This window comes from Bufo gargarizans, chromosome 8 (assembly GCF_014858855.1).
Source record: "Bufo gargarizans isolate SCDJY-AF-19 chromosome 8, ASM1485885v1, whole genome shotgun sequence".
Lineage (NCBI taxonomy): Eukaryota > Metazoa > Chordata > Amphibia > Anura > Bufonidae > Bufo > Bufo gargarizans.
In genome coordinates this window covers 136,707,401-136,955,460 of record NC_058087.1, presented here as the reverse complement: position 1 = coordinate 136,955,460, position 248,060 = coordinate 136,707,401, and the positions used below count along the sequence as shown (strand labels likewise).

Below are 248,060 nucleotides of genomic sequence, written 5' to 3'. Positions count from 1 at the left end.
AAGTACAAGGACAAGAGGGATGTCCTTTTATTGACCACTATTCACACTAACACCAGCTCCCCTGCCGCTGTACGAGGTACCACAACCACTGTCCCCAAGCCAGACTGCATCCTGGACTACAATAAACACATGGGGGTGTTGATCTTTCTGAAGCCCTACAATGCTACACGAAAAACAAAAGTGTGGTACAAAAAGCTGGCTGTGCACCTCGTACAGATGGCGCTGTACAATGCTTTTGTGCTTTTTAAATCTAGAGGCCATCCAAGAACATTCCTACAGTTTCAAGAGGTGGTGATAAAGGCCCAAATTTTTTCTAACCAAGCCACCGAGGGTCCCAGTACTTTTGCAAGTTATGGTGCCCGAGTTGTACCAGGGCAACATTTTCCTGGTTGAGTCCCCCAAACAGCGAGAAAGGGAAAGACCCAAAAAGATGCAGGGTGTGTTCCAAAAGGGGGATAAGGAAAGACACCCTTTACCATTGCGAAAAACCTGGCCTGTGCATCAAGAATTTTAAGAATCCATTACTCATCCATGAAATAATTTTCATCCTGAAGTACCCTGTACTTTTACCACCTTTTATAACTGTTTTATCCACAGAGCTTACATATCCACTTGTCAGCAACCACTACATATTAATTCTATAATACACCTGTTGGGTCAAAAGTGCCCTTTCAACCCCTTAAAATGTTCGTACGGGGGTGCTCTTTCTAAAATGTTTTTTATTTATTATTTTTTGATTTCTGGGGACCAAAATCTATGTCTGTTATTCAGGCCTGCAAAATCCATATTTTGCAGTTTGCATCTAGAGCCCCTGTTGTGCGCCCATACAGCAGGTTACAAGCACATATGGGGTGTTTCCTGAATGGGGAGAAAATGGGGAACATATGCTGGGGTGCATTTTCTCCTTTAACCCCTTGTGAAAGTAAAAAATTGGGGTCTGCTAGTAATTTTTCATTTTTACAAATGTGTGCTTTGAAATGCTTTCTCTAGTATTTCTGCCTTCTGTGAGTCACCTGTTTGCTGAAAAGTACCTTTTCTACCACTTAAAATGTTTGTACGGGGGTGCTCTTTCCGAAATGGGGTCACTTCTTGGGGTTTTTTATTTCTGGGGACCTCAGGAATTTATTGAAAGTAACATGGCACCTAAATAAATGTCTGCCAATTCAGGTCAGCACAATCCATATTTAGCTGTATATAGAGCCCTGCTGTGCGCCCATACATAATTTTTTTAGCACATATGGGGTGTTGGTGTATTCGTGGTGAAATTGGGTGGGAACAACATTTAGGGTGCATTTGTCCTGTTACCCCTTGTGAAAGTGAAAAATGTGGGTATAAAGCAACTTTTTTCTGGAAAAAATTTTAATTTTTCATTTTCACAGCCAAGCATTTCCTAATTCTGTGAAACAGCGAATGGGTCAAAGTGCTCACTACACACCTTGAAATATTCCTTGAGGGGTGTAATTTCGGCAATAGGGTCACTTTTTGGGGGTTTCCACTCTAGGGGTACCTCAGGGTGTGGTTCAGTTGAAAGATGGCGCCATGTCAATTATTCCGGTGAAATCTGCCTTCCAGAAGTCATTTGGTGCTCCTTTCCTTCTGACCCCTGTGGTACGCCCATATAACAGTATACAAGCACATATGGGGTATTGCTGTAATCATGAGAAAATGGACAATAAATTAGGAGGATGCATTTTCTCCAGTTCCCCCTTATGAAAGTGAAAAATTTGGGCCTACAGTAAATTTTTTCTGGAACAAATTGTAATTTATTCCATTAATCCCCTTTGAGGACAAAGTTCTCACTACACATCTTGAAATATTCCTTGAGGGGGTGTAGTTTACAGAATGGGGTACCTCAGGGTGTCTTTATATGCAACATAGCTCCCAAAATCCAATCCTGCAAAATCTGTCCTCCAAAAGCCCTTTGGCACTACTTCCCTTTTGAACCCTGCCATGCATCCATACATTATTTTTTGGCGTATTCGGGGGGAAATGGGGAACAAAATGTGGGGTGCATTTTGTCCTGTTTCCCTTTGTGAAAGTGAAAAATTTGGATGTAAAGCAACTTTTTCTGGAAAAAGTTTCTGGGTCAAAGTGCTCACTACACACCTTGAAATATACCGTGAGGGGTGTAGTTTCCGCAACGGGGTCACTTTTTGGGGGGTTTTCACAGTAGGGCCACCTCAGGGTGTCTTCATGTGCAACATAGCTCCCAATTACCATTCCAGCTAAATCTGCTCTCCAAAAGCCATATGGTGCTCCTTCCACTCTGAAGCATGCTGTGCGCCCATACATCACTTTTTGAGCACACATGGGGTTTCCAGATTCAGGGTAATAGACTTTGGGTTTTGTTTGGCTGTTAACTATTGATGTGTTGCATAAAAAATAGATTAAAATTTTAAATCTGCTAAAAAAAAAGGTGACATTTTCTAATTTAATTCCCATTTTCATTTAATTCTCGTGGGGCACCTAAAGGGTTAACAAAGTTTGTAAAATCTGTTTTGAATAGCTTGAGGGGTGTAGTTTCTAAAATGGGGTTATTTATGCGTGGTTTCTAATATGTAAGCCCCAGAAAGTGACTTCATAACTGAACTGGTCCAGAAAAAATTGGGGTTTGGAAATGTTCTTTAACATTTTAAGATTTGCTTCTAAACTTCTAAGCTTTCTAACGTCCCCAAAAAATAAAATGTTATTTTCAAAATTATCCAAACATTAAGTAGACATATGGGGAATGTAAAGTAATAACTATATTTGGAGTTATTACTATCTATTATAAAAGTAGAGAAATTGAAATTTGGAAATTTTCTAATGTTTCCAAATTTTGGGTAAATTTTGTATTTTTTTTTATAAATAAAAATGACATTTTTTGACTCAATTTTACCACCGTCAAGAAGTACAATATGAAGTACAAAACAATCTCAGAATGACCTGGAAAAGTAAAAGAGTTTTAAAGTTATTACCACATAAAGTGACACATGCCAGATTTGCAAAAATTGGCCTGGGATTTAAGGTGAAAAGTGGCTTGGTCGTGAAGGGGTTAAGGAAATCTGTCAGCAGATTTGTGTGTGTACATTGTGGGGATTCGCTCTGGTAGACAGGGTGTGTGGAGGCAGTACAGAGGCATATTACCAGTTCTTAAATCAAACTTCTGTGTTTATTCACACAGAAAACAAAAACAAAACGTCCAAATAGCAAAAGTCAACTTGTTGGCAGTTCTGCCTCCAGCAGTCCATAGCAGGCTTTTAGGGGCCCCTTTTCCCTTACGGATGGGTCTCAGCCCTCCAGCACGGCACAAGTCTCAGATCCCAGCACAAACACCTCCTGAGCTCCACTGTCAGACTGAGGTAATCCTCCTCACCTGGCAGTGCTGGCTGGGTTTTAGGCCTGGTAAAACCCCGCCTGGAACATGGGGAGTAGTCACCCACACAGCACTTTGACTACTCCCAGTAAGAGCCGTTCCGGATCAGCTATACAGCCATACTAAGTATTAAGTTGTCAAACAGCAACTGCCGCTGACACATAAAACCAGCTCTCTTACTCCACCGAGGCCAGAAACTTCAGTGACACGTACCTATCATCCACGATTATTCCTTGTACCTTCTTACATACCTCCCCCCTTTGTTCAACCCTGAGGGGGTGAACACATGCTATACAATATACTTGGGACAGGGCACCCGGGTTTCCCTGCAACCGGCCTGCCCTGTGTTCTATGGAGAACTTTAAGTTTTGTAAGGACAGGAACCACCTGGTGACTTGGGCATTTCTCTCTTTGGCCTGGCTCATCCACTTGAGAGTGGAGTGGTCAGTCACCAGGCGGAATTGTCTCCCCAACAGATAATAGCGGAGAGACTCGAGTGCCCACTTGATAGCCAGGCACTTTCTCTCCACTATACTGTACCTGGTCTCGGCTGGGGTGAGCTTGCGGCTTAGGAAGACAACTTGATGCTCCTCCTCGTTGACTTCCTGAGACAGTACAGCACCGAGGCCTACTTCGGAGGCGTCTGTCTGCACTATGAATTCCTGCTTGAAGTCGGGTGTCACCAAAACCGGGGACCCACACAAGGCCGACTTCAAAGCGGAGAAAGCCTCTTCCACCCAGTCATTCCAGTGAACCATCACTGACTTGCGTTTCTTCAATAACCCTGTCAATGGCGTGGCTACAGTAGCAAAGTGGGGAATAAATCTCATGTAATAGTCTATCATACCTAGGAATGACTTTACTTGTTTAGTGGTGACAGGTCGGGGCCAATTTCTTATCGCCTCTATTTTGTTTACTTGGGGTTTGTTCACTCCACACCCAATGACATACCCCAGGTATTTAGTCTCCTCTAACCGTATCGCACATTTTTTTGGGTTAGCGGTTAGTCCCACCGTCCGAAGGGAGTCCACTACAGCCTGCACTTTGGGTAGGTGACTTTCCCAATCGGTACTGTGGATGACAATATCGTCCAGGTAAGCCGAAGCGTACCAACGATGTGGACGCAGCACAATGTCCATAAGCCATTGAAAAGTGGCGGGGGCACCATGCAGACCAAAGGGTAGCACCTTGTACTGATACAGCCCTTCAGGTGTGATGAAGGCAGCTTTCTCTCTGGCAGTCTTTCAGCCAGTACCCCTTTGTGAGGTCCAAAACAGAAAAATATCGGGGTAGTATATGGTCCTTTTCTTTTCTGCATTCCCAGATGCCCCCCGAGAACATGTTAGTGGGCTGACTATAACACGAGTTTGTGATCAGCCTGGGGCACAACTAACTGTTCAATATGTTCACCCCGCAGTTGGTTTACCTGATGCAACAAATCCTGATGAACCACAAAACGGGGAAACACCAACTCTGCCCCTGGTTGTTGTGGTTCACCATCTACTATTAATACATTTCCCAAAGCTCGGGATAGGGTTGGGTCTCGGTGTTGTGAAGTACCAAAAGTATCCCCAGAGACATTTAGGTTGGCCAGCTCAGGCCCTGGAGGCAAGTCCTCTACATCTCCCACCATTACATTCAGTGGGGTTGTCCCCCACTCTTCCACCGAAGTGGCGGTCACCCCTACCGCTGGCTCTTTGGCCTCGGGTTCCCAGGGTTCTGGCCTCCCCCTGGAGCCAGGCCACTCTGCTGGGTTACCCCTGTCTCATGGGTATCAGTCACTCTCGTAGCAGGCCACAGTGCTGGAAAGCCCGGGAAGTCTCTCCCTATTATAAGTTCATAGTGTAAATTTGTGGCAACTGCCACTTCGCTAATCCACCTGCCGGCCCCTGTGGTTAGAGACACTGGGCGGTGGGATAGTATTTTAAGTCTCCATGGATGCACATGACCCGAGCTTTCCAGCCAGTATACTCCTTGGACCGTACCAGGGCAACCCTTACTAGGGACACCAGACTCCCTGAGTCCAGCAGAGGCTCCGCTGGAGTGTCTCCCACTTCCACCCGGCACAAGTGGTTTAGAGTTTCTGGGGTACCTGCTGCACACAGCTTCTTGGCATATAACGACTGACGGTAGCCATAGTTAGTATCCATGGATTCCACCTGATGTGGACAGTCAGCTCTTACATGGCCAGGCTCCTGACACAGCCAGCAGACTATCGGAGCCAGGTTCGTAGGGGGTACATCCCAGGTGGGTTTGGTTAGTACAAGTCGCCGGGTCTGGGATGGAAATTTACAGGGTTTGACTGCCCCCCTCCCAAAAGAACCCCCCCCCCCCACCCCGTAAGATTCTTAGTAGCCTCGTAGCACTCTACCATTTTCAGGGCATTGCAAGGAGACACCTGGCCGATCCAGTGCTGGAGAGGGGATGGCAGAGCCCTCCAGAACATATCAGCCAGTAGTCTATCCAGCATAGCCATGGGACTCAGCACATCAGGCTGTAGCCACTTTTGCAAGAGGTAAAGTAAGTCATAATACTGGGGTCTCGCAGGCTCCGCCGGCTTAAACCTTCAGTGATGTACCCGCTGGGACCGGACCAACACATTCACCCCCAATCTCGTCTTTACTTTTTGGTAGTTGGCCGCTTGATCTTCCTGCAAGTTGAAATACACTCGCTGGTAATCGGATGCCAGGAACGGAGCGACGACCTCAGCCCACTGGTCTCGGGGTAGCTTCTCCCTGATGGCTACTTTCTCATACATCGCCAGGTAGGTTTTGATGTCGTCTGCGGGGGTCATCTTAGGAATCGCGGACTGCTTTCCGGGCATTGTGGACGTTCGGGTTGCTCCTGCTGTTTGCAAAGCCATCACATGTTGTAGCAGCAACTGTTTGGTGTCCTGCTGCTTATTAGCCTCGTGTTGATGCAGGTTTGTCTCTCGCTGCTGCAGATTAGCCTCCATGAGGGCCTTCACAACAGCCTCGATTTTGTTGTGGGGAACTGCTTGTAATACAGCTGGTTTAATGTACGACATACAACCGTGCCTGGAAAAATGCAAAACCCAGAAATATCGGCATTCACGCCAGCCTCACTGCTCTTGCCCGCATCCTCCACCAATTGTGGGGATTAGCTCTGGTAGACAGGGTGTGCGGACGCAGTACAGAGGCAAATTACCAGTTCTTAAATCAAACTTCCGTGTTTATTCACACATAAAGCAAAAACGTCACTTTTCAGTCTTAGTGTTAGTTCACACACAATGGAAAGTCCACATAGTAAAAATCGCCTTGTTGGCAGTTCTGCCTCCAGCAGTCCATAGCAGGCTTTTAGGGGGCCCGTTTCCCTTACAGACGGGTCTCAGCCCTCCAGCACGGCACAAGCCTCAGATCCCAGCACACACACACCTCCTGAGCTCCACTGTCAGACTGAGGTAATCCTCCTCACCTGGCAGTGCTGAATGGTTTTTAGGCCCGGCAAAACCCCGCGTGGAACATGGGGAGTAGTCACCCACCCAGCACTTTGACTACTCCCAGTAAGAGCCGTCCTGGATCAGCTATACAGCCATACTAAATATTAAGGTGTTAAACAGCAACTGCTGCTGACACATAAAAACCGTCTCTTACTCCACCGAGGCCAGGAATCTCGGTGACATGTCCCTATCATCCAGGATGATTCCTTGTAACTTCTTACAACATATATCATAGCACCACACTGCAGCAATGGCTGCTGCATCCGCATACCGTTTATATACCATAGCTTTCTCTGAATGCTGGCAATACAACTGTTGGCAAAAAGATCCATAAATAACCAAAACACCACATGTTTATTCTGTCAATTATTGATAATAAATTCTTCTGAGCGGCAAGTTTTGATAGCCAGATCTTTTTTTTTACCAAGCGGGATTCAAGCTGACCTGTCAAAAAAGATGAGCTAGGTATGGAGAAGGTTATGGCAGAATGGATCTGCTGACTGAATCCCTTTAATCTGACATTCATAGGAACACAGTACCCCTGTGTAGTCACTACTATTCGGGTGCACTCACAAGCTACAGATTTTGTTGCAGTTCCATTCATATGAATGGGACAGCAAGCACACGGATTTCTGCAAGCTCCATTCAGGCGAACAGAACTAATTTAAAGTTGTGGAAAATTCTGCCACAAAATCTACACGTGAAGTTACTTCAATGCAAAGGCCATTTGTTAGTCAATACCCCCTGTGTTTTCTGTATACATTGCCATTGGAGGTATACGTCAGAAGGATTTCCTGATACCACTGTACTGCCATACAATGCCATATGTCACCCATAGGTTAACATGTTAAAAAACATACACCACGCTTTGTTTTATTGTGTGTGGGATGCCTCTGAATAATTGGTGTTCTTCATGACCTATATTAAATATACCATATATCAAAATAAATATATTGCAAATATGAGGCATTTTCAGGGGTAACAATGTACAAACAAGACCATAAAATATACTTTATTAATGTACAAATATATATATATATATATATAAAAAAAATCATTCCTGAGGCAGATAACATAGGTCATTCATCTTAGGTCTCTTGTAGTATCCAGGTTAAAATTAAGCATTTTTCACTAACTTTTTACTCAGAATTAAAGGTGATTTCGAGGCTTTGATATTTATCATCTGTCCTCAGGATAGGTCATCAATATCAGATCTGCAGGGGTCTGACTCCCAGCGCCCCCGCTGATTGGCTGTTTGAAGAGGCAGCGGTACTCTGGTTAGCACTGCAGCCTCTTCCTAGGCCAGTGACGTCACTTTCATCGGTCATATGGTCTAGGCGCAGCTCTGCCCCATTCAAGTGAAACAGCTGATTGGGGGTGATGTTAGGAGTCAGACCCCCCCCCTCAAGATATGCCATCAGTATCAAAATTTCTGAAAACTCCTTGAAATCAATGTATATTTTTAACAAATTATATTTCACAACATTCTCCAAGAATAAGAGATCTCAGAATACATAAATACCGACAGTTTTGGGGAAAAGGTTTGATTGAGAGACATTTACATACAGTCAATTTATACATATAAAATTCCAGTTTCTTCTATGTTGCCTGATTGGTTAAGTGTTTTTTTCCTGGAGTGATCCGATTCCTTTCATCTGTTGTATAAAAGATAAAAAATTAATGAAAATCAGCCTTGCAGATCCCCATATGAGTACTGGACACTTATACATACATTACATAGCACAGATGAAGAAAAAACTAAACTAAAAACATAACATTTTTTGCTTTATAATATGCCCTTTTTTACCTCAAAGGTAGGGGAAAATGGCAGTGTGTCTTATGCGAATACTAGAGAGCAGTAGGTGCGGGGAGTGGAGTGTGAGGCCCTGCGAGCGCTGCCGGTACTCACCATCCTTGGCCTTCCTTTCTGGGGCCGTGCTGCACTGTCCTGACTGTGTATAGCATCAGGACGTAGTGCACGAACTATAACCTGATGCTGTATGAGGTCAAGTCACAGTGCGGCATGGACCCGGAAAAAGACAAAGGAGCGTGACTGCAGGGGAGACTGCCGGACCTGCAGAGTAGCGGCAGAGCAGAAAAGGTAAGTGAATGTATTTATTTTATGGTCTGCTCCGAGGTCTGATACTTGGTCTGGCATAGAGGTCTAATGGAGGTGTGATCTGAGGTCCTGATATAGGGGGTCTTGATCTGAGGTCCTGATATAGGGGGTCTTGATCTGAGGTCCTGATATAGGGGGTCTTGATCTGAGGTCCTGATATAGGGGGTCTTGATCTGAGGTCCTGATATAGGGGGTCTTGATCTGAGGTCCTGATATAGGGGGTCTTGATCTGAGGTCCTGATATAGGGGGTCTTGATCTGAGGTCCTGATATAGGGGGTCTTGATCTGAGGTCCTGATATAGGGGGGTCTTGATCTGAGGTCCTGATATAGGGGGTCTTGATCTGAGGTCCTGATATAGGGGGTCTTGATCTGAGGTCCTGATATAGGGGGTCTTGATCTGAGGTCCTGATATAGGGGGGTCTTGATCTGAAGTCCTGATATAGGGGGGTCTTGATCTAAGGTCCTGATATGGGGGTCTGATCTGATTTTAAAAAAAAATGGATTTTTTTATTTTTCCTCCTCTAAAACCTAGGTGCGTCTCATCATCAGTTACGTCTTATAAAGTGAAAAATACGGTATGTCCATTAAAAGGGCTGGCCGGTCTTGTACATTGGGGGCATATCGCCAGGATACGCCCCCAATGTCTGATAGGTGTGCGTCCCACCTCTGGGACCCGCACCTACCTGCATGTGCAACCACCCTCCATTAATTTCTAAGGGACTGCCGATCAGCTTTTTCTGTTAGCCCCATACAAGTGAAAATAGCCAAGCTCGGCTACTTTCGGCAGTCCCATGGAAATGAATAGAAGGCCGCGGTGCGCCTTTCTTTACTTTGCCGGCTCAGTTCTAAAGATAGGTGTGAGTCCCTGAGGACTTATGAAGGACTCCAGGGCTGTGTGCTCAGTTAGCTTGCCATTAGGGCAGCCTGTGTCATACTGACACAGAGCATAATTTATTGGCATAGAGGAGTAAGCTAATAGATTCTTAGCCTTAAATAAAAAGTCATAAAATAGTAATCTCATAATGGAATTCGAAACATTTGTTAGAAAATAATAGAATTAAAAAAATTGCACCCCTGCCAAAAAATGCCATTATTTTGTGTAAAATATATTTTATTGTGCATACTGTAGGAAGGTGCAAGGGTCCGTAGTTGACGTGAAGTAAGAGCCGTTTTTTTCAGGTGTCAGCGGCAGCTAATGCTGATTGACACTTTGCTATTTTAGTATGGCTGTATAGCTGATCCGGGATGGCTCTTACTCGGAGTAGTCAAAGTTCTGGGGGGGTGACTACTCCCCGCGTTCAAGGCCGGATCTTGACTGGCCTATAAAAAACCCAGCCGGCAGTGTCAGCTGAGAGTGATTACCTCTCTGACAGAGGAGCTCTGGCGATCGCTGGTGTGGGAACCGAGCCCCCTGCTGGGCTGAAAAGGTGAGACCTGTGTGTTGGGAGTGCAGTCCACCAAAAGCCTGCATTTGGACCGCTGGAGGCAGAACCACCAACAAGGTGACATTTTTGTTATGCACAAACTTTCTACTCGGTGTGAACAAACACCAACCTTGCAAAGAGTGTTTTTGTTGGACCTTATGTGTGAATAAACAAGGACATTTGAATTACTAACTTGTTCTTTGCCTCTGTACTGCCCCCGCTTATCCCAACTACCAGAGCGAATCCCCACAATACATTAAATAAAATGTGATGTGCATGGCCGTACATGACCTGGTTGTCCGGGGGACCGAGTAGTCGCTTTAATGACGTCACTGTTTGGCGTGGGACGCCACGTACCGCCAGCACATCACGTAGCACGCTGTGAGTGCACGGCCGCCTGGATACAACGCTGCGGAGAGGGGTAAGACCGCGCTCGTTTGCGAGCATTACAGAATCTATGAAGCAATCATAAGTTATATCTAATCAATTGCACTGTGGAGTGAACACTTTGGATTCAGCTGACACTTGGGACCAGTTGTGTCTCTTACACGCTACGGAATCCAGCGCAGCATAAACATTGTGCACTGTGGTTTCGGTATACGAGCAGTATCCACGTTTATCCACATATATTTATAAGACATTGCTGGCAAGCTGTTGTATACACAAAATTTTGGGACTTCAATACACCCATAAGAATTCCTCCCTATTGTAGTTTCACATCATTTGCATAGGTATATGTGTGTCTACATGTATGTTTTTATATATTTTTTAGGGGTTTGTTTTTAGACTAATAAAGTCCATTATTCGTTACTATCTTGTGTTTCCCTTCTGAGTGTGCCCCTTCATATTGCTTACACCTCCTCTTGTTTTCTGAGGTCTTGAGGGAGGTGATCGGAAATACACATGACGTATCGGTACGTCATGTGTCCTTAAGTACTGGGACATCATGACGTGCCGTTACGTCATGTGTCCCCAACAGGTTAAGGGATTCAAGAATATAACTTCATACAGAGTGAATGAAAAAGTAAAAAAGTTATGGCTCAAGAACAAACCCCCCCCAAAAAAACCTGGCTGTGGTGAGAGGAGTACACCCCCCTTTTTTGTAATTTATTGCCATTTTACCCATAACAGTAAGCCACATGGTTTGAATTTTAGACATTTAGTCTTATTTATAGGAATATATTTTCCAGTATAACTTCACAAAGTAGATTTAAAGCTATCCCTTTCAGCATTTGTATAGTTATTCCACAATAGCTGGTCCCAGTCTATGTTGTAGGTGCAGGCCTCACCCCGGGATAATTGACACCAGAGATGACTGATGATTTCTAATGTACAGTAGACTGGCCCTAGTAAATGAGGTCTATTGAAATTTTAATTTAATTATTAACGTAAAGGAGTTGTCTCAAAAAACTGCATCAAAAAATTAAAAACTTAAAAAGGGGTTGAACCCGGACATATCCCCGTTTTCACCCAGGCAGCCCCTCAGAGATGAGCATCGGAGCATTCCGTGCTTTTTTGTTTAAATTTTTTCACTGCTAGGTGGAGGCATTCATCTAGCAGTGTTGCTGGTGACGTCACCGGGCTGACTGCTAGGCGATAGCCTCCGCCTAGCAGAGACCCGGTATGTCACCAGATCTACAGTAATGAAAAAGCCCTTGCCGTACACGATTCAGCGCAGGGCAAGGGAGAGCATCTCAGAGGGGCTGCCTGGGTGAAAAAGAGGATATGTCCAGGTTTTTAAGTTTTGATGCAGGTTTTTGAGCCATAACCAGTAGTGGGTTCAAAATGAATCTTTATATTTTTTCAGGTGCACAAACTGTGAAACTGATGTGGATGAATTGTCAGATATGGCTGGACTGTAGCAAAGTCTCCGCAATGAAAATCTGCAACAGTACAATACACGTGGATGTGGTTTTCAAGACAACATCCACACTTGGGTTTTTTCTTACTTGAATATGAAAATATAGATGTTGATCCGTATTTTTTATTTTATTTGCGATTTTCACTCAACGCACAAGTGATGCGTGAAAATCACTGCTCATGTGAACAGCCCCATAGAAATGAATGGGTCAGGATTCAGTGCAGGTGCAATGCGTTTAACTCATGCATCGCATCCGCGCGGAATACTCGCCCGTGCGAAAGGGGCCTAAGGGCTGTTTCACACGAGCAGATGCCGTGCGGGTAATACGCAGAGTGAAAGACAGCCAAGTCGCACTTTCGACAGCAGAGACACGGAGCATTAAAATGACTCATAATGCTCCATGCCTCTCTGATCTTTTTACTACAAAATCACAATGAGATAAAGTTGGCACCGTGATTTTGCAGTAAAAAGGTCAGAGAGAGGAACGGAACATTATCAATCATGTTAATGCTCCGTGGCTCTGCTGTCCAGTGCGGGGCTTGGCTGTCCTTCATACTGTGAATGACACGCACGGCATCCGATCGTGTGAAACAGCCCTAAGGGGCACATTTTTTGCAAGACTGGCGTTTTAGACGTTGGTCTTAATAAAGCCCTAAAATGGAGGTGGATCCGCCAAAGTATGGTAAGGCGCCGGCCTCTCCATAACTTCAGTGCATCCAGCGCTAATATAAGATAGCTTCTGAGTTCTCTTAAATTTAGACCATTTTCTACACCTAAGGCTACATGCACACGACCGTATGTGTTTTGCGATCCGAAAAAATAAAATAAACACGGATGACGTTCCGTATGGCATCCATTTTTTCAGCTGGTCAGTTTTTTTTTTGCGGATCCATTGTAATAATGCCTATACTTGTCCGCAAACTAGAAAAAAATAAGACATGCACAATTTTTTTTGCGGGGCAATGAAATGGACATACTGATGCGGACAGCACACGGTGTGCTGTCTGCTTTTTTTGCGGACCCATTGAAATTAATGGGTCCGCAAAAAAAAAAAAGGAACGGACACAAAACACGGTCGTGTGCATGAGGCCTAAAACAGGTGTAGAAAATGGTAAATGAGACGTACCTGATGACCCTTCCCCGTCCATGCTACAGCCACAATTTTAGACCTGGTGCGAGCGGGCCGAAGTCGCAGATGGCGGCGCAACTAACCGCTGTACCACCATCTGCGCCTGAAATACGCCTAATTTAGGCGTATTTTAGCGTGGTAAATGACCCACTAAGTGTGAAAACAAATGTCTAAGAAATTAAACCATTAAAATTTATTGGCACAGTTATTTATTTATTCTTTTCCCCAATGAAAAAACTGAATTAATAAGGATTTGTAATACAGATGTGTGAATGAGCACTTTGCTGTAAAGTGCAATTCGCAGCATGCCACAGATCTTCTGCAGCAATTAAACACCCTAAATATTGATATATCCCTGCATAAGTTTTAGGCACATTGTAGATGGGATATGAAAATATCTTTATGGTACTCAGTAGTGCAATGAAAACACAAGTGTAGCTTCCAGAGATTTAATTCACCATAGTTGGATAAATGGAGAAAATAGGTGACCTTGGGTCGACACACTTGAGTTACCTTTTACTAGAAATCTCACTCCTCACTTTACAAATATTAATTCATATCAACTGAGTGCTTATTTGATCTGCTGTCATATGATTTCCCATAGGCAGCTGGCATATTGCATGAGAAAGTAAAAATTTATACAAATGTATTCTCTGTTCTTGGAAAATGGTTCAACGTCTCTTCAGACGGGATAGCTCCAACATGTGCCACTGTACAGACATACATAGGATGCCGTCCATAGGATCATAGTGTAAAGAAAAAATTTGAATTATTTTTATTTATTTTTACCAGAAGCCTCTGGAATAACAGTCTGCTGCACTATTGAATACAGCAAAAAAGAAAGGATACAATACTAATGTATACTGCCCAAGAGCTTGCCAGGTGATTTGAGGCTTTGGGATACACCTGACATACAATATACAGTATGTAGTAGCACATATGGCAAGTGGTACAGCCAAATGCAGTAAAGTAGCCTCGACAAAAAGCGTAGCCTCGACAAAAAGCTAACCTAATTATATATATATATATATATATATATATATATATATATATATAAAAAGAGTGGAAATTCGCTCTTGTAGGCAGGGTAAGCGGACGCAGTACAGAGGCAAAAACAAGGTTGTAAAGCAAAGTTCAGTGTTTTATTCACACAATAGGAAAAACAAGCCAAAAGTAACAGTGTTCAGTTTTGGTGCCTGTTCACACCACACAAAGTCCACAGTGCAAAAAACCTTCACCTGGTCAGCAGTTTTCCACCCGCAGTCCACAGCAGGCTTTAGAGGCCTGTTTCCCCAGCATGCGGCTCTCAAGACACAGACTCCACAGCTTCTCTGTCATGGAGGATAATCCACACCAGCTGAGCTGCTGGCTGGGTTTTTATATCCCAGCCAAAACCTGGCCTGGACGTGGGAAACAGCTACCCACCCTGCTCTTTGGCTGCTCCCAATAAGAACCAGCCTGGATCGGCTTTACAGCCATACTAACAGCTGAAGTGTCAGACTGCAATTGCAAAACGGACACTTCAGGGACAAACCCAGCTCTTACCTAACTAAGGCTAGGAACCTCTGTGACACGTATCTTCCGTCAATGACGGCCCCTTGTTCCTTCTTACATACCTCCTCCCTTTGTTCAACCCTGAGGGGGTGAACACTTGCCAGACAGTGGACCCAGGACAGGGCATCCGCGTTTCCCTGTAACCTGCCTGCCCTGTGTTCCACGGAAAACTTAAAGTTTTGCAAAGATAAGAACCATCTGGTGACCCGAGCATTCCTCTCTTTGGCCTGGCTCATCTACTTGAGAGGGAGTGGTCAGTCACCAGGCGGAACTTTCTCCCCAAAAGATAATAGTGGAGAGACTCGAGTACCCACTTGATGGCCAGGCACTCTCTCTCTCCACTATACTGTACCTAATCTTGGCTGGGGTGAGCTTCCGGCTGAGGAAGACAACTGGATGCTCCTCCCCGTTAACATCTTGAGACACAACAGCACCGAGACCTACCTCGGAGGCATCGGCCTGCACTATAAACTCCCTTTTGAAGTCAGGCGTCACCAAAACAGGGGACCCACATAGGGCTGACTTCAAAGCGAAGAAAGCCTTTTCCGCCTGCTCATTCCAGTGGACCGACACTGACTTGCGTCCCTTCAAAAGGCCTGTCAGTGGTGCGGCGACTGTAGCAAAATTGGATACAGACCTAATAGTACCCCACCATTCCCAGGAACGACTTTACTTGCCGAGAAGTGACAGGTCGGGGCCAATTACTAATTGGCTCAATTTAGTTCACCTGAGGTTTGATCATTCAGCGCCCAATTACATACCCCAGGTACTTGGCCTCTTCTAACCCTATCGCGCACTTTTTTTGGGTTAGCGGTTAAGCCAGCTTTCCTAAGGGAGCCCACTACAGCCTGTACTTTATGTAGGTGACTTTCCCAGTCGGTGCTATGAACAACGATATCTTCCAAGTACGCCGAAGCATATCGACGATGTGGACGGAGAACAATATCCATTAGCCTTTGAAACGTGGCGGGAGCGCCATGTAGACCAAAGGGTAATATCTTGTACTGATACAGCCCCTCTGGCGTGACAAAAGCAATTTTTTCTTTGGCAGCCTCCGTCAAGGGTAGCTGCCAGTACTCTTTGGTGAAGTCCAACACAGAAAAATACCGGGCTTGGACCAACTTTTCAATAAGCTCATCCACTCGGGGCATGGGATACGCGTCAAACTTGGACACCTCATTAAGTTTGCGGAAGTCATTACAGAACCGCAATGTCCCGTCTGGCTTGGGTATTAATACTATCGGACTGGCCCACTCACTTTTTGACTCCTCGATGACACCCAGCTGGAGCATTAGCTGCACTTCCTCCGTGATGGCTTGTCGCCGAGCCTCGGGTACTTGGTACGGTTTTAGCCGGACTTTCACCTGAGGCTCAGTGATAATTTCATTACGGATTACGGATGTGCGTCCAGGGAGGCCTGAGAACACATCCGTGTTCTGACTAATGAACTCCCTGGCTTCCTGAGCCTGTTTAGAGGAAAGGCTGTCAGCAATTTTCATTGTGGCAGCCACTTCCATTGCTTCAGACAGAGGGGCCGAAACCGTTTCCCCTAGGAACCCTGGTCGTGGGCTGCCTTCTGTACAGGTTTCCCTTTCCTTCCATGGCTTGAGCAGATTTACATGGTACACCTGCTGCAGCTTTTAGCCTCCCTGGCTGGTGTACTTTGTAATCTACCTCTCCAATTTTTTCAAGTACCTCGTAGGGCCCCTGCCACCTAGCTAGGAACTGTCTACAGTCGGTACCAGAACCAACACCCGATCACCTGGGTTAAAGTTTCGGACCCAAGCCTGCCGATTATAGACCCTACTCTGGGCTCGCTGCGCTGCCTCCATATGCTCCCTAACCTAAGGTAACACTGTTTCCATCCATCCCTGCATCTGGGTGACCTATTCATCAACACTTTTGTGCGGTGTGGGTTGTTGTTCCTCTTTGGCGACGTCTGCCATATAGCAGTTCGAAGGGCGAGAACCCGATAGAGGCCTGGGGCACTTCTCACACTGCGAACATGAGCTAGGGCAGAAGAAAGTCCAAGTCCCTCCCATCCTTAAAAATCCCTATTTCCAACATATTTTTTTACGTCTTGTTAAACGATACACGGATGTCCGTAACTGGTTTATGTGGAGCAACTTACAGAGTTACCTCATGACCTTGGACATAAATGGGGTCCCTTGGTCAGTTAGTGTCACGGATGTAGTAGGGGAGAACACCAAAAGACAATCAAGAAGGAAGGGGAAAGACACTAGGCCTCACCGCTAGGGAAGGAAAAGGGTCACCACCTAAAAAACCCTGCTCCTGGCCCTAACTCCTATCCGTATGGGCACCTCTCGATGGTAGAGATACCCATACACGGGAACCTAGAAAACCCTGGTGACCCTCAGATGCCCTAAAGATAATAACAGGGCAGAGACCACCCGTTCCTTCCCTGGCGAAGGAACCAGCGTCTCACTGAGGCCTAGTAAACAACCAGGGGGGATACAAAACACGATAAGCGGAACACTTAACTTCAGAGGATGATGGATGAACAGGACTTCAACACGAACCACACTCCAGCTCTTCCAAGACCAAATGAAGCTATCCCAAGCAAGGAGTGATGGGAAAAGTCAGACTAAATAGGGCGAGGTAAAGGTCACATGATCCACACCTAAACAGGAGGTGTGGACATACCAGCAACACACAAAGTGAAACCAAAAGAGGCTGTCAGATCACTAATGCATAGATAATATTTCAGACCTTCTGAGACCTGTCACAGATGTGACAGTACCCCCCCTTCTACGGGTTACCTCCGGGCACCCAGGACCGACCTTATCAGGATGAGCTCTGTGGAATGCTCTCACCAGACGACTAGCATTAACATCGGTCGCTGGAACCCACATCCTCTCCTCTGGTCCATACCCTCTCCAATGAACGAGATACTGGAGGGATCCCCGGAGAACTCGGGAGTCCTCAATCCTGCTGATCTGAAATTCTAAATTGCTGTCCACCATGATAGGAGCGGGAGGCAAGGAGGACGGCTCAACAAGTTCGACACATATTTCTTTAGCAACGATTTATGAAATACGTTATGGATTTTCAATGCCTGAGGACGTTCAAGACGGAAGGCTACAGGGTTAACAATGGCAGTGATCTTATATGGACCAAAAAATCTTGGGCCCAACTTCCAAGAAGGTACCTTAAAGAGGACCTTTCACTACTCTACAAATGAAAAACTAACTATACCTGTGGGCAGAGCGGCGCCCAGGGGTCCCCCTGCACTTACTAGCAAGTCTGGGCGCCGCTCCGTTCGCCCGGTATAGGCTCCGGTGCCTGCGCTCCCTCTGACTGTTTTCTTGTAGGAGGCGTGTCCCTTGCTGCACTGCTGGCCAATCGCAGCGCACAGCTCATAGCCTGGCTATGAGCTGTGCGCTGCGATTGGCCAGCAGTGCAGCAAGGGACACGCCTCCTACAAGAAAACAGTCAGAGGGAGCGCAGGCACCGGAGCCTATACCGGGCGAACGGAGCGGCGCCCAGACTTGCTAGTAAGTGCAGGGGGACCCCTGGGCGCCGCTCTGCCCACAGGTATAGTTAGTTTTTCATTTGTAGAGTAGTGAAAGGTCCTCTTTAAGTTTAATGTTTCTTGTAGACAACCACACAGAATCACCCACTCTCAGGTCCGGACCACTCATACGTCTCCTGTCAGCCACACACTTATACCTGTTGCCCATCTTTTTCAGGTTATTTTGGATTTTCCGCCAAATAGAAGACAAAGAAGAGGAAAATCGTTCCTCCTCAGGAATGCCCGAATTTTGAGCACCAGAAAATGTACCAAACTGTGGATGGAACCCATATGCCCCAAAAAACGGCAACTTATCAGTGGATTCCTGTCTACGGTTATTTATAGCAAACTCAGCTAACAACAAAAATGAAGACCACTCTTCCTGATTCTCTGAAACAAAACATCTCAAGTAAGTCTCCAGATTCTGATTAGTGCGCTCCGTCTGTCCGTTCGACTGAGGATGAAAAGCCGAAGAGAAGGACAATTGTACACCCAGACGAGTACAGAACGCTTTCCAGAATCTGGAAACAAACTGAGTCCCTCTATCGGACATCACATCAGAGATGTTGTCGAAAAAAAACACCTGTGTGCAAGAGTTTTAGCATTGGGTAGACTAGGTAATGCAATAAAGTGTGCCATTTTACTAAAACGATCTACAACCACCAGAATCATTTTTTCCCGAAGAATTTGGTAAATCCATGATAAAATCCATGGACAAAGGGGTCCCAAGGTCTGGACGGGATGGGCAATGGAAGCAGAGATCCGGAAGGCCGAGTATGTGTCACCTCAGCTCGTGCACAGGTACCACAGGTACCACCAAGGAAAAAACATGAACAGGACGACGAAAATAAAACTCACGAAACGTAGACACTCGTGACCAATCTGCCAGCTTCATTATATCCTCTAACCTGGCCCCTGCAACAGCCATGGATGTCGCTGAAGCACCTCTAGTGGTATCCACACCTGCCAAGGACATAACTCACTTAACCCAACGAGCCAGAGTGATGCTAGTAACCGGAAGAAAGGGGTGTCGGTAAGACAGAAAAAGCTGAGGGTGTGAAGTTTTGCGGTGAGAGGCTGTGTGTGACTCATATTCCCTCACACAGGCGACTGGGCAGAGAGCTGGAGTATCCAGGAAACTGGGATATGCCACAGATTTAATGTTGGTCTTGGTGCGCTGCGTAATATTGCATACGACCCCAATCGGAGTAAATGAACGGGCATCATGGTCCAAAGCTCAGACATCTGAGACTCTTTTACAAGAAATCAAACAGAATAAGGAAACCAACTTGGCCGAAAGTTGACGTAAAGAAAGTTCCGCGTTTGGAGGCCAAGAAGAGAATAAGGACAATACGGAGGGCCACATCCCATGTGGTCGAGAAACGGGGCCTAGGAGGACGGGAGAGGTGAGCGCCTGTAAGAAGGCGACACACCGAGGGATGCTGACCGGCTGGGAATCCGTCGAATCCCTGATGAGAGGAAGAAATGGCAGAGCGAAAAACATTAATGGTCCGATATGCTCTACCATCCTCGAACAGTGAAGTGAGGAATTGAAGGATCTCCTTTACAGGAGCTGAAATGGGATCCATGTGTCTAGCCAAGCACCAATCAGCCCAAGACTTCCAGGCCGCTCGATAAGCCTGTCTGGTACCGGGGGCCTAAGCGCCCTCCAGGAAGCGTCTAGTAGATTCCGAAACTCCTGCGACGTCCCAGGGTTCCCTGAAATCCTGCAGGCTAGGAGTTGGAGGGTTCCTTCTAAGACGAGAGGATGAGGCAGACCTGACAGGTCTACCAAAAGATCCGGAAAAACTGGGAGAAGGAGAGGACACTGGATCAGGCATTCCATCAGTTGAGGAAACCAAGACTGGGAGGTCCAAAAAGAAACCACCAGGATCAGTTTGGCTTCCTCTTGACGGACTCGGGTTAGCACCCAGGGAATCAGAGCAAATGGGGGAAAGGCATACAAGAGGTTGCCGGACCAGCTCTGTAGAAAGGCATCGGTGGCTTCCGCGTCCGGATCCGGGCGCCAACTGAAAAATCTGGGAAGATGGGTGTTCAAGCAGGATGCGAACAGATCTATACAGCAGGGACCCCATCTGGAGGATATGGATGAGAAGACCATCCTGTGCAATCGCCAATCGCTGGAATCCGAGAGAAACCGAGAGCTCCAGTCCGCGTGCATATTGTGCAGGTCGGGGAGATACTCCGCAACAATGGAGATTCCTCTGGACAGACAGAAGGTCCAAAATTCCCGAGCCAGATGGGACAATGCCGCCGAGTGTGTGCCGCCCATGGCGTTCACGTAACGCACTGCCGACACGTTGTCCATCCATAACCTGATGCAGGTGTTGGTCATACCTCCAGTAAAACTGCGAACCGCAAAGAATCCTGCTAGAAGCTCTAAGGAGTTGATATGGAGTCTGGACTCTTCCGCGGACCAACGTCCCCCGGTGTGCACTCCATCGCAATAGGCGCCCCATCCTAACAGGCTGGCGTCTGATTCCACAGTGAAGTCCGGACGCGGGCTGAAAATAGCCTTGCCATTCCAAACTTCCAGGTTCTGGATCCACCATGTCAGTTCGTCCCTTGAATCCTCGTCTAACGTGATCAGGTCTTTGTACGACGCCCCTGTGCGAAGATGATATATTTTGAGGAGCTGCATGGCACGATACTGCAGTGGTGCTGGAAAAACTGCCTGGATAGAGGACGAAAGGAGGCCTATGACGTGGGCCAGGCGGCGTAACGATACCTGTGCAAGGGATAACGTCTGGCGTATCTCCTTGTGGATGGCCCGAACCTTGGACAAAGGAAGACTGAGAGTCTCTGTCACTGAATTGATAGTGAATTCCAAAAACTCCATGGACTGGGAAGGTACCAGGCAGGATTTCTCCATGTTGAGGAGAAAACCTAGGTGAGACAATAAGTCCATTGTCCAGGATAAGTGGGTGAGCAAGGTCGGACAATCCTGGGCCAATATGAGGATATTGTCTAAGTATACAATTAGCCGAACTCCGCGGCTGCAGGACACGACTGGTCGTAGTAATTTGGTGAAACACCAAGAAGCTGAGGACAGCCCGAAGGGAAGGCAAGTGAAACGCCACATCTCCATGTTCCATTGGAAACAAAGTAGGTTCCTGGAAGTCTCGGCAATAGGTACTGTCAAATAGGCATCCTTCAGGTCTAATTTGACTAGCCAATCTCCATGAAGGAGCATGTCTCTCAGGAGGTGGATACCCTCCATCTTGAAGTGGCGATAACGGACAAATGCATTCAACGCCCGAAGGTTGATCACCGGACGCATCTGCCCTCCTTTTTTGGCCACCAGAAACACGTTGCTGATAATGCATAGATAATGCAAAATTAAGCCGGGAGGACCCACCAACTCTATGTGAAAACCCCGAACTGTAGTGAGGACCCATGGGTCGGCCGTGATGGCTGACCAAGCGTGGGAAAAAAGACGGAGTCTGCCCCCTACCCAAACAGTTGAAGAAGATAGAGTGATTGGTAGACTTACCAAATGGGCGTCTGGATCCCGAGAATCCTCTGGTCCCGCGGGATCGCCAAGGAGCACCACGTGTGGGGAAAAAGGTGGACGGCTGGCGGAACTCATTGCTGAAAGATCTGAAGGACATGGAGCCTCGACCCAAACCGCGGGTCTGGAAAGATGACCGGCCGGACAGACGGCCCCTAGTACTGCCGGCCCTGGCGGAGACCCGTCCCTGAAAAACCCGTCTCATTGACGATTGGGCTTTATCCAGCGCCGTGAAGGCACCAACAAAACGGGATAGATCTTTAATGAAAGAGTCTCCAAAAAGGAGACCCTGGGCATCCTTGCCCGCCTCAGTCAAGGCCAAATTGGACAATTTAGGTTCTATTTTGAATAGAATGGCCTTCCTTCTCTCAATAGAAAGAGAGGTATTAGCATTGCCAGTGAGACATAAAGCGCGCTGTGTTCACCCCCGGAACTCCTCCGGATTCACCTGAGTGTTCTGGATTCTGGAGGATTCCGCCAACTCAAAGATCTTAGTAAGGGGCCCCAGGACATCCAGTAATTTGTCCTGGAAGGCCTTCAGGGCTGACTCAAGACCCTTACGCGGGTTCCACACAGATTTGGCCAGAAACTGGATCATTTTAGGATCCACTACTGGTGTGTCACACACCTTGTTGGGGACAATGGGCCTAGGGCACTCAGCCCTCAACTTATTCCTAGCCTCCTTGCTAAGGGGCTGACGTATGCGGGACTCCAAATACTTAGCAACGTGGTCCGATGAGAGCCACTTGGCGGACCTCGGGTGATGGAGAGCATCCGGGTCGAATAGCGGCTCTCCCGAAGGGTCCATAATCACCTCTAGGGTACTAGAAGGGACCTTAAGGGGGTTGGAAACGGGTAGTTTCAGGTCCTCTGGCTCTGAACCTAAGTCAGGCTCTGACTGCGCCTCCTCTTCCGATCCAAGTTCGGACTCGGATTGCGTATCATATTGCGCTCTGGCAAATTTCCACGGCCTCACCTTTTCTGCCTGGTGGGTATAGGCTATTTTGCGCAAACTCAGCGCGCTCTCTTGGGTGGCAGGTAACACACCAGTCTTAGTGGTGCTGGAGGATCAGAACCGGCTGACCCTGAGGTCAAGGGTCTAGGGCGGCTACTGGGACCGGACACAGATGAGTGTGCCATAAGGGCGTCCGAAATAGACTGCGAAATAGCAGTGGACATGGAACCCATTGAGGGCTGGATAGCCACAGCTACCGAACGCTGGATCGCCATAGCCTGATCTGAGCTGGAACCTGCTGCCTGGGCATGGGTGGTGAACCCCATGGCCTCAGGAGTACGGTTATTGGGGTGGCCGTCCTCTGACATGATCCCCTTTTAATATTTGTCACTAACTGGCAATGGGCTCTAGGGCACTATGCTATCAAATCTACCCGGATAATACTAATATAACAATGAGGGCAGAGTGAAGAAGGTGGGTGGGTTTGCACAATAACAGAGAGGGCAGGGTACCACCAGGAGAAAAAGGCAGCCGCCGATGCGACCGAACGTCCGTTGGTACTGATTGCGTGCACGAAATCCCGCGAGATTTCGCGCCTCCCTGAGGAGAGAATAGAATGAACTGTTAACTGCGCCTGAGCAAGCGGAGCAGAGGAGAAGAAGAAGAAAACAAGATTCCGTCCTGAGGTAAGCACTGGGTGATGGCGTCCGAGATTTCGGCCGCAATGGGTGCCAAGGAGACACAGAAGGGGGAAGAAGAACCGGAGGCCAAGGGGGAGACCGGAGAGGGGGAGAAACCCGCCGGAATAAGATAAGGACCGGAGGCTAAGGGGGGAATCTAAGTAACAAGGGGAAAGACCGCAGGGTCAAAATGAAGAGAGAGAGGGGGGGGGGGGGATATACTCTAAAAAAGGAAAAATAGATACAATACACGAGAATTTTATATATATATTATATATATATATATATATATATATTCTAATGTGAAGACCACAATGACAACTTATCTGAGTGAATCCGAAACAAAGCAATGGAGGCAGCATATCCGGTAAAAAAAAACCTTTATTGGGTCCAGCCAAGTGAACTTGACGTGCAAAAAAGTTGTGACGTTTCGGCCGCTTCACAGCCTTTATCAAACCTGTGTGATAAAGGCTGTGAAGCGGCCGAAACGTCACAACTTTTTTGCACGTCAAGTTCACTTGGCTGGACCCAATAAAGGTTTTTTTTTACCGGATATGCTGCCTCCATTGCTTTGTTTCGGATTCAACATGAGGGAGCCCTAAAGAATCTTGGACTCCAGGTGGGCTGTTGCATTCCGGTTGACCGCGAGATCTGGTGAGTGCGATTCCAATACTTTATTTTTTATAACTTATCTGAGTGGTCAGCAGCAAAGAAAGAGGAGGAATCTATGCAAAGCAGGACTATTATAGGGATGTTATGTGGGAGGGCCTTGGTTACCATGGTTACTTGTTTTCTTTGCTGCTATTGGTGGTCAGTAAAAGGAAGAGAAAGCAATACTCTCCTCCGTGTCATGTAATAAAATCCACACCAGCTGAGCTGCTGGCAGGGTTTTTATATCCCGGCCTGGAACCGTGGGGAACAGCCACCCACCCTGCTCTTTGGCTGCTCCCAATAAGAACCGGCCCGGTTGGGGTTTACAGCCATACTAACAGCTGAAGTGTCAGACTGCAACTGCAAAACTGACACTTCAGGGAAAAACCCGGTTCTTACCTCGCAGAGGCCAGGAACCTCGGTGACACGTATCTTCCATCAATGACGGCCCCTTGTTCCTCCTTACTAAATATATATAAACAACTAGGAGAATTACCAGTAATATTCTGGGAAATACACTAGCCAAAGTGAGCCGAGCTGTACATGTGATCAGACTGAAGGCTATCATATACAGCATGGCCAATGTAGGTCTGCATTGTTATATTTCATTACTTAAAGGGGCCATAATAACGTTTTAACAATAGGTTTTAATTTAATGGACCCAGAAGCCCCCATTCACCCAACAAAATAGTTTCATTTTGGCCTCCGTTTGGCCAGTATCCATCAGGGATACTGTTTGTATTGTACGGAATACACATAGAGATATACAGAAAAACAAGTGTATTTGTAAATATATATATTTATTTTTTTAACAGAGGTGCCTATAGTTCCGTTAAATGCATACATCTAAGGTATTAAGTAGTTTAATTTGTCTTTGGGTCTCAACAGAAATCAGTATAGGCGGCAGCCTGAGGCACAACTCCCTGAAAGAAAAGTGAGCCCAGCTTCGACTTAGGGCTCATCCACAGGACCGTAAACGGCACGAGCACGTATTGCGGCCCTTAATCTGGAAGATATGGTGCGGAGGCACAGAGCGGAAGGCTACTGTCACGTGCTGAAAGCCCAAAGCGGACCTCCGGGACATCATGCAAGCAGGACACGGCAAAACAGACCAAGGACCCACAGAGAACTTTATTACAAGTGTAATAAAAGCACATGACCGTAAGCAGGTTAGGCAATAGTGGTAGCACTACCACAGAACCAAGTGCACCGGCAGACCAGAGGCAAAACCCAGAGAGTGGAGAGCCAGTGAGCCCAGTTCATCATAGAGCCCCTGGTGGTGGGGATGAACTTGGCCGAGGGCTCACTGGTCACACCTCTAGGAAGATCCCAGGAACACTTGGCCCTACCTGCAGAGAACCACGCAGGTGCAAACACCAGCGGAACAGAGCAACAGAACTGGAACCCATACAAACACTGCACATGGAACAGACAACAAGACGGACGGGAACCAGCACAGAAGCAGATGCCTGGACCCCAAGCGGAATGGAAGCATGGCGGTCTCAGGCAGAGCTGCACACAGACTAGAGAAACTACACAGACTAGAGATTCCCCCTCCAGGGAAGCCAGGGACCCTCTCACGAGGGCAGGACAAACAGGATAGGAACAGACCACAAATGGAACTACAGGCAGAAATGAACACTGCCGACAGGACATAGGACAGGATACAATCAGAAGCCGTTTAGCGCTGCCAGGCTATCAGATGCAGTTGCTCACTGTTAGGCGAAACAAGGAACGGACAAGGATAACATCGTACAGGGCTGGTACAGATCAGAAAGGACAAAACAGGTATAGGAGATAAGACAAGGCAATAGGCAATAATAACAAACACCAAAGCAATACCAGGAGACACCACACTGAAGGCTAGCTGGTGAAACCCCCTAAGTCAGCGGCAAGGGGGTACACCTAGCAAGACAAAAGATAGACTGACCTCCTGGGTGAGCAGCGAGGTGCTACAACCAGCAAGACACGAGAAAGACTGACCCCACGCCCCACAACACACAGGTAGATATAGCTGCTTAATGAGGTTACCTGAAACCCACACCCAGGCACAGAACAGGGGAAGTTAACCCCATCAGAACCAAACAGGGAGGACTAGAACCACAAAACCCACGGGCTGCAGTACAGGATGTTGCCCCAGGCAACCAGCATACACGGAATCCACCGCAGCCAGTACGCCAGAGCACAAACATCCCGTGAACACTGACACAACAGAGAAGCATCACAGGGAGAGCAAACATACACAGGCAGCAGTTCACAGAAGACACCGCAGCCAGCACGCAGCCCCAAGCAACCAGCCTGCACAGGTGTTGGCCTGCAGCCAGTACGAAAGAGAGCAGGCAGCCAGCCTACACAGACACAACTGTCACAGTGAACCTACAGAGTGTCTCTGTGCGATTTCAGACCGTGCCTCCACACTGCAAAAAAATAGAACATGCTCTATTTTTTTGCGGTGCAGATGGATTGCAGACCCATTCAAGTTGAATGAGTTTTTCATCAGTTAGCACCAGCCACAAGGACGGTGCATGTGCATTGGGGCTACAATTTTTCGACACCAATGCATGGCACAGGCGGAACACAGTAACCCTGGGTTCACACCTGAGCGTTGCGCAAACGCGCGTTTTACGCACGTTTTTGTCGCGCGTTTTTTGTAATAGTAAACGCGCGTTTGACGCGCGTTTGTGTCATTGACTGCAGTGTCCTATGGCCACAAACGCGCATCAAAACGCCCCAAAGAAGCTCAAGTACTTGTTTGAGCGTCGGGCGTTTTACAGCGCGTTCGTACGCGCTGTAAAACGCCCAGGTGTGAACCATTCCCATAGGGAAGCATTGGTTTTCATGTCTTGAGCGTTTTACAGCGCGTTTGAACGCGCTGTAAAACGCTCAGGTGTGAACCCAGGGTTAGTGTGCATGAGCACTTAAAAAGAGACCAATGTAATGATAATGATGACCTATCTTCAGAATAGGTCATCAATATCAGATCGGCGGTGGCTCTGATTACCAACACCCGGCCAATCGGCTGTTTAAAGAGGCTATATACAGCATATCCCATTTACTTGAATGGGATAGGAAAGTGTAATTACACTCCACCGCCACTACAAGGGGGACAACGTGCAGATAAACACTGAAGAGGACATGGAGCTGTGGCCTCTTCAAATAGCTGATCGCTGGTGGGTTGGGAGCCCCCTTCCTCCCCCCCCATACATATCCTGACACCTCATAACCATAAAGATGACTTGTTGGGGCGGATGCAACCAACCACTGTTGCTGTATTGAAGAATACATGCTCGGGAATCTGCCAACTTCATACAGATGGCATCATTGTCAGAAATATACCTCTAGCCCCAGCTCTGAAGGACTCATCCTACCCACTGTGGCATCCAGTACAGTATTGCAGCATCATGAAAATCTCTATTGTGATTCTTACCTGAAACATCACTTCCTTCCAAGAACATGTCTCTAGAGGCAGAGTTCTGCTTTTCCACTATCAGGGACCTGTAATAAACAACATGCAATTAGTTAACACTTTTCTTAAGTGATCCAAATGTTTAATTGATGACTAAAGGCTCCTTTACATAGGCCGATTTAGCAGGCAATTATCAGGAATGAACTGTTCGTTCCCAGTGACTGCCTGATTGTTAGAGAAGGTGAAAGTAGGCAGTAATCATCACCTCTGCATGGGGACGAGCAGTCGCTACTCCAGTTGTGCGTCCCCATACTGAATGATTGTTTCTGGCTGTTTACACAGTATGATCTGCTGCTCAGAAACAATGATTTTGGTGTCCACCAAAGGTGATGCTTCCAACCTAAGAAATGGCCGTTTGCTTGTTCATCAGGTGATCAGTGGCACATTTACACAGGACAATGGGAATGCTCTTTCCAGATTATTTCCCTGTGTAAAAGGACCTTAAAATGGCTTGATTATCTATTTTCGCCACTGATACAATGTAAAGAGTGAAAGCTGAGACAAATCCATAGCTGTTTCCATGTTTATTCTTAATCTGGCACTATAGTGGAATATCAAATAGTAGAATGACAGAAAATTGTACAGAATTAAGGCCTCGTTCACATCAGCGTTCAGCCTTTCCGTTCTCCTGCTCCGTTATAGGAGCAGGAGAACGGAAAGGACGGATTGGGCACATAACTGAGGCGAGCGGAGCCTACGGACCCCATAGACTATAATGGGGTCCGTTAGGTTTACGCTCAGAAAATGATTTTGGAGCGGAGACAAAAGTCCTGCATGCAGGACTTTTGTCTCCGCTCCAAAATCATTTTCTGAGCGTAAACCTAACGGACCCCATTATAGTCTATGGGGTCTGTAGGCTCCGCTCGCCTCAGTTATGTGCCCAATCCGTCCTTTCCGTTCTCCTGCTCCTATAACGGAGCAGGAGAACGGAAAGGCTGAACGCTGGTGTGAACTCAGCCTTACCTGTGAGCTACAGGACCTTGAAGAATAGAAATATATTATGGTATATATTTGCTTTGATTTCGTCTGCATTGCAGATTATCCCTCAGATATCTCAGGATGATTGAATACCATTACCAAGTTAATTTGGTTTTACTGTATTATAGCCCAAAGCTACGTTTACAATTCTGCCTGTCAATATTGGAACAGGGTTGCTGAGCTCTGTCACATTTCATCTTGGAAGGATTATTTTTCATGCGTTAAATTACTGTGTATTGCCTTGTATTAAAGGTGTTATCCAAATAATGCCCCCTCTAATGCCCGGGCCCCTCACACAGGTTGTACTTACCTTGCTCCCCGACACATGCGTCATTTCTGATGCCCGCATGGCCGCCACTACATCTCCCAGTCACATGGATCAAAACATCTGGGAAGGCTAGGGCGCATAGCAAATAGCAGACCGCAAAGGGGTCAAGCCTCCCTAGCGTCACCCGTGATGCTAGGAAGGCTTGACCCCCGTCACGGCCTGCGGGCATCAGAAGTGACGAGGGTGCCATGGAACAAGGTAAGTACAACCTGTTTGAGGGGCCCGGGCATTAGAGGGGTTATTATAGGGTTTGGATAACCCCTTTAAGGCTACACCTAGCATAATGCAAACCACTACAGCAAAATGACTCCAGACCATGCAGTGCTGGGCTACTGTATCTGAGCGTTTTGATTTGAGCCAAATATATAATCTGTTTTCTCCAGAATTTACACTATAAAGAATGCAGAAATGAGTTCTAAAAAATATCAAAGTGGACAGGGCTATCAAATTGGTGCATGTTACGCCTCATTTATCATCCTCTTAGGCCTCATGCACACGGCCATTGATTGGGCTACTTTCACATATGCATTTTTCTTCCAGATTTTGAGATCCGGCAGAGGATCTCAAAACCAGAGAAAAAAAAGGCTTCAGTTTTGTCCGCGTTCATTGTCAATAGGGACAAAACTGAACAAACCGGAACGGAGTGCACCACAATGCATTCCGTTCCGGTTTGTTGTGTTCTGTGACCAGACACAAAACCACTGCAAGCAGCAGTTTTGTGTCCGGCAAGGGAAACTGAACAAGCTGGATCCGGCACCAAAAACCATGTAAGTCAATGGTGCCAGATGCAGCCAATTGTATTAATCGAACGGATGCGTTCTGCTGTGGTTTTGAGATCCCCTGTTAGATCTCAAAACTGGAAAGCATGAACGTAAATGTGAAAGCAGTCTAAAAAAAATCATCTAAAACTGCTGATTGTACAAAGGCAGCGAGCAGCTTTAGAAGCTCACCCTGATGGATTTAAAAAAGATTCAGTAGCATCAGCAGCTAGGTGAAGGAGTTACATACATTGTCGTACCAAAGTGGTAGGAACATTTTCATGAATACTATCTAGAAAGTTGCTTAATTTTCAGGGAAATAATAAAGATGTCCATAGACTTTAAAGGCTGTGGACACCTTCAGGGGATTTTTGTATTATTGCATTCAACCATTTTCAACCACTTTCCCACTCTAACGTGTAATCTGTGTATTTACAGAGCAGCAGGTTCTGTGTTTACATTAAATCCCGTCATCTGATGGCTCATGTGAATCCCAAGGCTACAGACTGAGCAGTCAACTCTTCTGGATGAAGGGTATATAGAAATTGACAGTCTGCAGATACACTGTCAATTATCCATAGGATATGCCATAAATTACATGCATGTCCCTCTTCTGGGACCTATACCCATTTCCAAAACAGAGGTCCTCCATCCCGTCTGGTGAGTCACCCACTGGCAGCTGCATCCAAGTGGAGAATGAATGGAGAGATGGAAACAGCCCAGTGAGCACATTTTCAGAAATATCATAGAAATGACTTATGAAGCTTCGCACATACACAGCCACCTCTCCATAAATTATTTTTGCCTGGATGCAACAGCCAGTGGAATTCAAAGGGTTATCTCAGACCAGAGCCCCTTTTCAGATGCCCAGACAGGCTGCAATAGTAAAAAAAAAAAAAAAAGAAGAAAAAAGCCACCTGTTACTGGCACTACCTGGGTCCTGCACCAAGCTCCCTTCTCTGCCGCTTTTAGTGTCACATCCTGTCTACACACGCGCCGCTGCTGCTGGCTAATGGCATGACCTAATTTTTGCTATTACTAGTAGTAGCAGTGTAAAAGGAAAAATGCATACACAGTATAAGGCTACATGCACACAACCGTGCAGTTTTTTTGCGGTCCACAAACAGCGCAAAAAATGGAAGCTGCCCGTGTGCCTTCCGGACGGCCAATTGTAGACATGCTTATTCTTATCTGCAAAACGGACAAGAATAGGACATGTTATATTTTTTTTTGCGGGGCCTCGGAACGGTGCAACGGATGGGAACAGCACACGGAGTGCTGTCTGCATCTTTTGCGGCCCCATTGAAGTGAATGGGTCCGCATCCAAGCCGCAAAAATGGCGGCTCGGATGCGGACCCAAACAACGGCCGTGTGCATGAGGCCTAAACTGGATAACTAGGAATAGACAGGCCTGTAGACTATGAAACTGAAGATACAAACGGTAGATACAAATCAGAAAGGGTTGTGAGAAAAGGTGAGTTTTCTGTTTAGGGGGTTAGAGAGTGATAGACAAAGAGGAGGGATTCACCGGAGAAGTCAGAATACAAGAGTATTAGGAGGTAGAGCAGTGGTCCTGCATGCCAGAATTATGGAATTTAGCGGAGAAATTCACAAAAGACTCAAAGAGCTAAAATGGACAGAGGTTTATGAAGAAGGATTAAGCCATGGCAACTTAATACTGCAAATTATAGTGGGGATTTCAGAAGTGCTGAAACTTTTGATGATGGCTCTTGATCATTGTTATAGGGGATCTGCTGATGACACACTGTTATGGGGGATCTGCTGATGACACACTGTTATGGGGGGACACTTTATTAGGGTTAGCAGGTGTGCAGATACTTGGGGAGAAACATACAGCCAGAGCAAACATTAGGGGAAGCATGTACACCCAGAGCAGGCATGTGGAGGAGCATGCTGAGGTTCATCAGGTACGTTGGACATCAATTCTCTAACTGATGAAGGGAAAGTTATATCCCTGAAACACGTTGTATCTAATTGCTTTTTTTAAACTGGATTAATAAAATTGGATTTTTTGTACTCACCGTAAAATCCTTTTCTCATAGTAGGCATTGGGGGACACAGCCCCATGGGTATATGCCCAGCTGTCACTAGGAGGCTGACACTAGAAACAAAAAAAAAGTGTTGGCTCCACCCAGGTGGGCTATACCCCTCTGCCAGAGCCGAGAGAGATCAGTCGGTACAAAAGCAGTAGGAACATCACACCTGAACATAAAAACTGAAAACCAACAAGTCTTCAACCGGGGAGACCCGACAACCAAACTAGGCAAAAACCGGGACCTCAAACAAGAAGAAACTCAAGAATGGGGGGGATCTGTGTCCCCCAATGCCTACTACGAGAAAAGGATTTTACGGTGAGTACAAAAAATCCAATTTTCTCGTGCATGGCATTGGGGGACAGAGCACCATGGGACGTCCAGAAGCAGTCCCTGAGGGAGGGAAGAAAAAAGTGCCATGCCACCAATCTAAAGCACAGCTGCTTGCAGAACCTTGCGTCCCAGACTGGCATCAGCAGAAGCCAAGGAATGAATATGGTATAACTTAGAAAAAGTGTGAACCGATGCCCAGGGGGCGGCCCGGCATACCTGGGAAGCTGATGCATGATGACGCACCGCCCAAGAAGCCCCAATCGCCCTAGTCGAATGTGCGGTCAACCTGGAAGGGGGAGCCCGGCCCTTCGCGACATAGGCCTCCTTGACGGCAGACCGAACCCAGCGAGAAATGGTGGCCTTGGAGGCAGGCAAACCTTTACGAGGGCCTGCCGGGACCACAAAAACAGAGTCCAAACGACAGAAGGTTTCCGTGAGGCGAAGATACAGGCGAAGAGTTCGAACCACATCCAGGCAATGGAGGGATTTCTCCCTAGAGTGAGAAGGATTGGGGTAGAAGGAAAGAAGGACGACTTCCTCATTAATATGAAACGAGGAAACCACCTTCGGTAGAAAGGAGGGAACAGGACGCAAAACCACCTTGTCCTGATGGAACACCAGGAAAGGCGAACGGCAAGAAAGCGCCGCAAGTTCGGAAACCCGGCGGATGGATGTGACAGCCACGAGGAAGAGAGGCCACCTTAAACGAGACAAACGACAGAGAGATCTCTGCCAAGGGCTCGAAGGGCGATGACTGAAGGGCGTCCAGGACGCGATTCAGGTCCCATGGCTCCACCGGAAAGCGAAAGAGAGGGGCTCGGCGAGCAACACCCTGGAGAAAAGTCCTAACCTGGGCCCGCGAGGCCACAGGATGCTGGAAGAGGACCGAGAGGGCCGAAATCTGCCCCCTGAGAGTAGCCAGACGAAGACCCTTATCAAATTCGGCCTGAAGGAAAGCCATAATGTTAGGGACGGAGAAACGGAGAGGGCGAAAACGACCAGATTCGCACCAGGCAAAATACGCTCTCCAGGTCCGATAGTAAATGCGGGCCGACTGGGGCTTGCGAGCGTGAAGCATCGCCAGGTGACCGAGTCCGAGAGACCACGGGACTACAGGACCACGGTCTCAACAGCCACGCCGTCAAACGAAGCTGAGGTAAATGCGGGTGGAACAGAGGGCCCTGGGAAAGGAGATCGTGGCGTGGAGGAAGTCGCCAGGGCGAGCAGAAACACCAGATCCGCGTACCACGCCTGCGGGGCCAATCCGGAGCCACCAGGATTGCCGGAACTCTGGCTGCCTTGAGACGCTTGAGCACTCGGGGAAGCAGAGGAATGGGGGGAAAAAAGATACAGATGGTCGAACTGAGACCAAGGCAGAACTAGGGCGTCGACCGCGAGAGCCTGAGGGTCCCTGGACCGCGGAACATAGCACGGGAGCCTGCGGTTGAGGCATGACGCAAAGAGATCCACGTCTGGAGTTCCCCAATGGTTCAGATAGGCCACGGCGGTGGAATTGTCCGTCTGAACCCGGATCGTGAGACTGCGGAGACGGGAGTCCAGTGAGGCAGTGCCAGGAAAATTGCCCTGAGTTCGAGAACGTTGATCTGCAGGGAGGATTCCTGAACAGACCAAAGACCCTGGATAGTGAGGGACTCGAAGACTGCCCCCCAACCCGAGAGGCTGGCATCTGTGGTGATCACCCGCCAACTGTGGGGAAGGAAAGACCGGCCCAGGGACACCGTCCGAGGATTCAGCCACCAGGAGAGATCCTGGCAAAGCTCGGGAGGGAGACTGGTCCGGCTCTCGAGGCCTGCCAGGGACTTGTCCCACCTGGATAGGATGAACAATTGAAGGTCTCGCGTCCTGCCCAGGACGCGCATACACATCCTGATGGTCAAGGGGGACGGGTCGCGGAGACGAGTCACCCCCACCTGAAGAGAGGCAATCTTCTCTGGGGAAAGGAGCACCCGCCCGAGGCGAGTATCGAAGATCGTGCCCAGAAAGGGCATCCTCCGGCATGGGACGAGAGAGGACTTGGAGTGGTTGATGAGCCACCCGATTTGGGCAAGAGCCGAGAGGGTGATGCGTAGGCTGGACAGGTTGTCCTCCAATGACGGAGCCCGGTTCAGAAGGTCGTCCAGGTAAGGCACCAATGCGACCCCCCTGGCACGGAGAAGGGCCACGAGAGGCGGTAGCACCTTTGTGACTTTGTGAAAACCCTCGGGGCAGAGGCCAGGGTGACGAACTGAAAATGAAGAGAACCTACCGCGAACTTTTGATGGGAGAGGGCAATGGGGACGTGTAGATAAGACGACAGGAACTCGTCCGCCTCCAAGGAGGCGATCACCGACCGCAGGGATTCCATGTGAAAATGACGGACACGAACAAAGTGATTGAGCGCCTTCAGGTCCAGGATTGGGCGGAGCGAACCGTCCTTCTTGGGAACCGTAAACAGGTTCGAGTAGAACCCCTAAGAGCGTTTTGATTCCGGAACGATGACCCCTAGAGAGCGAAGGGAACGAATGGCCCGAAAAAACTCATCTGCCCTGGCGGGGGACTTTGGGGGCGACGTCAGGAAGAACCGTCCCGACGGAAGACCGGAAAATTCGATTTTGTATCCGGAGGAGACCACCTCCAGAACCCAAGCGTCCTCCACACTTGCTTGCCAGATATTCTGAAAGATGAGCAAGCACCCCCCCCCCACCTTGACCGGGGCCAAGTCATGCAGAAGGTGGCTTAGTGGCCCCGGTCAAGTGGCGAGCAGGTTTGGGCTTGGCATGCCAGGAGGGCTTGGCCTTAAAGGAAGGCCTAGTGGACTTCTTGTCTGGTCGGGCGGAAGGGTCCCGAAAGGAACGAAAGGTCTGTACCCGAGAGGATGACCCAGGAAAGCGACGGCGGCAAGGCTGGTTCTGGGGGAGAAGGGAACTCTTACCGCCAGTGGCCTCAGAGATGAGCTCCTCCAAACACTTCCCAAAAAGCTTCCCACCGAGGAAGGGAAGGGAAATTACAGCCTTCTTGGAGGCAGAATCCGCCGCCCAAGAACGAAGCCAGATGGTGCGGCGTATGGCCACAGAGTTAGTGGCCGCACGGCCGGAGCGGCGAGAGGATTCCATAGAGGCATCACAAAGAAACTTGGAGGCCTGGTAGATCTGAGAGGCAAGCGCTGCCAGTTCCCCCTGGACCGAGTCTGGAGGTAAGGTTCGGATGAGCTGTTTTGCCCAGATCGCGCAGGCATTGGCCACCCAGGAAGCAGCATGGACTTGGCCAAGGAGTCTATCCCGTATCAGCGGGATCCGACAAGGAAGCCGCGTCAGCCAGGGGAAGGGTAGTGGCCTTCGCCAGATGAGCCACCTCAGGATCTACCTGAGGAGGAACCGTCCAGAGGTTGACGGATTCCTCAGAAAAAGTATAAGGGACATCCGAGGTGAAGGCGCCGATCAGGGTGACGCCACTCCTTAGCCAGAAGTGCGTCAAGATGAGCGTGATTAGGGAAAACCACAGCGGAACGTCTGGAACGGCAGAAGGACACTGACTCCTGGGAGGAGGAAGAAGGATCGTCCTGCAGCCATGGAGCGCGTCCCGGATGGCTTTAATGAGATCCTGTATGGCCGCAGACATCGCCGAGCACCGCTCTGATTCAGAATCAGAGGAGTCCCCAGGAGCAGCGCAAGCGGCAGAAGAAGAAATCTCGCCCGTCTCAGACTTATCCGGGGAATGGTCCGAGGAAGAGTGGGACCCGGCCGAGACCCTACGAGGTCGCTTGCGGGATCGCGTGCCAGAGAGAGAACGGACGTCCTCAGCGGGGGAGTCCCTGCTAGGGGCGGCCGCAATTTGAGCAGGCAGACGGTCCAGAGACTGCGCCAAGGATTGGCAAAGGCTGGCAAAGTTCCCTATGGCTTGGGACAGGGTAGCAGCCCATTCCGGAAGAACCGACCCGGAGGGGACCGCAGGGGCGGACTTGGCGGGTCTGGGGTCGAGGCACTGTGCGCAGAGAGAGTTAAACTGGCCGCATGGGAACTTCTTATTACACAGAGAACAGGCATAATGAGTAGAAATCCCAGCAGGGGGAGTGGGGTCCCGACCAGAGGAAGACATGAGGGCTTAGAATGGAGCCTGCAAGGAAAAAAGTCAGCCAAAAGGCTGCCTACCAGATCCAAATGGTGCTGTGTCCCAGATGGAGAAAACCGCAGCGCAGGAGAGGAGCAGCAAGATGGCGAGCGGGTGCAGGAGAGGAAGGAGCCGGCAGAGAGAAGGGAACGCCCTCCGTGACCGGCAGAAGCCCGCGCAGAAACAGGATTGGAGTAAAAAAAAAAAAAAACGCCTCCCATGGCTCCACCCACGGAGGGGAGGGTGAATGAGAGAGCCCGGGAACCCAGGAGTGGGCGGAGAGAAAGCTCCGCCCCACGTGACCAGCGGCCTAGTAAGCCGAAAAAGCCGGGGCCTAAGGTGGGAAGGAGCTGCCGGGAGCGGACGCCCGCAATCGCGGAGGTGACCGGAAGCAGGCGCGGGGTGGGAGGGACACAGTGCTGAGGGGAATGAGTGCCCAGAAAAACGGAGCAGCGAAAATGACCTCCGGAGTGGCCCCAGAACGGAGGTATGATCCATGTAGTAACTCCGCTCCATGGGGGGGGGGGGGGGGAGCTTTAAGTGGGGACTGGGTGGCTGCCAGGTACTTGAGTATGCGCCCGCAGGGGGGCAACTAAAGTGGAACACGATGGAGCCACCCCTGCAGCAGGCCGAAACCTGCAGAGAAAAAAAGAAGAAAAAATAAAATAAAAAATTAGCAGGATGACCTGCGAAAAAAAGATAGCAGGTCATGTCTGCCTCCTACGGACACTAGAACAAGACTGATCTCTCTCGGCTCTGGCAGAGGGGTATAGCCCACCTGGGTGGAGCCAACACTTTTTTTGTTTCTAGTGTCAGCCTCCTAGTGGCAGCTGGGCAATATACCCATGATGCTGTGTCCCCCAATGCCATGCACGAGAAAGCAAGATTCCTATACGCTTTAAGCCATGAGGATTTTTGCGCCATGCAGTAATACCAATACAATATTATAAATTATCCTCCTGGAAGAAGGACATTTCCTGTGGGGAGATCTATCTGCGGCTGAATATCCAAATCACCAAAACTATTACATTTAAACACCTACAATACACCCTCAAGATACAATATTAATTGGTTCCAGGACGACCATTGTATTGTTAAGTAATTGGTTCCAAAGCCCCAACATGTCATCCAAGATAAGAGAAGATGAAGATTTAAGAAAGATAAGCAGATAACTAAGACAAATAAAACAAGTCCTTACATAGAACAGCCAGGAATAGCTGCTACCTAGTAACTAATCCAGCTATTTTACCAGAGAAGTGCCGTTAATTGGTTGGATCCAAGTCGGAGGCATTGTATGTTGAGTCTAGTTTAAACTTATGATGGGTCAGAAAAGACCATTGTATGTTGAAAATATTGTATCCTGAGGCCATTGTATTTTGAGGGATCACTGTAGTGTTGTGCTTATACATAGCACACCCTAATAAGGAAACATTCTCACCCTATGTTTGTTGTTGTTTTTACAGCACATTGCCTAAATATAACTGTTTGATCAAAGACTGAGAGGCAGATAAATGTAGATATATCCAGAATATTTCTATCTATATACCACAGCATTAAAAGTGAAGGTACAAAGTAATCTCTTGTTACTGTTAATATTTTATAACCACAAGTGTCATCACTGAAAGAGATATATCAATGTGAATGAAATACATACTGGAAAGATCTGGCTTGGGTGACAAAGTGGCGAGCTGTGTCTATTTCTTTTGCAAGTAGTTTTAAATCATCTCCTTCAAACACAGGGAGGACTGGATCCTATAATTTAACAGTTAAAGATAAAAATCACATTGTATTATCATATACAAATTCTATTCTGCTGTTTTTAGGCTCTGTTCATATCATGTTTTTGTCCCATCTCTAACATATATAAGAAAAAGATGTTAAAAACATTGTACGTTGCACTTTTCCATCCCAGGGAGTCCAGTAAATAATCTTGTTACAATGGGGCTCCACAGTGATGGATGCCGCTCTATGGCATGTGTCTGACTCTGAAGGATCCATTTAATGTATATGTCATGCGTATACCTTAAAGGGGTTATCACATGACTCATGTACAAAATGAAAATCATGACAATCTCTTTCTAACAAAGCTAGAACCAGCCCTGTACCTCACATGGATCCAGAGATCTCCCCATTCACTGCTCTCCTCGATTTATATCAAGCTAAAGCTTAAAAGGGTTCTCCAGGCTTTTAATATTGATGACCTATCCTTCAGGAAAGGTCATCAATATCAAACCGGCGGGGGTCCGACACATGGCACCCCTGGCAGTCAGTTATATGAAGAAAAGACACACGCTTGGCAGCTGAAGGCATCTGTGTTGGTCCCATGTTGCATATATGCAAATGAGCCTCTTGGAGCAACGAGGGTGTGCCATTACTCCTAGAGGCTCTGTTTTCTCTGCAACTGCCACATCGTCTAAACTTTGATTAACCAGTTACAGAGAGAGCTCATATCAGTAATGCGGGCACATATGAACATGGGACCAACAGAGAAGGCTTCAGCTGCCAAGTGCACATGTAACAGGTCAGCCAGTGTCATAGGGACAAATCTGCTGAGGAGATAAGTAGGACTGAGGAGTCCTATAAGCTGGTTGTATACATTTATGAGGGATTTGGGTAGGATAGAGATCCAGCTGCAAGTCCACTCAGCTTATGTTTCTCCCCTCAACTACACATAAATACAGTCCTGATCAAAAAAAAAATCATATTTAGCATGGCTGGATCTTAACAAGGTTCCAAGTACAGCTTCAACATGCAACAAGAAGAAACGGGAGTGAGACAAAAAAAATTGAGCATTCAATTTAATGAAAACAACGAATAAACTGAAACAGGCTGTTTTTCAGCTGATCAAAAGTTTAGAACCCCTAAACCTCCCCAAAACAGAAATCCAACTTCCAAACATGAACTCAGTAATGAGTAGCTCCGCCGTTATTGTTTATCACTTCAAAAATTAGTTTCAGCATGCTTGATGCAAGTGTTTCCATGAGGCGAGTGGGAACATTTCTCCAAGTGGTGAAGACGGCCGCACGAAGGCCATCTACTGTCTGGAACGGTTGTCCATTTTTGCAAACTTCCCTTGCCATCCATCCATCCCCAAAAGGTTCTCAATTGGATTTAGATCAAGGGAACACGCAGGATGGGCCAAAAGAGTTATGTTCTTCTCCTGGAAGAAGTCCCTTGTCCTGCGGGCATTGTGTACTGTAGCATTGTCCTGTTGAAAAACCCAGTCGTTACCACACAGACGAGGGCCCTCAGTCATGAGGAACGCTCTCTGAAACATCTGGACATAGCCTGCGGCCGTTTGACGCCCCTGCACTTCCTGAAGCTTCATTGTTCCACTGAAGGAAAAAGCACCCCAGACCATTATGGCGCCCCCTCCACTGTGGCGCGTAGAAAACATCTCAGGTGGGATCTGCTTGTCATGCCAGTAATGTTGGAAACCATAAGGACCATCAAGGTAAAAAAAAATTCTCATCAGAGAATAAAACTTTCTTCCACCTTTGAATGTCCCATGTTTGGTGCTCTCTTGCAAAGTCAAAACGAGCAGTTCTGTGGCGTTCAAGGAGACGAGGTCTTTGAAGAAGTTTTTTGCTTTTGAAGCCCTTCTGTCACAACCAGACAGCTGAGAAGCTCTGACAGAAGCCTTTCAGAACCTCCTCCTTGAGTTTTCTTTATTGTGAGGTTCAGTTCCTCATCTCGTTAGCCTCTCTCAGCTGTCATGTAGTTGGACTGATTGCATCCCTTTAAATTCCGCCCCATAATGCATTACTGGGCGGCTTATACTACTTCCTGGAGTGTGTGTGCATGCTGGTCCTGTTTTGCAGTCTGCTACAAAGTTAAGTGCTGAACTTTTATCTGTTATTTTCTGTTTGCTGGATCCCAGGTGACCCTGACTCCCTCCGTGTCTGGTGTAGGGAGCCGGTGGTCGTGTCCCCTCACTATTGTAGGGTGTTCAGGGATTATACAGTCGAGGTACGTGGATATGCAACCATCCACCTCTGGGATCTTTGCATAGGCTGAGCAGCCAGGGAAAGTCTCAGGTCTTGTGCAGGGGTCTCCCTTTTGGTTCCTTAGCTTTGGATCCAGTGAGTCATATATGCATGTTGCTTTGTCTTGTTTTCTGTACACCGTCCGTGACACCTTCAGTCTCAGATGTTGTCTGATGGTTATGGGGCTGCAGTCAGCACCAGTAAGGGCCTTAATTTGGGTCGAGGATCGTCCAGTGTCTTGACGGAAAGCCAATTGGATCCTCCGGCTCAGTGCTGGTGAATTTCTTTTGGGTCTTCCACTTGACTTTTTTGTTCCATAACCCTCAGGATCATTTAAGAAATTCCAAAAGACTGTCTTACTGCGTCCCACCTCAGCAGAGATGGCGCGCTGCGAGAGACCCTGCTTATGCAGTTCAACAACCCGACCACGTCCAAAAAGGGAGAGTTTTTTTGCCTTTGCCATCACAATGTGTGACTACCTGACAGAAAATGACAATGAATCCACATCTTTGCACAGATTTGGCCTTTTAAAGGCATGTGGTCCTAAACTTTTGATCAGCTGAAAAACAGCCTGTTTCAGTTTAATCGTTATTTTCAATTAATTGAATGCTCAAAAAATGTTTTGTCTCACTCCCATTTCTTCTTGTTGCATGTTGAAGCTCTACTTGGAACCTTGTTAAGATCCAGCCGTGCTAAATAGGATTTTTTGCCATTTTCAAGTGGTCTTAAACTTTTGATCAGGACTGTATGACTATTTGGATCACCAAGCAATCGGCCAATAGCTGTCTAATGCATTTGGCCAAATCAGAACAAAACAATACATACATCTTCATCGGTGAAGCCTTCAGTCAGCATCCTGTGTGCAACGTAGTGTCCATCCATATCCCCATGTCGAGAATGGTATCTCCCTCCAGACAAAGTGGCTAACCGCTTCAGGAATTCATTTCCTGATCTAAATGGAGAATGATAAAAAATAGATATCTTTACAATAAAATATTGACTGGTTGCAGGTTTAAGGCCAGTGCCTAACTCATTGCAGTGCCACAGGTGAGTATAACCCAATGTATGTAATAATGGTCCTTTTAGGCCCCATTCACATGACTGTGTTTTTGGTCCGCATCTGATCTGCATTTTTTTCCGTAGTGCTTCCGTGGGGTTCTGATCCGTGCTTCCGCAGCGCATCTCCGGATTTGCGGACCCATTCAAGTGAATGGGTCCGCATCCGTGATGCGGAATGCACACAGCTGGTGACCCATGTATTGCGGAACCACCGTATGCGGTCCGCAGCACAGGCACGGAGCCCTTACGTTCGTGGGCTTGAGCCCTAAGACAAGTATAATTCATTGAGCGCACACTGTTGGTGTAAAGAGAAATAGTTGCTATTGAAGGCACAAGTGAATCACTGTAGAGATGCCAACTGGTAAAAGTGAACGCGGAGGAGGTTGCTGACATCACTCCACCGCTTATCTGTGTAGAGGGAGTTGGAATTTCAAGTGACTGTAGGGTAGTAAGTGCAGAGCACTAATTAATATTAATTTTATTTACTCACCAGCTGGCACGCATGGCATACACGTGTTCTCAGCGTTTCCACAGGAAAGGAGTGAGCGCTCACTCAGGAATGCAGATGTCTGTGCAGATATGCCGAAATGATCCGGTTGTGCGAATAAACTCTTGCTGCCACATCTTGCTTTTATGGAACTCATAGGAAAGTAGCCATATGTAGGATGGAACGTGTCATGTTGAACATGCTGTTTAATCTGCAGGCAGCAGGTTATAGAGCAGGAGGAGCTGAGCAGATTGATATATAGGTTTGTGGAAAAAGTGGAATCAGTCATTTAAATCCCTGCTCATTCTGGGCAGGGATTCCTATCAGTGACTGACAGCCTGTCCTCTATGGCTGTCCATACAGAGAGAGTGGTGCATTGTGCAGAATATACATATTCGAGAGGCTTCACTGTTATATCCTTCTAATGGACTGTTATGTTTGAGAACAGTTCATTTGTAACCCCTGTAGGTACATGTAGTAATCACCATTTGGAGTGTAGCCTGGCGACGCCTAAAATAACTAGAGGACTGGCAAAGTGTAAAACATCTAATAATGCACCTAATAAAGATTCTATTCCAACTGATAGCATTGTGGAAAAACTGCTCAAAAGTGCAAAAATTAGCCAGGAAATCCTTAAAGGGATGCTGACACATGGATTTTGCCTATACGCTGGGTTCAGACCTGAGCGTTCTGAAACGAGCGCTCTGTATGCGCGATTGTACTGGCGTTTACAATCGCGCATACAGAGATAGGGGTGCACACATTGTCGCGCGTTCCCGAATATCTATGTGCGGGAACGCGCGACAAACGCCCAAAAAAAAGCTCAAGCACTTGTTTGAGCGTCGGGCATTTTACAGCGCGATCGTACGCGCTGTAAAACGCCCAGGTGAGAACCATTCCCATAGGGAATCATTGGTTCTTGCCTGTTGTGCGTTTTACAGCGCGTAGGAACGCGCTGTAAAACGCTCAGGTGTGAACCCAGCCATAGAGCTGTGGACATGTGCTGCTAGATCGCCACTAGCACGTCCGGAGGATTCGGAGGATGCAGGGCGGTGCTGGGCTCCTTCTCAGTGAGCGTGGCTGGGCTCCAGAAACGTTAGTAACAGCCCCTTGGGCTCCTTACTTGCCTCATTTACATATATATAAAATCATTTTTTTGCCTAAATAAAAGCTCTCAGAGCTATGGGGAATGTATATTGCGGACGTGCTAGCGGCGATCTAGCAGCACATGTCCGCAGCTCTATAGACAAAATTCAGGTTACAGGTTCCCTTTCAAGGGGTTGTCTCACTTCAGCAAACTGCCTTTATCATGTAGAGAAAGTTAATACAAGGCACTTACTAATGTATTGTGATTGTCCATATTGCCTCTTTCCTGGCTGGATTCATTTTTCCGTCACACAATACACTGCTCATTTGCATGGTTATGATCACCCATCAATAATGATCAGGTGTAAATAAGTCAATGGTACTGGATACAAATGCCGATTTACATATAGATTTAATCTATATGCTACTGAGGAAGGCGACAGGGGCTCCAAAACACGTTTAGCAGATACTCTATACTACTGCACCATTACCACTGTAAATATGCATTTGAGTTCTGTTCCACAGATTTATTTACATGTGGTCATTATTGCTCAGAATCATTCTCCATTTCATCAAGGCCTCATGCACACGACAGTCATTGTGTTCCGTTCCGCAAAATGGGGTTCCATTGTTCAGTGATCCGTTTCCATTTTTGTTTCCGTGTGTCTTCCTTGATTTTTGGAGGGTCACCAGACATAAAGGAAAGTAAAAAAAAGTCTAAGTCAAGTTTGCCATGCAAATGATAGGAAAAAAAAACGGACTCGGATGACAATCTTGTGTGCCTCCACGTTTTTTCACGGTCCCATTGACTTGAATGGGTCCGCGAACCGTTTGCTGTGAAAAAAATAGGACAGGTTATATTTTGTGGACGGACTGGAACCACGGATCAAGGACGCGGATGACAAACGGTGCATTAGCCGAGTTTTCAAAGGACCTATTGAAAGTCAATGGGTCCGCAGAAAATCACGAAAAACGGAACAACGGACACGGAATAAAACAACGGTCGTGTGCATGAGGCCTTAGGAACCATCCTACACATGGCCGCTTTCTTTTGAGTTTCATAAAAGCAAGATGTGACACTAAAGATCCCAACAAGAGTTTCTTCACACAACCGGATCATTTCGGCATATCTGCACAGACATCTGCATTCCTGAGTGAGCGCTCGCTCCTTTCCTGTGGAGACGCTGAGAACACGTGTATGCCACGTATGAGTAAATAAAATTAACATTAGCCATGTCCTCTGCACTAACTACACTACAGTCACTTGAAATGCCAACACCCTCTACACCAGGGGTCTCAAACTCAATTTACCTGGGGGCCGCAGGAGGCAGAGTCTGGGTGAGGCTGGGTCGCATAAGGGATTTCACAAAAAAAAAGTCCTCAAATGTCATTATTAACAGTTTTCATTATTTCTTCTGAACATGAAGTGTCCTGAACATGAATAGAACATTGAGTGAAGATCATGAACAGCTCTTCTGAACATGGCAACTTTTGCCTACTCCTTGCTGCCAGAGACTTGACAGCGCTTCTTCTCACAAATCTGAACCACATTTGGCTTTAGAGAGGAAGCAGTTGAGACCCTCAGTATGGCTTGAAGATGTTCATCATTAAGTCTAGACCTGTACTTTGACTTTTTGAAGTTCAAGGTGGAGAATAACTTTTCACACAAATATGTGCTCCCAAAAAGGCACATGGTCCGCTTGAACATTCGGGAAAGCTCAGGGAAGCTGGGGGGCAATTCTCTCAAAAATTGCCCATGCATGTCTGCTTTTCCACTCATCTCCCTGAACTTGGCTTTGAGATCAGAGTTGCATTGCAGGTCAATGAGCTCCATTTAAAGCACAGGAAGGGCATCTTGCACATCAAAGGAAAAGGGGTCCACAAAAATTTGGAAAGTGGCTCTGTGCGTTTTGAAGTCTGCAAATCTGTGATCAAATTCCTTCTCTAGCTTAAAAATAGCATCAACATTTTTCTCACCACTGAATGGTATGCCTGCATCCACAAGTGCCTTGCATGCTGGGAAATGGCAAAGGTTTGTCTGAGAGAGCTGGGATTTCCATAACACAAGTTTTGTGGAGAATGCTCTCACGTTGTCATAGGCAGCGCTGACCAGCTGCCCCTGGCCTTGTAACATTGTCACATTTCTCCCCCTCTGGCTCCCTCCATCCTCCATCTTGTCACATTTCTCCCCCCCATCCATGTTATCATATTTCTCCCCCTCCATGCCATCCATGTTGTGTTGTCACTCACATCACACTCGCTACCCTAACATAACACAACCTGACCTGTACTGACTCTGCTGCCGGCTGCCTGCGACTCTTCAATGCAATCTTTTTCTGACCGATGTGGCTGTGTCAGACTGCTCGCCTCTGACAGTCCCTCTGCTCTGGCTGCTTCCCACCGCCGCGGCGCTGCTCACTCACCCTGTCCCACTCCCGTGGCCTGCCCTGAGCCCATGTGACCGCGTGTTGCCATGACGGCACTCGCAGGCTCGGCGGGCGGAGCTGCAGCAGTACTACAGTAAGTCAGATGATTATTATATATTTTTTTTCATTCATTCATTTTTGCGCAGGTGGGGCCACAAAATATTGTACCGAGTGCCGCAAATGGCCCGCGGGCCACGAGTTTGAGACCCCTGCTCTACACAGATAACCGGTGGAGTGATGTCAGCAACCTCCTCCGCGCTCACTTTTACCAGCTGGCATCTCTACAGTCATTCACTTGTGCTTTCATTGGCAACTATTTCTCTTTACACCAACAGTGTGCGCTCGGTCTGTATGCCAATTACTGGCCGATGAATTATACTTGTACAGCCTATTTCCTGAAATACCAACGACGGGTAATTTATCGTTATACCGTCTGGACATTATAATTCAGTTTATTTTAGAATTTGTGCCACTTGTCTGTTATATTTAGGAGTCATAAGCTAAAGGCAATGTAATCAGTTTTTTGTGGGGTTTTTTTGCGGTGCATCCTTCACCCCTACAGGACCTTGCGATTTTCCATTTTTGCATTTTCATTTTTCACTCCCTGCCTTCCCAGAGTCCTAACGTTTCTATTATTTCATTCACATAGCCTTATGAGGGCTTATTTTTTGCACTTGGTGTACTTTCTAATGACACCATTTACGTTTGTATACAATGTAGTGGGAAGCTGGAAAAAAATTCCAAATGGGGTGGAATTGGGAAAAAATGCAATTCTTACACAGTTTTTTTTTTTATGCGGTAAAATTTACCTGTTACTATCATTCTCCAGGTCAGTAATATTACAATGATACAACTTTTTTGTAGTTAGGCTACTTTCACACTAGCGTTTTTTGCGGATCCGTCATGGATCTGCAAAAATGCTTCCGTTACAATAATACAACCGCATGTATCTGTTATGTCTTGAACACCATTAAAAGTCAATGGGGGAGGGATGCGTTTTCTATTGTGCCAGAGAAAACGGATCCGTCCCCACTGACTTACATTGTGTGCCAGGACGGATCTGTTTGGCTCCGCTTCATCAGGCGGACAGCAAAACGCTGCAGGCAGCGTTTTGGTGTCCGCCTCCAGAGCAGAATAGTGACTGAACGAGGGCAAACTGATGCATTCTGAGCGGATCCTTTTCCATTCAGAATGCATTAGGGCAAAACTGATCTGTTTTGGACCGCTTGTGAGAGCCCTGAACGGATCTCAGAAATGGAAATCCAAAACGCCAGTGTGAAAGTAGCCTTAGATGTATGGAGCTGTGTGAGGGCTAATTTTTGTGGGTAATCTGTACTCTTCAGTGATACCATTTTGAAGTGTGTGCGACTTTTTGATTACTTTTTATAAAAAATGTTTGAGGACGTTATGCTATTTGCCGTATGGCATTAATATTGTTATATTTTAATAGTATGGGCATTTTTAAACGCGACGATGTCCATGATGTTTATTTTTTTATTGGTTAATTATTTTTATTTTAGGGAAAGGGGGTAATTATATGTTTTTATTTATAGAAGTGATTTATCCTGTATGTCAGCAACTTCCTTTGTATGTGTCTTGGGAGACAATAATATTTTATAGTATATCCTCTACCTCTCTGAGGCAACATACACATTGTCGCTGATTTGTGTAATAAATCTATTATTTATGGACACATACCTTTCTGAAGTATTGAAAGAAACAGTGTGCACTTTAATATTGTGAGACTTTAAAAGATGTTCTGCCAGCAAGAGGTTATAGGTAACGTCTGGTTTCCCGTCTGTCAGGAGGTAGACGCCTTGTACATCTGGATAAGCAAAACCTTTCTGAAAGAGGAAATCCAATTAGTTTTTGAATCCTGTGTAAATGTAATTTTGTTTCAGTATTAACTAGTGCACAAAGGAATTCTCTGCCAAGTTACCATCATTTCTGCTTTGTAGAATGAAATTATTCCTTTTTCCAGGTCACTTACAAAGTTTTGATTACCTAGAGTCAAGCATGATAAATCCATACAGCTAAATATAATATTTAATTATAATATATATATATATATATATATATATATATATATATATACATATATTTTTTTTGCATAAGTGCAAAAAGAAAGACTGTCAAAGGCTATGTACATCTTTGGATGCGATTTTGCCTCACCATTTGCCTCACGCAGCGCAACACATCTCTGTTGCATAGAGTTAATAAGGTTGTGGATTGTGGCCTGTGGAATGTTGGTCCGCTCCTCTTCAATAGCTGTGCAAAGTTGCAAAATATTGGCAGGAACTGGAACACGCTGTCGTATACGCCGATCCAGAGCATCCCAAACATGCTCAATGGGTGACCTGTCCGGTGAGTATGCTGGCCATGCAAGAACTGGGATGTTTTCAGCTTCCAGGAATTGTGTACAGATCCTTGCAATATGGGGCCGTGCATTATCATGCTGCAACATGAGGTGATGGTTGTGGATGAGTGGCACAACAAGGGGCCTCAGGATCTCGTCACGGTATCTCTGTGCATTCAAAATGCCATCAATAAAATGCACCTGTGTTCGTTGTTCATAACATACACCTGCCCATAACCCCACCGCCACCATGGGCCACTCAATCCATGAGGATTGAGGGCGCACTGCACCACTAATTACTTTAATATTTGGGCGGGGGGTGAGGGCCCACTGCACCACCAATCTTTTTAATAGTGGGGAGGGCGCACTGCACCACTAATGACAATTAATGTTTAATACAGGAGGCGGGTGTGTCGGCGGCAGAATCACATACCCGGCACCCTGCCTCTGACAGGGAGCTGCGATCAGCGGCACCTGAGGGGTTAACTGTAGCTGATCGCAACTTCCTGTCATATAGGGTGGGCACCGCCTCCTCCCGTCTCTCCTCATTGGCAGCGCAGCACGGGGGAGTGACTTCTTCTCCCCTGTGCGCTGAGGGAACATGTTCTGTGATAGTGCGCTGGACGCATTATCGGCAAGGTTAGATGCCGATGACTTTGAAAATCATGAATATCGTCCGATAATATTGGTAACTATGATAATCGGTCGATCCCTAATTCATTGCAAGCGCAACAGCTCTGGTAGACATTCCTACAGTCAGCGTGCCAATTGCACGCTCCCTCAAACGTTGCGACATATGTGGCATTGTGCTGTGTGATCAAACTACACATTTCAGAGTGGCCTTTTATTGTGGCACACCTGTGCAATATTCATGCTGTCTAATCAGCACCTGGATATGCCACACCTGTGAGGTGGGATGGATTATCTCAGCAAAGGAGAAGTGCTCACTAACACAGATTTAGACAGATTTGTGAACAATATTTGAGAGTAATTGTGTAGATCCATTACAGGGGGCAAAACTGTCAGCAGGTCCATGGCTTTCAAATAAAAAAAACTGTAGCAGAGACCACTGCAGTATTTGCTGCTGAATAAATCTTGCCTTTGCTAAATCCATCATGTGAACTTGCCACGTAATGATTTTGATGAATTTGCTACAGTGCAATGTATAGCCTCCCTTTCCTGGAACCTGCAATAAATTTACACGTGTGCTTCTGCTTTCAGAAGGGATGGGGGCACAGACAAGATGACTGTATCTATGTTACATAGTCTTAAAACATAATAAAGGGCAAAATGATAATGCGAAAGGTTAAATTTCACCAACCTCCAAAGCATGAAGAATACAGGTGTTTCCCCGGGGCTGTAGCCTGGAAAGCCATTGCACTGCATCTTGGCAAGCTTCATCAGAGGCCTCCACTAAGCACTCCTGCCATGCCTCAATGTTTTCAGCAAAGCTGATCATATTGAACCTAATCAAATCAGGGGTAAAATAAAACAAAACAATGATGTATAGGAAAAAAACACCATAGAAAATGCAGTGCAATAGTATCGGTCTCTGTGCAGATATGACAAGTTGTTAATACACTTCCATGCCAATGTTCTGCACAAACCACTACACTGAAGAGAGTCAGAAGGATCAGGCCTGTTGGCTACAACAAATTAGCTGTTTGCAGATAATATAAATGTGTTTACAATGAAGTGAATGGTGGGGTGAAAAAGCACATTTAGACAGATTGGAAAACATATTTACCAAGCAGCAATTTCAGTTTGCTTGTTAATACTTAACTTCAGTGTGCACAAGTGGCAAGTTGAAGTCCCATACATGCATACATAATGGTTATTTTCATCTATGAAGAGCAATAAATGTATCAAACTGCAATGCAATGTGTGATGAAAGCCATAAAGGAGTGAAGAGAAATGGCCCCATCCTGTAGCCCAATGCATTAGAAGGCACTACTTACCAAATGCATTCATTTAGTGGAAGTGCCTCCTTCCGTAATGCTTGTTGCGAGTGGATATGGCCACCACTACAATGTAGCAGAAGTGGTTGTGCTTGTACAGTGTGCTGGTGGGGATCCCGGGAGCATGCATATTCATGCACACCAGCTCCAGTGCCATCCACCTTGCTCCAGCAACTCAGGTTTCAGTAGTACAGCTCCAGTAAGTAGCCCTGGAGCTGTTGGACTGAGATAGCACCGATGCGGTTAATAAAATGACTTCCTAAGCTGCGTCAGGTAAGGCCGGGTTCTGCCAGAAGGACTGAAAAATTAACAAAAAATGGATCCTGTATTTTAAGCATCCATTATGCTCAGATATGGACATTTTGCATCTGTTTCAGTCAATGGGTTTTTTTTTCGTCTAAAATAACGGATCTCAGAATGTGTATAAACAGATGCTTAAAATGCAGGATCCATTGTTTGTTTATTTTTTCTGTTCTTTTGACGGATTAGAAGAACGAAAAACTAAACGGTAAACCCGGCCAAACACGCACACGCACAAACAAGCAGCTCAATGACATAACGAAAGTGGAATTTTCTTGTGCGTTCAGTTTGAAGACAGGGACCCATCAGCAGAAGAGGCAGCAAGTGCCGAACTACAGACCAGCGGCAGCACTGAACAGGCAAGATGAAACTACCTCATTTAAAGAGGTCCTGTAGATTTTTTTAAAAAAGGCTCATTATGGTGTAAAATAATAAGATCAAAATTCATAGTCAACTTATAGATTCCCATTCTATTGCTTCCCGTTCCTCACCAGTCCCTACTTCTTGGTTCCTCTGTGACTGCTCAGTCAATCACTGGTCGCAATGGAGACCAGGGCCACCAGGTAAGTTTTACTACCCATAGGGTTACTGCAACACCAGAGCTGAACAGGAACTTTACAACAAAAAAAGCCAGAGCATTGCAAAGTTTTGATTGCAGTTATCTAGCTGCCCATAAAAGTCATTGGGGGTCATTTATGAAGAGACTTGCAACTTTGTTAGTCGTAAAAAAAAGTTACAAGTCCCTTTTTTGACAGGACATGCGACAATAATTAGTCGCATGGCTGGTTTTATGGCATGTTTGATAGCTGGGAGGGACGGAGGGGTGTTGGGGGCTGGAAACAGGGGCCTGAGTAATTTTTTTATGCTAGTCACACGGATTGCCTTAGATGCACCTAATTTATGATGAGACTCATGCCTCGTCATAAAATTAGCCGAATCTTACTTCCGCGTAGGGGGGAATCCACAGTAAGACTAGCGTAAAAAGCTTAGTGAGGCTACTTTCACATTACCGTTTTTCTTTTCCGGCATAGAGTTCCGTCACACAGGCTTTATACCGGAAAAGAACTGATCAGGCATATCCCCATGCATTCTGAATGGAGAGCAATCCGTTCAGGATGCATCAGGATGTCTTCAGTTCAGTCATTTTGACTGATCAGGCAAAAGAGAAAACCGTAGCATGCTACGGTTTTATCTCCGGTGAAAAAAACTGAAGACTTGCCTGAATGCCGGATCCAGCATTTTTTTCCATAGGAATGTATTAGTGCCGGATCCGGCATTCAAAATACCGGATTGCCGGATCCGTCCTTCCGGTCCGCGCATGCGCAGACCTTTAAAAATGAGGAAAAAAAAAAAACGGATCAGTTTTGCCTGATGACACCGGAAAAACGGATCCGGTATTGCAATGCATTTTTCAGACTGATCAGGCATTTTTCAGACTGATCAGTCTGAAAAATGCCTGATCAGTCAGAAAAAATGACATCCGTTTGCATACAGTTTGCCTGATCAGGCAGTCGGTTCAGGCAACGGAACTGCCTGCCGGAATCAAACAACGCAAGTGTGAAAGTACCCTAAATGAGTGAAAAATGTAACATTTCTGCAATAAATTGGGCATGCAAAGGCCTGCAAAATATGACTAATAATTGGATGCAATGACATTCATTATGCTGATTAATCACCTACCAAATATTTCTTGGCTTTAGTTGTTCCCACAGTAGTGATATTAACCCCTTCTGTAGTTCTGCCAAAAAGGGAGCCATGGAACTGGATGCATCAATAAGTATACACACTTTGTTCTCCAATATACTGCCAAACTGTCGACGACTCCCTGGAAAGTGAAGCACACGCTGGTTACTAAAATGGGACTAAAAAAGGATTCTTAAAGGGAACCTGTCATCAACTTTTCTGCTGATCTCACTGAGGGCAGCATAAAATAGTGACAGAAATGCTGATCTCAGCGATGTGTCTCTCATGAGCTAAAAGTAAGTGGTTGCTGAGAACCAGCATCATAATCAATGCAGCCCAGGCCTTGAAAAGAGTCAAATCTACCTGAGAAGAGTCCTGGTTATTCATAATCTCCGGCTCTCTCACCCATCTGGTGATGATTGGCAGTTCTCTCCATGACTTTTCTCAGGTGGCCGTGACTCTTTTCCAGGCCCAGTCTGCAATGATTGTGATGTTGGTTCTCAACAACCACTTGCAAATTATAAATGACAGACCGCTGAAATCATCTCACCTGTCTCTACTTTATTCTGCCGTTAATATAGGCAGCATAAGGCCTCTTTCACACAACCGTTTTTTTTTTCTGTTTACGGGCCGTTTTTTGCGTTCCGTATATGGTCCGTATATGGAACTATTCATTTCAATGGTTCTGCAAAAAAAACAAAAAACGGAATGTACTCTGTATGCATTACGTTTCCGTATTTCCGTTTTTACGTTCCATTGAAAGATAGAACATGTCCTGATATTGCCAGCAAATCACGTTCCGTGGCTTTATTCAAGTCAATGGGTCTGCAAAAAAAAAAAAAGACACATACAGAAATGCATCCGTATGTCTTCCGTATCCGTTCTGTTTTTGCGGAACCATCTATTGAAAATTTTATGTCCAGACCAATTTTTTCGATGTAATTACCGTATACTATATATGCCATACAGAAAAACGGAACGGAAAAACGGAACAGAAACCAAAACACACCAGAAACAAAAAAATGGAACAACGGGTCCGTGATAAACGCACCGTAAAACACTGAAAAAGCCATACGGTCATGTGAAAGAGGTCTAAAGGTGATGACAGGTTCCCTTTAAAGTCAGGTTAAACGCTAAAATTAAGAGGCAAGGCAGCTGTGGGCTAATAAACATAAGTAGGCTCTGCCAATTAAAAAAAACAATATGCTATGATTATTTTATGAAATTTGAACATTAAATATACAGTATAAACAGCTGATTTTCAAAACTGTGACTTTATTTTATATTATAAACTTGTTAGGTGATAGGAATAGCTCACTTCTGTGTGATACGGATCAGGTGCTCTAGTCCAAAGAAGCTGTATCACCCATACAGATAAAAATTGGGAATAAAGAGAAAAGTTATGGACTGGCACTCTGTATGTGTGGATAAAAACAATCCTTAGTACAATATAAAGTGATCACGTACAATTTAATATTTAAAATAATGAACAATGTAATACACAGTAAAATTCAATAAATGCAATTGTCACCTAGGGGTATACAGATAAATAAATGAATAAATAGCGAAATATAGCTAGGGATCGGTAATATAGAACAAAGCAGACAAATGGTACAGTGATTCTTGAAATATAATATAGTCTGTTGCCCAATCCACAGACCTCTGTGGGAAAAAAAGAGAAAAGAAAAGTCCTATCTGACTGCAGATAGTGGATCAATGTCCAAGTTGTTGGAGCAATGTAATGCTGGCTTGTATTATTCTGAACCCTGTATAGGGTCTTACCTTCTCCTTGGTCGAGGCAATATATGTAGAATTGCAGCCTTCCAGACCTGGATATTGAAGGAAATGTTCTTTTGGAACAAGCGCTGCTGCGTTGATTATCTCTGGCTTGTTCGTACGGACGCCAGCATGTCACGTAGTCACGTCTCAAGCCGTAGCATGTAATTCACCGCTGGAAGTATCGCGGGACTTGGTGCCGAGATTTCGGATTGAAGAAACTGTGACAGAGTTCGGAGCGCTCCAATCTTTCGGGAATGATGACCGAAAAAGATATATTTCGAATTTTCTGCAGATATTTGTAAAGAGGCCTCTTAGTTGTCCAAAGGGAGCAGTACGCTGGTTCACGCCTATATATTGCCTCGACCAAGGAGAAGGTAAGACCCTATACAGGGTTCAGAATAATACAAGCCAGCATTACATTGCTCCAACAACTTGGACATTGATCCACTATCTGCAGTCAGATAGGACTTTTCTTTTCTCTTTTTTTCCCACAGAGGTCTGTGGATTGGGCAACAGACTATATTATATTTCAAGAATCACTGTACCATTTGTCTGCTTTGTTCTATATTACCGATCCCTAGCTATATTTCGCTATTTATTCATTTATTTATCTGTATACCCCTAGGTGACAATTGCATTTATTGAATTTTACTGTGTATTACATTGTTCATTATTTTAAATATTAAATTGTACGTGATCACTTTATATTGTACTAAGGATTGTTTTTATCCACACATACAGAGTGCCAGTCCATAACTTTTCTCTTTATTTTATATTATATATATTATATTATATATATATTTTTTAGCTTTCTTTCCCAGTACAAACATGCGCCGTGCTGTATTTTAATTTATATTTTTAGCAGGAGGATAGTCACCTGAAAGAAGCCACTGAAGCCGTTGAATGTATCGCTTTAAAGTTTTTTCAAGTTGTTCAATATATTCCTCTAATTCCTTGGGCTGAAACTGAAGATGCTTCACAATTCCCTTAAAAAAAATCATTAGTTTGAGTAATCTATATATTATCTTTTATACAACCAAAATGCAACCAAGGCTAATACAATTCAAGCCACCATTTGCATTCATTACCATTCATACCACAGTGTGAAAATCACTCAGTGGAGCCAGCCTAAAAATCTGCAATGAAAATCGCATGCGTTACATACAGATTTCATTATGGATTCTGGTGTGAATATGGCTGCAACTTTCACCCTTTGCATAGCGACGCATTAAAACTATACTGGAAATTTGTGAAATTTCCACAACAGAAAGGGTATGCTATGGATTAGATTTTGGGGGGGCTGGGTGAGTAAAAAGAGTTTGTTAAGCCAATTCAATTACATTGTACTGTATTTTGGCACGAATTTGGCATCCAAAATTTCAAAACAAATGTACAAAGTGTGAATTCAGAATGCAGCAGTCAGAGGACGAGTGGCTTGTACAATAATAATAGATGCAATCGCTAGAATAATCCACAACTGCTAAGATAAAGCTTGGCAAGCATTGACATCCACATCTTACTAAAACCCTGTTATATGACCAAATCTTAAATTATTATTTACATGTAACAGCAATGACCTGGCAGAAGAGAAAAGTGACTTACATTGATCTCCACACTGGGGAAAATGGTGCAGTACTTTGCCGAGACTTTCTTATGTAATGCTGGTACCAGCTTTTTCTGGTGAGTGCAATCGGGGCCAAACACCAGTTTGGTAAGCTCCAACTTCAGCTTCTTCAAACCAAACTTCTTCAACCACTTGTAGGGAATATAAAATATTGGTCTTAATAAAAGTGATAACAAAACATGACTCTTTTTTAAGAAATTAAAGAAAATACATAAAAACAATTTTTTCCGACATATTTGTAACATAATACCAACAGTTAATTTAGTTTGCTGCCAGGAAAGTGCTAGCTGTTTGCATAATCTGCCGTGTAGGGCACTGGTGTTGGGGGGCTCCTGGAGGGACCCCAGCCCAGCCTATATATCCGTATTATTGTATATGGTCCTTAACCCCTTGGCTACCGGAGGTTTTTTCATTTTTGCGTTTTCATTTTTCTTCCCTATTTTCTGTGAGCCATAACTTTTTTTTTTTCCGGTCACATAACTGTATGAGGGCTTATTTTTTGCGGGCCAAGTTGTATTTTCTAATCCCACCATTAATTATGGCATAAAATGTAGTGGAGCTTCCGGGTTTTTGCGCATTTAGATTACGTGACCTCACTGCTTCTTTAAAATAAATAAATAAAACATATGTATCCTCCACAAATAACTATGCATTTTTTTTAGATGCCTCATGTTATGTCCAGATCAAACACGATGAAAGTGTATTGTAAGAAGCTTTAGCAACTCAGTACAAAACTGTAATATACAGTCATGAAAGCTATATGACAATACAGCAAAGTAGCGGAGCAATCTTCATGAATTTACTTGTATCTTCTACCTACTTTACGTAGCTTACCACTTTGGTAGAACAGACTTCTTCTTCCTTAGGTAACACAATAAAAGGGATAGACTTCCTTACAGTCTTGGTCTTTGGATAATCTTTGTACACCACCCCTGCAGTAGAGAATAAAATAATGTTATATTTTATAAAATGTATCTATTGACACAGACATACTTGTTTCCAGCAAACAGAATAATTCAGTTAAAATTAAAGCAATCAATATGTTACGAAAACACAGACAATCTAGGGGATAACAGGGGAGATGAAATAAGGGAAGGGGCATCTAAATTTCTAAAGCTGACCCTATACTTTAACCCCCCAAAAGTCACATTAACATTGGAAAACCGTTCCCAATAATGTGATTTTTTTTTTATTGTATTGTATTGTATTTTTTTAAATTTATATCTGAAGTCATATGTATGTAGAAGATAGATATGGGCCTGATTTTGTTTGAAAGCTGACAATCTAAGCTTTAAAACAAGATCAGAACTTGCTTTCACTTTCAGCTGCAGTCACTCACGACCCGATTTCTAAAGGATATATCTCCCGACAGTGGCGCAGCGGGGGATGGGGCCGGGGGGGCCGTTGCCCTTGGCATAACATTTTAGGGTTTTAGGGGGCGCCAGCAGGGCCGCACCGTTAATTAGGCAAAGTGAGGCGATCACCCCGGACGGCGCGGCCTGGCTCACAAGTGGGGGGGGGGGCTCATCCCCATAGTCATCTGTATCGCCGTCCTCAGGACAGCGATATAGATGGCTGTGTTGCGGCGGGGCAGGGGAAGGAGAGGCGTCTTCCTTCCCCGTTCCTCTGATAGGCTGCAGGCATCGCATCGCTGCCATGGAGGTAAGTGTTTATTTTTTTATATGGTACAATACTGGCTACTGGCACATGATTGGTGGGCCATCTATGAGGGGCACTTGTTACTGGCACACAATTGGGGGGCACTTCTTACTGGCACATGATTGGGGGCCATCTATGGGAGGCACTTCTTACTGGCACATGATTGGGGAGCATCTATGGGGGCACATCTTACTGGCACAATATTGGGGGGTACTGTGGAGGCATCTATGGGGGCACATCTTACTGGCACATTATTGGGGGGCACTGTGGGGTCATCTATGGGGGCACTTCTTACTGGCACATTATTAGGGGCACTTTTTACTGGCACCTTATTGGGTGGCACTCCTTACTGGCACATTATTGGGGGCATCTACTGAGGTCACAAAGAAGGAGTATTTTATATGGGGCTCTGTATAGGGGCATTTTATACTGGGGCACATTATGGTGGGTACAATGAAGAAGAGGAGACAGGAGTACTATGGGGTCATCTACGGAGGCATTTAGAAGGGGTATTTTATAATTGCAAATTATGGGTGACACTGAGGGCATGTACTGGGGCCACTATATATGGGGCATTTTATACTGGTACATTATGTGGGCACTAGAAGGAAGGGGGGAGAGGAGCACTATGGGGGCATTTACTGGGGGCACTATATAGGGGTATTTTATACTGGCACATTATGGGGGCACTATGGGGACATTAGCTCAACTGGGGGCATTAAAAGGGGGTATTTTTTGTACTGTCGCATAAGGAGAATTATTACTACCGGGGAGGCATTATAATGGGCTTTATTACTACTGGGGGTCTAGGGGGAACATGATTATTAGTATGGGCACTATGGGATCATTATTACTTGTGGGGTCATGTTGGGGGCACTGTAGGAACACGATTACTACCATGTGTGCTCTAGCAGAGAATAATTCCTATTGGTGGGACTTTTGGGAGCACTATTACTGTGGGGGCACCTTGGCACAGTATCAGCTTACCACAAATATTTTTGGGGGACGTTATGTATAGACTATTAGTGTCAGGGGCACTATTTGCTGGGCGCAGTTATTTTAGGGCACTGTGTGCCAATAATTATTAAAGGGCACATCTGCATGGTACTACTATTATCAGGGGGTTTATCTGTTTCTGCAGTATAGTATTGGGGGGCACAGCGGCACAGTATTGGGGGTGGTAGGATGATTTGTGCAGAAGATGGGAGGATGATGGAAAAGTAGTAAACTGCAAAGACGAGAAATGGCTGAAAAATAGTTGTCTGGTCTGAAGGTCCGAAAGGAGAAGATGAGGATAGAGGGAAGGAACATCTACATCAAAGAGAAGTCACTGGATGTAAGAGGTATGGGGCGCTGTATTACCCTGTATGTTCTGTAGTTAAGGGAGGGTGGATATAGAATTTGGCCCACACTGTAGCAGCTTGGCCCCAGATTTCAGGTCACACTGTGCGTGTTCTGAAATCTGGGGACTCACCCATCTACTACATTATCTGTACACAGAGAGTTATCACCGTGTTATCTGCGGTGTTACATAGGACTGCAGGTGATATCTAATACATTATCTGTAAAAAGGGGCATGGCCACATGTTGGGGGGGGCACAATACTTGGCTTGCCCCGGGTGCTGGCAACCCACACTACGCCACTGTCTCCCGATGTGGAGGAGATAATGCTGTGATACGGGCCTTATTTAAAGCGTAAATTGCCAGCTTCCAAATAGGACGAGCTACACAGCCCACAATATGAAGCTCTCTCCTCTAACTCTGCTGCCCGAGCTCCGCTCGGGCTGGACTGTTTAGTCAAACAAAGCCTGAGCAGAGCTTGGGTAAAACTGTTAGAGAGTTAAAGGGGTTTTCTGGGATTTAGATATCTCATTTCTGACTCCTGGTACCCCCACTAATCAACTGTTTCATCATTTGGCCTCCTCATATTATACCATGCATATTATATAGTGGCTGTGGTTAGTATTGCAGCTTAATCTCATTCACTTAAATGACTGAGATGCACAAAGGCCACTTGACCAATGGATATGACATCACTGGCTGAGGAAGAGGCTGCAGCGCTCACCCAAGCATGGGGCCACTTCAAACAAACAGGTGAGGGTGCTGGGTGTCAGACACCCAACAATCTGATTCTGGTGACTACTTCATTGATGTTTAAATCCTGCAATATTTAAATCTAATCCCTTCCTTTGATTACCAGACAATTAGTACGGCTGGTATTTATCAACCAACTTCTCTGATCTTAAGAAGGCAAATATATATATATTTTTTTTATTTTTAACTATGGCTATCTCCAAGTTTAAAAGCCAAGTACAGCCTAATGTTCTACTAAGACCTCAACCTGGTCTGTACTGTAACCAATTGAACATGACATGTAGTGAACCCTGCAATGTATTTCTCAGAGTAAGAGCTGAGGCATAGCACCATCCTGCAAAGTCTCTTGAGGTTGCCGGCTTTCTCGGTTGATGGATAAGATGTGATGAAGAAGGATTTCATGAAATGCAAGTCATTTCTTTCTTTATGAAGTATCTTGTGAGATTCATATGACATCTTGTTCTGGAAAACCTATGTAGTTCTGTAATGCAGTGATAATTCCTCCGCTTCTGTGTCACTGCTGAACCACTTCTGTATTCTAGCTGTGGGAAAATCATTATAGGAGCTGCAATGGTGGCCAAATCAACCCACTTTTCTCAAAACTAAGAAGTAAGGACAGAGTTAACATCTTGACTGCGCCTAGTTAGGCCACGTGACCGATAAACGTGACGTCACATGGCCTTGGCAAAGCTGCGACAAGGCTGCGGCACTACTGCGAGCATCAATGCATTCTCAAAAAGCTGATCAGCGGGGGTCCCAGGTGTTCGACCCCCACCAATCAGATACTGAAAACCTATCCAGAGGATAGGTAAACAGTTAAATAATCCCAGAAAACCCTTTTAATGACAGCAGAGTGTCAGTAAGGGCTTACAACCTCTGTGTTCACATGATCATGACAACCAATGTTACTTTACACAGAAAATAGGCACTGAAGGTCACATACCAATATCCTTCCCATTTTCAGTATAAAAGGAACTGACGGACGGTTTCTGCTGTTTCCTTAGTTTCACCTTCTTGTCAGAAGAAAAGGTCCAGTCTTTTAAAGCTTGAGCTGTAAAATAATCAGGATGACTCTTATTATACAATGCATGCATAGGTGGCGATGGCCGATCACCCTAAGGAGGACCTTTCATGGGTCCAGACATTAAGAAATAAGTAGCAGGTTATGTAGGGCATAGTCCATGGATGTAAGATCGCTTACTATTTTTTCTGGGAGCCACTCCTTTCGCCCGCTGTGCCCCTGGTCACTTCTCCCGCCTAGTATGCTAATGAATAGCATTGGTACAGGGAGGAGACTGCCCTGTTTCTCAATGGGCATCTCCTTCTCCCTGGCTGTAGCACGGTCCAATCACAGCAGAGAGCGTCACATCCAAGGAGAAGGAGACGCCTATTGAGAAACAGGGCAGTCTCCTCCTCCCTGTACCGATGCTATTCATTAGCATACCAGGCCGAAGAAGTGACCAGGGGCACAGCGGGCGAACTGATTCATTGTTTCACATTCACGATTCATTTGTCCTAAGTCTTGGCAGACTGTACATGCAGATTTCAGTGGGCAGCTGAATTATACCGCATTATGTGAATAAAGGCTATGATAGAAGCAGAGTTGGCCTCTTACCCTGATTCTCTCACCCATTGGTATGCCTGGTCAAGTTTCTGAGACTCCTCTACTTACCATACTTGCTCGCTACGGGCTCCTTACCTTGAGTGGTAGCTTGACTCCTTTATTTATCGGCTTCTCTGTTTACCCGGGGAGGAAGGCCGGTGTCGGTTCCCCTCACCGCCCGATTTCCCCCTAAGAAGGCAAAAGTGGACCAGGGCGGCTCAGCTCCCCTGCATCCTGCAGCCATGGGGTCACCTGCATTTCTGCAGTCCCCCCCTCCACTCCAGCCTTACTACCACCTCAGTGCTAGTGGCTGAAGAGGTGACCCTGCTGGTACCCTGAGGGGGGGGGGGGGGGTGAACAAAAAAGATGAAGATGGGGTGAGTATGGGGTGGGGTGAGTATTGTGAACACAGGGCTCATTCACACGTCCGTAATAATGCCTATTCCAATTGTGGACAAGAATAGGCATTTCTATGGGGGTGCCGGCCGGGTGTATTGCGGATCCGCAATGCACTACGGACGTGTGAATAGACTCTAAGTTTAATCCCCTCCATCCACCTACTCCCCTCTCCACCCCTCCATTCCTCGGCCAAGTGCTGTTTTCCTACTGCATTCCCTCCCGGCACAGGTTCTCTCCTTGTGCCCTCCACACCCTTCCTCTGGGGCCTACCAGTACCATTTCCCAGCGGTCACATCCCCTCCTGGGGCGACCGCTGTATCCAGCTACTGGGCATTGAGTACCCTCGGTCTGTGGTTGGGAATCCCACGGCCGTTCTTTCCAGATTTCTGTTCCGGCCGGAAGTCCTTCCGGTCGGCCCACGACTACAGGAGTCTCCGGCTTTGTGACCTACTAGGCCGCAAGTTCCACCCTGGAGTTTGGTGGGCGCAGACTGTCCCCCGGGCGTGAAATCTTCGCATCCAGACATCCCCCTTCTCCAGGATCCAGCTGAGCTCTGCCCCCGGCCTCTCTGTCAAACTCCCCCCCCCCCCCCCCCCAAAAAAAAAAACTTACTTGCCTGCCACCTTACTGAAGCTGGTTTCCCCATTACATGGCTGTGTAGTTTAAAATTAACCCCTTCTTGTCTCCAGTTGGGGCTAGGGGGGTCAGTTTTCAAATACACGACTATATGTTCATATTAAAATAAATAAATAAAAAGTACCCTGGCACTATCAAGTGCTGACTGTGGTGTCTGTTGCAGAATTAACTCTCTCTAAGGTGGGTGCGCCCCCCCCCCCCTCAAGCGGTTTCTGCCGCACTTCCCTGCTACAAGTCCACTGGATGTTTTTCATGCAACCCCCTTTCCACGGACACGCAATGGCTCTGTACATCCTGTGGCGCTCCCCCTTCTTTAAGTGGAGTAGTTACACTACCACTGGTTGCTGTACATCCATACATACATATTCCCCTCCTCCCATGGAGTAATGGCACTAACAATGTATACCGTGCGTCCCGTCATATGACCTTCCATCCATAGACAGTCTAATTTCACTGCCCACGTATACCGTGCATCCAGTCGTGTTACTTAGTCCTCGGGTGGAGTAATTACCACTGAATGCCACACACTCTGTAGTATTGCTCCCTCTCTCTTCGGTAGCGTAAATGCACTAGCACGGCATACTGTACAGCCTGTCGCATTATCCCCCTCCATAGCCGCATAATTGCACGACCACTGGATACTGTATAACCTGTCGTATTACCCTCCTCCATAGGTGGTATAATCGTACTACCACTGTATATTGTACAGCTTGTTGCATTACCCCCCTCCACAGGTGGCGTAATCGCACTACCACTGCATACCGTACAGCCTGTCGCATTACCACCCTCCATAGGTGCCATAATTGTATGGCCACTGCATACTTTACAGTCTGTCGCATTACCCCCCTCCATAGGTGGTATAATCGCACTACCACTGCATACTGTACAGCCTGTCGCATTACCCCCCTCCATAGGTGGTATAATCGCACTACCACTGCATACTGTACAGCCTGTCGCATTACCCCCCTCCATAGGTGGCGTAATTGTATGGTGACTGCATACTGTACAGCCTGTCGCATTACCTCCGTTCATAGGTGGGACCCCTGGATACGGCACAGCTGGTCGCATTACCCCCTTCCATAGGTGGAGTAATTGCTCTATCACTGGAGAGTATATCCTATGTTATCTACTCCCACAAGTTCAGTATTCACATGAACGGGTGAAGTAATTGCACCTCCATTGGATACTATGTCTACTACGTCACAGCATCAGATACTATATTTCCTATCATATTCTTTCTTTTCCACGGGGGTGTATTCCAAGAGATGGTACCTACTATTACCCGGTCCTCCCCCACAAGCAGAATACGGGCGCAACCACTGGATACGGCAGCCACTACCGCATTATCCCCTTCGTTTTTGGTTGTTGGTTTTGAGTGCCGACATGGCAGTCCCTGTCCTCCCAAGGTGTATCCCCACAACACTGCTCCACACTACATGATTGGTCATGATACTCAACACCTTCTTAGGTGGTGTATCTGCCCTAGAAGAGAATTTGGTGTTTACTACCAAGCAAATTGAATATTACACTGCCTCTGAATGCTGTTTCCACTTCTAGCTCTCCTCCTTTTCAGGTGGCGTATTTAGGCTAGCAGTCCATTCCATGGCTACTACTGTATGTGCTCTTCCGCAGGTGGAGCATTTACGCTAGCAATAGAGATCGTAGCTACTACTGTAGGGCCTCATTCCCAGGTGGCGTGTCTACCCTGACTTGGCTCTTGTGGCTACTACGGTATAGCCTCCTTCTCAGTGGGAGTATTTACGCGAGTGCTACATATCATGACTACTACTGTATGGCCTTCTGAGGTATTGCGCTAGCCCTTGTTTCGGTGGTTATCTGTATGGACTTCTTCTCAAGGTAAGGATTTGTATTAGCACTCCATGCCATGGCTCCTACTGAACAGTCTCCCCCTTGGGTGGAGTATTTGCGTTAGTACTACACACCATAGCACCTTCTGTATGGTCTCCTCATCAGGTGGAGTATGGTGCTATCACCGTATACTATGGCTTCTACGGTATGACCTCCTCCTCAGGTGGAGTAGTGCGCCAGCACTAGTTCCTGTGGCTACTCCTGTCTGGCCCTATTCTCAGGTGGAGAATTTGCCTTAGCCCCAAGTGCCTTGTCTACCACTGTGTGGTTCCCTTCTCAGGCTCGGGGCTTATGTTCACCCTGCAAGCTATGGTGGCACCCACGTTGCTTTCTTCCTCTCTTCTTGTATTTGCACTGGATATGGTTCTGTGGTTTCTACCACATTGCCTTCTGTTCCGTTCCATGTTTCGGCACTGGCTCTGTATGCTGTAGCTTCTACCACTTCTCCTTCTATAGGTGGAACCCTCACACTGGTCTTAGGTGTGGTGGTTGTCTACATTCCCTCTCAGGTGGATCTCCGGCTCATTTTACGTGACTAATGGATGCCGTTGCACCAATAGATGGGGTCTTTATGCTAGCGCTTAGCTGATTCGTCCATTCATTCCTGATGACATGGTCATCTGCAGTACTTCCATTCTCTGACCAGGTATTTGCATTCGTATGCATGCTATAGCTGATGAGCCATTCACTTCTGGTGCGCACTTTTGCGGGGTTCTCCCTGGTTGGCATAACCCCCTCATTTCTATGACATTGGTCTACCACAAGGTTCTCATTTCAAGTGGGACATTGGCTCTAACTGTTGATGCTGTGACACCATCAACACTGCCTCTTTTAAGACATGAGTGATAGATTTGACATGTCCTTATGTAGGGGACACACCTATTCAGGGCACATACTGTGCATCAACTGCTTTACCTCCCTCACCGGACGGGACTATGGTGCTTGTACAGGAATGTCGGGCGGCACTGTGTTTAGGTGGGTGCTCGGTCAGCGGGTGTCATCCCAGGTAAATCAATGAGGAAGAAATCGGCACTCTAATTTGCTGAATGATGTTTTCTTTATTGGTCACTCATACATGCAGTGGCGAAGTGCGTTTCGGCGCATACACGCGCCTTTGTCAAACAGTGAGTTTACAGCTGATTGCAAAAATACAAAGTGAACAAGGATTTAAATAGTCCGCCTCCAGGTCACATGATCTAAGCGTCACGTTACCAGGGAAACAGTGGGCGGTAACAGAGACAGGTTAAAAAATACATGGTAACATATAAATTCTGTGATTCCTCTCCGTGGTCGGGTTACGAAAATTTCTTAGTTACACTGCGAAAAATCATAAACACGCATGATCCTTGTTCACTTTGTATTTTTGCAATCAGCTGTACACTCACTGTTTGACAAGGAGGCATGTATGCGCCGAAACACACGTCGCTACTGCATGTATGAGTGACCAACAAAGAAAACATCATTCAGAAAATTGGAGTGCCGGTTTCTTCCTCAGGGACTATGGTGCTGTCGCATGTTGTCAATGCTAATAGATGTTTCGTTACTGGAACTCAACACCCTTTCTGCGCTATGCCCCTCCGCAAGACGACTGATTGAACTGCCCTCAGATTATGTTTCTGTCTACCTGGCCAGTTTCCATACTCCTGAGGTTGGATTCTTACTGCTCTGGAATGCCTGTACAATTTTTTCTTACTGGTCCAGATTTTCTCTGATGTTTTTGTGACGTCAGACATAGTCATCAAATTCTCTCCCAATCTCGGACCAATCTGTGCATTCCGCTGATGACCGCATTGTCCCCTTCAGGCAGAGTTGCTACACGGTGACAGTAGATGAATCTACACACCTCTGATATTTTTGGCGTCAGCTTTGCTTCTACCTATCACTACGGTATTTTTGTTCTTCAGCCTGCAGTTGGGTCTGCCTGATCCAGGCAGTTTGTAAAGTAGTCTCAGGACAAGCCTCTACGGCTCTGGTGGCTTCTGTCTTCCACAATACCTGCTCCTTAGGCTGAGTTTTTCTTTTTAAGCAGAGATGTACCCTGCGATCCTTACCTTTTGGATAGGCTTCCATGAGTGTATTTCGGCGAGTGTATGTGCTCTCCCTCATGTATTATAGCCTTTTAAGAGTGCGGTTGCTGTTTCCTCAGGTTGTCTAATGCCAGTTATGATATGGTCCTGGTTCCAGCATCACTCACAGTCTCCCTTTTGTCCAGTGGCGGAGGTTGCTTTGGCTGCACTCTTCTGCCACATTGCTCTCTGCTGCACGGCTGGGATGCTATTGATCCCCAGGGGCACAGTCTTTCTCGTGCATGGCATTGGGGGACACAGCACCATGGGGTATATGTCCAACTACCACTAGGAGGCACTAGACACAAAAAGTGTTGGCTCCTCCCAGGTGGGCTATACCCTCTCCACAGGCACGAGGCTATTCAGTTTTAGTCTAGTGTCCGTAGGAGGCAGACCTGTCCTGCTTTTTTGCAGGTTCTGCTGTTTTTTATTTTTATTCTTTTCTTTTTTCTCTCTTCCGCAGGTCTCGGTGTTCTCCACCGTTATACCTGCTGCAGGCTGGGGCTCCATCGTGTTCCACTTTAGTTGCCCCCCTGCGGGCGCGTACTTCGGTACCATCGCCGGTCACCCAGTCCCCACGGACTGCATCCGCAGTGGCTTGCCGGCATTCCCACGGTTTCCGTGTTGAGTCTGCCGAAGGGGTGACCCTGCTGCGCCCGAAGACATCGGATGGTGAGTATATCTGATGGTGAGTATACTCCCCTGTCCCTGTGTCCCTGCCCCAGGGTTAGGTTCCCTCCTGTGGCCAGGGGGATGGGATCCACCTTAGCTGGGGGTCCTGGGGAGCCTCCATCTTCCCCCTAGCCAACCCCCCCTTTTTTCTGGGGGGGGTTATATTCTTGTTTCCCCTCCCTTCTCTTCTCCCTTGGTTGGTCTTTTCTCTCCTCCCTGGCCACACAGTCTTCTCCCTGGCTTCTCCGCTACTTTAGTCCCCGGCTTCTGCCGGGACTAGGCCTCATCTTCTGTGGCCCGTTCCCGGCTCCCAGGTGCTCTGTTTGCCCTGATCCACCTGTCCCTAGGTGTCGCTTCTCCCCCCCTACCCTCCTCACCTATTTTTATGATTCGGTGGGCCCTCTGCTAGGCCGCGGTTCGCCCCGCCCCCCTCGCTCCATTCCCGGCCGCCTTAATAAATCGAGGCCCCGGCTTTTGGGCCTGCTAGGCCGCAATCTTCCCGGCCCCTCCTCCTTGCTTCCCGGGCTTTTCTGAGCCCCGCCCGGCCCTTGGGAGGGGCTATCTCTTCACCCTTTCCTGGGCTAACGTGTTTTTTCTGCTGAAGGGGGTGGTTAACCCCTTCCCTCCCCTCAATTGCTTCATGTCCCCTGCAGCCCTACTGACCACCTCTTTTGGGGGGACAAGCTGCTGCAGCGCCTCTTTGGGGGAACAGGGCGTCCGGGTCAGGATAGACAGCCTCTGCTGGCTGCTTTTTGAGCATCTCCTCTCCCAGCCTCTCCTCGGTCGCCACGTGTTTTCACGTGCGTCCGCTGTCTGCACCTCTCTGGGTCTAACAATGGCTGCCGTGCGGTCAGCCTGTCCCTGCTGGGTGCAGTACCTCTTCCCAGATCCTTTCCCCGAACAATCCCTTTGTGTCGGTCCCCCATGAATGGGCTCCCTCCGTGTCAATGCCATGGGAACCTTGACCGCCTCTCCCTGGCGGTGTCGCTGGCCGCTACCAATCCAAATTGCGGCCACCTCTGCCCTCCCAGGGTCCTCCCTGCAGATGGGGCACGCTCAGTTAGGGGTACCTGCACCCGGGTTCGGCTAGGGGTAGCTCACGGTACTCCCTCGGGTGGTCTCAACGGGGTACCACCCCTCCTCGGCATCCTCGGATCCCCCCCAGGACAGGCCTGAGGCTGGTGACGAATCCTTCCTGTCACCCCATCCGTTGCCTCTGGGGACACCTCTGCGCCGATTCCCTCGGAACAGAGCATCAGGCGGTCTTCCTCCATACAGAAGCCCTCTGGGAGGTCAAGACGAATGTGGACGGAGGAACCTTTCCTACCCAGGGTTGGTATCCCCTCTAGTGGATTTTCGGATGGTGCTCCCCTGACCGCACAGGTATTCAACCGCACAGGTAAGGCAGCCGTCCCCGTGTTTAGCATACTGAGTCACCTACGCGGTGTCTCTGATACGTACGCCTTCTCCTTAACAGGGGGATTCCTGCACCACTGCCATAGGCTGTCCCTGACAAGCCTTCCTGGTTCCCCTATACCAGGGGCTATCCTCTACACATTTGAGAGTGTTTCCACAGGGTCCCCATCCTGGTGGTGGTGTTCGCCACTCTACCTCATTACAGGGGGTTCCTGTTCTGGGCAAGCGGTTAGCTCGGCTATCGCCTCCTGTAGGTTGGGGAGTTAAGAGCAATTGTACAGCTGCCTTGCCCCTTTTCATAGGTAGTGTACCTACACCTACTCCAGATGCTGAAGCCATTACTCCTGGCTGGCTCTGGGGTGTTCCATACAGCACTATTTCTCCCTTCCGGGCGAGATGTACAGGCCACTTCGATTGCCGTTGCAATTGCACCTGTCTGTTCCCAGCCACTTTGCTCCCGTCATAGGTAGAGTATCTACGCCATCTCCTGATGCTGTAGCCAATTCCCCTGGCTGGCGCTATGGTGTTCCGTGCGGCACTATTTCTCCCTTTCTGGCGAGATTTACAGGCCGCCTTTAATTGCCGTTGAAATTGCACCTGTCTATTCCCAGCCATTTTGCTCCCTTCATAGGTAGAGTACCTACGCCATCTCCGGTGCTGTGGTCGATACCCCTGGCGGGCTCTATTGTCTTCCAGGCGGCAACATTTCTCCCTACGGGCGAGATATAGAGGCCACTTTCTATTGCCATAGAGTTGCCCCTGTCCGGTTCAGTTACACCTGTCTGTTCCCTGCCACCTTGATCCCTTAACAGGTAGAGTACCTGCACCATCTCCGGATGTGGTAGCCGTTCCTCCTGTCCGGCTTTATGGTGTACCATGTGGCATTTTCTCTCCCTTACAGGACGAGATTTTGAGGCCTCCTCCAGTTGCCGTGGCCATTGCACCTACCTCATCATAGTGTGCACCAAACAGCCATCTTACTTCCTTCATAGGTAGAGTTCCTGAACCGTCTTTGATGCTGCAGCCGTTACACCTGTCTGGCTTCTATGGTGTACTATGCGGCCCTGTTTCTGTTGCCATTGCACCTACCTGATTGTAGTGTGCACCTGTCTTGTTCTTTGTGGTATCGTGCGGCCCTATGGGTTCCATTGTTAACGCAGTTGCTGTTGCACCTCTCTGGGTCTGGGGTGCACCATGCGGCCACATTGCTTCGATCTTAAATGAAGTTCCTCTTCACAGCCATATTTCTACTTTACAGGTTGTGTACCTGTACCCTCCGAATGCTGTCGCATCCCCAGATGCTGTGGCTATGTTTCCACTCTCCTTGGTCGGCAACATGCAGCCACTTTACCTTTATTTTAGGCGTGTGTTTGTAGTACCCCAAGTGCTGGGCCCTATGGTGCGATCTGTGGCCCAGACAGTTTCTTTCTTACTAGGTGTTTTCTGCCCACGGGTTCTAATCTGTGCTGCAGATGTTGGTTCCATCTGTTTGGTTCTTCCATACGTCTGCCACTCCGTTACTGTCGTCCTCATTGGTCTCCTTGTGCCGCTCAAGGCACTGTCAGCACCAGGTCACCCTTGTTCAGCATGTGCATGGTTACCATATCTGGCAGGGGTGGGTCAGCCCATCCCCCACCTTATCGGTCTAGTGCTGCTTCTGGTAGCTCCAGTATATGACTGATCTGTCTGGTCCGGCGGGTGGTCCTCATTCAACCTCCTACTCCATGGCCAGGTGGTTGTTGGCCTTTGTGCTAGAGTTGCTCTTGCTTTCTCTTTAAGGTCCTACGGTATGCTGTGCTCCGCGTTACCCCATGTTATAGGGGAGTACTCACATTGTTTCCTATTGCTGAGCGGGCCATTCCTGGTGTAGTACAAGGATCTCCACTGGATCTTCTACCTTGTTTGGACATGTAGCTGGTGAGCATCGGCCGCGGCAGTGGTTTTCGGTCATCGCTGGATGTCCGCCTCACGGTATCCTTCTGGGTCCACGGCTTTTATCATTGCTGGACGTCCTCCCTGACGGGTCAAGGACAGGACCTCTGAGCGCCACACACACCTGTCTGAATTTTCAGCTGATTGCTCTGGTATCGGACAGGGCCCCGTAGTTCCTTCTGGGTCCAGGTGTTTTCGGTATTCCCTTGTATTTTCTGCTTAGTTGTGCTACATGGCGAAGGGGCAGTCCTCTTGGACCTTGCTGTCGTCTGCACCTGTCTGGTACTTTCTCCCCCCTGGAAGTTTTCTGTATGCCGGTCGCAGCTGGTTTCTACATTTCTATGTAGGCTACCCCGGTTTTTTCATGGCGACTTCTGCATTCCTTATGCATATCGATGTCTGTCGTTTTGTGGTACCTCCGAGCTGCTGTACTTGCCCTCTCTGGGACAATGTTTACGGTTTGCTGGTCAATGTTTTTGGTGCGGCTAGTTGTCCATGGCCAATGTCCCTTCCCCTATGGCGGTTTCTTTTCGCCTTTCCTGGATATGCTGGCTTGCGTTGTCTTCCGGTGGTTCAGCTCCTGGTTCCTTGTGACCCCATCTGGGTACTCCTTTCTGGAGTCCCTGTCCCTGTTCATTTGAGGTCCTCTTGGGATTTGTCTTTTTTTCCATCCTCCCACGTAAAGTACCTGGTATTGAGTGGTTTGGTGCTACGGTTTGCAATTCCACCGTATGGTCTCCTTCGGGAGGGACCTCCTCCTGTTGTAGACCCCTTCCTCCTTAGGCTGTTCTGGAGTGCTCTTCTTCTACTCCCATGTCTGTCAGTCCAGTGTGTTCCTGCCAAGGTTGCCTGGGCCTGTCTCTGGTTCCTTTTTTCCATGATACTTCACATGCCCAGAGTTTCCTCTGGTCTTGCGCTTTACAGTGCTATCTTGTTTTCGGAGGCTTGTGCCTCGTTTCCTGTTTTTGGGGACGCAGGAGCGATCGTTCTTTGTTCCTGGCTTTTACCTACAACCCCCTCCTTCTCCAAGGGTTGGCAGTTTCCTCTAGCAGCCTTGGGTTTTCGCCTTTACATGGGGCGCTTGGCTTCTTCACCTGGCCTTGCGGTGAGGGGAGTCCCTCTCCCTTCACATGTGAGCCTTGCTATGGCTTCCCTCACTCGTTTGGTTTCCAGTGCTTCCCTGTTTCTTTTCTCCCCTGGCCTTTCAGGGGATGGCCACAGGTTTATGGGTCTGAGACAATGTAGGGCGTTGGGTCGATCCAACACGCAGTGCTGTCCTAATTTTTTTTCTCCAGCCCTTGGCTGCGCTTGGTGTTCCCTTTTGCCACCTTCTTGCATTTGGGATTTTCTTCTAGACATTTGTCCTGGGGTGCTGGCAGTCTTCCCTGCTTCTTCTGAGGTTTCTTCCTTGTTATGAGACCTCTTGCCCATTCCGTGTTTTTTCCTGTTGGGTCACATGGTCACATTCTCCTGCACCTGTATGCCCAGCCGGTGGCACGTCTCTTCTTTTCCCACCCTCAGGGACTGCTTTGGGACGTCCCATGGTGCTGTGTCCCCCAATGCCATGCACGAGAAAATTGGATTTTTTGTACTCACCGTAAAATCCTTTTCTCGTAGTAGGCATTGGGGGACACAGATCCCACCCTATGTTTTTACTTCCGCTTCTCCGGGCTGGTCTCTTGATCTTTCCCGGTACGGGAGTTGTTGGTTCCTTGCTTTTCTTCTCTCTCCTACTGCTTTTGGTACAAACTGAATAGCCTCGTGCCTGTGGAGAGGGTATAGCCCACCTGGGAGGAGCCAACACTTTTTGTGTCTAGTGCCTCCTAGTGGTAGTTGGACATATACCCCATGGTGCTGTGTCCCCCAATGCCTACTACGAGAAAAGGATTTTACGGTGAGTACAAAAAATCCAATTTTTCCTCTTAGACTACTCCCCATTTGTCTATGGTTTTTCATTTTCTTCCTCTGATTGGTTCCCGTTGTGGCTTTTTGTCCCCCTTGGCCATCCCTCATCTCTGTCTAGATGAGTGATCATATTCCATACTTTTTAGTCTCTTCTCGTGCTATATTCTTTACAAGGGAGTGGCTACTCTCTATTTTCCTTTACAAATTGGCCCACAGGGGTCTCCTCACGTACCTGGGAGATCTCTACAGGACTAGTCCTCTGCCAGTTGCCCAGTAATTCCTTCCAGTTTTCCCAGGGTTGAAGTATCTCACCCTGATACTTACACATTTGGTAAGGTCGTGTCTGGTATTTTCTGTTGCTCGTTCGCCAGGTCTCATGCATACCCAGATTCTACAGGTTCATTTCTGTTTAGTATACACCTCTCGGTTTTCCATGGGGCCTATTGCCATGAAAGACATCCTGGGTTTTCAGTCCAGGTCCCCACAGCAATTTTATGGTCCTTGTTATCTGGAAGTACCTTCCGCACATCATCTTCAGTCTTCAGACATGCTTATCCTTCTTGTGGATATTATGTGCTGCTATCCACATCTTCTGAAGCCTCTCATCGTTTAACTGGGTTTTTGCTCTTTTTGCCAAGTCTCGCTCTTTGGCTGGCCTTCCTAGTTCATGCTCTTCCTGTCCATTCAGGGTTCCTGTGCATCCTTTCCCCATATTTCTGTGCGGGGCCTTATGACCAGCCTTAGATTTGTTCTAGTCTTTTATTCCCTCCCCATGGTACTGCTTTGGAACGTCCTATGGTCTCCTGTGTCCCCCAATGATACGAGCGAGAAAATAGGATTTTTTGTGCTTACCTGTAAAATCCTTTACTCGCCGAGTTCATTGGGGGACACAGCACCCACCCAATAAGTTCATTGCTGGTTCTTTTTGGTGGGTCCCACCTGTTCTTAGTTCTGACCCGTCTCCAGCTCTCCTTCATACAATTGGTTTCTGTTGGCTGCTCCTGCTGTTTTTGTACAAACTGATATATGGGATATAGCTGAGAGGAGCTAACACTTTTTTTGCCTAGTATTGCCTCCTAGTGGCAGCAGCAGGTATACCCATGGTCTTCTGTGTCCTCCAATGAACTCAGCGAGAAAAGGATTTTACAGATAAGCACAAAAAATCCATATTTTTTTTGTAGAGCTTATATTAAAGTTTGTGCATATCACCTTTTCCCTTGTCTGTTTTTTTTTTATTCTGTGATTATCCACATATTTTTTTCAGGTTTGTTTTTATTTCGATAATCTGGTCTTTCTGAATGTTGTATTTATATGATGAGAGTGCCTGATTTTTTTTTTTTTTTTTTTTGCTATGACCTAAGCTATTATTCATGAACCATTCACTGTAACTTGCTATATTTCTATATTGTTGAGTACCAATAAAGCCTGATTTACCCTAAATAACTGTAGGCTCTACACACGTTTATTTCACAGGGAGAAGTGTCTGGCTATAGCTTATTTGCTATGGACACAAAGGATTAGGTACGCTGAAATGTAACATGCCCAATCCAACGTGTTGTCAGAGGAGAGTTGGTCGATCCCACCACAGTTTCGGAATATGTCATCTAATCTGTATGTCACCTATAGTATTTGATCTGCCTCCCTTCTTGCCCTGCATCAGTACAGAATAGGTCACTGGTTAGCTGGGTGCTAGCTACAGATTGGTGTCCTCTACTCATGTTTAAACCAGTTTTGTGGCACTCAGCACATAGCTGGTGTACATCTGCTTTTATGTCGGAGTTACAGAAGCAGCGTAGAATGTTCTGCTTTGCTGTTTGTGTAGCTTCCATTAACTATAATGGGAGTTGCAAAAACAGCAGAGCGCTGGCCCACTTGGCTGTTTCTGTAAATCTAACCACCTGTGGCCGGCGCTTAGTCCCATCTCGCGGTAGATATGATGAGATGGGACAACTCCTTTCATTTTCAAGACTGTGGTAGACTCAGGATTCATATTAGTTCTGTAATGAAATGATCCTCAATAAAGAAGTAATGCTAGTCACTAGGGTCATTGCTATGTACAAAATCTGTATTCTTCTAGTAATGCAGTTACATTTGTATTAGTATATGCAAGATGCAAGAAAATATTACATAAATACAGAACAAAATACAAAGACAGAATTGTCCATATTTGGTGTCCATTATTAACTCTAACTCTATGCCCTTTATGTTTGTTAGAAAACATTTATCACAAGTGTCTATGAATTACTCTAAGTCACTCTTCTAGAAAATAAACTAGACATCTAAATGTTTTCCACAGTAATAATACTTAAAGGGGTTATCCAATCCCTATAATGACCCCCATAATGCTCGGGCCCCTCCTCTAGAGCATACTTATCTGCTCCCCGGCACCCGCGTCACTCCGCATGCCTGCACGGCCATCGCTGCATCTCCCCATCGCGCGGATCAAAACATCTGGCGACAGGGGGAGCACTCAATAGCAAGCCGCGGCGATAACCAGCCTCCCTAGCAGCTAGGGAGTTGCAGCGGCGGCCGTGCAGGGATGCGGCGTGATGCTGGGAGCAGGGGAGTATGCTTATGGGGGTCATTATAGGGAATGGATAACCCCTTTAATATTCTGTAATACCAGTACCCGGGGAAATAAATACCTGGAGGAATATCAGCCTTGGCACTATTTGGTCGCCACATCAATGCTTTCATGTTGGCATCCTTCTTTCCTTCGTCCTCATCTCTAATACCCTGGAAATCAGAGTTAATATGCTGGCTTTTAGAGCATAATGAATATATGTACTATTAACCACTGACATTGGCATAGGCTTTAAACAGAGTCTGTTACCAGGATATTCACTGTTACAACAGGCACTATGTCTTGGAGGGCTACCTCAGCTTAATGTAATGATACCCTTCACTTAGTGATCTATTGTGTTATTCTGGAGAAAAAGTACTTTGAATCCCTATACAAATGGACACTTAGGTTCAAGGGTGGGCCCAAGCCACTCTGTGCACCCTTCCTCCTCCTGCTACGTCTGCCAGTTCCTCCCTCTCCATCTTGATTGACAGATCCACTAATCCTATATAAGAGAGGGAGGGACTGGCAGAGGCAGTAGGAGGAGCAAGGTTGCTCAGAGTGGCTTAGGTCCGCCCTCAGTGCACTCATCTGCTCATTTGAATATGGATAAATAGTACTTTTTCTGCAGAATGAAGCAACGGATCGCTAAGTGAAAATTATAATACATTCAGCTAATCTACAAGGCATTGTACCTGGTTTAACAGTAAAATTTCATGGTGACAGATTCCCTTTAACCCGTTGGGTTGAGCTGAATTCATGAGGCAGAAGTAACATGTGGATGTTTCTAAAGGTTTACATTAGGGAATGCTATATACTAAAGATCCATCCATATCTGCAGGGAAATCTATTATATGATGGGCATGATGTAGATTTGAAACAGCGTGCTCGTTTTTAAGTATGAAAAATATATGCAGCCTGTGGATGAAAATGGTGAAATCTCATCCACCTGCCTTGTACTGTAGTCTGCTGTAGATTTTACCTGCGTAAATCCGCTGAAAATCCACCACATAAGAATTCACCCTTAGGCTATGGTCACATGGCTTTAGTTTCGTATAGATTTAAGCAAGTATTCCCTGCCAAAATCCATATAAGAAACAGCGGCAAATCTGCATCCCACTGCTTCCAATGGGAATCCGTGTTGTGTTAGCGTTCATCTGGAGAGTGTCTGCACATAGAATAGCCCCACTGAATGGGGCTAACCCATGGTCGGAACCGTGGAATGACAAACTACAAATCCAGGGCAGAAATCTGTTGGTCATCCTCAGAATTTTGCCATGGATTCCAACGGTAAAGAAATATAAGTTAGATTTTTTTAACTGTGTGAATATACCCTTATAGGTAGGTGGTGCAATGTGAGCGAATTTCTGCCTGTTTCCAGGCTTTGAGTAACATCGCCTCTTTACTACATAGACTGGCCAGGATCAGGGATTTCCTGCAAACTCTGCATCTAGGAAATATATAGCACCTGCAGATTTAGGCTTCATGCACACGACCGTATGTATTTTGCAGTCCGCAAAAAACGGATCCGCAAAAAATACGAATGACGTCAGTGTGCATTCCGTATTTTGTGGAACGAAACAGCTGGCCCCTAATAGAACAGTACTATCCTTGTGTGTAATGCGGACAATAATAGGACATGTTCTATTTTTTTTTTGCGGAACGGAAATATGGACATACGGAAACAGAATGCACACGCAGTAACTTCCATTTTTTATTTTGCGGACCCATTGAAATGAAAGGTTCCATATACGCAAAAAAAACGAACGGACACTGAAAGATAATACTTTCGTGTGCATGAGGTCTTAACCATTTGGGCACCTCTTTGAAAAGTACAAGTTTAAAATCCCACTGTCCTTTAGGGTCCATTCACACGTCCGCAGAATGGGTCCGCATCCGTTCCGCAAATTGCAGAACGGTTGCGGACACATTCATTCTCTATGAGGCAGGAATGTATGTGGACAGCACACAGTGTGCTGTCCGCATCTGCATTTCCGGAGTGCGCCCCCGATCTTCCGGTCCGCAGCTCCAGAAAAATATAGAACATGTTCTATTCTTGTCCGCAATTGCAGTTCTTTGGGGGTGTCAGCCGGGTGTATTGTGGATCCGCAATTTGCGGATCTGCAATACACTACGGACGTGTGAATGGACCCTAAGATGTACTTTAATAAAAGTACTGTCCGAAAACAAACTCCCTAATATACAGATGGTACCTATATGACAAAATGCTACTAACCATTCTAGCAAGCGTCAGAGCTGTTGGTTTTGGTAGAGGGAGTTTTTTCGGTTTCTGCTTCTCTTTTTCATACAAAACTGCAGGAGCGTCTGCAGGAGTAAGGCTTTCATCTTTAGTCCCCGTGCGATATTTTAATGATTCCACCAAGTAGGCACACTGCAAAAAGAAAAATACAATTTTTGCTAAAACAGGTTTCAACTTTTATGGAAGTAGTGCATCAACGAGGCTCCAGTCACATCTGTGTCGTGGTTTCCATTATAAAGGGAAACTCCTGCAGTGCAAGATCCATCACATGACAAACATTGGTGCTTCTTCCTATCAAAAACTACGGAGACACTGGACAGAGCTTTTGACATGAGTGGGTACAGAGCTTTAAAACATGGACTTTACCAATATGTGATGAAAATTCATACTAGTAATATACAAGCAGCATTCTCACTACTCAGGCAACGTGACCAAGAGTGTTTCTAAATTGTGCAGTCTCACAGTGGCCCTTGTTCTTACCAGCTGATCATTTTATTTCTATGACCATCAAAACCTACAACTTAGGCTGACCGAGCTCGATGGCGGCTGCTTGTTAGCAGAGCTCTCGCCACCAGACCCTGTCTTAGCCTTTATCACAGCTCTACTCTGTATCCGGTATGAAGATCCAATCGAAGGAATGTATGCTGAATAACCCAGGGCATAGAGAGGACCTGAGCCCGAAGTCAGAAATGTATAAATTCCTTAATAAAGCGGTTTCACAGCAGCCGACACGTACCGCTAAGATGGCGCCGAAACAGCATGTCGCGGCCTCATGCGAACCTGCACCACAGGAGTCTCTGACACTAGAGAGGAGACTGCCTGCAGCGAATACAGCTCCCAGCATGGCGATGAGGGGTCTAATCTCACCAGGGAGTTCCTAGAAGGAGCACTGCAACGAGCGCTAGCTCCGTTAGCTGCCGACTTGGCGTCCATCAAAACGGACATTCACCATATCGGTGATCGGGTGGAAACGCTTGAGCAGTCACAAGACGCCATACTCACGTTTAACGCAGCGGTTAAAGACTCCTTGCTCTCTCATGCCAGAGCTATGAACACTCTCCTATTGCAGATGGAGGATCAGGAGAACAGAAACAGACGGAGGAACATCAGGCTCAGAGGCTTACCGGAAGCTGAAGAAAAGGAGGACTTATTCAAGGTAATGGACTCCCTCTTCCAAGTGTTGCTGGGCCCAGAACAAGCAGCCCACGTTACGGTAGAGAGGGTACATAGGGCGCTGAAGCCTAAACCGGCATCCCGTGACAACCCCAGAGATATAATATGTGGTATCCTGAGCTACAGGGATACTGAATTGATTACACAAGCTGCTAGAAAGAGGGGCAAGATAAAATTCCAGGGGTCCAGTGTACAGATCTCCCAAGACCTGGCAGCCTCTACTTTGCAAAAGCGGAGATTGTTAAAGCCTCTCACTGACCTCCTACGCACCGCAAAATTCCCATACAGGTGGCTTTTTCCGTTCGGGATCCTGATCACGGCTGGGAACCGTCGCATAACTGTTCGCACCCCGGATGATTTACCCCCAGTCTGGGAAGCGCTGCAGCTTTCGCCGGTAGAGATCCCTTCCTGGCTACCTGTGCCACCTATGGAGGACTTACCACCGCTTCCTTCGGTGTCGAAATGGATGCGACCAAAACCTCAAAGATCCGGCAAGAACAAAAGAGCCTGGTCCCAGGGAGCACCAGACTGAGGGTTTGATTCATGGGTTATTGCCCTCATTTGGCCTATAGTGTCATCACTCCTGGGTCGTTCTGTTATAGCGGCTGACTCTTATAAATGTTCAAATTTCGCTTATAGCTTACTGCACAAAAGCCGCTGTGGTACCTTACATCTTTTATATATTTCCAGAAGTGTTCCTTCCTATCTGAAAAAAGAGCACATCAGAGTAGTACAGCAGTTTTTTTTATATTATGGCAAGCGAGGCTGAAGGTAGGGGTTCTGGGCTGGTTGGGATGCACATGTCATTTACATGTGTAATTTTACCTTTCCTCCCCCCAGCAGAAAATTCCGAATTTGTCAGGAATTGACATATAGTTATTTTATGTTCTATGGTTTTGATAGTTTGGTTATGTACATCCTTGCTACCTGGTCAGATGTCCGTTCTCAACTCGTGACGTTAGGTCAAATTTCTAATGGCTCCACTAACGCTATGCTTATCCACTTTTAATGTGCATGGGTGTAATAATCCAATGAAACGCAGTAGAATATTCCAGGTTCTTAAAAACATGGCAGCTGACATTGTACTCCTCCAGGAGACCCATTTCTCTGAGTCACATGTACCTAACCTTACTAATTCCCCTTTTAATGTCTGGTACCACGCCACCTCCAGCAGCTCTGCAGCCAGGGGTGTCAGTGTTGGTTTTAGGCGAGGTGTCCCTTTTACGCTGCACTCAGAGGTGAAGGATCCGGACGGTAGATACCTTTTCTTGAGGGGAGAGCTAGGCCACCACGCTGTCACATTATGTAATATATATGCGCCAAACATAAAACCGGCTAACTGGCTGAAAGATGTATTGGGTAAGATTGGGGCTTTTGCTTCTGGTATCCTTTTAATAGGCGGGGACTTAAATCTCACTCTGAACCCGTTACTAGATGCCTCTACGTGAAAATCAGCCATCTCTTTTCGCGCGCTGAAATCAGTACAGTCACACCTTAGAAACCTTAACCTTAGTGATGTTTGGAGGTCGGTGCATGGTGACAGGCGTGATTATACGTTTTACTCCAACCCCCACAAGTCATATCAGAGGTTGGATTACCTTCTTATTTCTGACAGATGTCTATCTGAGGTACGATCTTCCACGATTCACAATATCACGGTCTCTGACCATGCACCGGTCTCCTTCGTTCTTAATTTTCCTGACTTGTGTGGTAGAGAATGGACCTGGAGATTGAACCATACTCTCCTGGATTCTAGCTCTCAGGTGCTATCTATATCCCAAAAGCTAGAAGAATATTTTAACATTAACGTTGATGCCAGTACGCCTAGTACCATAGTCTGGGAGGCACATAAGGCGGTGATTAGAGGAGAATTTATTGCGCTTGGCTCCCATATAAAAAAGAGTCGAATGTGTAAAATGGCTGACCTGCTATCCCGTATTGCTATACTTGAAATGTCCCACAAGCGTTCACTTGCTTTGAGGGATTTGGAGGAATTGAAGGTCCTAAGGCAGGAACTTAAAGAGTTACTAAATACTAAAGCGTCTAAGGCCTATATGAGGGTTAGGCATAAACAGTATGTCCACGGTAATAGGGGGGGAAAACTCATGTCAGCGCTTATTAAAAAACGAGATGATCGGGTTTTCATTAAGCGCATGAAAATGCAAGAGGGGCCCACCACCACTGACACTAAAATGATCTCAAGGGTTTTTAGGGATTATTATCATGCTCTATACAACCTTAGGCCTGAGGAATCTAAGGAGGTGAAGTCAGCAAGAGATAGAGACATAGAGACTTTCTTGAAGCACTTGACCCTTCCGGTTCTTGAAGGCCCCTCTAGATTGTCCTTGTTGGCTCCGGTTACTCTGGAGGAGGTGAAGAGAGTTCTTAACTCTACGCCGTCCGGAAAAAGCCCTGGCCCGGATGGGCTTGCAGTGGCTTATTATAAGAAATTTTTCCCGGTCTTGGGCCCGCAATTGGTGATTCTTTTCAATGCACTACTAAATGGATCTCCTCTGCCTAAACAGGCGTTGGAAGCCCATATTGTTGTCCTGCCAAAACCAGGTAAGGACTTAGAAGCCCCATCCAGCTACAGACCAATCTCTCTGCTGAACGCAGATGTGAAATTATGGGCTAAACTCTTAGCCAACAGACTCTCCCCCTTGCTGCCAGGGATAGTTTCCCCTGAACAGTCTGGTTTTGTGGGGGGTAGGGAGTGCAGGGACAGCACCTTTCGGGTATTACAGGCCCAACAATTTGCTCTGAAACATGGGAAGAAGCTTGTGTTCCTTAGTACAGACGCAGAAAAGGCGTTCGATAGAGTCGACTGGAATTATATGAAAGCCACTCTGTTGAAATTTGGCCTTCCACCTCAGTTTGTAGAAGCGGTGCTGTCCCTGTACTCGACCCCTTCCGCAAAAGTCCAGGTTAATGGCATACTATCACCCGCTTTTAAGATCTCTAACGGAACCAGACAAGGGTGCCCTTTGTCGCCCACATTATTTATATTATGCTTGGAGACGTTTATTCAAGCTTTACGGCAGGATCCTGCTATCGAAGGCTTGAGGGTGGGGAAAGATGTCCATACTGTTGCCGCGTTTGCGGACGATATGCTTCTTTTTTTAACAAAACCCGAAGAGGCGTTGCCCGCTCTCCTAAAACAACTAGACAGATATGGCGTATTATCCAACTTTAAAATCAACCTATCTAAGTGCATTGCCTTAGGTATTAACATCCCTCGTTCGGTGTCGAAGTCACTTGAGAGGGATTTTCCTTTTCAATGGCACGATTCTCATATCACGTATTTAGGTATTAAAGTGACAAAGAACCCCAATCAACTATTTCACCAGAACTACCCCCCATTGCTTGCAGACATCAGGCAACAGTTGAAGGACATAAAAATCCCTTTTTTGTCCTGGATAGGGAGGAAAAATCTGCTAAAAACCTATATCTTACCTAAACTATTATATACTATGCAAACACTGCCAATCCCACTTCCTCAATCTTTCTTTGCAAAGGTTCGCAGCCTTTTCTCCTCTTTTGTTTGGAGTAATCATAGAGCTAGGTTAGCATATAAAATCTTAGCTAAACCCATATCTAGGGGAGGTTTTGGGCTTCCTGACATGGCCACAATAAGGCTATTCAAATGAGGCTGCACTCTGAAATTAGCAATCTTATGTCGAATAAATTGGGATGCAAGATAGCTAGACATTTATTAGGCCCTAGGGGCTTGGCGAATCTGTGGGATCCCAAATTGGTGATGAGGGGTAGTAATAACCGAGAGAACCTAGATCCTCTGGGAGGAGTGTTGGCTGTATGGTCTAAGATGTCAGTAATCATCCGCCCTTCTCCCTGCTTGTCTCCATTTACACCCATATGTTATGTGCCTTACTTAGTGGTGAGTGGTTTTCAGGACGACCTGGGACTTTGGACGGCAGTGGGCACTGGAGCAATAGGAGATATATTGCAACAGCGGAAGGTCCCTCCCATTCATGACCTTAAGTCAAGGTTTCCACATATTCCATGGTCATCCCTACATTATTCACAATTCCGGAAAATATGTAACCTATACTTAGCGTGCACACCTGACCGTCTTGACCCCTCCTGGTATGACCCGATTTTGCTCCAACAGACAAATAAGAAGGGGATCATCTCTAAGATATACAATAAGGTCCTAGATAGTGAAGAGCCCACTAGGCCCCGTTTTATCTCCCAATGGGAAAAGGATTTGGGCACCACCTTTGACACTGGCATGGTGGACAGGATCCTGTGTCATTCCCATGGATATTCTAGGTGCATACGGATACAGGAAAATTCCTATAAACTGGTTACTAGGTGGTATAACACGCCGGTCAAACTTCATACCATGGACCCCTCCCAGTCAGACAGGTGCTGGAGATGCAAGGAAGCAAAAGGAACTCTATTACACATCTGGTGGGATTGTCACTTGATCACCCCATTCTGGGATAAGATCTCTAAACAAATTCAGGAGATATGTATTTCTTCCTCTCCACTTACCCCTATAGGGGTCTTTCTTAACTTGCCTAGCATCCATTTTAAATTAACGAAACACTCACTGCTGGCATCATTAGTTGCAGCGGCGAAACTTTTAATTCCAAGGTATTGGCTTTCCAATAAGGTACCGTCACTGACAGATTGGATTGATAAAGTACAAGAGATACGCCAACTGGAAGAAATGTCTAGTTGGAGCTCTCTGTCCCATGACAATTTTTTGAAGGTGTGGGCTCCATGGTTGAAGTGGCAAACTAGTAATTGTACTGTTAATTGTACTAGGGGCTCTGTGACTCCTCAACCAAGTAGCTGAAATGGAACTAGCACGGCTTGCCTGTCATCCCCCTCTGGTCAACTAGTATTGGATTTAGTAGCCCGTTGCTGCTGGTATAAACATATCCGGGGACTGTATAGTTCCACAGTTGTTGCTTGTGAACTGGGAAGGTACCTGATTAGCCACAAATCGGGGGGGCTGAACGGTATACCGGGGAATATGATGAAAGGCGTTGGCTGACCTAATAGTCACGAGATAAATATATGTATGTATATACTTACATGTATGTATACTTGCATGAGTTGTATTACTCAATTATCACATTTGTCATTGCTTAATGTAATTATCACACAGGTCTATGCGACATGTCTGTATCAGAACAAGGATGTATCTTATTAGTATTGTTCAAATTTAATGTTTTTGTGCAATTTGTCATTGCTGAAAAAATAATAAACAGAGATTTGTTAAAAAAAAAAAACTACAACTTAGGGCTCGTTCACACGAACGTGTGAAGCCCGTGCCGTGCTGTGGACCACAAATTGCGGTCCGCAATTCACGGGCACCGTCCATGGGGCAGGCGCATGGGGATCGCAAAAAGATAGAGTAAGTTCCGCAAAAAGATAGAGTAAGTTCTTCCGTAGTGTTCCGTTCCGCATCTCCGGATTTGTGGACCCATTGAAATTAATGGGTCCGCATCCGTGATGCGGAATGGCCACGGAACGTTGCATGTGTATTGCGGATCCGCAAATGAAGTCTGCAATACGGCAACGGGCATCAGACGCCCTTAGGCCTCTTGAACACGACCGTACAGCTTTTTCAGTTTTTTGCGGTCCGCAAAAAATACGGATATCGTCCTTGTGCATTACGTTTTTAGCTGAACAGCTGGCCCCTGATAGAACAGTACTATCCTTGTCCGTTATGCGGACAATAATAGGACATGTTCTATCTTTGAACCGAAACGGAAGGCATATGGAGTACCTTCCTTTCTTTTTTTTTTTTTGCGGATCCATTGATTGAATGGTTCCGTGTACAGTTCGTATACGGAACGCAAAAAAAACGGAAAGTAAACAAAAAAATAAAAATGTGTGTGCAAGAGGCATTAGGCGATACAGATTGCATCAGGATCCGTACAGAAAAAAACTAATGGTTTTGCAGGCAAGGTCAATCAGTTTTTTCTGTGATTGCATTCAGTGTGTGCATTTTTTCCCATCCGGATTGCATGCGTTTTTCACAAGTGTGAAGAAAAACAGAAGACTAACAATCTACTTCTCCCAGCAACCATCAGTAAAAAACACCTTGCATCCGGATACCTTCCATTTTTCACGCCAGCCCCATTCACTTCTATGGAGCCAGGGCTACGTGAAAAACACATAATATAGAACAGGCTGTGATTTTTCCTGAACGAAGAGATGGTTCGTGAAAAACATACACAGACTCATGTACACAGACACATTGAAATGAATGGGTCAGGATTCAGTCCAGATGCTATGCGTTTGCAATTTGAAAACTCTCTCGTGTGAAAGAGGCCTTAGATCACATAAAAGTAAGGATGCCCCAACAGCCCGCAGTTACAGATGAATGTGTAACCCCATAGCATTGTGCTTCAATATTAGGCTACATTCACACGACCGTATTTTTGGCTCCGCATCCGTTCCGCAATTTTGCCGAACGGGTGCGGACCCATTCATTTCAATGGGGCCGCAAAAGATGCGCACAGCACACAATGTGCTGTCCGCATCCGTAGATCCATTCCACGGCCCCGCAAAAAAGATAGAGCATGTCCTATCCTTGTCCGCAATCGCGAACAAGAATGATCATTTCTATCATAGGGCCGGCTACATTCACACGGCCGGTATCCGTGTTTTGAAGATCCGCAATTTGCGCAGCCTTCACAGCCGAGGACCAGGAAGCGGTGAGTACAGAACCTTCACCGGTTCCTGGTCCTCTGGTACTAATGAGCGCTTCTATAATGAAAGTGCTCATTAGTATTCACCCGATAGGACGCAGGGGCATTTTCTCTGGCGGGGCGGGGGGGGGGGGGGAGTGCGTCTTATGGGGCGAAAAATACGGTACTTTTCTCCAGAGTGAAAAGTATTACTAAGTGAAAGGTATCATTACATTCAGCTGAGCTAGCCCTACAAGGCGATGTGCCTGGTTTAACAGATTATTTCTTTGTGACAGGATTTTCCAGTAAATTTCTAAAAATTCATGCAAAAGAAAGTTGATTCATCAAATTTTGTTGGCATCGTCTATAAGAAGTCATCCTCTGGCTCGGCTGTTAATTATAAGCGGATATAAGACTTTAAATACCTTTTTAGAGAAGTTAACTGCTTTCTCCATCTCAGAAACAAGTGAACTTATGTCATCACTTTCAATCACACCTATAAAAAAAGTACAAAAATGCAGTTAAAACGTCATTACGCCTGGCCCTGCCAATCAGAGTGCAGAGGGTGGGGCCACTGCAGAGAGAGCAGGGTCTCTACATGTAAGAGTCCATTCACACCTCCGTAGTGTATTGCGGATCTGCAATACACCAGGCCGGCACCCCTATAGAAATGCCTATTCTTGTCCGCTATTGCGGACAAGAACAGGACATGTTCTATTTTTTTCGGGAGCCGTGGATCGGAAATGCGGACAGCATAATGTGTGCTGTCCACATCCTTTCAGTCCCCATTGAGAATGAATGGGTCTGCACCCGTTCTGCAGAATTGTGGAACGGATGCGGACCCATTCTACAGACGTGTGAATGGACCCTTACCCTGGTTTCACACCTAAGCGTTTCTCAAACGCGCGTTTCTATGCGCGTTTTTGTCGCGCGTTTTTATGCGCGTTTTTTGTAATAGTAAACGCGCGTTTGACGCGCGTTTGAGTGATTGACAGCAGTGTTGTCCAAAGAGTCTATGGCCCAAACGCGCGTCAAACGCCCCCAAAAAAAGCTCCTGTACTTGTTTAAGCGTCGGGCGTTTTACAGCGCGTTCAAACGCGCTGTAAAACGCGAAAATGTGAACCAGCCCCATAGGGAAGCATTGGTTTTCATGTGTTGCGCGTTTTACAGCGCGTAGGAACGCGCTGTAAAACGCTCAAGTGTGAACTTAGGGTTATGGTAAGGCCCCATTGCTCCAAGAGGTTAATTTGCATATAATAAAACATTATTTTTCTCAGTAATGCGGGCACATATGAACATGGGACTAACACAGATGCCTTCAGCTTCCAAGCGCACATGCAACAGGTCAGCCAGTGTCATAGATACAAATCTGCTGACAGATGTCTTTCAAAGGCTATGTGCACCTTTGGAGGAAATTTTTGATTATGATTGCATTTTACTGATTTGTGGCCAAAAATCTTATTTTCAATTGGACTTTATAAAAAATATTGAGCCAAGGGTCACAAAGGGTTAACTGTATTCCTAACTGTGTGACTGGTACTTTCACCTTCACTTTGTGTCGATCATCTAATAAACCTCTAAACTACTAAGAGGTCATAAACACTTATTTAAGCCACATTCTTATCAGTAAGGCTACTTTCACACTTGCGTTTTGGGCGGATCCGTCATGGATCAGCAAAAACGGATCCGTTACAATAATACAACCGCATGCATCTGTCATGAATGGATCTGTTTATATTATCTGTAACATAGCCACGACGGATTCGTCATGAACTCCATTGACAGTCAATGGGAGACGTATCTGTTTTTGTCACAACCAGACAGCTGAGAAGCTCTGACAGAGGCTTTTCAGAACCTCCCCCTTGAGTTTCTGTGTTGTGGTATTCAGCTCCTCCTCTCGTTAGTCTCTCTCAGCTGTCATGTGTTGGACTAATGGCTTCCCTTTAAATTCTTCCCCAGAATGCTTTTCTGGGCGGCTTATATTTCTTCCTGGAGTATGTGTGCATGCCGAGCTGGTTCTCCTCTCCTCTACTAAGTTAAGTGTTAACTGTTATCTGTTATTTTCTGTTTGTTGGATCCCAGGTGATCCTGACTCCCTCCGTGTCTGGTGTAGGGAGCCGGTGGTCGTGTCCCCTCACTATTGTAGGGTGCTCAGGGCCTATATAGTCAAGGTACGTGGATATGCATACCTCCACCATTTGGATCTATGCATAGGCTGAGCAGCCAGGGAAAGTGCCAGGTCTTCTACAGGGGTCTCCCTTTTGTTCCTTAGCTTTTGGATCCAGCGAGTTATTTATACATGTTGTTTTGCATTGTTTCCTGTACACATTCCGTGACATTATAAGCCGCCATAACCGTCTCAAGCATGGATCCGGTTTCACTTTTGGCTGAACGCCTTCAGGGTCTTTCATTGGAGGTAGCTGATCTCCGCAGGACTTGTTCTCAGCTTCAAGTGACCGGTTCAGCTGGCGTTCATGGAGTTTGTTCTGAGCCTAAGATCTCGCTCCCGGATACGTTTTCCGGGGGTAGTGAGAATTTTGTGCGTTTTAGAGAGGCTTGCAAACTCCATTTTCGCCTTCTTCCCCATTCTTCTGGTGATGAGGAACGGAGGGTGGGGATCATTATATCGCTGCTCAGGGGTAATGCTCAGTCCTGGGCCTTTTCGCTGCCGGAGGGGGCACGGCCCCTCCGTTCAGTGGAGGAATTCTTTTTAGCCCTGGGTCAGATATATGATGATCCGGATCGTATTGCTCTGGCTGAGTCTAAACTACGTCTATTATGCCAGGGTAAACAATCCGCAGAAATATACTGCTCAGAATTTCGGAGATGGGCAGCTGATACTGGTTGGAATGATGCTGCACTCCGAAGTCAATTTTGCCATGGTCTTTCAGAGGGATTGAAAGATGCATTTGCCTTTCATGAAAGGCCTATTTCTTTGGACTCTGCTATGTCTCAGGCCGTTCGTATTGACAGGCGTCTTAGAGAGAGAGGAGAGATCTCTCCTCCCTGTCATACTCGGTCCCAGGACTGTGCAGCGGTCCCATTCTGTGCGCAGGGGTCTCAGTCGCTGTCGGCCCCTTCTGAGCAGGAGCCCATGCAGCTGGGGTTGATTGCTTCTGACAATAGAAGATTCAGCTCGCATGGGAGGGTTTGTTTTTGTTGTGGAGGTATTAATCATTTGGCAAATATTTGTCCCTCTAGGAGATTCAGGCAGTTCTCTGGGTATAATAAAGAAACAAAGAGGAAAAAATCTTTTAAAGATGTTCCGTCTGTTACTATTGGCAGGGTTGAGGCGGAAATTGAAGGTTTTCCGTTTGCTTGTAGTTCCCGTTTTGTCCTGCCGGCTAGGGTGGCGCTAGAGAGCAAGAACATTTTTTGTGAGATTTTTGTGGATAGTGGAGCAGCGGTCAATCTCATTGATAATCAATTTGCGATAACTCATGGTTTCCAGGTGCGCACTTTGGGAAAGGATATTCCTGTGTTTGCTATCGACTCCGCTCCACTTTCTCAAAAATCATTAAAGGGCATAGTTCACAATATCCGTTTAATTGTGAGTGATGCTCATGTTGAGGATGTGTCATGTTTCGTCCTTAGCGGTTTACCCACCCCTCTGGTGTTAGGGCTGCCCTGGCTCACTAAGCATAACCCCACCATTGATTGGCAAGCGAGGCAAATAAATGGTTGGAGTGACTTTTGCAGAGAGAATTGCCTCATGACATCTGTTTCTGAGGTTGCTACTAAGACTGTACCATCTTTTCTCTCTGAATTTTCGGATGTCTTCTCTGAGAGTGGAGTTCAGGATTTGCCCCCGCACAGGGAGTACGATTGCCCTATTAATCTCATCCCAAACGCCAAGCTGCCTAAATCTCGTTTATACAATCTTTCCCAACCTGAAAGGGTCGCTATGCGTGCTTATATCTCTGAGAGTCTGAGAAAGGGACACATACGACCCTCGAAGTCACCTGTTGCCGCTGGTTTTTTCTTTGTCAAGAAGAAAGATGGTTCTTTAAGACCTTGTCTGGATTTCAGGGAGCTGAATAATATCACAATTCGTGACCCTTATCCGCTTCCTCTCATCCCGGTCCTATTTAACCAGGTTGTTGGGGCTAAAGTCTTTTCCAAATTAGATTTAAGAGGGGCATACAACCTGGTCAGGGTCAGAGAAGGGGACGAATGGAAGACGGCCTTCAATACCCCTGAGGGCCATTTTGAAAATTTGGTTATGCCTTTTGGTTTGATGAATGCCCCAGCTGTTTTTCAGCATTTCGTGAACAGCATTTTTTATCATTTAATGGGGAAATTTGTATTGGTGTATTTGGATGACATTTTGATTTTTTCTTCCGATTTCAAAACTCATAAGGAACATTTACGTCAGGTCTTGCTCATCCTGCGGGAGAATAAATTATATGCGAAACTGGAAAAATGTGTGTTTGCGGTTCCAGAAATTCAATTTCTGGGGTTTCTTCTCTCCCCTTCTGGTTTTCGCATGGACCCCGAGAAGGTCCGCGCTGTGCTTGAGTGGGAGCTTCCTGAGAATCAAAAGGCACTGATGCGTTTTTTGGGCTTTGCCAATTATTACAGGAAGTTCATTTTGAATTATTCTTCTATTGTTAAACCACTCACTGATATGACCAGAAAGGGGGTAGATTTTTCTTCTTGGTCAGTAGAGGCGCGTAAGGCTTTTTCTGATATCAAGGAGAGTTTTGCTTCCGCTCCCATCTTGGTGCAACCTGATGTTTCTTTACCCTTCATAGTTGAGGTTGATGCTTCTGAGGTGGGTGTGGGTGCGGTCTTGTCTCAGGGTTCCTCTCCTGCCAAATGGCGACCGTGTGCCTTTTTCTCGAAGAAACTCTCCTCCGCAGAGAGAAATTACGATGTGGGAGATAGGGAATTGTTGGCCATCAAGTTGGCTTTTGAGGAATGGCGCCATTGGCTAGAGGGAGCCAGACACCCCATTACCGTATTTACTGACCATAAAAATCTGGCCTACTTGGAGTCAGCCAAGCGTCTGAACCCGAGACAGGCCAGATGGTCGTTGTTCTTTTCTAGGTTTAATTTTGTTGTCACGTTCCGCCCTGGAGTTAAGAATGTGAAGGCAGATGCCCTGTCACGTTGTTTTCCGGGAGGCGGGAATTTTGAAGACCCGGGTCCCATTTTGGCTGAAGGTGTGGTGGTCTCTGCTCTTTTTCCTGAATTGGAGGCAGAGGTGCAGGCAGCCCAGTCAGAGGCTCCTGATCTTTGTCCTCCTGGGAGGTTGTTTGTGCCTCTCGCTTTAAGACACAAGATTTTTAAAGAACACCACGATACGGTCCTTGCTGGGCACCCGGGGGTAAGAGCCACACTGGATCTCATCGCTCGGAGATTCTGGTGGCCTGCGCTTCGTAAGTCGGTTGAGGGTTTTGTGGCAGCCTGCGAGACTTGCGCTCGTGCTAAAGTCCCTCATTCACGGCCATCAGGTCCTCTCCTTCCCTTACCCATTCCTTCCCGTCCTTGGACACATCTGTCCATGGACTTCATAACGGACCTGCCTCGTTCCTCGGGGAAGACTGTGATTCTGGTGGTGGTGGACCGTTTTAGCAAAATGGTGCATTTCATCCCTTTTCCTGGTTTGCCCAATGCTAAGACGCTGGCGCAGGCATTTGTTGATCACATTGTCAAATTGCACGGTATTCCTTCAGACATAGTCTCTGATAGGGGCACGCAGTTTGTTTCCAGATTCTGGAAGGCTTTCTGTTCTCGCTTGGGGGTTCGGTTGTCATTCTCTTCTGCTTTCCACCCGCAGTCAAATGGCCAGACAGAGCGCGTCAATCAGAATCTGGAGACATATCTGCGTTGTTTTGTGGCGGAGAATCAAGAGGATTGGTGTTCTTTTTTGTCCCTTGCTGAGTTTGCTTTAAATAACCGTCGTCAGGAGTCCTCTGATAAGTCACCATTTTTTGGTGCATATGGGTTTCATCCACAGTTTGGGACTTTCTCGGGAGAGGGGTCTTCTGGTTTACCTGATGAGGACAGATTCTCCTCGTCTTTGTCATCTATTTGGCAAAAGATTCAAGATAATCTAAAGAGCATGAGTGAGAGATATAAGCGTGTGGCTGATAAGAGACGTGTGCTTGGTCCGGACCTGAATGTTGGTGATCTGGTGTGGTTGTCTACCAAGAATATCAAATTGAAGGTTCCCTCCTGGAAGTTGGGTCCTAGGTTTATTGGGCCTTACAAAATCCTGTCTGTCATCAATCCTGTTGCATACCGTCTTGATCTTCCTCAGACTTGGAAGATCCATAATGTTTTTCATAAGTCCTTATTGAAACCTTATGTTCAACCCATTGTACCCTCGCCTTTGCCTCCTCCTCCGATTATGGTTGATGGGAATCTTGAATTTCAGGTCTCTAGGATTGTGGATTCTCGTCTTGTCCGCGGTTCTCTTCAGTACCTTGTTCAGTGGGAGGGGTATGGTCCTGAGGAGAGGATGTGGGTCCCAGTGACGGACATTAAGGCCTCTCGTCTCATCAGGGCTTTCCATAGGTCCCATCCTGAGAAGGTGGGTTCTGAGTGTCCGGAGTCCACTCCTAGAGGGAGGGGTACTGTCACAACCAGACAGCTGAGAAGCTCTGACAGAGGCTTTTCAGAACCTCCCCCTTGAGTTTCTGTGTTGTGGTATTCAGCTCCTCCTCTCGTTAGTCTCTCTCAGCTGTCATGTGTTGGACTAATGGCTTCCCTTTAAATTCTTCCCCAGAATGCTTTTCTGGGCGGCTTATATTTCTTCCTGGAGTATGTGTGCATGCCGAGCTGGTTCTCCTCTCCTCTACTAAGTTAAGTGTTAACTGTTATCTGTTATTTTCTGTTTGTTGGATCCCAGGTGATCCTGACTCCCTCCGTGTCTGGTGTAGGGAGCCGGTGGTCGTGTCCCCTCACTATTGTAGGGTGCTCAGGGCCTATATAGTCAAGGTACGTGGATATGCATACCTCCACCATTTGGATCTATGCATAGGCTGAGCAGCCAGGGAAAGTGCCAGGTCTTCTACAGGGGTCTCCCTTTTGTTCCTTAGCTTTTGGATCCAGCGAGTTATTTATACATGTTGTTTTGCATTGTTTCCTGTACACATTCCGTGACAGTTTTCTATTGTGCCAGATTGTGTCAGATAAAACGGATCCGTCCCTATTGACTTACATTGTGTTCCAGGACGGATCCGTTTGGCTCTGCTTTGTCAGGCAGACTGTCAGGCAGACAGCAAAACGCTGCAGGCAGCGTTTTGGTGTCCGCCTCCAGAGCGGAATGGTGACTGAACGGAGGCAAACTGAAGCATTCTGAGCGAATCCTTTTCCATTCAGAATGCATTAGGGCAAAACTGATCCGTTTTGGACCGCTCGTGAGAGCCCTAAACGGATCTCACAAATGGAAAGCCAAAACATGAGTGTGAAAGTAGCCCAAGATAAGAACTGAGCTATAATGAGTGTATATAATGTCAGAGAGCAGAGATAAGGAGCCTGTCAGCTCCCCAGATGACGGAAAAGATAAAAAAAATCCACAGGCAGCTACTAAAGCATCTCAAGGATTCCATATTTTTAATAAGGACCAATTGAAAAAATTATTTTTAGCTCAAAATAAGTAAGATGCAATAATACAAAAAATGCCCCCAAAGGTGTCCTTAGCCTTTAAAGGGTTTCTACCACTTAGGTGTCACATATTTAGCTGTCAGACACTAGCGATCCGCTAGTGTCTGCTCTGGCCAACCATCCTAATATAATCTCTTTTGGGGCGGTGGTTTGGCTAAAAAAACTACTTTTATTAATATGCTAATGAGCCTCTAGGTGCTATGGGGGCGTCATTAGCACCTAGAGGCTCCGTCTACCTTTAGAAACTGCCGCCCCCAGCGCGTCCCTCCAGCCCGCCCATCTCCTCCTGAATGCGATCCTCCTTGTGAGCGCCTGTATTCGGCGCATGCGCAGTAAATGTCTGACAGCTTCCCTGCTCAGACATCTCCACTGCGCCTGTTCCTCGGAGCACTATGGCGTCATCGCGCAGGCGCAGTGGAGATGTCTGAGCAAGGAAGCGGTCAGACATTCACTGCGCATGTGCAGAATACATACGAGGATCGCATTCAGGAGGAGATGGGCGGGCTGGAGGGACGCGCTCGGCGGCGGCAGTTTCTGAAGGTAGACGGAGCCTCTAGGTGCTAATGACGCCCCCATAGCACCTAGAGGCTCATTAGCATATTAATAAAAGTAGTTTTTTTAGCCAAACCACCGCCCCAAAAGAGATTATATTAGGATGGTTGGCCAGAGCAGACACTAGCGGATCGCTAGTGTCTGACAGCCAAATATGTGACACCTAAGTGGTAGAAACCCTTTAAGTTTGAGAGGTCATAAGTAAGCATTGTGTTCTTACCTTTGTCATCAAACCAATGAAACCTTCCATTAGTGACATGAGCTAAGTCCTGTAGGACACAGACTGTGCCACCTCTGTCATTGTCACTGTGTTCACCGGTTGCAAATAGACAGACGTGGAGCTGCAGATCACACCCGCTGACAGCCTCTGACAGGTAGGCATGAACTGCATTCTGTAGAAGGAAGCTTTCTTAGTAATTAAATATATAATAGCCCCTGTGTCTGCTATATGGAGTGGGGGTCTCTTTGGTACTGATTTTATTTGATTATTTTTTGTAGTATAAATTATTAAAGGGGTTGTCCGAGTTATGGAAAAAAAAATATATAGAACTGTAATTCTGATGGGCAGCAATATATAACTGAGCTAAGCAAGTTTTAGGTAAGAAAAAATATATTTTTCCTCATTTTCCTGGTTCTCTTCGGGCCCTTTGTTTACCTACAATAACAACAATCTCTGCCCCTCCCCCTACTCTGCAAAGGGAGTGAATAAGTCTGCCCTGAGTGACATGTCTGCCTGTTGGGAGATTCAGCAGTATGTTGTATGTGTAGGACTACAGGTCCCAGCTGTGCAATGACACTGCTAATACACACAGGATCTTCCCCCCTACCTGTTGTGCAATGCTCTGCAGAACTCCTCTGTCAGCTCCTGTGCCCAGCATTTGTCTCCTCACTGCCTGCAGCTACTCAGTAAAGCCTTCAGCCCTGAGTCTATGCTGCTAATGGTGTTAAGAATTTAGGGAGAGAGCAATAAGCAACAGCAGGCAGTGCTGCTCTCTCAGGCTTGTGCACCAATCATTGTCAGAGCAGGGAGAGAAGCTGACATCACAGTGAGATCTGAGAAAGGACCAACTACAGATGCAGTAAGTGCATGGTAAAGCTGTTACATTTGATTAGCTAGAAAAATAACTCGAACAACCCCTTTAAAAAAAATGATTCCCAACAAGTAGCCATGAGGATTGTCACTCACCACTTCCTGATCTGGAATACCACTAGTAAATAAATACATTCCCTGAGATTCTTTGTTTTCCTGATCAACAAAGTTGCACTCTATTGCTTGTTTAATTGCACCGAGAGTATTTCTGCTGCCTTCACACTCCAAAGTCAGAACCCATCTGGAAAAAGAAGACAAAGTAAATTTAATATACAGTACAGACCAAAAGTTTGGACACACCTTCTCATTCAAAGAGTTTTCTTTATTTTCATGACTATGAAAATTGTAGATTTACACTGAAGGCATCAAAACTATGAATTAACACATGTGGAATTATATACATAACAAAAAAGTGTGAAACAAATGAAAATATGTCATATTCTAGGTTCTTCAAAGTAGCCACCTTTTGCTTTGATTACTGCTTTGCAAACTCTTGGCATTGTCTTGATGAGCTTCAAGAGGTAGTAACCTGAAATGGTTTTCACTTCACAGGTGTGCCCTGTCAGGTTTAATAAGTGGGATTTCTTGCCTTATAAATGGGGTTGGGACCATCAGTTGCGTTGTGGAGAAGTCAGGTGGATACACAGCTGATAGTCCTACTGAATAGACTGTTAGAATTTGTATTATGGCAAGAAAAAAGCAGCTAAGTAAAGAAAAACGAGTGGCCATCATTACTTTAAGAAATGAAGGTCAGTCAGTCCGAAAAATTGGGAAAACTTTGAAAGTGTCCCCAAGTGCAGTCACAAAAACCATCAAGCGCTACAAAGAAACTGGCTCACATTCGGACCGCCCCAGGAAAGGAAGACCAAGAGTCACCTCTGCTGCGGAGGATAAGTTCACCCGAGTCACCAGCCTCAGAAATCGCAGGTTAACAGCAGCTCAGATTAGAGACCAGGTCAATGCCACATAGAGTTCTAGCAGCAGACACATCTCTAGAACAACTGTTAAGAGGAGACTGTGTGAATCAGGCCTTCATGGTAGAATATCTGCTAGGAAACCACTGCTAAGGACAGGCAACAAGCAGAAGAGACTTGTTTGGGCTACAGAACACAAGGAATGGACATTAGACCAGTGGAAATCTGTGCTTTGGTCTGATGAGTCCAAATTTGAGATCTTTGGTTCCAATCACCGTATCTTTGTGCGATGCAGAAAAGGTGAACGGATGGACTCTACATGCCCTGTTCCCACCGTGAAGCATGGAGGAGGAGGTGTGATGGTGTGGGGATGCTTTGCTGGTGACACTGTTGGGGACTTATTCAAAATTGAAGGCATACTGAACCAGCATGGCTACCAGAGCATCTTGCAGCGGCATGCTATTCAATCCGGTTTGCGTTTAGTTGGACCATCATTTATTTTTCAACAGGACAATGACCCCAAACACACCTCCAGGCTGTGTAAGGGATATTTGACCATAAAGGAGAGTGATGGGGTGCTGCGCCAGATGACCTGCCCTCCACAGTCACCGGACCTGAACCCAATCGAGATGGTTTGGGGTGAGCTGGACCGCAGAGTGAAGGCAAAAGGGCCAACAAGTGCTAAGCATCTCTGGGAACTCCTTCGAGACTGTTGGAAGACCATTTCAGGTGACTACCTCTTGAAGCTCATCAAGAGAATGCCAAGAGTGTGCAAAGCAGTAATCAAAGCAAAAGGTGGCTACTTTGAAGAACCTAGACTATGACATATTTTCAGTTGTTTCACACTTTTTTGTTATGTATATAATTCCACATGTGTTAATTCATAGTTTTGATGCCTTCAGTGTGAATCTACAATTTTCATAGTCATGAAAATAAAGAAAACTCTTTGAATGAGAAGGTGTGTCCAAACTTTTGGTCTGTACTGTACATTCATAATTAAAGCATACTACATCTGCTGAAATAAAAGCCAAGCCACCCACTAGTTCAAGACAAAAAAAATATCATATTAACTGAGAAAAGAATACTTACCTGGTCACCTCTTTAAAGTTGCAGAACTACTAATTCCTGGGCTTCTCTTCTGCTATTGAAAATGGGTGCACTACTTATCTGACTATCTGATAGCACATTGTGTCTCAGTAGCTCAAAACGCTTCCTACTTGTTCATCTCTGATCTTGAATTGGTCAGCACTATTCATCTGAGCACTGATGGCCAATCCAAGGGTGGCAGGAAGTGTTTTGGGCTACCAAATGTACATTGTGCACATTGAGAAGAGGTGTGGCCATCTTGGATGATAGAAGAAGAGATCGGGAATTGACGGATCTGCAGATGAAAAGGCACCAGGTAAAGCTACTTTCACACTAGCGTTTTAGTTTTCCAGTATTGAGTTCCGTCACAGGGGCTCAGTACCGGAAAAAAACGCTTCAGTTTTGTCTCCATTCATTGTCAATGGGGACAAAACTGAACTGAACAGAACGAAGTGCTCCAAAAAGCATTCCATTCCATTTAGTTGCGTTCCCATATCGGAGAGCAAACCGCAACATGTAGTAGTTTGCTTTCCGTCCTGGGATGCGGAGCAAGACGAATCCAGCATGACCCCCAATGCAAGTCAATGGGGATGGATCCATTTTTCTGCCACAATCTGCCACAATAGAAAACGGATCTGTCCCCCATTGACTTTCAATGGAGTTCATGACGGATCCGTCTTGGCAATGTTAAAGATAATACATCCGGATCCGTTCATAACAGATGCAGATGGTTCTATTATCAGTAACGGAAGCGTTTTTGCTGAACGCTGCCGGATCCAGTAATAACGCTAGTGTGAAAGTAGCCTAAGTGTCCTGTTCCTTCCCCAGTTAATGCAATTTTTTTTCCCTTAACCAGAGGGTCACTTTAAAAGATGTATGGAAGAAAGCCATTTAAAAAATCTTGGGCCTCCTTCTTCTGTCAGAATGCTTATATGTTATGAAAATGTGTATTAGGCCAAGTTCACACTTCAGTTGTTTGGATCAGTTTTTGGAAGCAAAAAACAGGAGTGGAACAGGAACTTAGAACAGGTGCAGATCTTTCCATTATACCTGATCTCTGTGTAGGCTTCACTTCTAGTTTTGGCTCACAAGAACTGGTGAAAACAACTAAAGTGTTAATTTGGCCTTAGTTGTATTCCTTTCTGAAAAGGTGATAATTTTGGTCATTTTCATAGCTACGGTAACTTTTCTGGATCAACTTGGTGCAATCAATATGGTCACCCAGACACCTAAATGAAAAATGGTCTAGAAGATTATGCAATGATGCATCCCCTGATCCTAATATGACTGGGTATACAGGCAAATATGAGGCATTCCCTTCTCAGCCATTCATGGCTGGGATTGAAATACCCATCGTATGAAGCGGTGTATGAGGTGGCCAGGTTATGGAGCAGGCTGTGCAACGCCCATAGCAGTCAATAGGAGCTATGGAAACACCCTAGCACAGCGATCTTACCGATGTTAATACTGGTATTATACCCTGCTGGAGGACACGGGCAGACTGGCCATAGGCTGTACAGGGAAACTACCTGGTGGGCCGATGGGGCTGCCCAAGCCCTCCTCTATGCCGTTGGCCGGTTACATAATGATCTGATGCTCTCATCGGTAATTAAGGCTGTGAGTATCAGATGTACCCGGCCAGCAACCACACATGGCCTCCTGAATCCCCTTCTGTGGTCCGTATCGCCCCTCTGGAATCCCCTGCTCCATATCTTAATCAGAGAAAACTGGAGAAGGAGGACCAAAAATGGCTGCAATCGATGTCCACCACAGAGAGAAAGCTTTTTGGGAGGAAGAAGCTTATCAGGGGTGTTGCTAGGTTAAAACATTCGGGGCCTGGACCCCTGATGTTTTGTCCCTGGCCCCGAATGCCCTGCCTTCCAGCTAGATACAACTGTATTGCTGTCCTCAGGACGGCAATATTATTGAATTTAATGCACTGAAACTGCTGAAGTGCCTGTGGTGACATCACAGGTCATGTGACCAGTAAAACAGGCAGTGCTTGAGAAGGACCTGCGATGATGGTCACCATCATGTGACCAGTACAGGAGAGGACAGCAGTGAAGAGGAGAAGTCCTGGGGGAAGAAGCTGTGGTGATGTCTGCTACATGAGGAGAGGAAAGTAAAGGGAGAGGCAGAGCAATGCTGGGAGTTGAGGTTATTTAACTGGGACTGTATGCTAGGGCTAAATGGAGGGATGTTATTTACATGGGACTGTATATTGGAGGGGGCTGGAGAGATGGTGTGATGTTATTTACATGGGACTCTATGGCGGAGAGAGGGAAATAGTGTTATTTACATAGGACTGTATGTTGGAGGGGCTGAAGGGAGGGGAGTGATTTTATTTACATAGGACTGTATTTTGGAGGGGGCAGGAGAGATGGTGTGAGGTTATTTACATGGGACTCTATGGCAGAGGGAGGGAAAAAGTGTTATTTACATAGGACTGTATGTTGGAGGGGCTGGAGGGAGGGGAGTGATGTTATTTACATAGGACTGTATTTTGGAGGGGGCAGGAGAGATGGTGTGATGTTATTTACATGGGACTGTATGGTGGAGGGAGGAATATAACTACAGGGGGCACTGCAAATCCAGGGGACATTAGGTGTTCTTATTACTACTGTGGGCTCTATAGGAGGGACTTATAGATTCTCCTTTTTTCTACTAAGAGCGCTATGGGGGGCCTTATTACTAATGAGAGGTCTGTAGATATCTTTATAACCACTGGAGGAACAATAGGGGTCCTTATTTCTACTGGGGGCTCTGTGAGAGTATTATTAATACTGAATGGCTCTTCTACTAATGGTGAGCGTTATCATGGTTGGGGGCACTATAGGGTACAGTATTACAAATGAGGGCATTCTAGAAGGGAATTACTATAGGTGGGACTATAAGGAGCACTATTACTATGGGGGCATTGAGGAGCACAGCGAGCAGCAGGATAACACTATGACCTCTTTCACACGGGCGTCATGGATTTGGGCCGGATAAGATGCGGGTGCGTCGTGGAAAAATGCGCAATTTTTCCACACCAATGCAAAACATTTTAATGCGTTTTGCACGCGAGTGAGAAAAATCGGCATGTTTGGTTAGGTGTTGTGTAGATTGTATTATTTTCCCTTATAACATGGTTATAAGGGAAAATAATAGCATTCTTAATACAGAATGCTTAGTAAAATAGGGATGGAGGGGTTAAAAAAATTAAAACATTTTTTACTCACCTCATCCACTTGTTTGTGCAGCCCGGCTTCTCTTCTTTCTTCTTCTTTGAGGAAAAGGACTTGTGGTTACGTCACTGAGCTCATCACATGATCCATCACCATGGCAATGGACCATGTGATGAGCACAGTGACGTCACCACAGGTCCTTTTCCTCCTGGACAGCAAAGAAGAAGACAGAAAAGAAGCCGGGCTGCACGAACAAGTGGATGAGTTTTTTGTTTTTTTTAACCCCTCCAGCCCTATTTTACTTAGCATTCTGTATTAAGAATTATATTATTTTCCCTTATAACCATGTTATAAGGGAAAATAATAATTATCGGGTCCCGATCCTGATCATCTCCTAGCAACCATGCGTGAAAATCGTACCGCATCCGCTCTTGCTTGCAGATGCTTGCGATTTTCATGCAGCCCCATTCACTTCTATGTGGCCTGTGTTGTGTGAAAAAACGCACACAAAATAGAGCATGCTGCAATTTTCACGCAACGCACAAGTGATGCGTTAAAATCACCGCTCATGTGCACAACCCCGTATAAATGATTGGGTCCGGATTCAGTGCGGGTGCAATGCGTTCACCTCACGCATTGCACCCGTGCGGAAATCTCGCCCATGTGAAAGAGGCCTATGGGGACTCCAGGTTGGGGGATGATGATACAAATGTGAAGAAGCTAAGATGTCTGTGTGTCACACTCTGCAGAGACGAGGAGCGGCTGAAAGAAGTTGTACGGACCAAATGCAAAAGATGAAGACAGAGAAGATCTAAATCGGAGGTAACATCACCTGGGAGGCCCAGGATGTGAGAGGTATGTGCTGCTGTATAGCAAGTACAGCAAAATGCGGTGTGCGGGGTGAGGGACTTGGAGAACTGGGCCATATTCATTGGGGTTTGGGCCCTGGATCTTTTGAGACCCTAGCAACGTCCCTGGAGCTTATTATACTACAATGCAGAAGTATTGAACTGTATTTTATTGTACAAACTATCAAATGTTTATAGCCTCTAGTGGAACTAAAAAATAGTTAACGTTTCATAAAGTTTTAAAAAATATTAACAAAATCAAATATGAAGTTTTAAACACCTCACGTTTCCCATTTGTCATGTCAATAAAAAAATAAACATAACTGATATTGCCATGTCAACAAATTATAAAAGTTATAGATGTCAAAATATGGCAGCACAAAGCAAACTGGTTTAATTTTTCTTTAACCCCCTTCAGGACCACCACATGTACAGCGGAATGGTGCCCACTCGCAAGAGGAGCAGGCGCCAAAGCCGCCAGGTTTCTGCTGTTTTAAATAGCAGACACTAAGAGCTAATGTCTGCGATCAGTGATAAAACAAATCACTGACATTTGACCCCTCAGATGCCATGGTCAAATGTCAGGTTGGCCTGAGTGGCTTCCCTGCACAGAGTTCAATTGTTCTCTGCAATACCATGAGTCTCTATGAAGAAACCCAGGTTATTACAGCTGTAGGATACAGTGAAAAATGTAAAAGATTAAAAAATACTGATGTGATCTGCAAAAAATGAGCCCTCACACAGCTCTGTAGACAAATATAAAAAAAGTTATATTTTTTCCAGTTTATATGATTTTAGTATTAAAACACAAGAAAACTGTACAAATGTGGTATCATTGTAATCGTACTAACCCGAAATGAAGGGGACAGGTCAGTTTTACCTCATGGTTAAAGCCTTAAAAATGAAACCCATAATACTATGGCGGAATTACATTTATCCCTAATTCCACCCCATTTGAAATTTTTTTCTCCAGCTTCCTGCTATATTGAGTGCAATAGCAAATGGTCCAGTTAGAAACTACACCTTGTCACTGTAAAAACAAGCTCTCACATGGCTATTTGAGTGGAAAAATAAAGAAGTTATGGCTCCATGAAGGCTGGGAGTAAAAAACGGAAACGCAAAAATGGAAAATGGCCCAGTCCTTAAAGGGCTGAAAAAAAGTTAGTCATTTTTATCACACAGTAAATGTCGTGAACATGAACCCCAAACAACAATGGCAGAAATGCATAGTTTTCCATTGCATCCCCCAAATAATTTTCTCATATGGTACATTTATGGCGCCATTAAAAAATTCAACTCGTACCACAAAAAACAAGCACTCAAATGGCTACGTTGATGAAAGAATAAAAAGTTATGGCTCTCGGAAGGGAAAGATAGAAAAAGCAAAAGTGAAAAAACTATTGGCTGTGTTCATAAGGGGTAAGGAACCTACTTCCATGCACTCTGCAAATTTTCAGATGTTGTGGGAACCATTCTTTCCTTCCAAAAGTGTACATCACCCCCGAATCTGCAAAATATACCAAAAATTAGAAGTTCAATATAAGACTGACATGTATTATGCCACATTAATCTAACATCACTTAGAAAGTGTTCTGTTTTTACCATTACCTCTTCTTCTCTGTCTTTTCTTCACCTGTCCTCCACCATTTAGACTGGAACTATTAAGCTACTTCACATGAGTCACATGAAAGTTTAGGCTGCAGTGTTATTTCCTGAGAGGAAAAGTTACCTGTGACCTCGTGAGTAGAGATGAGTGAATTTCCGCTTATGAAATTCGTTTACACTTCGTTTGGTGGTAAAAGCAGAATTGCGTTATGGATTCTGTTACCACGGACCATAACGCAACTCTATGACGGAATGCATAACGGAATGCCTTTAGAGGCATTCCGTTATTCATTCCGTCATGATAGAAGTCTATGGGCTGCAAAACGGATCCGTCCTGTTTCCGTTATGCAGGGGAGGACTTGGTAACGGAATCCATAACGGAATCCATAACGCAATTCGCCTTTTACTACCAAAGTGTGAATTCATTTCAAAATATGAAATTCGCTCATCTCGTGAGTATTGCAAAAATTCCAAACAGTGACGACAGAGACAGCAAAGGGCCCCTGTGCAAGAATACAATGCAGTCAGAAAATCTTCAGAACCTTTGCCATTCTTTATATGATGTTGCTGCCTTGTGCTAAAATAAAATAAAAAAAATCAGGTTTCCCCATCATTCTGCACCCATTACCACATAATAAAAATTTGAAAACAGAATTTTAGAAAATAATTTTAGAAATGTTTGCAGATTAAAAAGAAAAAACTAAAATTTGGCATGGCCATACGTATTCAGATCCTTTGCAAAAACCAAGCCATGAGGGGGAAAGAACTGCCTGTAGAGATCAGATACAGGATTGTGTGGAAGCACAGATCGGAAGAAAGTACAAAAAAAAATCTCCACTGAAAGTTCCCAAGAGCACACTGGCCTCCATAATGGAAGGAGTTTGGAACAACCAGGAGTATTCCTAGAGCTGGATGTCCCACCAAACTAAGTAATCTGGGGAGAAGGTCCTTGGTAAGGGAGGTGACCAAGAGCCCAAATGGTCACTTTGGCTGAACTCCAAAGATCCAGTGTGCAAATGGGAGAAGGTCCCAGAAGGTCAACCATCAGTGCAGCACTTCACCAATCTAGGATTTATGCCAAAGTGACCAGAAACAAGCCTCTCCTCAGTAAAAGTGAAAGCCACCTGAAGTTTGCAAAAAAACACCCAACAGGCTCTCAGACTGTGAGAAACAAGATTCCCTTACGTCCTAACCAGCAGCACAAGTGGGGGGTATTTGCCCCTGTGAAGCTGGTCAGGACAGGCGGAATTTTAATGAAAAAAAAATTTCTGCCTAAGTATCCTAATTGACAATTAGCTAATTAAGCCCCTACCCCATATAACCCGGCCCCAACTGGACGGGGTTGCTTTTTTATTGTCCTGTGGACTCCAGGACAGGCTAGACTCCTTACTGGAGTCTCCCAGTATTGACCATAATGTTATAAGATGGTTATCATGTTCTTTAATTCTGCCTTTTTTTCTTTCCTAGGTATCCTACAGGGGAGCCTGTCTCCGCCTACCTTGGGTGCCTCTGGTGAAACTCCATCTTCTGGATGTCCTGCTGCTGCAGGGATCTGATGTGTTACAGGGGGGAGATGGCGCCGGTTGGCTCCCTGCCTCCCTCCACGTGTGCCGCCGAAGCAGTCGCTTCGCTCCGCCGGCATCGCGCGTGTACCGGAAGTGCGTCACACTCGTCACTTCCGGTCCGCGGCTCCGGCTTCAGCGCTGTGTTCAGCGCTTTCAGCTCAAGATAATATGCTTAAATTAGTGCCCCCGGTTGCTGGGGCATCAATAGGGGGCAAAATGAGGAGAATAGCGTATATTTATTAAAAACTTACCTTCTAACCAGGATTCCACCCCCTGGCTGGGGGAGTGACGGTAAGCTCCTCCCCCTTGTGCTATTTAAGGCACCTGTGTGAGGCAGGTCAATGTTGCTCTCAGTTTTCTGAGCTCAACTGACTTCTGCTGTTGGTTACTCCTGCGCCCAGGAAGTTTTCCTTGAAGTTACCTTTTGCTTGCTTCTAAGATGGCATCGCCACCTCACGGTAAGGTACTGCTTCCCCTTTTTTTTGTACCATTTTGGGTCCAAGTTCTTATTCTGTGCTCTGTGTCCTAGGCAAATCTACCCAGAAGCAGAAACATCTCGCCTGCTCCACCTGCAGCACCCCATTGCCGGATTCATACGAATTCCATCGATGTCCAGGCTGCCGTCCCAGAGCGGACCCAGAACCAACGATGGTGGATATGTTTTCATGGATGAAACAGTTCATGGATACGTCTATCGCCGAAATTAAGGGAGCAGTCTCCAACAAGAGGCCCAGACAGGCTTCTCCTGGTCCTGTTCCCATGTCTGAAGACGTCGTCTCCATTGAAGACAATTCTTCCTCTGAGGAAGAGAGTTCGGCCTTCCTCTTTCCGGCCGAAAAGACTCAAAGACTATTGCGCTCCATCAGGTCAAGGGACCATGATGTTGAGCAAGGGGAAGCTCCACAGTCCACCTCTAGGGGGCCAAGGGCCTTTAAAGTGGACGAGTCCTTAATGAAGTTAATGGCAACCGAGTGGAAACACCCGGAGAAGGGGCCAGTGTTAACAAAAAGGTTTAAACTAATGTTCCCTCTACAGGATGCGGACTCCTTAGTTTGGGTTCCACCTCCAAAGGTGGATATGGCCATATCAAAGCTCTCCAAGAGAACCCTAGTGCCTTCAGACGACGGCAGCAACCTAAAGGACCCCTTAGATAGACGAGCTGAGTGCACGCTTAGACGCAACTACTCGGCTGCCTCCGCTTCAGCCTCGGTTGCTATAGCGTGCTCTGAGGTATCGGAGTTCATCCGTGCTCGCACACTCAGAATCCAATCAGACTTGGATTCTGGGGTTGCCCGGGACGACATCTTGGACCAATTCAAGACCCTCTTACTGGGGATCGATTTCTTAACAGACTCCTCCCAGCAACAGTTAAAATTAGCGGCCAAGTCGATGGCGCTCTCCTCAGCCAGTAGACGCCCACTCTGGTTAAAACCATGGGCGGCGGACAACACGTCCAAATTTAACCTTTGCTCCCTTCCCTACGAACCTGGTAGATTGTTCGGTTCCGAGTTAGATGCTCTCATGGAGAACCTAGCGGACAAGAAGGGTAAATCCCTCCCCCAGCAGTCCTTTCGGGGTCGAGGAAGGGGTAGAGGAGGAGGAAGATTTCAGGGGGGAGACAGAACCCAGAGGCGTTCTGAAAATAATAAGAGAGGTAGGGGTCGCGGTCGCGGGAACCGCAAGCCTGATCTATGACTCTCCACAGGCCGTCAACCCCCCTCCCCTCCCCCCTGTTGTCCCAGAGGAAGGTACAGTTTTCAGTCCCCCAGTCGGTGGACGTTTGAGTCTATTCAAAGATTTTTGGGTGCAAAAAATTCCAGACCCTTGGGTGCTACAGGTGATAGCGTCAGGGTACACAATAGATTTTATTTCCCTTCCTCGGGACAAATTCGTCCTAACAAGGACCTTAGCACCCGACAAACACTTAATCCTGGAAGACTCGGTCCTCCAGTATATACGGAAAGGAGCATTAGAGGAGGTTCCTCCTCGCGAACGGCGGCAGGGGGTTTATTCCCCCATCTTTTTGGTGCCAAAACCGTCAGGAGACTGGCGGATGATCATCGATTTACGTTATTTAAATCGCTCCATCAAGAAGAAGCGTTTCCGGATGGAGACCATTCGCTCTGTCTTAAACATCCTGAACCCAGGAGATATGATGGTAACCATAGACCTGAAGGATGCTTACCTTCATGTTCCCATCTGCCCAGCACACAGGAAATATCTCAGAGTTGCTGTGGCCTTGCAAGGGGTAGTGAAGCACTACCAGTTTGCTGTATTGCCCTTCGGCATATCCTCAGCTCCGCACACCTTCACAAAGGTAGTGGCTCCTGTGGTCGCCCATTTAAGGCTCCTTGGGCTAGAAGTCGTACCGTACCTGGACGATTGGCTTTTAAAAGCCGCAAACGCAGACGTCCTGCAGAGTCAGCTTCAACAAGCTCTCCAGATTCTCCAGGGTCTGGGGTGGTTGATAAATTGGGACAAGTCCCACTTAGTCCCGTCAACCACGAGAACGTTCTTGGGCTTTGTGATCAATTCACAACTGATGACCCTATACCTGTCCCCTCAAAGGAGGGACAAAGTAATAAAAGCCGCACAGTCTCTTATACCACCCAGACGAGTCTCCATAAGGGTTCTTATGAGGATGTTAGGCCACATGTCAGCATCTGCAGAGGCAGTTCCGTGGGCCTTATGGCACTTACGCCCTCTTCAGGAGGAGGTCTTAGCAGCTTGGACTCGCAAGCCCAAAGACCTAGACAGGTTGCACTCCCTGTCGGTAGAAGTCCGTTCCTCGCTCAAGTGGTGGAGGAACCTAAAAGATGGGAGGTCTCTGATCCAACCTCGTTGGATCACCTTGACCACGGACGCTTCTCTGCTGGGCTGGGGGGCCCATCTGGAGGACAATCCAGTACAGGGTACTTGGAATCCCCAGGAGAAAATACTCTCATCCAACTGGAGAGAGCTGAGAGCGGTCAAACTAGCCCTCCTTCATTTTGCTCCTCTCATCCGCGGTCAGGCGGTGAGAGTCCGAACAGACAACACTTCTGTGGTCGCCTACTTAAACAGACAGGGAGGGACGAAGTCCCTAACCCTCCTGAGGGAGGCGGGTTCTATTCTTTCTTGGGCAGAGATCAATCTATCCCACCTAATGGCAGTCCATATCAGAGGGGATCTCAATGTACTGGCAGATCGCCTGAGTCGGGGTCTACCAGTTCCAGGGGAGTGGTCCCTGAACGAGAACATCTTCTCTATGATTGTCCAGCGGTGGGGCACGCCGGAAATCGATCTGATGGCTACCCGATTGAACGCCAAGGTGAGCAGGTTCTGTTCCCTTTACAGGGAGGACAACCCGGTAGCGATAGACGCTCTGTCCATAACATGGAGGTTCAGGCTGGCATACATCTTCCCTCCAATTTCCATGATACCGAGGGTATTGATGAAGATCAAGCAAGACCAGACCTCGGTGGTTGCCATCATGCCATTCTGGCCAAAGAGGTCTTGGTTCACCCAGCTCATGAAGATGAGTCAGGGCAATTATTGGAGACTTCCCCTAATACAGGACCTTGTGTATCAGGACACAGGTCCCTGTCTAGATCTGAGGAGACTCAATCTGACAGCCTGGAGATTGACAGGTCCCTTCTAGAAGCTAGAGGGTTATCTGTGGAGGTCCTGAGAACAATCTCTCACTCCAGAGCGGAATCTACAAGCAAGAAGTATTCCAGAATCTACAGAATATTCCTGCAATGGTGCAATAACAGAGAGGTAGTTGCCTCAGACCCTCCTCTCTCCGCTATTCTACAATTCCTACAGGATGGTCTAGACAAGGGTCTAAGCCCATCTACTCTCAGAGCTCACGTCTCTGCCTTATCGGCATGCCTTGGCAGACCGATTTCTCAGGACCCCCTAATCAAGAGGTTCCTGAAGGGAGCCGAAAGACTTAAACCCAGAGTCCTGAGACCAATCCCACAGTGGGACTTATCGGTGGTTCTAAAAGGGTTATGTGTCCCCCCTTTTGAGCCTTTGAATGAAGTGGACTTGAGGTTCCTATCCCTAAAGATCACATTCCTACTGGCTATCACATCAGCTAAGAGAGTTGGGGAACTTCAGGCTCTGGGGGCTTCTGAGCCCTATTTAAAAATCCTTCAGGACAAGGTCCTGTTAAGGTTTTTACCAACCTTTTTACCAAAGGTTCCCACTTTTTCTAATATTAATCAGACAATATGTCTGCCCACCTTTTCACCGGCTGCAACTTCTCCCGAGGAGGAAAGGCTCCGTACATTGGACATTTCAAGAGGTCTTAGAATATATTTGGACAGAACAGGCGAATTTAGAAGATCAGAAAACCTCCTTCTGACCTATGCAGGGAAAAACAGGGGCCTGAAGGCCTCAAAACCCACTCTGAGTAGGTGGATTAAAGAGGCAATCCGTCTGGCCTTTCTGTCCCAAGATTTGACGCCTCCTTCCTTCGTCTCCGCCCATTCTACCAGGGCTGTATCCACCTCTTATGCGGAGAAGAAACTGATTCCCCTGGATCAGATTTGCGCAGCCGCCTCTTGGAGTTCTCTGAACACCTTCATTTCGCATTACCGTCTAGAGTCTAGACAGACGGAGGGAATGGCCTTTGGACAATCCGTTTTAAGTGCCGCCCTCTCCTGAGAGGGGAGTAGGGAGCCCTCCCAATTTGGGTGAGGTTCTTGCTACTTCCCCACTTGTGCTGCTGGTTAGGACGTAAGGGAAGCGTCAATTTTGACGTAAATTTGTTTTCCCTTAGTCCTAACAGCAGCACACAAATTTCCCTCCCCTTGTATGATTTTTTTGTCATTTACTTGTTATAAAGCAACCCCGTCCAGTTGGGGCCGGGTTATATGGGGTAGGGGCTTAATTAGCTAATTGTCAATTAGGATACTTAGGCAGAAATTTTTTTTTCATTAAAATTCCGCCTGTCCTGACCAGCTTCACAGGGGCAAATACCCCCCACTTGTGCTGCTGTTAGGACTAAGGGAAAACAAATTTACGTCAAAATTGACGCTTCTCTGGTCTAATGAAACCAAGATTGAACTTTTTGGCCTCAATTATAAGCGTCTAGGCACTGCTCATCACCTGTCCAATACCATCCCTACAGTAAAGCATGGTGGTGGCAGCATCATGCTGTGGGGATGTTTCTCAGCGTCTGGGACAGGGAGACTGGTCAGGGCTGATGGAAAGCTGAATGCAGCAAGGTACAGAGTTTCTAAATGAAAACCTGATCCAGAGTGCTCTGGACCTCACACTGGGCTGAAGGTTCACCTTCCAATGGGAGCTTAAAAATGGCTGTCCACCGACGATCTCTTTCCAACCTAACAGAGCTTGAAGAGGATCTGCAGAGGAAACCTTGTGGCATCATCCCCAAGACTGGAAGCTGCAATCGCTGCCAAAGGTACTTCAACTAAGGCCCCTTTCACATGAGCGAGTTTTCCGCGCGAGTGCAATGCGTGATGTGAATGCATAGCACCTGCACTGAGTCCTGACCCATTCCGTCACGCTCGTGTGAAAGAGGTCTAAGTCCTGAGTAAAGGGTCTGAATACTTATGTCAATGCAAGATCTTAGTTTTACCTTTTTAGTAAATTACCAGAGATTTCTAACATTCTGTTTTACCTTTGTCATTATGGATTATTGAGTGCAGAATAAAGGGGAAAAAACTTTAATTGTTTTTTTTTTTATATGTGAAAAAAATGAAAGGGTCTGAAGACTTATATGGGTTCCTTGATCTTGAATAGTTGCGCACAAAACTTACTTTTCTTGTCCCTGTAATAATCCAGAAATAAATTTGAGCCATGAAATTCATTAGCTCATTTAATAAGACAGTTGGAAGCTGGTAAAAGCGGGCTCCCTAATACTGTGGGCCCCTGTGCAACTTTACAGGCTGAACAAATGGTATGTCTGCCCCTGGACAGGCATGATGATGGGAGGCTGCTGTATATAGACTGACAGGCATGATGATGCGATGCTGCTGTATATAGACTGACAGGCATGATGATGGGAGGCTGCTGTATATAGACTGACAGGCATGATGATGCGATGCTGCTGTATATAGACTGACAGGCATGATGATGGGATGCTGCTGTATATAGACTGACAGGCATGATGATGGGATGCTGCTGTATATAGACAGACAAGCATGATGATGCGATGCTGCTGTATATAGACTGACAGGCATGATGATGAGATGCTGCTGTATATAGACTGACAGGCATGATGATGAGATGCTGCTGTATATAGACTGACAGGCATGATGATGAGATGCTGCTGTATATAGACTGACAGGCATGATGATGGGATGCTGCTGTATATAGACTGACAGGCATGATGATGCGATGCTGCTGTATATAGACTGACAGGCATGATGATGGGATGCTGCTGTATATAGACTGACAGGCATGATGATGGGATGCTGCTGTATATAGACAGACATGCATGATGATGCGATGCTGCTGTATATAGACTGACAGGCATGATGATGAGATGCTGCTGTATATAGACTGACAGGCATGATGATGAGATGCTGCTGTATATAGACTGACAGGCATGATGATGGGATGCTGCTGTATATAGACTGACAGGCATGATGATGCGATGCTGCTGTATATAGACTGACAGGCATGATGATGGGATGCTGCTGTATATAGACTGACAGGCATGATGATGGGATGCTGCTGTATATAGACTGACAGGCATGATGATGCGATGCTGCTGTATATAGACTGACAGGCATGATGATGGGATGCTGCTGTATATAGACTGACAGGCATGATGATGGGATGCTGCTGTATATAGACTGACAGGCATGATAATGGGATGCTGCTGTATATAGACTGACAGGCATGATGATGGGATGCTGCTGTATATAGACTGACAGGCATGATGATGGGATGCTGCTGTATATAGACTGACAGGCATGATGATGGGATGCTGCTGTATATAGACTGACAGGCATGATGATGGGATGCTGCTGTATATAGACTGACAGGCATGATGATGCGATGCTGCTGTATATAGACTGACAGGCATGATGATGCGATGCTGCTGTATATAGACTGACAGGCATGGTGATGAGATGCTGCTGTATATAGACTGACAGGCATGATGATGGGATGCTGCTGTATATAGACTGACAGGCATGATGATGGGATGCTGCTGTATATAGACTGACAGGCATGATGATGCGATGCTGCTGTATATAGACTGACAGGCATGATGATGCGATGCTGCTGTATATAGACTGACAGGCATGATGATGAGATGCTGCTGTATATAGACTGACAGGCATGATGATGAGATGCTGCTGTATATAGACTGACAGGCATGATGATGGGATGCTGCTGTATATAGACTGACAGGCATGATGATGGGATGCTGCTGTATATAGACTGACAGGCATGATGATGAGATGCTGCTGCAGGTACAATTACTTTAGTTTTACTCCTTAAAGGGGTTGTGCAGTGTCATGATATTGATCAACTATTTTCAGGACAGGACATCAAAATCAGATCAGCGGGCGGGGGGTCCAACTCCCGGCACTACTGCAGCACTCTTGCAAATGCTGAGTCCTCCTCAGTGTTTACATGCACGCCATCTAGACTGCAGGGGTGGTACAGTCTAATTACAGCTGCTTCTCTCATTTTCTCCAATGGGAGACTAAGCTGTAATTAAGCTACTTTCACACTTGCGTTGTTAATTCCAGTATTGAGATACGGCAGAGGATCTCAATACCGGAATTTAACTGATCCGTTTTGATTTTGCACATCAGGATGCATCCGTTCCGTTAGGATGCGGTTGTGTGAAATCAAAACGGGAAAAAACGGATCATTAACTAAATACATTGAAAGTCAATGGGCAACGGATCTGTTATTTTTAGGCTCCTAACATTGACTTATATTGTTTTTAGTGACGAATCCATTTGTTTCAATTTTTATGAATGGACACAAAACAGCAGCTTGCAGCAGTTTTGTGTCCGGTTACAAAACAGAATGGTGACAGAACAGATCCAGATCGGTCGGAATTGAAAAATCACCAGTAGATGACCGTTCGGTGTAATGGGTGAGAGTAGAGTGGATACCATCTGAGTGGATGGAGGTGTGGAGGTTTACTGAAGGGGAGGAGGACACTGCACAGAGGCGGGAGGGGAGGGTGGTGGGGTATTTGTGGGGATCACTGTAATGTATGTTTTGTACTGTTACTTTAACTGAAAAAATACCAATAAAAATGTTTTTTTATTAAAAAAAACTTACGCTATAATGTTAAATAAATCCTTGTTTGCCATTTGTTCCTCCAGTAAAAGCCGCAGAGCGTGCTGAATATGTATAGTGTGCAAGGCGTTCTCAAGTGATAAGTCCACAAGCAGCACAACCCTGCAGGGAAAAAGAAATAATTTTAGACACGTCGACGAACAATATACATATAGTCAGGACTGAGAGATATTTATGATCAATATTGTACGTACCGTTAAAAATATAAAGCTTGGGGACCGTAAAGTACTATTACAACATTGAAATTGAGTAATAAATTTGATATACAGTATGTATGGCATACGTATACAAATACATGAAGACAGTACTGCCTAGAGATGAGCGAATCGAAGTGGAAAATTTGATTTGTACCGAATCCGAATTTCCTCACGCTTCGTGGTAACTAAATGGCTGCTGCACGTGTTAGGACATGAAGCAAGGAACTCTGGGAATGAGGGATCACCCACAATGCCATGCACGCAGCCAATCAGCAGCCAGCCCTGTGATGTCACAGCCCTATAAATAGCCTCAGCCATCTTGGATTAAGTCATTTTCCAGTGTACTTAGTGCAGGGAGAGACATCACCAGGCGCTATGGACAGTGGTAGAAAAGACTTTAAAACTTTTATTTTGCTGTATAGAAGTTCAGGGAAAGGATAGGGAGTAATCATTCCACAGTATTGAAGCAGAACAGGGTTCAGTAGGGGAGTTTACACCTTGCTGCACTGACTGGGGATCCAAATTGCCATTATACAGCTCTGTAATTCCAGCAAACCGTTCTTGTTATTGGGGTGCAAGTGCTGTGTGATACAGCCAACAGGGTTTATTACTACATCTTATTTGCCCTTGTGCTGTGCAGTTATATGTTCTAAAGCATTTTCTAGCTTGTATTAGTAGGAAAAAAAGGGCTTATTAGCCGTTGCGTGGTGAAGTGACAAAATAACAGCCCTTTTTGGTGTATATTAGTGGCAAAAAAATATAGATTATTTGTCGTTCAGTGGTGCAGTTATATGTTCTAAAGCTTTTTGTGGCATGTATAAGTGAAAAAAAGTAAGGGCCTATTTGCCATTCAGCGGTGCAGTTATATGTTCTAAAGCCCTGTTAGGCATGTATTAGTGGCGAAAAAATATATATTATTTGCCATTCTGCAGTGCAGTTATATGTTCTAAAGCCTTTTGTGGCGTGTATAAGTGGAAAAAAGTAAGGGCCTATTTGCCATTCAGCAGTGCAGTTATATGTTCTAAAGCCCTTTTGGCGTGTATTAGTGGCAAAAAAATATATATTATTTGCCGTTCAGTGGTGCAGTTATGTTCTAAAGCCCTTTTTGGTGTGTATTAGAGGCAAAAAAAATTATATTATTTGCCGTTTAGTGGTGCAGTTACATTTTCTAAAGCCTTTTGTGGAGTGTATTAGTGGCACAAAAAAAAGTATTTGCCGTTGTGTGGTGAAGTGAGAAAATGACAGCCCTTTTTGGCGTGTATTAGTGGTAAAAAAATATATATTTGCCATTCAGCACTGCAGTTATATGTTCTAAAGCCCTTTTTGTATTAGTGGGAAAAAAAAGGCTTATATGCCGTTGTGTGGTGAAGTGAGAAAATTACAGCCATTTTTGGTGTGTATTAGTGGCCGAAGGGAGCTGTCTGTCCTCCCCATCATCTGCTGGTCCTGATGCTCCTACTCCTCGTCAGTCATTCCGTCAGCAATCAATCACCAAAGCAATTGCCAAGAGACAACAGTATGCGTGCATCCATCCAACGGCGCAGAAGCTGAATGTGCTCCTGGCCAAGTTTCTGGTGCTGCAGTCCCTCCCTTTCCAAGTGGTGGACTCTGCAGCTTTCAGAGAACTTTCTAGAGTCACCCGCCTAGTGAAGAAACTACTCACCAGCAGCAGCAGCTAGACCTGGAGCAGGACCTGAACCAGCAGGTGGTGGCATACTTGGAGAGCACCCTGCCACCCCATATTGAATATTCGCTGGACTACTGGGCAGCCAAACTGGATTTGTGGCCGCAACTGGCAGAGTTTGCCCTGGAAAAGCTGTCCTGCCCGGCCAGTAGTGTGGCATCAGAGCGGGTGTTTAGTGCGGCGGGGGCCATAGTTGCCCCAAGAAGAATTCACCTGTCCACCCAAAATGTGGAGAGACTGACCTTTTGTTAAGATGAATCAGGTCGTGGATCAACCAGGATTTCCACCTACCAATGCCTGATGCATCAGACTAGATCATACATGGTGCCACACCAACACTTTGACAAAAGAGAATGGTTTCGTCTGGCTACCTGCCTCAACTACTATTCTGATGCTGCCACACGCCTTAATGCCACACATCTGATGCCAAGTGCTCCTTCTTTCACCCACCATCTTCAGCTGGTACTGGTATTGCCACCCACCTCCCCACTCTGTCAACGGGTCACTCTGTGGTCTCCTGATGCTGCTGCCACCTCACCACTCAGGTCTCCTGATGCTGCCACCTCCATACTGTCATTGTGCCACCCTGTGGCCTCCTCTTGATGCTGCTGCCGCCAGCTCCACACTGTCATTGTGCCACTCTGTGGTCTCTTCATGCTGCTTCCACCTCACCACTATGTCATAGGGCCACTCTATGAACTTCTAATGCTGTTTCCACCCTCCCCACTTCATGACTGGGCCACTATTTTGCCTTCCGGCCTGGCTGACATCATCATTTATTTGACCCTTCTTCTGATCTGTCAGAAGGAAGGAAAAATGAGACGCACAACGGATCCTGTCTATGTAACAGCTGTAAGGCCTGCATGACATGGTCCCTATTTTTGCATCAGAATTGGCTTATTGGCAGGAGTGGGTACAAAACACAGAAGACAAGCAAATATTCAATTCACGTGTCATCTCTGTTTTGGATCCACTCCTGTTTTTTTGGCTTTAGCAATACTGATGGATTACAGACAAAATGCTGACCGAGTGAAGGTGGATGCTTCACAGACAGGATCCGTTTTTTGGGGGTTATTGTTCTGACGGATCAGAGGAAGGGCAAAATAATCAGTAACGTCAACACAAACTTACTGCTTACACCCTCTCCACTCTGTCGGAGGGGGCTCTACTTGTATAAGCGTTTAATGTGGATTCAGTGAATTGGTGTAAAAGAAGTGCGCTCTTTCACGCTATAGTAGGATCTTGGGCCTCTGCACGGTTCTTCATACCTGGTGCTAACATTGGCCTGTAAAGCTGAGTTCAAACTTGAGTTATTTGGTCAGTTTTGTCCCTGTAACTGCCAAAATAAGTGAAGTGTGCAGTGATTCTAAGAGCGATGCCTGTCATCTGCATGTCATACTGACTCACAGTATTATTTCAGTACCAAAGCAGACTACTATAAAGGCTCTCTGCAGCCAGGATATAGCCGTTTTTAACACGATTCACCACAAATAAATTTGGCGAACCGGCCGAATTAAATTTTTGATAAATTCGCTCATCTCTAGTACTGCCCTTCCTCGGGACAGAGTAAATGTGTAAAGTGGTGTGATACACTGCAGATAAGCAGGACAGCCTACAGGATAGTATAGCATACACAGTTTATCTTTCTTTCGTTCCTCTGGAGATTTCATACAGTCTCAATGCTAAAACAATCATCAGCATTATCGTCAGTCGTACTCTATACATACACAGTTTAGACTTTGTTTACATATGTGTCATGGCTTTCAGCCATAATGGAAACCACTATGCTCTGCCGGATCTTTCATAGGACAAATCCCGAAGTTGCCTGACAGACCTGACTCAAATGGAGTCCATCACAAATAAGAATAGTTCTGCACGCTGCAGTATTCTTTCTGTCAAAACTTCTGATGGCGCCTCCAATGGCAGTGCGAACAAAGACACAATAAAACATGATATCCAAAACACTATAAAAGAAGGCGGCGTACTAAGATATAGTATAATATTAATCTAAATCCACCTTTTTTCACAAACCGTTCCCCACATTTTTCGGCTTCCCTTTGTGAGCCAGTCTATTCTTTTCTCGTAGGTCCGTGTCACTTTGGCTAAGTTTTTCTGTGTATTAGACACAAAGAGAAAAAAAAGAACATATATGCAGTATTATATCAGCCACTTCATGACCAGCATATTTCTGCTCTTGATGACCTGATATCAGGTCCTTGTTTTAGGCATACGATGGTTTAAATGCTATAACTTTTTTCTTTGTCAGACTATCCAAGTATTTTTTGTGTCTTTTGTCACTTTACTACTTTAAAGCATATATTTTCAACACTGCCAACAGCCAATGATAAATTTGAGTTAGGGCTCATGCACACGACCGTATGCCCTCCAAGACATATGGTCCGTGAGCGGGCCATATATCCCGGAGCGGCATACATCGTGCGCACGGGAACACACAGCATCATAGATTACTAAGATCTTATGAGTGCAGGACAATAGCCCCGCGGGCGGCCCGATGTGCACAGTATCATAGTAACCTATGATGCTGTGCGCTCTTGTGCACACCATGTATGCCACTCCGGGACATATGGCCCGCTCACGGACCGTATGTCTTGGAGGGCATACAGTCGTGTGCATGAGCCCTTATACATTCGGTGTTAGTAGTGGAGAATGGTATTGGCAGCTGCCAACGGCCAGCTAGTTGCACAGGAACGGAGGGTCACAAGTTACTCCCAAGCCATTGATTGGGAAATACTGGTTGAACCGTGAAGTCAATTTTGACCTCACCACAAAGGCATGTCCAGCATTAGAATAATATTCCATAACCTGAATTCTGCCCAGACTCAGGACACTGAACTCTACCCCGTCTGAAGTATTCACAAGTATGTGAAGGACCTCTCCTCTTTAGTAGCAGTGCCACTACTTGGTGCAGCTAAAAGAGATGCCAGGAGAGTGAATATGCAGGGCTGCCTCATCGCTGGATCTTAGGCCTCTTGCACACAAACGTGTGCGCCCCGTGGTCGTGCTGCGGCCCGCAAAATGCGGGCTGCAATGCACGAACACCGTCCGTGGGGCAGTCGCAGCGGATTGCGGTCCCATTCACTTTAATGGGTCCGCGATCCGGCCATTCCACAAAAAGATAGGACATGTTCTATCTTTTTGCGGAACGGAAGTACGGGACGAAACCCCACGGAAGCACTCCGTAGTGCTTCCGTAGGGTTCCATTCCATGCTTCCATCCCGCATCTCCGGATTTGCAGACCCATTCAAGTGAATGGGTCTGCATCCGTGATGCAGAATGCCCACGGAACGACACCCGTGTATTGCGGATCCGCGAATGCGGTCCGCAATACGGCAACGGGCGCACACGTACGTGTGAAAGAGGCCTTGAAGGGGTTGTCTTACTTCAGCAAATAGCATTTATTATATATAGAAAGTTAATACAAGCCACTTACTAATGTATTGTTATTATCCATATTACCTCCTTTGCTGGCTGGATTCATTTTCCCATCATATTATACACCACTTATTTCCATGGTTATGACCACCCTGCAATCCATCAGAGGTGGCCGTGCTTTCACACTAAAGAAAAAACCACCAGTGTATGCGAACTCCCAAGGTGACGGCCACTAATTTTACCTATAGTGTGTAAGCATGGCCACTGCTGATGGATTGTAGGGTGGTCGTAACCAGGGAAACGAGCAGTGTATAATGTGGTGGAAAAATGAACGAAGCCAGCAAAGGAGCCAAAATGGACAATCCCAATACATTAGTAAATGCCTTGTATTAACTTTCTTTACATGAAAAATGTCACTTCCATAGACCACGATCATCCCTGCACTGAGGCTGTACAGCGCAGGTATTATGCTGTACAGCCTCTCTGGGGGGTGTAGTTCCACTGTAACTGGGGCTACTATGTCAGCACCAGTTACAGGAGAAATCAATAGTTAAAAAAAAAAATGTCCCTCAGAGGTCTTGTATGACCTTATGGGGGACACAAAGTGTAAAATAAAAAATAAAAAATAAAAAAAATAAAGTGTTTTAAAAAAAAAAAGTTTCACATTTAAAAAAAAAAATCCCCCCAAATCCGTTATTTTAAAATGTTACCGTAAATAGAAGGAAAAAAAAAATAATAGACATATTTGGTATCACCGTGTCCGCAACGACCAGCTCTATAATAATATCATATGATCTACCCCATTAGGTGAACACAGTAAAAAAAAATAAACATTATGCCAAAACAGAATTTTTAGTTAGCTCAACTCCCCAAAAAAATAATGTTAAATCAATCAAAAAGTCGTATGTACCCTAAAACGGTAGCAATAAAAACGTCACCTCATCCCACAAAAAATGAGCTCCCACACAAGACCATAGCCAGAAAAATAAAAAAATATGGCTCTAAGAAAATTGTAACACAAAAACACAATTATTTTTCTAAAAATGCTCTTATTGCGTAAAACGTAAAAATAAATGACATATTTAATATCGCTGCATCCGTAACAATTGGCTCTACAAAAATATCACATGATCTATAACCCATCAAGTGAACGGTGTAAAAAAAACTAATAAAAAGGATGCCAAAACAGCTTTTTTTTTTATCACCTCACAAAAAACATAATATCAATCAAATCAATCAATAAGTCGTATGTACCCTAAAATGGTAGCAATAATAACGTCACCTCGTCCCGCAAAAAACAAGCCCTCACACAAGACTATAGGCAGAAAAATGAAAAAATTATGGCTCTAAGAAAGTGCCAACACAAAAAACATGATTTTTTTTCTAAAAAATGTTTTATTGGGTAAAACGGAAAAATAACTGGATCTATAAAAATATCACATGATCTACCCCATCAAGTAAACGGTAAAAAAAAATAGAAAAATGACACCAAACTGTTTTTTTTGTGACTTCACCTCCCAAACAAATGAGATAAAAAGCAACATAAAAGCCAAATGTACCCCAAAATGGTGCCAATAAAAACTACAGCTTGTCCCGCAAAAAATAAGCCCTCACGCAGCTAAAAAAATAAAAAAAGTTATCGCTCTTAAAAACCCTGACAGAAAATTCCATGTTAGAAATTCCAGATGCTGCTCCCTCCCTTCTGAGTCCTGGAGTATCCCCAAATAACAGTTTACGACCACAGTTGGGGTGTAACTGTATTCAGGAGAAAGTGGGCAGCAAATTGTGAGGGGATAATCTCCTGTTATCTTTTGTGAAAAAGAAAGTTTGGGCCTAAAGCACCATTTTCTTGTAAAATAAAAAAATAGAATTTTTCATTTTTACACCCAAGTATTAAAAATTATATGAAACACCTGAGTTAAGTGCTTGCTACACCCCTTAAAATTCCTTGGGTGTTGTAGTTTATAATATGTGGTCACTTTTTGGGGGTTTTGACTGTGGGGGAACCTCAGGGTCTCTTCAAATGCAACATGGTGCAAAAAGACCATGCCAGCAAAATCTGCCCTCCAAAAACCATATGGTGCTCCTTGCCTTCTGTGCCCTGTCGTGTGCCCAAACAGCTGTATAAGACACATACGGTATGAGGTATTTCTGCAAACTGTAGAATAAGAGTAATAAATATTGAGGTTTGTTTTGTTGTTAACCCTTGCTGTGTTCCAGGAAAAAATTGATTAAAATGGAAAATTTGCAAAAAAAGTAAAATTTTAAAATTTCACCTCTATGTTGCTTTAATTTCTCAGGAATACCTAAAAGGTTAACAACATTTATAAAATCAGTTTTTAATAGTTTGAGGGGTGTAGTTTCTAAAATAGGGTAATGTATGGGTTGGTTTTATTATGTGAGCCCCACAAAGTGACTTCAGAACTGAACTGGTCCTTAAAAAACTTGACTTTCAAAATTTCAAAAGTTGCTTCTAAAATTCTAAACCTTCTAACGTCCTAAAAAAATAAAATTACACTACTAAAATGATGCCAACATAAAGTAGACATATGGGGAATGTAGGGCCATCTTTACCAAGGGGCAAAAGGGGCAGCTGCCCCGGGCCCAGTTGCTCCTGGGGGGCCCAAGGCAGCTGCCTCTTGAGCCCTGCTAGCTACTGCCCCCGGTGTCAAGCTGTCTGTGTACTTTAACGTTGTGATCTAGGACCTTAATGACATCATCACCATGTGACCAGTAACCTAGCAATTACTGGTCACATGGCTATGAGGTCATCACAGGTCCTATCAGGAGTGTTGCAGAAGTTAACTGTGGAGCTTTTTTGTGTGAAGATTACATCAGAAAAAGGTGACAGGGGCTGTTATGTTAATATACTGTAAACTACTGTATAGTAGGGTGCTGTATATTGTGTGGGGGCCTGTATACTGTGGGGGGCTGTATATTGTGTGGGACTGTATACTGTGGGGGGCTGTATATTGTGTGGGACTGTATACTGTGTGGTGGGCTGTATACTGTGTGGGGGGCCTGTATACTTTGTGGGGCTGTATACTGTGGGGTGCCTGTATACTGTGGGGGCTGTATACTGTGTGGTGGGCAGTATACTGTGTGGGGGCCTGTATACTGTGTGGGGGCCTGTATACTGTGTGGTGGGCTGTATACTGTGTGGTGGGCTGTATACTGTGTGGTGGGCTGTATACTGTGTGGGGGCCTGTATACTGTGTGGGGGCCTGTATACTGTGTGGGGGCCTGTATACTGTGTGGGGGCCGTATACTGTGTGTGGGGGCCGTATACTGTGTGGGGGCCGTATACTGTGTGGGGGGGCTGTATACTGTGTGGGGGGGCTGTATACTGTGTGGGGGGGCTGTATACTGTGTGGGGGGGCTGTATACTGTGTGGGGGGGCTGTATACTGTGGGGGGCCTGTATAGTGTGGGGGGGCTGTATAGTGTGGGGGGCCTGTATAGTGTGGGGGGCTGTATATTGTGGAGTGCTATACTGCTGTACTGTATAGTGTGGGGGGCTGTATCGTGTATAGTTTGGGGTGCTGTATACAGTGAGGTGTTGTATACTGTGAGGTGTTGTATACTGTGAGGTGTTGTATACTGTGGGGTGCTGTATACTGTGGACTGCTATACTGCTCTACTATATACTGTGGGGTACTGTATAGTGTGGGGTGCTATACTGCATACTGTGTGGTGCTGTATACTATAGGGTGCTATACTGCATACTGTGGGGTGATGGGGTGCACTGTAACACTAGGGTGAGCCGAGCCCTGGTCACCTTCCTGCAGAGCGGTGCCCACTTCCAGCCCAGAGCACTGATCCTGAGCTGCTGGAGTCTTCAGAACTGGAAGTATTTACAGTCATTCACTGTACTCTACCAGATGTGTGGATTTTTTGTGTGTGTGTTGTGGTGGAGGGCGTGATTGCCTGCTAAGGTGTGGGAAGGCGGGATCCAGGGGGCCCAAGTAAATTTTTGCCCAGGGTCCAATCAATATTAAAGACGGCCCTGGGGGAATGTTAATTAATGAATATTTTGAGGCATTACTATCTGTCTTAAAAACAGAGAGATTAAAATTTAGCTTAACTTTTGGATTTTTTTTATAATTAAAGGTAAAACATATCAACTCAAATTTACCATTAACATGAAGTACAATGTGTCACATGAAAACAGTCTCTGAATGGCCTGGATAAATAAAAGCGTTCCAAAGTTATTACCACATAAAGTGACACGTCAGATTTGCTAAAATAGGCCTAGTCAGGAAGGGGGTAAATGGCCGGTATGGAAGTGGTTAAACCAGACCTATCAGCATGAAAATGCAGTGAAATCTATGGGCATTTCATAGATCAGTTTTAGGGGAGAAATATTCAGTATAACCGTATTTTCTTCATTAAAAGCTCTGCTCTTTCAAGGTTTAGGAGTCCAGTGACTGGTCCAATAGTCCAAATCTTTTTTTGCTTATGGAGATGACTGTCAATCATTGATCAGACCGCCTAATGGACTGTTAAAGCTCACGGTACGCAGATATTTAAATGGTCACTAACTTTTCACTCGACTTTGTATAAATCAATAGTACATGCGACCACAAGAAACTTTGTAATATGTTTTATCAGTGAAAAATGTCTAGTTCTCTTGTGATCAGCTGTTGTGTACTTCTAGCTATACAACAGCATTGCTGTCCTTTATGCAATCATTGGAAGAGTTACCTGGTATTCATAAAGCACTGGGAGATCCACATGAATGTTTTTAACTGTTCCATCATACCATTCAAACTGCATCATTGCTCGCTAAAAAATAAAAGTAATATTATAAATATATATGCATATATATAAAAAATATTATGGGGGTTTTGTGTCGACAGGGGGACTTCCTGTCCCTGAGCAACCCCTAGATCACGCATATTGTATGGGATGGAAGCGAATTCTGAGAACACCGATTCCCGCTGTTCTTCACTTCCTTCGACATATCAAAAAAGCAATGACAGGCCCACTCAGCCAGTCACTGGCCCTAAGAGCTCATGCCCACGTCCATTGGATGTTTTACGGTCTGCAAATGGCAGATCCGCAAAACACGGATTCCAACTGAGTGCATTGCGGAACAGAACAGCCAACCCCTAACAGAACAGTGCTATCCTTGTCTGTAATATAGACATAAATAGGACATGTTCTATTTCTTGTGGAACGGCCATGCGGACATAGGGAATGCACACAGTAAATTCAGTTTTTTATGCGGACCCATTGAATTGAATGGATCTGCATATGGGCCACATGAGCCCTAAAGGTGACCCACCTGAGTAGGCCTTCCCCGGCATTTCCATGTCAAGCAAGGACCAGGAACTTAAGCGCAACGGGGACAGGTGTATGGTTTATTTCATTTATTTTTAACAGATTGTGGCCGATTTGTAGAAGAAAAAAAAATATATGAAAATCCCTTTAAATATTATTAAACAGAGAGGATAAGAGTCACTCCGTTTTGCTTTCACAACAATATAGATACTACTCTGTATAATTTTCATTTTGTCATATTAATTATAGAACTGTATCTCACAGGTTTGATATAATATCTGTGTAAAAGGAAAGTAGCTTACCTCGAGAAGTGTAGATGAGACAGTTTTTTGAAGTATGGGCACAAATTCCTCCAGCGCGGAATATGCATTAGGAGCTAGTATTTGATAGAGGGTCATCTTTTTGGCTATAAACAAAATTATATTTATCATTTTATACATACAGTTATCATTGCTGAACATGACAACTGTTGCAGGTGTAAGGCCAACAAACTCGTCAGGTGATTTTTGCAGTCCTGAGAGTAGGATATGATAGTGGATGTTTGTGGGCCGAGTCATCAAGACTCTCACCGCCTCTCCTAGGAGTCCTGTCAAGATCTGCACTACTTTTTACTTTGAAATTCTGAACAAAAACCTATATATTACAAAGCTCTGCCCGAACCCCTCTATCATATGCTGCTTAGATAAGGGAGCATAAATCACCTGACAGGTAAGGATTCCTGAGATCACTTAATATTACACAAAATATTGAATTGAGGATTACAGAAGGTGACAGCTTTATGACCTACATCTCAGACTGAGTCAATGTTGTGGCCTGCATTTATAACGGAAACCACAATGCTCTGCCGAATTCATCGAATAGTGGATATCACTGCCGCCTGATGGACCCTATTTCAGTGCAATTCTTTGCATCAAATTTGCAATCACAGGGGGAGACTTACCAAGACCAGTGCTTTTTGCACCGGGTTGGATACCCCCTGCACTGCTGGAGGATGCGTCTAATTTATGATGAGGCACAGGCCTTGTGATAAATCTGGCGTCTCCTCTGGCAGTCTGTGCACCTAAACAGAAATTCTATGACAGCTCAGAGCTTTATTTGCACCAGAAAACTGGTGTAAATGAAGATTATCATATTTGTCTCAGGTGTTTCCTGCACGTGGAAAAGTGGCGAGGGCGGCGTAAAAAGAGGCACTTGCATTTAAAAAGTCACGAACACACAGCCTGCGACTTTTAAAAGCCAATTTTCTAGCGCAAGTGAAATGAAGGGTCTCCCCCGTAGGCTCTGAACAGAACCTCTGATGGTGGTGTGAATAGAGCCTAAATGTTCTATTACTGTACTTTTTAACCATTCATTGGAATGGAAACAGAGAGGTCTCTGCACTGAGCTATAAAATTCATGCTGCATGGTACAAAACACAAAGGTGATTGAGATTGTAAAATATGAATGCTAGCTATTTTTCAACTGCAAGACTTGATGCCCTGGGGGTTAGTAAAGTGAAACTACAGCTTAGAGCTAAAATTGAGCTCAGGGTAGCAGCTACTTCATTTTATCCACTTGGGAGTGACAGACCTTATGCCCCTGCAAATGCCCATACAGCACAGGTAGGTTAGCGTTAGGTCCCGTGCCACTTTGAGATACCTTGACAGAGTGCGCGGACTCCGGTATGTTCTTGATATAAGAATATATTGGTGAAAGTCTCATTTTAATATCAGTGTGAGGGTTTAGCCATATATTGTCAATTGCATTTACCATTGTAGTGCACCATTTTTTGTAAATCTGTTTTATATAGCCAATCACATCCGAACATTTGGCTATCCTGTCTAGAATGTCTTTGTGGTACATGTGGTCCGTTGCGGGCATCCTCCATTGTATGTATTTTTGCTGAGGATTGCTGTTAGCAACGGACCACATGTGCAGGATTTGCTCCCCCGGTTAGAAATGCGCAACAGCATATGGGGTTTTGAGCATTTTCTGCCTTTTAAGACCACTTTATTCTGTTATTCCAATAATTCTAATAACCTTTTACCTTTCAGTCCGTTTTTCTTCAGCCATTCAGCAGATGTTCTGGGTGAAAAATTGGGTATGTTTATATTCAGTGGTGCATTGTGATTGGGTGGCTTTGGAAGAAATGCAGAGGGAGGTATTTTGGCAACCTCAGTTGATATCTGGGAAAAAAATAAATTTGCACTGGTAAATTTACATAGCTAAATCAGACAACCACTTCTTACTACAACCTAAAAATACGGCCTATGTGACACAATAAACAGCTCACTGTAAGCAAGAACCAGAATGTTCAAGTACACAGCTTCAAGGGTGATTAGGTAAGAAAACGGGCATGAATGTCACCATTATAAACAGGTAGGGAACGATTCATATTACACACCACTGTTCAATTTCTTTCATTTTTCCTGTTGTTTTATTTTCATAATGTACTAGAAGTCATCAGTGAATCATGTAAAGGATCAGGGGCGTAGCTATAGGGGGTGCAGAGGTAGCAGTCGCTACCGGGCCCAGGAGCCTGAGGGGCCCAAAGACACTTGTGCCGCGTGTGACAATGGTATTATAGAAAGTGCATGCTGGGCAAGTTACACCTCTGACTAGAGGTAAGGGGTTAGGTCAAGAATTTGCCATGGGGGGGGAAGGCTATGTGCTTCCCTGCCCCTGGCCACAAAGCACTGAGGGAAGGGGGGCCCAAGCTGAACTCTTGCACTAGGGCCCGTGAGCCTTTAGCTACGCCCCTGTAAAGCATCCTATGAATCCTGCAAAGCGTAATAACAACTGTAAAGGCTCCTGAATGAATTGAAATTAGTCTTGTGTATTCTTACATGAGACTGAATTCATTTCTGGCCAGAGGACGACACTGGCAGTCAGTCCACAGTGAAGGGCAAACATTGTGATCAGACCGTAGCAATAAAGTTATCCCACTAAAACATATATTACAGATCCACAGGATTGGTGATAAATGTTTGATCACTGGAGGCCCCACTTTTAGAACTCCCACGATCACTAGAATAAGGGTACTGAGCCCGCATTCTGGAGGAATTTCAATAGAGTATTGAACACATACGCCCTTATGCGCCACTCAATGTCTATAGGGCTATAGGGCTGATAGAAATAGCCAAGCACTGTACATAAACTCTAAATATATAGCAGCAGCGCACATCCATGACTACTGCTCCAGACTCCTCTGGAATGGGGGCCCCATTCTAATGGTGGTGGGGTTCCCAGCAGTGGTGTCCTCAGCAATCATACATTTAACCAATCCCGTGGAGAGAATGATAGATACTTTTCGTGGGATATCACCTTTAACAGAAGTTTTTTTCTGAGAAAGTATGTGATCAGTGGGGGTCAGACACCTGGGACCACCGCCAATCCGCCGCCAATATGCTGCTTGAGAAGGCACCGGCTCTGTGAGTGACTAGCTTTTTCTAGGCCAGTGACGACACATTCATGTGTTATATGGCCTGAGAGCAGCTCAGGTCCATTGAACTGAATGGGGCTGAGCGTGATACCATGCACATACGATATCAAATGTACGGCGCTGCGCTTGGTAAGCTGTGAGAAGGCAGCGGAGATCACAGAAGCGCCAGTGTCTTCTCAAACAGCTGATCATCAGAGGACCCCCACCGATCAGATACTGATTACCTATCCTGAGGATAGGTCATCAGTATGAAAATCTTGCAAAACCCTTTTAAATGTTTTCAGCCTATTTACTATTGAATTGAAAATGATACTTCTACTTTTATAAAAATACTACTACTTAAAATGCTAAGAGGAGTACTTTTACTTAGACAGAAGTAGGTATATGGTCGACCAACCATTGAAAGAATGATCGCCTGGTCCATGACTGTTCTGATGCAGTCATACATATGTACGGTAATTCGATATTGCTTCTTACAGTCGTTCAAACGGACCATACATATTCAATGACATGGAGAATCTCATCTTTCTGGGATAATTTTAGGAAGATTCTGGGAGCATTCTTTTGAAGAAAGATCTTTCAAGGACTTGTGACTATAGATGACAATTTTAGACATGGTTGACAATTTGCCATCAGTCAGCTGACACAATAGTTGGTTATTCATTTTCACCATTCACCAAATGAAAAATTATTTTGGTTAAAATTGTCAGTTTTGGGCACCTTCAGGATCTGCAGGGCATAATATATTAGGACACTTATCTTTACGCCCTTGTTTTTCTCCAGGATGTAACGCTGACAGGAGTAATTCATCAGAATTCGCTCACCTTTTGTATTATACTGATAAAAGTGTCATCCAGTTTTCCTTGCCGCAGCTCTTTGATCTTGTTCAAGATGCCTACTGCTTTCTGAACCTCTTTGAATATTAACTTAATATCGGTGCTTGCATAAATTTCATCCTGTTTAAAGCAACATAAACCAAACATTGTCATTCTATTTCCAGTTACTAAGGTACTTTACTGGTGATGGATCATTGTGATGGAAATGTACTATAACCTCAGATATAGAATACCTCTTTCCATGAAGAGAAGCAATGAAAATGTGCTCCAACTGATTCAGCCACTGCCTGTAAATCAGCCTGTAGGGGAATAAACAAGTTATTGCATAATTTATCTTAAAGTTTTTTTCAGGATTTACACAAATTGAACCAAGATTAGGAAATGGGGGTTAAAAAGCCCTATACTCATCTCTTCAATTACCCTGCGGATCTACAGCTGCTACTTCAGTGGTCTGGTCAGTCTCAGCTTACTTCCTGCAGCGATCAGCCAATGGGGCTGAAGAGAGGCTGCTGGAGGCTGGTGAGAGGCAATGGTGGCTGGTGAAAGACATATGGGGGGCTGATGAGAGGCATGGGGCTCTTACCTGAGGTCTGATTGGGGGTCATTCACATTGGGGTCTGAGCTGAGGTCTGACTGGGGGTCTGAGCTGGGGTCTGATCTAAGGTCTTATTAACATTAGGGGTCTTATTGGGGCTGTCAGTTGAGCTCTGATTAACATTGGGGGTCAGATTAGTGGTCTGACCAGAGCTGTAATGAATATTTTTTTTTCGTATTGTCCTCCTCTAAAACCTTATGGGGCGAAAAATACGGTATTTCTAGGTAAATACTTAGTTACAAAATATTTAATAAAATATGCTAATATTGTGTGACTAATTAAAAATTACTGTAAATTACCTGCCCAATGCTATCAAATGCAACTAGGTGGATTTTAAGACTTTTCCCCATGGTGCACTGCAGCAGGTAGTCAGAAAGGACATCTGATGTCTGGTCAGGGCTAAAGACAAGAAAACAAAAATAATATTTAACACGAATTTATAAATAGATTATCAATGTCAAATATAATAAGATGCAGGTGTGAACATAATGAAATGCAAGACATATATGTAATATTACATCTAGAGTAAATACATTTTAAAAATAGTCATTATTTTCTAAAGTGGTTCTCTGGAAGTAAAAAAATAGAGACTAATGGGTCTGTTATGTTTTGTAGTTTCTTTTTCCCAGAGTCATAACTTTTTTTATTTTACCGTTCACATATGAGGGCTTATTTTTTTTGCAGGACAATTTGTACTTTTGAATGGCACCATTTTATATTGCAGTGTGTATATGTAGTGAGAAGCTGGAATACATTTCCAAATGGGGTAGAATTGGAACAAAAACATAATTCCACCAAAGTTTTATTGGTTTAGATTTTACGGCGTTCCCCATCTCGTAAAACTGACCTATTACCTTCATTCTACAGGTCAGTATGATTACAGGCATACTACATTTACTGTATTATTCGCTCCATAAACGCAATCTCCCCCCCTCTCTTCTTCCCCAAAAGGGGAAAATGGCAGTGTATCTTATCGACAGAATACTAGTGAGCACTTCTATTATGGAATCACTCACTAGTACAGAGTAGGACCGGGAGCAGTGAATACCGTGCTCCTGCTGCTAGCTGTACTCACCGCTCCCTGGTCATCTGATAGCTACTCCCATAGACTGCAACCGAATAACTCCCTCAATCTCAGCACGGGGGAGTCATTCAGGCCCCGGGAGTGCAGTGTTCCTAAGACTTCAGTTGTGGTCACAACTGACCATGGAATCTGAGGGTTTAAATGTCCGTTACCAGCATTACTGTAGATTACAGAAAATGTCTCCGGGTGTCTGCTGTGTAAAACAGCAGGCTACTGGCGGGTATGGTGCCCGCTCAGCTCCTGAGCAGGCCCCCATGTTTAGTAAATAAAACAATATCCCAGCAATCTCCTTAAAATGTAATTGAAACTATGAAATGTCTATAATGTTATCTGTGTTCCCCAGATCAGCCATGCCCTCCTCCTTCTCCTCAATGTACGGTGTCTTGCTGCAGGACAACTGACTGCAGCAGGACCCCTCTTAACACTGCTCTGTCTGTAGCTGGACAAAAAGGTTGCTAAATCCTATCCTTTGACTACACCGACCCCCTTACCAGTTAGCAGAAAGAGGAACTGATCAGTAGGAGACTAACCCTTGTGTTCTCAGCAGGATTTCTACAAGACTGTATTTTAGTAACATGCAGAAAATACTGCTGACTGAGAAACAGTGTGGACAAGGGTATCTCTGGTTTACTTTTCTCATTTATTTCTAGGTTTAGCCTTCCTTTTCTAGAGGAATTAATTAAACAGAGCGGGTGTTTCCTGAGCTGATCAGCTGTAGTCTGATAGTCTATAAAGTATACTATAAAGTCTAAAGTATAGTATACTGTAGTCTATAAAATATTTATACATTTACCTACCAAATTCTACTTTAAAAGGGATGCAATTTATATACTATTTTTTATATGTGTTACTAATTTCTTTGTTGTATATTAAAGGGGTTGTCCAAAACTTATTTACCCAGTGGAGATCCGTTTCAGCTTTTGGAAAAGGCCATGGTGCTTGGCCTGTGACTCCACGTCCATTGATCACATGGCCTTTCTTTAACTCAGACCCTTTCAAGTGAATGGGACTAAGCCAAACACAGCCACAATACAATGAACAGTGCTTGCTATACTGTGAAGAGTCCGTAGTGCTCACCAGAGGATTGCAGCCCCTTCACAAAGCTGCCTTTATATTGATGACCTATCCTGAGGATAAACCATCAATACTAAAGTCCTGGACAACTATTTCATTATATTAAAAAGTACATTATAAAACCATACCAGTTGCTAACGATAACCACAAGAGTATCCAGGTCCTGGATCTGCAAAGCTTTCCGTAATGCTAGGAGTAAGTTACAGCCACCTCGAGGCTGCATCTCTTGAATCCACTGTCTTGCTTCATGTAATCTATAGAAAGGAGAGAAAATGTTTTTAAAGGGATTCTGTCACCAAGTTTTGTGCTATAGAGCTGCGGACATGCACGGCTAGATCACCGCTAGCATGTCTGCAATATATCTGTCCTATAGGGCTGTGTGGTTTTAATTTCTTTAAAAAAGGATTTAAGAAATTAAAACCACACAGCCCTCTAGGACAGATATATTGCGGACATGCTAGCGGCGATCTAGCCGTGCATGTCCGCATCTCTATAGCACAAAACTTGGTGACAGAATCCCTTTAAAAAGAAAATGTTTTAAAGAGAAACTGTTGTCAGTAGGAGCAAATAGAGCCATACAAGAATGCTAGGTGCAGGGCTGTGGAGTCGTTAAGCCAAAGCCTTGACTCAGACTCCTCAATTTCCCCTAACTCAGACTCCCACATACATGGCGCATGTTTGAGCAATAACTTAATTTAAGCTTTTTATCACCCTTATGATACAATAATCAAGCTATTTAGGTAGAACATAAAATATATTTATTGGATACAACTTTAAAACGCAAAAAACGTTAATAAATTGTAAATATGCAAAACGCTGCAGTAAGTGGGAAAAAAAGCAGTTGTACTTTTTCACATGTGTGTTTCTCTATTTCTGAATTTGAGATGTTAAAAAACGGTTTTCCCCCTTATTTTCTATGTATAGCATATAGAAGCCATCAAAGCAGCTAACCTCTCCCAACATGAGCTCAGAGGAAAAGCAAACTAACACATAAAGCATACAGAGAGAGCATGCACTGGACAATTGATTTATGCACAGTTTATTGAAAGTTTAGATTTACTAAGAAGTACTTGACTTAGGCCTCTTGCACATGACCGTATGCCCTCCGAGATATGCGGTCCGTGAGCGGGCCATATGTCCCTGAACGGCATTGATCGTTCGCACGGGAGTACACAGCATCATAGATTGCAATAATGCTGTGTACGTCAGACCACCCGCGGGGCTATTGTCCCGCACTCATATGATCTTATGAGTGCAGGACAATAGCCCCGTGGGCGGCCCGACGTGCACAGCAGCATTGTAATCTATGATGCTGTGTACTCCCGTGCGCACGCTCAATGGAGCTCCAGGACATATGGCCCACAGCGAGAGACCTGCTAAACTGTCTAGACCAGGGATGCTCAACTGGGCCCTCCAGCTGTTGCAAAACTGTAAATCCCAGCATGCCGTAGTAGCTGTAGGCTGACCACGCATGCTGGGAGTTGTAGTTTTGCAACAGCTGGAGGGCCGCAGGTTGAGCATCTCTGGTCTAGACTCTATAGTTCATGACTAAAGTAAAATCTACTGACCAATGTATTTAGAAAATGTCTTCTTTTAACTGTCCCTTTATGTTGAAAGCTAATCTTTTGTAACTAGTGAGAAAACCTCTTTAATACAGTTTTTTCTAGCAGATCTGAGATGAGTGCAGCCATTCCTTCCCAGTGCGTTTTCCTCCGATCTGTAGCGGAGGAGCTTCACTACTGAGCATCTACATAAAGGGCAGCAGACATTCATCTCAACTAAAAGCCTAGATCCTTAGATCAGAAATAGAACAGATATTTATTGGACATTTCATCATTTTCCCAAATTCTTATGAAAATATATTCAGCACATACTGCATTGAACTAACTGTACCAATTTATTATATATTTTTGGAGTCAGAGTCGGTCCATTTTATAATGACTCGGACTCCACAGCCCTGAGGGAAATCTACTTACCAGTAGTTTAGATATGAGACTGCATTATTGTAAATTTTCAGTACAACCTTAGTAAATTTATTTTATCAGGCAGCAAGAAAAAAGTAATAAAAATTATGAATATCCTGAGAGGGACTGAAAATTAGAATATACTTACACACGAATGTTGACATCTTTTGGATATTCCCACGGACACGAGACATCAGTTCCAAACGACATCAGAAAAATCTTGTCTTTGTAGCACAGCTGCTCATCTACAAAGCACTAAATAATACGCAATGCATTACTTATACACAATTAAGAACAAGTTCACTGCAAAAGTTGATGGAAATGTAATGAGGGTCATTTATCCAATTGGTGTAAAGTAGAACTGGCTTAGTTGCCCATAGCAACCAATTAGATTCCTCCTTTCATTTTTCACAGCTCCTTTTGAAAAAGAAAGGTGGAATCGGATTGGTTGCTATGGGCAACTAAGCCAGTTCTACTTTTTGAAATCTGAGTATAACCATATACAAAACTGAAGTCCAGTAAGAAATGCAACCATATATACCGGTATGTTAACTCTTATAGTTCAGCTTGTGGGGTTTTTTTTATTCATATTTTCCAAATATTTTCAAGTCTGTGATACTATCAATATTTATGGTAATATCACAATCAAGTCAAATAATTTATTTTTCATATACACCAAAACAAGTCATTCATGTATAATTTATTACCAAAAGGCCTCTTAAGAAATCCATTCTCCTTGGACCGCAGTTTAAATGTGATGAATCGATCAGCAGACCTACATTTTTCCCCAGAACAAGTCCAAACATCTACAATATAATGCAAAGAATTAGTAATATAACAAGACAACATAACTAAAGTTTTACATACTGATCTTTCAATTTTACCCAATCTCCTTCCTAAAACACGTGTTTGCTTCGCCAATGGTTCACTCATTTGTGAGATCAGATAGGGATGGGTTTGACTATTACATGAAATCTGGCAGTCGCTGACTCGCTGAAGCAGCAAGCAGAGCTGCTAAAGATGGCTGCCATAACCTCACTCCAGCATTCCTGCGTAATGCATAATAATAATAAAAAGCCTTTTGGAGGCCATAGAAAGTTCAGTTTACACAAGCAAGGCAAAAGGGTACTCAGTATAAGCAGCCATTTTCAGTTACAGAATATACACTGGGAGGGAAGGGATACAAATGAGCTCCTAACAAGCTCTGCCTCTAATGCCACCAGATGTAAGGCAGCTGTCCTATAAGTCAATGTTCAGCTCTTAAAATAAGCCTTGAGACATGACTTGGATATTAAATAAGCCAGCACCTCATCTGCAGACAGCTGTTTCGGCGCGATTGCCCCTCATCAGTGCAGAGCAAAGAGTACTGGCTTAACTGGGTGAGAGGCCTGTGAGCTTGTTAAGAGCTCATTTGCATCCCTTCCCTACCAGAATTCCAGAGGAGCATGTATGGCCTATAAGTCTCCTCACACTAATTAAGGTGCTCTCTCCCGAAGGAGAGTTAGTTCCCTCCTAAACCCGGACACAGGCCTCTCACCCAGTTAAGCCAGTACTTTCTGATCTGCACTGATGAGGTGCAATTACCCCCGAAACAGCTGTCTGCAGATGAGATGCTGGCTTATTTAATATCCAAGTCATGTCTCAAGGCTTATATAGGATAGCTGCCTTACATCTGGTGGCATTAGAGGCAGAGCTTGTTAAGAGCTTATTTGTATCCCTTCCCTTCCCTCCCAGAATTCCAGAGGAGCATGTATGGCCTATAAGTCTCCGGCTCACACTGATTAAGGTGCTCTCTCCCTAAGGAGAGCTAGTTCCCCCCTGACCCAGAATATACACTGCTACACAAGTCCAGCAGATCTCCAACCAGCCCTGAAGATAAAGGTCTGGTAATAAAGTACTGGGAAAAGGGCTTGGGGTTTATTGAACTTTGGTGAGAAAGAGGATAATGTGTGAATTGTGGGATTGGAAAAAGGTGGGTTTACAAGACCGTGCCAGATGGGATACAAGCACTGAACAGAAAAGGTTGTATATAGTGAATAAGAACTATGCGCCATTTGTTGCTTTGTGGCCACAAAGTATTAAGCACATAGTTGCCATTGGACTCTGGTTGACACTGGTCTCTGTTGAAGCTGGAGGGTGAATACTTGTGCATTACCTTCCTGCTGCCTTCCATTAACCAGTAAATTCGTCTATGGAAGTAATCAATTGCCCTAAAACACAAAGACAATAAAACATCCGTTTATGTTAACACTATGAACAGAGCAAAATTGATAATGAACAAAGTGTCGATTTCAGAAATTGTGCACATTGCACTTTGGCTATGCACCAGAAGTATACAGGTCCTTCTAAAAAAATTAGCATATTGTGATAAAGTTCATTATTTTCTGTAATGTTCTGATAAACATTAGACTTTCATATATTTTTGATTCATTACACACCAACTGAAGTAGTTCAAGCCTTTTATTGTTTTAATATTGATGATTTTGGCATACAGCTCATGAAAACCCAAATTTCCTATCTCAAAAAATTAGCATATTACATCCGACCAATAAAAGAAAAGTGTTTTTAATACAAAAAAAGTCAACCTTCAAATAATTATGTTCAGTTATGCACTCAATACTTGGTCGGGAATCCTTTTGCAGAAATGACTGCTTCAATGCGGCGTGGCATGGAGGCAATCAGCCTGTGGCACTGCTGAGGTGTTATGGAGGCCCAGGATGCTTCGATAGCGGCCTTAAGCTCATCCAGAGTGTTGGGTCTTGCGTCTCTCAACTTTCTCTTCCCAATATCCCACAGATTCTCTATGGGGTTCAGGTCAGGAGAGTTGGCAGGCCAATTGAGCACAGTAATACCATGGTCAGTAAACCAGTTACCAGTGGTTTTGGCACTGTGAGCAGGTGCCAGGTCGTGCTGAAAAATGAAATCTTCATCTCCATAAAGCTTTTCAGCAGATGGAAGCATGAAGTGCTCCAAAATCTCCTGATAGCTAGCTGCATTGACCCTGCCCTTGATAAAACACAGTGGACCAACACCAGCAGCTGACATGGCACCGCAGACCATCACTGACTGTGGGTACTTGACACTGGACTTCAGGCATTTGGGCATTTCCCTCTCCCCAGTCTTCCTCCAGACTCTGGCACCTTGATTTCCGAATGACATGCAAAATTTGCTTTCATCCGAAAAAAGTACTTTGGACCACTGAGCAACAGTCCAGTGCTGCTTCTCTGTAGCCCAGGTCAGGAGCTTCTGCCGCTGTTTCTGGGGAATGCGGCACCTGTAGCCCATTTCCTGCACACGCCTGTACACGGTGGCTCTGGATGTTTCTACTCCAGACTCAGTCCACTGCTTCCGCAGGTCCCCCAAGGTCTGGAATCGGTCCTTCTCCACAATCTTCCTCAGGGTCCGGTCACCTCTTCTCGTTGTGCAGCGTTTTCTGCCACACTTTTTCCTTCCCACAGACTTCCCACTGAGGTGCCTTGATACAGCACTCTGGGAACAGCCTATTCGTTCAGAAATGTCTTTCTGTGTCTTACCCTCTTGCTTGAGGGTGTCAATGATGGCCTTCTGGACAGCAGTCAGGTCGGCAGTCTTACCCATGATTGCGGTTTGGAGTAATGAACCAGGCTGGGAGTTTTTAAAAGCCTCAGGAATCTTTTGCAGGTGTTTAGAGTTACTTAGTTGATTCAGATGATTAGGTTAATAGCTCGTTTAGAGAACCTTTTCATGATATGCTAATTTTTTGAGATAGGAATTTTGGGTTTTCATGAGCTGTATGCCAAAATCATCAATATTAAAACAATAAAAGGCTTGAACTACTTCAGTTGGTGTGTAATGAATCTAAAATATATGAAAGTCTAATGTTTATCAGTACATTACAGAAAATAATGAACTTTATCACAATATGCTAATTTTTTTAGAAGGACCTGTATATTGGGAGTATGCTCTGACATGTACCTCTGATGTATGCCACTGTAAAGCCATAGTGGAATACATTGGCCACAATGGAAAAAAGTCAACAACACGTTATACTGTACTTTTATTTTTGGGATGACCCACTGTTTAGAAAAGCACAGACTTTCCTAACCAGTAAAATAAAATAAAAAAGGTACCTCTTTAATACTTTACCAGCACATATGTATGCAATATGAACACAGTCTATATAGGGTGTGCAAAAAATATACGGTAATCATGTCTGCACCATTAAGATCTCCGTGGTACAAATATTACCTTGGAAAGTGATACAATGAGCATTAGGAGCAAAGTATCCTGTGTATACCAATAATGTTAGATTACATAGGATATTGGTTATGAGGCCAATGATGATTCTAAGGGTATGGCTGGCAGAATGCAGGCAGAAACTCTAACCTGTGGCAGCCAGATGAGCAGAGTCATGGCTGCTGGGGGTGGGCATGGCTTAGTGTGTACAGCGACCACTCATTCTGGCCGTACTGTATTGCATGAATTTTGTTTACAGCAGTAAGACGGTTTAAAGGAAATGTGTCACCAACAATATTATCTGCCAGTTAGAATCAGATAGAAGCACAAATCATTTTTTCTAATCAGTTTTTTTTTCTGATTGTAGATCTTTTATTCTATTTCCTGAACATGAATATGGGGACGGCCATCTTACCTGAGCTGTTCTTAACAGCATTTAGAAAGAATTTAGGGCTCTTTCACACGAGCGGATCCCGTGTGGGTAATCTGCTGCATGAAAGAGAGCCAAGCCTGGACAGCAGAGACACGGAGCAGTAACATGATTGATAATGCTCTGTGCCTCTCTGTGACCTTTTTACTACAAAATCACGGTGAAAACTTTATCTCACTGTCATTTTGTAGTAAAAAGATCACCGAGCGCACGGAGCATTATCAGTCATGTTAATGCTCCGTGTCTCTGCTGTCGGGAACAGGGCTTGGCTCTCTTTCACGCAGCGGATTACCCGCACGGGATCCGCTTGTGTGAAAGAGCGCTAAGAAAATTGCTTTGTGGCAGCCCCATGGGTCAGGAAGGGACCCCACTGACTTCTATGGGAGAGTTTTCTAGGCATTTTCTGTGCCCTGTGCAGAGGTCATTGTACAAGGAAAAAATACATAAGCTCTGACAATCACCTATTGTGAATGGAGGATCCTGTCTTATCTATACACAGAGGTGATATCATTACAGGCAAGATTTGAATGAGTTATCTGCAGTAAAGTGATCTGTACAAACCAAGACGTGGCCCCTATTATTAGGCTTAGTGGCTAGTGCAAAAACTGCAGGATTTTTATCTTTTTTATCTAAATATATGGAATACGTGGAAAATTAAAAACATCATCAAAAATTCTTAAAAAATATGTTAAACATAAAAAAGTGATTTAAACAGCAGGTCCTTTTCTGATGACACATTCCCTTTAAATCTGCCACTACGTGAAGCAGAGATAACATAACACAGGAGTTTACACAAGATTTTGGATTGTAGCACTTCTGATAAGCGGATTAATAATGTCTAAGAGTGAGACAAGAGGCTAAATTAAAGGGACTCTTGTCGCCTTGGGCCGCTGCTATTAACGACACTGATGCGTGATTGGCATAGCTGGCACTAAGCTCAGGTCAGTAATTTGTGTCCCGTTTCCCCACTGTGTGCCTGCAAATCAGCCACGTAATGCATTGAAAGGACTCCTAAGCACACATACATACTGGATTACATGGCCAGATTGTGGTAAGTATAGAAATACAAATTACTCACCTGAACTCAGGATCAGCATGCATTAATGTAATTAAAGGGAAAGTGTCACCAAAATGTTTTCCTGCCAGTTAAATCCAGATAGCAAAACATATCCTTTTGTTCTAATCTGTTTTTATTTTGTGATCGCAGATTTTTTTGAATTCTGTTTCCTTAACATGAATATAGGGGCGGCCATCTTGCTTGAACTGCTGTTAACAACATTTTAAGAATTGCTTTACGGCAGCCCCATTGGTCAGGAGGGGACCCCACTGACTTCTATGGGAGAGTTGTCTAGGCGTGCTCTGGGGCCTGTGGAGAGGTCATTGTACAAGCAAGGAGTATAGATAAGCTTTGACAATCACCTAATGTGAATGGGGGATCCTGTGCTATCATACACAGAGGTGAAATATGCTATACTAATGCTGCCTGTAATGATAAGGGGATAACTGCAGTAAGGTGATCTGTACATACCAAGAAGTGGCGCCTATTATTAGGCTTAGGGGCCAGTAAGAAAACTGCAGGATTTTATGTTTTTTGTTTAAATATAGATTCTGACATGGAAAATTAAAAATAACATCACCAAAAATTCTTTAAACATGGTGTTTAAACAATAGGTAATTTTCTGATATCACATTCCCTTTAATATGGCTTGTCCAAGCTGATAAGAGTTCCTTTAAATCAGGGGTGCACAACCTTTTCTGGTTGGGGGCCACATGTTCAGCCTGAATCAATTCCAAGGGCCAAAAATAAAGCTTAAAGGGGTATTACCAACTGAAATTCTGTATTTCTGGCATACTGAACATACAGTATATATCATTAATGTCTAGTTACACTTCCAGGACTCCCATCTAATGGGAGAATACATGAAAGATACATATGAGCATTCACAAGACATAGACATACATGTCTTTTACCAGACAGAATGGTATCGAGGGCCGCATGTGGCCCCCGAGCCGCAGGTTGTGCACCCCTGCTTTAAATGTAAGACCTTTATTCACAATGGTATACACACATGGCTGTAATCTACACTGAACAAAAATATAAACGCAACACTTTCGGTTTTGCTCCCATTTTGCATGAGCTGAACTCAAAGATCTGAAACCTTTTCTACATACACATAAGACCCATTACTCTCAATTATTGTTCACAAATCTGTCTAAATCTGTGTTAGTGAGCACTTCTCCTTTGCCGAGATAATCCATCCCACCTCACAGGTGTGGCATATCAAGGTGCTGATTAGACAGCATGAATATTGCACAGGTGTGCCATAGACTGTCCACAATAAAAGGCCACTCTGAAAAGTGCAGTTTGATCACACAGCACAATGCCACAGATGTCGCAACGTTTGGGAGCGTGCAATTGGCATGCTGACTGCAGGAATGTCTACCAGAGCTGTTGCCCGTGCAATGAATATTCATTTCTCTAGCATAAGCTGTCTCCAAAGGTGTTTCAGAGAATTTGGCAGTACATCCAACCGGCCTCACAACCATAGACCACGTGTAACCACACCAGCCCAGGACCTCCACATCCAGCATGTTCACCTCCATGATCGTCTGAGACCAGCCACCCGGACAGCTGCAGCAACAATCGGTTCGGTTTGCATAACCAAAGAATTTCTGCACAAACTGTCAGAAACCGTCTCAGGGAAGCTCATCTGCGCTCGTCGTCCTCATCGGGGTCTGGACCTGACTGCTGTTCGTTGTCATAACCTACTTGAGTGGGCAAATGCTCACATTCGATGGCGTCTGGCACGTTGGAGAGGCGTTCTGTTCACGGAAGAGTCCCGGTTTTCAATGTTCAGGGCAGGTGGCAGACAGCGTGTGTGGTGTCGTGTGGGTGAATGGTTTGCTGACGTCAACGTTTTGGATCGAGTGGCCCATGGTGGCAGTGGGGTTATGGGCAGGCGTATGTTATGGACAACGAACACAGGTGCATTTTATTGATGGCATTTTTAATGCACAGCGAATACCGTGACTAGATCCAGAGGTCCATTGTTGTGCCATTCATCCACAAGCATCACCTCATGTTGCAGCATAATAATGCACGGCCCCATATTGAAAGGATCTGTACACAATTCCTGGAAGCTGAAAACATCCCAGTTCTTGCATGGCCAGCATACTCACCGGACATGTCACCCATTGAGCATGTTTGGGATGCTCTGGATCAGCATATACGACAGCGTGTTCCAGTTCCTGCCAATATTCTGCCACTTCGCACAGCTATTGAAGAGCAGTGGACCAACATTCCACAGGCCACAATCCACAACCTGATCAACTCTATGCGACGGAGATGTGTCGCACTGTGTGAGGCAAATGGCGGCCACACCAGATACTGACTGGCTTTCTGACCCTCCCCCAGTAAGGCAAAACTGTGCACATTTCAGAGTGGACTTTTATTGTGGGCAGTCTAAGGCACACCTGTGCAATATTCATGCTGTCTAATCAGCACCTTGATATGCCACACCTGTGAGGTGGGATGGATTATCTCGGCAAAGGAGAAGTGCTCACTAACACAGATTTAGACAGATTTGTGAACAATATTTGAGAGTAATGGGTCTTATGTAGAAAATGTTTCAGATCTTTGAGTTCAGCTCATGCAGAATGGGAGCAAAACCGAAAGTGTTGCGTTTATATTTTTGTTCAGTGTATTTGTAGGCTTGCATCACATTAATTATCTCAGTGCCAAGATACAAACAATAACCACAAAAGAAAACCTCATAGACTGAGCTTAAAAGTGAGGATTACTGTCAAACGTCTTTTTTTTGTATCGATAGAAATTTTGCAACCTGTTCACAGTTTTCAACTTACTCCTGAATTTTCAATTCAAATTCATTTACGGTCTCTGCAGTTAGTTCAATTTGCTTGGCTGCATTTCTTGATGGTTTCCTTTAGATAAAAATAAATTAGTGATATCTATGTATAAAACAGAGCACATTATTCTGTTTATCTGGTTATTAAACACCACCCCTACAGCCACTACATGGTTAGGGCTCATGCACACGAAGGTATTTTCTTTCCACATCCGTTCCGTTTTTTGTTTTTTTTGCGGACCGTAGGCGGAACCATTCGTTTCAATGGGTCCGCAAAAAAAAGGAAGGTACTCCTTGTGCATTCCGTATGTCCTTATTTCCGTTCCGCCCAAAAATAGAACACGTCCTATTATTGTCCACATTACGGACAAAGATAGTACTGTTCTATTAGGGGCCAGCTGTTCTGTTCTGCAAAATACGGAATGCAGACGGACGTCATCCGTATTTTTTGCGGATCCGTTTTTTTGCGGACCGCAAAATACATACGGTCGTGTGCATGAGCCATAAATCTATAACACAAAAATTAATGATAATAAAATCTAATGCAAAACAATGTGCCATTTGTGAATCCTGATACGGTGCTATTTCCGTGAAAAGAAACATGAAAGTTATAGACGGCATCCCTTTTTTGGGGGTATTTTTCATGAATGCCAATATTACAACAACATGATCTTTAGATATGAGAGCTTGCATTCCTTATTATCCAAAAACTTCAGGATCTTAAGGCTAGTTTCACACTTGCGGCAGGACGGATCCGACATGCTGTTCACCATGTCGGATCCGTCCTGCGGCTATTTCGCCGTGCCCGCGGACCGCCGCTCCGTCCCCATTGACTATAATGGGGACGGGGGCAGAGCTCCGGCGCAGCACGGCGGTGCACGGAGAAAGCCGCCGGACTAAAAAGCCTGACATGCAGTAATTTTAGTCCGGCGGCTTTCTCCGTGCACCGCCGTGCTGCGCCGGAGCTCCGCCCCCGTCCCCATTATAGTCAATGGGGACGGAGCGGCGGTCCGCGGGCACGGCGAAATAGCCGCAGGACGGATCCGACATGGTGAACAGCATGTCGGATCCGTCCTGCCGCAAGTGTGAAAGTACCCTGAGATGCCACAGTCCTAGAGAAAAGTCTCATGGACATGACCGTGAGCAATATAGCCTGTATTGACATATGTAATACTAAACAGTACCTTGCAATGTATTCTGGGCAAAACTGTTCAGTCTTGGGTGAGTGTATATCCCCCAAGTAGAATGTGGTCTGAAGTATGGCATCTGATGGAGCATGCTTTAATTTATTTTATGTCGATTTTTGCATTAATGCCACCATTCAAATGTATTATCAACTTATTCGAGATCTGTTTGATATGACTAGATTTGCATACAGCAATTCATAGGTTGTCTGTGTCAATAATTTATATGTGAATGGGTATCAGATTTGTATCTGTCCTACATAATGATGAGCAAGCGACGACAGCAAGGCCCATTTGCCAACATGCAGTTTTATCACAAATCACCACGCTTTTCAAACTAGTTATTAACAGCCATTGTTAACCTCTGCTTAACTGCAAAACTATGTGCTCACTAACAATCAATCTGAAAAGCCGACCGGTTTACACAGGCCGATGGAACAGCCGATTGTCGGAAGGAAGAGTTCCTTCCCGACAGTCGGCTGCTGCATTTACAGCAATCTCCTTCACAGCTATAGTGATCCCTCGTCCATATACAGAATCATTGTTTCTAGTCGGCAGATCGCTGTTTAGACTGCACGATCTGCTGCCCAGGAACGATGATTGGCGTGCCTGCACGAATGGCAGGATCACCCGATGAACAAGCGTTTTGTTTGTTCATTAGCTGATCGGTGGCATATTTAGATGGCCAGATTATCAGGAATGAGCGTTCACAGGAGCGGCCGTTCCCGATAATCTGTCCGATTATTGGTACATGAAAATCCACCTTAAGTGTGGGAAAATGTTCCTAATCTACTCACTATTGTGTAAACAGTAATCGGACTGGAAACCCTGTTATAGGGAAAAGCAGGGTTTCATATTGTTATATATACACACATATGTAGTCAATACTTTGGAAATGTAATAATATTACTAAACAGAAACACACTTCCCATTCCCAAAAAATATTTCAGCAATTGATTTTCTGTCTGTCCATCTAATTGGGTTAAGATTTACATTCTATAACTCACATGACAATGCTCCCCAGGTTTAGTAGATCTTGGATGGTGAGATGCCTGGAGTCTATACCATGATGGAGAAGCCATTCTTCAGAACACTGTGCATCGTTCAGACCATTCTCTGCTGCTGTCAGTCTCTGCAGAAAGAGTAAGTGAGCAATCAAAGAAGAAACACTAATGTTGGCCATTCACATTAGGTCGTAGTAGGCTCGCTGAACGCAGCCATACACATTTTAGACCATACTGGCGTTTACATTCCTTCAAATTCACCATACATGTTCAATGACCCTGGGTGAAGGATCGCTTTGGGATCATTCTTCCAATGAATGACTATTATGGTTGAAACCAACATTTTTATCAACTTTTGTCCGATGTGCATAGCCCCCATAAGTCCTACGCCTTTAAATGAAACAAAAGGATATCAGTTGGGGGTCGTGTTTTGGACCCCACCTATCAGATATTGATGACCTATCCTGAGGAAAGGCTGTCAATATCTAAAAAAAAAAAAGGTTAATAAAAGCTTTTTGCACAAATGTAATTTGTGGAGTAAACCCATATAAAGTGTTTGTGCGCAGAGCCATGTCTGTGTAAGCGGCCGTATAGACAAGCCTGTTACATACTGTACAAGTCAATGCAAGCAGTCTCATCCTTACAGCTGCTTAAGTTAATCCCTTTAATTAAAATAAAGTTATTATATCGGCATATATAAAGTATATTATACTGTATGTATAAATACATAATATATTGTATATACTATAAGCTATACTACTGTTATATCCCTAGGTGGCGCCATCCTCTTTATTTGTGCCAGAGCACCTGTTTTTCATTCACAGCAGTTGGTGGGGTACGTATGTCACACCTCTGTGATATTTGATGCAAAAATATCAAGGAAAGCAAATCATTTTTCATATAACCTTCAAATGTACCTTCCTGGTTAGAAATGGCACGGTGGACCATGGAAAGCGTTAGTTTCATTTTGAAGGCATATAGAGTCAAGCAGGACAAAGCCCTGTATTGCTGGTTTCCAGAATCTGAGGGTAAAAATACACTTGTCATATAGGATGGAATGTTTTTACCCTCAGATTCTGGAAAAACAGTAACACCGAGCTTTGTCCTACTCACTGAGATCAGAAGATAATAGTTATCAGTAGTTGTCGTACTGAATGATCAGTGCTGGAATCTCAATCAGCACAATAAACAGCTAAAATCTCTATTTAAAAAAAAACAATTACATTATCTTAAAGATGTACAAAAAAAGGGGGTTGTCCAACAAGAAATATTCTAGTTTTCAAATCGGCACCTGGATCTGAATACTTTTGTAATTCTATGTAACAAAAAATTTTGTATAGCCATTCAGCTATTTAATAAAATGTATCTGTATAGCGCCACCTGCTGTTTGTTTGTTTTTTATTTCTTTGTCCGGCTCACTGAGATGGCCGCACATGCTCAGTTTCATCCTTCAACAGCCTCCTGAGCAGGGATAGGGAGAGCATGGACACGCCCCCTGAGCTGTGATGGGGAGAGCATGGACACGCCCCCTGAGCTGTTATAGGGAAAGAGCTGCAGCAGAATGGACATGCCCTCTGAGCTGCAGCAGAAAACAATAATTACTCTTACCGGTAATTGTTTTTCTTGAAACCCATGACGGCACCAATGCGACTAGGACCTCCCATCCAGGACAGGAAACCTGAAGAGATAAAATGGTTCACACCCCCACCACACCTCAGGGATTCCAATAAACAGACCTCCGGAGGCGTGCCAACCACCAAGAAAAAGAAGGTTGAAGACAGAAACCAACCCACAAAGTGGCAAAGAGAACCAATCTGGTAAGTTATATTCCTTCTAATACTTTCTGCAGCTACTGCATATATATATCAATATATATATCCCTTTTTTTGGGGGGGGGGGGGGGATTTTTTGGGGTGCCGTCATGGGTTTCAAGAAAAACAATTACTGGTAAGAGTAATTATTGTTTTCCCCTCACCCATGATGGCACCTATGCGAGAATAAACTATAAGATAAAGAATTTAGGGAGGGACTGCAGCTTGTAGCACTTTTCTCCCAAAGGCTGCATCTGAGTCAAGATGCAGTCTGTAATTTTAAAAAAGGTATGGGGAGAGCTCCAAGTAGCAGCTTTGCATATCTGGGACAGAGACGCCTCCGCTTTCTCCGCCCAAGAGGCCGCCACAGATCTGGTGGAATGAGCCCCGAACCCCGAAGGGGGAGTTAGGCTACGGGAAGAATAAACCAGAGAAATAGAAGTCTTAACCCATCTAGCTATAACACTAGTAAAGGCTTTGCGACCTCTAGCTCTACCCAAAAACTGAATAAGGAGCTTCCCCGCTCCTCAGGACCAATACCGGGCTTGTGGGCCTCGAGGGCTCCAGGGGTTGGCGCATCCTGCATCACCTGGTTCCGACATGCTGGTGGAAACCCAGATCCTGCACAGCACTGTGTGCCACAAGGCTGGCTGCCTTCTCCTGCTGCCGATTTGTAAAGCGCGCCTCGGCTCCTTTTAACCCCTGGGCCCAATAGTGCCTAATCCAATGAGGGAGGATACACACACCCCTTCCGGCCCGGCGTCCGGAGATGACATCAATAAGCCGGAAGGGGCCGTCCCGGTGCACATGCGCAGAATGCAGGGAAGTGCGCGCCGCCATATTGGAAGCGGGACGCCGGGCATCCCGCTACAATGGACCGGGAGCCACTTAAACACGGCCACAGCGGCTCCCCACAGAGGCTTGGGAGGAGGCAAGAAGAAGAGCAGGCTCAGGCAGCAGCTTTCTGAGGAAACTGACGCCGCCAGGGATAGGTCCCTTTACGGTATAGTAGGCCCGGACCTCCCCAGCCTCCTGAGGTAAGAACCAAAATCACGGCATGAGCCAGAGCTCCTCAGGCACCTCCTATCCGGAGGACAGGAAACCTGAACTGAGGTGTGGTGGGGGTGTGAACCATATTATTTCTTCAGGTTTCCTGTCCTGGATGGGAGGTCCTAGTTGCATAGGTACCGTCATGGGTGAGATGGCCGCACATGCTCAGTTTTATCCTTCAATAGCCTCCTGAGTTGTAATAGGGAAAGAGCTGCAGCAGAAAAGACATGCCCCCTGAGCTGCAGCAGAAAATACACGCCCCCCGAGCTGCAGCAGAAAAGACACGCCCCCGAGCTGCAGCAGAAAAGACACGCCCCTTAGCTGCAGCAGAAAAGACACGCCCCCTGAGCTGCAGCAGAAAAGACACCCCCCTGAGCTGCAGCAGAAAAGACACGCCCCCTGAGCTGCAGCAGAAAAGACACGCCCCCTGAGCTGCAGCAGAAAATACATGCCCCCTGAGCTGCAGCAGAAAAGACAGGCCCCCTGAGCTGCAGCAGAAAAGACAGGCCCCCTGAGCTGCAGCAGAAAGGACATGCCCCCTGAGCTGCAGCAGAAAACACACGCCCCTTGAGCTGCAGCAGAAAAGACACGCCCCCTGAGCTGCAGCAGAAAACACACGCCCTCTGAGCTGCAGCAGAAAAGACACGCCCCCTGAGCTGCAGCAGAAAAGACACGCCCCCTAAGCTGCAGCAGCTGGACACTCCCCTTAAGCTGCCAGCTTGATTTTAATCCGCAGAGAAATGAATGGGGAGATCTGTACCTGTGAGGTACAGGGCTGGTTCTAACTTTGTTAGAAAGATATTGTCATGTGCTATATGATGATTTTCATTTTTTTACATTAGTCATGGGATAACCCCTTTTAAAGGTGTTGTCTCATCATGGACAATGGGGGCATATCGCTAGGATTAGCCCCCATTGTCTTATGCGGGTCCCACCACTGGGACCCGCACCTATATCAAGAACGGAGCCCCGCATGCGCAGCAGCCCTCCATTCATTTTCTATCGAGCGCTGGCTCGGCTATTTCCGTCGGCCCTATAGAAATGAATGGGAGCACATGCGCGGTACGCTTCTATTCACTTCTATGGGGAGCTGGCTTGGTGGTGGCCGGACCAGAGTCCTCCAGCCACCACCTTGTGGGGCTCCGTTCTCGATATAGGTGCAGGTCCCAGCGGTGGGACCTGCACCTATAAGACAATGGGGGCATATCCTAGCGATATGCTCCCATTGTCCATGATGAGACAACCCCTTTAAGTTACAGATGTTGTGCCCATTTTGGCTCTATTGTCCCCATAACAAAACTTCCAGTCTTCTCCTAGTTCAGATATCCACCCACTTAGAGCACGTTCACTTCTCTGTTCGGAGATGTGGCAGGCTTTTCCGGTACATACCAGCCTGCTGGATCTCACAAGACCTGGTGTTACCGGATCCTCTACTTTACCACCAGATACTCATTGACTGCCAAGAGGTCCGGCGGTGATCCATTTGATTTATGACATAAATGCTGTGTTTCGGCCAGAAAAAAAGCGGTGTATGCAACAGTTTTTTGTCCAGCATTTGCACCGGATTTCCAAAACGCTGCCTAACTGGTTTGAATGCTTGCAGCTACTACTTTAAAACTGATGTGAGTAGCAGCACAGGGCAGGAAGTGTTGTCATGGGGGCAGCACAACAGACTGGCATTGATCTATAGCTTCAATGAATGATCTCTCCACACATTTAGAGAGTTGTATAAAAGCATTATACGATATCACTCTTACCAGCCGATCTTGAGTCTGATTAACGTGGGTCACCAGAAAGCTGTCGTCTGTCGTCTTCATCAATTTGTCGTCTTTCACATCTTGCCAGGAGGGTCTCACTCTAATGGGAACAGATATCAAGCCATCTTCTGGTTCTTGGCTTTAATATAACACAAAATCATAGAAATGGTTATTGATCTCCTCACACAGCTACACATGGGATCATTTATAAGATGCGTCCCAAAGGTACCCCTGCAAACACTGGCGTCACAATACTGGCAAACGCATCAGCTGCTATACAGTGCAATACAATGGTAATCTCCAACCTCTGGGTCTCCAACTGCTACAAAACTACAACGTCCAGCATGCCCAGTAAGGGTCCATTCACACAAACGTATTTCTGGGTCCGTATCCGTTCCGCAAGTGCGGACCCATTCATTTCAATGGGATTGCGAAAGATGCGGACAGCACATGGTGTGCTGTCCCCACCCGTAGGCCCCGCAAAAAAAGATAGAGCATGTCCTATTCTTGTGGACAAGAATAGGTATTTCTATCATAGGGCTGCAAAACAGTTACGGTTGTGTGAATGGACCGTAAAAGAAAAATAGTTGAAAATAGCAGTAGATGGGGATTTACATACCCTGGAATCAGTGGGAGAGGGATTTTTTGGAATCTGTACTTGCTTAGTTTTGCATTGGTAAAAAAAAAAAATCATTGGAAGAAAAATCCAAAACAGGATTGAAGGGGTTAAAGTAGTCTCTTTACCAAGAGGTATGCTCTCGTATGTACCTCACAAACCTCTGCCAATGTAAGGGTGCATCTGCAGTGTACCTCGGAGGCACAATATATCAGCACAATAGATTATACCTCTGGAAGATGCTTTAGATGAGTACGTCGCAGTAAGCTTGCGTAACGCATGCACCAGGCGTAGAAGGCAGGCACAGTGTGAACATGACTGTATTGTAGCTCTGTACAGACCAATATAGAAATCTACAGACCCATATGCCTCTAAATGTGCTCCCGGATTCATAAAGAATTCAAAACTAAATTGTAGTATACCGCAGTCACACAAAACTGTGCAGAGGCACTATATAGCGGCACAAAGGGAGCGTAAGGCAGCATAAGGATGGATCCACACATGGTGGAAACGCTGCAGATCCGCCTCTGAAGATTTCCACGTGCCGACTCTGCAGCATTGTACGGGCAGAAATCTCATCCACACAATTGCAAGGTAAACGGACCTGCGGGGGATGTGAGATCAGTAACAGTTCTGCTGCAGCTCTCCACCGCAGGGTGAAAGTCATCACCATTTCTGCAGAGGACTTTCTGCTGTATTTTCTGTCCAGTGTGGATGATGTACCCCAGGGGCGTACTTTGAACGTAAAGTGACCCTGGAAGAAACATAAAAGTGGCCCCTGCTGTAGGTGGGTCCAAATTGACAGAAGGTGGAGCAACACAAGTGGGGAGGGACAACAGCAGTAGGCGGAGCCAGCAATACTGTAGAGCGGCACAAAATACCGCCCAGCAGAACCAAATACCACAGTGCGGCACAAGATACCGCCCCAGCAGAACCAAATACCACAGTGCGGCACAAAATACTGCCCCAGCAGAAGCAAATACCACAGTGCGGCACAAAATACTGCCCCAGCAGAACCAAACACCACAGTGCGACACTAAATACTGTCCCAGTAGAACCAAATACCACAGTGCAGCACAAAATACTGCCCCAGCAGAAGCAAATACCACAGTGCAGCACTAAATACTGCCCCAGCAGAACCAAATACCATAGTGGGGCACTAAATACTGCCCCAGCAGAACCAAACACCACAGTGCGGCACAAAATACTGTCCCAGTAGAACCAAATACCACAGTGCAGCACAAAATACCGCCTCAGCAGAACCAAATACCACAGTGCGGCACAAAATACTGTCCCAGTAGAACCAAATACCACAGTGCAGCACTAAATACTGTCCCAGTAGAACCAAATACCACAGTGGGGCACTAAATACTGCCCCAGCAGAACCAAACACCACAGTGCGGCACTAAATACTGTCCCAGTAGAACCAAATACCACAGTGGGGCACTAAATACTGCCCCAGCAGAACCAAACACCACAGTGCGACACTAAATACTGTCCCAGTAGAACCAAATACCACAGTGCAGCACAAAATACTGCCCCAGCAGAAGCAAATACCACAGTGCGGCACTAAATACTGCCCCAGCAGAAGCAAATACCACAGTGCGGCACAAAATACCGTCCCAGCAGAACCAAATACCACAGTGCGGCACAAAATACTGCCCCAGCAGAACCAAATACCACAGTGCGGCACAATATACTGCCCCAGCAGAACCAAATACCACAGTGCAGCACAAAATACTGCCCCAGCAGAACCAAATACCACAGTGCGGCACAATATACTGCCCCAGCAGAACCAAATACCACAGTGCGGCACAAAATACCGTCCCAGCAGAACCAAATACCACAGTGCAGCACAAAATACCGCCCCAGCAGAACCGAATACCACAGTGCAGCACAAAATACTGCCCCAGCAGAACCAAATACCACAGTGCAGCACAAAATACTGCCCCAGCAGAACCAAATACCACAGTGCAGCACAATATACTGCCCCAGCAGAGCTAAATGCCAGCGAAGATGGCGATACAGTTGAATTCAGAAGCTCATATGTTTAATTCATTGTACCTGATTCATAAGTACATAATGCTCCTACATTATTCAATTTTGAGATCATCAGATCATTATATACCCGGCCAGCAGCCGTGAGGTGGGCTTGGGTGGCCCTCTGGGTGTTTGCCCACTGGGAAATTTGGCTGTGGGGTCTATGGACAGTCTGCCCCAATGTACCCTAATACAGAACTGTAGGAAAAGTGTAAAAATGTGGATCAATTTCAGTTGTTTTTTTTGGCTACTGGAACATTATTCAAGGCTAAAAAGTGCTGAAAAATCATCTACGACATGTGCTTCTGTTTGGGATGACTGGTATGAGAACAGCTCTGACCAGTACAAGGTACAGCACACTGGAAATGTTCAGCTCAAATGGATGTGCTAAGGTCGCATCAACCCCTGATCAATATATCAACTCCTATTTACTTTGGTGGTGTAAAAAGATCCCTGGGTCAGGACGTCCTTGTCCCTAAGCTTGCGGGTGGTACAACAAGGAAATGCACTTTTTCCATAGGTAAGCAAATCTATGCAAAACGTATAGAAGGAGCAGCTTGATGCTATGTGTCTCATTAGAAGCCCTGGATACTGCTGTTTCCTTGCTTTACATTGCAGCTCTGCTTTATTTTTGTTTTAATTCTTTATTTAGCAATTTCACAAAATATAACCAGGATCACAGAAAGCAGATGTCAAGGGGAAAACTATCAGGGTTTACGATATATACTAGAAGGGTATTAGGGTCAGACATTCCCAAAAAGTATGGAGGAAAGTAGTTTCTGTATTCTGGCAGCACCACTACTTGTGAGGCATCAGTGGGCATCATGGAAAATAATTTGAAAGGGGACCCCCTTATATCCTGCCAGATTTCAAAATGGACACATTCAGATCTAAGATCTCAGTTCTTCCAGGGGAGACATATACATGACAGAGTGTATCTCACTGGGCCCGGGTTATGTCATCTCAGACAGTGATCGCATATCCCTAGGATATGCTGTGTCAGATAGCTGTGGGTCCCATCTCCTATCTCTCAAATGGGTCTCCAAAGGAAACTGAGAGCAGCTGTGCATGCATGCCCACCCTCCATTCACCTCTGTGGGAGCGCTGAAAATAGCTGAGGGCCGGATCGGCTATTTCCTGTAGTCCCATAGCGGTGAATCGTGAGGTAGCCGTGCATGCGCAGTACGCTCTCACTCGCTCAGCTGTTTTTGGAACTCCCATAGAGATGAATGTGCACAATGTGCTCTCCTTCACACTTCAAGGGCCCCATTCTGGAGATAAGGGTGGGTCCCAGAGGTGGGACACGCACCTATCTCACATTCATGGCATATCTCAACGATATGCCATCAGTGTCCCAAATGGGAATACCCCTTTAACATTTCAGCAACGTAGGGGAAGCAGGGAGGTCAAAAAGTGATGGAGCTTGCTTGCCCTGAGTGGATGAGGTGTAGCAAGGGGGCTGGTATAAACAATGGGCCAGATTTATCATGACTCTGACAGCTCACTCCACTTTCACATATGGCTAAAGTCCGTTTTAGCCAAGTCAGATTTATGATCGGCCCTTTAAGACTGTAATAAATGTGGTTTGACGGTAGCAGTTTATCCGTCAGTAAGCAGCTTTACAAAAGTCGCACATCATTACAAAAAGGTTGCACGTTTTTATGAAAAAGTTGCGTGTTCTATTAAAAAGTCTCATAAGATAAGCATGGTCCTCACTGGAGTGAAATTGCAACTTTTTTGCGACTTTTTAAATAGTCCCAATAGTAAATCTGTCTAGAGATTCATTTACATAAAAAAATACGCCCACTTTCAGAAAACTGGCGAGCATAGTGCAGAGCAGAAAAAAGTCGCAAATTTGTGCGCAGTTTTAGCGTTTGGGACTTTTTTTTTGGGACTTTTTCACTCCATTATTCTGACTGGAGCTAATGATAAATCTGGCCCAATGTCTTTGTTCTACTGCAGACAGTAGGGGAGGCTTCTGCTGTAGCCAGTTGCCTTACAGCCAGACACAGGATTGTGAGGAGGAGAGGAAACATGGATAAACTCCTACGACAAAAAGAAGATTTCTTTATACTAGTGCTTCTCAATAAATTTAAATATCATAATTTTTTTTATTTATTTCAGTAATTTAATTCAAAAAGGTGAAACTAATACATCCTACAGATTCATTACACACAGAGTGATCTATTTCAAGTGTTTATTACTTTTAATGTTGATGATTATGGCTTATAGCTAATGAAAACCTAAAAGTCAGTATTTCAGAAAATTAGAATATTGTGAAAAGGTTCAATATTGCAGACTCATGGTGTCACACTCTAATGGTCCCTCAATCTAGTTCAGCTACACGAGCGTGGGGAAGACTGCTGACTTGACAGTTGTCCAGAAGACAGTCATTGACACCCTCCACAAGGAGGGTAAGTTTAAAAGGGTCATTGCTAAAGAAGCTGGATGTTCACAGAGTGATTAATGGAAAGTTGAGTGGAATGAAAAGGGTGCACTTGATAACCGCAGCCTTGGAAGAAAAGGCCATTCAAGAATCTGGGGAAGATTCACAAGGAGTGGACTGCAGCTGGAGTCAGTGCTTCAAGAGTCACCACAAACAGACGTATCCAGGACATGGTCTACAAGTGTCGCATTCCTTGTGTCAAGCCACTCATGACCCAGAGACAACCTAAGAAGTGTCTTACCCCAGCTAAGGAGAAAAAGGACTGGACTGTTGCTCATTGGTCCAAAGAATGGAGAGGCACACAGTCTAAGTTGTGTGAGGTCCAGTGAGAAGTTTCCACAGTCAGTGATGGTTTGGGGAGCCATGTCATCTGCTGGTGTTGGTCCACTGTGTTATATCAAGTCCACAGTCAGTGCAGCCGTCTGCCACGAAATTTTAGAGCACTTCATGCTTTATGGAGATGCTGATTTCATTTTCCAGCAGGACTTGGCATCTGCCCACACTGCCAAAAGTACCAATACCTGGTGTAATAACCACAGTATCACTTTGCTTGATTGTTCAGCAAACTCGACTGACCTAAACCCTATAGAGAACGTATGGGGTATTGTCATAAGGGAGGTGAGAGACACCAGACGCAACAAAGCAGACAAGCTGAAGGGCACTATTAAAGCAACCTGGGCTTCCAAAACACCTCAGCAGTGCCTCAGGCTGATCGCCTCCATGCCACGCCGCAGGAGCCCTGACCAAGCACTAAGTGCATATACTGGACAGACCTCTCAGTAAGCCAAAAATTCTGTATTGAAAATAATTTTTTTAATTGGTCTTATATAATATTAAAAATTTCTGAGATACTGACTTTTGGGTTTTCTTTAGCTGTAAGCCATAATCGCATACATCCATTACCATTTCTAAAATCCAAATTGCATTAAATAATGAATTAATATAAAAGGCAGGTTCTAAAATACAGAAAGAAACCAGAAAAACACTTTCTGGATCAATATTGTAAATGTAATAATGCAAATCTCTAACTCAGATAAAAAAAAGAGGGACATTTAAAGGGACTCTGTCATCAGATTTGTGCCCTATAAGCTAAACATATGGCCATGTCGGTGCTAATAACATGAATGCGCTTGCGCACTAGGCTCAGCCGGATGCGCCGCGGACTCCTGGCAGCGGCTTTGTTGAGCGAAGTGCGCATGCGCATCAGGCCGGCGCATGCGCACTTCGCTCAGTGAAGCCGCTGCCAGGAGTCCGCGGCGCATCAGGCTGAGCCTAGTGCGCAAGCGCAGGCGCAGGATCTGGCAGAGGGATGGGTGGATTGAGGAGGCGGCGCTGAGGTGAGGAAGGCGGCGCTGGGCACCAGACGGCGAGGGGTGCAGGCGGGCATCCTGGATTAACGTAAAACCCCTTGGGCACCTTAGGTAGGTGAGTGACAGCTTATAAAAACCTGTTTTTTGGGCTAATAGAGCCACAAGCAGGTTTAATAAGGGCAGTTTAGGATTCATGTTATTAGCACCGACATGGCCATATGTTTAGCTTATAGGGCACTAATCTGATGACAGAGTCCCTTTAAGGAGCAAAGAGGGAGAGATGGACTTCGGTCAAAAGTAGGGACTGTCCCTCCAAAAGAGGGACACTTGGGAGGTCTGTAATCATCTACATTTAAAGAAATAAATGCTTGAAATAGATCACTCTGTGTGTAATGAATCTATAGAACATATGCGTTTTACCTTTTTGAATTGAATTACTGAAATAAAATAAAAAAAATATGATATTCTAATTTAATGACATCAACCAGTATATTTCTCAGTTTTAGGGCTCATGCACACATCTGTTGCCAGGCTGTGGCACCGGCCGTGTGCTCCCCGAATCACGGATCTGGACCCATTCGCTTGAACGGGTCCTTAATCCGGAGCTGCAGTGCTAAAGGGCGTGCTTCCGTGGTGTTTCTATCCGTGCCTCCACACCGCAAAAAAATAGAACTTGTTCTATTTTTTTACTGTGCGGACGGATCACGGGCTCATTCAAGTTGAATGGGTCTGGATCCGTCGCAGCTGCTGCACGGATGGGGCCCGTGCATTGGGGACCGCAAAACGGAACCAATAGAATAGAGATGATGAAGGGTGGAAGTGCTGAGTTATTTATTGTGCATTTTCTGTGTTCAATAAAGCAGGTCCGTGGTCTTCTTAAGGGCCCTGCTCTGTGTCCTGACACGTACAGTGTTAGGATGTAGTGCACGTAGGCACGCACTATGACCTGACGCTGTGCGCCGTCAGGTCACAATACAGTGTGGCGGGAAGAAGACGAGGGAAGGTGAGTGAACAGCGCCATCCAGAGCTGGAGAGGTAAGTTTATTTTAAACGTTTGATCTGAGATCTGATTGGGGGTCTGATTTGAAGAAGTGCAGGCTGGAGAGTCTGACTGGAGGCTGGGGGGTCTGATGGAAGGCTGATCTGAGTATAATGGAGGCTGCAGAGGGTCTGATGGGGGTCTGATCTGAGGCTGGTGGAGGCTTTGAGGGTCTGATGGGGCTGATCTGAGGATAATGGAGGCTAGGGAGAGTGATCTGAGGCTGGGGGAATGATGGGGGTGTGATCTGAGGCTGGTGTAGGCTGGGGAGTCTGACGGGAGGCGGATCTGAGGCTAATGGAGGCTGGGGACGGTCTCACGGGAGTCTGATCTGAGGCTGGGGGTCTGATGGTGGTCTGATCTGAGGTTAATGGAGACTTGGGGTCAGAGACTTTGGGGTCAGATGGCGCTGATTGGAGTCTAGAGAGGGTCTGATGGGGATCTGATCTGAGGCTGATGTAGGCTGGGCAGTCGGATGGGAGGTTAAATTGAGGCTGATGGAGATGGGGGGCAATATGGGAGAATATGGTCAATACTGCACTGTGTTACAACCAGGACCAGAGGGGACATACATAAAACATGGATTAAAAGTAAGTGTCCATGTGTATCATTTTTACCTTTTCAGTTTTAGCTTTTGACGCTGATAATACCACGGCAGAAACCTCAGATTTTTTTTAATTTGGATGCCGCAGACCCGCTCGCAGCTTATCTCCACTGAAGAATTAAACCACGAGCTGACACCTACAGCAGCTCCAAGCGGTGGCTGTCCGCACACTGTGCCAACAAGGGACATGTCCATTTCTTGACATGGTTGTGGCTTTAAACACCAACCCCCGAACTGCAGGGCTGCCTCCTACTGAAAGCAATGGAAGGCAGACAGCACACGACCGCCGGCGGAATCTACAGTAAAATTCCCCCAACAAATTCTGCCGTGTGAACGGACTCTTACTACAGATCCAATCACGCCCTGCAACCTGATAATGTGGCCCTCAGAATAAATAAATAAACATATTGTGCACTTTTATCGATCTAAATATAGGGTTATAGGTGATAAAATACTTACTAAGAAGTTTTGAAGAACTGCTCATTTTCCAGAATAAGAGCCATGTTGTCTGTCTGTAGATCCATTGGGTCATACCTGCAGAGAACAGGGTACAAACCAAAAGCGTGAGTCCGGTCCTGATCCTAGGACTGTTACTTTATACAATAAAAACATGATGGAACTGTAGACCCAGAAATATAAGAATGAAATCAAATAAAAGGAACCGGACAGAGGCTCACAGACGTAGAAAACCCTGGGCCGATGAGTTTTTACGGATGGGCCTGTTTGTTTACCCTCCCCCCTATGTGGGCTTCATTAATTATCCACAACTTTAGAAGTTCTACAATACAGTAAAGTTTTGGAATAACTTTATTCACAAGCTGTGTTTGGAGCGGGGGGGGGGGGGGAGGGGGGTTATATTACCTTTGCAATACTGCAGCAAATTTCGACTTAGGCCCCATGCACACTGCCGTGTTTCACAGCCGTGTGCGGGCCGTGGAACCGCGGCCTGGATCCCTCCTGAGAGCAGGAGCGCACGGCGTCACTGGTTGCTATGACGCCGTGCGCTCCCTGCTGCCGGCACAGTACAGTAATACACTGGTATAGATCGTACCAGTGTATTACTGTATTGCGGCGGCAGCAGGGAGCGCACGGCGTCATAGCAACCAGTGACGCCGTGCGCTCCTGCTCTCAGGAGGGATCCAGGCCGCGGTTCCACGGCCCGCACACGGCTGTGAAACACGGCAGTGTGCATGGGGCCTTAGGCTACTTTCACATCTGCGTTTTTCTTTCCGTTATTGAGATCCATTATAGGAGGCATAGCCAGCATTTAAGGGTAGTGCTTAAAGGGGTTTATCCCATAAAAAAACACTTAGGGGGTCATTTATCAAACTGGTGTAAAGTAGAACTGGCTTACTTGCCCATATCAACCAATCAGATTCCTTCTTTAATTTTTCAGAGCTCCTTTGGAAAATGAAAGGTGGAATCTGATTGGTTGCTATGGGCAACTAAGCCAGTTCTACTTTACACCAGTTTGATAAATGACCCCTTATCCCCTATCCACTTGGTAGCGGATAAATGTCTGATCAGCAGCGGTCTGAACGCTAGGGCCCCCGATAATCATGAAAAGGAAGGGGGTTGTTCCCCCATTTGAGGGACGGTCACTCCATTCAACTCTATGGGATAGCGGAGCATTTGTACTCGGATATCTATGACAATCCCATAGACTTGAATGGAGCGCCGCAGCACGTGTACACGACCGCAAACTGGGGGGAACGCAGATCGCCTATTCTTGTGATCGACGAGGGCCCCGGTGGCCGGACCCCCATGATTGGACACGTCCCCTATCCTGTGGACCCCCGTGACCAGACACTTATAGGGAACATCTGTTTATAATGGGACAACCTTTTTAAAGAGATTTTCCTGCAAACAACACTTATGCCCTGTCCGAGTAGACGGACCCCCAACGTCTCCCGTGAGAATGGACGGGGGGTGCGCATGTGTGACCACTGCTCCATTGACTTCTATGGGACTGCCAGGGGCAGATTGGCCATAGACCTTACAGGGGAACTTTCTGGTGGGCCGATGGCCAGGGGGCCGCCTAAGCCCTCCCCATGGCCTGCCAGTGTAAGCCTTTGGGGGATGTATTTTGTGATGGACTGTGGTATTTGGCCATGTTGGGGTGGTATAATGTGCTACAACATGGTATTGCTGGCCCTGCCTTCCATCCATTTGGACCCAACTACAAAACGGGGCCACTTTTAGTTTTTTTTTCCAGCGACACTTTAAGTTCCCAGTCCGCCCCTGGGGACTGCCGACGCTATCCTGTGCATGGGCGATATGTGTTGTTTGTGGGAACGCCCCTTTAAATTCTCAGAACGTCTAGTAGAAACCTGCAAGGGCCTTACTGTAATGACATGTAAAATTGGCGCAAACGTAGCGATGAAGAGACCCCCAGTTATATTCCATGCGGGTGACATTTTAAGGCTTAGCGGGCCAACAAAGCAAGCAAAACATTAGAACATGCCTCTGTTCACACTGGACATTATAGAGTGCAAAGCAAAGTGTAAGATGGCTTTCTGGGGTTAAATGTGATTGTCCACAGCAACCAATCACAGCTCAGCTTTCATATTCTAACCTCCGTAGTAAAAATGAAACATGAACTCTGATTGGTTGAAGAAGCCATCTCTTTCCCTGAGGAAGCTTCCACAGGTAAGCCGTACGTACAGTCAGGCAGTATACAGATATACCATGGACTGCTGTATGAAACCTCACCAAACCAAAAACAGCTTTTTAACTAGGACATGGCGTCTTCTTAATAAAGATTAATGACATTTACCTGCACGGGTCAGCCCAGCACAGTCCCTATGGAATAAGTCCCCTCACGCCAGTAATTACTGTGTACGGTCCCCTTTCCAGCCAACTTCATGCAGCAGAGATGTTACCGCGTCTCCATAGCAACGGTAGCTCCCATTTACCCGGTACAGGGGGGTGGCGGCGGCAGTGGGATTCAGCAAGGGAATGCGTTTAATGTGGGGAAAGAGCCTGGTTACTAGACTTTCTTATAACAGACGGGTTTACAGTTTACTTTAGGTGACATTTTTAGGCATTGAGAAAGAGGTTAGTCTGTCAGGTGAGTTGGTACAGTCCGTTACTAGGCAGAAACCACTGTGCAGTGTTGTGGCGATAGTAACACCTCAGACTGCGCAGGCGCGGAGCATCGCTGTGCATGAGCGTGCTGCAACTGGAGACCATGGGGTTATCAAAACTGGTGTAAAGGAATACTGGCTTAGTTGCCCATAGCAACCAATCAGATTCCTCCTTTCATTTTACAAAAGGAGCGCTGGAAAATTAAAGGTGGAATCTGATTGGTTGCTATGGGCAATTAAGCCAGTCTTCTTTTGCAGCAGTTTGATAAATCTCCTCCTTTCCGTTTTCCCCCCATAATCTCTGCACCACAGAGATAGAGCCCCCCCATAAACAATATCAGAGTGCACCTATACACTATGCATTAGTTACCCCCAAAATAGTGCTAGAGTTCCCCCATAATTCCTCATAAGCTATGCCACAGCACCCTCAAAACCCCCAGAACAGGGGCCCCCACATTATCAAGACCAATATAAAGATACATAGATCAATTCCTAAATAACAAATTATAACTCCATAGTCAGTTATAGTTCAAATAATACTCAATTTTATTAATACTCACAGAGTCATAACCATTTCTGGCCACACAGAAAATTTAAGAACATTTAAAATTACAATCAGACTGCGGGTATATGGCAATTACTGATACAATCATATAAAGTTGAAGTGCGACAGTATACATGGGAGAGTATAATCAGTGCATACAGGGTTTGTTATTGTGTCCACATAATATGGTCACAGAATCAGAGTTCCGATCCTGGATCCATGGGACATTAGCCTACCTACTGCCATACTAGAATACATATATCTTGCAGAGAATATTGCATACTGACCCAAAGTTTAGCCACAACCCATCAGACTGTTCCCCCACATTATCAGTTCCAGAGTTTCTCCTAAGCAATGCTATAGCACTCCCAAAAACAAGCAAGGTTTCCACTGCTGCAAAACCGCATCTAATCTGCACCAAAATCTGCAATTAGAAATTGCAAAAAATAGGACAGGTCGCAATACACGGCCACAGTTCCGTGTGCATTCCGCATCACGGATGCGGACCCATTCACTTCAATGGGTCCGCAAATCCGGAATCGCGGAACGGCCGCATGGGACGGGACCCCTTGGAAGCACCAGCAGCGTTGCGGCAATTGTACTAGTCGTGCTGCGACCCCATTCATTTCTATGGCTGCCCTGCTACACTGCGATACACGTGTCGCGTCCAATACTGCTGTGTAGCCGTACCTTTAGGTAATAACCATTAAACGACAAGCCTTCCAGCATGCTAATGAATCCGGCTTCTATACGTGCAGCATTTCTAGGCTAAAACTGCAGGGACAAGCAAGTCTGCAGGACGCCGAGCGTAGCGGAGAAATGCCGTGTGTAGGCTAAGCCCTCATCAATTATAGAGACGTTTGTTTCGCTGCATTTACCACACAACGTATGCAGATTTAAAGAGTTGCTCCAGATTTCTGTAATGCGTATATCTATCCCCTGATACGTGATAATTAACAGAGATACTCCATTTAGCTAACTAATATCATCTGGCCGCGCTGTACCTTCTCTTACCAGACGATTTTCCAGCTGCACAATATCAGCATCCACAGTATAGGCGACTGTCACCGCTGGATCCAGTGGGGGTTATGTTCTTTTCCTGTTGAAACCCTTGAAGTAGTTTTTCAGCAAAACACATGTATAACTTTTCCATAGGAGAGGTGACTCGCTGGGACCCCCATGATCAGTACAGGAGTCCTGTGTCCCTCATTGCTCATCACTAGGCTAAAAGACCATAAAGTGGTGAAAGGGCAGGTGGCAAGCATCAGGCTAGGGCTACATGGCGACATTGTCAATGGTGTCGCGACATGCCACATACTGCAACGCAACAGGCGCAAAAAATCCAGACCTGGTGGATTTTGTGCCGCAAATCGCGTACGACTTTTACTCCATTCACTTTAATGTAAGTCACGTGCGACGCGTCTGTTTTTACAGCCAATTCACGGTTCTAAAATATCCCATTGATACTAATAAAAACACAGATGATAAAAAAATATATATCCCATCGCTGTGAGGCCCTAGCTTAAAAGTCTTCAGTTTAAGCAGATAATAAAGGTTCACAGTAGGTAGTAGTCATATGGTTAAAGCCCCATGCACACGACCGTATCCATTTTGTCGGTCCGCAAATCACAGATCCGCAAAGTACACATGCGGTCCGTGTGCTGTCCGCATCTTGGGGCACATTTATTAAGACTGGTGCTTTAGACGCCAGTCTTAATAAAGGCCCTGTGCTGGCGGAGGATCCGCAGAAGTTATGAAGAGGCGCCGGCCTCTCCCTAACTTCGGCGCATCCAGCGCCAGTTCTAAATGTAAGACAGCTTCCAAACAGTTTTACATTTAGATAATTTTCTACACCTTAGGCCTCATGCACACGACCGTTTTTTTTTAAGGTCCGCAAAAACTGGGTCCGTAGGTCCGTGATCCGTGACCGTTTTTTCGTCCGTGTGTCTTCCTTGTTTTTTGGAGGATCCACGGACATGAAAAATGAAAGAAAAATCTAAGTCAAGTTTGCCATTGAAATGATAGGAAAAAACGGAAACGGATCACGGACACGGATCACGGACACGGATGACAATCTTGTGTGCATCCGTGATTTTTCACAGACCCATTGACTTGAATGGGTCCGTGAACCGTTGGCCGTGAAAAAAATAGGACAGGTCCTATTTTTTTCACGGGCAGGAAACACGGATCACGGATGCGGCTGCCAAACGGTGCATTTTCCGATTTTTCCACGGACCCATTGAAAGTCAATGGGTCCGTGAAATAAAACGGAAAACGGCACAACGGCCACGGATGCACACAACGGTCGTGTGCATGAGGCCTAAAACAGGCGTAGAAAATGGTGATTGACCCGGGCTTGCCGTCCCTTTCCCCGCCTACAATTTTAGAACTGGCGTGAGTGGAGCAAATTCGCAGATAGCGGCGCAACGTGCCTGAAATATGCCTAATTAAGTGTATTACAGCTTAGTAAATGACCCCCTTTATTTGCAGACTCATTGTTTTAAATGGGTCCCTGTTCCGAATTTGGTGGAACGGACATAAAGGTGCGGATTGAACATGTCCTATACTTGTATGCAAAAAGCAGACCACAAGCCCATGGAAGATAATGGGTCCGCAAAAAATGTGGAAGCAACACGGACCACATTCGTATTTTGCAGATCCGCTATTTGCTGACTGCAAAACGGATAGGTTGCGTGCATGAGGCCTAAAGGGAAGCTTGGAATACCACAACTGTTCACTTTGAGGGAGAGTTCACATCATCGTTATTTTTACATTCAGAAGAACAGAAAATAAAGAAAAAGCGGATCCTGTGCATCAGTTATGCACATTTAGCATCCGTTTAAGCCAATTCCGTTTGAGATGTTTTTTTAGACGGAAAAAAAACAGTTCTGCATGAAGTACCTTTTTTTCCCGCCTAAAAAAAATCGATCTCAGACGGAAGTGGCTCAAAACGGATGCTAAATGTGCATAACTGGTGCACAGGATCCGCTTTTTTATAGGATTTATTCCCCCCCCCCCCTTAGTTTTCTGTTCTTCTGACGGATCAGAAGAACAGAAAAATAACTGTGATGTGAACTCTCCCTTAGGGCTCATGCACATGAATGTAAGGGCTCTGTGCGCAATATATGGGCGCTGGCCATGTGCACTCCATGCTGCGGGATGCGAAACCGTTGACTTGAATGGGTCAGCAAGATACGGCCAAAGATAGGTCATGTTGCATCTTTTCCGCACCGCAAAGATAAGACATGTCCTTTCCTTTGCTGTATCTTGTGGATCGCGGACCCATACAAGCCAATGGGTCAACATCCACAGCACTGAGTGCACACAGCCGGTGCCCGTGTATTGCGGACGGCTATTTGCAGTCCGCAGCACGGGCACGGAGCAGTTTGTGTGCATGAGCCCCTACAGGGCAAGTTAGCCTGTATCTGCAAATACTCTGCTATTATGAGGGGCTGAGAAAGGAAACACTGTGTCAGAAGTGTCGAATAGGCAGGCTGCCCTACCACCATAGGACAATTTGTTGGGAACCTGGCATTTTAAGCTATGCTCTATAACAATGGACACCCCCAGCAAAGCACACTTCACTACTGTGATGTGACCCACCTTATATATGACAAATCTCATAGAACTATATCTGATTGTTGTTTTATCATCATAATTAGTAATGTTTTAAATCTTATCTTTTATATAATACTATCCCAATACCTTTAGTATTTAGTATTGTTGCACAGAATAGTCTGGGATATCCTACATTCACCTACAGATACAAGTTTCAAGACATTTATCAAGGGATCGTCGTAAAAAAAAAAAATGCTTTCTTTGACCGGCTATGCTACAATATTTTGCGACGCACGCCTCGTTATAAATCAGCCATATCTCATGGCAGCGGAAGGGAGGAATCTAAGACCGGCATAAAAAGATGGCTTTAGTAAATGACCCCCAGAATGTTTAAGACACAGGACTAGAGGACTGTATGAAAAGGAACATATAAGGTTTGGGAATTAGTGGAGCTGTCACCTCTTCTGACATGTCTGTTTCAGTAACGACCGTATTTTTCGCCCTATAAGACGCACCGGACCATAAGACGCACCTAGGTTTTTGAGGAGGAAAATAAGAAAAAATATATTTTTAACCAAAAGGTGTGTCCATAAAACTATTATGGGGGATCTGAAGATGATGCACTGTTATGGGGTGGGGGATTTGTGGATGGCACTGTTATGGGGGGGAGCTGTGGATGGCATTATGATGGGGGGTCTGTGGATGGCATTATGATGGTGGGGGGGATCTGTGGATGGCATTATGATGGTGGGGGGGATCTGTGGATGGCATTATAATGGGGGGTATCTGTCGATGGCACTGTTATGTGGTGGTGAGGATCTGTGGATGATACTGCTATATGTGTCATCCACAGATCCCCCCCCATAACAGTCCCATCCACAGACCCCCCCCCCCCTCCCCCCATCCTATCATTATCCCATCCACAGATTCCTAGGAATGGGCTGGATAAGGCGGGGAGAGCGGCGGGCAGGCACTGTACTCTGGCCCCGCCGCTCAGTATGTACTGTATTATACGTAGTGTTAATCATCATATCTAAACTGAATAATGATGCGCTCCCCCTGCTCCCCATGTGTACCGTACTTACCGGTACACATGTCACGCTCCTGTAGTAAGCACTAGCAGCTAGCAGGCAGGGCGGCCTGCACTGCCCGCCGCTCTCCCCGCCTACTACAGTCCCTCGTCCCTCCTCACTAATACATCGCAGACTGCGATGTAAATAGCCAGCATTCGCCCCATAAGATGCAGGGGCACTTTTCCCCCACTTTTGTGGGGGGGGGGGGAGTGCGTCTTATGGGGCGAAAAATACGGGTACTTGAATTTCCTCTGTAATAACAATTATTTTATTCTTATGACCGTATGTACTATTCCTTTGTTATTCCTGCTAGAAGTCATAAATGAATTACTAGCAGTTACTTCAGACAGTTATTACCAGTTTTCCTTGCAGGGACATCCCCATCATTGCTATATTGCATTGACATTGCATGCCACCTCCGCTGGTCATTTAGCCCCCTTTCACACAAGCGAGTTTTCAGCACGGGTGCAATGCGTGACGTGAACTCATAGCACCCGCACTGAATCCTGACCCATTCATTTCAATAGGTCTGTGTACATGAGCGGGTTTTTTCACGCATCAGTTCTGCGTTGCGTGAAAAACGCAGCATGTTCTATATTCTGTGTTTTTCACGCAGCTCTGGCCCCATAGGTCCCTTTTTACACGGGCGAGTTTTCCACAAGGGTGCAATGCGTGAAGTGAACACATTGCACCCGCACTGAATCCGGACCCATTAATTTCTTTTTTTTTTTTTTTTTTTTTTTTTTTAATTCTTTATTTCTATTTCGCAAAGGAAACAAAATCATGGCATGTTGAATCACATACAACAAAAAATAGTAGTCGGGCCAGCGCCGACTGTCAACCTTAAGCATAATCTAACAATGCACCAACATTTACAGCACATAAGACAATGTTTGATACGCAGCCTATTGTCACACTAAAGCACCGTGACATATCTGATATGTACCATATAGAATAAAAGAAAAAGGAGAAACAAAGGGCCAAAGAAGACATGGCCTCAGCATAAAAATAAAGAAAATTTCAATGAACAACAACATGAATGGGGGGGGGGGGACACAGGACAGGGACATCAGGGAGACATTAAGGGATAAAGGGTAAGGTAGCAGGGGGGGGGTGAGAGAAGTGTACAGGAGCATCCAAACGAGACTCTCAAGCCAGCAGACTCCGATACTCCGAAGAGTCCTGAAAGGTGAACCAAGGGGACCACATAGCAACAAAAGCTCTGTTACCACCGTGCAAAGATGCCGTGAGTTCCTCCATTCTCCGAATCTCTTCAACCCTCTGAACCCACATTCCCATGGAGGGAGGAGAGGCAGACTTCCACCTCGCAGGGACACAAGACCTAGCCGCTATGACCAGGTGACGTAGACAGGACCGCCGAAACAGAATCAACGGCAAATCCGAGAGAAAGAGCAAGAAAAACTCTGGTGTGTTAGGAATGGAAAAGGGAAAAATGGAGGCCAGGGTCTCATGAACCGAGTCCCAGAAAGGTTTGATTTTGTCACATTGCCAGAAGATATGTAGGAGGGAGCCCTGTTGGGAGTCACATCGCCAGCACAGAGGAGATGCCGACGGGAACATCCTCTGGAGACGGGTCGGGACGTAGTACCATCTCGACAGCACTTTGTAACTGGCCTCCTGATATCTACTGGCAATGGAGGATTTATGGGCAAATCGGAAAATCCTAAGCCACTGGTCGGAGGAGATATCCACCTGCAAGTCCTGGGCCCACTTGGCTGAGTAAGAGGGAAGATAGTCCGAACCCGGCGTTACCAATGCCTTGTATAATTCTGAAAGCGAATGCCGATAAAGGCCGGAGCCAATACACGTCTTTTCAAAAGGAGTGAGTGCCCTGTCAGACCCCTGAGAAGAAGGGATTGATGAAAGGAAGTGATGGAGCTGTCTCGATCTCCAGGGACCTAGAGGGCAGGGATCCGTCAGTCCCAATAGCTCTGAGTAATTAAGCCACCTACCAGATGTTCTAAAGTATGGTGCCCGACACTTACCACTCAATCTCCACCGAGCAAACGGGCCCCCGGAACCACCCGCCGGGAAGTCCGGGTGTCCCAGGACAGGGAACATTGGGGAGGGCGTGGGGGAGATTGTAGAGATCTGTTGATGTTTACGGAATTGAACCAGGGTAGGGCCTATGAGAGGATGAGAGGAGAGGTCACCAGGGACCCTCCTGTCTGTCCATGGCAGAAGGGCCAAAGGAGTCCGGGATGTGAATTGCTCAATGGAAATCCACTGTTTGAACTGGGTATGTCGGGACCAATCAACCACGCGTTGAAACATAGAGGCAGCATAATACTTCCTCAGGTCCGGAATCCCTAGGCCCCCCCTGTCCTTCGGCACATGCAATAAGGATCTAGACAATCTCGAACACTTCCCAGCCCACAGAAATTTAAAGAGGACACGATGCGCGGTAGAGAAAAAACTGGCCGGAATATGGACTGGGGAGGGTTTGAAACAAATATAGTAGGCGTGGAAGGACATTCATCTTAAAGATGGCACACCTGCCAAACCACGTATATAGGCCTTTGGACCACCTCTTGAGGTCGTCTTTGATCTGACTCAGGAGAGGGGTAAAATTCCTTGGGAATAGCTCCCGCAAGTCTTTGGGGATCATAGTGCCCAAATATTTAATAGCGCCCGTCGTCCAGCGGAAAGGCAAGGACCCCGCCAGTTCGGCTTCGAGAGTGGAAGAAATGGAGACATTAAGCGCTTCAGACTTCTGTAAGTTAATTTTCAGGTTGGACAAGTTATGGAATACTTTGAATTCCTCAATTAAGTTAGGGAGGGTGACCCGCGGTTTGGTAATCATAAACATCAGGTCATCCGCATAGGCCGCTATCTTAAACTCCTGTTCTCTCACCATAAGACCAGAGATGTCAGGGTTATTCCGTATAGTCCTCAGGAGTGGTTCTAGGGTGAGGACAAAGATTAGAGGAGATAAAGGACAACCTTGGCGCGTACCATTCCTAATCTCAAAGGGAGGCGAGAGGACACCGTTAACCTTTGTGGCTGCCGAGGGAGAAGAATATAAGGAGCGGATCCATGTCAATAGAGAGCCCTCCACACCCACATGGTTTAAAACAGCAAATAACCAAGGCCATCCCACCCTGTCAAAAGCCTTTTCGGCATCTGTGGATAGGAGGCATAAGTTGGAACGTTGAATCTTGGCAAGATGGACCAAGTTCAAAACTTTTGTGGTGTTATCTCTCGCCTCCCTTGAGGGAACGAAGCCAACCTGATCTAAGTGTATAAGGTCCTGCCAGGAAAGGAGTCAAGCGGGTGGCCAAGATTTTAGCGAAAAGCTTAATGTCTACATTAAGTAGAGATATGGGCCGGTAACTAGCACAGGCGGTCGGGTCCTTACCTTCCTTGTGGATAACAGTAATGTGTGCATGCGACATGTCTTTAGGAAGAGGGACCCCGGAGCTCAATTTATTCAAGGCATTGGTAAGGGGGGCACGGAGGAGGGGGAGGAATCTCTTATAATAGGAGGCCGGTAGGCCGTCGGGCCCTGGAGCCTTACTAGGTTGCATCGATTTCAGAGCCTCTTCAATCTCATCAGTGGTAAACGGACTGTTCAAACCCTCAAGGGCCTCACTCGGTAGTTTCGGTAATCCCGACCTGGCCAGATAAGAGCTCATGGCCGAGTCCAAGGCCTGACTCGCTTGATTAGACTGAGGGAGATTGTACAGGTCCCGATAAAAATTGGAAAAAGCTTCCGTGATAGAATCAGGATTGTGTAATACCGGTCCCCGTGGAGGAGTAATGCGTGGGACATAGTTCCTAGCCCTTTGTTCGCGCAAGGATCTGGCCAGGAGCCTGCCACACTTATTGCCAAATTCAAAAAAGTGTCTCCTGCCCTGCGAAAGGAGGTATCTCGTACGAGTATCTAGTTTATCTTTAAGCTTGCACCTCGCCTGTGTGAGCTCAGCACGAACCGCCTGTGCATGGGAGCGTTTATGGACCTGCTCCAGATCGGAGATGTCCTTCAAAATCTGGGAAATCTCCAAGGCCCTTTCCCGTTTACGCCGTGCCCCATGTCTGATGAACTCCCCTCTAATCACGCACTTATGTGCAGCCCATACCATGAGGGGGGATGCATCGTCTACCAAGTTTTCCTCAAAGTAGTGCGAAAGGGACGAGTCAATACCCTGCGCCACTTCCAGATCCTGAAGTAAGGACTCATTAAGACGCCACCTCCAGGACCGGGGCGAAGGCAGAGGGGATTTCAGAGAGACATGCAGCATGGCGTGATCCGAAAAGGTAATTGGGTCAATAGAGGAAGAGGCAATGAGGGGTACTGCCGAGTGTCTAAGCAAGAAATAGTCCAATCTGGAGTATACATCCCTAGGATTGGAATAAAATGTAAAGTCCTTGACATCAGGGTTAACCACCCGCCACACATCCACCAACTGATGAGAATGAAGGAGGCTCCTGACACGACGAATGTAAGAATAAGGCAGGTGAGAGGAGCCCCTGGATACATCCACCAATGGGTCCAGGGCCACATTAAGATCCCCCCCGACCAGGAGCGTGCCCTCAGCAAAATTATCCAATTTAGACAGGATTCCCGTAAGGGCTCTCAATTGTTTCGTGTTGGGTAAATACACATTGGCCAGGGTATATAACTGGCCCCCTATTTTACCCTTAATAAACAAATACCTACCAGTATCGTCAGCGCTAGAGTCTAGAAACTCCCAGGGGGTGGATCTAGCGATCAGGATACTCACACCTCTGGATTTAGAATCACTATAGCAGCTATGATAAGCGTCAGGGTAGCGGGGGGAGCTAAATTTCGGCATAGTATCCCTACGGAAGTGAGTCTCCTGAATGAAGGCGATCTGTACCTTTTTGCACCATAGGAGCCGGAGAATGGAGGAACGCTTCTCTGGTGTGTTCAGCCCGTTGGCGTTAATGGATGAAAAGGTGATCTCCGACATGGTCCGGGTCTGTTAAGAAAACAAAAACAGAAAGCGGGGGTGGGGAGGGGGTACGGGGGGAGAGAGAGAGAGAAGGGGACAAACACGAGGATGGGTGAACACCACTAGAGGGCAAACAGACAAATGCAAACACGCCTGTAAGGCGAATTATCAGAACCAGCTATTCCGGTTCAGATGAGAACTCAACAAACAACAAGTGGAAAAAGCAATCCACTATGCGACTCTTGGGTAGCCCAGAAAGGAGAGCCAACCAAGACTCGCGGACCTAGTGGGGGGTGAAGAAGAGCACTCAGGTAAGCTGCCCTTCCCCCTGGCCCAACAATTAAAGCAACAACAATACTGAGCACAGGAGGGGGTACAAGGAGCAGGGAGCCGCCCCCGAATTACAGGATACAAACGGGAGAAAAGTCTAGGCAGCTTCCCGCCCCCCACACCCCCCCCCCCCCACACTGGCACCACATCATGTATTGCGATCGAAGAGCAGGGGTTATAAACAGCCCCTACAAACTAGAGCTATGTGAACCGAAGGAGTCCACTATCCCGGTGAGTGTGGGACTGAGGGACCAGCATGACGGGGACCATCAGACAGACGCGAGGGAGGCCCCCCCGCTGCAAAAACTGGAACATCTAGCCAGTCCGGCAGGGAGATGAGAGGGCAGTCCAGGAACTGACTGAGCTCCCCCGCCTGGTCTGGGGAATGTAGAGCAAACGAGACACCGTTCTTGCGGATGATTAGGTGAAAGGGGTGGCCCCAGCGGTACGTGGCCCCTGCATCGATGACAATCTGCAAAGGGGTTTGAGTGTACGTCTCATAAACAAAGTTCTCCTCGACACGTCAGGCAGAAGTTGGATCTGGCATCCTCTAAAAGGGATAGGGCCCTGTCTCCAGGCCCGTTGCAAAAGGTCCTCCTTTTCCCTGAAGAAGTGAACTCTGCACAGGACGTCACGAGGAGCGGAGTTCTCAGAACGTCTAGGGCCCAGAACCCTATGAACCCTGTCAAGTTCAATAACCGACTCCTCCGGTTTGTCCAGAAGCGAATTAAACACCGCTGACACCACCTTCCGCAAATCAGCAGACGGGACCTCCTCCGGGACCCCGCGGAGCTTAATATTATTACGCCTGCCCCTGTTTTCATGGTCATCCATCTGCAGCAATAGGTGTCTGTTTAAAACCTGTTGTGAGGAGACCATCTTTTCCACATTTGATAGGCGGGCATGTAGTTCCGACGATATCTGGGCTTGCGAAGTCACTTTGGCGGAGATAGAAGATAAGTCCCCCTTGACCTCAGCAATAGCCTGAGCATGTTTGGCCTCGACCCTCTGTATTATCACCTCAAGGTCTGCCTTAGTGGGGAGTGCACTCAGCAATGACCAAATGTCCCTCAGTTTGGGACGTTTAGCAGGTTTTCCCTGAGAAGATGAGGCAGATGACGACTCCCCTGACGAATCAGAGGCAGCTGACGGGTGGAATATGGCCGGAGTAGAGGGGGGGTCAGGCGAGTGAGCCTTGGCAGGCCTGCCACCTCCAAACACCGTCTGCGCACCACTTGGGGCCTGCAAATCAGGAGCATGTATCAGGGCCCCTAGCATGGTAGTGGGTTCCCCCGACTGTGGGATAGGAGATCCTGAATGACCGACAGGATACTTCTGGGCCGGTAAGGCCGTCTCTGGCAGCCCAGGCTTTAGGTCCCGGCAAATCGCACTCTCCGGAGTCAGAACGGAGGTCCCGCCAGAGTCTTTAAGTCCGGAAGCAAGTGCAGGAGGCGGCGTACAGGGATCGTCTCCAGATGCGGCGGGAGGTAAGTGGGCCCTCTGCTGTGGAGCTTGCGTGATAAGTCCCGGTGAGCCTACCGGCATTGCATGCACCTCCATCTCCCCTGGATCATTCGTCGCCATCTTAGGCCATGAGGCTGCTTGGAGATACGATTTCATGCCCGGCACGTATGTATGGTTCACGGGCGTGGGAGAGACAGCTGGCCAGTCCGAGGACGGTGAGAGCGGTGGCGGGGGGTCTGCTTGCATCAACAAGGAACCGCCATCTCCCGGCAGCAAGGGAGGGGACTGTGGCGCTGTTCCTTCCTCCATCGGCGCCATCTTGCCGGGGTCTGGCGCGGGAGTCGGCGTGGCCGTAAAATATCTCGCAATGGTAGGATCCGAGGACATAAAGGTTGACCCACGGCGGCCCGAACGTCTGACCATGATTTTCAGGTCAGTAGCATCAAAGTCGTTGCTCAATATCGCTGTTATAAGGGCCAAGGGTCCGGGAGCTCTGTAACGTGCGTGCTTACTGCTGCATGCTCAGGCCACGCCCCCCCGGACCCATTAATTTCTATGGGGCAGTGCACATGAGCGGTGATTTTTCACGCATCACTTGTGCGTTGCGTGAAGATCGCAGCATGCTCTATTTTGTGCGTTTTTTCACGCAACGCAGGCCCCATAGAAGTGAATGGGACTGCGTGAAAATCGCAAGCATCTGCAAGCAAGTGCGGATGCGGTGCGATTTTCACGCACGGTTGCTAGGAGCTGGGTATAAGGGAAAATAATAGCATTCTTAATACAGAATGCATAGTACAATAGGGATGGAGGGGTTAAAAAAATACTATTTTTTTTTTTAACTCACCTTAATCCACTTGATCGCGCAGCCCAGTTTCTCTTCTGTCTTCTTTCTTCAGGACCTGGGTAAAGGACCTGTGATGACGTCACTGCGCTCATCACATGGTCCGTCACATGATCCATCACCATGGTAAAAAAGATCATGTGATGGACCATGTGATGAGCGCAGTGACGTCACCACAGGCCCTTTACCCAGGTCCTGAAGAAAGAACACAGAAGAGATGCCGGCTGCACGAACAAGTGGATTAAGGTGAGTTAAATTATTATTATTTTTTTTAACCCCTCCAGCGCTATTGTACTATGAATTCTGTATTCAGAATGCTATTATTTTCCCTTATAACCATGTTATAAGGGAAAATAATACAATCTACAGAGCACCTAACCCAAACCCAAACTTCTGTGAAGAAGTTCGGGTTTGGGTACCAAACATGCCGATTTTTCTCACGCGCGTGCAAAACGCATTACAATGTTTTGCACTCGCGCGGAAAAATCGCACATTTTCCCGCAACGCACCCGCATCCTATCTGGGCAAAAAACATGACGCCCGTGTAAAAGAGGCCATAGAAGCGAATGGGGCTTCAGTGAAAAACGCATTGTATCTGCAAGCAAGTGCGGGTGCGATGTGTTTTTTACTGATGGTTGCTAAGAGATGTTGTTTGTAAACCTTCAGTTTTTTATCAAGCGCATGAAAAACGCATCAAAACGCATTGCAGCCGCGCATAAAAAACTGAACTGAACAAAATTGCAGACAAAACTGATTGAACTTACTTGCAAAATGGTGCGAGTTTCACTGAACGCACCCTGAACGCATCCAGAGCCAATCCGTCACGCTCATGTGAAAGAGGCCTTAGGTCTCATGCACAGGACCGTTGTTTTGGTCCTCATCCGAGCCGCAGTTTTTGCGGCTTGGATGCGGACCCATTCACTTCAATAGGGCCGCATCGTGTGCTGTCTGCATCCGTCGCTCCGTTCCGTGGTCCACAAAAAAAATATAACCTGTCCTATTCTTGTCCATTTTGCGGACAAGAATAAGCAGTTATATCAATGGCTGTCCGTGCCGTTACGCAAATTGCGGAACGCAGACGGACGCCATTCGTGTTTTGCGGACAACGGTCGTGTGCATGAGGCCTTAGAGTTCCTTTACCCTCCACAGCTGCATTCACAATTCTGTTAAGTTCAAATCATCAACCATCTCCTGCTAAAGTTGTGTGTACAGAGGTAACTTGCCTTAGGCCTCATGCACACGGCAGTTGTTTTTTGCGTCCGCCAATTGTGCGTCCGTCAAAAAAAACGGATACGGCATCCGTTTTTTTTGAAGGATCTGTTTTTTTCCACAGATCCCTTGTAATAAATGCCTTTCCTTGTCCGCAAATGTGAAAAAAGTAGGACATGCACAATTTTTTTTTCTGAAGGGAAACACGGACAACAAACGCGGAACACAAACAGATGAACTATCAGCATTTTTTTTTTTTGCTGACCCATTGAAATTAATGGGTCCCCATCCTATCCGGAAAAAAAAAACGGAACCGAGGATGAGAAAAACAACGTTGTGTGCATAAGGCCTAAGGAAAATGTCTATAGAGCTGAAATTGAAGGGAAATTTCCATGGCGGTACCTAAAATCTAAAGTCCCTGACAAGCGGTGCGGCATCTCGGGGGGGGGGGGGGGGGGGGGGTTGAATACATTTATTGTGTATGATGAAACGCACACCACTCCTGACTTTTCCTGCATGCTTGATGTATGCATGGTAATGTGTACCCTGACATATCTGAACCAGAGTTAATGTATCTTCTGCAACCTCAGATCACATCACTTGTGTTACCGGAACATATCCTCTAATGGTCTTATAATGTCTTGCTTCACTCCCGAGGGGACGGAAGCGGTATCAGGATCTTATATTAGATTTACACACTCGTTTTGCATGACAGGAGGCATGAGATAAAGGGGAAGCGACTGATCTGGACCTCCAGTTATTCTACTGGTTTTATAAAAGAAAATACTGTAGACGTATTCTATTCCCAGAGACAAATTTTTACCCTATGCAATTAAATGGGGTCAGTGTAATGCCTCATTCACACACGTCAGTGTTCAGTCAGTGATTTCCATCAGGTCCGGCTCTAAACACAGAACAGGTCTTTCCCTGATACCTTATGTCTGTGGAGGCTCCAGTCCTGGTTAAGGGTGGGTTCACACTAGCGTTAGGGATTCCGTTATGGCTTTCCGTTAAACATGGTTAAAATAACAGAATCCATAAGACGGAAGGACGGATCCATTCTTCTGCCCATAGACTTGTATTATGACGGAATGCCTTTTAAAGGCTTCCGTTTTGCATTCTGTCTGGGCATTCCATTCGTTTCCGTTATAACCATGTTCCCTAACGGAATCCCTAACGCTAGTGTGAACCCACCCTAAGGCTGCATTCACACAAACGTGGTGTTTTGCGTATCCGAAAAACACGGATACCGACCTATGTACATTCCGCAATTTGCGGACCGCACATGCCGCCGCTATCATAGGAAATGCCTATTCTTGTCCGCAATGTTCTATTTTTTTTTTTTGCGGTGCCGCGGAACTGAACTACAGATGCGGACAGCTCACTGTATGCTGTGCTCATCTTTTGCGGTCCCATCGAAATGGATGGGTCCGCACCCGTTTCACAAAATTTCGGGAACGAATGCGGACTCATTCATACGGTCCTGTGAATGTAGCCCTAGGCTCACAATCACTGACCAAAACAGTGGCTTAAAGGGGTTCTCCAGGCTTTTAATATTAATGACCTATCCTCAGGACCACACGGAGTGGTCATGGGGCATAGCCGTGCTGCGGTCAAGTACCGCACTGCCAGTTAGGCTGCAACTGCCTCTTATTTAACTAATGAAGACCGCACTGTATAGCCGATCTGCATTGTAAATGGCCGCACCTTCAATACTGGATAGGCATTAACAATGCAGACTGGTATACAGTGCAGTCTTTCATTTTTAAATAAGAGGCAACAGTGACCTAATTGGCTGCGCATGAAGAGGGCATTGGCTATTTGCTCGGTCCTCCCCAATTGCCTAACCCCATACACCGGGCCCCTCCCCCCAACCCCAAGAAATAAACACACCACACCACTGCTTGGATTTAATCGGCCACAGCAGCCGTTTATTTAAATACATACAAATTAAATAACATAAGTTAACCAATGACGAGGGAGGTCCTAGAAGCCCCAATAACTTAATAACACTGGAACACCTACGTCACCATCTTACCCCCAGCCGTTGAACCCAGCTCGGAGGCAGCAACTGATGGCCACGTAATTAGTTCCTACCAGCTCCTCAATGAGAGTCCAGCCCCTCCCGCGGGGCCCTCCCATCCTCAGGTACCACCATATTCCTCCACTTCAAGGACCTCCCCCGCCTCCAACAACGCGCAGCTTGACCACCTCAACCCTGCGCGTCCCCCCACATACGTAACGCAATTTCCACACCACTCTGGAGCCCCAGAGACCACAGATCCGTCCCCACCGCATTTAGGTGCACGCCATCAGCCCTCCAAAATGCACCCTCCCCATTCTCCAGCACCTCATGCCGCACCACCACCCCGCCATTCCGTGCCATAAAACGGCCCACCGCCCTATTCACCTTGATCCGCGCCTTATTAAGCCTCTCCACCGACCTCGCGTCCCTCCAAACCTTCCGCGGAACAATGTCAGACCAGACCGTGATCACCCCCAGAAACAAAGCCCAAATCCTGAGCAAGTCGAACTTAATATCGCGAACCAACTCCCTAAAAGGCCGCTTACCCAAGTCGTTCCCCCCCACGTGCAAAACCAACACGTCCGGGGGCCGGTCCAACCGCACAAAATGATGCACCTCCCTCATAACCCCGCCCCACAACATACCTCTCACCCCCAACCACCGGACCGTAGCCAACTCCGGACTGAAACCCAACTGTCGCCCACTCGGCCGCACATCCGCTCTGATCGCACCCCAAAACACATAAGAGTGCCCCAAAATCCACACCAACGCCGCCGCCGTCCGACCTGCGAACACAAAAGAACAAAATTAACACCAAACCACCACCCCGATCCCATTACAACAAAGCAGGCCGCACATAGGATTTAAAACGCACCGACTCCCACCGCCCAATCCTCCTAATCACTTCCTCACTGGCGCCCAGCCTGGCGGCCTCAGTCGCCGCACCAATCCGGAACGAATGCCCAGAATAATCCTTGACCGGCACCCCCAACGCCCTCAAACACTTCCTAAAGACCGCCAGAAATTGAAACCTAGACAAAAAGGAACCATCCTCATGCCTAAGGAAAGGAACACCGTCCCTCCCCAGGCCCGCCCCATAAGACCGCACACACCGAACTGGGCACATCATACACCCTGGAACCGAAAACAACATGAAACGACGCCCCCTGCCCTCCTGATCCGTTTTCGACCTGCGAATCCGAACAGACAACCTGTCCCCCATCAACTCGATATCCTCACTCCTCAGCCCCCCCGCTCGACGAACACTGTCACACACTAATTCCCCCAAGCGAAAAGCGCCAAAAAACGCCAACGCAAACGCAGCCCTAAACAGCCCCAACTCCCACCCGGAACTGCAAATCCCACTCAACTGTTCCCCCATCCGCCCCAACAACTCAAAAGACACCGGCCTCCGACAATCCGGCCCCCTGCACGCGCCCCTCCGCCAACCCTTCAAAACCTGCCGTACCAAAAACTCCTTCGTCAAATCCCGCAGCCCCCGCAGCCGGAAACCGAACGCAACCCCTGCAATAAAATGGTTCACTTTCGACACCGACCACCCCTCGCCCTTCAGCCGTCCCAACAATACCAACAACCTCACATCCCCATCACCGCCCCCAGCCCCCCAAGCCCCGTTCCAAGACTCCCAGATCGCCCACGCCTTACCATACTCCCTCCACGTACCCGGACTCAACGAATCCCTCAACATCCCCATCACTTCTCCTCCAAAATCCCCCACAGCCACGACGGACACTCCAGACCCACCGCCTCCGCTTCTGGCGCTAGAAGCCGGAACCGCTCCCACTGTGAACGAGAAAGAGAATCCGCCACTGAATTAGACACACCAGCCACATGCTCCGCCACCACCCACACATTAATAGACAAGCAGCGCAACACAAAAAACTGCAACAGCCGCACCACCGGCGGAGAAGATGCGGACAAACTGTTGATAGCCTGAACCACCCCAAGATTGTCGCAATGAAAGCGCACCTTCCTGTTCCCCAATCTCTCCCCCCACAACACCACCGCCATCACAATGGGAAAAAGCTCTAGCAAAGCCACATTCCTCACCCACCCCCGACTGACCCACGAATCCGGCCACACGCCTGCGCACCATTGACCCTGGCAATAAGCCCCGAAACCCACCCCCCCCGACGCGTCAGTATACAACTCCAACTCCACACTATCACACAAACCCTCCATGACCAACGACCTACCATTGTACTGACCTAAAAACTCCGCCCACACCCTCAAATCCCCTTTCAACTCCTTACGCAACCTGATAAAATGATGCGGCGCTGACACCCCTGCCGTAGCCGCGGCCAACCGTCTACAAAAAATCCTACCCATTGGCATAATTTGACAAGCGAAGTTCAATTTTCCCAACAATGACTGCAACGCCCGCAACCTAATCTTCTCCCCTCCTATGGCCCTGCCAATCTCCTGCCGCAAATCCTCCAACTTATCCTGGGGAAGTCTGCACTCCATCCGCTCTGTGTCTATAACAATCCCCAAAAAACACAATTCCGTCACCGGACCAACTGTCTTCTCCCGCGCCAACGGTACCCCAAAACGCGCAAAAACTGACTGCACCGTGTGCAGCAACAAAGAACACACCCGTGAATTCGCCGCCCCCAAACACAAAAAATCATCCAAGTAATGGATAACAGATGAACAACCGGAAACCTCCACCACAACCCATTCCAGAAACGAGCTAAAAGTCTCAAAATATGCACATGAGAGAGAGCACCCCATCGGCAAGCACCTATCCACAAAATACTCCCCATCCCAAAAACAGCCCAACAAACCCATGCTCTCCACGTGCACCGGCAGCAAACGAAATGCCGCCTCCACATCAACCTTAGCCATCAACGTCCCCCGCCCCAACCGCCTCACCCATCTCACAGCCGCATCAAAGGACGTATAGACCACCGAACAAAGTTCAGGAGCTATACCATCATTGACCGACGCCCCTTTCGGGTAAGACAAGTGATGAATGAGCCGAAACTTATTCGGCTCCTTCTTCGGCACCACGCCCAGCGGAGACACCCTCAACCCCGGGATCGGCGGTTCCTTGAACGGACCCGCCATCCGCCCCAACTCCACCTCCTTCCACAACTTCTCCGTCACCACATCCGCATGATCAAGCGCGGACCTAAGATTCTTATGAACCATAGGCCCCACCGTAACAACCGACGGAATCCGAAAACCAAAACTAAAACCATCCCCCAACAAAACAGCCGCAACCCGATCCGGGTACCTATCTAGGAACACCTGCATCTCTTCCAACCGCACCGGCGTCCGTCCCCTTTCCAGCACCATCCCCGCCCCTATTCCTGCCCCCTTTGAAGCAACGATTGGCGCCATGGGCCCCCCCACACCCCGTGCACTCGTGCTTAAATTTGCACTTGGCCCCAAATCTGCAATTTCCTTCGTTAAATAGGAAACACAACCCCTTTGCCGACGCCGCTGCCAAGGCACCCGGGGAAGACCCCCCGGACTCCCCCCGAAAGGACTGCCCAGTCCTGGGAGCCGCCGTCACCCTCAACCACAACCCAATGTCCTTATGATCCCATCGGATATCGGGCCTAACCGCCTTCCGCTGCCGGAACTGCTCATCATACCGGAGCCAACCCACACCCCCATAAACCCTATACGCCTCCCCAATCGCGTCCTGGTAGCAAAACAGCGCCGAACAACAATCCGGCGACCGCTCCCCAATGACACTCGCCAATATGGCAAACGCCTGCAACCAATTAGCAAAAGTACGCGGGATCAAACGATGCCGCCGCTTATCCTCATCCTCCTTCTTCCCCTCATCCTTCTTACCCCTATCCAGGTTAAACCGTTCCAACGGAAGCAGCGAGAATATCTCCACATACTCCCCCTTCCAAATCCTCTCCCTCACCTCCTGTTTCAAATGAGCCCTCAACGGCCCCTCAAAGCAGACGTACACCTCCCCGCGCGCCCTATCATCCAACCTCTGCACTTCCTCCTCACCCCCCGCCTGCGTTTCCACTGACACCGACCCCCCCCACAACTCCCGGCGACCCTGCCACGGCCCCCGGTATCACCCCCCACCCCGGCAACGGAGACCCCGCACCCGCTCCCATACCCGATAACCATCCCGCCAGCCCCCCCAACAACTGCCCCAAACCCCTACCAAACTCCCCCATGGACCCCCCCCCCCCCAGCAACCGGGAAACCCTGCGCTAACATGGAGCCCCACGCAATCTCACCAGGCACCGCGGGCGCTGTGACTCCCGCTGCCGCAGATCCTGACTCCCGCCGACCGGACACTCCACCGTCCTGGATCCTGGACGTCGACGGCTGTTCATCCCGGACCTCCTGCACGACCCTCTGCACAACACTGGACGGGCCCCGGGCGAAGACCTCGGCGCCCCCCACGGCAAGGGGATCTTCATCCGCGCTGCTCCCATCTTCTCTGGACCTGCGCCGGCATCCGTCACCACCCAGCGCAGCCCGAGGAACCACGACGTCGTCCAGAAGCCGAGCGGACCGCCCGCTTAAGGAGGGACAGGGCCGGTCCGCCGTTCCCGGTCCGGAATCCATCAGCACCGCCGCAGGGAGAGGGGGAAGGGGCGTCCCACTCCGCTCAGGGCCCCGCCGCGTGACGGGATTCCTTCCACGGCGTGAGCGACTCGCAGAAGGCCGAGCGGCCGCTCTCCGCCGTGAAGGGTCCACAGAGGGGCTCCCTACTCGGCGCCGGGCCCGTCGGGTGACTTCAGGGCTTAGGCGCGCCGGCGGAACCCCACGCCGCGGCCGGGCAGCCCGAACTGTAGGGGAAATCTCCGGAGCAGGGGACACCAAACAGGCACCCACCTGCTCCTGCAGCCAGCCAGGCCCCCGCACCTCCGCCTCACGCCGCAACCGCTCCAGCATGGCATCCACCGATAATACAGGCGCCGACATCTTGCGTCCGTTTCGCTCCCCTGGCCGCACTGCACTGCTCCGCCCACTTCCTCCTTCCCTGCTCCTGCCGCGCCCCCCGCTGCCTCGGCAACTCGCGCCTCAGCTGGATGCCGCCCCCCGCACCTCTTAACCCTTACCTCACCTCCCTCGCCGCCACGCCTCTTCATGCGCGTCCTCCCCCACCGCTGCGCTCCAGTCCGGCCTGACTGTACTCGACCACAGCGCGTCCATGCCCCGAACACCCCACAACCGAGCCGCGAGGTCATACCCTAAGGCCTGATTCAGACTGCCTAAATGCCGCTGCATTTTTGGTGTTTGTCTTTTGGCTGCAAGACTCAGATCCCTTTGGTCCAAGTGAATTGAACTTACATAAAAAATCTGCACTGCTACGCGTTTCAGTACTGGACCAGTTGCACAACACATAGCCGGTCAACTCCTCTTTTCTGCAGCACTCCCTAGTCTATCACCTAAAATGACCATTATACACCCCAAACATGATGATATCCATTACATTCCCCATTTTATAATCTTACCTTTCATATTGCTGTCCGTCGCCTATTCGCTCTTAAAAACACTTTTATTCCATATGCTAATCAGGTTCTGAAGGTGCCCAGGGGCGGCGTTTATGCGGCCGGTGCCCAGGCTCCACGGCGCTGTTCAAATCAAACCCCTCCCCTTTCACCCCTCTGGCCCGCCCTCGGTTCTTCAGATACCATCCTCCAGTCAATGACCAATCCGGCGCCTGCGCCTGCGCACTCCATTACTCACTAGGGCAGAGGCAGCAGAGCGTTTAATGCGCATGCGCCGGCCCGTACATCCCGATATTTTGGCAGTTTACTTCCGCCGGCTAGATCGGGATGTACGGGCCGGCGCATGCGCATTAAACGCTCTGCTGCCTCTGCCCTAGTGAGTAATGGAGTGCGCAGGCGCAGGCGCCGGATTGGTCATTGACTGAAGGATGGTATCTGAAGAACCGAGGGCGGGCCAGAGGGGTGAAAGGGGAGGGGTTTGATTTGAACAGCGCCGTGGAGCCTGGGCACCGGCCGCATAAACGCCGCCCCTGGGCACCTTCAGAACCTGATTAGCATATGGAATAAAAGTGTTTTTAAGAGCGAATAGGCGACGGACAGCAATATGAAAGGTAAGATTATAAAATGGGGAATGTAATGGATATCGTCATGTTTGGGGTGTATAATGGTCATTTTAGGTGATAGACTCCCTTTAAAGGGGTTGGCCACCTTGTGAGGTTTTTTGCCAAACCCCTTCCTGTCCAGACCTGCAAAGGATAGCATACTTACCTCCTGCTCTTTCGCTCCCTGGCCACCGCTGTCAACATCAGCTTTGATACTGCTGCAGCCAATGACTGGCCCCAGCAGCCAGTCATTGACTACAGTGGTATCAAAGCGGACGTTGACAGCAGAGGACCTGAGCGAGGCAGACATGGCCGGGGACAAAGGAGCCAAGACGCAGTGGCAGGGGACGGGTAAGTATGCTTTTCTTTGCAGGAGGGTGTGCTATACAACCCCTTTAAAAGACCTGTTATATTTAACCTTTTCTTAACATATGGAAGATGGCGGTGCCACCACTGGTCTGGGTAAAGGAGCAGCAGCAGGAGATATCAATACCAATATGTTGTGCCTGACCTAAGCACGAAGTCAGCCTATTACCTACCATCCTGTGTGTCACACATCTGCTATGAGGATCTCTACACTATGGAGCACAGGAAAGGAGGCACAGAGGTACCTGACTGCAAGTGCCACCTATGTGGTCAAGATGTGAATTGTTTTCATGTCATGCAAACTTATCGTGAAACTCTTCAAAGAGGCGGTTCCTCATAAAGAACTCCGGACTGGGATTCATTGGGGCATCTGTTGGTCTGGGGCCATGCTCATAATATGCTGCATGTTGGCGCAGAGACTTTTTATTGCATGGACCTGTGGAGTCAGTATGCCACTTTCTGTTGCATTGATTAAGAAACTATTGCCTGTTATGTGTGTAACCACCAAGCATGTGTGCCTCTCCCAGGGGAAGAAATAAAATTTGCCCTAATGAACGTGTCTGTGACTTCCATACTCCACCCCCATCACAAATCTACCCAGTAACCCACTTGTTTGGGCATTAAAACCATTAAAAGACCTGCCTGGCAGGTGACCTTTATCCTCAATACAGTATATTGATAATTCCATGTATTGCTCGATAAGCCTTTATTTAGTCTGTTTAATAAACCGTGAAATCTCTAGGAATGAGATGTGAACAAAATGCTTTCAGAAACCAGGAAAGAAACAATGGAGGAGGAGTCCCATCATTTGTACTCCTGGTAGTAATCAGTTATTTGCAAAGCGAGAACAACATATTAAATTACATTAATTAAAATTTCATTCCATCCAGGTAAAAATCTTGGTCCGAAGTGTATACTCTACCTGTCTGTCTCTCTTCCTTAAAAGGCAACTTTTGCAACCAAGGTTGTTCTTTTTTTTTTGTTCCAATGCATCAATTTTGCAATCTGTCTTGATTAAATATGGACCTATCATTTTGACTCTACAGATCCTAGGTACTTCCATGGTATCAGGCTCCCAAAAATTCTGCATAGTCTGATCTTGCTCCCTTACACCTGGTCCCTAACTTTTGCTAATGTGCATTCAGTGAGGAAGAGATTAGAGTAAGGCCTCATGTCCCCCAGTGTAGCAATAGTGCAAAGTTGGTTGTGAAGGTATACAAATGAGGGAATTTATCATAGAGCAGTGTGGTGGACACCTGACCATATTGGGAGGGTGTACAGGGACTGTGGGTCCCCCTTCCCCTTTTTCCTAGGTCCCCTATCCTTGTTATAGGGCCCCATTCGTTTGGGTTGAGGTTCTGGTGCGTTGGGGGTTAATGGTTGCATCCTGCCGGCAGGAAGGGGCGTGCTGCTGAGTGCCCCTTTATAAGGCTCTGCGTCCCCTCCCTCTTCCTCTTTGCAGAAGCGCTGTGTCCCTCCCTCCCTATTGTTTGGATACGAGGTTTATGTTGGTGGGTTTTTGGTCATGTAGGTCTTGTTAATTGGGGCATCCTATTAAGTCACAGCTGGCGGCTGGTAAAGAGAAGTTGGTTACTGAGCAGGTGAACTGGCGTAATCCGCCCGCTGGGAGTCCAGCGGCTGGCGGATCGCATGGGCTCAGCTATGGTTATGCCGTTTAAAGAATTAGCTGTGGCCGACTACCTTCCAACAAAATTGTTAAATAAAAGTTATAAACGTGACAAGGTTGTCTGTGTCATTTGTGGAGGGAGGGCATGTTGGGGCCAAGGGTTAGATGGTTCCCTCACCCCTTCTCCTTTCCTGAAAGTGACTACCAACAGTCTTGAGCTGCTGCAACGGGCGGCCGCACCCCAGGGCCCTCTATGTCGCGTCCCAGATGTAGGAAATGCCGAATGGTATGTTATGTGGCCTAAAATCTCTTTATGTGTGTCACGATGCTCCTACCTGGATACCGCTGGACCCCAGGCTTTGGTTACGAAGCAATAAATAGGGGGAAATATTTGAGGGATTTGAAGAAATAACTGGAGTCCAGACCTTCAGATGAAGTTCAATGGCAGCTTTACCAAAACAGTTTACCATTCACAGGCTTTGTCTTGGTTCCAGCAGGCTTTAGCATGAAACTGACAGGCAAACTCAACTCTGCTTAGTCTCTGTTTCTCTCTCACTCTGCTGTACTGACAGGCTGGCTGTATAACTCAGCATCTTCTTTATGCTGCACTTCTTTCTGTAGTCGGACTTATCTTTCAGTCGAGGAACTAATCTCCTGGCTCCTGAGGCTTCTATGCTTCAGCCTCCCTGGCCAGCAGAGCTTAAGGTGCTCTGGCTGGCGTGGGCACGAAGCTCTGGCTGGCGTGGGCACGTCCAGCAGAGACGTGTCCCTGCACACCCTTCCCCTAGCTGGGGGTAAACTAGACAGACTCTTACTGGTACCCACCCTTCCTGCAGGAAGTAGGACTAGCCCACTTCTCTCCAGAGGGTATTTAGAATCGAATGGAAAGTTCCATTCTATCAAAGTACAGCTCTGCCGTGTTTGCTGCCACCTGCTGGTGAACCAGGCACATTACATGAACATAACAGTTGCAAACAGATTAGGAATACATAAGATGACATTCAGGTTAGCCCATTAGAGATAGTAGCAGGGTGCAGAAGTCGTAACACCACTCTGGGTTGTTACACCGCCACCCGATTTCCGGCAGTCCATGCGCTTCAACTAAAATCTACACCATCCCCTGTGTCGGGCCCGCTGGCCATGCCCACTCCCTCGCCACGCTCCTTTTTGGGAAAGTGGGGAGGACCGGTGAGAAATGCCACTTGTGCAAAGAATTTTGTGCAAGTGGCATTTAAAAAGGCGCAAACACACAGTCAGAAAACTGACATGGGGGGGGAGGGGGCGGGCTAATAAATTCCCCGGATAGTGTTTAACTGTGATTCATCTGTAGCAGTATGGGAGTAATATGACTCAGTATGAAAGTACTGGATCCCAGCTTATTGTTAGTTAACACAGTCATATACCCTGGAGCAAGGAATACTATATTCAGTTCATATCAAACCACGTGATATCACGTCTGGCCATTTCCTGAATCTATTCTATGGACTGTTTAAAAATGATGAAATAGGATATGCCAGAGATGATTTAATCTTCACTGCAATTTAGATGTGGGCTCGGCAGGAGCTAACAGGATTATTGAGGGCTTACGATAGCCCAGTTTAGAATGATGCGTTTTACAGTTAATGGAAAGGTGCATTAGTGCACAAGGATCCTGTAAATACTTGATATATTGTGTATACTTCTGTTAATTGTAAGGGCTTCAATATGTAGAGAAAAAAATAACATAAAAATTATAAGCAGGAATAGCCAGTCTTCCAGGGCATTTACCATGCATGGAGCAGCCCAGATTTCCTGTGAGAATAAATCTGACCCTAAACATACCAAAGTATGGTAAGTTCATGCATCACTCTTTGCTTAAAGCATACCTCAGTCTGTAAAAAAAAAAAAAAAAAAAAGTATCTATAATGATTGTCCTTCATTGTACATTCATAACTGTGAAGGGATAGGTCTTTTTTGGGCTTCCCTAATGTCTTTTCCAGCCTAAATATTCCTCCCTTCAGCTGCACAGCTAGATGCATTTCTCTCACAAACAAGGGGCAGCTCTCTTCTGTGGAATCTGCCTGCACTGTACTGCTGTGACATTTTTTCCCTTACTTCCCACTATGTTTGGTTTCAGCTCCGGAGCTCACAAAACAGATAAGTAGGGGGAAATCACACTTACAGAAGGTTAGTACAGCTAATGTGAGAGCTTGCCTCTCTATATGAATCTGATGTTCAGGCATTGCCAGTTACTGACTCTTCATTCTGAATGTTGGTTTGACTTCTAACTCAGTCCCGGGCTGGCCTCACTACTACTCAGGATTAAACCCTGCTGTTCTGACCTGGTTTTGATCCTGGATTGTCTGATTTTGCTGTTTATTTGTCCCGCATGTGCTGTTCTATCCATCATTGGTTTCTGGCTGGTCCACCAGTCAGCGGCCACTCTACGGAGGAGTTATGTATATGTATGGTCTCATATAGATTCAATTTGAGACCCTTAGATTTGCTGTCTTGTTTTTTTTTATTGGGGTTTAACCCCACAGCACTCTGAAGGAGGTCTTTGGCTTATTTTTACAGGTGGAGATTTTGCACACTGCACTTAGTAGAAATACTTATCTTTGAATCACATTTGCAATCAATTGTCATTTTTTCATTTTCTTCCACATCATTAGTTAGTATATCAACTGGATGTTATTGTTGTTTTGGTGTGCTGTGGGGGAAGGGGCTGGGGGGGTTCTTATGTACAGTCGTGGCCAAAGGTTTTGAGAATTACATAAATATTGGAAATTGGAAAAGTTGCTGCTTAAGTTTTTATAATAGCAATTTGCATATACTCCAGAATGTTATGAAGAGTGATCAGATGAATTGCATAGTCCTTCTTTGCCATGAAAATTAACTTAATCCCAAAAAAAACCTTTCCACTGCATTTCATTGCTGTCATTAAAGGACCTGCTGAGATCATTTCAGTAATCGTCTTGTTAACTCAGGTGAGAATGTTGACGAGCACAAGGCTGGAGATCATTATGTCAGGCTGATTGGGTTAAAATGGCAGACTTGACCTGTTAAAAGGAGGGTGATGCTTGAAATCATTGTTCTTCCATTGTTACCCATGGTGACCTGCAAAGAAACGCGTGCAGCCATCATTGTGTTGCATAAAAATGGCTTCACAGGCAAGGATATTGTGGCTACTAAGATTGCACCTCAATCAACAATTTATAGGATCATCAAGAACTTCAAGGAAAGAGGTTCAATTCTTGTTAAGAAGGCTTCAGGGCGTTCAAGAAAGTCCAGCAAGCGCCAGGATCGTCTCCTAAAGAGGATTCAGCTGCGGAATCGGAGTGCCACCAGTACAGAGCTTGCTCAGGAATGGCAGCAGGCAGGTGTGAGCGCATCTGCACGCACAGTGAGGCGAAGACTTTTGGAAGATGGCCTGGTGTCAAGAAGGGCAGCAAAGAAGCCACTTCTCTCCAAAAAAACCCATCAGGGACAGATTGATCTTCTGCAGAAAATATGGTGAATGGACTGCTGAGGACTGGGGCAAAGTCATATTCTCCGATGAAGCCTCTTTCCGATTGTTTGGGGCATCAGGAAAAAGGCTTGTCCGGAGAAGAAAAGGTGAGCGCTACCATCAGTCCTGTGTCATGCCAACAGTAAAGCATCCTGAGACCATTCATGTGTGGGGTTGCTTCTCATCCAAGGGAGTGGGCTCACTCACAATTTTGCCCAAAAACACAGCCATGAATAAAGAATGGCACCAAAACCCCCTCCAACAGCAACTTCTTCCAACAATCCAACAACAGTTTGGTGAAGAACAATGCATTTTCCAGCACAATGGAGCACCGTGCCATAAGGCAAAAGTTGACATTTTGGGTCCATGGCCTGGAAACTCCCCAGATCTTAATCCCATTGAGAACTTGTGGTCAATCTTCAAGAGGCGGGTGGACAAACAAAAACCCACTAATTCTGACAAACTCCAAGAAGTGATGATGAAAGAATGGGTTGCTATCAGTCAGGAATTGGCCCAGAAGTTGATTGAGAGCATGCCCAGTCGAATTGCAGAGGTCCTGAAAAAGAAGGGCCAACACTGCAAATACTGACTCTTTGCATAAATGTCATGTAATTGTCGATTAAAGCCTTTGAAACGTATGAAGTGCGTGTAATTATATTTCACTACATCACAGAAAAAACTGAAACAAAGATCTAAAAGCAGTTTAGCAGCAAACTTTGTGAAAACTAATATTTGTGTCATTCTCAAAACTTTTGGCCACGACTGTAGATTCAATTTGAGACCCCCAGGTCTGCAGTGTTTTTTAATTATTTTGTCCCATAAAGCTATATTTTGCTACAATACGTTGTGCATTGGGTTTGGCTTATACTTTGTTTCTCTTGTCTAGTCTTGCAGTACTACATGCAGATGGCACCCTTACCATTATTTATAGTGGTGCCTATCCTTTGATACATAAATGATACTGTACCCATGCCACCTGGAGGTTTGTAGCTGTTAATTTCAACTCTCCTCAAGGGAGGCACACAATACCTGTGGTATGCCCTTACAGTCAATAAACTAGTAGCCTCGGGGCCCGTTAATAGGCCTGGGACTGTTAGGGTACAGCCACCTGGTCAAGGTTCTGCATGCATTTTTGGAAGCCAAAGCAAAGGAGTGAATTCAAAAAAGAGAAGTCATATCTGTCCTTTATAGATTATCTCCTTTCATGATCCACTCCTGATTTTGGCTTCAAAAACGGCATCAGAAAACCGTGTGGCCATACCCTTAGTATTTCCCAGTTAATCGCGATGACTGGATTAACAGGGACATAAGGAGTCCTCTCCATTATCTTAGAACAGCACAGCAGTCCTAACTGTGTATTTCAGTGCAGCTTTGAGTGCTGACAGCGGGGAAACCAGGAGCAGTGGAAAAATAAAAAATTGTGATCTGGACTCCTTATATGCAGTACTATGCATGTATTATTGTAGATAATAGTCCAAAATCAGGGTGACAGATTCCCTTTAAAACAAAGAGGAGTGATTATATCGTTGGAATGGAAAAGAACTGTACAAGAAAAATGGTTTGCACCTTTCTCTCAAGGGAACGAATGTCCTCAGTGAACAGTTCCAAGTATTTGCTAAGGAGCATTTGAACTAGGAAAGGGGGGCAAAAGGGTGATAATCCAGCAGTCCGACTGCCCCCCGGAACAATGCCAGAAGATGCCAGTAGCACAGAGGTTAAGAAATGACAAGCTCAGAGTCTTGTCTACAAATGCTTGCAGTTTAGGAAATACGATCAATGAACTTGAGTCTATAATGGCATCTGAGAATATAGATTTAGTGGCTGTTACTGAGACATGGTTCAATGGTAGTAATGACTGGGATATAACAATACCAGGGTTCTCTCTATATAGGAAAGACAGAGAAGGCAAGAAAGGGGGAGGGGTGGCCCTGTATGTGAAAGATAGCATAAAATCTAATTTAATTCAAGTTAGCGAGAACAATTTAGAGTCAGTTTGGGTTACCTTGCAGCTTGATAATCATAAGATAACTCGTGTAGGTTTAATATATAGACCACCTAGCCAAGTCAAAGAATTAGATGATCTACTAGTTGAGGAAATAGCTAAAATGACATTGAAAGGGGAAGTTATCCTTATGGGAGACTTTAATCTTCCTGATGTAAACTGGAAAACCAAAATAGCTAGTTCTGCCAGGAGAACAGATATTCTAAATTCCTGATTATCTCTACAGCAAGTAGTTGAGGAGCCAACCCGGAAGGAGGCCATTTTAGATTTAGTATTCACAAATGGGAATTTGGTATCTGATATTACTGTAGGGGAAAGCTTGGGATCTAGTGATCACCAGTCAGTGTGGTTTACTATAAGTACAGTGACACCACACAAAAACTAAAGTTTTAGATTTTAGAAAAACTGACTTTTATAAAATTAGATTAGTGGTATACGAGTCCCTATCAGATTGGAACAGTTTCAATGGAGTCCAGGAGAAATGGGACTACTTAAAAGTGGCACTATTGAAGGCAACAGAAAATTGCATTAGGCGTGTCAGTAAAAGCAAAAAAAAGGAAGAGACCACTGTGGTACTCAGCAGAAGTGGCCTAAATCATTATAAACAAAAATATAGCATTTAGTAATTATAAAAAAAAACAAAAAAAACGAGGATGACAGGCAAATTTATAAGATTAGGCAGAGAGAGGCCAAACAAGTTATAAGAGCTTCTAAAGCACAGGCAGAAGAGAAATTAGCTCAGTCAATGAAAAAAGGCGATAAGGCAATCTTCGGATACATAAATTAAAAAAGGAAACTAAAACAAGGAATTAACAAATTAAAAACAAAAGAAGGAAGGTATATGGAAGAAGATAAAGAACTAGCTGACTGCCTCAATGAATACTTCTGTTCAGTTTTTACAAAGGAAAATGAAGGAAAAGGACCTCAGTTAGGAAGGAAGACGAATGAATCTTTTGATGCATGTGTCTTTACAGAGGAAGAGGTTCTAAGTCAGCTGTCTAAAATTAATACAAATAAGTCACAGGGGCCTGATGGGATACACCCAAAGCTATTAAAAGAGGTCAGCAGTGAACTAGCAAAACCATTAACAGATTTATTTAACCAATTACTGGTAACAGGAGTCGTCCCAGAAGATTGGAAATTAGCAAATGTTGTGCCAATTCACAAGAAAGGTAGTAGGGAGGAATCGGGCAACTAAAGGCCAGTAAGCCTGACATCAATAGTGGGGAAATTAATGGAAACCATACTTAAGGAGAGGATTGTGGAACATCTAAAATCCCATGGACTGAAAGATGAAAAACAGCATGGGTTTACTTCAGGGAGATCATGTCAAACTAATCTTATAGATTTTTTTTGATTGGGTGACTAAAATAATAGATGGCGGAGGTGCAGTATCTAGACTTTAGTAAGGCTTTTGATACTGTCCCACATAGAAGGCTTATCAATAAATTAGAGTCTTTGGGCTTGGACTCCCATATTGTTGAATGGATTAGGCAGTGGCTGAGGGACAGGCAACAGAGGGTTGCAGTCAATGGAGTATATTCAGACTATAGTCTTGTTACCAGTGAGGTACCTCAGGTATCTGTTCTGGGACCCATATTGTTTAATATCTTTATCAGCAAAATTGCAGAAGGCCTCGATGGTAAGGTGTGTCTTTTTGCTCATGACACAAAGATTTGTAACAGGGTTGATGTTCCTGGAGGGAAACACCAAATGGAAAAGGATTTAGGAAAACTAGAGGAATGGTCAAAAATCTGGCAACTAAAATTTAATGTTGATAAGTGCAAGATAATGCACCTGGGGCGTAAAAACCCAAGAGCAGTATATAAAATCAGTGATACAATCCTAACCTCAGTATCTGAGGAAAGGGATTTAGGGGTCATTATTTCAGAAGACTTAAAGGTAGGCAGACAATGTCATGGAGCAGCAGGAAATGCTAGCAGAATGCTTGGGTGTATAGGGAGAGGAATTACCAGTAGGAAGAGGGAGGTGCTCATGCCGCTCTACAGAGCACTAGTGAGACCTCATTTTGAGTATTGTGCTCAGTACTGGAGACCATATCTCCAGAAGGATATTGATACTTTGGAGAGAGTCCAGAGAAGAGCTACTAAACTAGTACATGGATTGCAGGATAAAACTTACCAGGAAAGATTAAAGGACCTTTTTTTTTTTTAAATTGATTATCTTTATTAATTAATATATCAAAAACACTACAAATAGGAATAGAAAAAAGGATGCAATTCCCCCCCAACCCCGATTCCCTAACCTCTCCCCTCCTACCTGTGGTGCGTCAAAAAAATAAATAAAAAATTAAAAATGAATAAATAAATAAATAAATAAAAATAACTATCGCAACTAGTCAGGTCCTCCAACCAGCCCATATCCTAATCCACTTCTCCTCAGATTCCCTCTGTCTATACATGATTTTCTCATAGTTTTTTACCTTATTAATTAAATTTAACCATGTATTTATATCTGGAGTATATCGGGCAAACCAGGTCCGACTGATCAGCACTCTGGCCAACATCAGTATCCTACTCAGGAGGATCTTTTGATAGTTATGATTATTTAGTTTGGAAAGATCATTAAGCACAAGTACTTGTAATTCAAAGGGGATTCGAATTTTTAGTTTATACATAATACAGTTATTTATAGCATTCCAATATTTTATGAGTTCAGGACAAGTCCATATCATATGAAGAAAATCCGCTCCTGCAGTGTCGCATTTGGGGCAGTTAGGCGTGTCTCTTAATCCACACTTATTCATCCATAAAGGAGTAATATATAATCTATGGCAGATATAGAATTGTACTAAGACATGGTTAAAGTTCTGGGATAGTGAAGCTAAGTTCCCAAAAATATTCTCCCACCCTTCTAATTGTAAATTTGGACAATCCGCCTCCCACGTTCTTTGTCCTGGTGACTGTGTATCACTAAACCGTGCCTTAAGTAATAACTTATATATATTTGAAATTTTTATTCTAGACAATGTACCCCCTACCCAATCATTCAAAAAGGATAAGTTATCTATATCCAACACCAGTTTATCATCCAGACTGGATAGTACTGAGCGCAATTGAAAATACCTAAACCAGGAAAGATTTTCTATATTATGTGTCATCTCTATAAATGGTTTAATATCTCTATCCTTAACTACCTGTGAAATATACAGAATTATATTCTTCTGCCAAAATGTGTCGGCTGCAATATCATCTAGCCCTTGTAGATGCACATTATGCCAAAGAGGCGTAAATGTAAGTGAACCCTTAACCTTCACCCATGTCCTAGTTGTGGCCCACGCTTTCAGAAGTAATTTTATAGTCTCTCTATAGCCTCGCTCATAGCTCTTCAATAGCCCAGATTCCAACAGGGTAAAAATATTATTATGGGCGTGACTAGATACCAACTTCCCCAGCAGTGCGCTGTTCTCTGATTCATAACACCTCAATAACTGGGCTGCAATAAAATACCCTTTGAAGTAAGGGAGATTTAGGCCCCCACACTCCATTGATTTGTACAAATATTCCAACTTTATTCGAACTCGCTTTCTTCCCCATATCAAATCATTAATTATTCTTTCCATGAGTTTAAAATACTTATCTTGTATCCAAATGGGTGTATTCCTGAGCACATAAAGAAATTGTGGTAGTATCACCATTTTAACCAGTGAAACTCGGTCAGCTCTGGATAGGGGAAGTCTCAGCCAGATCCCTATTTTGGCTCTACTCCTTACCATTATGGGAATCAAGTTAAGTTGTGCAAAATTTTCAACCCGAGGTGATATAGTCAAACCCAAGTATTGAAAAGTGTCAACAATGTCTAACTGTGTCACAAGAACCTCTTTCTGTGGCAGAGGATCTATTGGCATCAAACTGGTCTTGGCCCAATTTATAAGAAGACCGGAAACCTCACCAAATGCTTTAACTATTTGAATAATCCTAGGAAGAGTAGTTTCCGTATGGTCTATAAAAAAAAGAACATCATCCGCATATAAGGAGATACGGTCTTGTGATCCTAGCGTACCAAATCCTTTAACCTGATCATCCTGCCTGATAGCCATCGCAAGGGGTTCGATATAAATATCGAATAACAGGGGGGATAATGGACAGCCCTGCCGCGTGCCTCTATATAAATCAATACTACTACTCAGGATTCCATTAAGACTCAATTTTGCCCTTGGAGATCTATACAACAGCCTGAGAGTACCTATAAACTTTTCCCCAAAGCCCATCCTTGCCAGGACCTTCCAGAGGAAGCGCCACTCCACCCTGTCAAAGGCCTTGGAGGCATCCAATGACAGGATGGAGCGAGCGGTCCCCCCAGGGGCCTGAATATTAGAAAAAAGTCGATGTAGATTATGATGTGTGCCCTTGTTTTGAATAAAGCCACTCTGATCCGGATGGACAATAGAGGAAATAACCCTAGAAAGCCTTGTAGCCAGGACCCTCGCAAGAAGCTTTACATCTGCATTAAGCAGTGAGATTGGTCTATAGGATTCTAGATCTAAAGGGTCCTTGCCTTTTTTTGGAATTAATGTTATTACAGCTTCCATCATTGAATCTGGCAACTTCCCTTCCTCCATTGATTCAGAAAAGACTTCCAACAATCTAGGGAGAATACAGTCCCCGTATTTCCTATAGAATTCATATGGGAGTCCATCTGAACCAGGAGTAGAGTTGGCTGAGCATAATTTAATAGCTCCCTCAAGCTCCTGAATTGAGACCTCCAATTCAAGTGTTTTCTTTTGCGCCTCAGTAATAGTTGGAAAGACGATCCCATCAAGGTAGAAATCTATCTTATCATCTGTAATCTTAGATTCGGCTTTATATAAATCAAGGAAATAGTCAACAAAGGCCTTCTCTACCGGACCCTGTCTAGTGACCGTCCTACCATCAGTCAGTCGAACCTTATCTATATATTTTTTAGATTGTTGGTTTGAGATTACTCTGGACAAAAACCTACCGGGTCGACCTGCCTCCGTGAAGTATTTTTGCCCTTTAAAGAAAAGGCTCTGTTGGGCCTTGTCCAATAGAAAGTTAGAGTATATTTGTGTTGCTCTTTGCATATTTTCCCTATTCTCCTCCGTCCTATTCATATAAAAGGATTCTGTCGCCAGTGATACACGTTCTTCTAAATTTTTCAGTTTTTTCCCATACTCCTTTCTAAGGTTTGCGATGTTACTAACCATCAATCCCCTCATATACGCCTTGAAAGTGTCCCACACCACTTGAATTTTTGCTGAGCCATAGTTATTATCCCAAAATCGGCCAATTTCATTTTGGATTATTTCATGTGTCTTTATAACTGATAGCCAATAAGGATTTAGTCTAAAAGGAGGTTTTTGTATGTATCTTTCCTGGGATAAGCAGAGTTCAAGTAGTAACGGAGAATGATCCGATATTGACCTCGTTTCATATTTCATTCGCTTTACCAGTTTCACATGTTTACTACTTATCAGTGCAAGATCTATTCTAGACATCGATTTACCTGCTTTACTAAAACATGAAAAAGCCCTTTTCCCCTGTCCTAGATATTCCCAAACATCTTCAAAACCAGCCTCCAGACAAAACCGTGCCAGGGGAGACCCCTGAACCAGACTATCACTCCTGACACTCGTAGAGACCCTATCACGTAGAGGATCAATGACACAGTTGAAATCACCAATAATCAGTGTTGGACACTCTGGCCATTTATCCATAAATAGTACCAAAGAATTAAGAACCGAAAAGGAAAATGGCGGTGGAATATAGACAAAGGCCAAAATGCATATCTTCCCCCTTAACCTACAATATAGAAAAATAAATCTCCCCTGATGGTCGACAGAGGATGCCTCGCAAACGAAATCAATAAGTCTGTGTATCAAAACAGTAACACCTCTTGAGTAGTTGGAGAAAGTAGAATGATACGTGTGCGCAGCCCATCCCCTGTCGACCACCCTAGAGGTCTCCTCAGTGAGATGGGTCTCTAATAAGCATACTATTGCTGGTAAGTGGACCTGAGTCAAGTCAAAAACCGCTTGTCTTTTGCCTCTATCCCCCAAACCGCGTATATTCCAGGCAACAATTCTAGTCGACATTATTAACAGCGGTTAAGTGGGATAAGGGAAAAAAAAAATAAATAAATAAATAAATAAATAAATAAATTATATATATTTTGACGCACCACCGCCCAACCCCAATCCCCACCCCCCATACAGATAATCCACCACATTTGTGGTAGATTTCTCTCCTATGACCATCCCTCCCACACTCCCCCCGCTCAGCCACCCCTATTAGGAAGCAAAGAGAAAGAAATTTAGGGGTGTAGGCCCCTAATAACCATTATTGTTCCCACCACCTCCTAAAACAATTAAATCATAGATTATTTCGTTCAAGCCAATCCGCGGCTTCTTCCGAGGTATCAAAAAATAAGATTTTGTCATTGAAAATAATCCTCAATTTTGCTGGGAACATAAGAGAATATTTAATATCCCTTTCTCTTAGCCTCTTTTTGACAGCTTGGAAGAAAGACGAGACAGAGGGGATATGATAGAAACTTTTAAATACATAAAGGGAATCAACAAGGTAAAAGAGGAGAGAATATTTAAAAGAAGAAAAACTGCTACAAGAGGACATAGTTTTAAATTAGAGGGGCAAAGGTTTAAAAGTAATATCAGGAAGTATTACTTTACTGAGAGAGTAGTGGATGCATGGAATGGCCTTCCTGCAGAAGTGGTAGCTGCAAATACAGTGAAGGAGTTTAAGCATGCATGGGATAGGCATTAGGCCATCCTTCATATAAGATAGGGCCAGGGGCTATCCATAGTATTCAGTATATTGGGCAGACTAGATGGGCCAAATGGTTCTTATCTGCCGACACCTTCTATGTTTCTATATTTTTATTTTAGTCTGGGCTCTCACTTTGCAGATGTGATGCATTGACTGCAGCTAAAAGCTGATTGATTGTAAGGATACTGACACTCTATGTGTTTTTCTTTTTTTTACGGGGGCTTGGAAAAATGGCATGAAATTAATTTTATTATTTTTTTACAAGATTTTGGTGTAGTGTTTTTAAGCCATACAATGTTTATTTTTTTTAAAAATCCATAAAAAGCTTCACCCAGAGCATGCTGCAATTAAAAGAAGAGAGCAAATAATGCAAAGAAACGGTCTTAAAATGCCATAAAAAAAGCTGTGTTTTAGACCTTTTTTTAATTTCCTATTGGCCATGTGACATCTGGCATCAGCGGTTTTTGGTAGAAAAACAAAAATTGGCACAAAATAGATGGAGCTGTCTGCGTCCGGCACCAGAGCTATTACTGATTAGTGGGTGATGGGCCAATCTAGAGGATAAACTATCACTTAATAAAAGGTGGAGTAAAGGGAGTCTCTGAGCAGTTTTGACCATGCAAAACTGCTGACAGTGCTAGGTGGGTGTCTTCATTGCTTCTGGGTATCAGAACCCCATTATTAGCGATTTAAATAACAGGGGGAAAAAGTAAGGAGATTAAATTAGCCTGTTTTGCTGATGATCTTTTGATCTATATGAAATCCCCAGACGAGCATCCAAAAAAGATCTTAGACACTCTTCTTTACTATGGCTCGGTAACAGGATACAAGATAAATGTGTTGAAAAGCCAGATTTTATTTTTACGTCCTGAGAAGAAGGGGACTAGACAACAATATGAAGTAGAAGTAAGGCAAGATTATATCACCTATTTGGGGATTAAGATAGGACGGTCCTCGGCCTCACTTTATTTACCCAACTATCCTCCATTAATCCAGAAGATTGAGAAGGAGTTGGAAAGGTGGAAAGATTCTCCATTATCCTTGAGTGGGAGAGCACAACTTTTAAAAATGAGCAGTTTCTCGAGGTTATTATACCCCTTACAAACAATTCCACTATTATTAAAGCATAGGCTAGTAGTGGAACGCACCACTTCCGGATTCCCCTGGAACGCAGGGCCCTTCCGGTCACACGTCACGCCACATCCGCCTCACCATGTGACCTTTGGAACGCACGGTGGACCGCACGCTCACTGCACACAGCGACACGCTCCCCCACGCTATTAAGAGGCGCGCTGAGCAGCAAGCAGAGCGCATCCCCCAGAGAGGCGTGTGGACACACGCCATCACCAAGCCTTGCGCATCATAAATTGACACAGATAGGACCCACATTTGAAATCAACTTTAAGATCATGGTCAAGAATACTGATTGCTTCTCCTTAACATAGATGCTTCCATATACTTCCACAACTGGCGATGCTGATTTAAGTATAATGCTAATTCTCTTTCTTATGCCCTTCTTTAATTTAATTTTTCTTCTTTTTCTTCTCTTTCAGCTTTTTTTTCTTTGTTTCTTGGATGTTATACTAAGCTCCTGCTTAATCCAAATACTGTATACATATGTACGATATAATCTGTATATGAAGAATTGTCCTATGGATACCAAGTAGAATTGTGTAGACCATATGTTGGTATATATGTCCACAAGATTGTAATTGTCACTTCTCTATTGGTATTTTTACACAATTGAAGCCGCACGTCAAAATAAACAGAATATCAATTGACACAAATACGACTGGAGTTTTCTATTTTATTACTTTACGGGGTGGGAACCCGACTCCAAGTGATTACTTCCAGAGTGCCAGGAGGTTATATCTTCACATCGACAAAATGTGGCGCTGAAGCCAATCACTGGTGTCAATGGTGCACCTGATGAGGCCAGTGATTGCCTGCAGCGATCACGTGTTGTTGACACAACGCCACCACTGAAACCAGGTAAATAGAGCCTGTCCGGGCAAAATGGAGCAACAGTGCGGTTTCTGTCCCATAAGTACTTAACCATTCTTTATTGCAGGTAGAGATGGCCTTGCGGTTTGCCCGGCGGTTGGCCTTGCTCGTTCGCGGTTCGCGGAACAGGCGAACATATGGTGATGTCCGCCAGCACCATATTCTTTTGCATTGTGCAGAACTTTGACCCATGACACATCCATCAGGTGGGACAGGACAGCCAATTGAGACATTTCAGCACATGGACACCCCCCCCTACCCTATAAATAAACCTGGCCGCCCTTTTACATTCAGTCTTTTGCCAGTGTAGGGAGAGGTTGCTTTGTGGAGCAGGGACAGACTGTTAGGGACACCAAACGCTAGCTAATAGGGCCACAAAGGTTCATTAAGGACTGCTAAAGGTGTGCTATCGATAGGTGTGACATACTGAGGGGTGTGATATACTTATAATATACTTTCTAACATAGAAAGTATATTATAGTGCATTTGTATTGTGCAGCAGTTGCGTGCAGTTCTGTTGCGATACTGCAGCTATACAGAGGGACAAGCGCTATTGGAACAACTAACTGCAACTGGTGTGATATACCAGTTGCCCCCCCAAAAAACTGATTGAGGCAGGGGTGTGATATACCTACAATATACTTTTTATATAGTGCATTTGTATTGTGCAGCAGTTGTGTGTGGTTCTCCAGCGATACCGCAGCTATACAGATGGACAAACGCTATTGGAACAACTGGTGTGATATACCTGTTGCCCCCAAAAAAAGTGATTAAGGGGTTTGATATACCTGCTTCCAGCAAATAATCATTAAGGGGTTCTATATACCTGCTACCACAAATACTGCTCTTCTATAGGGACTTTGTCACAGGGTCATTTTGAAAATGACAGACAGAGGAAGAGGCAGGCCATTCCGCAGGGGTGGTGCAGAGGAGGTAGGGGTCGGACAGGTGCACTAGGCCGGAGCCTAAGTGGGAAGTTGGAGAAGGTGCGTGCGATTACGTCAAAGGACACACCAGAGTTGGTTGAGTGGCTCACTCAGCCTTCTGCTTATGCACCCTCCTCATCCTCTGTATCAGCACCCTCCTCACTCTCTGCTGCATGCAGCCCCAAAGACACCACCACCATAGCCCCTCCACTTGAGTCAGAGGAATTATTTTCCCATCCATTCCCAGACCTTACCGATGCGCAGCCATTCTTGGTATCGGATGAGAAAGAGGAGGTAGCAACGGCCGCCACCCAGCAGTTTGACGACAGTACCCAGATCAGCCCAAGGACGGAGGTCCCCGCTGTTGCTGCCTACTCCGAGATCTCTAATGTCTAATTTAAGAAAATTTGTGGCCATTGGCATACCGCAATGGAAGGTCCCAGGAAGGAAATATTTCTCCCAGAAGGGCATCCCAGAGCTATATGGCCATGTTCAGCGGCAAGTGAATGTATCTCTGGCGCACAGTGTCAAGTGCCAAGATACATCTGACCACAGACACGTGGTCTAGCAAACACGGGCAGGGAAGGTACATAACTTTAACTGCCCACTGGGTGAACCTTCTGATGGCTGTCAAGCATACACCACCATGCAGTAGTCGGGCTCCAGGCTGTGCTGCAGGAGAAGACCAGCTCTGCCAGTGATTTGTGCCTGACCAGAATCTCCTATCCTACAAGCATGCAACCCGTGGCACACGTGTGGATTTGGTGTTACCGCCACGGATTGTATGCACGCCTGCCTCTTCATCTCCACCTCCTACTCCATCCTCCGTCTCCTTCTCGGCTGACTCCTCCTTTTCCACTGCTACCGCCTCTTCCGCTGGACCCCCCCCCCCAGCTCCCCAGAACCTATTCGATGTGCCAGGTGAGACGTTGCCATGCTGCGGCTGTTGTGCCTGGAAGCCAAGAGCCACACCGGTCCTGCACTCCTTTCAGCTCTGCGGTCACAGGTCGATCAGTGGCTAACCCCGCTCAATTTGACAGTTGGTAAAGTGGTGTGCGACGATGGTGCCAATCTGCTGAGTGCGCTGAAACAGGGCAAAATGACACACGTGCCGTGCATGGCACACGTGATGAACTTGGTCATGCAGCGATTCATTGCCAAATACCAGGATGTCTTGTGGCAGGTCAGGAAAATCTCTGCCCAGTTTAGATCATCTTACACGGCCATGGCTCGTCTTGCTGACTTTCAGCGGCGACACCACTTGCCCGTCAGACGTCTGATTTGTGACTGCCCGACACACTGGAACTCCACCTTGTATATGCTTGATGGGCTGCTCCAGCAGAAATGTGCCGTTAACTACTACCTGTACGAACTCTGCGGCAGGACAGGTTCTGGGGAGCTTGTTTTTTTTTCACCGCGCCAGTGGCTGCTCATGCGCGACTCATGCAGACTTCTGCGGCCATTTGATGAGATCACCAAACTGGTCACTCGCAGCCAGTGCGCCATCAGTGACAGTGTACCTTACGCCTTCTTTCTGGAGCGTGCATTGCGTCGTGTCATTGATTAAGCCGTCGAGGAGCAGGAAGATGAGGAAGTCGCAATGCTGAATGAATTCCCGGGTGGGGGGTGGGGGGGGGGCTACTCCATCTAAGACAAGTAAGTAGGAGTCTGAAGAGAAGTCAGAGGAGGATAGTGCCTGGGGGCAGGAGTAAGAAGAGCAGGCTTTAAACTTTTCTGGGATCCCTGGTGTTGTCCGTGGATGGGGGGAGGAGACCGGGGATGACATTCTCCTGGGCGATGAGCAGGAGCCAGGCCGCTCCACCGCTTCCAATTTAGTGCAAATGGGGGCCTTCATACTCCAGTGTTTTAAGAGGGACCCCTGTATAAAAAGCATAAAGGGCAAGGACCAGTACTGGGTGGCAACGTACTTAGACCCCCGGTACAAACACAAAATGGCAGACATGTTACCAGCATCACAGAGGGTTGTCAGAAAGCAGCATTTCCAGGCCTTGCTTCGAGAGATGCTTCTTCCTGCTGTTGCGGGCTCTGGCAGAGGAATTTCCACCCACAGAGAAACAGTTGCTGGTACCAATCCTACCGCATATGCAAGATGAGGGCGGTTTGAAGATGTGTTGGTCCCTTCAGATATGAAATCATTCTTGCAGCCAACCCATTAACACCTGCTCTCCGGATCCAGCCTCAGGGAATGCCTAGATCGACAGGTGCCCGACTACATTGGGTTAACGGCCGATGTGGACGCTCTGAGAAGTGAGGAACCCCTTGACTATTGGGTGTGCTTGGCAGGCTTGACCTGTGGCCAGAGCTGGCACAATTTGCCATGGAACTATTGGCTTGCCCCTCGTCGAGTGTTATGTCTGAAAGGATGCTCAGCACTGCAGGGGGGATCGTGACTGATAAGCGCACTCGCCTAGCTCACGACAGTGTGGACTACGTCACATTTCTAAAAATGAATGAGGCATGGATCTCAGAGAAATTCAATACCTGTGACGACCACATTTAATTGAATTTCACCTATTACCATTGGGGCTTTTTTTCAAAAGGGGAGATTTCATTAGCCATGTTTTTAATCCAATTTTATATTTTTAGTTCTTTTAAACATACAGTGGAGGAAATAATTATTTGACCCCTCACTGATTTTGTAAGTTTGTCCAATGACAAAGAAATGAAAAGTCTCAGAACAGTATCATTTCAATGGTAGGTTTATTGTAACAGTGGCAGATAGCACATCAAAAGGAAAATCGAAAAAATAACTTTAAATAAAAGATAGCAACTGATTTGCATTTCATTGAGTGAAATAAGTATTTGAACCCTCTAACAAAAAAAGACTTAATACTTGGTGGAAAAACCCTTGTTTGCAAGCACAGAGGTCAAACGTTTCTTGTAATTGATGACCAAGTTTGCGCACATTTTAGGAGGAATGTTGGTCCACTCCTCTTTGCAGATCATCTCTAAATCCCTAAGGTTTCGAGGCTGTCTCTGTGCAACTCTGAGCTTGAGCTCCCTCCTGACTGACTAGGCCACTCCATGACCTTAATGTGCTTCTTCTTGAGCCACTCCTTTGTTGCCTTTGCTGTATGTTTTGGGTCATTGTCGTGCTGGAACACCCATCCACGACCCATTTTCAGTTTCCTGGCAGAGGGAAGGAGGTTGTCGCTCAGGATTTCACGATACATGGCTCCGTCCATTTTCCCGTTTATGCGAATAAGTTGTCCTGTGCCCTTAGCAGAAAAACACCCCCAAAGCAAAATGTTTCCACCCCCATGCTTGACGGTGGGGACGGTGTTTTGGGGGTCATAGGCAGCATTTTTCTTCCTCCAAACACAGCGAGTTGAGTTAATGCCAAAGAGCTCTATTTTGGTCTCATCAGACCACAGCACCTTCTCCCAGTCACTCTCTGAATCATTCAGGTGTTCATTGGCAAACTTCAGACGGGCCTGCACATGTGCCTTCCTGAGCAGGGGGACCTTGCGAGCCCTGCAGGATTTTAATCCATTGCGGTGTAATGTGTTTCCAATGGTTTTCTTGGTGACTGTGGTCCCTGCTAATCTGAGGTCATTAACTAACTCCTCCCGTGTAGTTCTAGGATGCTTTTTCACCTTTCTCAGAACCATTGACACCCCACGAGGTGAGATCTTGCGTGGAGCCCCAGAGCGAGGTCGATTGATGGTCATTTTGTGCTCCTTCCATTTTCGAACAATCGCACCAACAGTTGTCACCTTCTCTCCCAGCTTCTTGCTAATGGTTTTGTAGCCCATTCCAGCCTTGTGCAGGTCTACAATTTTGTCTCTGACATCCTTGGACAGCTCTTTGGTCTTTCCCATGTTGGAGAGTTTGGAGTCTGCTTGATTGATTGATTCTGTGGACAGGTGTCTTTTATACAGGTGACTAGTTAAGACAGGTGTCCTTAATGAGGGTGACTAATTGAGTAGAAGTGTCTAACCACTCTGTGGGAGCCAGAACTCTTAATGGTTGGTAGGGGTTCAAATACTTATTTCACTCAATGAAATGCAAATCAGTTGCTATCTTTTATTTAAAGTTATTTTTTCGATTTTCCTTTTGATGTGCTATCTGCCACTGTTACAATAAACCTACCATTGAAATGATACTGTTCTGAGACTTTTCATTTCTTTGTCATTGGACAAACTTACAAAATCAGTGAGGGGTCAAATAATTATTTCCTCCACTGTATGTATTTGACATGTATTTGTACTGGCCTGCAGTAAAATTGATATCCAATGACCGTCTAATATACTGTACCTCCAGCCGCATCATCACTTGATGTTTTCTGTCCGGTGAATGCCTAATGTTTAGGGTCTGTACTCCACTAGCCTGCAGTAAAATTGATATCCAATGACTGTCTAATATACCTCCAGCCACATCATCACTTGTTCTTTTCTGTCCGGTGAATGCATAACTTTTGGGGCCTGTAATGTAACTGGCCAACAGTAAAATTGTTATACGGTGACCGCCTTATGTACCTCCAGCCACATAATCACTTGTTCTTTTCTGTACGGTAAATGCATAATTTTTCGGTCCTGTAATCTAACTGGCCAACAGTAAAATTGTTATACAATGACCGCCTAATGTACATTATCACTTGTTCTTTTCTGTACGGTGAATGAATAATTTTTGGGGCCTGTAGTCCACTGGCCTGCAGTAAAATTGATATCCATTGACCGTCTAATATATCTCCAGCCACATAATCACTTGATCTTTTCTGTATGGTTAATGCCTAATTGTTGGGGCCTTGGAGGAATTCAACACCTGTGACTACCACGTGTTATTGAATTTCACCTATTATCATTTGGGGTTTATTCAAGAGGGGGGATTTCTTTAGCCATGTTTTTAATCCAATTTTATATTTTTAGTTCTTTTAAACATATGTATTTGACATGTATTTGTACTGGCCTGCAGTAAAATTGATATCCAATGACCGTCTAATATACCTCCAGCCACATAATCACTTGATGTTTTCTGTCGGGTGAATGAATAATTTTTTAGGCCTGTAGTCCACTGGCCTGCAGTAAAATTGATATCCATTGACCGTCTAATATACCTCCAGCCACATAATCACTTGATCTTTTATGTATGGTGAATGCATAATTTTTGGGGCCTGTAATCTAACTGGCCAACAGTAAAATTGTTATACGGTGACCGCCTAATGTACCTCCAGCCACATTATCAATTGTTCTTTTCTGTACGGTAAATGCATAATTTTTGGGGCCTGTAGTCCACTGGCCTGCATTACAATTGATATCCAATGACCGTCTAATATACCTCCAGCCACATAATCACTTGATGTTTTCTTTCCGGTGAATGCTTAATGTTTAGGGCCTGTACTCCTGTGGCCTAAAAAAATTTTTTCTAGGCTCCAGCAGCACATTTTTGAGAGTCTCCCTTTAAGACGCATGTAACGGATCTCCTGGCACCCCGACCGGGTACCTCCGTCGATAGATGCTCCTAGTGCTTTCCGAGGACTCCAAGCACTTCACTTGACACCGTACGCACTGCAGACCCCACGAACCGCCGAAGCTTGGTTGAGGTCTCACCGTCTCCTACCCACCCTGGACCTACGACAAGGCTCCAGTGGGTGAACCTCTCCTAAAACCAAAGAGCAGGAACAGCTCTTACAAGAGCTAGTAGTTATGCCAGGGGAGTATAGCAAATCTTCAGTGTATAGCAATCCCCCAGTGTCGATCAGTTACCCAAACACCAGCCTCAACTTGGTAAAGGGTAAAAACAGGAACTCTTGATTTGAACACACAGCATTGATTTATACACATCTTCCAACAAGGTTACCACCCACAGGGTTTTGTAAAAACAGCCAATAACCACGTACAATACACTCAGACACTCCCACACAAAATCCTCCCCTCTGCCTGTGATGCAATCAACACAATACAATGAGCATTGTCTGAGACGCAATTAACTAACACACTGGCATTGTCTGAGACGCAATCAACAAAATACAATTACCAATAACACAAAGGCTACAACCCACCTAGAACCCCCCCTCTGCCTGTGATATAATCATGGTACACCATGGTTAACATAATCATCACAGGCTGGCGAATACACAATTATCTCTCAGGACAAAGGGACATCGCCAATACACAGAGAGACAATGGAACAGACCCCACTACTCAACGTATACAATGTCCCACCCTTTACAATACACATAGACATTTAACATCCCAAAATGGCACGAATTAGACCAGGTGTGAACAAAGGAAGCCTGGCTGATGAGAGGGCCCATAATCCTGGGGCAGGAGGCGGGCAAACAGCCGCCTCCAAAACACCACGGCGAAGTGGCTTTCGCCACAACGCATAAAAATGGCCCCTGATTAAAATACATATTTTTTGTAGGAATTTTTGCCATTGATCCCCCTCTGGTATGTCACTGTCCATGTTGTGGGCAGATTTGTGCACTTCTAGTAAGTATTTGGTGGCTGCAAATATGACCTGAAGGTTTTTCAAGTGAATGAGGCCCGCCGCGAACTTGCGGTTTGCGAACATTTGATCGCATTTGCGTGATCGCATTCGTGAATCGTCCCGGCTGATGTTCGTCCATCACTAATTGCAGTTAGATTCTGAGAGTTTGTCCCATCTCCTCCTTATATCAGAATACCCCTTTAATCGGGTTCTCTGAGATTAAAAAAAACTAGCCTACCTTTATTTCTGCACCGTTACTTACTGCACTTCGGTGCCATTCAAGTGATTGAAGGTAAGTTGCAATATCATACACAGTAAATGAACAAGAGTGTTGGGGGGGAAAAAAACTTTAAGGAGATCCAAATTCCGTATGCCTGCAGTAGCAACTAGGAGGAATGCGGTGACCATTTATGGCACATTGCTGAATTCAATGTACAAACAATAGTTAAGATTCCCCTAGTGGTGACTGTAGGCACTTCAGCTAGTGCCCTGAGAACTCAGGTAATGGCTGTGAATATTGCCCAGCTAGTCACTTGTTGAGACAGGAGCAGGAAGTGGAGCGCAGCAGAGAATCGGACACCGTTGGAACAGCGGCAGCAGAAGATCATTTACAGCCCATCGCAAAGTTAATTCCTCTGGAATACCCCTTTAACTATTCCTAGGTAGTGGATTTGAAGCTCTGAAAGTAGAAAAAAAGGCAATGAAGTCACTAATTAAATTGTATAGTGAAAGAAGACAAGTAAAAAAAAAAAAAAAAAAAAAAGAGCAATAAATGTAATGCTCTAACCAGCTTCAGTATTCTACACCAGGGATCAGCAACCTCCGGCACTCCAGCTGTTCAGAAACTCTCACGATGCTCCAGTCACTCCTATGGGAGTTAGAAGAACAGTTCAGCATGTTTGCATGCTGGGAGTTGTAGTTTCACAGCAGCTGGAGTGACGAAGGTTGCTGATCCCTGTTCTACAGAATGGGCCACATTTACTAATGTGAGTGCACCTAGATTTAGGCTTAAATTGTGCCAATATTTTGCACAATTTGGAACATATAGGCTTAGAGAAATAATCTGCACTTATCCCAAAAATCGGCCTAAAATGAAACATTTTGCTTCAAACTTGTGCCACAATTCTGGCATAAAATTAAGTCGCAAAGTAAGGGTAGGTTCACACTAGCGTTAGGGATTCCGTTATGGCTTTATGACTTGACATAACGGAATCCATAGGATGGAATGAAAAAAGGAAGCCTTTAAGAGGCAGAATACATAACGGATCCATCTGGGTCCCGTTATGCAAGACGTAAAACAAAGTCCTGACGACAGGACTTTGTTTTCCGTCTTGCATAACGGGAACCAGACGGATCAGTTTTGATTCCCATAGACTTCTATTAGGACGGAGAGCAAACGGAATGCCTTTTAAAGGCGTCCGTTTTGCATTCCGTCATAATGCAAGTCTATGGGCAGCAAAACGGATCTGCCCTTCCGTCTTATGGATTCCGTTATAACCCTGTTATAACGGAAAGCCATAACGGAATCCCCAACACTAGTGTGAACCCACCCTAAGCCGAATAATAGATGGGATAGTCAGATTTATCATCCAGCATGAGCCACTGTGACAGCCCCCTTAGGCAGTCTGCCTAAACGAATAAGGCACCAATATGCAATTTTTTTATTTTTTTTTGGAGTGTCTGCTTGGTTTGAAGCCATTTTTTTCCAACAAATTGACAAAATGTTGCATGCAATTTTTTGTGACTTTGCAAAAAGTCTCAATGGACAAAAATGTAGCTCTTCCCACAAAACATCAGCCATTTGGTAAATACAAACTGCGGGGCCTGGCACAAACCACCCGAAAAATTTGGTGCAAAAACCTGCTCCATCAATGAACCAGGCAAAGTTACTCCACTTTTCTGGCACATTGCATTCATGCATTACCCCCTAATTTTACATCATCTATTGAATTAGTAAATCTGGTCCACATAGGTGTAGGGGTGGGATGCATCCATTATTTAGGCTAAGTCAGTATCGAGAGGAACAGCGCTTATTTTCCAGGACAGGTGTACTCAATTGGTGGACCGCGGTTACCAGCTATCCGGACTCCTGTATATTCAACTGTATCTGAGTTAGCTCCCTGCTTCACCGGTCCCCTGCTTTCCGAAGTTCAGCACAAGCAAGCGCAATGTAGTGACATCATCGCGCCTGCTGCACTGGGAAACATGGGGTGGGTAAGTATTCAAACTGGTGGCACCTAAGGGGCCATAACTATGAGGGGGGCATCACTGTGTAGAGAGGGGCACCTAAGAGGTAATCACTCTGTGTGTAAGGGCCACTTAAGGGGGCATCACTCTCAGAGGTGGGACTTGAGAGGTCAGCACTTTGTGGCAGTCTCTTAATGGGGTATCATGCTATGTGGGGTCCACTTATGGGAGCATTCACTCTGCGTGTGTGTGTGTGGGGGGGGGGGGGCACTTAAAGCGACATCCTACTGTGAGGGGTCCAGTTAAGGAGGCATCACTCTGTGAAGGGGCACTTAGAGGGCATCATACTGTGAGAGGGGGACACTTAGAGGACATCACTTTGCGTTGGGGCACTTAAGGGTTTGTCCTACTTTGAGGGGGAACCATACTTTGTGAGGAGGCATCACAGTGTGTCAGGGGCACTATAAGAGCACCAAGATATCATCCACTTAGGGGGAAATCCTACTGTGAGGGGGCCACTAAAGGGATACCATACTGTCCAAGGGTCATCCTTATTGGTAGGTGGTACTAAGAGGACATTCTTACTGTCCAGGGAGGAACTAAGAGGGCACATTACTGGTCCGTCCCCTCCTTACTTTTTTTTTTTTGCAGCTCCGACCTTCACCCTACAGCAGACCCAGGTATGTGGACCTCGATCAGGTCTACGCTCTCCAGGAGGTCACGATTTCCTGACCCCCTTGCTATATGGACTGAGAACACAACATGGATTCCCCACCGCGTGGGCAGATTGGCCCACTATTGCGTCTCATCTATATATAAAGCATTGCTGTACGGTAAATAGATTAGACACACATCTAACGCAAATCTCATTACGTGCTAATAGAAAATACTGACCTTGTCTCCCAGAAAGCTGGATGATTTACAAATGCTAATTTAAAATAAAATTAAATAAGCATATTTCAATTCTGATAAGCAGAAACGGTCCCACGATGGCTTTGGGGATAGGTTTCAAACTAAGTGGTGGAGGACGGGAAAAAAAAAGCCCACGTATTACCGAGAACGTGATGATCCGACATCAATTTATCTTCTCCAGCTAAATTACATCCCCAGCACTGTGGATTCAGGGACGAAATCGCATTATTCAGCACTCCTGAGACCGCACAATCTACAGCGCTTTCATTAGGTAGACGTGCTGGATATGGCTACAGGACACTTACAGGCAATGGTGCTTGAAAAGAGAGAATGCGATCCTCCACGGCCAAATATTTTCTGCTTTCTGTCTGGTAACATTCTTTTCATGGTGCAGGGTATTAAAAATGTGCTTATATCCCTTTAAAGGGAATGTATCACCCATATATACATTTCTTTAAGGGCTCATGCACACAACCCTATTTTTTTTCCGTTTCCTTACAGGTCCTTATGCGGAACCATTCATTTCAATGGGTCTGCAAAAAAAACTGAAATGAAATAGAACATATCCTATTCTTGTCGGTTTGGTGGACAAGGACAGGCATTGTTACAATGGATCCGCAAAAAAAACCCGATGTAATACGGATGTCATCTGCTTTTTTTGCGGATCTGTGTTTTGTGGACTGCAAAATAAATACAGTTGTGTGCATGAGGCCTAAATTAAACCAGCTACTCGTGCATAGTCTTTTCTTTCTAATCTGGTATTATTTTCTGATTGTACATATTTTTACATTTTCTCTATAGGACTAAGAGGGCGGCCATCTTGCTTGAGCGGTCATCAATAGCCTTCAGAGTTGCTGTACAGCAGACACGTGGAACATAGAAAACCGTAATCTAGAGCTGTTCATTGACTATAGTAGAGGTCACTGTGCTGGGACTATTACCTATTTTGAAGGGTGGACCCTGTGCTATGTATACATGTGTTACCTTTCCTTGTTATCCTGACTTTGATGATCCTGAGATGACTAGACACTGAGACATACTCTGTACACAACAGGAAGTGTCAGTCTATTATGAGGCCCAGATCTTTATCAAGATTGTTGTAGCCTTTTCCAGTTTCATGCATTTTCCTTGCATTGTGGATGTTTACCCATTGGGACAGATTTACTAACCCTGTAGACCAGGGATCAGCAACCTTTGGCACTCCAGCTGATGTGAAACTACAACTCCCAGCATGCAAATATGCTCGACTGTTCTTCTAACTCCCACAGAAGTGAGTGTAGCATTCTGGGAGTTGTAGTTTCTGAACAGCTGAAGTGCCGGAGGTTGCTGATCCCTGCTGTAGACGGTGTAAGTTTAGACCAGCCGCAGATTTATCACAGGGGCTCAGGGTGGATGATGAATGTGGTGCAGGGAGAGACACTTTATACAACCATTGGTTCGCTTGCTTTAAGACAGAATTTTACCCCAGAATTGTGGCACAATTTGCAGCTTAGGCTATATTACCTTTCCAACTAAAGGTAGGTTCACACTTGTGTTAGGACCCACTCACACAACCCTATTTTTGGTCCGCACCTGATCCGCATTTTTTGCGAATTGCACGCAGACCCATTTATTTCAATAGGTCTGCAAAAAATGCTTGTGCTGTCCGCATCTGTAGCCCCGCAAAAACCAAAAACATGTCCTATTCTTGTCCGATTTGCAGATAAGGACAGGCATTAGTACAGTGGATCCGCGTTTTGCAGACCGCAGTATACATTCAGTCGTGTGAAGGAGGCCTTAAATGGATCCAGCAGGCTGTTCTGGCAAAGAACAGCCTGCAGAAGCTCTCCAGCCCCAATTGAATGTAATGGGTTCTTTCCGCCCAAACCCAACTGGATCCCCTTATAGTCAATAGGACTTAGTGGTGAATGGCAGTATTCTGGTTCTAGCCGCAGACACATTAGTAAATCTGGGCCTATTTCCTTATCAAAAATAAAACCGTGGTCTCATTAGATTGCATTTTTGTACAATTGTGACTTGGATAACAATTGGACCCTGTTTTATTAGTCAGTGCAGATGTAATCCCAATGGGTTCACTTCTTCTTAGGGCAGGGTTTCTCAACTCTGGTCCTCGGGACCCACCTACCGGTCAGGACTTGAGAATATCCCACAGAATGAATACCTTTGGTAAGTCCTTGATGCATGGACACTATCTATATCACCTGCTCAATACTATGGAAATCCTGAAAACATGACCGGTAGGTGGGCCCTGAGTTAAGAAACCCTGTAGGGAGTTAAAGGAGTTGTCCTGTTTAGAACACCCATTTGCACAAACTATAAAGATGCAGTTAAAACCACATCGGAAAAACTGCATGTGTTTTATTAGAGTTCAATGACATTTATTCCACATTTCTCACCTGTAAAAATCACAATGTATTATTAAGGCGTATTTACTCTGTGCCAATGAGCAATTATTGGGAAGGAAGTGTTCCTTCCCGACAATTGCCTGCTCGTCAGTAGAGGCTTACATACATATCACCTCCAGAGAATGAGGACGAGTGATGGCGGCTGCTGCTTTTGCGCACCCTCCTACAGAGTTGACATTCCTGGGCAGTAGATCCCTGTTCACACCACATTATCTGCTGCTCAGAAACGATGATTGAGGTGTCCGTACCAAAGATCATTTCATCCGTTTTGCTCGTTCATTGGGTGATCTGCGGCACCTTTACACGAGCACATTATCAGGAATGAGCATTCATATCAACGTTCGTTGCCGATAATCCGCCCTACAATTGGGCAGTGTAAATGAGCCCTTACAGTCCCCAGGAAGGATTGGAGTAAAACCCCTCTCCCAGAAAGGGACAAGAGGAATTCTTACTTTTATCTATGTGTACATAGTGCTGCTATAGAGCTTAATCAATGGCCTCTAGCAGTACAACAGAACTGTCCCCCCTTATACAGCAGAGATGACACTGCAGAAACCAGGCTATGTCAGCTTAGGCCTCATGCACACGACCATATCTGTTTTTTTTTGTCCATCTGTGTCACCTCCATTTTTCTTGCAGACTTCGATGAGCCTTTGGCCCGTATTTTGCGGCCAAGAATAGGACTGTTCTATCTTTTTGTGAAACGGACACATGGATGCGGACAGCACACGGATGACATCAGAGTATGGTCCTTTTTTTTTTTTTTCCGGACCCATAGAAATGAATGGGTCCGTGTGCAACCTTAAAAAAAGTTATAAAAAAAGCGGATCGGACATGGATACAAAATAAGCTTGTGTGCATGAGGCCTCACTATGTGTTCACTTACCATGTGAGAACTGGAATGTTTCAGATTTTGCCTTTTAGGGTCCAGCTACATGGCAACATTTCATGTAATTAATATCAATGGCCTGGCTTTGGGACATGCTACAACTGCAACACGACCGTTGCAACAAAGAAAATCCATCCAAGTCGGATTTTTCGGAGACTGACGTGTTTCAGTTGCAACATGTGGTATCTCACATTGTGACACCATTGAAATGCATTATATAAAAAATGTCATGTGACTTTCTTATGCTACACGTCTCCATATCCCTTTGTGTTGCACGACATACCGCCGTGTAGCCGGACTCTTACATTGACCGTCACATAAAGTTATAGCTATACCAGCGACTCCTGATAAAACACTGCACCGATAGGGGATTTTGCTGCAAGTTGTCATGGTTCTCAAAGAAAGTGTAAAACTGGAACTTACCTGCAGAAGCAAACATTAATTCACTTGTGGTTATTTAAAGGGAATGTCTTGGCTCCGAAACACCTGCCAAACTAAGCGTTGTATAGTGTAAGTGACGACAAGTCTGATTATGTAATTTTTCTCTTCATACTTGCTTGCTCCTACCGACCAGAAGTAAAATGACTCTTCATTGAGTCCTCTCAATGCATTTTACTGCTGGTTTGTGGGAGCACAACCCTGGAACGCAATCGGATGGGGAGAGGCAGCTGACACGTGGACCACGTTTCCTGGACCAGGTATGGTCGTGTGAATAAGACCTACCTACAAGGAGCTGAAGCAGTTTTGATTGGAAGAATGGGCAAAACCCCCAGTGTCTCGCTGTGCCAAGCTAATAGTGACAAACCCCAAGAGACATACAGTACAGACCAAAAGTTTGGACACACCTTCTCATTCAAAGAGTTTTCTTTATTTTCATGACTGTGAAAATTGTAGATTCACACTGAAGGCATCAAAACTATGAATTAACACATGTGGAATTATATACATAACAAAAAAGTGTGAAACAACAGAAAATATGTCATATTCTAGGTTCTTCAAAGTAGCCACCTTTTGCTTTGATTACTGCTTTGCACACTCTGAACCCAATCGAGATGGTTTGGGGTGAGCTGGACCGCAGAGTGAAAGCAAAAGGGGCAACAAGTGCTAAGCATCTCTGGGAACTCCTTCAATTCTGTTGGAAGACCATTTCAGGCGACTACCTCTTGAAGCTCATCAAGAGAATGCCAAGAGTGTGCAAAGCAGTAATCAAAGCAAAAGGTGGCTACTTTGAAGAACCTAGAATATGACATATTTTCAGTTGTTTCACACTTTTTTGTTATGTGTTAATTCATAGTTTTGATGCCTTCAGTGTGAATCTACAATTTTCATAGTCATGAAAATAAAGAAAACTCTTTGAATGAGAAGGTGTGTCCAAACTTTTGGTCTGTACTGTGTATATATATATATATATATATATATATATATATATTTTAATGCTACAAACCCAGAAAAACCTAAGAGTTTGTGAATACTTTTGAAAATCAGTGTATAAAGAACATCCGCTGCAGGTGGAACGGTGGTACCTCTTTGGTAGGAAGAAACACCTGTTTTATCTGCGTAGAGTTTTTCACCCACTTGATCTAAAAACCTATTTAGAGAAGCCCCTTTTGACCTGACCGCATGGCATTATAATTATTTATAACACGGTGTCCCTCTGCCCATCATCCTCTGTCATGATGCCATCAGTACAATTCATTACACTTCAGGTCAGGCAGAGACACACAGCATTATAAGTCACTGTAATGCCATGCAGTCCGGTCACAGGAGCAGGGTTCACTACTGGAATTCACGCTCCCACGTGGCGGGAGTGAACCTGCTGGCCTTCGTTTCTTACAACACTATTGCGGACCCAAGCGTTCAGTTCAATTTTGGACCCCTGATCTTTATAACAAACGCGGTTGGAGCTCAGGCATTTTATTCCAGAAATCTCTGATTTCCCATAACACGATGGCATCAACAAAATCAAACCTGAATATCAAATTTGTTGTTTGTTTTTTTTGTATCCCCCTTTTATATGTATTTTTTTCTGCAAATATTTCCATAATCACGTGACAATGAATTTGTTATCTACAGAATGCAAATGTCATGAGAAAACAACTGGTGCAAGGGATGAAGGGTAAAGAAAAAAGAAAAAAATAATAAATCTCACACAAAATAATTTAAGAAGGTCCATCTGACTGATAATAAATTAGTCATAACAAGTAACACACATTACAGAACAAAGGTATTTACATCATTTTGACCTAGTAGTGACGTCTCCTGTAGCATACTTTTGTTTCAAAGTCTATAGCTGTGCTTGGAGTAATCGCTGGTAAAAATGCAGCTACATGTAGCAGAAAAGGTCAGTGAATGCAAAAAAGAAAGACAGAAGTACCCAAGGGGCAAGAAATGCATAAAATGTGGACCGGTTTTACAGAAGTAAAATAATAATGACTTAGGGCTCATGCACACAACCATATGTATTTTGGGGTCCACAAAACAAAAAAAAAAAACAGATGACATCCATGTTGCTTCCATTTTTTTTTACGGATCCATTGTAACAAGGTCTGTCCCGGACTTACGGAAATGGAACGCACACCAAGTCATTTCCGTTTCTTTTGCTGACCCATTAAAGTGAATGTGGTTCCGCATATAGGCTGCAAAAAAACACAGAAAGAAAATACAGTCCTGTGCATGAGTCCTTATGCTCAGGATAGGTCATCAGCATCTGATCGGAAGGACCAGCAAAAGAGCCTGCGTTGCTCCCGTGAGCTCTGTGACTGCCTCACAGCGCCATACATTGTATAGTGGTTGTACTTGGTATTGCAGTTCAGCCCCCATTCACTTGAATAGCACAGAGCTGTGCCTAGGCCATGTGACATCACTGGTCTACTGCTCACCAAGGAGCGGTGGCCTCTTCAAACAGCTGATCAGTAGGGGTGCCAGGAGTCGGACGCCCACCAATCAGAGATGGATGGCTTAACCTGAGGATAAGACCTCAATATCTTTTCCCAGATAACCCCTTTAATTTCTGAGAACCCATAGACATGGATGCTCGACTATTCTAGCCCCAAAAACCTCTTTAAATATGAAATCCTCTTTAAATCAGGGCATCTAGAACATGAGATTATTTTGTGCACACTTACGCTACATGCACACGACAGTTTTTTTTTTTTTTTTGCAGACCGAAAAACAAAGGGACAAGAATAAGACATGTTCTATTTTTTTTTTGGCAGAGCAACGGATGCAGACACACTGAGTGCAGTCTGCATCTTTTGCGGCTCCGCTTAAGTGAATGGGTCCGCACCAGAGCCGCAAAAACTGCGGCTCAGATGCGGATCCAAACAACGGCCGTGTGTATGTAGCCTTAGGCTGTATTCAGCCACGCAGGAGACGCTGCAGATTTTCCATCTGGATTTGTAGGCAGAAATTCATCAGGATCTCAGATTTGCTGTAAAAGTAAATGACATTTTAGCAAACTTCATGCCCACGCTGGGAAAAAGAGCTGCATGGAAACTGACATGTGGTGCGGATGCCAATTCTTTCTGCGGATTCATCTCGTGTGCTTGTTCCATAATGGTTACTCTACAAACTGCGGCCGATTAGTACAGACTCCACAGCTATTTATGGCACGTGGATTGGGTTTTAAAAACGTAATTGAGCACCTGAGAAAAAAATAAATAAAAAATAATGGAATGGAGGGCAGGTGGCGGTGGTTCTAATCCACAGCATAAAAATTATATTATTTTAAAGTGTGCATCACCCTTTGCAATGCATAGGGTGAAATCCACACCATAACAGGTCAAAATCCGGATGTAGCTCTTGCAAGTGTAGACAGGCATTCCACCGCAAATCCATGATGGAAAAAAAGTCTGCAGCATATGGACTTAGGATGCCTGCAGAATTGCACGCGTTTTTTCTGTGGTAAAAAAACTAAACAAAAAATACTGTGTAATACAGTACCAGCTAAGTGCATGAGACCAGACATCTCATGTAATTGATCTTGCCAGCTGCAGCAGGTCATTGTTTAGGTTTTCTTGTGCGGATTTCACCCTTTTCAATGGAATAGCGAGATCTATAGAAAACCTGCACCAACAACGATAAATAGCACAGATTTCTGCTATATATTCACACGAACGTTGTTTGTTTCCGTTCCTTTTTTTTTGCAGATCGGATGCGGACTCATTCATTTCAATGGGTCCGCAATAAAAATACAGACAGCACACCGGGTCATTCGTTTAATTTTTTTGCAGACCGCAAAACACATACGGTCGTGTGCATGTAGCCTTATGTGCAGTTTCGGTGCAGATTTCCTGCACACAAATCTTCACTGTGTGTAGGTACCTTAAGGCCTCATGCACACGGCCGTTGTTTGGGTCTGCATCCGAGCCACCGTTTTGGTGGCTCGGATGCGGACCCATTCACTTCAATGGAGCCACAAAAGATGCGGACAGCACTCAGTGTGCTATCTGCATCCATGGTTCCGTTAAAAAAATAAATTAAAAAAATATAACATGTCCTATTCTTGTCCGCACTTTGCGGACAAGAATAAGCATTTATTTTGCCGGCGCCCGTTCCGTAAATTGCAGAAGGCAACACGGGCGGCTTCCGTTTTTTTTTGTTAATCCTCGGTTTGCAAAAAAAAACGGTACGGCCGTGTGCCTGAGGCCTTAGGCTGGGATCACAAGTTACTGATTAACTGCGGATTTTCTGCAGCAAAAAAATTAAATAAAAAAGATGCATGCGCACGCTAAAGTTGCAGAAAAACTGCAGATTAGACAGTTTTATTCTTTGCACTGGAAATCCCTGTAAAATCTGCAGTATAAATCCGCACAAAAAGGTCCAAAGTCTGACTATTAATTACCAAAAGCTCATTCACTTCATTGGTACTGTACAACGCTGCACGAAAATCTGCAACAGCAAATCATTCACTTGTGAACTCAGCCTTAGGGCTGTTTCACACGAGCGGATACCGTGCGTGGCATCCGCTCCGTGAAAGAGTGCCAAGACCCGATGCAGACTGCAGAGGCACGGAGCATTATCAGTAAGGATAATGCTCCGTGCCTCTGCAGTCTGCATCGGGTCTTGGCACTCTTTCACGGAGCGGATGCCACGCACAGCATCCGCTCGTGTGAAACAGCCCTTAGGGATCATGCACAAAAACGTATTTTCTTTCCGTATCCGTTCCTTTTTTTGCGGACCATATACAGAACCATTAATATCACTGGGTCCCCCCCCCCCCCAAAAAAAAACACGGAAGTTACTCTGTGTGCACTCCGTAAGTCCGTATTTCTGTTCCGCAAAAAAATAGAACATGTCCTATTATTGTCAACATTACAGACAAGGATAGTACTGTTCTAATAGGGGACAGCTGTTCCGTTCCGCAAAATATGGAATGCACACGGACGTCATCCAAAATAATACGGTTGTGTGCATGAGCCCTTAGGATGAATTGACACGTGGTAGAAATTTCTGTAGATCATTTCTATACATTTGAATGTGGCCATTTCTGCAGCATGCTCATGATTTTCTGCAAACTCCATGCAAAGGAATAGGACAGAAATGGTTGCACCAACCCAGTCATGTTTTTGTCTTTTCAGATGTAAAAAAAAAAAAAAGTTTAAAAGAAACAAAATCTGCTGCATGTGAATCCACCCTTAAAAAAGGTGTTGTCTGGGGTCAAGTGTGGAGCTGCAGCCAATGACTGGCCTCAGAAGTGACGTGTCCCCAAGCAGCTAGTGATCCAGCAGTGGCATGCCACTTGAGGGACACTACACTGCTGGGGCCAGTCATTGGCTGCAGCGGTACATGCTGCCGAGAGCCAGAACAGAGTGGTGGAAAGCAGGTCAACCCATTTAAAGCACATGGAACAAGCAGTATGATCTAAAGCAGGTATGGCCAGCTGTTGTAAAACTCCAACTCCCACCATGCCCTGCTGTAGGTAGTCTGTGCATGTTGGGAGTTGTAGTTCTGCAACAGTTTGAGAGCTTTCGGTTGGCCATCCCTGATCTAAAGGTGCGCTAGTCCTGGGGTTTAAAGGGAACTAGTCACATCGAACACCGTGCCTGAGCTGCAGGCAGTAGGTTATAGAGCAGGAGGAGCTGAGCATATGGCTATATCGTCTTGTGGAAACCAATTCAGTATAACAAGTATTTTAGTGAAACCTTTGCTTATTTTAGGCTTAAAGCGAACCTTTCACCTGCATTTCACTTAATAAACTATCAAAAGTACCTTATAGATTATCCTCATTGTGTTATCATACAGTCTTGTCCTGCTTTTCTGCCATGTATATGCAAGAAAGAAAAAAAATAAAAAAAAATCGTTTTATAAAGTAATCTTTTCCTGCCCCACAAGTCACGATAGAAGTCAAGGGGGTAGCCCTTCCCTCACTCCAGGCTGTAACTCCCCTGCCCTAACCCCGCCTCTATGCAGTCTAATTGACACCCGCTCAGTCGCCGGGACAGCGCTTGTACAGGCTGCGCATGCGCCGTCCTCATTCGCAGCACGATACCGTCTATCACACGGACTCAAGCGCGATACTGCAATTCAGTTACGGGATCGCGCTGCTACTGAGACAGCGCATGCGCCGCCTGTACAAGCGTGGTCCCGGCGACTGAGCCGGGTGTCAATTAGACTGCATAGAGGCGGGGTTAGGGCAGGGGAGTTACAGCCTGGAGTGAGGGAAGGGCTACCCCCTTGACTTCTATCGTGACTTGTGGAGCTGGAGAAGAGTACTTTATAAAAGGCGATTTTTTTCATGCATATACATGGCAGAAAAGCAGGACAAGACTGTATGATAACACAATGAGGATGATCTATAAGGTACTTTTGATAGTTTATTAAGTGAAATGCAAGTGAAAGGTTCGCTTTAAGAGTCCAGTAGGCGGTCCTACTCAATGATAGACAGTTATTTCTGTATGAAAGGAAGGCTGTCAATCATTCATAAGACTGCTAATTTGACTCCTAAGACGAGAATGAGCAGAGGTTTAAATCAATAAAATCATATGCTGAATATTTTCCCATAAAACTATCAGTCGGCTCAGCTACTCCTGCTCTATAACCTGCTGCCTGCAGCACAGGCGCCGTGTTCGATTGACAGGTTCCCTTTAAACCCTAGAGCTCACGCACTTCTCAATGAGGCACTTGGACCAGCGAAAAGCACACAGAGGTATCTCTTCATTAAAGGGGTTATCCGGAAATTACTATTGATGGTCTATCCTCTGGATATGTCATCAATATCAGATGGGTGGAAGCCCGACTCCTTGGACCCCTACCGGTCAGCTGTTAGAGGCCAGGCACTCCGTGGCCTTTTCCTAGGCCATGTTACATCACCGTACATCGGTCACTTGGCCTAGTTGCAGCTCAGTCCCATTCAAGTCAAAAGGGGCTGAGCTGCACTACCAAGCACAGCCACTATATGATGTACGGCGCTGTGTTTGGAACGCTGTTGGGACCCCGCAGCGCTCACCAGAGCTCCGGTGAGCGCTGCAGTTTCCCAAAACAGCTGACTGGAAGGGGTGCCAGGACTCAGACCCCCGCCGATGTGATAATGATCCCTGAAGATAGATCATCATTATCTTTACCTGGATAATCCCTTTAAACCATGCCAATATGTTTTATCAAATTATTTTATGGGGAAGGAAAGATTATGCAAGTCTTTTCCCCATCCTTAAAGAGGGTTGCCTCATCACAGGCAACGCGATCCGCACCTATATCGGAAACAGAGCACCGCAAGTTGGTGGCTGGAGGACTCCAGTCCGGCCAACGCCAATCGCTCTCCCTATAGAAGTGAATGGGAGTGCACCACGCATGACCGACCACCACTCCCATTCACTTTAATGGGCCCGAGAGAAATAGCCGAGCCAGCCATTTTCGGCAGCCCCAGAGAAAATGAATGGAGGGCGGCTGAGCATGCTCAGCTTGTCCTCCAACACTATCAGGGTTCCTTTTCTTGATATATGTGCGGGTCCCAGAGCCGATAAGACAATGGGTGCATATCCTAGCGATGAGACAACCCCTTTAACTAATCAAGGGGGGTGTTGGTCATACAGCGCTCTGGATTTCTGCACTCTGTTCAGCAACTAGAAAAGGTATATGTTGGCAACAACTGACCATACCATCCTTGTTATAGCCTCGCAGATAATAGAAAAGGGATCTGTTCCAGGGACAAATGCCCTCTAAATCCAAAGGATCCCACATAGAACTTGAGATCAAATAAGTTACAGGGAAAAAATAAAACCTATATGAAATGCCTGTACCATAAAAAGAACAAAAAACATTGAGGGCTGCTACGACGTATGAGGTAAACTGAAGACCATTCGCTATGCAGTCTTCAGGGAAATGGCTTTAGTTATCTACCGCTTCCAGTTTGCACGCCACAGTGATTCCGCTAGCAAAGCATTTGTAGCATTCCTTCCCCAGAACTGCCTGTATATACACTGTATACTGCATCAGCAAAAAATATATATATTTTTATAAATATAAATGAGACAACCCCATCCTCAAATGTCCTCTTCTGATGGCCCATGCAACGTGGGGCCTGGAGGGGGAAAAGACGTAGTGTTTCCAGTAGGCTGGGGTGCTTCTAAAAGGAACGCAATAATCCCTTTATATCAGCAAAGCACCAATCAGATGACCCTCCCTCGCCTGCCCCCTGCCCCTCAGTACCAATAACTTCCTAGACAGTCAGGTTTCCTCCATCTAGGAATTAACCCCAAAATAGTATTAGGTTGGCAAGTGCACGCCAAATGTGTAATAACCAAGCTTTCAGCCACAGGGTTTGAAAAGACTTTGATCTTTTTTTGCTCCGTCACGTGGAGAGACTTTTTTTTCCCGGTCACAGAGTCTCTAGTCCGCGATTGCTCCACTCTAAGTGAGGCCAGCCCCACTTGGCCTTGAAATGATCCTGGGTCATATACAAAGTCCATAAATACTCTTAACGATTTTTTTGTTTCGTTTCCTCTTCGGTTCCTATGTTAGCAGACAACAAATACGGGGGGAAAAATTTTTTTAAAAAAATTTGGGTACGGTAATAAAGGTCAGTTTTTCTTGTCAGTGTAAAGCATTGTTCTTCACGAGTCCACGTCACAGTGCAGACCTGACGGCATAAATATGCTCAGGAGATCAGTCAATGATATTTCTATTTGGTTGTGGAAAGAAAGGCTTTCCATTTGATCCAAAGTGCATAGTGAGAACAAGTCAATAGTTTTTTTTTGTTTGTTTTTTTAACGTCCCAGTTCTCGTCCCTTTCAGGTCTTCTCCTGAGAAGGCAAGGTCCTCAGAGGTGTTTAAGGAACTGCCCCCAACACCATTCCCGATAAATTTTTATCTTATCCATTCCAGGAAAAAATAAAATAGTCTTGTCGTGGGGGCCCCCCCCCCCCCCCCTTTTACATCAGCCGGGTAAACATACTTTGCCTGCAAATAATAGTCCCACTATAGTAAAGAAAATGGATAAGACAAAAAGTACATAGGACGACCCAACGACCGTGTTGTTGGGTAGTTTATAAGGTTGTCCACCAACTTCATTGATGTAAAATCCTATGGGGAATATTAATGCTGCCATACAGAAGAGGATCACTGCAAGAAAAGAAGAAGAAAACACATTATGATGAGGGTTTTTTGGTTTCTGTAATTAATCCTAAAATGCAAGATTCATAGATTAGGCAGGAAGCAAGTGATGCAACATATCCCGCTACCCTCTAAAATGGCTCTGCGAGTGCAGGACAGGACGCAGAGCTCAGAGAGATCCGATCTTCCACCCACACAGAGTGATTGACAGCTCTGACATGTATCCATTACCCTGACGATACTGAAACACCTATATAAGGGACCTATATACCGTAGTTTTTGCCCTATAAGACACACCTAGGTTTTGGAGGGTGAAAATAGGAAAAAATAAATATTTTAAACAAAAGGTGCTTCTGACAGAATGTTATAGGGGGATCTGCTGCTGAACAATGTCATGGGGGGGGGGGGGGGGAATTTGGATCGCCATACATATGTATTAGCTGCATGTGTATACAGGAGACCCAAATGCCCCCCCCCCCCCCCCCCCCAACTATATACAGGACACTTCTCTATAGACAGTGCTATATTTATCGACCCCGGACGATCAGCTGGTTGAAGAGAAGGCCGTGCTCTGTGCCAGCGCCGTCTTCTCTTCACGTTTACCTGCTCGCCGTCGACATTGCAATCAGCGAGTAGGTGTAATTACATTAAACAGTCACATTCACTTCAATGGGACGGCCCATTCCTATACACTTGAACAGGAAGGAGCTTTCCTATTGAAGCGAGTGAGACGGCTTAGGTGCAATTACACCGCTGCGGATGCGATGGCGAGCAGGTAAACAATGAAGGGAAGGCTGCACTGGCACGGTGTACGCCTTCTCTTCAAACAGCCGATTGATGGGGGTGCCAGGTCTCGGACCCCCGCTGATCTGATATTGATGACCTATTCTGAGGATAGGTCATCAATGAAAATAACTTAGACAAACCCTTTAATTAAAAAAAATTATAAATTAATTATCCATAAGAGTTGAATTTATTATTTTTTTTGCCAAAATCGCCCAGCCCTGCTTAGCGGTGTCTGTAAAATATGGATGAGACAATGTCATCACAGATGTGTGAAGGAGGCCTAAAGGAGGACTGTTCAGTCCCTGTCCTCACAATCTACATACTGAGGACATCCTAGTTCTCTCATTGTCATCCACTGGTGAACAATAAGAAAGCGCTCCATCCAGTAAAGATGGTGGCCCCACGGTAAGTACATCCTGAATCCAAGTGAACACTTACTGCCAGTGAATGCTATCCAGCGGGCATATTTCGTCGCTTCTCTTCTCCAGTGGGAAGCCACTAGCAAACCGCATGTAACAGTCAATGATATAATTCCCATAATGATGAAAAACAGTGTTGTAACCCACTCCGGAGGGAGACGAGGAGGAATACAGGTCCTGTCACGTCCATGTATAGTCTGACATTGCCTGACGAGGCCGACTGTGAGAGCACCTGCGGACAACACAAACTGCATTAATACTGAAGAACATCGCAAATCAATACGGCACCGTGCAAGACAAAGTAAGAAGAGTACGTTAAAAAAAAAAAAAAAAAAAAAAGGGAAAAAAACAACTGTTCCCAGTGCGACCTCTCCGAATGTTGGGCTAGGCATACACAACAGATAAATGTCAGCCGACCGTTCTCAGGGGAGATCCTCCCATATATATATATGCATGCTGAATTGAACCTACCCAGTCATTCCTATGGGAGCTTCTTTTGCTTCAAAATAAACAGGCATACTCAGCCAAGCATTCATGTCTATGGGTTGTCAGGATTTATAGGGGATATCCAGGAAAAGATATTGATGACCTCATTTCAGGATAGGTCATCAATATCCGATCTGCAGGGGTCCGACACCCGGGACCCCCGCCGATCAGCTGTTGAGTGCAGCGGCCTCTTCCTAGGCCATGTGATGTCACATACATAGGTCACGTGGCCTAGTTGCATTAAAGTCCCATTGAAGTCAAAGGGGCTGAGCTGCAATATAAAGCACAGCCACGGTACAATGTAGGGCGCTGTGCTTCGAAAGCTACCAGTAGCCTGCAATGCCTCCCCGAACCAGCTTATCGGCAGGAGTGCAGGAAAGTGGACAACCACCGAGACGATTACGACCCATCCTGAGGATAGGGCATCATTATCTTTACCTGGATAACCCCTTTAATGTGCAAGGCTGCCATTAGAGATAGGCCATAGACATGTGTTAACTCTGCAGTTTACCCCCCCCCCCCCCCCCGTGGTAAGAAATATTATCCAGAAGACCACACTGAACAGAAAGTCAGCTATCACCTATTGTGATTGATCTGCGACCCCCCCCCCCCATCTAGCGCAGATGAATGAGTTTCAGACTGTGCACAATGGGACATAATGGGAAGGCGTCATCACAGAGAGTGGAGCCATTACTCACTTCTCCACCCACTGTTTACCTTTCAAGTGGACAGGCCCCAAATCTACATTTTCCCAGGTCAGACAGAAACTGCAGTAACATTCGGGGAGGAGACTTTTCCCGGAGCCAGCACCGACCAAAGGCCTGATTTACACACCTGTGTTTGCTCAGTGATTTGAGCCAAAAACCAGAAGTGGATCCTATACCCATAAGCAGAGATAAGGGGTGAGCGAATCGGGTTCGGATTGTTCAGATTCTTTTAAAAACTATGTTAAGAATATAGTCTCCGTCCTACTGTAAGGCCACTTTCACACTTGTCTTAATAATTCCGGTACTGAGAACCGGCAGAGGATCTCAATACCGGAATTAAACGGATCCGTTTTGTTTTGCACATCAGGATGCATCCGTTCTGTTAGAATGCGGTTCTTTGAAATCAAAAAGGGATCCTGTCACTAAATACATTGAAAGTCAATAGGTGGCTTTCAATCGTTCATCTGGCAATTCTGATGTTTAAAAATCAGCGCTTCCAGGCGGCAGATCTTGCCGTCTAATAGCGATCTGCCTGCCGACAATCGCTTGTAATACAGGCTTTAGATTCTTGCTTAAAATGGAGGAGGCGATCCAAGAACAGTAGGTCACAAAAGGACCCATCAACAATCAGGATAGAAGGGCAGTGTGATCATCAGACGTTCACAACCATTAATGGGGTGTGAGAGATTAGAAAAACATGGCTGCTTTTTCCAGAAACTGCACCACGACTAGCAGTGTGTGGTATTGCAATACCCCGCACAACCTATGGACTAGAGTGGTGCTGTTCTAGACAAAAAGCAGCCATTATTGTGTGTGTGTCTCATACCAATTCATAATAGGGAACGCTGACTGATGATTAACCGTGGGTGATCAGAAGCCATCAGATCGCCTCCGGAGGGGGCTGGTGACTTGCTCGGACGCTCAGATGCTTTCCAATGTGCAGCTTCTTGCAGATTTAGAAGCAAGTCTCGACTTGTCCAGGGGAGATAAATGCAAGAGACGGATGAATAAAACGTCTCATTGCTTTACAATAGAAAAGCAGAACAAATGCCCTTTGAAGGGATCTTAAAGAAACCCACGCACTGAGACATAACAGGATACTAGCTGGGTCCTTCTACAATCCGCTGCAAGGGACGAGGCACAGAGGCAGACTGGGGGTCATTTACTAAGAGCACTATGCCTGCTTTTGGCGTAAAAAATAAATACATTAAAAAGTAGCTAGGCTCAGTTTTGCTACCATTTAAACGCCTGTGGGACAATATTTAGTTGCACTGGCATTTTTACACCGTGGCTGCCACTTGAGAATGGCAAGGGAGTGACGGTAAATGCGTCGAGTGTGATGGTCTCATCTTTTATGCCTGGAAACCGGCATAAAAGCGGAGTGAAAACTACTCTAGTAAGACCTCATGCACACGACCGTTGTGTATTTTGCGGTCTGCAAAACACGGATGGCGTCCACGGACAGCCATTAACATAACTGCCTATTCTTGTCCGCAAAAACGCTGACAAAAATAGGACAGGTTATATTATAAAAAAAAGATATAATTGCGGACCAAGGAACGGAGCAACGGATGCGGACAGCACACGGAGTGCTGTCCGCATCTTTTGCGACCCCATTAAAGCGAATGGGTCCGCATCTGAGCCGCCAAAAACTGTGGCTCAGATGCGGACCACAACAACGGCCGTGTGCATGAGGTCTAAGGCAGGAATAGTTTTTACTCCAGGTGCACAAACTGCCGCCGGGACACCCAATTTATGATGAAATCCCAGTCTCGTCATAAATTCCAGTCTCGAAGAGCAGCGGTCTTTGTAAATGTCCCGCTCTGTGTAGTGAAATACAAAGGTGTGATCTCACAGAAACTATCGTAGGTGTCTTTTTGAGGGTCCGCAGGTCATCTCTCTTAGTGTGCATGTCAGTCCACCGCTCACTTCTTCTGTGGGACTGATAAAGCACTGTCCATGTCCGTCACACAGAAGTGAAGAGAGTGGGGAAGAGATTTGTGATCACTGGGGGTCCTGGTGGTCAGACCACCCAGCAATTATGACTATTACCTATGCTGTGGATGACAGATACTTCTTGTAGGATCACTCATTTATTACAGCAGGGACAGCAACAAGGGGGAAGGATTGTGGCCGCTCTCAGACACTTGTTAACATATTTTTTTTAACATAGATGAAGAGCGTTGGGGGGGGGGAGGGTTGACGGCTCCTAGGCCAAACAATAGAGAGGACCCGTCACCTCTCCTGACAGGTCTGTTTTAGAAACTCCTTGCAACCCCCATGTAATAACTCTGGAGCATCTATCTTTATGACTATTGTTTTGTCATGCCTCTATTACCCTAAGTTCACACCTGAGCGTTTTACAGCGCGTTCAAACGCGCTGTAAAACGCTCAACACATGAAAAGCAATGCTTCCCTATGGGAATGGTTCTCACCTGGGCGTTTTACAGCGCGTACGATCGCGCTGTAAAACGCCCGACGCTCAAACAAGTACTTGAGCTTCTTTGGGGCGTTTTGACGCGCGTTTGTGGCCATAGGACACTGCAGTCAATGACACAAACGCACGTCAAACGCGCGTTTACTATTACAAAAAACGTCTGACGCGCGTTTGGGAAACGCTCAGGTGTGAAAGCAGGGTTATTCCTACTAGAAGTTTATAAATTAATTTGCAATGAAGGTCCAGATGGGCGTTACCCTGCACAGTTTGACATTATCCAATCTCTGCTGCCAGTGTCAGACTGCAGAGGAGAACCTCCAACTGGTAACACCCAGCTAGACCGTCACTGCAAACTGCTGGCAAGTCATTCATGCCTTCTAGAAGGAATAACAGAGGAATGGCACAACAGGGACATAAAAATAGATGTTCCATTATTGCTATTACATGGGGAATCTAAGAAGCTATAAAACAGACATGTCAGGAGAGGGGACGGGTCCTCTAAGCCTGTACCCTACAGAGGACTAGGTTACTTGAAGGGGTTCTGCAGTTTAGCGCCGCTGCCTTCTCAAACCGCTGATCGGCGGGGGTCCCGAGTGTTGGACCCCCGCCGGTCAGATGCTGATAACCTATCCAGAGGATGAGTTAAAACAAACTGTAGAACCATTTTAATGAATTTTTAATCAAAAACACAAAACCCCCCAGGAAGGTGACTTCGGTAGCAGCTGTGTCACAATCACTCTAATTAACCTTTCCTTTTAATGCAGCATTCATATTTAATAAAAGGTCCTCAGCTGAACCCGCGGCTCCTCTAAATTAAAAGCAGCCATTCTTGGCCAACACATTTCTTCTAAGAAACAAAAGGCTCATTTTATTAGGAACAGACGCGGCGATGGCTTAGAGATGAACGTTAGACAAAACATGAACACGTGAAGCAAAAATGAAAAAATAAAAGCCATAAAAAAAAATATAACGATAAGCAAAATACGACAGAGACCTATGATGGCCAGGAATGCTATCTCCATGTGCTCCCAATTCTACATTCAAGGCCTCACGCACACGACTGCAATACGTAGGGGGTACCAGCCGTGTGCGCACTGCATCACGGATGCGGATACATTCACTTGAATGGGTCCGCAATCCAGGAGATACGTGCGGTACGAAACAGGGGGGCATGAATCAGAAGCCTGTGGGTTTTGTGTCCGTGCCAACACACCAAAAAATAGTAGAGCATGCACTCAGACCATTGGATGCCGATCGTGAACCCCATTCAAGTGACAGGGTCCACGTACACAGGCGGGCACGTGGTCGCAATTTGTGGTCCACAGCACGGGCATGGCCAGCTGGCATTGGCTGACCTGTTATATGTGCTCTTGGCAGCTGAAGGCATCTGTGTTGGTCCCATGTTCATATGTGCCCGCATTGCTGAGAAAAACGATGTCTTATTATATGCAAATGAGCCTCTAGGAGCAACAGGGGTGTGGTCATTACACCTAGAGGCTCAGCTCTCTCTGCAACTGCAGCGCCATCTGCACTTTGACTGGAACAGGCAGTGAAATTGTCAACATGCTTCTCAAAGTGCCTCTAGGTGTAACAGCAACGGAGAGAAGGCCGATGTCATATGGACTGCAAAATACATACGGTCGTGTGAATGCACACTGTAAACACTTGCATGCTTGGCCAAGCGTGCATCTGTTCACATCCTGAAGAAAGGAATACGCCACTCCTAAACCTCTAGCAGCAGCTTCTCTCCCTTGAGAACAAAGGATCAGGCACGTTTAAATACAACTTGCCCCATCTCCCCCCCTAGTGAAAGTCGGAAACACCCCCAAACTTATCACATTCTACACTGGTCCCACTGAAACCCCTTTTGGTAACCTTGGAACCAACCAACTTAAATTCCCTTCTACTAAAAGACCAGCAAAGGCCAAGTCAGGCGTTGATCAATAATTGACGGCTCCAGACTGCTGGCAAGGAACAGATTCAGACACGTTCCTAGAAGGGCAGGACAAATGCCGTCTTGGCTCAATGCACTGTTACCGCAGATACAGCACGACAAACAGGGCACGAGATTCTTGCAGGCTAGTCAGCTGGAGTATGATGCGACATTAAAGGGCATCTGAAGGGGGTCACACGTAGCCGCAGAGAACCCCAAGATGTACACACCACAGAACGCCTGGTAAGGGATGGTTACGGTAACTTAAAGGGCATCTGTCAGAAGATTTGTACCTATGACACTGGCTGACCTGTTACATGTGCGCTTGGCAGCTGAAGACATCCGTGTTGGTCCTATGTTCATATGTGCCCGCACTGCTGAGAAACATGATGTTTTCATGTATGCAAATGAGCCTCTAGGAGCAACGGGGGTGTTGCCATTACACCTAGTGGCTCAGCTCTCTCTGCAACTGCCGCACCCTCTGCACTTTGATTGACAGGGCCAGGCAGTTGCAGAGAGAACAGAGCCTCTAGGTGTAACAGCAACACCCCTATTGCTCCTAGAGTCTCATTTGCATATATTAAAACAAATTTTTCTCAGCAATGCGGGCACATATGAACATGGGACCAACACAGATGCCTTTATCTGTCAAGTGCACATGTAACAGGTCAGCCAGTGTCATAGGGACAAATCTGCTGACAGATGACCCTTAATGTCTTGCAGCAAAAAATAAAATCAATAAAAAAATCTGGGATTCTGCCACAGACCGGGAAGACTGGCCTCTTCGGGTGCACCTTTGAGGAGAGCGATTGGCTGATGCAGTCACATGTCAACACTACAGCCGAGTAAATGGAGCCAGGCCGGGGAGAACCAGGTAGGTACTTACCAGGTCTTTATTGCAGGTTAATCCAGACAATTTTCCAGTCGCATCCTGAAACTGGACAAACCCTTTAAAGTGATCGGCCAGGAAGATACTTTCAGCAATGCACAATATGAGTGCAGGAGATTTTTCACTTTTAAAAAGGTTGTCCCAAGAATTTTATTTCTCAGACAACTTCTTTAAGACAATGTGCAAAGTTGCACTTCTTTTACAGTCCCCTGCAGCCACAATCTGTTTAATGGATTTAACTGCAGTCTGGTCAGTAGAAGTCTAGCGATTGCATGCGTTTTGCTTTACGAGCTCCATAGAACCAATGAGGTCACCATCGTGTGCATCCCCAGGAGTAGGGCTCTTTCTGAAATGCATTAGTCTGAAGCTGTATACTTGCAGCTGAGGCATATTACAATGGATGGGTCAGAAAAGACACCTTCTGGATGACGTCATCCTGCACGCAAGATGCAACGGGGGACCTGAATTGGGATGGTTTGGGGATGGTGAAGAATTGCAAGTTAAATGTTATGGATACTTTTGCACCGATTTTATTGTCGAATTTATTCCTAAATGCAAAACTAATCAACTAGTCTTCATTAAAGGGAGTCTGTCAGCACATTTACCCCTTTTTAACAGTTCCCATAGCGCTGTAGCCGCAACACAGATGATTAAAATGGTACCTTTATATGCTTTTGTGGACTTGTAAAACTGGCAAAAACGAACTTTGATGCGTATGTAAATGAGGGCTCGCAAGTGCCCAGGGCGGCGTCCACCGCGTTGGTGCCCAGGCAGCTCTGCCTCTTCGGCTCTTATCCCCGCCCAGCCTCATCATCTGCCAGCCCATCTGTATTCTCTTCCTCTCAGCGAGATCCCGCGCCTACTTCCTTGGTCGGGGCATGCGCACTGTGATGCCCATTGCGAAAACTGCAGAAAGGAGGCGGTTAAGCTACTGCGATGCCGTGCCAGCAATGGGCATGGCAGTGCGCATGCCCCGGCCAAGGAAGTCATCGCGTAGGCACGGGATCTCGCTGAGAGGAAGAGAATACAGATGGGCGGGCAGAGGAAGAGGCTGGGCGGGGATAAGAGCCGAAGAGGCAGAGCTGCCTGGGCACCAACGCGGTGGACGCCGCCCTGGGCACTTGCGAGCCCTCATTTACATATGCATCAAAGTTCGTTTTTGCCAGTTTTACAAGTCCACAAAAGCATATAAAGGTACCGTTTTAATCATCTGTGTTGCGGCTACAGCGCTATGGGAACTGTTAAAAAGGGGTAAATGTGCTGAAAGACTCCCTTTAAAAGAAATGTCCTACCATTCTGCTCCTGCAAAGCATATGGAAGTCCTTCGCTTAGCTGCCGATTCTGACATAAATCTATCAGAGCACTGCGCCTGTTTCCAATGGCTCTCCCTGGTATCTTCCAACTCCTCTCAGTGTTAGAGATGGCAGCAGTGAAGCGGAGGAGGTTGTACGAGGCAGATCAGAGTGTGGAAAGGGGGGGGGAAGCATCCAAGGAGAGCAACTCATACAGGCTGTAGTTAGAAAGAACAGTGCATACAAGGCATTTTGCAGGGTGAGAATCAAACAGATGAGAATCAAAAAAGATTCTTCAGTGGTTCATACCTTTTAATGGCTAACTGAAAAGATGACAATTGCAAGCGTCTGAGACTAAGGCCTCATGCACACGACAGTTTAGCAGTCCGTTTTTTTCACTGATCCGTATCAGTTTTTTTCTCTCCGATTTAAGTCCTCTTCCGTTCCCTTATTGCACAAAACATTTGTATTGTTTCCGTATTTGATCAGTTTTTTTGAGGATTGTATACAGAAACAGTAACTTATTAAATTACCAAACACATGAGCAATATGGGCTGGGCATAGCATTTTTTACAGTATGGATCCGCAAAATACGGATGTGTTCCACGTGCGTTCTGTATTTTTTGCGGACCCATTGACTTGAATGGGGCCTCGGACCGCGATTTGCAGACAATAGGACAGGCACTACTTTTTTGCGGAACGGCCATGCAGACAAACGGAATGCACACGGAGTCAATTCTGTATTTTCTACAGCCCCGTTGAAGCTAATTGTTTTTGCGGATCAATGCAGAACCAAAACAAAAACAAATAAAAAACACATGCTCCTCAGCATCAGTGACTATCAGCACAAGTGAGACGAGATCCCTCAAGGGCTGCAGAAGGAGAAATCAGTACAGTAACAAAGCTGTGCTGTTACATGAGAGCTAATGAAGACAGCAGCATCCTGGATACACCGGGAGAGGCACGTCCAACATGAGAATAGCCTGAAACTAGGAGCAGATTGCAAACTAAATAATCAGTTACTGAAAATGAATAAAGGAATGAAGATTGCAACATTTTCTTTGACTCATGGTAACCACTCGCATATGTAAAAAAAAAAAAATAGAACTTTCCATGCCAAGGCCTGAACGTATATGGCAAAAGTGCATTAACTAACTTTCAATCATCATACTTCTGATTTATTATACGAAAATATTTACAGCAGATAATAGCAGTCATTCATCTACTGTCAGACGAGACCAGTTTAAGTATGGCCTGCTTGCTCTGGGATGGGATAAGTGGCAGTGGGTGTTCGGTAGCTCCTATTGTTGAGATTGTAGTGCCATTTCGTGTGGGAGTTATTTGAATAGTTATGGTCACAAACCAATTAGAATACACGAGGCGTCACAGCGGCGAGAAGTAAAACACGAATGCCACTTAACTGGGGTGTCAATCACCCGAGAGCGAACGCGATTACATAACAATCTGCTCAAAAGCTTTCATTATGGAGCCTGACATTTCTCCTCTTAACTAATGGAATATAAAAAGAATACGCCGACATGTTGTGTGACTGACACATACTCTCATACTGTGGAGGAGCTGGAAAGAATTACCGCCGGTGGTCAGAGCCCATTACTGGCACACTTACATTACCAGGAAGACAGCATAGCGTGCGGAGAGGAAGGTCTTATTCACTTTCAGCGTTTTAGGACAACTCCCATCATCCTGGATAAAACTTAAAGGGGGTTGTGAACATATTCTACATTTTTGAAACCAGCACCTGGACCTGAAAACTTTTGTAATTGCATGTCATTAAAAATGTAGTATATCCAGTGAGCCATTAAATAAAATGTATCTGTATAGCGCCACCTGCTGTTTGTTCTTTTCCATATTTCGCTGTCCACCACACTGAGGTGGTCGCACGTGCTCAGTTTAAATCTTCAACTGCCACCAGCCGTAGGTACAAGCTGTGGCAGTTACAGGGAGAGAGCTTCATCAGAAAGGACAGCTGCCCGGCTGAAGATAATCTAGCAGAGAAATTGAAGCAGTGAATGCAGCGATACAGATCGTCAGAGATTGTCATGTACTATATAATGTTTGATTTTCATTTTTTACATCAATCATGGAAGAACCGCTTTAAAGGGGTCATCAGTATCTGATCGCTAGGAGGTCCGACACCCAGCACTGGCACCAATCACCTGTTTGAGGAGGCCATGGTGCGCCACTGAGCTCTGCGACCGTGACACAAAAAGCCAAGCACATTGCCATACATTGTATAGTGGCTGTGCTTGGTAGTGCAGCCGCGCCCAGCCCATTCACTTGAATGGGACTGAACTGGGTCTAGGCCATGTGACTGATGAACGTGACGTCACTGGCCTAGGAACAGGCTGCGGCACCACAGCCCCTTCAAAATGAAAAAGCAGTTGGCACCATGGTGCCCAAACTCGTGTATGTGCAGAAAAACCAGTTTCAATAAAAAACGTATGCACTAAAAATCTATTGTACCCAGAAAATTGTGCATTTTTAGTATCTAAACCACGTTGTCCACCCATGACATCAGCCCCCGCTGCAACGGCGCGTTTTAATTATCTAAAAGCCCTGGCTCCGGCTGATGTGCGACAACGAGCTTAGGTGTCACGCTACTTGGAATAAATCATTGCCTTCTGATTCTTAAGTGCATCATATGCAGACAAGCCAAGAAACAAATCATGTGAACCTGACAGCAAAGTCCTTACACCTAGATCGGATAACAAGCACAAACAAGTGCAATGTGCAATGAATCCCAGGGTGCAAGTACAGCAGCGTACAAGCTCTGAAGGGGGTCACAAGTAGCCGCAGAGAACCCCCAAGATGTACACACCACAGAACGCCTGGTAAGGGATGGTCACGGTAATTTAAAGGGCATCTGTCAGCAAATTTGTCCCTACGACACTGGCTGACCTGTTACATGTGCACTTGTCAGCTGAAGGCATCTGTGTTGGTCCCATCTTCATACGTGTCCGCATTGCTTTGAAAAAATATGTTTTAATAGATGCAAATGAGACTAAGAGCAATGGGGGCGTTGTCATTACACCTGGAGGCTCTGCTCTCTGCAACTACAGCGCCTTCTCCACTTTGACAGTGCAACATCATAAGGGCTCATGCACACGAATAGCGGTCTGCAATGCACAGGCACAAGCCGCGCCCATCGTTTGCGGACCCATTCACTTGAAAGGGTCCACAATCCGCAACATTCAGGCGTTCTATAGTAGTTCTGTGGTCTTCTGCTCCGTATCTTGCAGACCTATTCAAAGGAATGGGTCCGAATCTGTGAGTGCACGTCCTGCTGCCTGTATATTTCGGACCACAATACAGGCACAGACTGTGCACGTTTGATTGACAGGGAGGGCTCATACACACAAACTGTAGAGGATGCAGCAGTTGCAGAGAGAGCAGAGCCTCTAGGTGTAATGAAAACGCCCCCGTTACTCCTAGAGGCTCATTCGCATATATTAAAAGTTCATTTTTCTCAGCAATGCTGGGCACATATGAACATGGCACAGATGCCTTCAGCTGCCAAGCGCACATGTAACAGGTCAGACAGTGTCATAGGTACAAATCTGCTGACAGGTGCCCTTTAACAAAAAAAAAAAAAAACAAAAAAAAAAAAAAAAACAGGGCTTTGATTGAAAAAAAAAAAAAAATTTGAGGCAAATTCAGACTGCAGACATCTTGTGTCTCGGACCTACAATCAGACCGGTAGCCATGTCAGCCTTGCAATGAGAAGACAGCCAAATCTGCAGGACCCAACCACCCAGCGTCACAGCGACCACCGTGGACCAGTGAGACGCAATCAATGAATGTGGATCTTGCATTATTCACCTCTCCGCTCACACAAAAGCCATTAACCAGCGCCTGCATCCCAGTCACGGGCAGCGAATCTCTCCTCGGCATCTGCCCTGCAGTAAAGCCCACAGTGCTGCGGTTTAGTATCACTGATGGTTTGATGAATTGTGCCAAACTATTTTTTATTTTATTTTTCCCCCCAAATCCCCAGACACTGAAGAGGAAAACTAAAAGACAAAGAAGACGCTGTGCAGAATATAAAATATTGGAGATCTGGGAGCCTGTAATCTTTCCACCCGCGGCAGAATAAAAAGCTTCCCATTAATTCGCAGACACAAAGAAATTCATTATTTGCCTTCTGTTCTAACCGCGGCGAAAGATACAGCGCTGGAATCTGACAGGGCCTCGCCGGAAGGACACAGTCAAAACCTGTCAGAAGACTTTCCTTTAAAATAAAAATAATAAGATTCAGCAAAATTCTGAAAGGCATTACTAGAATATTACGGATGATAAGCGCCTGGTGCATTGTAATTGTGCTCCATTTCTTTAGCCAACGACCTATCAAACTGCTTGCATAGACGCAATTGGGGCGAATGTGATTAAAACTTTTTGAACCGAGGGTCAATCCCGAGTTATATTTTTGAAATATGCAAATTAGGCCTTTGCCTCACCTTTGCTCTTGTTGCACCCAAGCTCCACCCCTTTCTGAGGCCAGCCCCTCCCTCGCTGCTCTACTAATTGGCCCCGACAATCAAAGCAGCCAGGAAGGGGCTGGCCACAGAAGGGAGTGGAGCTTGGGTGCAACTAGAGCAAAGGCGAGGCCCTCTTTGCACCAAAGGCGAGGCCCTCTTTGCACCAAAGGCAGAATTTGCATATTAAGAAAAAAGGCATCACAACTTGGGAACAGAGCCCTGGAGCAACGAAAGAACCAGCTATTCGTCTATAAAAACTGTTTGATGGGGAGGTCTCTGTTGATAGGTTCCCTTTAACTGCACCCTCTGACATTGGATGTGGCCTCTGGATTCTGACAGCAACTCTCTTGGTAGAAAACACATGCATGGGTGTCCCTGAGCTGACTGTAGGGATCGACCGATTATCGGAGTTACCGATCTTATCGGCCGATATCCATGATTTCAAAGTTATTGGTATCAGCATCTAACCTTGCCGATAACACGTCCAGCTCGCTATCACAGAACATGAGCGCGCTGCTGTCAGCGCGCTCATGTACCCTCCGCAGCACAGGGGAGAAGGAATCACTCTCTCCCTCCCCCTGTGCCGTGCTGCCAATAAGAAGAGAGTGGGGCAAAGGAGAGGCGGGCGCACGGCGCCACCAATGATAATTAACGTCTAATACAAATACAGGAGGCTTTGCCCAGCCTATATGGCAGGAAGCTGCAATCAGCGGAAGTTAACCCCTCAGGTGCCGCCTATGTGATTCTGCGCCAACACACCTGACTCCTGTATTAAAAGTTAAAAACCATTGGTGGCGCAGTGCGCCCAAAAGTATTAAAGTCATTGGTGGCAGTGGCCACAGGGTCCCCTCCTCTTCACTGGTGGCAGTTGTGATCAGCGCCCCAGCATTGTAATCCTGGGGCTTCGATTGGTTACTATGGCAGCCAGGATGCTACTGAAGCCCCGGCTGCCATGGTAATCTCCCTGCTGCTGTGTGCACAAAGCACAAGGCAGCAGGGAGAGTGTAAAGTCCTATTCACCCTAATAGATCTCTAGATTAAAGATTCCAGGTTCTAGCCCCTAAGGGGGGGAAATAGTTAACAAAAAACACCAAAGTAGGAATTACCCCCTTTCCCAATTTTACATATAAAATATATAAACTATAAATAAACATATCACATATTGCCACGCTCGAGAAGCCCAAACTAGAAAAAAAATAAAAATTATATATTAAAAGAAAATCTTTTTTTGTATTTATTTATTTATTTTTATCAAAAATCAAAATGCACAGAATAACCGGTATAAGTTATCGGCTATCAGCCTGAAAGGTGATCAGCTCTTTAAAAAAAAAAAAAAAAAAAAAACACATTATCAGTCGATCCCTGAGAGATGAGCAAATCAGTTATAAAAGAATAGATTCTTCTCATCAGCAGGATTTTTTCTCAAGAGGAGCTGTCCCTGGAGGTGAGAAGTGCCCACATGCAGCAAGATTAAAAGGGACGGACATTTAGCCTAGCCCTAACAAATTCCTACCTGCGCGGCTGCTCCGGTTAGCAGAGCAAGGGCAGAGGCATCGCTACTCTTCTAGGTAAAGGTGACTGCGCAGTCACTGCTCTAAAGCCTGAGCTAGCCTCAGGATAGGGCATGCGACACTTGGCACCAGGAACTATAGGGTGTAATGAGCCTTCCGCTTCCATTGTATAGTTTCCGGCCCAATACAGCTGCCGGGAGTCGGACCCACTACATTGTGATAATGACAACATATCCTGAGGATGGGTCATCAATATCTGCACCCTGGAGAACCCTATGGTTTTCTTAGAGCCTGCTAGCCACTCAGTCACTTACCCCTTTCAGAATGATGCAAATGTCTAATAGGGATAATTTTTGCTGAGATCTAAACCACATCCCCTATAGAAAAATTGGTCCCAACGTAGCAAGGTTCACGGCGTGACTACACTGAGAAGATAAGGTTGCCGTGGTCTAGAAGAGCAGGACAAGTGAGTCTTTAAAGGGGTTGTCCCACTTTGCTTTTTTAATCTTATCAGCAGTAGATGTCCTGATAACTTCCTGGTTCTCAGGCAGTTGAGTGAAGGCCACGCCTCCTCATGACTCACCCTGCGTGCTCGTTCATGTGTATGAGGTCATCCACATGGAGCCGTATGTGAGGTCCCCCCCCCCCCCCCCCAGTATAATAAACATTGAGTGCGGCCCCCCCCCCCCAGTATAATATACATTTAGTGCGCCCCCCCCCCCAGTATAATATACATTCAGTGCGGCCGCCCCCCCCCAGTATAATATACATTCAGTGCGGCCACCCCCCCCCCCCAGTATAATATACATTCAGTGCGGCCACCCCCCCCCAGTATAATATACATTCAGTGCGGCCACCCCCCCCCCCCAGTATAATATACATTCAGTGCGGCCACCCCCCCCAGTATAATATACATTCAGTGCGGACCCCCCCAGTATAATATACATTGGTGGCGCAGTGGGAAGTGCCAATGAGGGTTAAAAAAATAAATAAAAAATTAACTCACCTCCTCCAATTGTTCGCGCAGCTGCCGGTCTCCTGTTCTATCTTTAGGACCTGTGAAAGGACCTTTGGTGACATCACTGTGGTCATCACATGGTACATCATATGATCCATCACCATGGTAATGGACCATGTGATTAGCTCAGTGACGTCACCAAAGGTCCTTTCACAGGTCCTAAAGATAGAACAGGAGACCGGCAGCTGCGCGAACAATTGGAGGAGGTGAGTTAATTTTTTATTTATTTTTTTAACCCTCATTGGCACTTCCCACTGCGCCACCAATGTATATTATACTGGGGGGGTCCGCACTGAATGTATATTATACTGGGGGGGGGGTGGCCGCACTGAATGTATATTATACTGGGGGGGGTGGCCGCACTGAATGTATATTATACTGGGGGGGGGGGGGTGGCCGCACTGAATGTATATTATACTGGGGGGGGGGGGGGGTGGCCGCACTGAATGTATATTATACTGGGGGGGGGGGGGGCGCACTGCGCCACCAATGTTAATACAAATGCAGGAGGTGGGTGCCGGAGTGAAATAGCCGGCACCCGACCTCTATGATAGGGGGCTGCGATCAGCGGCAGTTAACCCCTAAGGTCCCGCTCCCTGTCATAGAGGTCGGGTGCCGGCTATTTGATTCCGGCACCCGCCTGCTGTATTTGCGCATGCGCGGGCGTGCGCGTACTTGTAGGAATGGAGAGGCGGCCCGAGTACTTGTTCAGCCGTTGTGCGCAGGCGCGGCACAGCGATGCGGCCGGACGAAAGAGGCCGTATCCATGGGATACAGAAAACAACAAAGGAATCGCTTTACATGATTTTTTGAATGAAAGGTAGCTTTTGGATAATAACATGGATAGGAAGATATGTTGTGTGGGGGTAAATAGATTAGATAAAACCTATTTTATGAAGTGGGACAACCCCTTTAAGGGATAACCCCAAGCTAGACTTTCAATTCAAGTTACACACTTTAAAAGGGAACCCAACAGGTGCCCTAATTACAGCATTTCAAATAAAACTTATTTTAAAGACGAACCGAGAACAGGAAGCAACGTCATGGGCGAGCGGCTCACCCAAAAGCTTGCCTTGATCGATTGCTCAGATTCATGAAAAATGGGGGGATATATAACTGTCCCAGATGTGGCTCCTAAGATGCTCCTCCATGGTTTTCCTCAATATATCTTATATTTAGGGCGTTTTTTTTTTTTAAATCCAAGAGTCCAGGTACAGAGAACAGGAATGAACAGCCTGGAGGGAAGTCATTACACTTGCCATTTGCGTGGTCTTCTGCTTCCAGCCCTGAAGGGATGCAAATGACATTTCCCTTCTATTAGGAGAGCGGAGCGTGCACCAGATTGTGCGCTTGTAACCCAGAACCTGACTGATACATATGCATTGGAAGCATGGGGAAACATCCCCGTAGGGTAAACCTATGGTATTTGGCGCGGCATGACATAACCTGTATTTACTGACAGGGCCGTAATTTCTAGCTCATGCCTGGAGACTGGGCTGAGGCCAGAAAGGTTACCATTACTAGTGCAGATCATCCCAACAGAGAAGCAAAGCGATAAACGGCCAGCGTATAGCAAGGATCCATGTACTGCAATGGTGTCCTGCTGTTTCATAACTACAACTCTCAGCATGCAGCTGTCAGGACATGCTGAAAGATGCAGCTTCAAATCCAGAGGGACATTTTGCATGGCTTTGTGGAGCAGAGAACAAAAACAGACGAGAAGAGAAGTCTCACTCGCACCTCTATACGTGGGACTGTTATCTTTATGTCTAGGTTCACTTTTTTTACTACTTCAATGCATCAAAAGTTAAGTAACCATGCTCGTTTTAGGTCTAGACCTCCCTATGAAGATCTATGTGTATCCATGGCAACAGACTACAAACAAACCCTAAGTAGTTGGGTAAGAATCTCAACGCATCATAAATATTCCCCAATACATTTGAAAAAGTGTCCAGAAGTAAGGACAGGTGTACGGTGGAATGACTGCAGGAACAGACTACACAGAGTCTGTTTGTAGTCTGTAACCATGGAGACGCATAGAGCTTCATTACAACTGTAGACCTGAAACATCAAGAAATAAACCAATAGTTTAAACTTTTTTTATTTTTTATTCATTGAAGCAAAAAAAAAAGAAGAAATATTGTCTTTAAAATATGTGCGCCTGGTAATAGTAACCTGGCCCACATGTGGCAGTGGACTTCTTTAGCTTACAGACTCCTGATGTAAAGATGTACACATCCTTTAAAATGTCTAGTAGTGGCATCATGAGATACACTTGGCAGAAGGGGTGTGGGTTGGTGGGTTCTTTTAGCGTATGGACTCTGCTCAGTTGCAAGTCTTGTCCACTCTTACAAGTCGAGTCTGGTCAAGAAGATGACCGACACTCCCCATGCAGGTTTAAAATTAAAAGGGGTTGCTCAAGACTAGGGGAACAGGAAAAAAATAAATAAAAAAAAACCCCACACACACACACACACACACACACACCTTTCCACAATTGGCGTGTGGTATGACAGCTCAGCCCCATTCGCTTCAATGCAGCTGAGCAGAAGTGCCAGAAACAATCAGCGGACAGGAGTGGGGCTGGTTTTGGAAATAAAAGCAGCCATGTTTATCTAGTCCTGGACAACACCATCCATTTATAAAAATGTACTTTTTGGAAATCTAATTACCCTTCACATGGGCATTTTGATAGCACTTCCTTCAAAAAAGCAGTTTGCAGCCAAAAACAGATTGCCTTGAATGCTTAAGTTAGATTTATTAATAATTTACATTTTATCAATGTGTTCCCCGCATCAATATTTTACTTCTATTACAACACGTTGCGCTGCCAACCATATTTTATTTGGATGCCAGATTACACTATTTTCTCCAAATAAGAGCGAGGTAGGCAGTAAACAACGGAGGATATGGACGAGCATTTGATTAAAACTCCCATTATCCCGTCTATTAGGGGGTTCCTGCTTCAGAGGAGCGGATGGTCTCTTCTCCGAGCTCTACCTCGCTCCACAACCCATGTTCTGTCTGTTTACAGGAAGCCAAGGAAAAAATAAAAATAAAAAATAAAATCACCCCCGGCCTCCTTCTCCGTGAAGCTTAATTAGATTCCCCATGATAAATCTAACACTAGAAAGACAAACTGTTAATAGCGCGTGTGTGATCCTCGGGGGAAACCGCTTAAAAATGCTCTCAGGGCGGCCATGATGGTGAATGATATTCACGCTACCGGCTGCTACCTTGAGAAAAAGGTGTAAATAAAGGACACAGCGAGTAAAAACAGCAAAAAGCAAACAAACAAGGCAGCAATTTCATATACTGGAAGGATATTTACCCAACTTGAAAAGGTTATGGACACCTTCGGGGCAATTTTTCCTTTTTTATGATTGCATTTTATGCATTTCAATCTAAAAACCTTTTTTTTCAATTTTTTTTTAATGCTCAGCAGTTTGAGGTAAAAAAATATAAATAAATCAGTCTGGTCAGCTGAGGGCTCATGTGAAGCCTCATCTCTGATCTCATAACTCTTCTAGCTAAACTCAAACGCATAAGAATGTGGCTTAACTGAGTGTTTATGAGGTCATAAGATGAGAGATAAGGCTTCACATGAGCCCTCAGCTGATGGGACTGAGAAGTGATACTCGGCAAACAGACAGATTATTTTTTTTTTAACCCTTGTATCTCGAAAACAGCTGAACATTTTTAATTAAAAAAAAATAAATAAAAAAATTGCCAGAAATGAGTCAAAGCCCCGGAGATGTTAACAGCCTTTAAAGTGACTTCTAGCCCTGGGGGGGGGGGGGGGGAGATAGGGAGGGCAATATGAAAGCTAAAAAATAAACCCCCTCTCCTCCCCCTTCACAGAGCTAGAAGTTACTTTGAAGGCTGTGGACATCTTCTCACATTGAGTTGAATTTATTATGAGGTGAATTTTGGAAGTCAGTTTTCCGCTCGACTCTGACCCAGTGTCACCACTGGACCAGGAAGGAGGGAAGGGTGGGGACGGGACAACTGAAGTATGTTTTGAACAGCACCCTCAGCAACTTTAACATAGCTAACCATACACACTTTTTCATCCACATTTTAGAAGTGCCGTATGGTGTAAATAAAATAAAAACATTTTTTGTGTGTTTTACAGCAGAAAACAGGCACAAATAAAATAATAAATTTCCCACAGACTGTAGAGGTGGTCACAGACTCTTAGAAAATATATTCCTCCATATGATCACTCAGGGACGGTGTAGTCTGAAAGTCATATAGAGACGCTATACTATCACTACTGGCGGGATTACAGATGTTAATGCGATCCTAGTGGAATAAAACGTCCAGAGCCCTGAATAGCGGCTCAAGCACATGCCCGTACTTTGCACCCCATCAGCATTTTTTTGTCAATCGCACACGGCCCCATTAATCTCTGTCATATGTGTCGTCCGCAACTGTATGCCCTGTTCTGCAAATTATAGAACATTTCGACAATAGTAAAATTACAAGTGCGGAGTGCACCTGGAAGGTCCGTTATTTGGAGGCCGCAATATGGGCACGGTCGTGTGCATGTGGCCTAAAGCTGCACAGTCCTGACAGGGACCGGCATATTGGACAGTCACCTGACCTGAATGAGAAATTCTCCCTTTAGTTATCAGTGAAAGAAACTGTGAAATCGGTAAAGCGTTCTGCCACTGATTTCAAGTTACAACACAAATTTTAAAAACCAGTGCCAAAGGGTCCAGTTAAATACATCTAAGGGTCCAGTCACACGTCCGGAGTGTATTTCGGATCCGCAATACATCCGACCAGCTCCCCCATAGAACTGCTTATTCCTTTCCGCAATTGCGGACAAGAATAGAACATGTTCTAGATCGAGGCCACGCTCCGGAAATGCGGATAGCACACTGTGCTGTCCGCATCTCTTTCGGCCCCATAGAGAATGAACGGGTCCGGATTCGTTACGCAACAGATCCGAACCCATTCTACGGATGTGTGAATGGACCCTTAGGTCTGGTTCACACCTGAGCGTTTTACAGCGCGTTCCTACGCGCTGTAAAAACGCTCAAAAGGCAAAAACTCATGTTTCCCTATGGGCATGGTTCTAACCTGCGTGTTTGACAGCGCGTACGAACACGCTGTAAAACGCCCTACGCCCAAAGAAGTACAGGAGCTTCTTTGGGGCATATTGTCGCGCGTTCTGTACATAAACACCTGTTTTTCATTGGACGCCTCTGTGGTCAATCGCAAGAACACGCGTTTCCCATTTCCAAAAACGCCCTGTAATACTCCCCGAAAATGTCCAACTAAAACGCGCGCATCAAATAGGCTCAAGTGTGACCCAGGCCTAATGGGTCAGGAAGGGGGGGGGGGGGTTTCTGGTGCTTAGATATTGATGACCTGTCCTCAGGATAGGTCAACAGTATCAGATAGGTGAAGGTCCGACACCCCACGATCAGCAGTTTTGGGCAGCTGTGGGTACTCAAAGCTATACAGCGGACGGAGAGCTTTGTACAGTTTCTGGCACCAGCGGCTGCCGGAGACACTTGATCTGTCAGGGTGCCATGTGACGGACTCCCACAGATCAGGCACTGATGACCTATCCTGAGGAAAAAACCCTTTAACACATGCGAGAAGATCACAAGTCTCCGACGGACGACCACCGATTTTCACAATGAAGGCATCTAAACCCTTTGGACAAGGTTCGGAAACTTCTGTATCGTTGCTACAAATTTCAATGGTCTAATGCGGTGTCTCATGATAGAAATCTAAGCCGTGCTAAAGGGATCCATAAAGCCTCTTCATTGTGGAAATCAGTGGTAGCCCCAAGAACGCTATGGTCTTCTCATGTGCATTTATGATAGGTTAGAAAATGGGTGTCCCAGCCTGAGGACCATAAATTTGTTATCTCCTGACATATAAAAAAACCAAAACAAAAAAACACACGTCTGCCAGTAAGAAAAAAAAACTAATTTGAATCTTACAGAATCTTTTAGATATGGGAATATTCATCTCTTTGTCCCCACATTTCTTTTTGCACCCCCTCCGACCACTCGGCAGTGCTAGAAAATGTCATCTTCTCATGGCCAAGACAAGACAGATCGCCTACAAAATGCCCATTAATTAAGAATGCTGATGCATAAATAAAATCAATCCGTACTGAAGATCTGGAAGGTTTCCAGTGTCCGGATGTACTCTGGTCAGGTCGTAGGTGCCAGGGAGACCTGCTTGATCCAATTAATGCTGCTGAGGTGCAAGGCCTGGAGTCAAGCCGACACCGCCGGACCGTACGCTTCTGATTTATTACATTATTTCATTGCACCGAGATCCAAAATGGCTTTGGAAAAATTCAAATTATACATATGACGGGATGACATAAAAACCCTCCTAGTTTATTCCATGCTGATGGAGTAGACCCCGGGGTCATGGAGTTTAGTATCCTGGAAGCAAAATCTTAGAGATTTGACCAGGTGTTGATACAGACAGTTTAGCAATGGTGTTCATGTTGCATGACCATGGATGAAATGGGGCCAAGGCCTCCCCCGCACAGGACTGTAACCCTTTGTGCCGTCCACATAGAAATGAAAAGGTCCGCATTCGATCCGCAAATAATGCATATCAGTGGCGGTCTGGAAATACAGTCGTGTGCACGAGGCCTAATCCACATCCCTGCATGATCCTCAAGAGGAGTGAACACGCTCCTTCTAGCAGATAAAGTGGTGCGGACAAAAAATAAATAAGAAATACACTCAAATTATTTCCAATGAATGCGAACAGGATTACAAAAACCCCATTCACATGCATTGGAGGTGGAAAGGGGATTTGGGCACAGGCTCATCAAATACTAAACATTGGCCCTTTAGTATTACAACACCCAGCCGTACACCGCTTATGGGACTGCTCTGCACTGATGAGGGGCAATCACCCCCAACAGATCTCTGTAAATGAGGTTCTGGCTTGGCTGTAATCCTAAGTTATGCTTCAAGGCCTGTTTACAGGGTCAGACATTAAACCAAAGAGTAGCTGCTTTACATCCGCGGGTATTAGAGGATCAGCTTTCTTTTCATTTTGGAAAGAGCCAATTTGCGCAGATTTTGCCCAGAGGAGCACTTCATGGCCAATACGACTCCTTTCACCTACTAGGCCAGGGATGTTCAACCTGCGGCCCCTCTAGCTGTTGTAAAACTACAACTCCCACCATGCCCTTCTGTAGGCTGCCTAGGAATGATAGGAATTGTAGTGTTGCAACAGTTGGAGGGCCGCAGGTTGAGCATGCCTGTACTAGGCGCTCTCCATAAGTATTTACCACGCAAAAAACTGCTTGATGTTTTAGGCTACTTTCACACTGGCGTTTTGGTTTCCGTTTGTGAGATCCGTTCAGGGCTCTCACAAGCGGTCCAAAACGGATCAGTTTTGCCCTAATGCATCCTGAATGGATAGGTATCCGCTCAGAACGCATCAGTTTGCCCTTTCAGCTGCTTGACGATGCGGAGGCAAACAGATCTGACACACAATGTAAGTCAATGGGGACGGATCAGTTTTCACTGGCACAATAGAAAACTGATCCGTCCTCCATTGACTTTAAATGGTGTTCAAGACGTCTTGGCTATGTTAAATATAATACAAACGGATCCGTTCTGAACGGATAAAGGCGGTTGTATTATCTGAACGGAAGCGTTTGTGCAGATCTATGACGGATCCGCACCAAACGAGAGATGTGAAACTAGCCTTACCGGACCACATGCAATTTATGATATTTTAGTGGCCTTTGTGCCATCACACGCTTGAATTGTGGTTATTCCCCTATAAAAAATAAACACTACATTGCTTCAACATGCAGCTAAAAGAGTGTAAAAATAAATAAGCAGAAGACAAGACCGTGTATTATGTAAGTGTATTTATGTGCCGTTTTTTGATCTAATATATGCACACCCCGCCAATGTCCTCCACCAGAGAAGTCCCTACAGCCACTCCGTCTTAAACCAGAACTGTACCCACAAGCATCTTCCGGCCTCCCCTCCACCCGTCCGTCCTCCCCTATACCCGGCCTCCCCTCCACCCAGCCTCCCCTACAGCCTCTCCTACACCCGTCCTCCCCTACACCCGTCCTCCCCTACAGCCTCCCCTACACCCGGCCTCCCCTCCACCCGGCCTCCCCTCCACCCGGCCTCCCCTCCACTACAACTATACTGAAACTACAACTCCCTGAATCCTCCTTTCACTTCTATGGGAGTTACAAGAGTAGCAGAGTAATTGTGCATGCTGGGAGTTGTAGTGTCACTGCAGCTGGAGTGCCAAAGGTTGCTGATCCCTGATATGGACGATCAGGCTGGTGACCTGAACACATGGCCCTGGGGTCACACTGGTCAGGGGTATTGCCACCAGATTCTACAGAACTCAATGGATCCATTACTGGGTCTAACCTGCACCACTGAAATCAATGGAGGGCTTCCGGCTGAGACCTCCTGTAACTGGAGCTCCACTTTAAATCCCCATTTCCCCCATGAACCAGGTCTGCACCTCTGCCAATGCCAACCATTGTCTCTGCCCCCGTCCTCTCCTGCATGTCTCCACAACCCCCCCGGGCACGGCTGCCACCCCCCCTCCTCCAGCCCGGCACTCACCCGCGGACTCCCCGGTGTTTATCCAGTCCGGGTTGGCGATGCTGGCGATGGCAAAGATATCCGCAGCCAGAAACAGACATCCTGAAATGATGGTCAGTTTATCCATATCTTTCCCCCCCGCCGCCGCTGGGCCTCCCGGTGCCCGCTCCCCTCTCAGACGGAGGGGGGCGATCCCTCCATGCAAACCTCCAACCCAGCGCTGAGACCGGGCCGGATACTGCCCCGGAACTCAAACCCCCCTCTCTCCAGAGAGGCCCCCGGAAGTAAATAGCGCGTGGGTTCCGCCTCCAGATACTGTGTGCTCCGCCCGCACCTTGTTACTACGGAAGCTGACAAAGGACAGTTCTCCCTAGCAACAGCGGTCACGTGATACAGGGCGGCGAGGCTAACGCTGCTAGAACCTGTGCACCTAGTGATTTTTATTTTTATTTTTCATTTACATGTTACAGACCGCCCACATAACACGGGGGAGGCGTTAACAACACAGGGAACGTGGAGGGGTTGCCTATGGCAACCTATCAGGCTGCTGCTTTTAATTTCCTAACAGCCGCTGAAAAATAAGAGCTGGGATTTGATTGGTTGCCATAGGAAACTGCTTCATATTTTCCTTACACTCAAGTATTGCTATTATATTATTGTTCTTACCTCCTGAAAGACATGGCTAATTAGGGCTCATGCACACAAACGTATTTTCTTTCTGTGTCCGTTCAGTTTTTTTTTTGCGGACCGTATGCGGAACCATCCATTTCACAGAGTGATATAGGGCTAGCTGTTCCTGTTGCCGTCTTGATGCAAGAAATTAAGAGCTACCCGTCCGCTTGCCTGTTTTGCAACTAAGAACATTCAAACCACCCAGCTGTATACAGACTACGTACTCAAGTGAGCACACAGGGCACCAGAGTAAAAATACCCCTCTTACCATTTTTGAGGACTATTTTCAGCCAATGAGGAGTACGAAAGTTACAGTAATTCAAATAGTTAATACAAAGGCCTACATAACATTACTAGTATCTAGAACTGTCTTCCATGCATAAATGGCAAATTTAGACAATTTTTAATTTAGCCCTGTTGCACTGAGGGGGTCGGTACCACTGAGGTCACTGTTGCACTGAGGGGGTCGGTACCACTGAGGTCACTGTTGCGCTGAGGGGTCGGTACCACTGAGGTCACTGTTGCTCTGAGAGGGTCGGTACCACTGAGGTCACTGTTGCGCTGAGGGGGTCGGTACCACTGAGGTCACTGTTGCGCTGAGGGGTCGGTACCACTGAGGTCACTGTTTCTCTGAGGGGGTCGGTACCACTGAGGTCACTGTTGCGCTGAGGGGTCGGTACCACTGAGGTCACTGTTGCGCTGAGGGGGTCGGTACCACTGAGGTCACTGTTGCGCTGAGGGGGTCGGTACCACTGAGGTCACTGTTTCTCTGAGGGGGTCGGTACCACTGAGGTCACTGTTTCGCTGAGGGGGTCGGTACCACTGAGGTCACTGTTGCAGTGATTTTATGAGGTTTAAAGGGTTTGTCCTAAGATCGATATTTATCACTTGTCGTTAAAGAGGACCCCTCACCTCTCTGGATTTGTCTGTTTCGGAAACTATTTGAGGGCCATGTAATAACATTCCTGGAGCTTCTATTCTTATGACTTGATGTTGCACCATTCCTCTTATTTCTGCTATTAGTTATGAATGATTTGCTAGCAGTTTGCAGTGAAGGTCCAGATGGGGGTGTCACTGCCCAGCCTGATATTATTCAATCAGTGCTGTCAACTAGTAACCCCCCGCTGGACCTTTATTGCAGACTACTAGCAATTTGTTCATAAGTTCTAGTGGGAATAATAGAGGAATGGTACAATATAGAGTCACAAGATTTGATTCCCCAGAATTGTTATTGCATGGGAAATGCAAGTCGTTACTAAAACAGACATGTCCCCTTCATGTACATGATCGCTGGGGGCCCCACCTTGGTTACCATGTTCTAGTGTTCTCTGGGTTAAGTATGGATAGGTAAATAGTGTTGATCTTGGGACAATCCCTTACATTTTTGCTGCAGTTTCTGTGCCGCTGGTCACTGGGGTTTGCCATCCATCACATGGGCCAGACATGTTACCCCCAGGCAGAACAGTAGCCATATTAGGCCCTGAAGGCCCATCAAGTAACCATGGGGCAGCAGCCTCCTATAGTGCAGGCAGCGTGCGTCATGAGGACGGGAGTACAGTACAGCTGTTACCCATAGCAACCGGAGACAACCTGTTCATAAGTCATAACCCCATCAGCTACATTACCCCCAGAACAGTGCCCATCTGCCAGACTGTCTGGCACTGTTCTGGGGGTAATGTGGCTGATGGGGTTATGACTTATGAACAGACTGTGGCTGCTTCCTCTAATTACAGAACAGGCTGTCTCCGGTTGCTATGGGTAACAGCTGTACTGTACTCCCGTCCTCATGACGCACGCTGCCTGCACTATAGGAGCTGTATACTACAGATAAGCGCGAGAAACTACTTGTTGGTGACGGTGACACAACACTTACCATGCTGCTGGCCGTCACTTATGAGTAACCTGTGCAGTGGCGTGCCCACGGGGACGGGGGGAGGGGGGGCGGTCCGCCCCGAGTGCCGACTCTCACAGGGGTGCCAGCAGTCCCAGAAGCAATGAGCGCTTCCATCAATACAGAGGGAAGCGCTCATTGCTGAAGCGCTGACACCCACATACTGCGGCGGGGCAGGGAGCGGAGCGCATAGTTCCCTGCCCCGACGCCGATCACCGCCATAGGCTTCAGGCCTAGTAGGCATGAAGCCTATACGGTAGTGAAATCCGGGTGTTCCGTTAGATTTCCCTACCTCGTGAGATTTCCCTACCCTCGTCACTTCCGGACGCACCGGACATGACGTGAGGAGGTGTGCCGCGCAGGCGCTCAATGACGCGGTAGGGAAATTTCACAGCAGAGTTAGCTGGACACCGGCCGACACTGCGCATGTGCCGCGAGTTTCACCAGCGGTTAGGCGTAGGGAAAAATTACGGGCCAGTGCGCAGGCGCGGTGATTGGATGGATGTTCTCAGCTGGACACCGGCCGACACTGCACATGCGCTGGGAGCTTCACCAGCAGTTAGGGTAGGGAAAAATCACTGGCCTGTAATTTTTCCCTTCCCTAACCACTGGTGAGGCTCCCAGTGTATGCGCAGTGTCGGCCGGTGTCCAGCTGAGAACATCCATCCGATCACCGCGCCTGCGCACTGGCCCGTAATTTTTCCCTACCCTAACCGCTGGTGAGGCTCCCGGCGCATGTGCAGTGTCGTCCGGTGTCCAGCTAACTCTGCTGTCAAATTTCCCTACCGCGTCGTTGTGCGCCTGCGCAGCGCAGCACAACTCCTCACGTCATGTCCAGTGCGGCCAGAAGTGACGAAGTTCGGGAAATCTCACAAGGTAGGGAAAAACGGAACACCGGCGCAGGAGCGCGTGATGATGTCATCGCGCGTGCCTGTGTCGGGACTCTGCGAGCAAGCGCAGATAAGTGCTTTTCGTTTTTTTTTTTCTTTTACGTACCAACTTTGGGGACATGAGGGGCCGGGGTGCACACAGGACAGAGGACGTGTGGGGGGAAAATATGGTGGGATACTGTGTGGGGGCAAATTTTTTATTTTTATTTTATGTGCCAACTTTGGGGGACATGAGGGGGGTGCACACAGGAGGACGTGGGGGGGAATATGGTGGGATACTGTGTGGCACAGTGGGGGGCAAATTATTATGGGAGGGATTACTATGTGGGGGGAAAATTACTATATTGGCAATGTGGGGGACACTACTGTGTGGGGGCAGCGTGGGGGGACACTAGTGTGTAGGGGCAGTGTGGGGGACACTACTGTGTGGGGGCAGCATGGGGGACACTACTGTGTGGGGGGCAGCGTGGGGGCCACTACTGTGTGGGGGGCAGCGTGGGGGACACTACTATGTGGGGGGCAGCGTGGGGGACACTACTGTATGGGGGATAGAAGAGGATTCTTTACGGTAAGAGCAGTGAGACTATGGAACTCTCTGCCTGAGGAGGTGGTGATGGTGAGTACAATAAAGGAGTTCAAGAGGGGCCTGGATGTATTTCTGGAGCGTAATAATATTACAGGCTATAGCTACTAGAGAGGGGTCAGTGATCCAGGGAGTTATTCTGATTGCCTGATTGGAGTCGGGAAGGAATTTTGTATTCCCCTAAAGTGAGGAAAATTGGCTTCAACTTGCAGGATGACAGGGCGAACTGGATGGACAAATGTCTTTTTTCGGCCTTATGTACTATGTTACTATACAGGGATTATTACCTGGAGCACAATATAGGGTGTTATTATTACTAGGGTACTCTAGGGGACATTATAACAGCTGTAGACACTATAGGGACATTTGGGGTAATTTATCAAACTGGTGTAAAGTAGAACTGACTTAGTTGCCCATAGCAACCAATCAGATTCCACCTTTCATATTTGACAGATCTTTTGGAAATCCAGTTCTACTTTACACCAGTTTGATAAATGACCCCAATTATGTCTATTCCCCAATTATGTCTATTAGGGTCACTATTTTTTCAGCAGGATAATACCTGGGACATTGGGGAGCACAACGGGCACAGTATTGGGAGTCGCATGACAGGAGATGTCCCTGGATGTAAGAGGTATGTGGTCAAGTATTGGGGGGGGGTTCATGCCAGAGAAATGACCCGCCCCAGGGGCCAAACACCCTGGGCACGCCACTGAACGTGTGCGAACTGTGGAGTTAGTTACCAAAAGTTACTACTTACAGGGCTAGTCCTTGACAGGGCGCCCACCGTGGACAAGCACTGCCGGATTACGCTTATACCGCATGTGAGGATAGTGAGGCTGAACATGTTAAAACAAGACTCTATAGCAGTGATGGCGAACCTATGGCACGGGTGCCAGAGGCGGCACTCAGAGCCGTCACTGTGGGCACCCGCACTCTGGAAAAAGTCTATGGTGTACAATATGCCTTAGACTTTTCCAGCCCTTCATCAGCGCAGGGCGCACTATGGACGGCACAGGCAGCGCACTGAATGTAGGCAGGATATTATAGCTAAATAATAGAGTACATAGAGGATATACTATATTGGATTATAGTATTCAGGTTAAATTGCTTTGTTGGCACTTTGCAATAAATAAGTGGGTTTTGGGTTGCAGTTTGGGCACTCAGCCTTTAAAAGGTTCGCCATCACTGCTCTATAGC

At 45.9% G+C, this 248,060-nt stretch overlaps 2 protein-coding genes across 2 annotated transcripts; both read right to left on the bottom strand.

The window, feature by feature from the left end:
• Positions 1–8,318: 8,318 nt before the first annotated feature.
• On the bottom strand, positions 8,319–156,416 carry VWA3A (von Willebrand factor A domain containing 3A). The gene is made up of 34 exons (XM_044304340.1): positions 156,339–156,416; positions 154,022–154,096; positions 145,508–145,646; positions 140,893–141,017; positions 138,700–138,777; positions 132,346–132,400; positions 130,898–130,996; positions 130,339–130,445; positions 128,355–128,480; positions 126,368–126,467; positions 125,707–125,772; positions 125,462–125,593; positions 123,243–123,381; positions 121,519–121,622; positions 120,638–120,718; positions 114,559–114,653; positions 110,643–110,762; positions 100,640–100,714; positions 93,289–93,433; positions 92,323–92,494; positions 84,362–84,432; positions 76,072–76,227; positions 73,918–74,008; positions 59,718–59,825; positions 55,856–55,953; positions 55,000–55,152; positions 54,275–54,383; positions 51,616–51,760; positions 48,999–49,143; positions 47,020–47,165; positions 41,089–41,215; positions 37,932–38,029; positions 27,681–27,748; positions 8,319–8,470 (listed from the first exon to the last, which is right to left on the bottom strand). Exons 2-34 carry the CDS (start codon positions 154,084–154,086, stop codon positions 8,415–8,417), a joined length of 3,594 nt encoding a protein of 1,197 aa, XP_044160275.1. The 5' UTR covers positions 154,087–154,096; positions 156,339–156,416; the 3' UTR covers positions 8,319–8,414.
• Positions 156,417–218,061: 61,645 nt separating this feature from the next.
• On the bottom strand, positions 218,062–243,070 carry MOSMO (modulator of smoothened). The gene is made up of 3 exons (XM_044304098.1): positions 242,846–243,070; positions 219,493–219,705; positions 218,062–218,277 (listed from the first exon to the last, which is right to left on the bottom strand). The coding sequence occupies exons 1-3, from the start codon at positions 242,949–242,951 to the stop codon at positions 218,093–218,095; spliced, it is 504 nt and encodes a 167-aa protein (XP_044160033.1). The 5' UTR covers positions 242,952–243,070; the 3' UTR covers positions 218,062–218,092.
• Positions 243,071–248,060: the final 4,990 nt, after the last annotated feature.

Excerpts from the sequence above, each read along its gene's own strand:
- MOSMO (XM_044304098.1), bottom strand. The coding sequence starts at position 242,951 with ATGGATAAACTGACCATCATTTCAGGATGTCTGTTTCTGGCTGCGGAT. Across the intron at positions 219,706-242,845 it reads AAACACCGGGGAGTCCGCGG|GTGCTCTCACAGTCGGCCTC; the intron begins GTGAGTGCCGGG and ends TGTTGTCCGCAG. Across the intron at positions 218,278-219,492 it reads CTGGATAGCATTCACTGGCA|TGATCCTCTTCTGTATGGCA; the intron begins GTAAGTGTTCAC and ends CTTTTCTTGCAG.
- VWA3A (XM_044304340.1), bottom strand. The coding sequence starts at position 154,086 with ATGGATCTACAGACAGACAACATGGCTCTTATTCTGGAAAATGAGCAG. Across the intron at positions 54,384-54,999 it reads TCCCCAGTGTGGAGATCAAT|GGAATTGTGAAGCATCTTCA; the intron begins GTAAGTCACTTT and ends ATTTTTTTTAAG. Across the intron at positions 49,144-51,615 it reads CTAAAGCCAAGAAATATTTG|GTTCAATATGATCAGCTTTG; the intron begins GTAGGTGATTAA and ends TGATTTGATTAG.